General features: G+C 49.6%; 4 protein-coding genes across 22 annotated transcripts in view; 2 read left to right on the forward strand and 2 right to left on the reverse strand.

Moving 5' to 3' along the window:
- Positions 1–6238: 6238 nt before the first annotated feature.
- Positions 6239–35826, forward strand: DDB2 (damage specific DNA binding protein 2). The gene is given in 12 exon segments (XM_073658932.1): positions 6239–6323; positions 30567–30714; positions 31012–31112; positions 31190–31378; positions 31469–31614; positions 31938–32037; positions 32128–32305; positions 32392–32537; positions 32816–32980; positions 33129–33174; positions 33635–33735; positions 33738–35826. Coding segments are annotated over 11 exon segments (1548 nt in total). The 5' UTR covers positions 6239–6323; the 3' UTR covers positions 33966–35826.
- Positions 35827–36778: 952 nt separating this feature from the next.
- Positions 36779–136239, reverse strand: ACP2 (acid phosphatase 2, lysosomal). 2 transcript variants are annotated; one of them, XR_012252805.1, is made up of 12 exons: positions 136025–136239; positions 129540–129635; positions 45538–45624; positions 45307–45459; positions 41190–41288; positions 41027–41116; positions 40301–40433; positions 39881–39966; positions 39555–39661; positions 38649–38824; positions 37325–38359; positions 36779–37178 (listed from the first exon to the last, which is right to left on the reverse strand). XR_012252805.1 is itself a non-coding variant. In XM_073658933.1 (11 exons), exons 1-11 carry the CDS (start codon positions 136136–136138, stop codon positions 38223–38225), a joined length of 1278 nt encoding a protein of 425 aa, XP_073515034.1. In that variant the 5' UTR covers positions 136139–136239; the 3' UTR covers positions 36779–38222. The 2 variants fall into 2 exon arrangements, 1 of the variants encoding a protein (XP_073515034.1); XM_073658933.1 differs by having other exon boundaries at positions 36779–38359.
- A 5065-nt stretch (positions 136240–141304) lies between these two features.
- Positions 141305–217252, forward strand: MADD (MAP kinase activating death domain). Of its 18 annotated transcripts, none has more exons than XM_073658934.1 (36): positions 141305–141453; positions 148605–148742; positions 149901–150464; positions 162171–162474; positions 163910–164041; positions 164155–164268; positions 164352–164432; positions 170543–170715; positions 171747–171982; positions 172059–172215; positions 172688–172791; positions 172872–173065; positions 173455–173714; positions 173857–174005; positions 174995–175096; positions 176457–176516; positions 177975–178080; positions 178619–178805; positions 179609–179759; positions 179940–180164; positions 182610–182663; positions 189373–189473; positions 189858–189938; positions 190041–190199; positions 191086–191191; positions 191437–191499; positions 195516–195636; positions 195785–195890; positions 196193–196303; positions 197127–197234; positions 197633–197797; positions 197954–198026; positions 198410–198516; positions 201980–202049; positions 211407–211453; positions 216503–217252. In XM_073658934.1, exons 2-36 carry the CDS (start codon positions 148681–148683, stop codon positions 216608–216610), a joined length of 4941 nt encoding a protein of 1646 aa, XP_073515035.1. In that variant the 5' UTR covers positions 141305–141453; positions 148605–148680; the 3' UTR covers positions 216611–217252. The 18 variants fall into 18 exon arrangements, with proteins under 18 accessions (XP_073515035.1, XP_073515038.1, XP_073515046.1 ...); XM_073658937.1 differs by having other exon boundaries at positions 173458–173714; XM_073658936.1 differs by lacking the exon at positions 141305–141453 and adding an exon at positions 147514–147634.
- A 14786-nt stretch (positions 217253–232038) lies between these two features.
- Positions 232039–288358, reverse strand: part of MYBPC3 (myosin binding protein C3) — a 164693-nt gene continuing 108373 nt past the window's right edge. Inside the window, exons 22-32 of the mRNA XM_073658952.1 lie at positions 288277–288358; positions 241030–241164; positions 237891–238058; positions 237725–237813; positions 236559–236754; positions 236339–236478; positions 235657–235816; positions 234215–234351; positions 233092–233278; positions 232858–232891; positions 232039–232267 (exon numbers count right to left, since the gene is read on the reverse strand). The exon at positions 288277–288358 is cut by the window's right edge and continues 107 nt beyond it. Coding sequence (XP_073515053.1) covers positions 232881–232891; positions 233092–233278; positions 234215–234351; positions 235657–235816; positions 236339–236478; positions 236559–236754; positions 237725–237813; positions 237891–238058; positions 241030–241164; positions 288277–288358 — 1305 coding nt within the window. The 3' untranslated portion in view covers positions 232039–232267; positions 232858–232880. The remainder of the gene's footprint in view (positions 232268–232857; positions 232892–233091; positions 233279–234214; positions 234352–235656; positions 235817–236338; positions 236479–236558; positions 236755–237724; positions 237814–237890; positions 238059–241029; positions 241165–288276) is intronic.

Consider the following 288358-nt stretch of genomic DNA (forward strand, 5'->3'; position numbering starts at 1 on the left):
GGCTTGTACATGATGGGGCGTGTACATGATGGGGCCTGTACATAATGGGGCTTGTACATAATGGGGCGTGTACATAATGGGGCTTGTACATGATGGGGCGTGTACATGATGGGGCCTGTACATGATGGGGCCTGTACATAATGGGGCGTGTACATAATGGGGCCTGTACATAATGGGGCGTGTACATAATGGGGCGTGTACATAATGGGGCATGTACATAATGGGGCCTGTACATGATGGGGCCTGTACATAATAGGGCGTGTACATGATGGGGCGTGTACATAATGGGGCGTGTACATAATGGGGCGTGTACATAATGGGGCGTGTACATAATGGGGCCTGTACATAATGGGGCCTGTACATAATGGGGCGTGTACATAATGGGGCGCGTACATAATGGGGCGTGTACATAATGGGGCGTGTACATAATGGGGCGTGTACATAATGGGGCCTGTACATAATGGGGCGTGTACATAATGGGGCCTGTACATAATGGGGTGTGTACATAATGGGGCTTGTACATAATGGGGCCTGTACATGATGGGACTTGTACATAATGGGGCCTGTACATGATGGGGCTTGTACATGATGGGACTTGTACATAATGGGGCCTGTACATGATGGGACTTGTACATAATGGGACTTGTACATAATGGGGCTTGTACATAATGGGGCGTGTACATAATGGGGCGTGTACATAATGGGGCTTGTACATAATGGGGCGTGTACATAATGGGGCGTGTACATAATGGGGCTTGTACATAATGGGGCGTGTACATAATGGGGCGTGTACATAATGGGGCGTGTACATAATGGGGCCTGTACATGATGGGGCCTGTACATAATGGGGCGTGTACATAATGGGGCTTGTACATAATGGGGCGTGTACATAATGGGGCTTGTACATGATGGGGCGTGTACATGATGGGGCCTGTACATAATGGGGCTTGTACATAATGGGGCTTGTACATAATGGGGTGTGTACATAATGGGGCTTGTACATGATGGGGCGTGAACATAATGGGGCGTGTACATAATGAGGCTTGTACATAATGGGGCGTGTACATGATGGGGCCTGTACATGATGGGGCGTGTACATAATGGGGCCTGTACATAGTGGGGCGTGTACATAATGGGGCTTGTACATGATGGGGCGTGTACATGATGGGGCCTGTACATGATGGGGCCTGTACATAATGGGGCGTGTACATAATGGGGCTTGTACATAATGGGGCGTGTACATAATGGGGCGTGTACATAATGGGGCTTGTACATAATGGGGCGTGTACATAATGGGGCTTGTACATAATGGGGCGTGTACATAATGGGGCATGTACATAATGGGGCGTGTACATAATGGGGCTTGTATATAATGGGGCCTGTACATAATTTGGCTTGTACATAATGGGGCGTGTACATAATGGGGCTTGTACATAATGGGGCGTGTACATAATGGGGCGTGTACATAATGGGGCCTGTACATGATGGGGCCTTTACATAGTGGGGTGTGTACATAATGGGGCCTGTACATAGTGGGACTTGTACATAATGGGGCTTGTACATAATGGGGCGTGTACATGATGGGGCCTGTACATGATGGGGCCTGTACATAATGGGGCGTGTACATAATGGGGCTTGTACATAATGGGGCGTGTACATAATGGGGCGTGTACATTATTGGGCCTGTACATGATGGGGCGTGTACATAATGGGGCTTGTACATAATGGGGCGTGTACATAATGGGGCGTGTACATAATGGGGCGTGTACATAATGGGGCGTGTATATAATGGGGCGTGTACATAATGGGGCGTGTACATAATGGGGCATGTACATAATGGGGCTTGTATATAATGGGGCCTGTACATAATGGGGCTTGTACATAATGGGGCGTGTACATAATGGGGCTTGTACATAATGGGGCCTGTACATAATGGGGCTTGTACATAATGGGGCGTGTACATAATGGGGCGTGTACATAATGGGGCGTGTATATAATGGGGCGTGTACATAATGGGGCGTGTATATAATGGGGCGTGTACATAATGGGGCGTGTACATAATGGGGCGTGTACATAATGGGGCATGTACATAATGGGGCCTGTACATAATGGGGCTTGTACATAATGGGGCGTGTAAATAATGGGGCTTTTACATAATGGGGCGTGTATATAATGGGGCCTGTACATAATGGGGCTTGTACATAATGGGGCGTGTACATAATGGGGCTTGTACATAATGGGGCATGTATATAATGGGGCTTGTACATAATGGGGCGTGTACATAATGGGGCGTGTACATAATGGGGCATGTACATAATGGGGCATGTACATAATGGGGCTTGTATATAATGGGGCCTGTACATAATGGGGCTTGTACATAATGGGGCGTGTACATAATGGGGCTTGTACATAATGGGGCGTGTACATAATGGGGCGTGTACATAATGGGGCTTGTACATAATGGGGCGTGTACATAATGGGGCGTGTACATAATGGGGCGTGTACATGATGGGGCCTGTACATAATGGGGCGTGTACATAATGGGGCTTGTACATAATGGGGCGTGTACATAATGGGGCTTGTACATGATGGGGCGTGTACATGATGGGGCCTGTACATAATGGGGCTTGTACATAATGGGGCTTGTACATAATGGGGCGTGTACATAATGGGGCTTGTACATGATGGGGCGTGTACATGATGGGGCCTGTACATGATGGGGCCTGTACATAATGGGGCGTGTACATAATGGGGCTTGTACATGATGGGGCGTATACATAATGGGGCGTGTACATAATGAGGCCTGTACATAATGGGGCGTGTACATGATGGGGCCTGTACATGATGGGGCGTGTACATAATGGGGTCTGTACATAGTGGGGCGTGTACATAATGGGGCTTGTACATGATGGGGCGTGTACATGATGGGGCCTGTACATGATGGGGCCTGTACATGATGGGGCTTGTACATAATGGGGCGTGTACATAATGAGGCTTGTACATAATGGGGCGTGTACATAATGGGGCTTGTATATAATGGGGCCTGTACATAATGGGGCGTGTACATAATGGGGCATGTACATAATGGGGCGTGTACATAATGGGGCTTGTATATAATGGGGCCTGTACATAATGGGGCTTGTACATAATGGGGCGTGTACATAATGGGGCTTGTACATAATGGGGCGTGTACATAATGGGGCGTGTACATAATGGGGCCTGTACATGATGGGGCCTTTACATAGTGGGGTGTGTACATAATGGGGCCTGTACATAGTGGGACTTGTACATAATGGGGCTTGTACATAATGGGGCGTGTACATGATGGGGCCTGTACATGATGGGGCCTGTACATAATGGGGCGTGTACATAATGGGGCTTGTACATAATGGGGCGTGTACATAATGGGGCGTGTACATGATTGGGCCTGTACATGATGGGGCGTGTACATAATGGGGCTTGTACATAATGGGGCGTGTACATAATGGGGCGTGTACATAATGGGGCCTGTACATAATGGGGCTTGTACATAATGGGGCGTGTACATAATGGGGCGTGTACATAATGGGGCGTGTATATAATGGGGCGTGTACATAATGGGGCGTGTACATAATGGGGCATGTACATAATGGGGCCTGTACATAATGGGGCTTGTACATAATGGGGCTTGTGCATAATGGGGCGTGTACATAATGGGGCTTGTACATAATGGGGCGTGTACATAATGGGGCTTGTACATAATGGGTCATGTATATAATGGGGCGTGTACATAATGGGGCGTGTACATAATGGGGCATGTACATAATGGGGCTTGTATATAATGGGGCCTGTACATAATGGGGCTTGTACATAATGGGGCGTGTACATAATGGGGCTTGTACATAATGGGGCCTGTACATAATGGGGCGTGTACATAATGGGGCGTGTACATAATGGGGCGTGTATATAATGGGGCGTGTACATAATGGGGCGTGTACATAATGGGGCATGTACATAATGGGGCCTGTACATAATGGGGCTTGTACATAATGGGGCTTGTGCATAATGGGGCGTGTACATAATGGGGCTTGTACATAATGGGGCGTGTACATAATGGGGCTTGTACATAATGGGTCATGTATATAATGGGGCTTGTACATAATGGGGCGTGTACATAATGGGGCGTGTACATAATGGGGCATGTACATAATGGGGCATGTACATAATGGGGCTTGTATATAATGGGGCCTGTACATAATGGGGCTTGTACATAATGGGGCGTGTACATAATGGGGCTTGTACATAATGGGGCATGTACATAATGGGGCTTGTATATAATGGGGCCTGTACATAATGGGGCTTTTACATAATGTGGCGTGTATATAATGGGGCCTGTACATAATGGGGCTTGTACATAATGGGGCGTGTACATAATGGGGCTTGTACATAATGGGGCGTGTACATAATGGGGCTTGTACATAATGGGGCATGTATATAATGGGGCTTGTACATAATGGGGCGTGTACATAATGGGGCATGTACATAATGGGGCATGTACATAATGGGGCTTGTATATAATGGGGCCTGTACATAATGGGGCTTGTACATAATGGGGCGTGTACATAATGGGGCTTGTACATAATGGGGCATGTATATAATGGGGCTTGTACATAATGGGGCGTGTACATAATGGGGCGTGTACATAATGGGGCATATATATAATGGGACTTGTACATAATGGGGCATGTACATAATGGGGCGTGTACATAATGGGGCGTGTACATAATGGGGCTTGTACATAATGGGGCGTGTACATAATGGGGCTTGTACATAATGGGGCATGTACATAATGGGGCGTGTACATAATGGGGCGTGTACATAATGGGGCATATATATAATGGGACTTGTACATAATGGGGCATGTACATAATGGGGCGTGTACATAATGGGGCGTGTACATAATGGGGCTTGTACATAATGGGGCGTGTACATAATGGGGCGTGTACATAATGGGGCTTGTACATAATGGGGCATGTACATAATGGGGCGTGTACATAATGGGGCGTGTACATAATGGGGCTTGTACATAATGGGGCGTGTACACAATGGGGCGTGTACATAGTGGGGCGTGTACATAATGGGGCGTGTACATAATGGGGCATGTACATAATGGGACTTGTACATAATGGGGCATGTACATATTGGGGCATGTACATAATGGGGCGTGTACATAATGGGGCTTGTATATAATGGGGCTTGTACGTGATGGGGCTTGTACATAATGGGGCCTGTACATGATGGGACTTGTACATAATGGGGCCTGTACATGATGGGGCCTGTACATAGTGGGGCGTGTACATAATGGGGCTTGTACATAATGGGGCTTGTACGTGATGGGGCTTGTACATAATGGGGCCTGTACATAATGGGGCGTGTACATAATGGGGCGTGTACATAATGGGACCTGTACATAATGGGGCTTGTACATAATGGGGCTTGTACATAATGGGGCTTGTACATAATGGGGTGTGTACATAATGGGGCCTGTACATAATGGGGCGTGTACATAATGGGGCTTGTACATAATGGGGCTTGTATATAATGGGGCCTGTACATAATGGGGCGTGTACATAATGGGGCTTGTACATAATGGGGCTTGTACATGATGGGGCTTGTACATGATGGGGCGTGTACATGATGGGGCCTGTACATGATGGGGCCTGTACATAATGGGGCTTGTATATAATGGGGCTTGTACATGATGGGGCTTGTACATGATGGGGCTTGTACATGATGGGGCGTGTACATGATGGGGCCTGTACATAATGGGGCCTGTACATAATGGGGCCTGTACATAATGGGGCTTGTACATAATGGGGCGTGTACATAATGGGGCGTGTACATAATGGGGCTTGTACATAATTGGGCTTGTACAATGGGACTACTGCAACTCTCTTTTAATCGGTCTTCCTCTAAACAAACTTTCTCCTCTCCAATCCAACCTGATCCTGACAGCCAGGATTATATTTCTGTCCAGCCGCTTCACCGATGCCTCCACCCTGTACCAGTCCTTTCACTGGTTACCCATTCACCACAGAATACAATACACAGCTCCCCACAGTTCTGCACCACCCTACATCTCATCCTTCATTTCTGTCTATCACCCCTCTGTGCTGTTAGAATCTATGTTGTTTTACTATCGGCCATCTTGTTGTGGTTTGCGGGTTTCTAGTCTTTTCCTCTGGTGCTGGGTTTCTTGGTCACGTGATCTCTGCACTCTTTATTACCCAGCACCTGGCCCCCATTCCTTGCTGGACATCAGTGTTGTTTCGCTCGTTCTTTGGGTAAGTAGCGTGGTTTAGTTCTTCTTGCTTTTGACTATTGTTCTCCTGGGACTTCTTGTTCCACCAGTTTTGTTTCCTTTAATCTTCGTTTCTGCAACTAACTTTTCTGTTAGGAGGTCTCCTGCTTTTGCTCCCAGTCCTTAGATCTTTTAGCGACCCCTTTCACCGTCCTACAGGTCTTTGGTTGAGTTCAGTGCAGGAGTTTCGGTGGGGCTATTCATAAGGAATAGGGCACCCACCCCAGTGTAGGGTTAAGCGGAGTCTCGGTGCAGGGACAGCTTTTCTCTCCTATTCCTTAGTTCCAAGTTGCAGAACATAACATGTGCCCTCCGTTCTGCAACTGATCTAAGACTAACATCCCCCATAATCCGAACCTCACACCTCATGGGGTGTGTACATAATGGGGCACGGTGATTATTTCTTATCTTATACTAGGTATTTATATACACAGTGGACTAGTAACAGATGTATCTCCTCGCACTATGGGACACTATGTGGCTGTATTTGGACACTATGTGGGGACAGTTTGCCACTTTGTGGCATCCCTTTGACTCTATAGGGACAGAGCATGGCACTATGAGGGCACCCTCTGGCACTGCTTGGCACTATTTTATTTGGCTTATTCTGGGAACTCTTTTATACTTTATGGCCCCATGTGGGTTGTATTTGGACATCGCATGGCACTTCCTGGGCACCATTTGGCTCCCTCGCGCACTGGTTGGCACTTTGGGCATCATTACTGTCCCTCATTCCTCTCTCAGAAACTTTGAAGGTATGAGCTTAAAGGGGTTCTCTGGTGAAACAACCTACCAATAGATGATAACTCACTGATCAGGGGGTGTCTGACCGCTGGGACCCGCACTGATCGCTGCAGAATGGGGAATTACTATCCGCGTTACACTCATAAGTCCATTCACTCTCTATGAGGCTGGCAGAAAATGCTGAGCGCAGCACTCAGCCGCCCCATAGGGGATGAATAGGGCGGCGGTTGAGCATGCACATTAGTGCTCCATTCTAACGGGGTAAAGTTCCCCTTCCTGACGGTTGGCACAGGTCCCAGCGGTCGGATTCACACAATCACTCATCTTATGGATCAGTTATAACTTTTTTTCACCCGAGAAACCCTTTAAAGTAGGATAGATAAATGTGGATCGTTTGCTAACTTGCTAATATCTCATTAGTGGGACCCCCTCTGATCCCAAAAACAGGGATCTGCAGTGCGCTGTCTGAATGAAGTGACAGATGAGCCAGCGCAGGAGTTCAGACCCCCAGAAAGTTATCACCTATGTATAAACCCTATTACCAGGGGCGGACATATCATTGGTGCAACCTGTGCAGCCACACAGGGGTCCAAGAGATAAGGGGGTCCAACTTCCACCTCCAAAGCAGGTGGAATTGTGCACTGCAAAGGGCCTATATATTGTTCTTGCACAGAAGCCCTCTTATGTGTGTGTCCGCCAGTGCCTGTCACCCTACGTTTGCTGGAGAGGGTATACGTGCGCCCACCAGTAGCAGAAATATGGAGTGGCGGATGGATAATAGGTGGATTCATGGACCGGCCACGTCCGTGGATTGTGGAAGCGACTGCATCTGTACGCAGCTCCGATTGATGCGGACCAGTACACGGGATATGCAACATTTAACACTTTTGAAACTAGCACTGTCTGATAGCAAAACTGATGAGCCTGGTGCACAGGGTCGGTGCACTGATTGGGATTACATTCTTCTGACGCGGCCCCAGCTGTCAGATTTCTCTGTTCAGGCCTTTGCTGGATACTACAGACCCAGCCATTATATCCGACTGCAAAGCCAAACTTCAGCTCCGTCCTACTTTCCTCCACATTTCATAGCCCAGGGCCCCATAGGCATAGTGTACGTGTGTAAGGCAGACAAGTAGTAACATAAGAAGAGAGCGCACCCTGCAGGCAGCGATCAGGTAGTGCAGCAAAAAGACATCAATGATGTGGATCACCAGGGTTTATCACCATCTTATCCATCAGCACCGGCTCCAGGTCTATGAGGACCCTTACAGTCCCAGTGGGCCCCTCTTCGCTTCCAAGATTTATAATATTTTCTGTCTTGTATCAGGACTTGGTATTTTGCAGTACGAGCTGTAATTTTTATTACCGTTTTGGGGTCCTTACAACTTTCTGATCTCTTTTTGCTCTTTTGCTCTGAAAAAATGACCAAAAAACAGCGATTCAGCCATTCTGATTTTATCATTTTCAATTTTACGGTTACAGTATGGGATAAATATTCGGACATTTTATTAGTTTTGATGCAGCTAGACAAAATATGTTTATTTAATTTCAGGAAAATGGCAGTAATTTTAGGGGATATATATATGTATATATATATATATATTTACAGTACAGATTCATGCTCTCAGGTAGGCACTAGGCAGTGTTCACACAGACAATGTGGTTTGGTGCAAACGCGCAGTTTTATTGCTTTCATAAAACTCCATGGGATTGAAAACCAAAAACAGTCTCTTCCAGGCACAAAGGTATCACAGCCAATAACCAGTTCATTCAGCAGCACATTTGTCAGTGAGGCTCACCCGGACAGATTACACTCCTTTGTCCAGGAGCAACCTTCATACACAGAAGAGGCAGGACCCCACCAGTGTCGGTATCCCCTTCAGCCAGGGGTGTGCATAGAAATCATGGGTCCCATAGCAGAAGTTTTGCTCCCCATCCCCCCCAAAGAAAAAATAATTAATATTCGGTGGGGTCATAGAAGAGCAGATCTCACAACTTTCCAGCCTTTATAAAGTAATTTTCCTCTTACTGGAGCCCCTAGATTCCCCTTTCATTGCACTCATAAAGTATGATGCCAACAAAAGTGCCCCCCAAACACTGTAAGATACCCCACAGTGAATTCCTGCACAGTACCCTCTCATGCACAGTATGATGACCCTCCATATAGTATAATGCACCCCATGGTCCTCCATATAGTATAATGCACTCCCCATAGTCCTCCATATAGTATAATGGGCCCCACGTGGTCCTCCATGTAATATAATGCACCCCATAGTCCTCCATATAGTATAATGCAGCCTGTAACATACCTGGTGGCGGGCTTGCATGGTGCACCATCTCTCACTATGCAAGATCGCAAACTTGATCTTCAGTCCAGTCTGCTAGCCTGGCTTCTATTCATGCTGTCGGTTTGTCTCTGTTCTGACTGCTTAGGGCGGCGGCCCAGTTACTTCCTGTTTCTTGTAGCTGCTGTGGGCACACCCCTAATGCGTCCTCAGCCTATTGCTGTCTGTCACTGGATATTTAAACCAGCTCCACCTGGAAGCTGGTGCCTGAGCAACTCTATCATTCAGTGTGCTCCTTGACTCTGAATGTGTCAGGTCTTGTTCTGTTCTTGCCTGTCTGCCAATCTGGGGGCTGTATTCCCAGGCCTGTCTGAACTATCTCCTAGCCTACTGTCTGTCCGCCTTCCTGGATGCTGTATTTCCAGGCCAGTCTGAACACGCTCCTAGCCTGTTCGTCCCACCTTCTGGGGGCCGCATACCCAGACCCGCTCCTGTATCTCGCTGCAGTGTCAGTTCCTGTCTGAACACTCAGTTCCTGTCTGAACACTCTCCTAGTCTGTTACCTGTTTTTCTCTATGTCTGTACCTTCCCTTTTTCTGCAGAGTCTGAACCTGCTCCTAACTCCTACTCGTTGTCGCTGTACTTCCGTTTGTGAGTTTAGAGTCCACTCGCTACTTCATTGTAAGTATCTTGTGTGTATCTGGTTCTGCCTTTCCCTTCCAGTCTGTTCCGTGTGAACAGAGCCCTGTCCTGCCTGCTCTGCCTTGCTCACCGATCCGGCGGTTCCTGCCTGCTCTGTCTTGCTCACCGCTCCGGCGGTTCCTGCCTGCTCTGCCTTGCTCACCGCTCCGGTGGTTCCTGCCTGCTCTACCTTACTCACCGCTCCGGCGGTTCCTGCCTGCTCTGCCTTGCTCACTGCTCCGGCGGTTCCTGCCTGCTCTGCCTTGCTCACTGCTCCGGCGGTTCCTGCCTGCTCTGCCTTGCTCACCGCTCCGGCGGTTCCTGCCTGCTCTGCTTGTCTACCGCATCTGCGGTTCTGTTCCTGAATCCAAGTCTGTACTGGACCCTATCCAGGCTGTGCTCCAACCTGCTAGTACCTCCCCGTCTGCATGCCAGCCGTACTTGTCAGTACCCTCCTGTCTGCATACCAGCCGTGCCTGCCAGTATCCTCCTGTCTGCACTCCAGCCGTGCCTGCCAGTGCCCACCTGTCTGCATGCCAGCTGTGCCTGCCAATACCCACCTGTCTGTGTGCCAGCCTAACCTGCCTGTTCCTGTATTCCCCGGTGTGGGTCAACAGCCGTATCCGGGGTCTGGCCTGGAGTAGCACCTGGTCCCTCTGCTCGGTTACTCCCTGGTGCACGGCGTCGTTAGCCATCGTGCGACCTTGGTCGGATCGGGTAGATACTTAGTTACGCCCCTCCAGGCACTCTCCGGTTCATGGCACAGTGGAATCACTAAATCATGCACACGTCAGTCAGCCCGGGCGTGTGCACAACAGTTTGCTCAGGCCATGGTTCCCGTTGAGCCCCACAGCCCTTCGCTCTCAGAGACATTTTGAATCCGTGTCCAGCGAATACGTGCATTAAAAATAAAAATAAAAGAGATAAAAAAAAATTTCTCTAGCTATGGCCCAGGCGATTTATGCACCAGCCCAAATGGATCTATCAGCACTTGTTCCTGCGGATCCGCCACGGTACTATGGGGATCCTAAACAAAGCCGTGCATTTGTGGAGCAATGCATGCTGCATTTCAAGTTCTACCCTCTCTATTTTCCTACCGATTGGGCTAAAGTGGCATTTATGATATCCTACCTAGCGGGTGATGCCTTGAAATGGATCACCCCCCTATGGGAAGCATGGGATCCTATTGTCCTTGACCTGCAGGCCTTCCTGGTGGCCTTTCTAATGGTCTTCGATGACCTCAATCCTGAAGCCTGTAACGGGTCTGGGAGGCGGAACCTCTGAGCTACTATACAAGGGGGCGGTCCTTGTAAGGGAGCGGGTGGCGACCAGGCAGGCAGTCACAGCAGGTGACCGGGACAGTCTCTGGAAGAAGGGGCAGGAGGTCACGGCAAGTGACCAGGGCAGTCTCTGGATGAACGGGCAGATGGTCACGGCAAGTGACCGGGGCAGTCTCTGGATGAACGGGCAGATGGTCACGGCAAGTGACCGGGGCAGTCTCTGGATGAACGGGCAGATGGTCACGGCAAGTGACCGGGGCAGTCTCTGGATGAACGGGCAGATGGTCACGGCAAGTGACCGGGGCAGTCTCTGGGTAAAGGGTTGGTACGACCTGTGGCGGCTGATGGTAGACGTGAGCTCCCAGGTGAGCAGGCGAGAGTCTCTGGATATACGGGAGGTCACGGCGTGTGACGGCGGAGCCTCCAGGAAGACCAACAGACAGGCGGCAGATGAGCGCTCCCAGGTGAGCGGGCAGAAGTCTCTGGACAGGCGGGTGGTCACAGCACGTGACGGCAGAGCCTCCAGGTAGGCTAGCGGACAGGCAGCAGATGAGCGCTCCCATGTGAGCGGGCAGGAGTCACTGGACAGGCAGGTGGTCACAGCACGTGACGGCGGAGCCTCCAGGTAGGCTAGCAGGCAGGTAGCAGATGTGCGCTCCCAGGTGAGCGGGCAAGCTGGTCCATAGACAAACTGACAGGAGTTGGAAGGCAGACCGTCGGACCTCAGGCAAGCAGGCAGGTAGCTGATGTGCGCTCCCAGGTGAGCGGGCAAGCTGGTCCTTAGACAGACTGACAGGAGTTGTAAGGCAGACCGTCGGACCTCAGGCTAGCAGGCAGGTAGCAGAATATCAGGCAGGAATAAGACAGCGAGCTGGCAGGAATCTGGCAGGTATCTGGCAGGTAACTGGCAACGGGACCTGAGGGCTGAAGCAGAGTAGAGAACAGTGCAACAACATTGCTCGGGCACCTCCATTTTGGAGGAGGTGCCTTATATATGGTGAAGTCCTCCGGCCATCGGCCGGGGACTCCTTAGGACGGCGCGCGCGGCCCCTTTAAGAGGGAGGGAGAGCGCGCGCGCGCGCCCTAAGCACAGTGGCCGGGAAGGAGCGCGTGCTGCCAGCAGAGCGGGAGGAGGACGCCGGGCACGGAGCAGAGAGGTGAGGGGAACAGCGTCCCTGCCTAGCAGAGGGCAGGGACGCCGGCGCTACAAAGCCTCTGCTAAAGCTTCCCTTCCCAATATCCCGGAGCAGCCCCGATGGTTAATGTGTGTGGGTAACTCACCAGTTCTCCAGCCTGAAGAGACTGCTGCCCACCCAGAATCCACACAGGATGACTACGCTCCACAGAATAATTCTCTTCCCAACCTCAAGAGGCAGTCCAGACGTGCTAGGCGTAGAGGCAAGCCATCACGCCAGGTTCTGTCCTCCCAAAGACCTCCTGTTCCCCAGCCTGTAGAAGCAACTACCCGCATGGAATCCATGAAAGTTGACCATGTTCGGCAGGCAAAGCAGAGGCCGGAACTCAGTCACGAAATCGGATTGCAGTCCCGCTGCGGTTGTTTGGGACCCCCTGACGGTCTTTGTCCAGTGAAGGTTGGAGAATCCCAAGACATTAGGCTTGTAGGAGAGGCTGCCCTGGGCATTAGTGTTTCCTCTCCACAGATGACCATGACTGTCTCTGTGGCAAGTAAAAGCCTCGGATTAATCGGAAGTTTCGGGCTTAAAGCCTTGAAGAGTCAGTGTCTGATTCCCGTCCGAAAACTCCAGAAGCCGGTTTGGGCATTGTCAGCAGAAGGACGAGCCCTACTCAGAAACAGTCAAAATATGTCTGTACAAATTAAGCTCCAGATTGGAGCATTACACTTGAAGAAGCTTTCCTTTCAGGTGCTGACTGGTTTACCCACAAGTCGTCCAGAGCCGAGAGATCTAGTGCCCGCTCAGGTCTGGAGACCTTGCATGGTGTATCTTGGGGGACTGTTAAGATACAAGGGGTGTCGAGTCCCCATATCTTCAGGACAGTCAGCAATGTCTTCTTCTTCTTCACCAGATCTGCTAGTCGCTGTCTCGCTGTGCGCTGAAGTCTCCGAAGGAAGAGAAGCGGAGGCAATGTCCCCACACAGTCTCGACGATTGTACCAATGATCTGGCTTCAGGTACCGTCCCGCCTCACAGACATGTCATCTCTAAAACCAGTTTTAGGATGGTCCCAAAGCATGGACTCTCCATCTTTAATAAATCTGGCCTTACGTCCATCGAGGCGGTGGATATCCCCAAGTATCTGCACCCCTCCAACCAGGCGGAGGACCTCCAGTTGCCTCCTGAATCCTCCGGGGTGCTACCTGATAACAAATGGAGAGAGACTTTCTTACACCCTGTACTTGGTACTTCACCCACTTCATCCGATGCTGAGGATGGCTTGATGGGAGGAAGCATCCTAGCTACCAAGATAATGAGACCAGTTTCGTTTCCTCTAGTGGACAGAAGAGGTAATCCTCTTGAAGAGAAGGATTGACCTCCCAATTCTCTGTGGAACACTCTTGCAGGCTTGAAGAAGAGGGGGCGTAAGGGGGGGGGGTTTACTGTAACATACCTGGTGGCGGGCTTGCATGGTGCACCATCTCTCACTATGCAAGATCGCAAACTTGATCTTCAGTCCAGTCTGCTAGCCTGGCTTCTATTCATGCTGTCTGTTTGTCTCTGTTCTGACTGCTTAGGGCGGCGGCCCAGTTACTTCTTGTTTCTTGTAGCTGCTGTGGGCACACCACTAATGCGTCCTCAGCCTATTGCTGTCTGTCACTGGATATTTAAACCAGCTCCACCTGGAAGCTGGTGCCTGAGCAACTCTATCATTCAGTGTGCTCCTTGACTCTGAATGTGCCAGGTCCTGTTCTGTTCTTGCCTGTCTGCCAACCTGGGGGCTGTATTCCCAGACCTGTCTGAACTATCTCCTAGCCTGTTGTCTGTCCGCCTTCCTGGAGGCTGTATTTCCAGGCCAGTCTGAACACGCTCCTAGCCTGTTCGTCCCACCTTCTGGGGGCCGCATACCCAGACCCGCTCCTGTATCTCGCTGCAGTGTCAGTTCCTGTCTGAACATGCTCCTAGTCTGTTACCTGTTTTTCTCTATGTCCGTACCTTCCCTTTTTCTGCAGAGTCTGAACATGCACCTAACTCCTACAGTATCTTGTGTGTATCTGGTTCTGCCTTTCCCTTCCAGTCTGTCCCGTGTGAACAGAGCCCTGTCCTGCCTGCTCTGCCTTGCTCTCGGCTCCGGCGGTTCCTGCCTGCTCTGTCTTGCTCACCGCTCCGGCGGTTCCTGCCTGCTCTGCCTTGCTCACCGCTCCGGCGGTTCCTGCCTGCTTTTCCTTGCTCACCGCTCCGGCGGTTCCTGCCTGCTCTGCCTTGCTCACTGCTTCGGCGGTTCCTGCCTGCTCTGCCTTGCTCACCGCTCCGGCGGTTCCTGCCTGCTCTGCCTTGCTCACCGCTCCGGCGGTTCCTGCCTGCTTCGCCTTGCACACCGCTCCGGCGGTTTCTACCTGCTCCGCCTTGCCCACCGCTCCGGCGATTCCTCTCTGCTCTGCTTGTCTACCGCATCTGCGGTTCTGTTCCTGAATCCCAGTCTGTACTGGACCCTATCCAGCCTGTGCTCCAACCTGCTAGTACCTCCCCGTCTGCACGCCAGCCGTACTTGTCAGTACCCTCCTGTCTGCATACCATCCGTGCCTGCCAGTATCCTCCTGTCTGCACGCCAGCCGTACTTGTCAGTACCCTCCTGTCTGCATACCATCCGTGCCTGCCAGTATCCTCCTGTCTGCACTCCAGCCGTGCCTGCCAGGGCCCACCTGTCTGCATGCCAGCTGTGCCTGCCATTACCCACCTGTCTGTGTGCCAGCCTAACCTGCCTGTTCCTGTATTCCCCGGTGTAGGTCAACAGCCGTGTCCGGGGTCTGGCCTGGAGTAGCACCTGGTCCCTCTGCTCGGTTCCTCCCTGGTGCACAGCGTCGTTAGCCGTCGTGCGACCTTGGTCGGATCGGGTTGATACTTAGTTACGTCCCTCCAGGCACTCTCCGGTTCATGGCACAGTGGAATCACTAAATCACGCACATGCCAGTCAGCCCGGGCGTGTGCACAACACAGCCCATAATCCTCCATATAGTATAATGCACTTCCCATAGTCCTCAATATAGTATAATGCACCCCATGTTCCTCCATATAGTATAATGCACCCCATGGCCTCCATATAGTATAATGTACTCCCCATAGTCCTCCATATAGTATAATGGGCCCCACATAGTCCTCCATATAGTATAATCCACCCCATGGTCCTCCATATAATATAATGCACCACATGGTCATCTATATAGTATAATGCACCCCATGGTTCTCCATATAGTAAAATGCACCCCATGGTCCTCTATATAGTATAATGCACTCCCCGTAGTCCTCCATACAGTATAATGCATTCTCCATAGTCCTCCATATAGTATAATGCACCCCATAGTCCTCCATACAGTATAATGCACCACATGGTCCTCTATATAGTATAATGCACTCCCCATAGTCCTCCATATAGTATGATGCACCCCATAGTCCTCTATATAGTATAATGCACCCCATAGTCCTCTATATAGTATAATGCAGTCCCCATAGTCCTCCATATAGTATACTGCACAGCCCATAGTCCTCCATATAGTATAATGCACCCAATGGTCCTCCATATAGTATAATGCACTCCCCATAATCCTCCATATAGTATAATGGGCCCCACGTGGTCCTCCATATAATATAATGCACCCCATGGTCCTCCATATAGTATAATGCACTCCCCATAGTCCTCCATATAGTATAATGGGCCCCACGTGGTCCTCCATATAATATAATGCACCCCATAGTCCTCCATATAGTATAATGCAGTCCATAATCTTCCATATAGTATGATGCACTTCCCATAGTCCTCAATATAGTATAATGCACCCCATGGTCCTCCATATAGTATAATGCACCCCATGGCCTCCATATAGTATAATGTACTCCCCATAGTCCTCCATACAGTATAATAGGCCCCACGTAGTCCTCCATATAGTATAATGTACCCCATAGTCCTCCATATAGTATAATGCACTCCATGGTCCTCCATATAGTAAAATGCACCCCATGGTCCTCTATATAGTATAATGCACTCCCCATAGTCCTCCATACAGTATAATGCACTCTCCATAGTCCTCCATATAGTATAATGCACCCCATAGTCCTCCATATAGTATAATGCACCCCATGGTCCTCCATACAGTATAATGCATACCATGGTCCTCTATATAGTATAATGCACTCCCCATAGTCCTCCATATAGCATGATGCACCCCATTGTCCTCCATATAGTATAATGCACTCCCCATAGTCCTCCATATAGTATAATGCACTCCCCATAGTCCTCCATATAGTATACTGCTCAGCCCATAGTCCTCCATATAGTATAATGCACCCAATGGTCCTCCATATATTATAATGCACCCCATGGACCTCCATATAGTATAATGCACTCCCCATAGTCCTCCATATAGTATAATGGGCCCCACGTAGTCCTACATATAGTATAATGCACCCCATAGTCCTCCATATAGTATAATGCACCCCATAATACTCCATGTAGTATAATGCACCCAATGGTCCTCCATATAGTATAATGCACTCCCTATAGTCCTCCATATAGTATAATGGGCCCCACATAGTCCTCCATATAATATAATGCAATCCCCATAGTCCTTCATATAGTATAGTGCACCCCATGGTCCTCCATACAGTATTCTGGCCACCACAATGTTCTCACTAATTTTTAAAAAAAATACAATACTCAATACTGCTCCGATCTCTACAGTGAGCGTTCCGAAACGCCGCACATCTCAGCGCAGTGGGCGCCATGTGGTGACGTCATCTCGTCCGTAGCGCTGAAACATCAGATGCCAGGATGTCGATACAGTAGAATACAGATACAGTAGAATTTGCAATGTCAGGCGGCTCAAGGGCCCCTTAGCGGCCATGTGTCGTGCTGCCATTGGCGGTGCACCACTGCCTTCAGTCTAGCTCCAGCACCTTCCAGCACCAAACAGAAGTTATAAACCCCATGCACAGTTCACACCAAACAGAAGTTATAAACCCCATGCACAGTTCACACCAAACAGAAGTTATAAACCTCATGTGCAGTTCACACTGAACCGGTTGCAGCTTCCACATGTTTCTCTGCAGCTCCAACACACAAACTGCTCAGCTTTCTTAGCTGACCCATGCCGTCTCCATTCAGAGAGAGATACTGGGAGTCTGGCTTCTCTCTCTCCCAGCTACAGCTCACATGTTGGCTGGTCACTCACCAGCTTTAGCACACTCCCCTCTGCTCAACCTCCAGCATACTGAGAGCTCTCAGGTGAACACATACTTTGCTTTTTAGTCAAAGCTAGTCAGGTGCATTTAATCAAGACCTACAGTGCTAGGATTTAACCCTGTCCTACCTGGCTTTGCTACAATAGAAAATATTGAAATTATAACAAGAAGAAGGAAAAGTGTGGAATTCTGAAAATCACAGGATGGAGACATTGTAAGATATGCAGATATAAAATATCTGAATGTGGGTACATATTTTGTATTCTGTAAGAAAAGTTAGTGATAAGAGAAGACACAGTCCAGCTTCACGAGTAGATTCTTCTTTATTGAAATAAAATCCATACACAGGACATGGAAAGTCACGATGACAGGTGAATTTGCGTTAATACGATGCTCGCATCAAAGCGTTTCGGGTGTCGAGCGTTATACTAACACAAATTCACCTGTCATCGTGACTTTCCATGTCCTGTGTATGGATTTTATTTCAATAAAGAAGAGTCTACTCGTGAAGCTGGACTATTTCTTCTCATCGCTTATTTGGGCTGCTGCTGAGCCGATGTTTGAGCTCCGAGTGGATGGGGTTTATGTCAATGGTGAGCTGGAATCTTCTTTATTTAGATAAAAGTTAGGCCTTTGCTCAATTTCTAAAATGGCCTTAGAAGTAGTAATCAGGATCAATGTTTACGGTAGCACAAAACGTACAAAGGTTCCTGAGGCCACAACAAATGTCCCATTGTATTACAACCATTAGGGGGTGATGCCACCTGATGATAAATGGAAACAGCATAATCACAACCTCTGGATGTGTCCAGTCCGGAGTCTGAGCCCCACGCAGAAATCCCGGCACTTCCAGCCTCGGCTGCTGTCACTGAGGTTATTCTTCCACTGAATGTACAAATCATCAGGATCCGCTGCCGACAGCTCCTGTGTAATCACCGACCAATGACATCCCTGATGTGCTCGATGGAGACAAGTCTGGAGATGCTGCCGACAGATCCTGTGTAATCACCGACCAATGACGTCCCCGATGTGCTCAATGGAGACAAGTCCGGAGACGCTGCCAGCAGCTCCTATATAATCACCGACCAATGACGTCCCCGATGTGCTCCATGGAGACAAGTCTGGAGATGCTGCCGACAGCTCCTGTGTAATCACCGACCAATGACATCCCCGATGTGCTCCATGGAGACAAGTCTGGAGATGCTGCCGACAGCTCCTGTGTAATCACCGACCAATGACATCCCCGATGTGCTCCATGGAGACAAGTCTGGAGATGCTGCCGACAGCTCATGTGTGATCACCGACCAATGACGTCCCCGATGTGCCCAATGGAGACAAGTCTGGAGACGCTGCCGACAGCTCCTGTGTAATCACTGACTAATGACGTCCCTGATGTGCTCGATGGAGACATGACCGGAGACGCTGCCGGCAGCTCCTGTGTAATCACCGACCAATGACGTCCCTGATGTGCCCAATGGAGTCAAGTCTGGAGACGCTGCCGGCAGCTCCTGTGTAATCACCGACCAATGACACCCCAGGTGTGCCCAATGGAGACAAGTCCAGAGACGCTGCCGACAGCTCCTATGTAATCACTGACCAATGACGTCCCTGATGTGCCCAATGGAGAGAAGTCTGGAGACGCTGCCGACAGCTCCTGTGTAATCACTGACTAATGATGTCCCTGATGTGCCCAATGGAGACAAGTCTGGAGACGCTGCCGGCAGCTCCTGTGTAATCACCGACCAATGACATCCCTGATGTGCCCAATGGAGACAAGTCCAGAGACTCTGCCGGCAGCTCCTCTGTGATGACCGACCAATGATGTCCCCGATGTGCTCGATGGAGACAAGTCCGGAGACACTGCCGGCAGCTCCTATATAATCACCGACCAATGACGTCCCTGATGTGCTCGATGGAGACAAGTGTCACGCTGTCACTGTATACTGGAGGTAGGGGGCCTAGGCTGACCCTAAGCTGGGGCCCTGACTAATCCCTCAACCTGGAGGTACTGTTAAAGGTACAGAGGTCCAGGCCGCCAGCGTAACCCCTACCTCCTGAGGATCCCTGCACCTAAGTAATCTAGTCCTGAGAAGGACCCCGATCACAACAAAAGGGGACAAGTAATAATATGCCCACACACAGTACTTAGACGAACGAGACAGTACAAGGGAAAAACCAAAACCACCTTGCATACAAAAACTACACAACTACAAGAGAGGGAACACCAACGGGAAAGGAGATAAATGATAAAGCGAGGAAGGGAAAAAACACTCCAAATACACTTATCTCAGAAACTCCAAATACCACGATCCGCTCTGTTAGTCTGCATGAAATGCTTTCACCGACACTTCCCAAACAGACCAGCAGGCATTTGAAGGAGTCTCACTACAGCAGCATTGATTGCAGCTGGGCGAGGCTGGACCTCGTCTAGCACAGAGAGAGAGAGAATTAACTCCCTCACTGCCGAAAACACAAAGCACCAAAAAGTCAGCTGCGAGAAGTCAGGCTGTGTAATCGTGACGATCTTCGTGGCGACACACCCGTGACAGTACCCCCCCTTCTACGAGGGGCCTCCGGACCCTCAGGGCCAGGTTTATCCGGGTGAGTCGTGTGGAAGGCCTGAACTAATCGGTCTGCGTTAATATCCGACGCAGGAACCCACATCCTCTCCTCAGGACCATACCCTTTCCAATGAACCAGGTACTGAAGGGACCGGCGATTAAAGCGTGAATCGATGAGCCTCGATACCTGGAACTCCAAGTTACCATTGACCACCACTGGAGGGGGAGGTAAAGGTGACGGTACCACCGGCGCCACATACCTCTTAAGCAACGATCTGTGGAACACGTTGTGAATTTTAAACGTAGGGGGGAGGTCAAGACGGAATGCCACCGGATTAATAATAGAACTGATTCTGTACGGCCCGATGAACCTGGGACCCAGTTTCCAGGAGGGAACCTTAAGTTTAATATTCCTGGTAGACAACCATACCCGATCGTTCACACTTAGGTCCGGACCAGACACTCTCCTCCTATCAGCCATACGTTTGTATCGGTTCCCCATAGTATTCAGATTCTTCAGCACCCCTCTCCATACTGAAGCGAGTGATGAGGAAAATCGTTCCTCCTCAGGAACCCCCGAAGAGCCCCCCCTACTGAAAGTACAAAACTGGGGGTGAAAACCATATGCCCCAAAAAACGGGGACTTACCAGTGGACTCGCTCCGCCTATTATTAAGAGCAAACTCTGCCAGAGGTAAGAAAGAAGCCCAGTCCTCCTGGTTCTCTGACACAAAACACCGGAGATATGTCTCCAAGCTCTGGTTCATACGTTCCGTCTGACCATTGGTCTGAGGGTGAAAAGCCGATGAGAATGACAAATGCATCCCCCGCCGTGCACAAAACGCCTTCCAGAACTTGGACACAAACTGAGACCCCCGATCAGACACCACCTCGGAGGGTACCCCGTGAAGCCTCACAATCTCCCCAATGAACACCTGCGCAAGAGTTTTAGCATTAGGGAGAGCCGGAAGAGCGATAAAATGTGCCATCTTACTGAACCTGTCCACTACAACGAGTATGACCGTTTTACCCGAAGACGGAGGGAGGTCCGTAATAAAGTCCATAGACAGATGAGTCCAAGGACGCTCCGGGATCTTCAAAGGTAAGAGGGCCCCAGACGGACGGGTATGTGAGGTCTTAGAGCGCGCACAAACCCCACAGGACGCGACAAAAGTTACCACCTCCTTATGTAAGTTAGGCCACCAAAACCGACGCGAGAGGAGATCCACAGTTGCTTTACTCCCCGGGTGTCCTGCCAAAACTGAGTTATGGTGTGCCTCGATCACCTTTTGTCGCAACTGATCTGGAACAAACAGTCTCCCCGGAGGTCCAACAGGGGCGTCCCCCTGAGCCTCCAATACCTCCTCCTCCAGCTCAGAGCATACTGCCGAAACCACCACCCCCTCCTGAAGGATAGGAATCGGGTCGTCCGTATTCCCGGCCCCAGGGAAACTACGAGATAAGGCATCCGCCTTTACATTTTTTGACCCAGGACGATATGTAACGACAAAATTAAACCTGGTAAAAAACAATGACCACCTAGCTTGTCTGGGATTCAGACGTTTCGCGGACTCCAGATATAGCAGGTTCTTGTGATCGGTGATGACGGTGACCGGATGGACTGCCCCCTCCAAAAAATGGCGCCACTCCTCAAAAGCTAACTTAATGGCCAAGAGTTCCCTATTGCCGACATCGTAATTCCTCTCAGCGGACGACAATTTTTTAGAGAAAAAGGCGCACGGATGCCACTTACCAGGGGACGAACCCTGTGACAATACTGCTCCCACCCCTACCTCGGAAGCGTCTACCTCTACAATGAATGGCTGTGACGCATCAGGTTGAATGAGTATGGGTGCCGAGGCAAAACATTTTTTCAAGGAGGAGAATGCTTGACAAGCCTTGTCAGACCACCTAGAAAAATCCGTCCCCTTTTTAGTCATGTCTGTGAGAGGCTTAACCATGGACGAGAAATTACGAATGAACTTCCGGTAATAATTAGCAAACCCCAGGAAACGTTGTAGTGCCTTAAGATTCTCTGTCCGATCCCACTCAAGAACTGCCCGCACTTTCCCAGGGTCCATACGAAAACCGGACGCTGAAACCAGGAAGCCTAAAAACTGGAGTTCCTGTACGGCGAACACACACTTTTCCCATTTGGCATACAGTTTATTATCCCGCAAGATCTGTAACACCTGCCTAACGTGCTCCTGATGAGACACCAGATCCGGCGAGTAAATTAAGATATCATCCAGATATATGACAACAAACTGTCCCACCAGGCGGCGAAAAATGTCATTAACAAAGTGTTGGAACACCGCCGGGGCATTAGTCAGACCAAATGGCATGACAAGGTTCTCATAATGCCCCTCCGGAGTGTTAAACGCCGTCTTCCACTCATCCCCCTCCTTCATCCTAATCAGATTGTACGCCCCCCTGAGATCCAACTTAGAGAACCATTTGGCGCCCACGATCTGATTAAAGAGATCGGGAATAAGTGGGAGTGGATACGGATCTCGGACCGTAATCCGATTAAGTTCACGGAAATCCAGGCAAGGGCGTAGGCCTCCATCTTTCTTCTTAACAAAGAAGAACCCCGCAGCCACCGGTGAAGATGAAGGTCTAATATGCCCCTTAGCCAGACTTTCTGAAATATAATCCTTCATGGCCTGCCTCTCAGGACCAGAAAGGTTATACAACCTAGCTTTAGGTAACTTGGCCTCAGGGAGCAGTTTTACAGAACAGTCATACTCGCGATGAGGAGGTAGTTCCTGACACCCTTTCTCCGAGAATACATCCTCAAAGTCCGCCAGAAATGGAGGTAAGACCCAAGGAGTAACCGCACCGATGACCGTGTTCATGCAGTTTTTATTACAGAATTTACTCCATTGGCTTATCTCTCTGGTTTGCCAATTAATAACCGGGTTATGCTTAGTTAACCAAGGAAGGCCCAACACTATAGGAGTGGGAAGACCCTCCAACACGTAGCAAGACAACAGTTCTTTATGTATCGCCCCCACTTGAAGTTTTACGTCATGCACAGCTTGCAAAAAACTTCCCTGACCGAGAGGCCTGGCATCGATCGAGAATATGGGGATGGGTTTAGCCAACTCACTCAATCGCATACCTTGAACCCGGGCAAACCGAGCATCAACCAGATTAGCCCCGGCCCCACTATCCGGAAGAACAGATATCCTCTCAGTTCTCGTACCCACCACCACCTCCGCCGGTACGAGAAACTGAGACGAACCTAGGGACGAAATACCTACTCCCAGATTGCCGTCCACCACACAACCTGGGATCAACAGTTTTCCGACGACTCTTCACTCTGCAAGGGACGGGATGGACACCCCCCAATAAAATGTCCCTTTCTCCCGCAGAAGAAACACCTTCCTGTCTTATGGCGCACCACCGGTCCCCTCCCCCGAAATGATGTCCCTCCTAATTGCATAGGCTCCTCTGGACTGACCAGGGGAACCACCATATGAGGGGACCTTGTAGGAGGTGGAGTCATAACAGGGGGTAGAGTTATCCCGCACCTCTCCCGAAGCCGTCTGTCAACGCGAATAGCAAGGGCCATAGCGGCTTCCAGTGACGCGGGAGAGTCATACTGTGCCAACACATCCTGTAATTTGTCGGATAAACCTTGACAAAACTGGCTCCTAAGAGCCGGGTCATTCCACTGGGTGTCCGTGGCCCACCTACGGAACTCCGAACAGAATTCCTCCGCCGGACGATCTCCCTGCTGGATCCTACGTAACTTAGACTCAGCAAGGGAGATCCGATCTGGGTCATCATATACGAGTCCCAGAGCAGCGAAAAACCTATCCACTGACTGGAGAGCCGGGGAGCCCGGGGGAAGAGAGAACGCCCAAGATTGTGGGTCCCCTTGTAGGAGTGAGATGACAATTCCCACCCTTTGTTCTTCACTCCCCGATGACCGAGGCCGCAGCCGAAAGTACAACTTGCATGCCTCCCGGAAAACAAAAAACTTGTCCCGCCCCCCAGTGAACCTGTCAGGGAGAGCTACTTTAGGTTCTGGTCCGGCTTGCTCCTGAGGATGCAAAACCTTGGACCTAACGTCCGCCAGCTCCATGGACAAACTCTGCAACTGCCGAGCTAGACCGGCTACTGGATCCATGGTAGCTGGAGAAAAACTAAGTGGGTCGGTGAAAATGTCACGCTGTCACTGTATACTGGAGGTAGGGGGCCTAAGCTGACCCTAAGCTGGGGCCCTGACTAATCCCTCAACCTGGAGGTACTGTTAAAGGTACAGAGGTCCAGGCCGCCAGCGTAACCCCTACCTCCTGAGGATCCCTGCACCTAAGTAATCTAGTCCTGAGAAGGACCCCGATCACAACAAAAGGGGACAAGTAATAATATGCCCACACACAGTACTTAGACGAACGAGACAGTACAAGGGAAAAACCAAAACCACCTTGCATACAAAAACTACACAACTACAACAGAGGGAACACCAACGGGAAAGGAGATAAATGATAAAGCGAGGAAGGGAAAAAACACTCCAAATACACTTATCTCAGAAACTCCAAATACCACGATCCGCTCTGTTAGTCTGCATGAAATGCTTTCACCGACACTTCCCAAACAGACCAGCAGGCATTTGAAGGAGTCTCACTACAGCAGCATTGATTGCAGCTGGGCGAGGCTGGACCTCGTCTAGCACAGAGAGAGAGAGAATTAACTCCCTCACTGCCGAAAACACAAAGCACCAAAAAGTCAGCTGCGAGAAGTCAGGCTGTGTAATCGTGACGATCTTCGTGGCGACACACCCGTGACAACAAGTCCGGAGACGCTGCCGGCAGATCCTGTGTAATCATGGACCAATGACGTCCCCGATGTGCTCAATGGAGACAAGTCTGGAGACGCTGCCGACAGCTCCTGTGTAATCACTGACCAATGACGTCCCCGATGTGCTCGATGGAGACAAGTCTGGAGACACTGCCGACAGCTCCCGTCTAATCACCGACCAATGATGTCCCTGATGTGCTCGATGGAGACAAGTCTGGAGACGCTGCCGGCAGCTCCTGTGTAATCACCGACCAATGACGTCCCCGATGTGCTCGATGGAGACAAGTCCAGAGACGCTGCCGACACCTCCTGTGTAATCACTGACCAATGACGTCCCTGATGTACCCAATGGAGACAAGTCTGGAGATGCTGCCGACAGCTCCTGTGTAATCACTGACCAATGACGTCCCTGATGTGCCCAATGGAGAGAAGTCTGGAGACGCTGCCGACAGCTCCTGTGTAATCACTGACTAATGACGTCCCTGATGTGCCCAATGGAGACAAGTCTGGAGACGCTGCCGGCAGCTCCTGTGTAATCACCGACCAATGACAACCCCGATGTGCCCAATGGAGACAAGTCCAGAGACTCTGCCGGCAGCTCCTCTGTGATGACCGACCAATGACGTCCCCGATGTGCTCGATGGAGACTAGTCCGGAGACGCTGCCGACAGCTCCTGTGTAATCACTGACCAATGACGTCCCCGATGTGCTCGATGGAGACAAGTCCGGAGACGCTGCCGGCAGCTCCTATATAATCACCGACCAATGACGTCCCTGATGTGCTCGATGGAGACAAGTCCGGAGACGCTGCCGGCAGATCCTGTGTAATCACCGACCAATGACGTCCCCGATGTGTTCGATGGAGACAAGTCCAGAGACGCTGCCAGCAGATCCTGTGTGATCACTGACCAATGACCTCCCCGATGTGCTCGATGTAGACAAGTCCAGAGACGCTGCCGGCAGCTCCTGTGTGATCACCGACCAGTGACGTCCCCGATGTGCTCGATGGAGACAAGTCTGGAGATGCTGCCGACAGCTCCTGTGTAATCACCGACCAATGACATCCCCGATGTGCTCCATGGAGACAAGTCTGGAGATGCTGCCGGCAGCTCCTGTGTAATCACCGACCAATAACATCCCCGATGTGCTCCATGGAGACAAGTCTGGAGATGCTGCCGACAGCTCCTGTGTAATCACCGACCAATGACATCCCCGATGTGCTCCATGGAGACAAGTCTGGAGATGCTGCCGGCAGCTCCTGTGTAATCACCGACCAATAACATCCCCGATGTGCTCCATGGAGACAAGTCTGGAGATGCTGCCGACAGCTCCTGTGTGATCACCGACCAATGACGTCCCCGATGTGCCCAATGGAGACAAGTCTGGAGACTCTGCCGACAGCTCCTGTGTAATCACTGACTAATGACGTCCCTGATGTGCTCGATGGAGACATGACCGGAGACGCTGCCGGCAGCTCCTGTGTAATCACCGACCAATGACGTCCCTGATGTGCCCAATGGAGTCAAGTCTGGAGACGCTGCCGGCAGCTCCTGTGTAATCATCGACCAATGACACCCCAGGTGTGCCCAATGGAGACAAGTCCAGAGACGCTGCCGACAGCTCCTGTGTAATCACTGACTAATGATGTCCCTGATGTGCCCAATGGAGACAAGTCTGGAGACGCTGCCGGCAGCTCCTGTGTAATCACCGACCAATGACATCCCCGATGTGCCCAATGGAGACAAGTCCAGAGACTCTGCCGGCAGCTCCTCTGTGATGACCGACCAATGATGTCCCCGATGTGCTCGATGGAGACAAGTCCGGAGACGCTGCCGGCAGATCCTGTGTAATCACCGACCAATGACGTCCCCGATGTGCTCAATGGAGACAAGTCTGGAGACGCTGCCGACAGCTCCTGTGTAATCACTGACCAATGACGTCCCCGATGTGCTCGATGGAGACAAGTCTGGAGACACTGCCGACAGCTCCCGTCTAATCACCGACCAATGACGTCCCTGATGTGCTCGATGGAGACAAGTCTGGAGACGCTGCCGGCAGCTCCTGTGTAATCACCGACCAATGACGTCCCCGATGTGCTCGATGGAGACAAGTCCAGAGACGCTGCCGACACCTACTGTGTAATCACTGACCAATGACGTCCCTGATGTACCCAATGGAGACAAGTCTGGAGACGCTGCCGACAGCTCCTGTGTAATCACTGACTAATGACGTCCCTGATGTGCCCAATGGAGACAAGTCTGGAGACGCTGCCGGCAGCTCCTGTGTAATCACTGACCAATGACGTCCCTGATGTGCCCAATGGAGAGAAGTCTGGAGACGCTGCCGACAGCTCCTGTGTAATCACTGACTAATGACGTCCCTGATGTGCCCAATGGAGACAAGTCTGGAGACGCTGCCGGCAGCTCCTGTGTAATCACCGACCAATGACAACCCCGATGTGCCCAATGGAGACAAGTCCAGAGACTCTGCCGGCAGCTCCTCTGTGATGACCGACCAATGACGTCCCCGATGTGCTCGATGGAGACTAGTCCGGAGACGCTGCCGGCAGCTCCTATATAATCACCGACCAATGACGTCCCTGATGTGCTCGATGGAGACAAGTCCGGAGACGCTGCCGGCAGATCCTGTGTAATCACCGACCAATGACGTCCCCGATGTGTTTGATGGAGATAAGTCCAGAGACGCTGCCAGCAGATCCTGTGTGATCACTGACCAATGACCTCCCCGATGTGCTCGATGTAGACAAGTCCAGAGACGCTGCCGGCAGCTCCTGTGTGATCACCGACCAGTGACGTCCCCGATGTGCTCGATGGAGACTACCGACAGCTCCTGTGTAATCACTGACCAATGATGATGTCCCCGATGTGCTCGATGGAGACAAGTCCAGAGACGCTGCCGGCAGATCCTGTGTGATCACCGACCAGTGACGTCCCCGATGTGCTCGATGGAGACAAGTCCAGAGACACTGCCGGCAGATCCTGTGTGATCACCGACCAGTGACGTCCCCGATGTGCTCGATGGAGACAAGTCCAGAGACGCTGCCGGCAGATCCTGTGTGATCACCGACCAGTGACGTCCCCGATGTGCTCGATGGAGACAAGTCCGGAGACGCTGCCGGCAGATCCTGTGTGATCACCGACCAGTGACGTCCCCGATGTGCTCGATGGAGACAAGTCCGGAGACGCTGCCGGCAGATCCTGTGTGATCACCGACCAGTGACGTCCTCGATGTGCTCGATGGAGACAAGTCCGGAGACACTGCAGCTCCTGTGTAATCACCGACCAATGACCTCCCCTGCAATTCTGACAATTCTGCCATTGTTTTTTTGGGAATTGTTTTTATGGTGTACATTTTGTGGTGGAAATGACCTCAGAATATGATTCTGCTCCTCAGTGTGATTACGGCCAAACCAAACGTCCAATTTTTTTCTTACTTTAGTGATGAAATAAAAAAAAATCAGAAGTTTGAAAAATAAAAAACAGAAAGGAAAATGAATGGGTTAACGCCGATGTATGACTGCGCTTTCCTGTACAGACGTCCGCCATAGGCCGCGGTATTAACCATATCCTGTACGGGTCCTCATGTTACACGGACGGATGCTGGCGGCCATTGCCACGTGTGCACACCCTAAGCATCTATGCCTGACTGGGCACCATGTGCACAAAGCCCAGAAAAAGCGCCAAAAAATAGGGCAAATTCAACCATTACTATGGGACTTGTCTCCTTAAACATAACTTCACATGATAATTGCTTTTACTTTTTAAACTTTATAGGTAGAAAATGCCGTCCATGAACAAGGCAGCCATAGCTCGGCATCATCTTTATTCTAGAACACGATTGTACAATCAGATCGGCCGATGTGATTGCTGAGGCAGAGGACGTCGCCTCACCCTTTTTTTTTTTTTTTAAAGGGAGGGAGATCTGATAATAACTATGGAGTCGCCACCAGCCAATCAGAACGCGTCATGCAAATATTAGAGGGTGGAGCTGTGGATGGAGCTGTGCCTCCTGCTGCGCCTGCGCACTACTCACACGACATCTTGGTTCCCTAGCGGACGGACGTTACCGGGGCTAACAGGTAACGTGAGGAGGGACCGGGCGGACGTACGGGTCACGTAACCGGCACACGTCCTTCTCAGAACATGCCGGCTGCATAATAAGCACTGAGCCGACAGCAGGGGTTATATAACACTGAAATGTGCAAACCCCTTTAAGAATCACGTGGTGCAGCCAGCTATTATGTTATTATACTCCCCCCCCCCCCCCCCTATAGTGGAGGTGACCCCAGGAGTCAAAGGTCACTGTGAGCATTAACCCCTTCCATCATTTTTGCGTATGCTTTTCCCTTCCGCGGCCGTATCTTCCGTATTTTGCCGTCGCCGTTCGGCAGATTATTATTGTCTCCATGGCGTTTGCCGCGTCGTTCTCCACGGAGGCGCGATGACGGCGATACCAAGCTTTTACGTTTTATATATATATTTTTAGTTGTATTAAAAAAAAATTTGAAATTTGTAAAAATTAAAAAAAATTCTACGTTTTTGTAGTTTTTTTTTTATTTTTCCATTAATGGCGCTTTGTGTTTTGTGTTTTTTTTGCGGGGCGGGCTGAGGTTTTTATTGATCCCATTGTGGGGTACAACCAACATTTTGATCAGTTTTTGGGGTTTGATTAACTTTTTATTTTTAGAAAAATGACGGTCTCCCTTGGAATACAAAGATGGCGGCTGCAACGAGGGGCATCATGGGGGGGGGGGGGGGCAGGACTAGTTGGTGCTAGAACGATCACATGACTCCATCCACCTAAAGCCAACCTGGATCAGTCTGTATAAAACAGTCGGCACTTACCTGTCATGGAGGGGACTTTGCCCCGTGCTCTCGACGTCACGTGCAGGACGGGGTTAATAGCGCACATGGGGTCCGGATCGCGGCGTTGGGCGGCTTTACTAACGTTGCAGTGAGGGGTTACTTTTCGGTGCCTGGCGCGTTTTACTCCTGCATAAGAGGTGCAGTGGGAAAATGCAGCCATAGCGGGTGCAAGGCATCGTGGGACATGTAGTTCCCGGTCACTGCTGGAGAAAGAAATCATCCACAAAGTGGAACTATAAAAAGTATTGAATCGCCACCGTCTCCTGGGACGAAAAACAAATAATAATTATAATAATAATTTGTTTCTTTTTCTGCTACCAGAAAACCTCTTTTACGCATTTTTTTTTAATTGCTCCATTAAATTTAGCAGTAAAAAAAGAAAAAGTTTTGCAAATACTCTTGGCTCTACGTGACCCACTTCTTGTGTATGCAGCCCCTGTGCAGAGCTATGTGTAGTCTGATCTTTCAGCATCGTCACTCCTGTCCCTTCACCTCCATGGAAAGGGACAGGAAATACTGCTGCCGCCGCGCTCGCCCGTACTGGCGGTCCATTCTGGGGGCTGCAGGTGATTATCGGGGTTTTACGTGTGGTTTCTTTCTCCCCCTTCTAGATGCGTTCCAAACGGTCAGCTCAAGCAAAGACGACAGAAGAGCCACAGGCGAAAAAAAAACGAGAGCCCGATCCTGGGGCCGATAAAGGGCCCAAAAAATCCGGGAGAAAGAAAAATGTTCCACAAGATGCACCGGAGTGCAGCAAAGGTAATACTACGGAGAGGGGATTTGCTGGGACCCCCGCTATCCTCTCCAGCTCGGTCATCTGCTGCTTTCATTGTCTATGTGGCTATTTCCAGCAGTCCCATAGACAATGAATAGAGAGGAGGCCGCGCACACACGCTCCATTCAGGACAGGGCTGCAGGGCCCAGTGATCGTACCCCCCATTGAGCAGCAAGTTATCTCCTACATTATCGATAGGGATAATTAGATTTTTTAGGGAATAACCCCGTAACGCACCCCCCCCCCCAATTTGGCCTTTATATATTTTTCTTTTTTGTCAGAATTACAAAATAAGAAAAAATCCCGCAGAGCGGAGGAGCTGCAGACCAGCATTGTACATTACCTATACAGGAGCGCGCTGGGCGGGAACGTCAGAGCAAAGGTAAGAGTCCCCTGTGATGTGCACGCCGACCATCCATGTATGCGTTGCATCCGACCGGCATGTGTGTCCCTCCCCAGTACCTGCAGACCCCATTCCTGCAGTCCCTGGCCTCCTACATTGTCTATCGGACCGACAGCCCCTTCGATAGGAGAGTCACCACTCTAGAATGGCATCCGACTCAGCCCAACACAGTGGCCGTCGGGTCGAAGGGAGGAGACATTATTTTGTGGGACTATGAGGAGTTAAATAACACCATGATCCCCGGAGTAAGTATGGTGGGGCAGAGTGATGCTGTGCAGGTGCCATCTTTGCTTTTTTTTTCTATTTCTTTTCATTGCCTTTCTCCTGTCCTGCAGATTGGAGCCGGAGGCTGCATCACCGGAATGAAATTTGACCCTTTTAATCCGAATCAGCTTTATAAGTCGTCGGTCTCAGGCAGCACCGTCCTGCAGGACTTAACCGGGCGGATCGTGCAGACATTTACCAACACCGCAGACTGGGCGTAAGAGCGGATTTATTAATGGAGGCGTGCGGGGGGGGGGCCCCGTCGTGGTTGTGCATGTGCGCTGCTGTTTTACCTGGGGCTGCAGCGCACATGTACAACCCCCCATTCTCTGCACCAGGGACACAGACCCCTGTTTTAGCGATCGGTGGTGAGGGTCTCAACGTTCTGATCCCTAGCCGTTATTACTGTGGATTGCCCCTTGCTTTAGCGGAGCATATATGACAAGTCTGGTGTCTGCGATCCCACCCATTTATAGCAGCAGAGCTTTTTTAAAACTACAACTCCCATCATGCACAATCAGCTAATTTTTCTTTTTCTAGCATGTGGTACTGCAGCCTGGACGTGTCCGCCAGCCAGCGGTGCGTGGTCACTGGAGATAACGTGGGTAACGTGGTGCTGCTGGAGACCTGCGGAAAGGAGGTGAGCACAGAGTATATTCTGAGGGTCCCATACTGTACGTGGCTGTGAGGATTATGGGGTCCGCGATTGTTATTTTTTTTTTCCTTTAAGATCTTTAAGCAGAGGCTGCACAAGAAGAAGGTGACGCATGTGGAGTTTAACCCTCGATGTGAATGGCTTCTGGCCACCGCCTCCGTGGATCAAACTGTGAAGTTGTGGGACTTGAGGAACATCAAGGATAAGTCCAGCTGCCTGTACACGATGCCGCACGCCCGCGGCGTAAACTCTGGTAACGACGCAGCTCTCCATCTTTCTTTTCTCCGAGCTGCTTGTCGCGGACCCATCTCATTCTTTCTTGTATTTCCTGTGCCGCAGCGTACTTCAGCCCCTGGGACGGCGCCAAACTTCTCACCACCGACCAGCACAGCGAGATCCGCGTGTATTCTGCCTATGATTGGTCGCAGCCACAGCGCATTATCCCCCACCCGCACCGCCAGTTCCAGCACCTGACTGCCATAAAGGTCTGTTATGGCTTTCATGTCTCCGGCTGACCCCCCTACACTGCACAATAATGTAATTTTGAGCTTTTGGATTTCTTAGTTTAGAAGCCAAAAGTGGCCAAGTGACTTTTCTTGCTCGGAGTCCTGCTGCATAGACCTAGATGAAACTGCAGCCACCACGGGAGAGATCACGGGCGACTACTGCAAACTTTATTATGCACAAAACTTTTAGGCCGGACCCCAAACTTTGTACTCTGTGTACCTTTTGCTCTTTAATATATAATTCAATTCTTGTGCAGGCCGCCTGGCATCCCCGCTACGACCTAATAGTCGCTGGTCGATACCCGGACCCTCAATTTCCTGGATACACAGCAGATGAGCTGCGCACAGTAGATGTGTTTGATGGGCAGAGTGGCAACTTAGTGTGCCAGCTGTGCGACCCCTACGCATCCGGTATTATCTCGGTAGGTTACTGTAACCATCCATAGGGCTCGCGCTCCGTCCTGTTTTGGTTTTTATTGATCCCCTAGAGGAATTTTACTGGATAGATCTGAAAAGATGCAACATAATTCACTTTATTATTTACCCCCCTCCTTTTCTCTCTGTGTCTAGCTAAACAAGTTCAACCCTATGGGAGACCTTTTGGCTTCAGGAATGGGTAAGAGCCATCATCTGGATTTTTCATACATTTTTTTTTTTCTTCCTGATCCTATTGTAACGTAACCTCAGCGAGCTTTTAGGTTTAGATCACAAAAACCAAGAAACTACCAAGTGAAAAAAAAGATTGTTGTGCTGGGAATTGTGTGTGATCAATCTGCAATTTCTTTGTCGCGGTGACCCGGATGAAGTCCTCATATCTAAGACCTTATTTTACCCTTTAAATTGTGTCGAATATCGCTGCAGATATAGGGTTAATAGAGTTAGAAAGTTAGTGAAAGTGCGGCTACTGGGAGAAAATGAACTTAGTTCCTCCCGTGGCCGCTCCACACATCGTTGGCCGCGTGAGTTCGGCCTTAAGCTTCCTGACCGAACATTCATATTGGAACCGTCATTAATTCAGTGGATATCGTGCTCAGATCATGAAACAAGATTTTTTTTTTTTTTCCTATTCGTTTCAGGTTTTAACATTCTGATCTGGAGCCGAGAAATCCTCCTGATGATGAAGGAAGAGGAGATGGTAAAAGCCTTGAGAGAAAAAGGGATCCCAGTGGGGAAGGAAGTAAAAACCCGAAACGCGTCGTCCTAAAAAAAGACAAGACGTCGCAACGGATGAAAATCCTGGTGAAAGAAACCACTAGCCAACGAGGCAACGAAGGAAAAGTGAGAAGGTCCAGCCTTAACTGCTGCTGTAACCAAACTCCGCGCGTGCCTTATCACACTGGGTGTAACAGGCCGGGACGTTTGGTTACATCAGCTATCATTTCTCTTAACTTTTTGCAAAAGGCATGACGTTTCTATCGAACTTGCTGCCGCGTCTATGCGGGAATCTTCTGACTCCGACCTGGGATTTTTGGCATTGATGGGATTTCCTAGCAAAGGGTTAAGGCAAAGAACCCTGCGCAGCCGATGTGTTATACAGTGAGAAAGCCAGGATGGCATTGCCCGAGCCAGCAATGGGTGGCAGCTACCAGAAGTGAATAAATTATACAGGATTATATGCAGCGATTGGTAATGAAAATCCGTGTGGCAGCGAACGATTGGGCTCTGATGCGGGCTGCCGGGTACAGGCTGGTGACTCTATGCACAGTCATATATGGGGTCTGCCGCCCGCCCGCCCGCCATCCATCCCACACAAGAAATGCATAAATGGAACGTGGGTGGATGCAACAACGTTCCTGCAGAGCCTCCTCCGTTCCTGCAGAGCCTCCTCCGTTCCTGCAGAGCCTCCTCCGTTCCGGTTCAGACTGTTATGTCGATTAAAGCTTGGTGCACACAGAGTTTTTGAGGGGGTCAAAAATAGATATTTCCAGTTAAAAAAAAACTAATCTCCGAGGAGTTTTTATTTTCTTAAAGTTTTTTTTTTTTTCTTATTTTCATCCTTCTGATTGGACAGCGCCAAGTTTGAAGAGTTTTCCATCAAGAGATGCTTTATAACAACGACCTGCACTTTTCTCCCATCAGGTGTCTTTAAAAAACCTGAAGCTGGAAAGATTGAAGATTTGGCCATCAGTGATTTTACCATACAAATGAATCGGCGCAGTCTTTCGGGTGTTTATTTCAATAATTTTTTATTTTTGCAGGTATTTTCCAGAGCAAGCCAGGTAAAATAAAAAAAACTCCTCAAAAAGTCTGCGTGCACAAAGTCTAAAAATCCTTGTGACCGAAGGGGTAAAGACTGCACACGGATGTAACTCGCATGACATCCGTGTACAGTCTGCTGTTTTTTAGGTTTTTTTTGGGGGGGGTTTTATGGGACAGTTTGATCTGCAAATCATTGAAAAATAGGACATGATGGCAACTGGCGGTTTGCAAAAAAAAATAAACAGGCATTGGAAAAGGCTCAGAGACCATAATAAATGGACACGAGAATATCAGCCACATGAACGGGGCTTGTAATGACTGCATTTCACTGGCCCCAATTTCCAGGACAAATCCTGTCGCTCTCGACCCAAAGCATCGTCCTGGTCTGTGACCATGAGTTCAGGGGGAGACCTGCGGTTGGTCTGGAAATTGGTGTCCGTGCAAAAACTGTGGAGCCGGGTGCATTATCCATGTGCTCATCCAGTGACTTGTGTTTTTGTTTTTTTTATATAGACACAGATGGTCTGTGTGAACAAAGCCATGGCAGCAAACACTCATCTGTTCTGTTTTATGGTCCAGGCTAGTGCACGTACATGCTGGTACCTTTCATGGGCGAGCACACGTGCGCACATTGTTGGGGTCCCTGCGGGCAGCACTTTGCCTCGGCCTCATTACAGTGTCTGTATGTAAACATGTCTATAGGAAATCATATTTTTACATTTTTTCCTATAAGGAGGCGACGTGTTCTCTGTAGACACTCCGCGTTTCTGCTGATCTGTAGCCGAAATTGAGCATCGGATGTAAATATGGAGCCCAATGGCTTGGACGGAGACGTGACGCTGAGATCCGTAGTGTTGCAGCGCGGCATCAGTGACCTGCGACTCACTCGCCATAAACGTTAATGCAAGGGTTAAATGCCGCATTAAACGTGAAGTTGCACAATTGTTTTCTGGGGGGCCGCGCGGTGGTTAGGATATATACACGAGCAGTCACGGGGGCTTCCCAGCGTATTCTGTATATATTCTATGCTGTAAATATTGAGCTGAAATAAACGTGATTTTCTTTTTTAGCCGTTTGTATGGAATATTTTGTGTTTATATCCAGATTTTGCATTAGCGTGTAATGGCCTGAAATAACCCACAGGGGTCACTGATGACTAATTCCCATTTTAGGGTTTACATTGCAATCCATGTGTGAACAAGGAGCTAAAAAAAACTGCAGGAGTTGTTTGGAAGTGACGGGTCAAATTTGGTGTGTTGCAAAAATCTGTGTTCCCTTCTCATGTAGCAGCCGCCAGCGGTCAAACCCTGAGGTCGGGGGTTGACGCACAAGGGAAAGGAGACTGCAGCGACACAGGGAGCCCCCTTATATGCCGAAGATCCCGATCTCATCCTTTGGCCTCAGCCCCACTATCAGTATTCGGTCAGTGTTTTTTCTCAGGAGTGGGAGCCAAAACCAGGAGTGGGTGATAAATGCAGAATTGGTGACTTGTTTCTATTATACCTTTTCTCTGATTGTTCCTCACCTGGTTTTGGCTCCTGAGCAAAAATACTGACCGAATACTGACCAAATACTGATAGTGGGGCCAGGGCCTAAATGTCAATGACTGATTATCTGAGCGGCTAGGAATTCATTATTACATTTGCCCACTTTCCAAGTCATAGTGGGGGGTCTTACAATTCCTGCGGCGATGGATCCTGATTTCTGCCACAACAACTAATGACGACATCAGACCCTGGAGGAAAATATAAAGGAGAACTCTGCTGCGCCACACAGCCGGCTCCTCCACGTCCTGTATGCGAACACAGCGGGGGTCAGGCGTCTGCACGTCCTCCGTTCTGTTCATGTGATCGCTCATCGGGTCCCCAATGATCAGTGACGTATCGCTTACCTTATAGACAGGTGATCAGTTATGATTGTGTCCAAAAAATTTGTTTTTTTACACAAGTGACTCGGGAAAAAGCCAAACACTTCCCAATGCGAAACACGGACTATAATAAAATACTCAGTGTGGACATCTCTGCCCCAATCCTTCCAAATTTTATTCAGTAAAAAAAAAAATCTCACTTCCCTTATTAGACAGATAAAGAAACAAACAAAAACCAAAAAGTACAGTAAAATCATTGTGCAAAATAACCAGTCCAGCGGCGGCAAGAATCACATGTAGGGTCCCCAGTGCTGGCGCCACACACGGCGGCCCACCTGTGGGTTCTCCAGTACTAGCAGCGGCCCGCCTGTAGCGTCCCCAGTACTAGCGCCACACACGGCGGCCCACCTGTGGGTTCTCCAGTACTAGCAGCGGCCCGCCTGTAGCGTCCCCAGTACTAGCGCCACACACGGCGGCCCGCCTGTGGGCTCTCCAGTACTAGCAGCGGCCCGCCTGTAGCGTCCCCAGTACTAGCGCCACACACGGCGGCCCGCCTGTGGGTTCTCCAGTACTAGCAGCGGCCCGCCTGTAGCGTCCCCAGTACTAGCGCCACACACAGCGGCCCGCCTGTGGGTTCTCCAGTACTAGCAGCGGCCCGCCTGTAGCGTCCCCAGTACTAGTGCCACACACGGCGGCCCACCTGTGGGTTCTCCAGTACCAGCGCGGCCCGCCTGTAGCGTCCCCAGTACTAGCGCCACACATGACAGCGCACCGCCAGGAAGGAGGACGGTTTTGCTTAGCAGCAGATCCCTAAGGGTTAATAAGAACAAAAACAGTAGCGGCTGCTCAGACAGCGGTGATCGTACAAAAACAAATTAGTGCCGATATGTAAAAATGATGGCGGCCAAAACAAGAGGGCGCAGAGTTCATATTTCCTTTTAGGACGCGTAGAAAGTGTAAAAAATGCTACTGCTTTAAAAAACAGTGAAATAGCAAATCTATAAAAAATCTGTCCGACCCCATTCAGAACATTTAGTGTTTGATGAATGCGATGGGCGCAGAATTACTGCAAACAGGAAAAAAAGATGAGACACCAACACCTACAAGCACAAGAGTCGCAGGGTGCAAAAAACAAAGTTCTAACGCTTCCAGAAAGTACATGGGGGTGAATAGTCTGTGCTGCCCCCTACAGGTATGATGGGGAACACTACAGATATAGGGTGTGGACAGTAGTATGTGCCTATAAAACCCCCGATGATGACGGAGGATGTAGTGGACGGGCTGCATTGACGTGACTTTATCTTTTACCTTCTGTGGCCGGCGCAGAATAGAACGGGACCCCATAGATATATCTGAGACCCCTGAACCGCAGTCTGTGTATGGGAAGCCAGGAGACCGACGAGCAGATGGCTGAACGTTTGGCTGTCAACCAATCTGGTTCCCACTGGAGATCTAGTCTCCTCAGTCCAGGAGATCGCTTACATCGCTTTGTTCCCATTAAAATCCTTTTTTTCCTGGAGGTTTAAGAAATACCATTTTAAAAGAATAAAACTGTAAAAATTTGCTAAGAATTAAAAATAATCAAAAACGCAGTGAAATCAGCTCTGATCCTCCCCCAGACTGGAGACGTGCTGGTAACCGCTGGTCTGAGACTTCTGTCGGAAAAGCACTGTGAGCAGGAGGACGATGAGGAGGAAGAGGATGCAGCCGACGGCGACCAGACCCACGATGACTTCTGTGCAAGGAAAGCGAGAGAGAAGCGTCAGAAAACCGCCGGAGAGGAGGAGGACGGCAGCCGCCGGAGAGGAGGAGGACGGCCGCCGCAGCCGCCGGAGAGGAGGAGGACGGCTGCCGGAGAGGAGGAGGACGGCAGCCGCCGGAGAGGAGGAGGACAGCAGCCGCCGGAAAGGAGGAGGACGGCAGCCGCCGGAGAGGAGGAGGACGGCCGCCGCAGCCGCCGGAGAGGAGGAGGACGGCCTCCTCGCATGGGTCCAGGATTATTAGTGTCTGCGTCACCCCCTCACCTTTGTCGTTGTCTGGGCTGGAGAGCTGACACTCTTTCTCCCAGTCTTTAGCGATGACTCGATCCAATAAGCTCTGAAACTTTTCTAGGGGGCAGCTGTGCGTGCAGCCCGGTAATGTCACGGGGAAGGGCGGCTGCGTGCTGACGTTCCTGAAGTACATCTCCACCGTGAAGTTTCTGGTGGAAAACAATGAAAGAAATACGAACGATGGACGAGGAGAAGACGGCAGAGCTCTACATGTCCCGTCATAATCCTTAAAGGAGTTTTCCATAAAGAGAAAAGGTAAATGCTCTATAAATGTTTAAAGGTTCCCCGATCCTCAGCAGCCTCGTCTTCCTCCATCACTCAGTGTCTGCGGCGTTGCCGTAGGATGGAGACGGCTTATTTCGGTAACTCAGCCAGCCCCCTTCTCTGTTGTAGTTATTGACCTGAGTAGTTGGCCAGACCCCTTTACACACAGCACCAAATAACACCATTGTGTGCCATGTACGGGCTCACACCGGGCATGGCGTGGATCGATGTGCAGGGCCTGGTGCATCAGCCATGTCGGTAATCTGCGACGGCAGCCGCCTCCGACCTGACTGCATCCGTGCCTCTTATTCCGATTAGTTGTCCTGATGATGTCACAACAGATCGTCCAATCAAAAGAAGAACTGTGGAGGCCGCCAGGTCAGAGGGTATAGGTCTCTGAGGCTGACGGACCGTGTCCTGCAAATCAATCTGCGCCATATCTAATGGGAAGATATTAGTGTTACAATGTGGTGATCGTCTCCGCACCTTAAACAACGCAAATAACAACCGCGTCACTGGGAGCAAAAAAAAAAAACAACCGTAATCCTGTTCCCTATAGGGGAGGATAAAATATCTGCGACTGGTGATATCAGCGGATTACTGTGAACGTCCTACCCCGAAGACTCCTCGTGCAGCTCGAATATATGGCAGGACGCGTACGGGGCTTGTTTTCCATTGTAGACGTCCAGCGCCATTTGCAGGGCGCCCAGCGTGGTGTCGTGCTGGAGGAGACACGATAAGAAATCATTACTACGGGCTACAAGACGAGAGACCATGATATATCCGGAGGCCATCATCCCCCGAAATAAATGCCAAGGCTGAGGGTGGTGGTCCTCCTGTCTCATCTGCAATGAGAGGACAAATACGGGGAGGGGGGGGGGACACAAATATATGCAAACCAGAAATTCAGGTCACGCCATGTCCAGAAATCGGCCACTTACTGTCGAGTATGCGATCAGCTTCAGCCTCGTGGAGGCGCTCTGTGCGGCTGCTGTTAGGTTCTTCAGGATCTGATTCACCAATACACCTGCAAAAAGCAAAGGACGTCACCTATAGAAGTGCCCGACTGCCGGCGCCGTCATCGGGTCACTGGCGGAGGCGGCCGGGCAGCGGAGGCGGCTGGGCGGCAGAGGCGGCTGGGCGGCGGAGGCAGCCGGGCGGCGGAGGCGGCCGGGTGGCAGAGGCAGCTGAGCGGCGGAGGCAGCTGGGCGGCGGAGGCAGCCGGGCGGCGGAGGCAGCCGGGAGGCGGAGGCGGCCGGGAGGCGGCCGGGCGGCGGAGGCGGCCGGGCGGCGGAGGCGGCCGGGCGGCGGAGGCGGCTGGGCAGCGGAGGCGGCTGGGCAGCAGATCCCTCGGCTCTCACCTCCCTGCAGCCGCGCCTTCTGCTCCTGCTCGATGATCCCAAACAGGAACCGGAAGCCGAAATTCTTCAAGTCGCCCAGTCGCTCCAGGACGTCTTTGGTTGCCCAGGACGGGAGGCTCAGGTTGTGTCTCGACTAAGGCAAAAAAAAAAAAAAGGAATAAATTCATAATTCTGAATGAAAGATAGACATTTAAAGGGCCAGTGTTTTTTTTTTTTTTTTTTTAAACTTGCTTTTATTCTGGGGTCATTGGTTATATTGGGGGGGGGGGTTTGAGGATCCCAATGAATGAAAGCGGCAGAGAAACTACAACTCCCATCATGCCACAACACCATGTGGCTTCAATGCATCATTAAAATTGTAGTTTTGCGACACATGGAGAGTCCGAAGTGTGCGGATCACTGGGCTACAGGGTATTGCATCCGTCAGCCATTATGGCCCCTTCCATTGATGAAGGACCGATAACCCTGCCAGTGAACTGAAAGGCATCACAATAGCAGTTGAACAGATTTGCAGGGATCGATGGTTGTCAGAACCAGACCCACGAGTCCAGATGTCGCGGTGTCGGGAGCTGCACTCCGGCGAATGCTGATGATGATTAGTAGGGGTCCTGGGGGGGCTGCAGAGGCCTTACAATCGCACATTGATAATATTTCCTAAAATCCCCCCGATATTGGAAAGGTTTCGGCAGAAAGCAATGTCATGAAGAGACTCTAGAAATGACTGACCTCACAGAACAAGACGTCGGAGACGGTCCATACAGACTCTAGCGAGCAGTCCGATAGTCCGGTCTTATTGGCGACCATGTGCAGGAAATCCTGCAGAATAAAGAGGTGTGAGGATGAAGTGCGGGATGTGACGAGCAGGACACGCGGCCTCCGCCGGACTTACTATATTGTCTCTGGTTTTGTTCACATACTCGGGCGAGTGCCGCGTCTCTTCTTGCAGCTTCACATATTTCGGACAAGGTAGAATTGGAAACTTTAACAGCTGAAATCAAACAATATGGGGTCAACGCCAAAAACTACCACCAGTCTGAGCCCCCAACCCTTGCCGCCACGTGCTGCCCGTCTGTGGCACATTGGGGCGGGTGTATGAAGCTGCGTTATATGCGGCACCTGCCTCTGATCGCTGCTGCTGATCTTTGACAGCGGCAGTAAATGGCGCGGTTTGCTTAGTGCGACGCCACTGGGAATTTTTTCACATTTTGCAGTAGATTATAAAATACAGCGTCAATCCCAACTACAAATGTAGGGTTAAAAATACTGACACCTGGCAGGAAGGAATGTCTCCATCTCCATAAAGGCGTGAGGAGGCAGAGATCTGCTACTCAGGTGCCAGGAGAGGCACACACGCCCTGTGTACCCGAGCACCGCCCCTGTGTACCCGAGCACCGCCCCTGTGTACCCGAGCACCGCCAGTGTGTCCCCGAGCACCGCCAGTGTGTCCCCGAGCACCGCCCCTGTGTACCCGAGCACCGCCCCTGTGTACCCGAGCACAGCCAGTGTGTACCCGAGCACAGCCAGTGTGTACCCGAGCACCGCCCCTGTGTACCCGAGCACAGCCAGTGTGTACCCGAGCACAACCCCTGTGTACCCGAGCACAGCCAGTGTGTACCCGAGCACAACCCCTGTGTACCCGAGCACCGCCCCTGTGTACCCGAGCACAGCCAGTGTGTACCCGAGCACCGCCCCTGTGTACCCGAGCACCGCCCCTGTGTACCCGAGCACAGCCAGTGTGTACCCGAGCACCGCCCCTGTGTACCCGAGCACAGCCAGTGTGTACCCGAGCACAACCCCTGTGTACCCGAGCACTCCCAGTGTGTACCCGAGCACTCCCAGTGTGTACCCGAGCACCGCCAGTGTGTACCCGAGCACCGCCCCTGTGTACCCGAGCACCGCCCCTGTGTACCCGAGCACAGCCAGTGTGTACCCGAGCACCGCCCCTGTGTACCCGAGCACAGCCAGTGTGTACCCGAGCACCGCCCCTGTGTACCCGAGCACAGCCAGTGTGTACCCGAGCACCGCCAGTGTGTACCCGAGCACCGCCCGTGTACCCGAGCACCGCCAGTGTGTCCCCGAGCACCGCCCCTGTGTACCCGAGCACCGCCAGTGTGTACCCGAGCACCGCCAGTGTGTACCCGAGCACCGCCCCTGTGTACCCGAGCACAGCCAGTGTGTACCCGAGCACCGCCCGTGTGTACCCGAGCACCGCCAGTGTGTACCCGAGCACCGCCCCTGTGTACCCGAGCACCGCCAGTGTGTCCCCGAGCACCGCCAGTGTGTCCCCGAGCACCGCCCGTGTACCCGAGCACCGCCCCTGTGTACCCAAGCACCGCCCCTGTGTACCCAAGCACCGCCAGTGTGTACCCGAGCACCGCCCCTGTGTACCCGAGCACCGCCAGTGTGTACCCGAGCACCGCCAGTGTGTACCCGAGCACCGCCAGTGTGTCCCCGAGCACCGCCAGTGTGTCCCCGAGCACCGCCAGTGTGTCCCCGAGCACCGCCCGTGTGTCCCCGAGCACCGCCAGTGTGTACCCGAGCACCGCCCCTGTGTACCCGAGCACAGCCAGTGTGTACCCGAGCACCGCCCCTGTGTACCCGAGCACCGCCAGTGTGTTCCCGAGCACCGCCAGTGTGTCCCCGAGCACCGCCCCTGTGTACCAGAGCACCGCCAGTGTGTACCCGAGCACCGCCCCTGTGTACCCGAGCACCGCCCCTGTGTACCCAAGCACCGCCAGTGTGTACCCGAGCACCGCCCCTGTGTACCCGAGCACAGCCAGTGTGTACCCGAGCACCGCCCCTGTGTACCCGAGCACAGCCAGTGTGTACCCGAGCACCGCCCCTGTGTACCCGAGCAAAGCCAGTGTGTACGAGAGCACCGCCAGTGTGTACCCGAGCACCGCCCCTGTGTAACCGAGCACCGCCCCTGTGTACCCGAGCAAAGCCAGTGTGTACCCGAGCACTCCCAGTGTGTACCTGAGCACCGCCCCTGTGTACCCGAGCACCGCCCGTGTGTACCCGAGCACCGCCCGTGTGTCCCCGAGCACCGCCAGTGTGTCCCCGAGCACCGCCAGTGTGTCCCCGAGCACCGCCAGTGTGTACCCGAGCACCGCCAGTGTGTACCCGAGCACCGCCAGTGTGTACCCGAGCACCGCCCGTGTGTCCCCGAGCACCGCCAGTGTGTCCCCGAGCACCGCCAGTGTGTCCCCGAGCACCGCCAGTGTGTCCCCGAGCACCGCCCCTGTGTACCCGAGCACCGCCAGTGTGTACCCGAGCACCGCCAGTGTGTACCCGAGCACCGCCCCTGTGTACCCGAGCACCGCCAGTGTGTACCCGAGCACCGCCAGTGTGTACGAGAGCACAGCCAGTGTGTACCCGAGCACCGCCCCTGTGTACCCGAGCAAAGCCAGTGTATACCCGAGCACTCCCAGTGTGTACCCGAGCACCGCCCCTGTGTACCCGAGCAAAGCCAGTGTATACCCAAGCACTCCCAGTGTGTACCTGAGCACCGCCCCTGTGTACCCGAGCACCGCCCGTGTGTACCTGAGCACCGCCCCTGTGTACCCGAGCACCGCCAGTGTGTACCCGAGCACCGCCCCTATGTACCCGAGCACCGCCAGTGTGTACCCGAGCACCGCCCGTGTGTACCCGAGCACCGCCCGTGTGTACCCGAGCACCGCCAGTGTGTACCCGAGCACCGCCCCTGTGTAACCGAGCACCGCCAGTGTGTACTCGAGCACCGCCAGTGTGTACCCGAGCACCGACCCTGTGTAACCGAGCACCGCCAGTGTGTACACGAGCACCGCCCCTGTGTAACCGAGCACCGCCCCCTGTGTAACCGAGCACCGCCCCCTGTGTACCCGAGCACCGCCAGTGTGTACCCGAGCACCGCCCCTGTGTACCCGAGCACCGCCCGTGTGTCCCCGAGCACCGCCAGTGTGTCCCCGAGCACCGCCAGTGTGTCCCCGAGCACCGCCCCTGTGTACCCGAGCACCGCCAGTGTGTCCCCGAGCACCGCCAGTGTGTCCCTGAGCACCGCCCCTGTGTACCCGAGCACCGCCAGTGTGTACCCGAGCACCGCCCCTGTGTACCCGAGCACCGCCCCTGTGTACCCGAGCACCGCCCCTGTGTACCCGAGCACAGCCAGTGTGTACCCGAGCACCGCCCCTGTGTACCCGAGCAAAGCCAGTGTGTACCCGAGCACTCCCAGTGTGTACGAGAGCACCGCCAGTGTGTACCCGAGCACCGCCAGTGTGTACCCGAGCACCGCCCCTGTGTACCCGAGCACCGCCCCTGTGTACCTGAGCACCGCCCCTGTGTACCCGAGCACCGCCAGTGTGTACCCGAGCACCGCCCATGTGTACCCGAGCACCGCCCCTATGTACCCGAGCACCGCCAGTGTGTACCCGAGCACCGCCCGTGTGTACCCGAGCACCGCCAGTGTGTACCCGAGCACCGCCAGTGTGTACCCGAGCACTGCCCCTGTGTACCCGAGCACCGCCAGCGTGTACCCGAGCACCGCCAGCGTGTACCCGAGCACCGCCAGCGTGTACCCGAGCACCGCCAGCGTGTACCCGAGCACCGCCAGTGTGTACACGAGCACCGCCCCTGTGTAACCGAGCACCGCCCCCTGTGTAACCGAGCACCGCCCCCTGTGTAACCGAGCACCGCCAGTGTGTACCCGAGCACCGCCCCTGTGTACCCAAGCACCGCCCCTGTGTACCCAAGCACCGCCAGTGTGTACCCGAGCACCGCCCCTGTGTACCCGAGCACAGCCAGTGTGTACCCGAGCACCGCCCCTGTGTACCCGAGCACAGCCAGTGTGTACCCGAGCACCGCCCCTGTGTAACCGAGCACCGCCCCCTGTGTAACCGAGCACCGCCAGTGTGTACCCGAGCACCGCCCCTGTGTACCCGAGCACCGCCAGTGTGTACCCGAGCACCGCCCCTGTGTACCCGAGCACCGCCAGTGTGTACCCGAGCACCGCCAGTGTCGCCATCACTCACCCGCTCTTCAGTGTCCGGCACCGTGTGCACCGGGATCGGCTGCCAGCTGATATTTGGGTTGAAGACCTCTGCGCCCACAGGTGGGTACAGGCCGGCCAGGTTCGCCTCTGCACTCATCAGCGTGCGGTCCACATCTGTACTCCTCACATAGATCTGGGGAAGGGACAGGAAGCAAATATAAGAAGCGGTGACACCGCGCCAAACTTCCCCAGCCCTGAGACGTTCTCTTACCTCGTGCCGGTCGTACGACTCGTTCAGGAATCCTTTGTAACGCGCTCGTAGCGCCTGCCCCAAATCCCACTGCTGCCTCATCCCAATCTAAACAGAATAAAACAAAGTTTTACAATAAAAAGTGCAACTCAGAAAACTAGATGCTGAGTAAATAGATAAATAATGGATAGATACTGTAAGTAGATAGTTTTCTGCTAATTTGTATATAGTTATTTAGCATCTGAACACAAGGGGGAGCTCTCTACGTACTGAAAATACACTGACAGTAAAACCATCTCAACAGCAGGGGGAGCTCTCTACACACTGTACATACACTGACCGTAATATCATCTCACCAGCAGAGGGAGCTCACTACACACTGTACATACACTGACAGTAATATCATCTCACCAGCAGGGGGAGCTCACTGCACACGTACATACACTGACAGTAATACCATCTCACCAGCAGGGGGAGCTCACTACACACTGTACATACACTGACAGTAATATCTCACCAGCAGGGGGAGCTCACTACACACTGTACATACACTGACAGTAATATCATCTCACCAGCAGGGGAGCTCACTACATACTGTACATACACTGACAGTAATATCTCACCAGCAGAGGGAGCTCACTACACACTGTACATACACTGACAGTAATATCTCACCAGCAGGGGGAGCTCACTACACACTGTACATACACTGACAGTAATATCTCACCAGCAGGGGGAGCTCACTACACACTGTACATACACTGACAGTAATATCTCACCAGCAGGGGGAGCTCACTACACACTGTACATACACTGACAGTAATATAATCTCACCAGCAGGGGGAGCTCACTACACACTGTACATACACTGACAGTAATATCTCACCAGCAGAGGGAGCTCACTACACACTGTACATACACTGACAGTAATATCATCTCACCAGCAGGGGAGCTCACTACATACTGTACATACACTGACAGTAATATCTCACCAGCAGGGGGAGCTCACTATACACTGTACATACACTGACAGTAATATCATCTCACCAGCAGGGGGAGGTCACTACACACTGTACATACACTGACAGTAATATCATCTCACCAGCAGGGGGAGCTCTCTACATACTGAACATACACTGACAGTAATATCATCTCACCAGCAGGGGGCGCTCACTACACACTGTACATACACTGACAGTAATATCATCTCACCAGCAGGGGGAGCTCACTACAGACTGTACATACACTGACAGTAATATCATCTCACCAGCAGGGGGAGCTCACTATACAATGTACATATACTGACAGTAATATCATCTCACCAGCAGGGGGAGCTCACTACACACTGTACATACACTGACAGTAATATCATCTCACCAGCAGGGGGAGCTCACTACACACTGTACATACACTGACAGTAATATCATCTCACCAGCAGGGGGAGCTCACTATACACTGAACATATACTGACAGTAATATCATCTCACCAGCAGGGGGAGCTCACTATACACTGTACATACACTGACAGTAATATCATCTCACCAGCAGGGGGAGCTCACTATACACTGTACATACACTGACAGTAATATCTCACCAGCAGGGGGAGCTCTCTACACACTGTACATACACTGACAGTAATACCATCTCACCAGCAGGGGGAGCTCTCTACACACTGTACATACACTGACAGTAATACCATCTCACCAGCAGGGGGAGCTCACTACACACTGTACATACACTGACAGTAAAACCATCTCACCAGCAGGGGGAGCTCACTACACACTGTACATATACTGACAGTAATATCATCTCACCAGCAGGGGGAGCTCACTACACACTGTACATACACTGACAGTGATATCACCTCACCAGCAGGGGGAGCTCACTACACACTGTACATACACTGACAGTAATACCATCTCACCAGCAGAGGGAGCTCACTACACACTGTACATACACTGACAGTAATATCATCTCACCAGCAGAGGGAGCTCACTACACACTGTACATACACTGACAGTAATATCATCTTACCAGCAGGGGGAGCTCACTATACACTGTACATATACTGACAGTAATATCATCTCACCAGCAGGGGGAGCTCACTACACACTGTACATACACTGACCGTAATATCTCACCAGCAGGGGGAGCTCACTATACACTGTACATACACTGACAGTAATATCATCTCACCAGCAGGGGGAGCTCACTGCACACTGTACATACACTGACAGTAATATCATCTCACCAGCAGGGGGAGCTCACTACACACTGTACATACACTGACAGTAATACCATCTCATCAGCAGGGGGAGCTCACTACACACTGTACATATACTGACAGTAATACCATCTCACCAGCAGGGGGAGCTCACTACACACTGTACATATACTGACAGTAATATCATCTCACCAGCAGGGGGAGCTCACTACACACTGTACATACACTGACAGTAATATCATCTCACCAGCAGGGGGAGGTCACTACACACTGTACATACACTGACAGTAATATCATCTCACCAGCAGGGGGAGCTCACTACATACTGTACATACACTGACAGTAATATCATCTCACCAGCAGGGGGAGCTCACTATATACTGTACATATACTGACAGTAATATCATCTCACCAGCAGGGGGAGCTCTCTACATACTGAACATACACTGACAGTAATATCATCTCACCAGCAGGGGGAGCTCACTACACACTGTACATACACTGACAGTAATATCATCTCACCAGCAGGGGGAGCTCACTATACACTGAACATACACTGACAGTAATATCATCTCACCAGCAGGGGGAGGTCACTACACACTGTACATACACTGACAGTAATATCATCTCACCAGCAGGGGGAGCTCTCTACATACTGAACATACACTGACAGTAATATCATCTCACCAGGAGGGGGCGCTCACTACACACTGTACATACACTGACAGTAATATCATCTCACCAGCAGGGGGAGCTCACTACACACTGTACATACACTGACAGTAATATCATCTCACCAGCAGGGGGAGCTCACTATACAATGTACATATACTGACAGTAATATCATCTCACCAGCAGGGGGAGCTCACTACACACTGTACATACACTGACAGTAATATCATCTCACCAGCAGGGGGAGCTCACTACACACTGTACATACACTGACAGTAATATCATCTCACCAGCAGGGGGAGCTCACTATACACTGAACATATACTGACAGTAATATCATCTCACCAGCAGGGGGAGCTCACTATACACTGTACATACACTGACAGTAATATCATCTCACCAGCAGGGGGAGCTCACTATACACTGTACATACACTGACAGTAATATCTCACCAGCAGGGGGAGCTCTCTACACACTGTACATACACTGACAGTAATACCATCTCACCAGCAGGGGGAGCTCTCTACACACTGTACATACACTGACAGTAATACCATCTCACCAGCAGGGGGAGCTCACTACACACTGTACATACACTGACAGTAAAACCATCTCACCAGCAGGGGGAGCTCACTACACACTGTACATATACTGACAGTAATATCATCTCACCAGCAGGGGGAGCTCACTACACACTGTACATACACTGACAGTGATATCACCTCACCAGCAGGGGGAGCTCACTACACACTGTACATACACTGACAGTAATACCATCTCACCAGCAGAGGGAGCTCACTACACACTGTACATACACTGACAGTAATATCATCTCACCAGCAGAGGGAGCTCACTACACACTGTACATACACTGACAGTAATATCATCTTACCAGCAGGGGGAGCTCACTATACACTGTATATATACTGACAGTAATATCATCTCACCAGCAGGGGGAGCTCACTACACACTGTACATACACTGACAGTAATACCATCTCATCAGCAGGGGGAGCTCACTACACACTGTACATATACTGACAGTAATACCATCTCACCAGCAGGGGGAGCTCACTACACACTGTACATATACTGACAGTAATATCATCTCACCAGCAGGGGGAGCTCACTACACACTGTACATACACTGACAGTGATATCATCTCACCAGCAGGGGGAGCTCACTACACACTGTACATACACTGACAGTAATACCATCTCACCAGCAGGGGGAGCTCACTACATACTGTACATACACTGACAGTAATATCATCTCACCAGCAGGGGGAGCTCACTGCACACTGTACATACACTGACAGTAATATCTCACCAGCAGAGGGAGCTCACTACACACTGTACATACACTGACAGTAATATCATCTCACCAGCAGGGGGAGCTCACTACATACTGTACATATACTGACAGTAATACCATTTCACCAGCAGGGGGAGCTCACTATATACTGTACATATACTGACAGTAATATCATCTCACCAGCAGGGGGAGCTCACTGCACACTGTACATACACTGACAGTAATATCTCACCAGCAGGGGGAGCTCACTACACACTGTACATACACTGACAGTAATACCATCTCACCAGCAGGGGGAGCTCTATACACACTGTACATACACTGACAGTGATATCACCTCACCAGCAGGGGGAGCTCACTACACACTGTACATACACTGACAGTAATACCATCTCACCAGCAGAGGGAGCTCACTACACACTGTACATACACTGACAGTAATATCATCTCACCAGCAGAGGGAGCTCACTACACACTGTACATACACTGACAGTAATATCATCTTACCAGCAGGGGGAGATCACTATACACTGTACATATACTGACAGTAATATCATCTCACCAGCAGGGGGAGCTCACTACACACTGTACATACACTGACAGTAATATCATCTCACCAGCAGGGGGAGCTCACTACACACTGTACATATAATGACAGTAATATCATCTCACCAGCAGGGGGAGCTCTCTACACACTGTACATACACTGACAGTAAAACCATCTCACCAGCAGGGGGAGCTCACTATACACTGTACATACACTGAGAGTAATATCATCTCACCAGCAGGGGGAGCTCACTATACACTGCACATACACTGACCGTAATATCTCACCAGCAGGGGGAGCTCACTATACACTGTACATACACTGACAGTAATATCATCTCACCAGCAGGGGGAGCTCACTACACACTGTACATACACTGACAGTAATATCATCTCACCAGCAGGGGGAGCTCACTACACACTGTACATACACTGACAGTAATATCATCTCACCAGCAGGGGGAGCTCACTACACACTGTACATACACTGACAGTAATATATCACCAGCAGAGGGAGCTCACTACACACTGTACATACACTGACAGTAATATCATCTCACCAGCAGGGGAGCTCACTACATACTGTACATACACTGACAGTAATATCTCACCAGCAGGGGGAGCTCACTATACACTGTACATACACTGACAGTAATATCATCTCACCAGCAGGGGGAGGTCACTACACACTGTACATACACTGACAGTAATATCATCTCACCAGCAGGGGGAGCTCTCTACATACTGAACATACACTGACAGTAATATCATCTCACCAGCAGGGGGCGCTCACTACACACTGTACATACACTGACAGTAATATCATCTCACCAGCAGGGGGAGCTCACTACACACTGTACATACACTGACAGTAATATCATCTCACCAGCAGGGGGAGCTCACTATACAATGTACATATACTGACAGTAATATCATCTCACCAGCAGGGGGAGCTCACTACACACTGTACATACACTGACAGTAATATCATCTCACCAGCAGGGGGAGCTCACTACACACTGTACATACACTGACAGTAATATCATCTCACCAGCAGGGGGAGCTCACTATACACTGAACATATACTGACAGTAATATCATCTCACCAGCAGGGGGAGCTCACTATACACTGTACATACACTGACAGTAATATCATCTCACCAGCAGGGGGAGCTCACTATACACTGTACATACACTGACAGTAATATCTCACCAGCAGGGGGAGCTCTCTACACACTGTACATACACTGACAGTAAAACCATCTCACCAGCAGGGGGAGCTCACTACACACTGTACATATACTGACAGTAATATCATCTCACCAGCAGGGGGAGCTCACTACACACTGTACATACACTGACAGTGATATCACCTCACCAGCAGGGGGAGCTCACTACACACTGTACATACACTGACAGTAATACCATCTCACCAGCAGAGGGAGCTCACTACACACTGTACATACACTGACAGTAATATCATCTCACCAGCAGAGGGAGCTCACTACACACTGAACATACACTGACAGTAATATCATCTTACCAGCAGGGGGAGCTCACTATACACTGTACATATACTGACAGTAATATCATCTCACCAGCAGGGGGAGCTCACTACACACTGTACATAGACTGACAGTAATACCATCTCACCAGCAGGGGGAGCTCACTACACACTGTACATATACTGACAGTAATACCATCTCACCAGCAGGGGGAGCTCACTACACACTGTACATATACTGACAGTAATATCATCTCACCAGCAGGGGGAGCTCACTACACACTGTACATACACTGACAGTGATATCATCTCACCAGCAGGGGGAGCTCACTACACACTGTACATACACTGACAGTAATACCATCTCACCAGCAGAGGGAGCTCACTACACACTGTACATACACTGACAGTAATATCATCTCACCAGCAGGGGGAGCTCACTACATACTGTACATACACTGACAGTAATATCATCTCACCAGCAGGGGGAGCTCACTGCACACTGTACATACACTGACAGTAATATCTCACCAGCAGAGGGAGCTCACTACACACTGTACATACACTGACAGTAATATCATCTCACCAGCAGGGGGAGCTCACTACATACTGTACATACACTGACAGTAATACCATTTCACCAGCAGGGGGAGCTCACTATATACTGTACATATACTGACAGTAATATCATCTCACCAGCAGGGGGAGCTCACTGCACACTGTACATACAATGACAGTAATATCATCTCACCAGCAGGGGGAGCTCACTATACACTGTACATACACTGACAGAAATATCATCTCACCAGCAGGGGGAGCTCACTACATACTGTACATACACTGACAGTAATACCATTTCACCAGCAGGGGGAGCTCACTATATACTGTACATATACTGACAGTAATATCATCTCACCAGCAGGGGGAGCTCACTGCACACTGTACATACACTGACAGTAATATCTCACCAGCAGGGGGAGCTCACTACACACTGTACATACACTGACAGTAATACCATCTCACCAGCAGGGGGAGCTCTATACACACTGTACATACACTGACAGTGATATCACCTCACCAGCAGGGGGAGCTCACTACACACTGTACATACACTGACAGTAATACCATCTCACCAGCAGAGGGAGCTCACTACACACTGTACATACACTGACAGTAATATCATCTCACCAGCAGAGGGAGCTCACTACACACTGTACATACACTGACAGTAATATCATCTTACCAGCAGGGGGAGATCACTATACACTGTACATATACTGACAGTAATATCATCTCACCAGCAGGGAGAGCTCACTACACACTGTATATACACTGACAGTAATATCATCTCACCAGCAGGGGGAGCTCACTACACACTGTACATATACTGACAGTAATATCATCTCACCAGCAGGGGGAGCTCACTATACACTGAACATATACTGACAGTAATATCATCTCACCAGCAGGGGGAGCTCACTATACACTGTACATACACTGACAGTAATATCTCACCAGCAGGGGGAGCTCTCTACACACTGTACATACACTGACAGTAAAACCATCTCAGCAGCAGGGGGAGCTCACTACACACTGTACATATACTGACAGTAATATCATCTCACCAGCAGGGGGAGCTCACTACACACTGTACATACACTGACAGTGATATCACCTCACCAGCAGGGGGAGCTCACTACACACTGTACATACACTGACAGTAATACCATCTCACCAGCAGAGGGAGCTCACTATACACTGTACATACACTGACAGTAATATCATCTCACCAGCAGAGGGAGCTCACTACACACTGTACATACACTGACAGTAATATCATCTTACCAGCAGGGGGAGCTCACTATACACTGTACATATACTGACAGTAATATCATCTCACCAGCAGGGGGAGCTCACTACACACTGTACATACACTGACAGTAATACCATCTCACCAGCAGGGGGAGCTCACTACACACTGTACATATACTGACAGTAATACCACCTCACCAGCAGGGGGAGCTCACTACACACTGTACATATACTGACAGTAATATCATCTCACCAGCAGGGGGAGCTCACTACACACTGTACATACACTGACAGTGATATCATCTCACCAGCAGGGGGAGCTCACTACACACTGTACATACACTGACAATAATACCATCTCACCAGCAGAGGGAGCTCACTACACACTGTACATACACTGACAGTAATATCTCACCAGCAGGGGGAGCTCACTACATACTGTACATACACTGACAGTAATATCATCTCACCAGCAGGGGGAGCTCACTGCACACTGTACATACACTGACAGTAATATCTCACCAGCAGAGGGAGCTCACTACACACTGTACATACACTGACAGTAATATCATCTCACCAGCAGGGGGAGCTCACTACATACTGTACATACACTGACAGTAATACCATTTCACCAGCAGGGGGAGCTCACTATATACTGTACATATACTGACAGTAATATCATCTCAATAGCAGGGGGAGCTCACTGCACACTGTACATACACTGACAGTAATATCATCTCACCAGCAGGGGGAGCTCACTATACACTGTACATACACTGACAGTAATATCATCTCACCAGCAGGGGGAGCTCACTACATACTGTACATACACTGACAGTAATACCATTTCACCAGCAGGGGGAGCTCACTATATACTGTACATATACTGACAGTAATATCATCTCACCAGCAGGGGGAGCTCACTGCACACTGTACATACACTGACAGTAATATATCACCAGCAGGGGGAGCTCACTACACACTATACATACACTGAGAGTAATACCATCTCACCAGCAGGGGGAGCTCTATACACACTGTACATACACTGACAGTGATATCACCTCACCAGCAGGGGGAGCTCACTACACACTGTACATACACTGACAGTAATACCATCTCACCAGCAGAGGGAGCTCACTACACACTGTACATACACTGACAGTAATATCATCTCACCAGCAGACGGAGCTCACTACACACTGTACATACACTGACAGTAATATCATCTTACCAGCAGGGGGAGATCACTATACACTGTACATATACTGACAGTAATATCATCTCACCAGCAGGGGGAGCTCACTACACACTGTATACATACACTGACAGTAATACCATCTCACCAGCAGGGGGAGCTCACTACACACTGTACATATACTGACAGTAATACCATCTCACCAGCAGGGGGAGCTCACTACACACTGTACATATACTGACAGTAATATCATCTCACCAGCAGGGGGAGCTCACTACACACTGTACATACACTGACAGTAATACCATCTCACCAGCAGAGGGAGCTCACTACACACTGTACAAACACTGACAGTAATATCATCTCACCAGCAGGGGGAGCTCACTACACACTGTATACATACACTGACAGTAATACCATCTCACCAGCAGGGGGAGCTCACTACACACTGTACATACACTGACAGTAATACCATCTCACCAGCAGGGGGAGCTCACTACACACTGTACATACACTGACAGTAATACCATCTCACCAGCAGGGGGAGCTCACTACATACTGTACATACACTGACAGTAATACCATTTCACAAGCAGGGGGAGCTCACTACACACTGAACATACACTGACCGTAATATCTCACCAGCAGGGGGAGCTCACTACACACTGTACATACACTGACAGTAATATCATCTCACCAGCAGGGGGAGCTGACTGCACACTGTACATACACTGACAGTAATACCATTTCACCAGCAGGGGGAGCTCACTATATACTGTACATATACTGACAGTAATATCATCTCACCAGCAGGGGGAGCTCACTGCACACTGTACATACACTGACAGTAATATCTCACCAGCAGGGGGAGCTCACTATACACTGTACATACACTGACAGTAATATCATCTCACCAGCAGGGGGAGCTCACTACACACTGTACATACACTGACAGTAATACCATCTCACCAGCAGGGGGAGCTCACTACACACTGTACATACACTGACAGTAATATCATCTCACCAGCAGGGGGAGCTCACTATACACTGTACATACACTGACAGTAATATCATCTCACCAGCAGGGGGAGCTCACTACATACAGTACATACACTGACCGTATTATCATCTCACCAGCAGGGGGAGCTCACTACACACTGTACATACACTGACAGTAATACCATCTCACCAGCAGGGGGAGCTCACTACACACTGTACATACACTGACAGTAATATCATCTCACCAGCAGGGGGAGCTCACTACATACTGTACATACACTGACAGTAATACCATTTCACCAGCAGGGGGAGCTCACTATATACTGTACATATACTGACAGTAATATCATCTCACCAGCAGGGGGAGCTCACTGCACACTGTACATACACTGACAGTAATATCTCACCAGCAGGAGGAGCTCACTACACACTGTACATACACTGACAGTAATACCATCTCACCAGCAGGGGGAGCTCTATACACACTGTACATACACTGACAGTGATATCACCTCACCAGCAGGCGGAGCTCACTACACACTGTACATACACTGACAGTAATACCATCTCACCAGCAGAGGGAGCTCACTACACACTGTACATACACTGACAGTAATATCATCTCACCAGCAGAGGGAGCTCACTACACACTGTACATACACTGACAGTAATATCATCTTACCAGCAGGGGGAGCTCACTATACACTGTACATATACTGACAGTAATATCATCTCACCAGCAGGGGGAGCTCACTACACACTGTATACATACACTGACAGTAATACCATCTCACCAGCAGGGGGAGCTCACTACACACTGTACATATACTGACAGTAATACCATCTCACCAGCAGGGGGAGCTCACTACACACTGTACATATACTGACAGTAATATCATCTCACCAGCAGGGGGAGCTCACTACACACTGTACATACACTGACAGTGATATCATCTCACCAGCAGGGGGAGCTCACTACACACTCTACATACACTGACAGTAATAACATCTCACCAGCAGAGGGAGCTCACTACACACTGTACAAACACTGACAGTAATATCATCTCACCAGCAGGGGGAGCTCACTACACACTGTATACATACACTGACAGTAATACCATCTCACCAGCAGGGGGAGCTCACTACACACTGTACATACACTGACAGTAATACCATCTCACCAGCAGGGGGAGCTCACTACACACTGTACATACACTGACAGTAATACCATTTCACAAGCAGGGGGAGCTCACTACACACTGAACATACACTGACCGTAATATCTCACCAGCAGGGGGAGCTCACTACACACTGTACATACACTGACAGTAATATCATCTCACCAGCAGGGGGAGCTCACTACACACTCTACATACACTGACAGTAATAACATCTCACCAGCAGAGGGAGCTCACTACACACTGTACAAACACTGACAGTAATATCATCTCACCAGCAGGGGGAGCTCACTACACACTGTATACATACACTGACAGTAATACAATCTCACCAGCAGGGGGAGCTCACTACACACTGTACATACACTGACAGTAATACCATCTCACCAGCAGGGGGAGCTCACTACACACTGTACATACACTGACAGTAATACCATTTCACAAGCAGGGGGAGCTCACTACACACTGAACATACACTGACCGTAATATCTCACCAGCAGGGGGAGCTCACTACACACTGTACATACACTGACAGTAATATCATCTCACCAGCAGGGGGAGCTCACTGCACACTGTACATACACTGACAGTAATACCATTTCACCAGCAGGGGGAGCTCACTATATACTGTACATATACTGACAGTAATATCATCTCACCAGCAGGGGGAGCTCACTGCACACTGTACATACACTTACAGTAATATCTCACCAGCAGGGGGAGCTCACTATACACTGTACATACACTGACAGTAATATCATCTCACCAGCAGGGGGAGCTCACTACACACTGTACATACACTGACAGTAATACCATCTCACCAGCAGGGGGAGCTCACTACACACTGTACATACACTGACAGTAATATCATCTCACCAGCAGGGGGAGCTCACTATACACTGTACATACACTGACAGTAATATCATCTCACCAGCAGGGGGAGCTCACTACATACAGTAAGTACACTGACCGTATTATCATCTCACCAGCAGGGGGAGCTCACTACACACTGTACATACACTGACAGTAATATCATCTCACCAGCAGGGGGAGCTCACTATACACTGTACATACACTGACAGTGATATCATCTCACCAGCAGGGGGAGCTCACTACACACTCTACATACACTGACAGTAATAACATCTCACCAGCAGAGGGAGCTCACTACACACTGTACAAACACTGACAGTAATATCATCTCACCAGCAGGGGGAGCTCACTACACACTGTATACATACACTGACAGTAATACCATCTCACCAGCAGGGGGAGCTCACTACACACTGTACATACACTGACAGTAATACCATCTCACCAGCAGGGGGAGCTCACTACACACTGTACATACACTGACAGTAATACCATTTCACAAGCAGGGGGAGCTCACTACACACTGAACATACACTGACCGTAATATCTCACCAGCAGGGGGAGCTCACTACACACTGTACATACACTGACAGTAATATCATCTCACCAGCAGGGGGAGCTCACTACACACTCTACATACACTGACAGTAATAACATCTCACCAGCAGAGGGAGCTCACTACACACTGTACAAACACTGACAGTAATATCATCTCACCAGCAGGGGGAGCTCACTACACACTGTATACATACACTGACAGTAATACCATCTCACCAGCAGGGGGAGCTCACTACACACTGTACATACACTGACAGTAATACCATCTCACCAGCAGGGGGAGCTCACTACACACTGTACATACACTGACAGTAATACCATTTCACAAGCAGGGGGAGCTCACTACACACTGAACATACACTGACCGTAATATCTCACCAGCAGGAGGAGCTCACTACACACTGTACATACACTGACAGTAATATCATCTCACCAGCAGGGGGAGCCCACTGCACACTGTACATACACTGACAGTAATACCATTTCACCAGCAGGGGGAGCTCACTATATACTGTACATATACTGACAGTAATATCATCTCACCAGCAGGGGGAGCTCACTGCACACTGTACATACACTTACAGTAATATCTCACCAGCAGGGGGAGCTCACTATACACTGTACATACACTGACAGTAATATCATCTCACCAGCAGGGGGAGCTCACTACACACTGTACATACACTGACAGTAATACCATCTCACCAGCAGGGGGAGCTCACTACACACTGTACATACACTGACAGTAATATCATCTCACCAGCAGGGGGAGCTCACTATACACTGTACATACACTGACAGTAATATCATCTCACCAGCAGGGGGAGCTCACTACATACAGTAAGTACACTGACCGTATTATCATCTCACCAGCAGGGGGAGCTCACTACACACTGTACATACACTGACAGTAATATCATCTCACCAGCAGGGGGAGCTCACTATACACTGTACATACACTGACAGTAATATCATCTCACCAGCAGGGGGAGCTCACTACATACAGTACATACACTGACCGTAATATCATCTCACCAGCAGGGGGAGCTCACTACACACTGTACATACACTGACAGTAATATCATCTCACCAGCAGGGGGAGCTCACTACACACTGTACATACATTGACAGTAATACCATCTCACCAGCAGGGGGAGCTCACTACACACTGTACATATACTGACAGTAATACCATCTCACCAGCAGGGAGAGCTCACTACACACTGTACATATACTGACAGTCATACCATCTCACCAGCAGGGGGAGCATCACTACACACTGTACATACACTGACAGTAATACCATCTCACCAGCAGGGGGAGCTCACTATACACTGTACATATACTGACAGTAATATCATCTCACCAGCAGGGGGAGCTCACTACACACTGTACATACACTGACAGTAATACCATCTCACCAGCAGGGGGAGCTCACTGCACACTGTACATACACTGACAGTAATATCTCACCAGCAGGGGAGCTCACTACACACTGTACATATACTGACAGTAATATCATCTCACCAGCAGGGGGAGCTCACTACACATTGTACATACACTGACAGTAATATCTCACCAGCAGGGGGAGCTCACTACACACTGTACATACACTGACAGTAATACCATCTCACCAGCAGGGGGAGCTCACTACACACTGTACATACACTGACAGTAATATCATCTCACCAGCAGGGGGAGCTCACTACATACTGTACATACACTGACAGTAATACCATTTCACCAGCAGGGGGAGCTCACTATATACAGTACATATACTGACAGTAATATCATCTCACCAGCAGGGGAAGCTCACTGCACACTGTACATACACTGACAGTAATATCATCTCACCAGCAGGGGGAGCTCACTATACACTGTACATACACTGACAGTAAAATAATCTCACCAGCAGGGGGAGCTCACTACATACTGTACATACACTGACAGTAATACCATTTCACCAGCAGGGGGAGCTCACTATATACTGTACATATACTGACAGTAATATCATCTCACCAGCAGGGGGAGCTCACTGCACACTGTACATACACTGACAGTAATATCTCACCAGCAGGGGGAGCTCACTACACACTGTACATACACTGACAGTAATACCATCTCACCAGCAGGGGGAGCTCTATACACACTGTACATACACTGACAGTGATATCACCTCACCAGCAGGGGGAGCTCACTACACACTGTACATACACTGACAGTAATACCATCTCACCAGCAGAGGGAGCTCACTACACACTGTACATACACTGACAGTAATATCATCTCACCAGCAGAGGGAGCTCACTACACACTGTACATACACTGACAGTAATATCATCTTACCAGCAGGGGGAGCTCACTATACACTGTACATATACTGACAGTAATATCATCTCACCAGCAGGGGGAGCTCACTACACACTGTATACATACACTGACAGTAATACCATCTCACCAGCAGGGGGAGCTCACTACACACTCTACATACACTGACAGTAATACCATCTCACCAGCAGAGGGAGCTCACTACACACTGTACAAACACTGACAGTAATATCATCTCACCAGCAGGGGGAGCTCACTACACACTGTATACATACACTGACAGAAATACCATCTCACCAGCAGGGGGAGCTCACTACACACTGTACATACACTGACAGTAATACCATCTCACCAGCAGGGGGAGCTCACTACACACTGTACATACACTGACAGTAATACCATTTCACAAGCAGGGGGAGCTCACTACACACTGAACATACACTGACCGTAATATCTCACCAGCAGGGGGAGCTCACTACACACTGTACATACACTGACAGTAATATCATCTCACCAGCAGGGGGAGCTCACTGCACACTGTACATACACTGACAGTAATACCATTTCACCAGCAGGGGGAGCTCACTATATACTGTACATATACTGACAGTAATATCATCTCACCAGCAGGGGGAGCTCACTGCACACTGTACATACACTGACAGTAATATCTCACCAGCAGGGGGAGCTCACTATACACTGTACATACACTGACAGTAATATCATCTCACCAGCAGGGGGAGCTCACTACACACTGTACATACACTGACAGTAATACCATCTCACCAGCAGGGGGAGCTCACTACACACTGTACATACACTGACAGTAATATCATCTCACCAGCAGGGGGAGCTCACTATACACTGTACATACACTGACAGTAATATCATCTCACCAGCAGGGGGAGCTCACTACATACAGTACATACACTGACCGTAATATCATCTCACCAGCAGGGGGAGCTCACTACACACTGTACATACACTAACAGTGATATCATCTCACCAGCAGGGGGAGCTCACTGCATACTGTACATACACTGACAGTAATATCATCTCACCAGCAGGGGGAGCTCACTACACACTGTACATACACTGACAGTAATACCATCTCACCAGCAGGGGGAGCTCACTACACACTGTACATATACTGACAGTAATACCATCTCACCAGCAGGGAGAGCTCACTACACACTGTACATATACTGACAGTCATACCATCTCACCAGCAGGGGGAGCATCACTACACACTGTACATACACTGACAGTAATACCATCTCACCAGCAGGGGGAGCTCACTATACACTGTACATATACTGACAGTAATATCATCTCACCAGCAGGGGGAGCTCACTACACACTGTACATACACTGACAGTAATACCATCTCACCAGCAGGGGGAGCTCACTGCACACTGTACATACACTGACAGTAATATCTCACCAGCAGGGGAGCTCTCTACACACTGTACATACACTGACAGTAATATCTCACTAGCAGGGGGAGCTCACTACACACTGTACATACACTGACAGTAATACCATCTCACCAGCAGGGGGAGCTCACTACACATTGTACATACACTGACAGTAATATCTCACCAGCAGGGGGAGCTCACTACACACTGTACATACACTGACAGTAATACCATCTCACCAGCAGGGGGAGCTCTCTACACACTGTACATACACTGACAGTAATATCATCTCACCAGCAGGGGGAGCTCACTATACACTGTACATACACTGACAGTAATATCATCTCACCAGCAGGGGGAGCTCACTACACACTGTACATACACTGACAGTAATACCATCTCACCAGCAGGGGGAGCTCACTACACACTGTACATACACTGACAGTAATATCATCTCACCAGCAGGGGGAGCTCACTATACACTGTACATACACTGACAGTAATATCATCTCACCAGCAGGGGGAGCTCACTACATACAGTAAGTACACTGACCGTATTATCATCTCACCAGCAGGGGGAGCTCACTACACACTGTACATACACTGACAGTAATATCATCTCACCAGCAGGGGGAGCTCACTATACACTGTACATACACTGACAGTAATATCATCTCACCAGCAGGGGGAGCTCACTACATACAGTACATACACTGACCGTAATATCATCTCACCAGCAGGCGGAGCTCACTACACACTGTACATACACTGACAGTAATATCATCTCACCAGCAGGGGGAGCTCACTACACACTGTACATACACTGACAGTAATACCATCTCACCAGCAGGGGGAGCTCACTACACACTGTACATATACTGACAGTAATACCATCTCACCAGCAGGGAGAGCTCACTACACACTGTACATATACTGACAGTCATACCATCTCACCAGCAGGGGGAGCATCACTACACACTGTACATACACTGACAGTAATACCATCTCACCAGCAGGGGGAGCTCACTATACACTGTACATATACTGACAGTAATATCATCTCACCAGCAGGGGGAGCTCACTACACACTGTACATACACTGACAGTAATACCATCTCACCAGCAGGGGGAGCTCACTGCACACTGTACATACACTGACAGTAATATCTCACCAGCAGGGGAGCTCTCTACACACTGTACATACACTGACAGTAATATCTCACTAGCAGGGGGAGCTCACTACACACTGTACATACACTGACAGTAATACCATCTCACCAGCAGGGGGAGCTCACTACACATTGTACATACACTGACAGTAATATCTCACCAGCAGGGGGAGCTCACTACACACTGTACATACACTGACAGTAATACCATCTCACCAGCAGGGGGAGCTCACTACACACTGTACATACACTGACAGTAATATCATCTCACCAGCAGGGGGAGCTCACTACATACTGTACATACACTGACAGTAATACCATTTCACCAGCAGGGGGAGCTCACTATATACTGTACATATACTGACAGTAATATCATCTCACCAGCAGGGGGAGCTCACTGCACACTGTACATACACTGACAGTAATATCATCTCACCAGCAGGGGGAGCTCACTATACACTGTACATACACTGACAGTAATATAATCTCACCAGCAGGGGGAGCTCACTACATACTGTACATACACTGACAGTAATACCATTTCACCAGCAGGGGGAGCTCACTATATACTGTACATATACTGACAGTAATATCATCTCACCAGCAGGGGGAGCTCACTGCACACTGTACATACACTGACAGTAATATCTCACCAGCAGGGGGAGCTCACTACACACTGTACATACACTGACAGTGATATCACCTCACCAGCAGGGGGAGCTCACTACACACTGTACATATACTGACAGTAATATCATCTCACCAGCAGGGGGAGCTCACTACACACTGTATACATACACTGACAGTAATACCATCTCACCAGCAGGGGGCGCTCACTACACACTCTACATACACTGACAGTAATACCATCTCACCAGCAGAGGGAGCTCACTACACACTGTACAAACACTGACAGTAATATCATCTCACCAGCAGGGGGAGCTCACTACACACTGTATACATACACTGACAGTAATACCATCTCACCAGCAGGGGGAGCTCACTACACACTGTACATACACTGACAGTAATAACATCTCACCAGCAGGGGGAGCTCACTACACACTGTACATACACTGACAGTAATACCATTTCACAAGCAGGGGGAGCTCACTACACACTGAACATACACTGACCGTAATATCTCACCAGCAGGGGGAGCTCACTACACACTGTACATACACTGACAGTAATATCATCTCACCAGCAGGGGGAGCTCACTACACACTGTACATACACTGACAGTAATACCATTTCACCAGCAGGGGGAGCTCACTATATACTGTACATATACTGACAGTAATATCATCTCACCAGCAGGGGGAGCTCACTGCACACTGTACATACACTGACAGTAATATCTCACCAGCAGGGGGAGCTCACTATACACTGTACATACACTGACAGTAATATCATCTCACCAGCAGGGGGAGCTCACTACACACTGTACATACACTGACAGTAATACCATCTCACCAGCAGGGGGAGCTCACTACACACTGTACATACACTGATAGTAATATCATCTCACCAGCAGGGGGAGCTCACTATACACTGTACATACACTGACAGTAATATCTCACCAGCAGGGGGAGCTCACTACATACAGTACATACACTGACCGTAATATCATCTCACCAGCAGGGGGAGCTCACTACACACTGTACATACACTGACAGTGATATCATCTCACCAGCAGGGGGAGCTCACTGCATACTGTACATACACTGACAGTAATATCATCTCACCAGCAGGGGGAGCTCACTACACACTGTACATACACTGACAGTAATACCATCTCACCAGCAGGGGGAGCTCACTATACACTGTACATATACTGACAGTAATATCATCTCACCAGCAGGGGGAGCTCACTACACACTGTACATACACTGACAGTAATACCATCTCACCAGCAGGGGGAGCTCACTACACACTGTACATATACTGACAGTCATACCATCTCACCAGCAGGGGGAGCATCACTACACACTGTACATACACTGACAGTAATACCATCTCACCAGCAGGGGGAGCTCACTATACACTGTACATATACTGACAGTAATATCATCTCACCAGCAGGGGGAGCTCACTACACACTGTACATACACTGACAGTAATACCATCTCACCAGCAGGGGGAGCTCACTGCACACTGTACATACACTGACAGTAATATCTCACCAGCAGGGGAGCTCTCTACACACTGTACATACACTGACAGTAATATCTCACTAGCAGGGGGAGCTCACTACACACTGTACATACACTGACAGTAATACCATCTCACCAGCAGGGGGAGCTCACTACACATTGTACATACACTGACAGTAATATCTCACCAGCAGGGGGAGCTCACTACACACTGTACATACACTGACAGTAATACCATCTCACCAGCAGGGGGAGCTCTCTACACACTGTACATACACTGACAGTAATATCATCTCACTAGCAGGGGGAGCTCACTATACACTGTACATACACTGACAGTAATATCATCTCACCAGCAGGGGGAGCTCACTACACACTGTACATACACTGACAGTAATACCATCTCACCAGCAGGGAGAGCTCACTACACACTGTACATACACTGACAGTAACATCATCTCACCAGCAGGGGGAGCTCACTACACACTGTACATACACTGACAGTAATATCATCTCACCAGCAGAGGGAGCTCACTACACACTGTACATACACTGACAGTAATATCTCACCAGCAGAGGGAGCTCACTACACACTGTACATACACTGACAGTAATATCTCACCAGCAGGGGGAGCTCTCTACACACTGTACATACACTGATAGTAATATCATCTCACCAGCAGGGGGAGCTCACTACACACTGTACATACACTGACAGTAAAATCTCACCAGCAGGGGGAGCTCTCTACACACTGTACATACACTGACAGTAATATCATCTCACCAGCAGGGGGAGCTCACTATACACTGTACATACACTGACAGTAATATCATCTCACCAGCAGGGGGAGCTCACTACACACTGTACATACACTGACAGTAATATCATCTCACAAGCAGGGGGAGCTCACTACACACTGCACATACACTGACAGTAATTTCTCACCAGCAGGGGGAGCTCACTACACACTGTACATATACTGACAGTAATATCATCTCACCAGCAGGGGGAGCTCACTACACACTGTACATACACTGAAAGTAATACCATCTCACCAGCAGGGAGAGCTCACTACACACTGTACATACACTGACAGTAATATCATCTCACCAGCAGGGGGAGCTCACTACACACTGTACATACACTGACAGTAATATCATCTCACCAGCAGGGGGAGCTCACTACATACAGTACATACACTGACCGTAATATCATCTCACCAGCAGGGGGAGCTCACTACACACTGTACATACACTGACAGTAATACCATCTCACCAGCAGGGGGAGCTCACTACACACTGTACATACACTGACCGTAATATCATCTCACCAGCAGGGGGAGCTCACTATACACTGTACATACACTGACAGTAATATCATCTCACCAGCAGGGGGAGCTCACTACATACAGTACATACACTGACAGTAGTACCATCTCACCAGCAGGGGGAGCTCACTACATACAGTACATACACTGACCGTAATATCATCTCACCAGCAGGGGGAGCTCACTACACACTGTACATACACTGACAGTAATATCATCTCACCAGCAGGGGGAGCTCACTATACACTGTACACACACTTACAGTAATATCATCTCACCAGCAGGGGGAGCTCACTACACACTGTACATACACTGACAGTAATATCTCACAAGCAGGGGGAGCTCACTACACACTGTACATACACTGACAGTAAGATCATCTCACCAGCAGGGGGAGCTCACTACACACTGTACATACACTGACAGTAATACCATCTCACCAGCAGGGGGATCTCACTACACACTGTACATACACTGACAGTAATATCATCTCACCAGCAGGGGGAGCTCACTATACACTGTACATACACTGACAGTAATATCATCTCACCAGCAGGGGGAGCTCACTACACACTGTACATACACTGACAGTAATATCTCACCAGCAGGGAGAGCTCACTACACACTGTACATACACTGACAGTAATACCATCTCACCAGCAGGGGGAGCACTACACACTGTACATACACTGACAGTAGTAATATCTCAACAGCAGGGGGAGCTCACTACACACTGTACATACACTGACAGTAATACCATCTCACCAGCAGGGGGAGCTCACTACACACTGTACATACACTGACAGTAATATCTCACCAGCAGGGGGAGCTCACTACACACTGTACATACACTGACAGTAATATCATCTCACCAGCAGGGGGAGCTCAGTACACACTGTACATACACTGACAGTAATATCTCACCAGCAGGGGGAGCTCAATACACACTGTACATACACTGACAGTAATATCATCTCACCTGCAGGGGGAGCTCACTATACACTGTACATACACTGACAGTAATATCTCACCAGCAGGGGGAGCTCACTACACACTGTACATACACTGACAGTAATACCATCTCACCAGCAGGGGGAGCTCACTATACACTGTACATACACTGACAGTAATATCTCACCAGCAGGGGGGGCTCACTACACACTGTACATACACTGACAGTAATATCATCTCACCAGCAGGGGGAGCTCACTACATACAGTACATACACTGACCGTAATATCATCTCACCAGCAGGGGGAGCTCACTACATACTGTACATACACTGACAGTAATATCATCTCACCAGCAGGGGGAGCTCACTGGTCACTGTACATACACTGACAGTAATATCTCACCAGCAGGGGGAGCTCACTACACACTGTACATATACTGACAGTAATACCATCTCACCAGCAGGGGGAGTTCACTACACACTGTACATACACTTACAGTAATACCATCTCACCAGCAGGGGGAGCTCACTACACACTGTACATACACTGACAGTAATACCATCTCACCAGCAGGGGGAGCTCACTACACACTGTACATACACTGACAGTGATATCATCTCACCAGCAGGGGGATCTCACTACACACTGTACATACACTGACAGTAATATCATCTCACCAGCAGGGGGAGCTCACTATACACTGTACATACACTGACAGTAATATCTCACCAGCAGGGGGAGCTCTCTACACACTGTACATACACTGACAGTAATACCATCTCACCAGCAGGGGGAGCTCACTACACACTGTACATACACTGACAGTAATATCTCACCAGCAGGGGGAGCTCTCTACACACTGTACATACACTGACAGTAATACCATCTCACCAGCAGGGGGAGCTCACTACACACTGTACATACACTGACAGTAATATCATCTCACCAGCAGGGGGAGCTCACTACACACTGTACATATACTGACAGTAATATCTCACCAGCAGGGGGAGCTCACTACACACTGTACATACACTGACAGTAATACCATCTCACCAGAAGGGGGAGCTCACTACACACTGTACATACACTGACAGTAATACCATCTCACCAGCAGGGGGAGCTCACTACACACTGTACATACACTGACAGTAATATCATCTCACCAGCAGGGGGAGCTCACTATACACTGTACATACACTGACAGTAATATCATCTCACCAGCAGGGGGAGCTCACTGCACACTGTACATACACTGACAGTAATACCATTTCACCAGCAGGGGGAGCTCACTATATACTGTACATATACTGACAGTAATATCATCTCACCAGCAGGGGGAGCTCACTGCACACTGTACATACACTGACAGTAATATCTCACCAGCAGGGGGAGCTCACTATACACTGTACATACACTGACAGTAATATCATCTCACCAGCAGGGGGAGCTCACTACACACTGTACATGATATTACTCATCTCACCAGCAGCAGGAGCTCACTACACACTGTACATACACTGACAGTAATATCATCTCACCAGCAGGGGGAGCTCACTATACACTGTACATACACTGACAGTAATATCTCACCAGCAGGGGGAGCTCACTACATACAGTACATACACTGACAGTATTATCATCTCACCAGCAGGGGGAGCTCACTACACACTGTACATACACTGACAGTAATACCATCTCACCAGCAGGGGGAGCTCACTACACACTGTACATACACTGACAGTAATATCATCTCACCAGCAGGGGGAGCTCACTATACACTGTACATACACTAACAGTAATATCATCTCACCAGCAGGGGGAGCTGACTACATACAGTACATACACTGATCGTAATATCATCTCACCAGCAGGGGGAGCTCACTACACACTGTACATACACTGACAGTAATACCATCTCACCAGCAGGGGGAGCTCACTACACAATGTACATATACTGACAGTAATACCATCTCACCAGCAGGGAGAGCTCACTACACACTGTACATATACTGACAGTCATACCATCTCACCAGCAGGGGGAGCATCACTACACACTGTACATACACTGACAGTAATACCATCTCACCAGCAGGGGGAGCTCCCTATACACTGTACATATACTGACAGTAATATCATCTCACCAGCAGGGGGAGCTCACTACACACTGTACATACACTGACAGTAATACCATCTCACCAGCAGGGGGAGCTCACTGAACACTGTACATACACTGACAGTAATATCTCACTAGCAGAGGGAGCTCACTACACATTGTACATACACTGACAGTAATATCTCACCAGCAGGGGGAGCTCACTACACACTGTACATACACTCACAGTAATACCATCTCACCAGCAGGGGGAGCTCTCTACACACTGTACATACACTGACAGTAATATCATCTCACCAGCAGGGGGAGCTCACTATACACTGTACATACACTGACAGTAATATCATCTCACCAGCAGGGGGAGCTCACTACACACTGTACATACACTGACAGTAATACCATCTCACCAGCAGGGAGAGCTCACTATACACTGTACATACACTGACAGTAATATCATCTCACCAGCAGGGGGAGCTCTCTACACACTGTACATACACTGACAGTAATATCATCTCACCAGCAGGGGGAGCTCACTATACACTGTAATATACTGACAGTAATATCATCTCACCAGCAGGGGGAGCTCACTACACACTGTACATACACTGACAGTAATATCATCTCACCAGCAGGGGGAGCTCACTATACACTGTACATACACTGACAGTAATATCATCTCACCAGCAGGGGGAGCTCTCTACACACTGTACATACACTGACAGTAATATCATCTCACCAGCAGGGGGAGCTCACTATACACTGTACATACACTGACAGTAATACCATCTCACCAGCAGGGGGAGCTCACTATACACTGTACATATACTGACAGTAATATCATCTCACCAGCAGGGGGAGCTCACAACACACTGTACATACACTGACAGTAATATCATCTCACAAGCAGGGGGAGCTCACTACACACTGTACATACACTGACAGTAATATCTCACCAGCAGGGGGAGCTCACTACACACTGTACATATACTGACAGTAATATCATCTCACCAGCAGGGGGAGCTCACTACACACTGTACATACACTGACAGTAATGCCATCTCACCAGCAGGGAGAGCTCACTACACACTGTACATACACTGACAGTAATATCATCTCACCAGCAGGGGGAGCTCACTACACACTGTACATACACTGACAGTAATATTATCTCACCAGCAGGGGGAGCTCACTACATACAGTACATACACTGACCGTAATATCATCTCACCAGCAGGGGGAGCTCACTACACACTGTACATACACTGACAGTAATACCATCTCACCAGCAGGGGGAGCTCACTAAACACTGTACATACACTGACCGTAATATCATCTCACCAGCAGGTGGAGCTCACTATACACTGTACATACACTGACAGTAATATCATCTCACCAGCAGGGGGAGCTCACTACATACAGTACATACACTGACAGTAGTACCATCTCACCAGCAGGGGGAGCTCACTACATACAGTACATACACTGACCGTAATATCATCTCACCAGCAGGGGGAGCTCACTACACACTGTACATACACTGACAGTAATACCATCTCACCAGCAGGGGGAGCTCACTACACACTGTACATACACTGACCGTAATATCATCTCACCAGCAGGGGGAGCTCACTACATACAGTACATACACTGACCGTAATATCATCTCACCAGCAGGGGGAGCTCACTACATACTGTACATACACTGACAGTAATATCATCTCACCAGCAGGGGGAGCTCACTGCTCACTGTACATACACTGACAGTAATATCTCACCAGCAGGGGGAGCTCACTACACACTGTACATATACTGACAGTAATACCATCTCACCAGCAGGGGGAGTTCACTACACACTGTACATACACTTACAGTAATACCATCTCACCAGCAGGGGGAGCTCACTACACACTGTACATACACTGACAGTAATACCATCTCACCAGCAGGGGGAGCTCACTACACACTGTACATACACTGACAGTGATATCATCTCACCAGCAGGGGGATCTCACTACACACTGTACATACACTGACAGTAATATCATCTCACCAGCAGGGGGAGCTCACTATACACTGTACATACACTGACAGTAATATCTCACCAGCAGGGGGAGCTCTCTACACACTGTACATACACTGACAGTAATACCATCTCACCAGCAGGGGGAGCTCACTACACACTGTACATACACTGACAGTAATATCTCACCAGCAGGGGGAGCTCTCTACACACTGTACATACACTGACAGTAATACCATCTCACCAGCAGGGGGAGCTCACTACACACTGTACATACACTGACAGTAATATCATCTCACCAGCAGGGGGAGCTCACTACACACTGTACATATACTGACAGTAATATCTCACCAGCAGGGGGAGCTCACTACACACTGTACATACACTGACAGTAATACCATCTCACCAGAAGGGGGAGCTCACTACACACTGTACATACACTGACAGTAATACCATCTCACCAGCAGGGGGAGCTCACTACACACTGTACATACATTGACAGTAATATCATCTCACCAGCAGGGGGAGCTCACTATACACTGTACATACACTGACAGTAATATCATCTCACCAGCAGGGGGAGCTCACTGCACACTGTACATACACTGACAGTAATACCATTTCACCAGCAGGGGGAGCTCACTATATACTGTACATATACTGACAGTAATATCATCTCACCAGCAGGGGGAGCTCACTGCACACTGTACATACACTGACAGTAATATCTCACCAGCAGGGGGAGCTCACTATACACTGTACATACACTGACAGTAATATCATCTCACCAGCAGGGGGAGCTCACTACACACTGTACATACACTGACAGTAATATCATCTCACCAGCAGGGGGAGCTCACTATACACTGTACATACACTGACAGTAATATCTCACCAGCAGGGGGAGCTCACTACATACAGTACATACACTGACAGTATTATCATCTCACCAGCAGGGGGAGCTCACTACACACTGTACATACACTGACAGTAATACCATCTCACCAGCAGGGGGAGCTCACTACACACTGTACATACACTGACAGTAATATCATCTCACCAGCAGGGGGAGCTCACTATACACTGTACATACACTAACAGTAATATCATCTCACCAGCAGGGGGAGCTGACTACATACAGTACATACACTGATCGTAATATCATCTCACCAGCAGGGGGAGCTCACTACACACTGTACATACACTGACAGTAATACCATCTCACCAGCAGGGGGAGCTCACTACACAATGTACATATACTGACAGTAATACCATCTCACCAGCAGGGAGAGCTCACTACACACTGTACATATACTGACAGTCATACCATCTCACCAGCAGGGGGAGCATCACTACACACTGTACATACACTGACAGTAATACCATCTCACCAGAAGGGGGAGCTCCCTATACACTGTACATATACTGACAGTAATATCATCTCACCAGCAGGGGGAGCTCACTACACACTGTACATACACTGACAGTAATACCATCTCACCAGCAGGGGGAGCTCACTGAACACTGTACATACACTGACAGTAATATCTCACTAGCAGAGGGAGCTCACTACACATTGTACATACACTGACAGTAATATCTCACCAGCAGGGGGAGCTCACTACACACTGTACATACACTCACAGTAATACCATCTCACCAGCAGGGGGAGCTCTCTACACACTGTACATACACTGACAGTAATATCATCTCACCAGCAGGGGGAGCTCACTATACACTGTACATACACTGACAGTAATATCATCTCACCAGCAGGGGGAGCTCACTACACACTGTACATACACTGACAGTAATACCATCTCACCAGCAGGGAGAGCTCACTATACACTGTACATACACTGACAGTAATATCATCTCACCAGCAGGGGGAGCTCTCTACACACTGTACATACACTGACAGTAATATCATCTCACCAGCAGGGGGAGCTCACTATACACTGTAATATACTGACAGTAATATCATCTCACCAGCAGGGGGAGCTCACTACACACTGTACATACACTGACAGTAATATCATCTCACCAGCAGGGGGAGCTCACTATACACTGTACATACACTGACAGTAATATCATCTCACCAGCAGGGGGAGCTCTCTACACACTGTACATACACTGACAGTAATATCATCTCACCAGCAGGGGGAGCTCACTATACACTGTACATACACTGACAGTAATACCATCTCACCAGCAGGGGGAGCTCACTATACACTGTACATATACTGACAGTAATATCATCTCACCAGCAGGGGGAGCTCACAACACACTGTACATACACTGACAGTAATATCATCTCACAAGCAGGGGGAGCTCACTACACACTGTACATACACTGACAGTAATATCTCACCAGCAGGGGGAGCTCACTACACACTGTACATATACTGACAGTAATATCATCTCACCAGCAGGGGGAGCTCACTACACACTGTACATACACTGACAGTAATGCCATCTCACCAGCAGGGAGAGCTCACTACACACTGTACATACACTGACAGTAATATCATCTCACCAGCAGGGGGAGCTCACTACGCACTGTACATACACTGACAGTAATATTATCTCACCAGCAGGGGGAGCTCACTACATACAGTACATACACTGACCGTAATATCATCTCACCAGCAGGGGGAGCTCACTACACACTGTACATACACTGACAGTAATACCATCTCACCAGCAGGGGGAGCTCACTAAACACTGTACATACACTGACCGTAATATCATCTCACCAGCAGGTGGAGCTCACTATACACTGTACATACACTGACAGTAATATCATCTCACCAGCAGGGGGAGCTCACTACATACAGTACATACACTGACAGTAGTACCATCTCACCAGCAGGGGGAGCTCACTACATACAGTACATACACTGACCGTAATATCATCTCACCAGCAGGGGGAGCTCACTACACACTGTACATACACTGACAGTAATATCATCTCACCAGCAGGGGGAGCTCACTACACACTGTACATACACTGACAGTAATATCTCACCAGCAGGGGGAGCTCACTATACACTGTACACACACTTACAGTAATATCATCTCACCAGCAGGGGGAGCTCACTACACACTGTACATACACTGACAGTAATATCTCACAAGCAGGGGGAGCTCACTACACACTGTACATACACTGACAGTAAGATCATCTCACCAGCAGGGGGAGCTCACTACACACTGTACATACACTGACAGTAATACCATCTCACCAGCAGGGGGAGCTCACTACACACTGTACATACACTGACAGTAATATCATCTCACCAGCAGGGGGAGCTCACTATACACTGTACATACACTGACAGTAATATCATCTCACCAGCAGGGGGAGCTCACTACACACTGTACATACACTGACAGTAATATCTCACCAGCAGGGAGAGCTCACTACACACTGTACATACACTGACAGTAATATCTCACCAGCAGGGGGAGCTCACTACACACTGTACATACACTGACAGTAATATCTCAACAGCAGGGGGAGCTCACTACATACTGTACATACACTGACAGTAATATCTCACAAGCAGGGGGAGCTCACTACACACTGTACATACACTGACAGTAATACCATCTCACCAGCAGGGGGAGCTCACTACACACTGTACATACACTGACAGTAATATCTCACCAGCAGGGGGAGCTCACTACACACTGTACATACACTGACAGTAATATCATCTCACCAGCAGAGGGAGCTCACTATACACTGTACATACACTGACAGTAATATCTCACCAGCAGGGGGGGCTCACTACACACTGTACATACACTGACCGTAATATCATCTCACCAGCAGGGGGAGCTCACTATACACTGTACATACACTGACAGTAATATCATCTCACCAGCAGGGGGAGCTCACTACATACAGTACATACACTGACCGTAATATCATCTTACCAGCAGGGGGAGCTCACTACATACTGTACATACACTGACAGTAATATCATCTCACCAGCAGGGGGAGCTCACTATACACTGTACATACACTGACAGTAATATCTCACCAGCAGGGGGAGCTCACTACATACAGTACATACACTGACCGTATTATCATCTCACCAGCAGGGGGAGCTCACTACACACTGTACATACACTGACAGTAATACCATCTCACCAGCAGGGGGAGCTCACTACACACTGTACATACACTGACAGTAATATCATCTCACCAGCAGGGGGAGCTCACTATACACTGTACATACACTAACAGTAATATCATCTCACCAGCAGGGGGAGCTGACTACATACAGTACATACACTGATCGTAATATCATCTCACCAGCAGGGGGAGCTCACTACACACTGTAATATCATCTCACCAGCAGCAGGAGCTCACTACACACTGTACATACACTGACAGTAATATCATCTCACCAGCAGGGGGAGCTCACTATACACTGTACATACACTGACAGTAATATCATCTCACCAGCAGGGGGAGCTCACTAAACACTGTACATACACTGACAGTAATATCATCTCACCAGCAGGGAGAGCTCACTACACACTGTACATATACTGACAGTAATATCTCACCAGCAGGTGGAGCTCACTACACACTGTACATACACTGACAGTAATACCATCTCACCAGCAGGGGGAGCTCACTACACACTGTACATACACTGACAGTAATACCATCTCACCAGCAGGGGGAGCTCACTACACACTGTACATACACTGACAGTAATATCATCTCACCAGCAGGGGGAGCTCACTATACACTGTACATACACTGACAGTAATATCATCTCACCAGCAGGGGGAGCTCACTACATACAGTACATACACTGACCGTATTATCATCTCACCAGCAGGGGGAGCTCACTACACACTGTAAATACACTGACAGTAATACCATCTCACCAGCAGGGGGAGCTCACTACACACTGTACATACACTGACAGTAATATCATCTCACCAGCAGGGGGAGCTCACTATACACTGTACATACACTGACAGTAATATCATCTCACCAGCAGGGGGAGCTGACTACATACAGTACATACACTGACCGTAATATCATCTCACCAGCAGGGGGAGCTCACTACACACTGTACATACACTGACAGTAATACCATCTCACCAGCAGGGGGAGCTCACTACACACTGTACATACACTGACAGTAATACCATCTCACCAGCAGGGGGAGCTCACTAAACACTGTACATACACTGACAGTAATATCATCTCACCAGCAGGGGGAGCTCACTACACACTGTACATATACTGACAGTAATATCTCACCAGCAGGGGGAGCTCACTACACACTGTACATACACTGACAGTAATACCATCTCACCAGCAGGGGGAGCTCACTACACACTGTACATACACTGACAGTAATACCATCTCACCAGCAGGGGGAGCTCACTACACACTGTACATACACTGACAGTAATATCATTTCACCAGCAGGGGGAGCTCACTATACACTGTACATACACTGACAGTAATACCATCTCACCAGCAGGGGGAGCTCACTACACACTGTACATACACTGACAGTAATAACATCTCACCAGCAGGGGGAGCTCACTAAACACTGTACATACACTGACAGTAATATCATCTCACCAGCAGGGAGAGCTCACTACACACTGTACATATACTGACAGTAATATCTCACCAGCAGGGGGAGCTCACTACACACTGTACATACACTGACAGTAATACCATCTCACCAGCAGGGGGAGCTCACTACACACTGTACATACACTGACAGTAATACCATCTCACCAGCAGGGGGAGCTCACTACACACTGTACATACACTGACAGTAATATCATCTCACCAGCAGGGGGAGCTCACTATACACTGTACATACACTGACAGTAATATCATCTCACCAGCAGGGGGAGCTGACTACATACAGTACATACACTGACCGTAATATCATCTCACCAGCAGGGGGAGCTCACTACACACTGTACATACACTGACAGTAATATCATCTCACCAGCAGGGGGAGCTCACTACACACTGTACATACACTGACAGTAATACCATCTCACCAGCAGGGGGAGCTCACTACACACTGTACATATACTGACAGTAATACCATCTCACCAGCAGGGAGAGCTCACTACACACTGTACATATACTGACAGTCATACCATCTCACCAGCAGGGGGAGCTCACTATACACTGTACATTACTGACAGTAATATCATCTCACCAGCAGGGGGAGCTCACTACACACTGTACATACACTGACAGTAATACCATCTCACCAGCAGGGGGAGCTCACTGCACACTGTACATACACTGACAGTAATATCTCACCAGCAGGGGGAGCTCACTACACACTGTACATACACTGACAGTAATATCTCACTAGCAGAGGGAGCTCACTACACATTGTACATACATTGACAGTAATATCTCACCAGCAGGGGGAGCTCACTACACACTGTACATACACTGACAGTAATACCATCTCACCAGCAGGGGGAGCTCTCTACACACTGTACATACACTGACAGTAATATCATCTCACCAGCAGGGGGAGCTCACTATACACTGTACATACACTGACAGTAATATCATCTCACCAGCAGGGGGAGCTCACTAAACACTGTAAATACACTGACAGTAATATCTCACCAGCAGGGGGAGCTCACTACACACTGTACATACACTGACAGTAATATCATCTCACCAGCAGAGGGAGCTCACTATACACTGTACATACACTGACAGTAATATCTCACCAGCAGGGGGGGCTCACTACACACTGTACATACACTGACCGTAATATCATCTCACCAGCAGGGGGAGCTCACTATACACTGTACATACACTGACAGTAATATCATCTCACCAGCAGGGGGAGCTCACTACATACAGTACATACACTGACCGTAATATCATCTTACCAGCAGGGGGAGCTCACTACATACTGTACATACACTGACAGTAATATCATCTCACCAGCAGGGGGAGCTCACTGCTCACTGTACATACACTGACAGTAATATCTCACCAGCAGGGGGGGCTCACTACACACTGTACATACACTGACCGTAATATCATCTCACCAGCAGGGGGAGCTCACTATACACTGTACATACACTGACAGTAATATCATCTCACCAGCAGGGGGAGCTCACTACATACAGTACATACACTGACCGTAATATCATCTCACCAGCAGGGGGAGGTCACTACACACTGTACATACACTGACAGTAATATCATCTCACCAGCAGGGGGAGCTCACTGCTCACTGTACATACACTGACAGTATTATCTCACCAGCAGGGGGAGCTCACTACACACTGTACATACACTGACAGTAAGATCATCTCACCAGCAGGGGGAGCTCACTACACACTGTACATACACTGACAGTAATACCATCTCACCAGCAGGGGGAGCTCACTAAACACTGTACATACACTGACAGTAATATCTCACCAGCAGGGGGAGCTCACTACACACTGTACATACACTGACAGTAATACCATCTCACCAGCAGGGGGAGCTCACTACACACTGTACATACACTGACAGTAATACCATCTCACCAGCAGGGGGAGCTCACTACACACTGTACATACACTGACAGTAATACCATCTCACCAGCAGGGGGAGCTCACTAAACACTGTACATACACTGACAGTAATATCATCTCACCAGCAGGGGGAGCTCACTACACACTGTACATATACTGACAGTAATATCTCACCAGCAGGGGGAGCTCACTACACACTGTACATACACTGACAGTAATACCATCTCACCAGCAGGGGGAGCTCACTACACACTGTACATACACTGACAGTAATACCATCTCACCAGCAGGGGGAGCTCACTACACACTGTACATACACTGACAGTAATATCATCTCACCAGCAGGGGGAGCTCACTATACACTGTACATACACTGACAGTAATATCATCTCACCAGCAGGGGGAGCTCACTACATACAGTACATACACTGACCGTATTATCATCTCACCAGCAGGGGGAGCTCACTACACACTGTACATACACTGACAGTAATACCATCTCACCAGCAGGGGGAGCTCACTACACACTGTACATACACTGACAGTAATATCATCTCACCAGCAGGGGGAGCTCACTATACACTGTACATACACTGACAGTAATATCATCTCACCAGCAGGGGGAGCTGACTACATACAGTACATACACTGACCGTAATATCATCTCACCAGCAGGGGGAGTTCACTACACACTGTACATACACTGACAGTAATATCATCTCACCAGCAGGGGGAGCTCACTACACACTGTACATACACTGACAGTAATACCATCTCACCAGCAGGGGGAGCTCACTACACACTGTACATATACTGACAGTAATACCATCTCACCAGCAGGGAGAGCTCACTACACACTGTACATATACTGACAGTCATACCATCTCACCAGCAGGGGGAGCTCACTATACACTGTACATATACTGACAGTAATATCATCTCACCAGCAGGGGGAGCTCACTACACACTGTACATACACTGACAGTAATACCATCTCACCAGCAGGGGGAGCTCACTGCACACTGTACATACACTGACAGTAATATCTCACCAGCAGAGGGAGCTCACTGCACACTGTACATACACTGACAGTAATATTATCTCACCAGCAGGGGGAGCTCACTACACACTGTACATACACTGACAGTAATATCTCACCAGCAGGGGGAGCTCTCTACACACTGTACATACACTGACAGTAATATCATCTCACCAGCAGGGGGAGCTCACTATACACTGTACATACACTGACAGTAATATCATCTCACCAGCAGGGGGAGCTCACTAAACACTGTACATACACTGACAGTAATACCATCTCACCAGCAGGGAGAGCTCACTACACACTGTACATACACTGACAGTAACATCATCTCACCAGCAGGGGGAGCTCACTACACACTGTACATACACTGACAGTAATATCATCTCACCAGCAGGGGGAGCTCACTACACACTGTACATACACTGACAGTAATATCATCTCACCAGCAGAGGGAGCTCACTACACACTGTACATACACTGACAGTAATATCTCACCAGCAGAGGGAGCTAACTACACACTGTACATACACTGACAGTAATATCTCACCAGCAGGGGGAGCTCTCTACACACTGTACATACACTGACAGTAATATCATCTCACCAGCAGGGGGAGCTCACTATACACTGTACATACACTGACAGTAATATCATCTCACCAGCAGGGGGAGCTCACTACACACTGTACATACACTGACAGTAATATCATCTCACAAGCAGGGGGAGATCACTACACACTGTACATACACTGACAGTAATATCTCACCAGCAGGGGGAGCTCACTACACACTGTACATATACTGACAGTAATATTATCTCACCAGCAGGGGGAGCTCACTACACACTGTACATACACTGACAGTAATACCATCTCACCAGCAGGGAGAGCTCACTACACACTGTACATACACTGACAGTAATATCATCTCACCAGCAGGGGGAGCTCACTACACACTGCACATACACTGACAATAATATCATCTCACCAGCATGGGGAGCTCACTACATACAGTACATACACGGACCGTAATATCATCTCACCAGCAGGGGGAGCTCACAACACACTGTACATACACTGACAGTAATACCATCTCACCAGCAGGGGGAGCTCACTACACACTGTACATACACTGACAGTAATATCATCTCACCAGCAGGGGGAGCTCACTACACACTGTACATACACTGACAGTAATATCTCACCAGCAGGGGGAGCTCACTACACACTGTACATACACTGACAGTAATACCATCTCACCAGCAGGGGGAGCTCACTAGACACTGTACATACACTGACAGTAATATCATCTCACCAGCAGGGGGAGCTCACTACACACTGTACATACACTGACCGTAATATCATCTCACCAGCAGGGGGAGCTCACTATACACTGTACATACACTGACAGTAATATCATCTCACCAGCAGGGGGAGCTCACTACATACAGTACATACACTGACAGTAGTACCATCTCACCAGCAGGGGGAGCTCACTACATACAGTACATACACTGACAGTAATATCATCTCACCAGCAGGGGGAGCTCACTACACGCTGTACATACACTTACAGTAATATCATCTCACCAGCAGGGGGAGCTCACTACACACTGTACATACACTGACAGTAATATCTCACAAGCAGGGGGAGCTCACTACACACTGTACATACACTGACAGTAAGATCATCTCACCAGCAGGGGGAGCTCACTACACACTGTACATACACTGACAGTAATACCATCTCACCAGCAGGGGGAGCTCACTACACACTGTACATACACTGACAGTAATATCATCTCACCAGCAGGGGGAGCTCACTATACACTGTACATACACTGACAGTAATATCATCTCACCAGCAGGGGGAGCTCACTACACACTGTACATACACTGACAGTAATATCTCACAAGCAGGGGGAGCTCACTACACACTGTACATACACTGACAGTAAGATCATCTCACCAGCAGGGGGAGCTCACTACACACTGTACATACACTGACAGTAATACCATCTCACCAGCAGGGGGAGCTCACTACACACTGTACATACACTGACAGTAATATCATCTCACCAGCAGGGGGAGCCACTATACACTGTACATACACTGACAGTAATATCATCTCACCAGCAGGGGGAGCTCACTACACACTGTAAATACACTGACAGTAATATCTCACCAGCAGGGAGAGCTCACTACACACTGTACATACACTGACAGTAATACCATCTCACCAGCAGGGGGAGCTCACTACACACTGTACATACACTGACAGTAATATCTCAACAGCAGGGGGAGCTTACTACACACTGTACATACACTGACAGTAATACCATCTCACCAGCAGGGGGAGCTCACTACACACTGTACATACACTGACAGTAATATCTCACCAGCAGAGGGAGCTCACTACACACTGTACATACACTGACAGTAATATCTCACCAGCAGGGGGGAGCTCTCTACACACTGTACATATACTGATAGTAATATCATCTCACCAGCAGGGAGAGCTCTCTACACACTGTACATACACTGATAGTAATATCATCTCACCAGCAGGGGGAGCTCTCTACACACTGTACATACACTGATAGTAATATCATCTCACCAGCAGGGAGAGCTCACTACACACTGTACAAACACTGACAGTAATATCTCACCAGCAGGGGGAGCTCTCTACACACTGTACATACACTGACAGTAATATCATCTCACCAGCAGGGGGAGCTCACTATACACTGTACATACACTGACAGTAATATCATCTCACCAGCAGGGGGAGCTCACTACACACTGTACATACACTGACAGTAATATCATCTCACAAGCAGGGGGAGCTCACTACACACTGTACATACACTGACAGTAATATCTCACCAGCAGGGGGAGCTCACTACACACTGTACATATACTGACAGTAATATTATCTCACCAGCAGGGGGAGCTCACTACACACTGTACATACACTGACAGTAATACCATATCACCAGCAGGGAGAGCTCACTACACACTGTACATACACTGACAGTAATATCAACTCACCAGCAGGGGGAGCTCACTATACACTGTACATACACTGACAGTAATATCATCTCACCAGCAGGGGGAGCTCACTACACACTGTAAATACACTGACAGTAATATCTCACCAGCAGGGAGAGCTCACTACACACTGTACATACACTGACAGTAATACCATCTCACCAGCAGGGGGAGCTCACTACACACTGTACATACACTGACAGTAATATCTCAACAGCAGGGGGAGCTTACTACACACTGTACATACACTGACAGTAATACCATCTCACCAGCAGGGGGAGCTCACTACACACTGTACATACACTGACAGTAATATCTCACCAGCAGAGGGAGCTCACTACACACTGTACATACACTGACAGTAATATCTCACCAGCAGGGGGGAGCTCTCTACACACTGTACATATACTGATAGTAATATCATCTCACCAGCAGGGAGAGCTCTCTACACACTGTACATACACTGATAGTAATATCATCTCACCAGCAGGGGGAGCTCTCTACACACTGTACATACACTGATAGTAATATCATCTCACCAGCAGGGAGAGCTCACTACACACTGTACAAACACTGACAGTAATATCTCACCAGCAGGGGGAGCTCTCTACACACTGTACATACACTGACAGTAATATCATCTCACCAGCAGGGGGAGCTCACTATACACTGTACATACACTGACAGTAATATCATCTCACCAGCAGGGGGAGCTCACTACACACTGTACATACACTGACAGTAATATCATCTCACAAGCAGGGGGAGCTCACTACACACTGTACATACACTGACAGTAATATCTCACCAGCAGGGGGAGCTCACTACACACTGTACATATACTGACAGTAATATTATCTCACCAGCAGGGGGAGCTCACTACACACTGTACATACACTGACAGTAATACCATATCACCAGCAGGGAGAGCTCACTACACACTGTACATACACTGACAGTAATATCAACTCACCAGCAGGGGGAGCTCACTACACACTGTACATACACTGACAGTAATATCATCTCACCAGCAGGGGGAGCTCACTACATACAGTACATACACGGACCGTAATATCATCTCACCAGCAGGGGGAGCTCACTACACACTGTACATACACTGACCGTAATATCATCTCACCAGCAGGGGGAGCTCACTATACACTGTACATACACTGACAGTAATATCATCTCACCAGCAGGGGGAGCTCACTACATACAGTACATACACTGACAGTAGTACCATCTCACCAGCAGGGGGAGCTCACTACATACAGTACATACACTGACCGTAATATCATCTCACCAGCAGGGGGAGCTCACTACACACTGTACATACACTTACAGTAATATCATCTCACCAGCAGGGGGAGCTCACTACACACTGTACATACACTGACAGTAATATCTCACAAGCAGGGGGAGCTCACTACACACTGTACATACACTGACAGTAATATCATCTCACCAGCAGGGGGAGCTCACTATACACTGTACATACACTGACAGTAATATCATCTCACCAGCAGGGGGAGCTCACTACACACTGTAAATACACTGACAGTAATATCTCACCAGCAGGGAGAGCTCACTACACGCTGTACATACACTGACAGTAATACCATCTCACCAGCAGGGGGAGCTCACTACACACTGTACATACACTGACCGTAATATCATCTCACCAGCAGGGGGAGCTCACTATACACTGTACATACACTGACAGTAATATCATCTCACCAGCAGGGGGAGCTCACTACATACAGTACATACACTGACAGTAGTACCATCTCACCAGCAGGGGGAGCTCACTACATACAGTACATACACTGACTGTAATATCATCTCACCAGCAGGGGGAGCTCACTACACACTGTACATACACTTACAGTAATATCATCTCACCAGCAGGGGGAGCTCACTACACACTGTACATACACTGACAGTAATATCTCACAAGCAGGGGGAGCTCACTACACACTGTACATACACTGACAGTAAGATCATCTCACCAGCAGGGGGAGCTCACTACACACTGTACATACACTGACAGTAATACCATCTCACCAGCAGGGGGAGCTCACTACACACTGTACATACACTGACAGTAAAATCATCTCACCAGCAGGGGGAGCTCACTATACACTGTACATACACTGACAGTAATATCATCTCACCAGCAGGGGGAGCTCACTACACACTGTAAATACACTGACAGTAATATCTCACCAGCAGGGAGAGCTCACTACACACTGTACATACACTGACAGTAATACCATCTCACCAGCAGGGGGAGCTCACTACACACTGTACATACACTGACAGTAATATCTCAACAGCAGGGGGAGCTCACTACACACTGTACATACACTGACAGTAATACCATCTCACCAGCAGGGGGAGCTCACTACACACTGTACATACACTGACAGTAATATCTCACCAGCAGAGGGAGCTCACTACACACTGTACATACACTGACAGTAATATCTCACCAGCAGGGGGGAGTTCTCTACACACTGTACATACACTGATAGTAATATCATCTCACCAGCAGGGAGAGCTCACTACACACTGTACAAACACTGACAGTAATATCTCACCAGCAGGGGGAGCTGTCTACACACTGTACATACACTGACAGTAATATCATCTCACCAGCAGGGGGAGCTCACTATACACTGTACATACACTGACAGTAATATCATCTCACCAGCAGGGGGAGCTCACTACACACTGTACATACACTGACAGTAATATCATCTCACAAGCAGGGGGAGCTCACTACACACTGTACATACACTGACAGTAATATCTCACCAGCAGGGGGAGCTCACTACACACTGTACATATACTGACAGTAATATTATCTCACCAGCAGGGGGAGCTCACTACACACTGTACATACACTGACAGTAATATCATCTCACCAGCAGGGGGAGCTCACTACATACTGTACATACACTGACAGTAATATCATCTCACCAGCAGGGGGAGCTCACTACATACAGTACATACACGGACCGTAATATCATCTCACCAGCAGGGGGAGCTCACTACACACTGTACATACACTGACCGTAATATCATCTCACCAGCAGGGGGAGCTCACTACATACAGTACATACACTGACAGTAGTACCATCTCACCAGCAGGGGGAGCTCACTACATACAGTACATACACTGACCGTAATATCATCTCACCAGCAGGGGGAGCTCACTACACACTGTACATACACTTACAGTAATATCATCTCACCAGCAGGGGGAGCTCACTACACACTGTACATACACTGACAGTAATATCTCACAAGCAGGGGGAGCTCACTACACACTGTACATACACTGACAGTAAGATCATCTCACCAGCAGGGGGAGCTCACTACACACTGTACATACACTGACAGTAACACCATCTCACCAGCAGGGGGAGCTCACTACACACTGTACATACACTGACAGTAATATCATCTCACCAGCAGGGGGAACTCACTATACACTGTACATACACTGACAGTAATATCATCTCACCAGCAGGGGGAGCTCACTACACACTGTAAATACACTGACAGTAATATCTCACCAGCAGGGAGAGCTCACTACACACTGTACATACACTGACAGTAATACCATCTCACGAGCAGGGGGAGCTCACTACACACTGTACATACACTGACAGTAATATCTCAACAGCAGGGGGAGCTCACTACACACTGTACATACACTGACAGTAATATCATCTCACCAGCAGGGGGAGCTCACTACACACTGTACATATACTGACAGTAATACCATCTCACCAGCAGGGGGAGCTCACTACACACTGTACATACACTGACAGTAATATCTCACCAGCAGGGGGAGCTCACTACACACTGTACATACACTGACAGTAATATCATCTCACCAGCAGGGGGAGCTCACTACACACTGTACATACACTGACAGTAATATCATCTCACCAGCAGGGGGAGCTCACTACACACTGTACATACACTGACAGTAATATCATCTCACCAGCAGAGGGAGCTCACTACACACTGTACATGCACTGACAGTAATATCTCACCAGCAGAGGGAGCTCACTACACACTGTACATACACTGACAGTAATATCTCACCAGCAGGGGGAGCTCTCTACACACTGTACATACACTGATAGTAATATCATCTCACCAGCAGGGGGAGCTCACTACACACTGTACATACACTGACAGTAATATCTCACCAGCAGGGGGAGCTCTCTACACACTGTACATACACTGACAGTAATATCATCTCACCAGCAGGGGGAGCTCACTATACACTGTACATACACTGACAGTAATATCATCTCACCAGCAGGGGGAGCTCACTACACACTGTACATACACTGACAGTAATATCATCTCACAAGCAGGGGGAGCTCACTACACACTGTACATACACTGACAGTAATATCTCACCAGCAGGGGGAGCTCACTACACACTGTACATATACTGACAGTAATATTATCTCACCAGCAGGGGGAGCTCACTACACACTGTACATACACTGACAGTAATATCATCTCACCAGCAGGGAGAGCTCACTACACACTGTACATACACTGACAGTAATATTATCTCACCAGCAGGGAGAGCTCACTACACACTGTACATACACTGACAGTAATATCATCTCACCAGCAGGGGGAGCTCACTACACACTGTACATACACTGACAGTAATATCATCTCACCAGCAGGGGGAGCTCACTACATATAGTAGATACACGGACCGTAATATCATCTCACCAGCAGGGGGAGCTCACTACACACTGTACATACACTGACAGTAATACCATCTCAACAGCAGGGGGAGCTCACTACACACTGTACATACACTGACCGTAATATCATCTCACCAGCAGGGGGAGCTCACTATACACTGTACATACACTGACAGTAATATCATCTCACCAGCAGGGGGAGCTCACTACATACAGTACATACACTGACAGTAATATCTCACCAGCAGGGAGAGCTCACTACACACTGTACATACACTGACAGTAATATCTCACCAGCAGGGGGAGCTCACTACACACTGTACATACACTGACAGTAATACCATCTCACCAGCAGGGGGAGCTCACTACACACTGTACATACACTGACAGTAATATCTCAACAGCAGGGGGAGCTCACTACACACTGTACATACACTGACAGTAATACCATCTCACCAGCAGGGGGAGCTCACTACACACTGTACATACACTGACAGTAATATCTCACCAGCAGGGGGAGCTCACTACACACTGTACATACACTGACAGTAATATCATCTCACCTGCAGAGGGAGCTCACTATACACTGTACATACACTGACAGTAATATCTCACCAGCAGGGGGGGCTCACTACACACTGTACATACACTGACCATAATATCATCTCACCAGCAGGGGGAGCTCACTACATACAGTACATACACTGACCGTAATATCATCTCACCAGCAGGGGGAGCTCACTACATACTGTACATACACTGACAGTAATATCATCTCACCAGCAGGGGTAGCTCACTGCTCACTGTACATACACTGACAGTAATATCTCACCAGCAGGGGGAGCTCACTACACACTGTACATACACTGACAGTAATACCATCTCACCAGCAGGGGGAGCTCACTACACACTGTACATACACTGACAGTAATACCATCTCACCAGCAGGGGGAGCTCACTACACACTGTACATAAACTGACAGTGATATCATCTCACCAGCAGGGGGAGCTCACTACACACTGTACATACACTGACAGTAATATCTCACCAGCAGGGGGAGCTCTCTACACACTGTACATACACTGACAGCAATACCATCTCACCAGCAGGGGGAGCTCACTACACACTGTACATACACTGACAGTAATATCATCTCACCAGCAGGGAGAGCTCACTACACACTGTACATATACTGACAGTAATATCTCACCAGCAGGGGGAGCTCACTACACACTGTACATACACTGACAGTAATACCATCTCACCAGCAGGGGGAGCTCACTACACACTGTACATACACTGACAGTAATACCATCTCACCAGCAGGGGGAGCTCACTACACACTGTACATACACTGACAGTAATATCATCTCACCAGCAGGGGGAGCTCACTATACACTGTACATACACTGACAGTAATATCTCACCAGCAGGGGGAGCTCACTATACACTGTACATACACTGACAGTAATATCATCTCACCAGCAGGGGGAGCTCACTGCACACTGTACATACACTGACAGTAATACCATTTCACCAGCAGGGGGAGCTCACTATATACTGTACATATACTGACAGTAATATCATCTCACCAGCAGGGGGAGCTCACTGCACACTGTACATACACTGACAGTAATATCTCACCAGAAGGGGGAGCTCACTATACACTGTACATACACTGACAGTAATATCATCTCACCAGCAGGGGGAGCTCACTACACACTGTAAATACACTGACAGTAATATCTCACCAGCAGGGAGAGCTCACTACACACTGTACATACACTGACAGTAATACCATCTCACCAGCAGGGGGAGCTCACTACACACTGTACATACACTGACCGTAATATCATCTCACCAGCAGGGGGAGCTCACTATACACTGTACATACACTGACAGTAATATCATCTCACCAGCAGGGGGAGCTCACTACATACAGTACATACACTGACAGTAGTACCATCTCACCAGCAGGGGGAGCTCACTACATACAGTACATACACTGACTGTAATATCATCTCACCAGCAGGGGGAGCTCACTACACACTGTACATACACTGACAGTAATACCATCTCACCAGCAGGGGGAGCTCACTACACACTGTACATACACTGTCAGTAATATCATCTCACCAGCAGGGGGAGCTCACTATACACTGTACATACACTGACAGTAATATCATCTCACCAGCAGGGGGAGCTCACTACACACTGTAAATACACTGACAGTAATATCTCACCAGCAGGGAGAGCTCACTACACACTGTACATACACTGACAGTAATACCATCTCACCAGCAGGGGGAGCTCACTACACACTGTACATACACTGACAGTAATACCATCTCACCAGCAGGGGGAGCTCACTACACACTGTACATACACTGACAGTAATATCATCTCACCAGCAGGGGGAGCTCACTATACACTGTACATACACTGACAGTAATATCATCTCACCAGCAGGGGGAGCTCACTACACACTGTAAATACACTGACAGTAATATCTCACCAGCAGGGAGAGCTCACTACACACTGTACATACACTGACAGTAATACCATCTCACCAGCAGGGGGAGCTCACTACACACTGTACATACACTGACAGTAATATCTCAACAGCAGGGGGAGCTCACTACACACTGTACATACACTGACAGTAATACCATCTCACCAGCAGGGGGAGCTCACTACACACTGTACATACACTGACAGTAATATCTCACCAGCAGAGGGAGCTCACTACACACTGTACATACACTGACAGTAATATCTCACCAGCAGGGGGGAGCTCACTACACACTGTACATACACTGACAGTAATACCATCTCACCAGCAGGGGGAGCTCACTATACACTGTACATACACTGATAGTAATATCATCTCACCAGAAGGGGGAGCTCACTATACACTGTACATACACTGACAGTAATATCATCTCACCAGCAGGGGGAGCTCACTACACACTGTAAATACACTGACAGTAATATCTCACCAGCAGGGAGAGCTCACTACACACTGTACATACACTGACAGTAATACCATCTCACCAGCAGGGGGGAGCTCTCTACACACTGTACATACACTGATAGTAATATCATCTCACCAGCAGGGGGAGCTCACTACACACTGTACAAACACTGACAGTAATATCTCACCAGCAGGGGGAGCTCTCTACACACTGTACATACACTGACAGTAATATCATCTCACCAGCAGGGGGAGCTCACTATACACTGTACATACACTGACAGTAATATCATCTCACCAGCAGGGGGAGCTCACTACACACTGTACATACACTGACAGTAATATCATCTCACAAGCAGGAGGAGCTCACTACACACTGTACATACACTGACAGTAATATCTCACCAGCAGGGGGAGCTCACTACACACTGTACATATACTGACAGTAATATTATCTCACCAGCAGGGGGAGCTCACTACACACTGTACATACACTGATAGTAATACCATCTCACCAGCAGGGAAAGCTCACTACACACTGTACATACACTGACAGTAATATCATCTCACCAGCTGGGGGAGCTCACTACACACTGTACATACACTGACAGTAATATCATCTCACCAGCAGGGGGAGCTCACTACATACAGTACATACACGGACCGTAATATCATCTCACCAGCAGGGGGAGCTCACTACACACTGTACATACACTGACCGTAATATCATCTCACCAGCAGGGGGAGCTCACTATACACTGTACATACACTGACAGTAATATCATCTCACCAGCAGGGGGAGCTCACTACACACTGTAAATACACTGACAGTAATATCTCACCAGCAGGGAGAGATCACTACACACTGTACATATACTGACAGTAATACCATCTCACCAGCAGGGGGAGCTCACTACACACTGTACATACACTGACAGTAATATCTCACCAGCAGGGGGAGCTCACTACACACTGTACATACACTGACAGTAATATCATCTCACCAGCAGGGGGAGCTCACTACACACTGTACATACACTGACAGTAATATCATCTCACCAGCAGGGGGAGCTCACTACACACTGTACATACACTGACAGTAATATCATCTCACCAGCAGAGGGAGCTCACTACACACTGTACATACACTGACAGTAATATCTCACCAGCAGAGGGAGCTCACTACACACTGTACATACACTGACAGTAATATCTCACCAGCAGGGGGAGCTCTCTACACACTGTACATACACTGATAGTAATATCATCTCACCAGCAGGGGGAGCTCACTACACACTGTACATACACTGACAGTAATATCTCACCAGCAGGGGGAGCTCTCTACACACTGTACATACACTGACAGTAATATCATCTCACCAGCAGGGGGAGCTCACTATACACTGTACATACACTGACAGTAATATCATCTCACCAGCAGGGGGAGCTCACTACACACTGTACATACACTGACAGTAATACCATCTCACCAGCAGGGGGAGCTCACTACACACTGTACATACACTGACAGTAATATCTCAACAGCAGGGGGAGCTCACTACACACTGTACATACACTGACAGTAATACCATCTCACCAGCAGGGGGAGCTCACTACACACTGTACATACACTGACAGTAATATCTCACCAGCAGGGGGAGCTCACTACACACTGTACATACACTGACAGTAATATCATCTCACCTGCAGAGGGAGCTCACTATACACTGTACATACACTGACAGTAATATCTCACCAGCAGGGGGGGCTCACTACACACTGTACATACACTGACCATAATACCATCTCACCAGCAGGGGGAGCTCACTACATACAGTACATACACTGACCGTAATATCATCTCACCAGCAGGGGGAGCTCACTACATACTGTACATACACTGACAGTAATATCATCTCACCAGCAGGGGGAGCTCACTGCTCACTGTACATACACTGACAGTAATATCTCACCAGCAGGGGGAGCTAACTACACACTGTACATACACTGACAGTAATACCATCTCACCAGCAGGGGGAGCTCACTACACACTGTACATACACTGACAGTAATACCATCTCACCAGCAGGGGGAGCTCACTACACACTGTACATACACTGACAGTGATATCATCTCACCAGCAGGGGGAGCTCACTACACACTGTACATACACTGACAGTAATATCTCACCAGCAGGGGGAGCTCTCTACACACTGTACATACACTGACAGTAATACCATCTCACCAGCAGGGGGAGCTCACTACACACTGTACATACACTGACAGTAATATCATCTCACCAGCAGGGGGAGCTCACTACACACTGTACATATACTGACAGTAATATCTCACCAGCAGGGGGAGCTCACTACACACTGTACATACACTGACAGTAATATCATCTCACCAGCAGGGGGAGCTCACTACACACTGTACATACACTGACAGTAATACCATCTCACCAGCAGGGGGAGCTCACTACACACTGTACATACACTGACAGTAATACCATCTCACCAGCAGGGGGAGCTCACTACACACTGTACATACACTGACAGTAATATCATCTCACCAGCAGGGGGAGCTCACTATACACTGTACATACACTGACAGTAATATCTCACCAGCAGGGGGAGCTCACTATACACTGTACATACACTGACAGTAATATCATCTCACCAGCAGGGGGAGCTCACTGCACACTGTACATACACTGACAGTAATACCATTTCACCAGCAGGGGGAGCTCACTATATACTGTACATATACTGACAGTAATATCATCTCACCAGCAGGGGGAGCTCACTGCACACTGTACATACACTGACAGTTATATCTCACCAGAAGGGGGAGCTCACTATACACTGTACATACACTGACAGTAATATCATCTCACCAGCAGGGGGAGCTCACTACACACTGTACATACACTGACAGTAATACCATCTCACCAGCAGGGGGAGCTCACTACACACTGTACATACACTGACAGTAATATCATCTCACCAGCAGGGGGAGCTCACTATACACTGTACATACACTGACAGTAATATCATCTCACCAGCAGGGGGAGCTCACTACATACAGTACATACACTGACCGTATTATCATCTCACCAGCAGGGGGAGCTCACTACACACTGTACATACACTGACAGTAATACCATCTCACCAGCAGGGGGAGCTCACTACACACTGTACATACACTGACAGTAATATCATCTCACCAGCAGGGGGAGCTCACTATACACTGTACATACACTGACAGTAATATCATCTCACCAGCAGGGGGAGCTGACTACATACAGTACATACACTGATCGTAATATCATCTCACCAGCAGGGGGAGCTCACTACACACTGTTCATACACTGACAGTAATATCATCTCACCAGCAGGGGGCGCTCACTACACACTGTACATACACTGACAGAAATACCATCTCACCAGCAGGGGGAGCTCACTACACAATGTACATATACTGACAGTAATACCATCTCACCAGCAGGGAGAGCTCACTACACACTGTACATATACTGACAGTCATACCATCTCACCAGCAGGGGGAGCTCACTACACACTGTACATACACTGACAGTAGTATCATCTCACCAGCAGGGGGAGCTCACTATACACTGTACATATACTGACAGTAGTATCATCTCACCAGCAGGGGGAGCTCACTACACACTGTACATACACTGACAGTAATACCATCTCACCAGCAGGGGGAGCTCACTATACACTGTACATATACTGACAGTAGTATCATCTCACCAGCAGGGGGAGCTCACTACACACTGTACATACACTGACAGTAATACCATCTCACCAGCAGGGGGAGCTCACTGCACACTGTACATACACTGACAGTAATATCTCACCAGCAGAGGGAGCTCACTGCACACTGTACATACACTGACAGTAATATCTCACTAGCAGAGGGAGCTCACTACACATTGTACATACACTGACAGTAATATCTCACCAGCAGGGGGAGCTCACTACACACTGTACATACACTGACAGTAATACCATCTCACCAGCAGGGGGAGCTCTCTAAACACTGTACATACACTGACAGTAATATCATCTCACCAGCAGGGGGAGCTCACTATACACTGTACATACACTGACAGTAATATCATCTCACCAGCAGGGGGAGCTCACTACACACTGTACATACACTGACAGTAATATCATCTCACAAGCAGGGGGAGCTCACTACACACTGTACATACACTGACAGTAATATCTCACCAGCAGGGGGAGCTCACTACACACTGTACATATACTGACAGTAATATCATCTCACCAGCAGGGGGAGCTCACTACACACTGTACATACACTGACAGTAATGCCATCTCACCAGCAGGGAGAGCTCACTACACACTGTACATACACTGACAGTAATATCATCTCACCAGCAGGGGGAGCTCACTACACACTGTACATACACTGACAGTAATATTATCTCACCAGCAGGGGGAGCTCACTACATACAGTACCATACACTGACCGTAATATCATCTCACCAGCAGGGGGAGCTCACTACACACTGTACATACACTGACAGTAATACCATCTCGCCAGCAGGGGGAGCTCACTACACACTGTACATACACTGACCGTAATATCATCTCACCAGCAGGGGGAGCTCACTACACACTGTACATACACTGACAGTAATATCATCTCACCAGCAGGGGGAGCTCACTACATACAGTACATACACTGACAGTAGTACCATCTCACCAGCAGGGGGAGCTCACTACATACAGTACATACACTGACCGTAATATCATCTCACCAGCAGGGGGAGCTCACTACACACTGTACATACACTGACAGTAATATCATCTCACCAGCAGGGGGAGCTCACTACACACTGTACATACACTGACAGTAATACCATCTCACCAGCAGGGGGAGCTCACTACACACTGTACATACACTGACAGTAAGATCATCTCACCAGCAGGGGGAGCTCACTATACACTGTACATACACAGAGTAATATCATCTCACCAGCAGGGGGAGCTCACTACACACTGTACATACACTGACAGTAATATCTCACCAGCAGGGAGAGCTCACTACACACTGTACATACACTGACAGTAATACCATCTCACCAGCAGGGGGAGCTCACTACACACTGTACATACACTGACAGTACTATCTCACCAGCAGGGGGAGCTCACTACACACTGTACATACACTGACAGTAATATCATCTCACCAGCAGGGGGAGCTCACTACACACTGTACATACACTGACCGTAATATCTCACCAGCAGGGGGAGCTCACTACACACTGTACATACACTGACAGTAATACCATCTCACCAGCAGGGGGAGCTCACTACACACTGTACATACACTGACCGTAATATCATCTCACCAGCAGAGGGAGCTCAGTATACACTGTACATACACTGACAGTAATATCTCACCAGCAGGGGGGGCTCACTACACACTGTACATACACTGACCGTAATATCATCTCACCAGCAGGGGGAGCTCACTACATACAGTACATACACTGACCGTAATATCATCTTACCAGCAGGGGGAGCTCACTACATACTGTACATACACTGACAGTAATATCATCTCACCAGCAGGGGGAGCTCACTGCTCACTGTACATACACTGACAGTAATATCTCACCAGCAGGGGGAGCTCACTACACACTGTACATACACTGACAGTAATACCATCTCACCAGCAGGGGGAGCTCAGTACACACTGTACATACACTGACAGTAATACCATCTCACCAGCAGGGGGAGCTCACTACACACTGTACATACACTGACAGTAATACCATCTCACCAGCAGGGGGAGCTAACTACACACTGTACATACACTGACAGTAATATCATCTCACCAGCAGGGGGAGCTCACTACACACTGTACATATACTGACAGTAATATCTCACCAGCAGGGGGAGCTCACTACACACTGTACATACACTGACAGTAATACCATCTCACCAGCAGGGGGAGCTCACTACACACTGTACATACACTGACAGTAATACCATCTCACCAGCAGGGGGAGCTCACTACACACTGTACATACACTGACAGTAATATCATCTCACCAGCAGGGGAAGCTCACTATACACTGTACATACACTGACAGTAATATCATCTCACCAGCAGGGGGAGCTCACTACATACAGTACATACACTGACCGTATTATCATCTCACCAGCAGGGGGAGCTCACTACACACTGTACATACACTGACCGTAATATCATCTCACCAGCAGGGGGAGCTCACTACACACTGTACATACACTGACAGTAATATCATCTCACCAGCAGGGGGAGCTCACTACACACTGTACATACACTGACAGTAATACCATCTCACCAGCAGGGGGAGCTCACTACACACTGTACATATACTGACAGTAATACCATCTCACCAGCAGGGAGAGCTCACTACACACTGTACATATACTGACAGTCATACCATCTCACCAGCAGGGGGAGCATCACTACACACTGTACATACACTGACAGTAATACCATCTCACCAGCAGGGGGAGCTCACTATACACTGTACATATACTGACAGCAGTATCATCTCACCAGCAGGGGGAGCTCACTACACACTGTACATACACTGACAGTAATACCGTCTCACCAGCAGGGGGAGCTCACTGCACACTGTACATACACTGACAGTAATATCTCACCAGCAGAGGGAGCTCACTGCACACTGTACATACACTGACGGTAATATCTCACTAGCAGAGGGAGCTCACTACACATTGTACATACACTGACAGTAATATCTCACCAGCAGGGGGAGCTCACTACACACTGTACATACACTGACAGTAATACCATCTCACCAGCAGGGGGAGCTCTCTACACACTGTACATACACTGACAGTAATATCATCTCACCAGCAGGGGGAGCTCACTATACACTGTACATACACTGACAGTAATATCATCTCACCAGCAGGGGGAGCTCACTACACACTGTACATACACTGACAGTAATATCATCTCACAAGCAGGGGGAGCTCACTAAACACTGTACATACACTGACAGTAATATCTCACCAGCAGGGGGAGCTCACTACACACTGTACATATACTGACAGTAATATCATCTCACCAGCAGGGGGAGCTCACTACACACTGTACATACACTGACAGTAATGCCATCTCACCAGCAGGGGGAGCTCACTACACACTGTACATACACTGACAGTAATATCATCTCACCAGCAGGGGGAGCTCACTACACACTGTACATACACTGACAGTAATATTATCTCACCAGCAGGGGGAGCTCACTACATACAGTACCATACACTGACCCTAATATCATCTCACCAGCAGGGGGAGCTCACTACACACTGTACATACACTGACAGTAATACCATCTCGCCAGCAGGGGGAGCTCACTACACACTGTACATACACTGACCGTAATATCATCTCACCAGCAGGGGGAGCTCACTACACACTGTACATACACTGACAGTAATATCATCTCACCAGCAGGGGGAGCTCACTACATACAGTACATACACTGACAGTAGTACCATCTCACCAGCAGGGGGAGCTCACTACATACAGTACATACACTGACCGTAATATCATCTCACCAGCAGGGGGAGCTCACTACACACTGTACGTACACTGACAGTAATATCATCTCACCAGCAGGGGGAGCTCACTACACACTGTACATACACTGACAGTAATATCTCACAAGCAGGGGGAGCTCACTACACACTGTACATACACTGACAGTAAGATCATCTCACCAGCAGGGGGAGCTCACTACACACTGTACATACACTGACAGTAATACCATCTCACCAGCAGGGGGAGGTCACTACACACTGTACATACACTGACAGTAATATCATCTCACCAGCAGGGGGAGCTCACTACACACTGTACATACACTGACAGTAATATCTCACCAGCAGGGAGAGCTCACTACACACTGTACATACACTGACAGTAATACCATCTCACCAGCAGGGGGAGCTCACTACACACTGTACATACACTGACAGTAATATCTCACCAGCAGGGGGAGCTCACTACACACTGTACATACACTGACAGTAATACCATCTCACCAGCAGAGGGAGCTCACTACACACTGTACATACACTGACAGTAATATCTCACCAGCAGGGGGAGCTCACTACACACTGTACATACACTGACAGTAATACCATCTCACCAGCAGGGGGAGCTCACTACACACTGTACATACACTGACAGTAATATCATCTCACCAGCAGAGGGAGCTCACTACACACTGTACATACACTGACAGTAATATCATCTCACCAGCAGGGGGAGCTCACTACACACTGTACATACACTGACAGTAATATCTCACCAGCAGGGGGAGCTCACTACATACCGTACATACACTGACCGTAATATCATCTCACCAGCAGGGGGAGCTCACTACATACTGTACATACACTGACAGTAATATCATCTCACCAGCAGGGGGAGCTCACTGCTCACTGTACATACACTGACAGTAATATCTCACCAGCAGGGGGAGCTCACTACACACTGTACATACACTGACAGTAATACCATCTCACCAGCAGGGGGAGCTCACTACACACTGTACATACACTGACAGTAATACCATCTCACCAGCAGGGGGAGCTCACTACACACTGTACATACACTGACAGTAATACCATCTCACCAGCAGGGGGAGCTCACTACACACTGTACATACACTGACAGTGATGTCATCTCACCAGCAGAGGGAGCTCTCTACAAACTGTACATACACTGACAGTAATATCTCACCAGCAGGGGGAGCTCACTACACACTGTACATACACTGACAGTAATACCATCTCACCAGCAGGGGGAGCTCACTACACACTGTACATACACTGACAGTAATACCATCTCACCAGCAGGGGGAGCTCACTACACACTGTACATACACTGACAGTAATACCATCTCACCAGCAGGGGGAGCTCACTACACACTGTACATACACTGACAGTAATATCATCTCACCAGCAGGGGGAGCTCACTACACACTGTACATATACTGACAGTAATATCTCACCAGCAGGGGGAGCTCACTACACACTGTACATACACTGACAGTAATACCATCTCACCAGCAGGGGGAGCTTACTACACACTGTACATACACTGACAGTAATACCATCTCACCAGCAGGGGGAGCTCACTACACACTGTACATACACTGACAGTAATACCATCTCACCAGCAGGGAGAGCTCACTACACACTGTACATACACTGACAGTAATATCATCTCACCAGCAGGGGAGCTCACTATACACTGTACATACACTGACAGTAATATCATCTCACCAGCAGGGGGAGCTCACTACACACTGTACATACACTGACAGTAATACCATCTCACCAGCAGGGGGAGCTCACTACACACTGTACATATACTGACAGTAATACCATCTCACCAGCAGGGAGAGCTCACTACACACTGTACATATACTGACAGTCATACCATCTCACCAGCAGGGGGAGCTCACTACACACTGTACATACACCGACAGTAATACCATCTCACCAGCAGGGGGAGCTCACTATATACTGTACATATACTGACAGTAATATCATCTCACCAGCAGGGGGAGCGCACTACACACTGTACATACACTGACAGTAATACCATCTCACCAGCAGGGGGAGCTCACTGCACACTGTACATACACTGACAGTAATATCTCACCAGCAGAGGGAGCTCACTACACATTGTACATACACTGACAGTAATATCATCTCACCAGCAGGGGGAGCTCACTACACACTGTACATATACTGACAGTAATATCTCACCAGCAGGGGGAGCTCACTACATACAGTACATACACTGACAGTAATACCATCTCACCAGCAGGGGGAGCTCACTACACACTGTACATACACTGACAGTAATATCATCTCACCAGCAGGGGGAGCTCACTACACACTGTACATATACTGACAGTAATATCATCTCACCAGCAGGGGGAGCTCACTACACACTGTACATACACTGACAGTAATACCATCTCACCAGCAGGGGGAGCTCACTACACACTGTACATACACTGACAGTAATATCATCTCACCAGCAGGGGGAGCTCACTACACACTGTACATACACTGACAGTAATATCATCTCACCAGCAGGGGGAGCTCACTACACACTGTACATATACTGACAGTAATATCATCTCACCAGCAGGGGGAGCTCACTACACACTGTACATACACTGACAGTAATACCATCTCACCAGCAGGGGGAGCTCACTATACACTGTACATACACTGACAGTAATATCATCTCACCAGCAGGGGGAGCTCACTACACACTGTACATATACTGACAGTAATATCATCTCACCAGCAGGGGGAGCTCACTACACACTGTACATATACTGACAGTAATATCATCTCACCAGCAGGGGGAGCTCACTACACACTGTACATACACTGACAGTAATATCATCTCACCAGCAGGGGGAGCTCACTACACACTGTACATATACTGACAGTAATATCATCTCACCAGCAGGGGGAGCTCACTACACACTGTACATACACTGACAGTAATACCATCTCACCAGCAGGGGGAGCTCACTATACACTGTACATACACTGACAGTAATATCATCTCACCAGCAGGGGGAGCTCACTACACACTGTACATACACTGACAGTAATATCATCTCACCAGCAGGGGGAGCTCACTATACACTGTACATACACTGACAGTAACATCTCACCAGCAGGGGGAGCTCACTACACACTGTACATATACTGACAGTAATATCTCACCAGCAGGAGGAGCTCACTATACACTGTACATACACTGACAGTAATATCATCTCACCAGCAGGGGGAGCTCACTACACACTGTACATATACTGACAGTAATACCATCTCACCAGCAGGGGGAGCTCACTACACACTGTACATATATTGACAGTAATATCATCTCACCAGCAGGGGGAGCTCACTATACACTGTACATACAATGACAATAATATCATCTCACCAGCAGGGGGAGCTCATTACACACTGTACATATACTGACAGTAATACCATCTCACCAGCAGGGGGAGCTCACTACACACTGTACATATATTGACAGTAATATCATCTCACCAGCAGGGGGAGCTCACTATACACTGTACATACACTGACAGTAATATCATCTCACCAGCAGGGGGAGCTCACTATACACTGTACATACAATGACAATAATATCATCTCACCAGCAGGGGGAGCTCACTACACACTGTACATACACTGACAGTAATACCATCTCACCAGCAGGGGGAGCTCACTACACACTGTACATACACTGACAGTAATACCATCTCACCAGCAGGGGGAGCTCACTATACACTGTACATACACTGACAGTAATATCATCTCACCAGCAGGGGGAGCTCACTACACACTGTACATACACTGAAGGTAATATCTCACCAGCAGGGGGAGCTCACTACATACTGTACATATACTTACAGTAATATCATCTCACCAGCAGGGGGAGCTCACTACACACTGTATACATACGCTGACAGTAATACCATCTCACCAGCAGGGGGAGCTCACTACACACTGTACATACACTGACAGTAATATCATCTCACCAGCAGGGGGAGCTCACTACACACTGTACATACACTGACAGTAATATCTCACCAGCAGGGGGAGCTCACTACACACTGTACATACACTGACAGTAATATCATCTCACCAGCAGGGGGAGCTCTCTACACACTGTACATACACTGACAGTAATATCATCTCACCAGCAGGGGGAGCTCACTACATACTGTACATACACTGACAGTAATATCTCGCCAGCAGGGGGAGCTCACTATACACTGTACATACACTGACAGTAATATCATCTCACCAGCAGGGGGAGCTCACTACACACTGTACATACACTGACAGTAATATCATCTCACCAGCAGGGGGAGCTCACTATACACTGCACATACACTAACAGTAATACCAACTCACCAGCAGGGGGAGCTCACTACACACTGTACATACACTGACAGTAATACCATCTCACCAGCAGGGGGAGCTCACTACATACTGTACATACACTGACAGTAATATCTCGCCAGCAGGGGGAGCTCACTATACACTGTACATACACTGACAGTAAAATCATCTCACCAGCAGGGGGAGCTCACTACACACTGTACATACACTGACAGTAATATCATCTCACCAGCAGGGGGAGCTCACTACACATTGTACATAAACTGACAGTAATACCATCTCACCAGCAGAGGGAGCTCACTATACACTGTACATACACTGACAGTAGTATCATCTCACCAGCAGGGGGAGCTCACTACACACTGTACATATACTGACAGTAATATCATCTCACCAGCAGGGGGAGCTCACTACACACTGTACATATACTGACAGTAATATCTCACCAGCAGGGGGAGCTCACTATACACTGCACATACACTGACAGTAATACCATCTCACCAGCAGGGGGAGCTCACTACACACTGTACATACACTGACAGTAATATCATCTCACCAGCAGAGGGAGCTCACTATACACTGTACATACACTGACAGTAACATCTCACCAGCAGGGGGAGCTCACTATACACTGTACATACACTGACAGTAACATCTCACCAGCAGGGGGAGCTCACTACACACTGTACATACACTGACAGTAATATCTCACCAGCAGGTGGAGCTCACTATACACTGTACATATACTGACAGTAATATCTCACCAGCAGGAGGAGCTCACTATACACTGTACATACACTGACAGTAATATCATCTCACCAGCAGGGGGAGCTCACTATACACTGTACATACAATGACAATAATATCATCTCACCAGCAGGGGGAGCTGACTACACACTGTACATATACTGACAGTAATACCATCTCACCAGCAGGGGGAGCTCACTAAACACTGTACATATATTGACAGTAATATCATCTCACCAGCAGGGGGAGCTCACTATACACTGTACATAAACTGACAGTAATATCATCTCACCAGCAGGGGGAGCTCACTATACACTGTACATACAATGACAATAATATCATCTCACCAGCAGGGGGAGCTCACTACACACTGTACATACACTGACAGTAATACCATCTCACCAGCAGGGGGAGCTCACTACACACTGTACATACACGGACAGTAATACCATCTCACCAGCAGGGGGAGCTCACTATACACTGTACATACACTGACAGTAATATCATCTCACCAGCAGGGGGAGCTCACTGCACACTGTACATACACTGACAGTAATATCTCACCAGCAGGGGGAGCTCTCTACACACTGTACATACACTGACAGTAATACCATCTCACCAGCAGGGGGAGCTCACTACACACTGTATATACACTGACAGTAATATCTCACCAGCAGGGGGAGCTCACTACATACTGTACATATACTTACAGTAATATCATCTCACCAGCAGGGGGAGCTCACTACACACTGTATACATACGCTGACAGTAATACCATCTCACCAGCAGGGGGAGCTCACTACACACTGTACATACACTGACAGTAATATCATCTCACCAGCAGGGGGAGCTCACTACACACTGTACATACACTGACAATAATATCTCACCAGCAGGGGGAGCTCACTACACACTGTACATACACTGACAGTAATATCATCTCACTAGCAGGGGGAGCTCTCTACACATTGTACATACACTGACAGTAATATCATCTCACCAGCCGGGGGAGCTCACTACATACTGTACATACACTGATAGTAATATCTCGCCAGCAGGGAGAGCTCACTATACACTGTACATACACTGACAGTAATATCATCTCACCAGCAGGGGGAGCGCACTACACACTGTACATACACTGGCAGTAATACCATCTCACCAGCAGGGGGAGCTCACTACACACTGTACATACACTGACAGTAATATCATCTCACCAGCAGGGGGAGCTCACTATACACTGCACATACACTAACAGTAATACCAACTCACCAGCAGGGGGAGCTCACTACACACTGTACATACACTGACAGTAATATCATCTCACCAGCAGGGGGAGCTCACTACACACTGTACATACACTGACAGTAATATCATCTCACCAGCAGGGGGAGCTCACTACACACTGTACATACACTGACAGTAATATCATCTCACCAGCAGAGGGAGCTCACTATACACTGTACATACACTGACAGTAATATCATCTCACCAGCAGGGGGAGCTCACTACACACTGTACATACACTGACAGTAATACCATCTCACCAGCAGGGGGAGCTCACTACACACTGTACATACACTGACAGTAATAACATCTCACCAGCAGGGGGAGCTCACTACACACTGTACATACACTGACAGTAATATCTCACCAGCTGGGGGAGCTCACTATACACTGTACATACACTGACAGTAATATCTCACCAGCAGGGGGAGCTCACTACACACTGTACATACACTGACAGTAATATCTCACCAGCAGGGGGAGCTCACTACACACTGTACATACACTGACAGTAATATCATCTCACCAGCAGGGGGCACTCACTGCTCATATACTGACAGTAATATCATCTCACCAGCAGGGGGAGCTCACTGCATACTGTACATACACTGACAGTAATACCATCTCACCAGCAGGGGGAGCTCACTACACACTGTACATACACTGACAGTAATACCATCTCACCAGCAGGGGGAGCTCACTACACACTGTACATACACTGACAGTAATATCATCTCACCAGCAGGGGGAGCTCACTGCACACTGTACATACACTGACAGTAATATCTCACCAGCAGGGGGAGCTCACTACATACTGTACATACACTGACAGTAATATCATCTCACCAGCAGGGGGAGCTCTCTACACACTGTACATACACTGACAGTAATACCATCTCACCAGCAGGGGGAGCTCACTACACACTGTACATATACTGACCGTAATATCATCTCACCAGCAGGGGGAGCTCACTGCACACTGTACATACACTGACAGTAAAATCTCACCAGCAGGGGGAGCTCACTACACACTGTACATATACTGACCGTAATATCATCTCACCAGCAGGGGGAGCTCACTGCACACTGTATATACACTGACAGTAATATCTCACCAGCAGGGAGAGCTCACTACATACTGTACATATACTTACAGTAATATCATCTCACCAGCAGGGGGAGCTCACTACACACTGTATACATACGCTGACAGTAATACCATCTCACCAGCAGGGGGAGCTCACTACACACTGTACATACACTGACAGTAATATCATCTCACCAGCAGGGGGAGCTCACTACACACTGTACATACACTGACAGTAATATCTCACCAGCAGGGGGAGCTCACTACACACTGTACATACACTGACAGTAATATCATCTCACCAGCAGGGGGAGCTCTCTACACACTGTACATACACTGACAGTAATATCTCGCCAGCAGGGGGAGCTCACTATACACTGCACATACACTAACAGTAATACCAACTCACCAGCAGGGGGAGCTCACTACACACTGTACATACACTGACAGTAATATCATCTCACCAGCAGGGGGAGCTCACTACACACTGTACATACACTGACAGTAATATCATCTCACCAGCAGGGGGAGCTCACTACACACTGTACATACACTGACAGTAATAACATCTCACCAGCAGGGGGAGCTCACTACACAGTGTACATACACTGACAGTAATATCTCACCAGCTGGGGGAGCTCACTATACACTGTACATACACTGACAGTAATATCTCACCAGCAGGGGGAGCTCACTACACACTGTACATACACTGACAGTAATATCTCACCAGCAGGGGGAGCTCACTACACACTGTACATACACTGACAGTAATATCATCTCACCAGCAGGGGGCACTCACTGCTCATATACTGACAGTAATATCATCTCACCAGCAGGGGGAGCTCACTGCATACTGTACATACACTGACAGTAATACCATCTCACCAGCAGGGGGAGCTCACTACACACTGTACATAGACTGACAGTAATACCATCTCACCAGCAGGGGGAGCTCACTACACACTGTACATACACTGACAGTAATATCATCTCACCAGCAGGGGGAGCTCACTACACACTGTACATACACTGACAGTAATATCATCTCACCAGCAGGGGGAGCTCACTGCACATGTACATACACTGACAGTAATATCATCTCACCAGCAGGGGGAGCTCTCTACACACTGTACATACACTGACAGTAATACCATCTCACCAGCAGGGGGAGCTCACTATACACTGTACATACACTGACAGTAATACCATCTCACCAGCAGGGGGAGCTCACTGCACACTGTACATACACTGACAGTAATATCATCTCACCAGCAGGGGGAGCTCACTGCATACTGTACATACACTGACAGTAATACCATCTCACCAGCAGGGGGAGCTCACTACACACTGTACATACACTGACAGTAATATCATCTCACCAGCAGGGGGAGCTCACTACACACTGTACATACACTGACAGTAATATCTCACCAGCAGGGGGAGCTCACTACACACTGTACATACACTGACAGTAATATCTCACCAGCAGGGGGAGCTCACTACACACTGTACATACACTGACAGTAATATCTTCTCACCAGCAGGGGGCACTCACTGCTCATATACTGACAGTAATATCATCTCACCAGCAGGGGGAGCTCACTGCATACTGTACATACACTGACAGTAATACCATCTCACCAGCAGGGGGAGCTCACTGCACACTGTACATACACTGACAGTAATATCATCTCACCAGCAGGGGGAGCTCACTATACACTGTACATACACTGACAGTAATATCATCTCACCAGCAGGGGGAGCTCACTACACACTGTACATACACTGACAGTAATATCATCTCACCAGCAGGGGGCACTCACTGCTCATATACTGACAGTAATATCATCTCACCAGCAGGGGGAGCTCACTACACACTGTACATACACTGACCGTAATATCATCTCACCAGCAGGGGGAGGTCACTACACACTGTACATACACTGACAGTAATATCATCTCACCAGCAGGGGGCACTCACTGCTCATATACTGACAGTAATATCATCTCACCAGCAGGGGGAGCTCTCTACATACTCTGACAGTAATATAATCTCACCAGCAGGAGGAGCTCACTACACACGGTACATATACTGACAGTAATATCATCTCACCAGCAGGGGGAGCTCACTACACACTGTACATACAATGACAGTAATATCATCTCACCAGCAGGGGGAGCTTACTATACACTGTACATACACTGACAGTAATACCATCTCACCAGCAGGGGGAGCTCACTACACACTGTACATACACTGACAGTAATATCATCTCACCAGCAGGGGGAGCTCACTACACACTGTACATACACTGACAGTAATATCATCTCACCAGCAGGGGGAGCTCACTACACACTGTACTAACACTGACAGTAATATCATCTCACCAGCAGGGGGAGCTCACTGCACACTGTACATACACTGACAGTAATATCATCTCACCAGCAGGGGGAGCTCACTGCACACTGTACATACATTGATAGTAATATCTCACCAGCAGGGGGAGCTCACTGCACACTGTACATACACTGACAGTAATATCATCTCACCAGCAGAGGGAGCTCACTACACACTGTACATACACTGACAGTAATATCATCTCACCAGCAGGGGGAGCTCACTGCACACTGTACATACACTGACAGTAATATCATCTCACCAGCAGGGGGAGCTCACTACACACTGTACATACACTGACAGTAATACCATCTCATCAGCAGGGGGAGCTCACTACACACTGTACATACACTGACAGTAATATCACCTCACCAGCAGGGGGAGCTCACTGCACACGTACATACACTGACAGTAATATCATCTCACCAGCAGGGGGAGCTCTCTACACACTGTACATACACTGACAGTAATATCATCTCACCAGCAGGGGAGCTCACTGCTTACTGTACATACACTGACAGTAATACCATCTCACCAGCAGGGGGAGCTCACTATACACTGTACATACACTGACAGTAATATCATCTCACCAGCAGGGGAAGCTCACTACACACTGTACATACACTGACAGTAATACCATCTCATCAGAAGGGGGAGCTCACTACATACTGTACATACACTGACAGTAATATCATCTCACCAGCAGGGGGAGCTCACTACACACTGTACATACACTGACAGTAATATCATCTCACCAGCAGGGGGAGCTCACTGCACACGTACATACACTGACAGTAATATCATCTCACCAGCAGGGGGAGCTCTCTACACACTGTACATACACTGACAGTAATATCATCTCACCAGCAGGGGGAGCTCACTGCACACTGTACATACACTGACAGTAATATCATCTCACCAGCAGGGGGAGCTCACTGCACACTGTACATACACTGACAGTAATATCATCTCACCAGCAGGGGGAGCTCTCTACACACTGTACATACACTGACAGTAATATCATCTCACCAGCAGGGGGAGCTCACTATACACTGTACATACACTGACAGTAATATCATTTCACCAGCAGGGGGAGCTCTCTACACACTGTACATATACTGACAGTAATATCACCTCACCAGCAGGGGGAGCTCACTACACACTGTACATACACTGACAGTAATATCTCACCAGCAGGGGGAGCTCTCTACTCACTGTACATACACTGACAGTAATATCATCTCACCAGCAGGGGGAGCTCACTGCACACTGTACATACACTGACAGTAATATCATCTCACCAGCAGGGGGAGCTCACTGCACACGTACATACACTGACAGTAATATTATCTCACCAGCAGGGGAGCTCACTACATACTGTACATACACTGACAGTAATATCTCACCAGCAGGGGGAGCTCACTGCACACTGTACATACACTGACAGTAATATCATCTCACCAGCAGGGGGAGCTCACTACACACTGTACATACACTGACAGTAATACCATCTCACCAGCAGGGGGAGCTCACTACACACTGTACATACACTGACAGTAATACCATCTCACCAGCAGGGGGAGCTCACTACACACTGTACATACACTGACAGTAATATCATCTCACCAGCAGGGGGAGCTCACTACACACTGTACATACACTGACAGTAATACCATCTCACCAGCAGGGGGAGTTCACTACACACTGTACATACACTGACAGTAATATCATCTCACCAGCAGGGGGAGCTCACTGCACACGTACATACACTGACAGTAATATCATCTCACCAGCAGGGGGAGCTCTCTACACACTGTACATACACTGACAGTAATATCTCACCAGCAGGGGGAGCTCACTATACACTGTACATACACTGACAGTAATACCATCTCACCAGCAGGGGGAGCTCACTGCACACTGTACATACACTGACAGTAATATCATCTCACCAGCAGGGGGAGCTCACTGCATACTGTACATACACTGACAGTAATACCATCTCACCAGCAGGGGGAGCTCATTACACACTGTACATACACTGACAGTAATATCATCTCACCAGCAGGGGGAGCTCACTACACACTGTACATACACTGACAGTAATATCATCTCACCAGCAGGGGGCACTCACTGCTCATATACTGACAGTAATATCATCTCACCAGCAGGGGGAGCTCACTGCATACTGTACATACACTGACAGTAATACCATCTCACCAGCAGGGGGAGCTCACTGCACACTGTACATACACTGACAGTAATATCTCACCAGCAGGGGGAGCTCACTATACACTGTACATACACTGACAGTAATATCATCTCACCAGCAGGGGGCACTCACTGCTCATATACTGACAGTAATAGCATCTCACCAGCAGGGGGAGCTCACTACACACTGTACATACACTGACCGTAATATCATCTCACCAGCAGGGGGAGCTCACTACACACTGTACATACACTGACAGTAATATCATCTCACCAGCAGGGGGCACTCACTGCTCATATACTGACAGTAATATCATCTCACCAGCAGGGGGAGCTCTCTACATACTCTGACAGTAATATAATCTCACCAGAAGGGGGAGCTCACTACACACGGTACATATACTGACAGTAATATCATCTCACCAGCAGGGGGAGCTCACTACACACTGTACATACAATGACAGTAATATCATCTCACCAGCAGGGGGAGCTTACTATACACTGTACATACACTGACAGTAATACCATCTCACTAGCAGGGGGAGCTCACTACACACTGTACATACACTGACAGTAATATCATCTCACCAGCAGGGGGAGCTCACTACACACTGTACATACACTGACAGTAATATCATCTCACCAGCAGGGGGAGCTCACTACACACTGTACAAACACTGACAGTAATATCATCTCACCAGCAGGGGGAGCTCACTGCACACTATACATACACTGACAGTAATATCATCTCACCAGCAGGGGGAGCTCACTGCACACTGTACATACATTGACAGTAATATCTCACCAGCAGGGGGAGCTCACTGCACACTGTACATACACTGACAGTAATATCATCTCACCAGCAGGGGGAGCTCACTACACACTGTACATACACTGACAGTAATATCATCTCACCAGCAGGGGGAGCTCACTGCACACTGTACATACACTGACAGTAATATCATCTCACCAGCAGGGGGAGCTCACTGCACACGTACATACACTGACAGTAATATCTCACCAGCAGGGGGAGCTCACTACACACTGTACATACACTGACAGTAATATCATCTCACCAGCAGGGGGAGCTCACTACACACTGTACATACACTGACAGTAATACCATCTCATCAGCAGGGGGAGCTCACTACACACTGTACATACACTGACAGTAATATCATCTCACCAGCAGGGGGAGCTCACTGCACACGTACATACACTGAGAGTAATATCATCTCACCAGCAGGGGGAGCTCTCTACACACTGTACATACACTGACAGTAATATCTCACCAGCAGGGGGAGCTCACTATACACTGTACATACACTGACAGTAATACCATCTCACCAGCAGGGGGAGCTCACTGCACACTGTACATACACTGACAGTAATATCATCTCACCAGCAGGGGGAGCTCACTGCATACTGTACATACACTGACAGTAATACCATCTCACCAGCAGGGGGAGCTCATTACACACTGTACATACACTGACAGTAATATCATCTCACCAGCAGGGGGAGCTCACTACACACTGTACATACACTGACAGTAATATCATCTCACCAGCAGGGGGCACTCACTGCTCATATACTGACAGTAATATCATCTCACCAGCAGGGGGAGCTCACTGCATACTGTACATACACTGACAGTAATACCATCTCACCAGCAGGGGGAGCTCACTGCACACTGTACATACACTGACAGTAATATCTCACCAGCAGGGGGAGCTCACTATACACTGTACATACACTGACAGTAATATCATCTCACCAGCAGGGGGAGCTCTCTACATACTCTGACAGTAATATAATCTCACCAGAAGGGGGAGCTCACTACAGACGGTACATATACTGACAGTAATATCATCTCACCAGCAGGGGGAGCTCACTACACACTGTACATACAATGACAGTAATATCATCTCACCAGCAGGGGGAGCTTACTATACACTGTACATACACTGACAGTAATACCATCTCACCAGCAGGGGGAGCTCACTACACACTGTACATACACTGACAGTAATATCATCTCACCAGCAGGGGGAGCTCACTACACACTGTACATACACTGACAGTAATATCATCTCACCAGCAGGGGGAGCTCACTACACACTGTACAAACACTGACAGTAATATCATCTCACCAGCAGGGGGAGCTCACTGCACACTATACATACACTGACAGTAATATCATCTCACCAGCAGGGGGAGCTCACTGCACACTGTACATACATTGACAGTAATATCTCACCAGCAGGGGGAGCTCACTGCACACTGTACATACACTGACAGTAATATCATCTCACCAGCAGGGGGAGCTCACTACACACTGTACATACACTGACAGTAATATCATCTCACCAGCAGGGGGAGCTCACTGCACACTGTACATACACTGACAGTAATATCATCTCACCAGCAGGGGGAGCTCACTGCACACGTACATACACTGACAGTAATATCTCACCAGCAGGGGGAGCTCACTACACACTGTACATACACTGGCAGTAATATCATCTCACCAGCAGGGGAAGCTCACTACACACTGTACATACACTGACAGTAATATCATCTCATCAGCAGGGGGAGCTCACTACACACTGTACATACACTGACAGTAATATCATCTCACCAGCAGGGGGAGCTCACTGCACACGTACATACACTGACAGTAATATCATCTCATCAGCAGGGGGAGCTCTCTACACACTGTACATACACTGACAGTAATATCATCTCACCAGCAGGGGGAGCTCACTATACACTGTACATACACTGACAGTAATATCATCTCACCAGCAGGGGGAGCTCACTGCACATTGTACATACACTGACAGTAATACCATCTCACCAGCAGGGGGAGCTCACTGTACATACACTGACCGTAATATCTCACCAGCAGGGGGGGCTCACTATACACTGTACATACACTGACAGTAATATCATCTCACCAGCAGGGGGCACTCACTGCTCATATACTGACAGTAATATCATCTCACCAGCAGGGGGAGCTCACTGCACACTGTACATACACTGACAGTAATATCATCTCACCAGCAGGGGGAGCTCACTGCACACTGTACATACACTGACAGTAATATCAACTCACCAGCAGGGGGAGCTCACTGCACACTGTATATACACTGACAGTAATATCATCTCACCAGCAGGGGGAGCTCACTATACACTGTACATACACTGACAGTAATACCATCTCACCAGCAGGGGGAGTTCACTACACACTGTACATACACTGACAGTAATATCATCTCACCAGCAGGGGGAGCTCACTACACACTGTACATACACTGACAGTAATATCATCTCACCAGCAGGGGGCACTCACTGCTCATATACTGACAGTAATATCATCTCACCAGCAGGGGGAGCTCTCTACATACTCTGACAGTAATATCATCTCACCAGCAGGGGGAGCTCACTACACACTGTACATACAATGACAGTAATATCATCTCACCAGCAGGGGGAGCTTACTATACACTGTACACACACTGACAGTAATACCATCTCACCAGCAGGGGGAGCTCACTACACACTGTACATACACTGACAGTAATATCATCTCACCAGCAGGGGGAGCTCACTACACACTGTACATACACTGACAGTAATATCATCTCACCAGCAGGGGGAGCTCACTACACACTGTACAAACACTGACAGTAATATCATCTCACCAGCAGGGGGAGCTCACTGCACACTGTACATACACTGACAGTAATATCATCTCACCAGCAGGGGGAGCTCACTGCACACTGTACATACACTGACAGTAATATCATCTCACCAGCAGGGGGAGCTCACTGCACACTGTACATACATTGACAGTAATATCTCACCAGCAGGGGGAGCTCACTGCACACTGTACATACACTGACAGTAATATCATCTCACCAGCAGGGGGAGCTCACTACACACTGTACATACACTGACAGTAATATCATCTCACCAGCAGGGGGAGCTCACTGCACACTGTACATACACTGACAGTAATATCATCTCACCAGCAGGGGGAGCTCACTGCACACGTACATACACTGACAGTAATACCATCTCACCAGCAGGGGGAGCTCACTACACACTGTACATACACTGACAGTAATACCATCTCATCAGCAGGGGGAGCTCACTACACACTGTACATACACTGACAGTAATATCATCTCACCAGCAGGGGGAGCTCACTACACACTGTACATACACTGACAGTAATATCATCTCACCAGCAGGGGGAGCTCACTGCACACGTACATACACTGACAGTAATATCATCTCACCAGCAGGGGGAGCTCTCTACACACTGTACATACACTGACAGTAATATCATCTCACCAGCAGGGGGAGCTCACTATACACTGTACATACACTGACAGTAATATCATCTCACCAGCAGGGGGAGCTCACTACACACTGTACATACACTGACAGTAATATCATCTCACAAGCAGGGGGAGCTCACTACACACTGTACATACACTGACAGTAATACCATCTCACCAGCAGGGGGAGCTCACTGCACACTGTACATACACTGACAGTAATATCTCACCAGCAGGGGGGGCTCACTATACACTACATACACTGACAGTAATATCATCTCACCAGCAGGGGGCACTCACTGCTCATATACTGACAGTAATATCATCTCACCAGCAGGGGGAGCTCACTGCACACTGTACATACACTGACAGTAATATCATCTCACCAGCAGGGGGAGCTCACTGCACACTGTACATACACTGACAGTAATATCATCTCACCAGCAGGGGGAGCTCACTATACACTGTACATATACTGACAGTAATATCATCTCACCAGCAGGGGGAGCTCACTACACACTGTACATACACTGACAGTAATATCATCTCACCAGCAGGGGGAGCTCACTACACACTGTACATACACTGACAGTAATATCATCTCACCAGCAGGGGGAGCTCACTACACACTGTACATACACTGACAGTAATATCATCTCACCAGCAGGGGGCACTCACTGCTCATATACTGACAGTAATATCATCTCACCAGCAGGGGGAGCTCACTGCACACTGTACATACACTGACAGTAATATCATCTCACCAGCAGGGGGAGCTCACTACACACTGTACATACACTGACCGTAATATCATCTCACCAGCAGGGGGAGCTCACTACACACTGTACATACACTGACAGTAATATCATCTCACCAGCAGGGGGCACTCACTGCTCATATACTGACAGTAATATCATCTCACCAGCAGGGGGAGCTCTCTACATACTCTGACAGTAATATAATCTCACCAACAGGGGGAGCTCACTACACACGGTACATATACTGACAGTAATATCATCTCACCAGCAGGGGGAGCTCACTACACACTGTACATACACTGACAGTAATATCATCTCACCAGCAGGGGGAGCTTACTGCACACTGTACATACACTGACAGTAATATCTCACCAGCAGGGGGAGCTCACTGCACACGTACATACACTGACAGTAATACCATCTCACCAGCAGGGGGAGCTCACTACACACTGTACATACACTGACAGTAATATCATCTCACCAGCAGGGGGAGCTCACTACACACTGTACATACACTGACAGTAATACCATCTCATCAGCAGGGGGAGCTCACTACACACTGTACATACACTGACAGTAATATCATCTCACCAGCAGGGGGAGCTCACTGCACACGTACATACACTGACAGTAATATCATCTCACCAGCAGGGGGAGCTCTCTACACACTGTACATACACTGACAGTAATATCATCTCACCAGCAGGGGGAGCTCACTACACACTGTACATACACTGACAGTAATATCATCTCACCAGCAGGGGGAGCTCACTGCACATTGTACATACACTGACAGTAATATCTCACCAGCAGGGGGAGCTCACTATACACTGTACATACACTGACAGTAATATCATCTCACCAGCAGGGGGAGCTCACTGCACATTGTACATACACTGACAGTAATACCATCTCACCAGCAGGGGGAGCTCACTGCACACTGTACATACACTGACAGTAATATCAACTCACCAGCAGGGGGAGCTCACTACACACTGTACATACACTGACAGTAATATCATCTCACCAGCAGGGGGCACTCACTGCTCATATACTGACAGTAATATCATCTCACCAGCAGGGGGAGCTCACTGCACACTGTACATACACTGACAGTAATACCATCTCACCAGCAGGGGGCACTCACTGCTCATATACTGACAGTAATATCATCTCACCAGCAGGGGGAGCTCACTGCACACTGTACATACACTGACAGTAATATCAACTCACCAGCAGGGGGAGCTCACTACACACTGTACATACACTGACAGTAATATCATCTCACCAGCAGGGGGCACTCACTGCTCATATACTGACAGTAATATCATCTCACCAGCAGGGGGAGCTCACTGCACACTGTACATACACTGACAGTAATATCATCTCACCAGCAGGGGGAGCTCACTATACACTGTACATACACTGACAGTAATATCATCTCACCAGCAGGGGGAGCTCACTATACACTGTACATACACTGACAGTAATACCATCTCACCAGCAGGGGGAGCTCACTACACACTGTACATACACTGACAGTAATATCATCTCACCAGCAGGGGGAGCTCACTACACACTGTACATACACTGACAGTAATATCATCTCACCAGCAGGGGGCACTCACTGCTCATATACTGACAGTAATATCATCTCACCAGCAGGGGGAGCTCACTGCACACTGTACATACACTGACAGTAATATCATCTCACCAGCAGGGGGAGCTCACTACACACTGTACATACACTGACCGTAATATCATCTCACCAGCAGGGGGAGCTCACTACACACTGTACATACACTGACAGTAATATCATCTCACCAGCAGGGGGAGCTCTCTACATACTCTGACAGTAATATAATCTCACCAGCAGGGGGAGCTCACTACACACGGTACATATACTGACAGTAATATCATCTCACCAGCAGGGGGAGCTCACTACACACTGTACATACACTGACAGTAATATCATCTCACCAGCAGGGGGAGCTTACTGCACACTGTACATACACTGACAGTAATATCATCTCACCAGCAGGGGGAGCTCACTGCACACGTACATACACTGACAGTAATACCATCTCACCAGCAGGGGGAGCTCACTACACACTGTACATACACTGACAGTAATATCATCTCACCAGCAGGGGGAGCTCACTACACACTGTACATACACTGACAGTAATACCATCTCATCAGCAGGGGGAGCTCACTACACACTGTACATACACTGACAGTAATATCATCTCACCAGCAGGGGGAGCTAACTACACACTGTACATACACTGACAGTAATACCATCTCATCAGCAGGGGGAGCTCACTACACACTGTACATACACTGACAGTAATATCATCTCACCAGCAGGGGGAGCTCACTGCACACGTACATACACTGACAGTAATATCATCTCACCAGCAGGGGGAGCTCTCTACACACTGTACATACACTGACAGTAATATCATCTCACCAGCAGGGGGAGCTCACTACACACTGTACATACACTGACAGTAATATCATCTCACCAGCAGGGGGAGCTCACTGCACATTGTACATACACTGACAGTAATACCATCTCACCAGCAGGGGGAGCTCACTGCACACTGTACATACACTGACAGTAATATCAACTCACCAGCAGAGGGAGCTCACTACACACTGTACATACACTGACAGTAATACCATCTCACCAGCAGGGGGCACTCACTGCTCATATACTGACAGTAATATCATCTCACCAGCAGGGGGAGCTCACTGCACACTGTACATACACTGACAGTAATATCAACTCACCAGCAGGGGGAGCTCACTACACACTGTACATACACTGACAGTAATATCATCTCACCAGCAGGGGGCACTCACTGCTCATATACTGACAGTAATATCATCTCACCAGCAGGGGGAGCTCACTGCACACTGTACATACACTGACAGTAATATCATCTCACCAGCAGGGGGAGCTCACTATACACTGTACATACACTGACAGTAATATCATCTCACCAGCAGGGGGAGCTCACTATACACTGTACATACACTGACAGTAATATCATCTCACCAGCAGGGGGAGCTCACTATACACTGTACATACACTGACAGTAATACCATCTCACCAGTAGGGGGAGCTCACTACACACTGTACATACACTGACAGTAATATCATCTCACCAGCAGGGGGAGCTCACTACACACTGTACATACACTGACAGTAATATCATCTCACCAGCAGGGGGCACTCACTGCTCATATACTGATAGTAATATAATCTCACCAGCAGGGGGAGCTCACTGCACACTGTACATATACTGACAGTAATATCATCTCACCAGCAGGGGGAGCTCACTACACACTGTACATACACTGACAGTAATATCATCTCACCAGCAGGGGGAGCTCACTACACACTGTACAAACACTGACAGTAATATCATCTCACCAGCAGGGGGAGCTCACTGCACACTGTACATACACTGACAGTAATATCATCTCACCAGCAGGGGGAGCTCACTGCACACTGTACATACATTGACAGTAATATCTCACCAGCAGGGGGAGCTCACTGCACACTGTACATACACTGACAGTAATATCATCTCACCAGCAGGGGGAGCTCACTACACACTGTACATACACTGACAGTAATATCATCTCACCAGCAGGGGGAGCTAACTACACACTGTACATACACTGACAGTAATATCATCTCACCAGCAGGGGGAGCTCACTGCACACTGTACATACATTGACAGTAATATCTCACCAGCAGGGGGAGCTCACTGCACACTGTACATACACTGACAGTAATATCATCTCACCAGCAGGGGGAGCTCACTACACACTGTACATACACTGACAGGAATATCATCTCACCAGCAGGGGGAGCTCACTGCACACTGTACATACACTGACAGTAATATCATCTCACCAGCAGGGGGAGCTCACTGCACACGTACATACACTGACAGTAATACCATCTCACCAGCAGGGGGAGCTCACTACACACTGTACATACACTGACAGTAATATCATCTCACCAGCAGGGGGCACTCACTGCTCATATACTGACAGTAATATCATCTCACCAGCAGGGGGAGCTCACTGCACACTGTACATACACTGACAGTAATATCATCTCACCAGCAGGGGGAGCTCACTGCACACTGTACATACACTGACAGTAATATCAACTCACCAGCAGGGGGAGCTCACTGCACACTGTATATACACTGACAGTAATATCATCTCACCAGCAGGGGGAGCTCACTATACACTGTACATACACTGACAGTAATACCATCTCACCAGCAGGGGGAGTTCACTACACACTGTACATACACTGACAGTAATATCATCTCACCAGCAGGGGGAGCTCACTACACACTGTACATACACTGACAGTAATATCATCTCACCAGCAGGGGGCACTCACTGCTCATATACTGACAGTAATATCATCTCACCAGCAGGGGGAGCTCTCTACATACTCTGACAGTAATATAATCTCACCAGCAGGGGGAGCTCACTACAAACGGTACATATACTGACAGTAATATCATCTCACCAGCAGGGGGAGCTCACTACACACTGTACATACAATGACAGTAATATCATCTCACCAGCAGGGGGAGCTTACTATACACTGTACACACACTGACAGTAATACCATCTCACCAGCAGGGGGAGCTCACTACACACTGTACATACACTGACAGTAATATCATCTCACCAGCAGGGGGAGCTCACTACACACTGTACATACACTGACAGTAATATCATCTCACCAGCAGGGGGAGCTCACTACACACTGTACAAACACTGACAGTAATATCATCTCACCAGCAGGGGGAGCTCACTGCACACTGTACATACACTGACAGTAATATCATCTCACCAGCAGGGGGAGCTCACTGCACACTGTACATACATTGACAGTAATATCTCACCAGCAGGGGGAGCTCACTGCACACTGTACATACACTGACAGTAATATCATCTCACCAGCAGGGGGAGCTCACTACACACTGTACATACACTGACAGTAATATCATCTCACCAGCAGGGGGAGCTCACTGCACACTGTACATACACTGACAGTAATATCATCTCACCAGCAGGGGGAGCTCACTGCACACGTACATACACTGACAGTAATACCATCTCACCAGCAGGGGGAGCTCACTACACACTGTACATACACTGACAGTAATACCATCTCATCAGCAGGGGGAGCTCACTACACACTGTACATACACTGACAGTAATATCATCTCACCAGCAGGGGGAGCTCACTGCACATTGTACATACACTGACAGTAATATCTCACCAGCAGGGGGAGCTCACTATACACTGTACATACACTGACAGTAATATCATCTCACCAGCAGGGGGAGCTCACTGCACATTGTACATACACTGACAGTAATACCATCTCACCAGCAGGGGGAGCTCACTGCACACTGTACATACACTGACAGTAATATCATCTCACCAGCAGGGGGAGCTCACTACACACTGTACATACACTGACAGTAATATCATCTCACAAGCAGGGGGAGCTCACTACACACTGTACATACACTGACAGTAATACCATCTCACCAGCAGGGGGAGCTCACTGCACACTGTACATACACTGACAGTAATATCTCACCAGCAGGGGGGGCTCACTATACACTACATACACTGACAGTAATATCATCTCACCAGCAGGGGGCACTCACTGCTCATATACTGACAGTAATATCATCTCACCAGCAGGGGGAGCTCACTGCACACTGTACATACACTGACAGTAATATCATCTCACCAGCAGGGGGAGCTCACTGCACACTGTACATACACTGACAGTAATATCATCTCACCAGCAGGGGGAGCTCACTATACACTGTACATATACTGACAGTAATATCATCTCACCAGCAGGGGGAGCTCACTACACACTGTACATACACTGACAGTAATATCATCTCACCAGCAGGGGGAGCTCACTACACACTGTACATACACTGACAGTAATATCATCTCACCAGCAGGGGGAGCTCACTACACACTGTACATACACTGACAGTAATATCATCTCACCAGCAGGGGGCACTCACTGCTCATATACTGACAGTAATATCATCTCACCAGCAGGGGGAGCTCACTGCACACTGTACATACACTGACAGTAATATCATCTCACCATCAGGGGGAGCTCACTACACACTGTACATACACTGACCGTAATATCATCTCACCAGCAGGGGGAGCTCACTACACACTGTACATACACTGACAGTAATATCATCTCACCAGCAGGGGGCACTCACTGCTCATATACTGACAGTAATATCATCTCACCAGCAGGGGGAGCTCTCTACATACTCTGACAGTAATATAATCTCACCAACAGGGGGAGCTCACTACACACGGTACATATACTGACAGTAATATCATCTCACCAGCAGGGGGAGCTCACTACATACTGTACATACACTGACAGTAATATCATCTCACCAGCAGGGGGAGCTTACTGCACACTGTACATACACTGACAGTAATATCTCAACAGCAGGGGGAGCTCACTGCACACGTACATACACTGACAGTAATACCATCTCACCAGCAGGGGGAGCTCACTACACACTGTACATACACTGACAGTAATATCATCTCACCAGCAGGGGGAGCTCACTACACACTGTACATACACTGACAGTAATACCATCTCATCAGCAGGGGGAGCTCACTACACACTGTACATACACTGACAGTAATATCATCTCACCAGCAGGGGGAGCTCACTGCACACGTACATACACTGACAGTAATATCATCTCACCAGCAGGGGGAGCTCTCTACACACTGTACATACACTGACAGTAATATCATCTCACCAGCAGGGGGAGCTCACTACACACTGTACATACACTGACAGTAATATCATCTCACCAGCAGGGGGAGCTCACTGCACATTGTACATACACTGACAGTAATATCTCACCAGCAGGGGGAGCTCACTATACACTGTACATACACTGACAGTAATATCATCTCACCAGCAGGGGGAGCTCACTGCACATTGTACATACACTGACAGTAATACCATCTCACCAGCAGGGGGAGCTCACTGCACACTGTACATACACTGACAGTAATATCAACTCACCAGCAGGGGGAGCTCACTACACACTGTACATACACTGACAGTAATATCATCTCACCAGCAGGGGGCACTCACTGCTCATATACTGACAGTAATATCATCTCACCAGCAGGGGGAGCTCACTGCACACTGTACATACACTGACAGTAATACCATCTCACCAGCAGGGGGCACTCACTGCTCATATACTGACAGTAATATCATCTCACCAGCAGGGGGAGCTCACTGCACACTGTACATACACTGACAGTAATATCAAATCACCAGCAGGGGGAGCTCACTACACACTGTACATACACTGACAGTAATATCATCTCACCAGCAGGGGGCACTCACTGCTCATATACTGACAGTAATATCATCTCACCAGCAGGGGGAGCTCACTGCACACTGTACATACACTGACAGTAATATCATCTCACCAGCAGGGGGAGCTCACTATACACTGTACATACACTGACAGTAATATCATCTCACCAGCAGGGGGAGCTCACTATACACTGTACATACACTGACAGTAATACCATCTCACCAGCAGGGGGAGCTCACTACACACTGTACATACACTGACAGTAATATCATCTCACCAGCAGGGGGAGCTCACTACACACTGTACATACACTGACAGTAATATCATCTCACCAGCAGGGGGCACTCACTGCTCATATACTGACAGTAATATCATCTCACCAGCAGGGGGAGCTCACTGCACACTGTACATACACTGACAGTAATATCATCTCACCAGCAGGGGGAGCTCACTACACACTGTACATACACTGACCGTAATATCATCTCACCAGCAGGGGGAGCTCACTACACACTGTACATACACTGACAGTAATATCATCTCACCAGCAGGGGGAGCTCTCTACATACTCTGACAGTAATATAATCTCACCAGCAGGGGGAGCTCACTACACACGGTACATATACTGACAGTAATATCATCTCACCAGCAGGGGGAGCTCACTACACACTGTACATACACTGACAGTAATATCATCTCACCAGCAGGGGGAGCTTACTGCACACTGTACATACACTGACAGTAATATCATCTCACCAGCAGGGGGAGCTCACTGCACACGTACATACACTGACAGTAATACCATCTCATCAGCAGGGGGAGCTCACTACACACTGTACATACACTGACAGTAATATCATCTCACCAGCAGGGGGAGCTAACTACACACTGTACATACACTGACAGTAATATCATCTCACCAGCAGGGGGAGCTCACTACACACTGTACATACACTGACAGTAATATCATCTCACCAGCAGGGGGAGCTCACTGCACACTGTACATACACTGACAGTAATATCATCTCACCAGCAGGGGGAGCTCACTGCACACGTACATACACTGACAGTAATACCATCTCACCAGCAGGGGGAGCTCACTACACACTGTACATACACTGACAGTAATACCATCTCATCAGCAGGGGGAGCTCACTACACACTGTACATACACTGACAGTAATACCATCTCACCAGCAGGGGGAGCTCACTACACACTGTACATACACTGACAGTAATATCATCTCACCAGCAGGGGGAGCTCACTGCACACGTACATACACTGACAGTAATATCATCTCACCAGCAGGGGGAGCTCTCTACACACTGTACATACACTGACAGTAATATCATCTCACCAGCAGGGGGAGCTCACTATACACTGTACATACACTGACAGTAATATCATCTCACCAGCAGGGGGAGCTCACTACACACTGTACATACACTGACAGTAATATCATCTCACCAGCAGGGGGAGCTCACTGCACACGTACATACACTGACAGTAATATCATCTCACCAGCAGGGGGAGCTCTCTACACACTGTACATACACTGACAGTAATATCATCTCACAAGCAGGGGGAGCTCACTACACACTGTACATACACTGACAGTAATACCATCTCACCAGCAGGGGGAGCTCACTGCACACTGTACATACACTGACAGTAATATCTCACCAGCAGGGGGGGCTCACTATACACTACATACACTGACAGTAATATCATCTCACCAGCAGGGGGCACTCACTGCTCATATACTGACAGTAATATCATCTCACCAGCAGGGGGAGCTCACTGCACACTGTACATACACTGACAGTAATATCATCTCACCAGCAGGGGGAGCTCACTGCACACTGTACATACACTGACAGTAATATCATCTCACCAGCAGGGGGAGCTCACTATACACTGTACATATACTGACAGTAATATCATCTCACCAGCAGGGGGAGCTCACTACACACTGTACATACACTGACAGTAATATCATCTCACCAGCAGGGGGAGCTCACTACACACTGTACATACACTGACAGTAATATCATCTCACCAGCAGGGGGAGCTCACTACACACTGTACATACACTGACAGTAATATCATCTCACCAGCAGGGGGCACTCACTGCTCATATACTGACAGTAATATCATCTCACCAGCAGGGGGAGCTCACTGCACACTGTACATACACTGACAGTAATATCATCTCACCAGCAGGGGGAGCTCACTACACACTGTACATACACTGACCGTAATATCATCTCACCAGCAGGGGGAGCTCACTACACACTGTACATACACTGACAGTAATATCATCTCACCAGCAGGGGGCACTCACTGCTCATATACTGACAGTAATATCATCTCACCAGCAGGGGGAGCTCTCTACATACTCTGACAGTAATATAATCTCACCAACAGGGGGAGCTCACTACACACGGTACATATACTGACAGTAATATCATCTCACCAGCAGGGGGAGCTCACTACACACTGTACATACACTGACAGTAATATCATCTCACCAGCAGGGGGAGCTTACTGCACACTGTACATACACTGACAGTAATATCTCACCAGCAGGGGGAGCTCACTGCACACGTACATACACTGACAGTAATACCATCTCACCAGCAGGGGGAGCTCACTACACACTGTACATACACTGACAGTAATATCATCTCACCAGCAGGGGGAGCTCACTACACACTGTACATACACTGACAGTAATACCATCTCATCAGCAGGGGGAGCTCACTACACACTGTACATACACTGACAGTAATATCATCTCACCAGCAGGGGGAGCTCACTGCACACGTACATACACTGACAGTAATATCATCTCACCAGCAGGGGGAGCTCACTGCACATTGTACATACACTGACAGTAATATCTCACCAGCAGGGGGAGCTCACTATACACTGTACATACACTGACAGTAATATCATCTCACCAGCAGGGGGAGCTCACTGCACACGTACATACACTGACAGTAATATCATCTCACCAGCAGGGGGAGCTCACTGCACATTGTACATACACTGACAGTAATATCTCACCAGCAGGGGGAGCTCACTATACACTGTACATACACTGACAGTAATATCATCTCACCAGCAGGGGGAGCTCACTGCACATTGTACATACACTGACAGTAATACCATCTCACCAGCAGGGGGAGCTCACTGCACACTGTACATACACTGACAGTAATATCAACTCACCAGCAGGGGGAGCTCACTACACACTGTACATACACTGACAGTAATACCATCTCACCAGCAGGGGGCACTCACTGCTCATATACTGACAGTAATATCATCTCACCAGCAGGGGGAGCTCACTGCACACTGTACATACACTGACAGTAATATCAACTCACCAGCAGGGGGAGCTCACTACACACTGTACATACACTGACAGTAATATCATCTCACCAGCAGGGGGCACTCACTGCTCATATACTGACAGTAATATCATCTCACCAGCAGGGGGAGCTCACTGCACACTGTACATACACTGACAGTAATATCATCTCACCAGCAGGGGGAGCTCACTATACACTGTACATACACTGACAGTAATATCATCTCACCAGCAGGGGGAGCTCACTATACACTGTACATACACTGACAGTAATACCATCTCACCAGCAGGGGGAGCTCACTACACACTGTACATACACTGACAGTAATATCATCTCACCAGCAGGGGGAGCTCACTACACACTGTACATACACTGACAGTAATATCATCTCACCAGCAGGGGGCACTCACTGCTCATATACTGACAGTAATATCATCTCACCAGCAGGGGGAGCTCACTGCACACTGTACATACACTGACAGTAATATCATCTCACCAGCAGGGGGAGCTCACTACACACTGTACATACACTGACAGTAATATCATCTCACCAGCAGGGGGAGCTCTCTACATACTCTGACAGTAATATAATCTCACCAGCAGGGGGAGCTCACTACACACGGTACATATACTGACAGTAATATCATCTCACCAGCAGGGGGAGCTCACTACACACTGTACATACACTGACAGTAATATCATCTCACCAGCAGGGGGAGCTTACTGCACACTGTACATACACTGACAGTAATATCATCTCACCAGCAGGGGGAGCTCACTGCACACGTACATACACTGACAGTAATACCATCTCACCAGCAGGGGGAGCTCACTACACACTGTACATACACTGACAGTAATATCATCTCACCAGCAGGGGGAGCTCACTACACACTGTACATACACTGACAGTAATACCATCTCATCAGCAGGGGGAGCTCACTACACACTGTACATACACTGACAGTAATATCATCTCACCAGCAGGGGGAGCTAACTACACACTGTACATACACTGACAGTAATACCATCTCATCAGCAGGGGGAGCTCACTACACACTGTACATACACTGACAGTAATATCATCTCACCAGCAGGGGGAGCTCACTGCACACGTACATACACTGACAGTAATATCATCTCACCAGCAGGGGGAGCTCTCTACACACTGTACATACACTGACAGTAATATCATCTCACCAGCAGGGGGAGCTCACTACACACTGTACATACACTGACAGTAATATCATCTCACCAGCAGGGGGAGCTCACTGCACATTGTACATACACTGACAGTAATACCATCTCACCAGCAGGGGGAGCTCACTGCACACTGTACATACACTGACAGTAATATCAACTCACCAGCAGAGGGAGCTCACTACACACTGTACATACACTGACAGTAATACCATCTCACCAGCAGGGGGAGCTCACTGCTCATATACTGACAGTAATATCATCTCACCAGCAGGGGGAGCTCACTGCACACTGTACATACACTGACAGTAATATCAACTCACCAGCAGGGGGAGCTCACTACACACTGTACATACACTGACAGTAATATCATCTCACCAGCAGGGGGCACTCACTGCTCATATACTGACAGTAATATCATCTCACCAGCAGGGGGAGCTCACTGCACACTGTACATACACTGACAGTAATATCATCTCACCAGCAGGGGGAGCTCACTATACACTGTACATACACTGACAGTAATATCATCTCACCAGCAGGGGGAGCTCACTATACACTGTACATACACTGACAGTAATATCATCTCACCAGCAGGGGGAGCTCACTATACACTGTACATACACTGACAGTAATACCATCTCACCAGTAGGGGGAGCTCACTACACACTGTACATACACTGACAGTAATATCATCTCACCAGCAGGGGGAGCTCACTACACACTGTACATACACTGACAGTAATATCATCTCACCAGCAGGGGGCACTCACTGCTCATATACTGATAGTAATATAATCTCACCAGCAGGGGGAGCTCACTGCACACTGTACATATACTGACAGTAATATCATCTCACCAGCAGGGGGAGCTCACTACACACTGTACATACACTGACAGTAATATCATCTCACCAGCAGGGGGAGCTCACTGCACACTGTACATATACTGACAGTAATATCATCTCACCAGTAGGGGGAGCTCACTGCACACTGTACATACACTGACAGTAATATCATCTCACCAGCAGGGGGAGCTCACTACACACTGTACATACACTGACAGTAATATCATCTCACCAGCAGGGGGAGCTCGCTGCTCACTGAGCTCAATAATAGCAGTGCATGGAGCTCCCTCTGGTGGTGGCTGGAGGCATTCACAATGATTTGGTGGTGACGGCAAAGCAGAGGATTTGGAGCTCTGTATCGGAAAAGCGCCGAGCTCCGACCGCTAGAAAGATATGTTATAATATTACTCTGGGTGCAATTTAGCATTAATATTCGGGACAATGTTATGAGGTAAAGATTCATCAGGAAAGTGTCTTAAATGGAGAAATAAATAACAGGAGGAGCGGCTCCTACCTGCGTCAGCTGCCCGAACCCCTGGGGCCAGGCGCTCTCCTGATGCACATCGGTGGGATAGGCCCTCACAGGGGAGCGGTCTCCGTGCCGATACACCTGGAAGACAAAACACGGCGAGAGCCGCCATCAGCAGCGCCGCGCAGCACAGGGGTCCCGTCAGGCGTCGTCCACACCGGCAGATATGTCTGTGGATCTGCAGACTCTCCGAGGGAAATCAACGGTGAAAATCCAACAGAAATGGCAGCAAATCGGGGGTCGCTGAGCGACGGCCGAAACTGTGAATCTACATACGACTCAGAAACCGGAACAACGTGAACCAACACCTGGCTGAAGAGTCCGAGACACCGGGGGGCACAATATCCACTGCAGAAAGCTGAGCAGTCATCACTGTACAGCCACCGCCCGAGTATCACATACCCCCGCCCGCTGTATCCACGTATCCGGTCCCTCAGCTCAAACCCCTGCGTCCCCGACCTCACCGTGTCCGGCCCCTCCTCCCCGCCATCTCTGGTTCCCCCACCCCCGCTGTGTCCGGTCCCTCTGACCCCACCCCCAACGTCTCTGGTCCCTCCACCCAGTCATGTCCAGTCCCTCCGCCCCTGGTCCCTTCCCCCGCTGTGTCCACTCTCTCTGTCCCTGGTCCCTTCCCCCGCTGTGTCCGCTCTCTCTGTCCCTGGTCCCTTCCCCCGCTGTGTCTGCTCTCTCTGTCCCTGGTCCCTTCCCCCGCTGTGTCTGCTCTCTCTGTCCCTGGTCCCTTCCCCTGCTGTGTCCGCTCTCTCTGTCCCTGGTCCCATCCCCTGCTGTGTCCGCTCTCTCTGTCCCTGGTCCCATCCCCTGCTGTGTCCGCTCTATCTGTCCCTGGTCCCTTCCCCTGCTGTGTCGGCTCCCTCCGTCCCTGGTCCCTTCCCCCGCTGTGTCCGCCCCCACCGTCCCTGGTCCCTTCCCCCACTGTGTCCACTCTCTCCGTCCCTGGTCCCTTCCCCCACTCTGTCCGCTCTCTCCGCCGTCCCTGGTCCCTTCCCCCCGCTGTGTCCACTCTCTCTGTCCCTGGTCCCTTCCCCCGCTGCGTCCACTCTCTCTGTCCCTGGTCCCATCCCCTGCTGTGTCCGCTCTATCTGTCCCTGGTCCCTTCCCCTGCTGTGTCGGCTCCCTCCGTCCCTGGTCCCTTCCCCCGCTGTGTCCGCCCCCACCGTCCCTGGTCCCTTCCCCCACTGTGTCCACTCTCTCCGTCCCTGGTCCCTTCCCCCACTCTGTCCGCTCTCTCCGCCGTCCCTGGTCCCTTCCCCCCGCTGTGTCCGCTCTCTCTGTCCCTGGTCCCTTTCCCCGCTGTGTCCACTCTCTCTGTCCCTGGTCCCTTCCCTCGCTGTGTCCGCTCTCTCTGTCCCTGGTCCCATCCCCTGCTGTGTCGGCTCCCTCCGTCCCTGGTCCCTTCCCCCGCTGTGTCCGCCCCCACTGTCCCTGGTCCCTTCCCCCGCTGTGTCCGCCCCCACCGTCCCTGGTCCCTTCCCCCGCTGTGTCCGCCCCCACCGTCCCTGGTCCCTTCCCCCGCTGTGTCCGCCCCCACCGTCCCTGGTCCCTTCCCCCGCTGTGTCCGCCCCCACCGTCCCTGGTCCCTTCCCCCACTGTGTCCGCCCCCACCGTCCCTGGTCCCTTCCCCCACTCTGTCCGCTCTCTCCGCCGTCCCTGGTCCCTTCCCCCCGCTGTGTCCGCTCTCTCTGTCCCTGGTCCCTTCCCCCGCTGTGTCCACTCTCTCTGTCCCTGGTCCCTTCCCTCGCTGTGTCCGCTCTCTCTGTCCCTGGTCCCTTCCCTCGCTGTGTCCGCTCTCTCTGTCCCTGGTCCCTTCCCTCGCTGTGTCCGTTCTCTCCGTCCCTGGTCCCTTCCCCCGCCGTGTCCGCTCCCTCTGTTCTTGGTCCTTTTCCCCGCTGTGTCGGCTCCCTCCGTCCCTTCCCCAGCTGTGTCCACTCCCTCCATCTCTGGTGCCTTCCCCCGCCGTGTTCACTGTAACATCCCTGGTGGCGTGCTGGCATGGCTTACCACCTCCCACCATACAAGACCGCCATCTTACCCATCAGTCCAGGCTGCACACTTTGCTCCAGTACCTGCTGTGTGCATGTCTCTTGTCTGATTGCTAGGGCGGCGGCGTGGTTACTGCCTGTTTCTTACAGTTACTGTGTGGGCACTCCTAATGCGTCCCCAGCCTATTGTTGTGAGTCACTGGATACTTAAACCCCCTCCACCCAGTAGGAGGTGCCTGAGCAACACTTTCTTTCAGTGTGTTCTGTGCAACTTAGTTGCCAGGTCCTGTCCTGTATCTTGTCTGTTTCCTCCACCCTGGGGGCTGTATACCCAGGCCCGTTACCTGTATCTGTGACTTCTAGTCTGTTTCCGCCACCCTGGGGGCTGAGTTCCCAGGCTCGCTTCTGTATCTTGTTCCTGGTTCAGTTCCAGTCTGAACAGTGTCCTAGCCCGTTACTTGTTTGTCTCTATGTCCGTATCTTCCCTTTTCCTGCAGTGTCTGAACCTGCACCTAACTCCAACTCGTTGTCTCTGTACTTCTGTTTGTGAGTTTAGTGTCCACTCGCTACTTCATTGTAAGTACCTTGTGTGTATTTGCTCTGCTCTGCTTGTCTACCGCACCTGCGGGTTTTGCTCTGCTCTGCTTGTCTACCGCACCTGCGGGTTTTGCTCTGCTTGTCTACCGCACCTGCGAGTTTTGCTCTGCTTGTCTATCGCACCTGCGGGTTTTGCTCTGCTCGACTTGTCTACCGCACCTGCGGGTTTTGCTCTGCTCAGCTTGTCTACCGCACCTGCGGGTTTTGCTCTGCTCAGCTTGTCTACCGCACCTGCGGGTTTTGCTCTGCTCGGCTTGTCTACCACACCTGCGGGTTTTGCTCTACTCTGCTTGTCTACCGCACCTGCGGGTTTTGCTTTGCTCTGCTTGTCTAACGCCCCTGCGGGTTTTGCTCTGCTTGCTTACCACACCTGCGGGTTTTGCTCTGCTCTGCTTGTCAACCGCACCTGCAGGTTTTGCTCTGCTCTGCTTGTCTAATGTCACCTGCGGGTTTCGCTCTGCTCTGCTTGTCTACTGCACCTGCTGCTCTGTTTCTGTATCCCAGTCTGTACTGGTCCCTATCCTGCCTGCGTTCCTACCTGCCAGTACCCACCTGTCTGCATACCAGCCGTGCCTGCCAGTACCCACCTGTCTGCATACCAGCCGTGCCTGCCAGTACCCACCTGTCTGTATGCCAACCTAACCTGCCTGTTCCTGCATTCCCCGGGGTGGGTGAACAGCTGTGACTGGAGTCTGACCTGGAGTAGCACCTGGTTCACGGAGTCGACTGAGCCGCCGTGCGACCTTGGTCGGACCAAGTTGATACTTAGTCACGCCCCTCCAGGCACTCCTCAGTTCATGGTACAGTGGGATCACTAAACACGCTCACGCCAGTCAGTTCGGGCGTGTGCGTAACAGTTTGCTCAGGCCATGGTCCCCGTTGAGCCCCACGCTTTTGGAGACATTTGAATCCTTGTCTGGCAAATACTTGCACCAAGAATTTTTTTTTTTTTCTCAAGGTGAGGTCCAGGCGATTTACGCACCAGCCCAAATGGAGCTATCAGCACTCGTTCCTGCGGATCCACCACGGTACTATGGGGATCCAAAACAAAGCGTGCGTTTGTGGAGCAATGCATGCTGCATTTCAAATTCTATGCTCACTATTTTCCTACTGATCGGGTTAAAGTAGCATTTATGATGTCCAACTTAGCGGGTGATGCCTTGACTTGGATCACCCCCCTATGGGAAGCATGGGATCCTATCGTCTTTGACCTGCAGGCCTTCCTGGTGGCCTTTCTAATGGTCTTCGATGACCCTAACCCTGAAGCTTCTGCTAAAGCTTCCCTTCCCAATATCCTGGAGCAATCCGGATGGGTGATGCGTGTAGGTAGCCTACCAGCTCTCTAGCCTGATGAGACTGCTGCCCACCCAGAATCCACACAGGATGACAATGCTCCACAGAATACTTCCCTTCCCAACCTCAAGAGGCAGTCCAGACGTGCAAGGCGTAGAGGTAAACCGTCACGCCAGGTTCTGTCCTCCCAAAAACCTCCTGTTCCCCAGCCTGTAGAGGCAGCTATCCGCACAGAATCCATGAAGGTTGACCATGTTCGTCAGGCAAAGCAGAGGCTGGAACTCAGTCACAAAATCGGACTGCGGTCCCACTGCGGTTGTTTGGGACACCTTGACTGTCTTTGTCCAGCAAAGGTTGGAGAATCCCAAGACATTAGGCCTGCAGGAGAGGCTGCCCTTGGCGTTAGTGTTTCCTCTCCACAGATGACCATGACTGTCTCCGAGGCAAGTGAAGGCCTCAGATTGACCTGAAGTTTCGGGCTTAAAGCCTAGAAGAGCCGGTGTCTGATTCCCATAAGACAACTCCAGAATCCGGTTGGGGCATTGTCAGCGGAAGGACGAGCCCTACTCCGAAACAGTCAAAATATGTCTGTACAAATTAAGCTCCAGATTGGAGCATTACACATGAAGAAGTTCACATTCCAGGTGCTGTCTGGTTTACCCACAACTTGTCCAGAGCCGAGAGATCTAGTGCCCGCTCAGGTCTGGAGATCCTGTATGGTGTTTCCTCGAGGAATGCTGAGGTACAAGGGGTGTCCAGTCCCCATATCTTCAGGACAGTCAGCAGTGTCTTCTTCCTCTTCACCAGATCTGCTAGTCGCTGACTCGCTGTGTGCTGAAGTCTCCGAAGGAAGAGAAGCGGAGGCAATGTCCCCACACAGTCTCGACCATTGTACCAATGATCTGGCTTCAGGTACCGTCCCGCCTCACAGACATGTCATCTCTGAAACCAGACTGAAGTTGGTCCCTAAGCAAGGATCTGATTGAGCCGCCGTGCGACCTTGGTCAGACCGAGTTGATACTTAGTCACGCCCCTCCAGGCACTCCTCGGTTCATGGTCCAGTGGGATCACTAAACACGCTCACGCCAGTCAGTTCGGGCGTGTGCGTAACATCCGCTCTCTCCATCCCAGGTCCCTTCCTCCGCTGTGTCGGCTCCCTCCGCTGTCCCTGGTCCCTTCCCCTGCTGTGTCCGCTACCGCCGCTGTCCCTGGTCCCTTCCCCCGCTGTGTCCGCTCTCTCCACTGTCCCTGGTCCCTTCCCCCGCTGTGTCCGCTCTCTCCACTGTCCCTGGTCCCTTCCCCCGCTGCGTCTGCTCTCTCTACCGTCCCTGGTCCCTTTCCCCGCTCTCTCTGCTCCCCCCGCCATCCCTGGTCCCTTCCCCCTTCGTGTCAGCTTCCGCCGTCCCTTGTCCCTTCCCCCTTCGTGTCCGCTTCCACCGTCCCTGGTCCCTTCCCCCTTCGTGTCTACTTCCGCCGTCCCTGGTCCCTTCCCCCTTCGTGTCCGCTTCCGCCGTCCCTGGTCCCTTCCCCCTTGATGTCCGCTTCCGCCGTGCCTGGTCCCTTCCCCCGCTGTGTCGGCTTCCTCCGTCCCTGGTCCCTTCCCCCGCTGTGTCGGCTCCCTCCGTCCCTGGTCCCTTCCCCCGCTGTGTCGGCTCCCTCCGTCCTGGTCCCTTCCCCCGCTGTGTCGGCTCCCTCCGTCCCAGGTCCCTTCCCCCGCTGTGTCGGCTCCCTCCGTCCCTGGTCCCTTCCCCCGCTGTGTCGGCTCCCTCCGTCCCTGGTCCCTTCCCCCGCTGTGTCGGCTCCCTCCGTCCCTGGTCCCTTCCCCCGCTGTGTCGGCTCCCTCCGTCCCTGGTCCCTTCCCCCGCTGTGTCGGCTCCCTCCGTCCCTGGTCCCTTCCCCCGCTGTGTCGGCTCCCTCCGTCCTGGTCCCTTCCCCCGCTGTGTCGGCTCCCTCCGTCCCTGGTCCCTTCCCCCGCTGTGTCGGCTCCCTCCGTCCCTGGTCCCTTCCCCCGCTGTGTCGGCTCCCTCCGTCCCTGGTCCCTTCCCCCGCTGTGTCGGCTCCCTCCGTCCCTGGTCCCTTCCCCCGCTGTGTCGGCTCCCTCCGTCCTGGTCCCTTCCCCCGCTGTGTCGGCTCCCTCGGTCCCTGGTCCCTTCCCCCGCTGTGTCGGCTCCCTCCGTCCCTGGTCCCTTCCCCTGCTGTGTCGGCTCCCTCCGTCCCTGGTCCCTTCCCCTGCTGTGTCGGCTCCCTCCGTCCCTGGTCCCTTCCCCCGCTGTGTCCGTTCCCTCCGCCGTGTTCCTCGCTATTGTCTGGTGTCTCCACCACTCTACGGTTATTTGCGTTTTTTTCTGTCCTCATTAGGTGTGAACAGTGCCAAACACACAGGTGCAGCCCGGACACAATCTCCATAGACTTCTATGAGCAGCGGCGGCGCTTTGTGTGGGGTCAGCGCTCGGTCACTTTCTAGAAATTGTTTATAATTAATGATAATTAATGGCAATAATCAGCTGAGTCCTCCCTCCCCGGACTGAGCCACTTCCGGGGTCTGTATAATGGCCGCCGCCGCCGTCCTCTGCTACTCACCACAGTGACGAAACGCAGCTGCCGGGCCTGTGCGGTGTGTACAGCGGCCAGAATCTGCCCCGATAACAGCACAAACGTCCCCAGGAGGGATCCCGACCCGCAGCCGGCAGCCATAGCCTCTCAAAATGTCCGAGTCGGAACCCCCTGTGCAGAGCCGCACTTCCTGTGGGGAATGGTATCTCGACAACACTAGAGTAGAAGCATGGCCGCCGTCTCAGTCATGGAGTACAAAGATGGCTGCCTGGTGATTACGTTAGGTCATGTGACGTCACGAGGCAAAGCGCCCGGCCCAACACTCCTAATGCCCCTAGTGGCCGAGCGTGGAACAGCATTAAGAAAGATACTGTACTGGGTGTTGTGAGGCTTCCTCTAGTGGCGAGATGTGAGATGTCGCCATTGAATCAAGGACAGAAATAGTGATGGGAGTTTTCTGCAGGACAGGAGGGGTTTTACTTTTACCAGGACAAAATTTATGGCTCAAACCACAGGAAATGCAGGATTCTTTGTAGGATGAGTTGTAGTTGTCATTTTGTGGTCCATCAAACTTATTAAGTGATTTATAACTTTTTATGGGAAGAAATAGAAAAAAAAAACATCAAATCTGCAGTTATCTTTTATATTGTAGATTGATATCTTCTCTTTATTCTGTGGGTCAATACGAAGACAACAATGTTAAATTTATAGTGTTTAGTTTTTACTTTTTTTGCACTAAAATATAATCACTTTTCGGATTTTTTTTATTCCTATTCTGAATCTTGTAATTGTTTTTTTTTATTATTATTTTTTCTTACATTCATCGTGGAGTATAATTCACAGCACATAACTATATTTTGCTGGATACAGAGATACCAAACCAATAGCAACTATTTTTTTTAATGTTTTATTACTTTTGCACAAGAAGATCATTTGAGAAAAAAAAAAAAAGAATAAATCGTTTTTCGGTCGCCATATTCCATATAGCTAAATAGATTCACAGAACCCTGGTCCAGTCGCCCCCTTTTCTCGCCCGGGATCAGCCCTGACTTTGCTGGGATTGTTTCTGAATATTTGTGCCGGCGGGCGGACATGATGTGAGGTCACCGGAAACTTTGGACAAGTTCAGAACTGCCGGCAATCAGCTTTACTGTCCTCATACACCGCACAGGCGAGCACTACCTCTGCTGTCTGACCACGAGTCACACAGCGTCACCGTCAGGGGGTCGGACGTCCTCTCTGCAGATGCCCCTTGCTGAATACACACCGAGCGCTACGTGTGACCCCCGGCCTCTGAATCTATATACTGAGCCTATCTGAGCTTAAAAGGGGATGTCCCATTTTAAAAATTATCCAAAATCCCATAAACCGAGCTCTTATTCACCCTCCCGGGGTGTGGCACTGCCTCTCACCGCTGTGCTGCTGATTGTGTACAAGCCGCAATGGTGACGTGACATCAAACACTCTGTAGCCAATCGCTGAGCTCAAAAGCTCATGCCATCTACAGCTGATCCTAGTGATTGGCTGCAGCGCTGTCGATGACCGGAGCGGTAGCATTGGGCCCCCGGAGGGTGAGTTAGAGCTCGTTTAGGTTTTTGCGTCCCCCTAGCCTTTGGGGCAATAAGACAGAGGGCGAGACCCCACTATAGCCTCCATATGTCCTAATAGTGGTTAACCCTTTAGCTACAACCTTACTTTTCTCCGTGGCGGCCGTGATGTGGCTCTGATCCGACAGACAATCTTGTTATTCCAGAATTCTCCATCCTGATGACCCGGCATGTCCGATATGTGGCTGCGGTCAGAGATAATGCGGTCAGAGAGAACGGTGAGGAAATGTCCGCGGGGGGCATCCTGCCGTCAGAACGCAATGAAAAAGATTCTGTATGGGGAGAATGTAAATGGTGATATCCAGCACTGCTATGACCTTACTGTATATAGGGGTCTGCGCCGGTCCCTATGGCGGTGCCCGGGGGGCCTACAGCCTGTGCAAGTCTCCAGGCCATAACTACAGCACACGGCTAAGGAGGCCCCATCACGGTTATCAGTATCAGATCAGTGGGGGTCCAACCCCCGGCATCTCCACAGATCAGCACCAGCGGTGGTAGGATCATACAGTGCACAGAGCTGGAGCAGCGCAGCTCCATACACCATGTAGTGGCTGTTCTCGGTACTGCAGCTCAGATCCCATTGACTTTGATGAGCTGAGCTGCAGTACTGAGAACGGCGACTGCACGGTATACGGAGCTGCGCTATTCTGCTTCAATATACTGTGTATACATGGCCGCTGCGGAGCTGATAACAGCTGATCGTTGGAGGTGCCGGGTGTCAGTCTGGAGTCTGTCTGGTGCAAAATGTCGCTTTAATGGCAGCCATTCACATAACAGCTCAAGTCGGCCAGAACCAGAGCCGCTCACACAGAGGGGTACAGGCTCACTGAGGGGTCACAAGCTGCGGACCCCCATCTATGGTGGCAAATAGCCAGTAGGTGCAGATGGACATATATATACTAGGGACTTGCAGTCTATGACTGGATCACTCTTTGGATTTCGGCTTTAACCCCGTGCAGACTGTGAGCTCAGGAATGTAGGAGGACATTTCACCAGGGAGCTGTAATTGCCGACTATATAAAGATGTCAGCCGAGCTTGTAAAATACAGCAAAACGTGTCCGGCCTGTAACGAGCAATAAACTGGGAAAATAACCTGACACTGAGGACATTCTTGGTTTCACCTTCAGTGAACTAATCAGAAAGTACATATCTAAAAAAAGCTTAAATAGTAATTCCCCAATACACAAGGAAAACCAACGAGCGGATCTCAAATTATAGCTGCTCTTTCAGTGTACATATCATCCTCACATTGAACATATGGGATTAATTATAGCCGAGGAAGAGAGAAACTAATTATAACTGGGGAAGTGAGAAAGAGCTGACACGTCAACCTCCATTGAAGTAGGGGCCTCCTGCTGTGATCAGGTAATTGCTACCAGCTATACAGCAAAGCTGGGATTCGTGTATTCAGAGGCGGAGAAGTACAGGGGCTTCCTCTGTTCGAAGGATTTTTCTGAGACTGAGTCAGTGATGAATATTGGAGTTTGCATTGATCTGATATTTATGGGAGATATATTTTGGGCGTCATAGCAAAGGGACAAACATAACGCATTTATTCACATCACCAAAAGGTCAGCAGAATCCCTCCAACTTAATATTGGTCCGATGGATGATGCTATACATGTCGTAATTCATCTCTATAGAAAGGTAAAATCAAGAAAAGGAGCATGACGACAATATCTACCGCCTGGAACATCCAGGGGTGAAGATATCCTGTAAATTGGGTATCTCATAAAAATCTATCAGGCCTAGCAATTCCCACAACCAGCCCCAATATGAGCTCACAAAGGGGAGGTACGAGGGAGAAACCCTGATCTAATAAAAATGAGCGTTTGGGGTTCTGTCTTCGTTCATTCTGGAAGACATAGTTCGTTGTGAGAGTATCCATTTTCCTTATCGGAGCACTTCGCTCCATAAAGATAAGATCCATTCCTGCAACATCAGGGTTTGTAATTTTCTTTTATTATCCCTTTTATGATATGTAATTGTATATACTGTATTGTTTTGTTCCCATTTTGTGTCATCTTTGTATATTTTTATAAATACAACCTACTTCTCTGAATTAATCCCTTCACGACATTGGGATTTTCCGTTTTTGCTCCCCTTCTTTATAACTTTTTTATTTTTCCGTCACAGTTGTCGTGTGCCAGAAAAGATGCGGGCTCAGCGCTGGAGCCCGCATCAAAGGTAGAGACACGACCTATGACGTATCTATATGTCATAGGTCGTGAAAGGGTTAAATATATAAATTTTAATAGCTCTGTTCCTCTTGCTCTGTAAATCACACCCCTGAAGATACCATATGATACCTGGAATGGGTGTCCAATCGGCCTATAAACGATTGGTGGTGCAGCTAGTAGTGGTTCCCTTTTGTTATTGTGGAGTATGCAATGACCATACTGTGGTATACATATATGTTTCATGCTTTGGAATCGCCAGTGTATATACCATACACTCACGGTGAGTTCCCCAATAATCGGCCTAGTAGTAGACTCGTCAGTCAATTGTGTAATTGTCCTGACGATTGGAGGCAGCGGAGTTGCATTCCCTGACAGACTGGTGGCAGCGGTGGGATCTGCGCGACCCCCTCGGCTGTTATCCTTGACGGTCCCATGGAGAATAAATGGAGCGGAGGTGGGCATGCTCAACCCTTGCTCAATTCAGATAGGCCCCGGTGGTGGTCCCAGTGACTGGATAGGACAGGGGACATCTTCCACACTTGGCGTTCACACAGCGTCCTCATCTTGTCTTCCCATATAGCAGTTAGCGAGTGGCACCGCAGAAATCCCTCATAAATACACATATAACTACACGTAGCGCCTTGTTCCGGTAATGTCGCCGCCATATCTGTTTTAGTAAACACCCAGTGAAGTAACGATTCTGGGGCGTCTTTTCCGGGCATTCTGTGGTGTGCCTTTTCCTCAGTTACTCCTCCTGTAAATGTCTTAATGTCACAATGGTGCTTCTGTGTATGGAGAAGTGACTCCTGTCATAGGAACACGCTGGAGGCCGAGTTATTATCCGTGAATTACGTCATATATTCTGGATGCAGCTTTCTCTGCACACGGGGAAGAATTCCAATAAAACCCCAGCAATGTGGGAGCGCACAGGCCGCGCGCCCCGTCTAGGCCGCCAGTCCGGTTCTTCCAGTAAACACGAGGCCATAAAATCCAGCAATCGTAGAAGGTGACGATCCTCCAGATCCAGGGCACGAGGCGGCTACCCGTCATGAGGCGGCGGTGCAGGACGCTGACATCTGGACACGAGTCCTCACAGTGGGGTCCACGGTGCACTGACACCAGCTCAGACCGCCGTCATGGCGCCTCACGGACCCCCGATCTGCACACGTGACATTTATGTGTCAGAATTGCAGATTTTTGGTCACTTTGACGCCTAAAAAGTGGAATTAAAAGAACAGAAAGTCGAACAGACCCCAAAGTGGCGACGACATAAACTACAACTCCTACTGCCTGAAAATCCCCCAAAATAATAAGGTATAGAGCAGAGGGGTCCCTGGGAGTGTGAGGGCCCGGACGTAGCCCCCCGAGCAGTTATCAGCCGCCCCCTGCAGGTGGGCTCCGCACAGGAGCTGCAGTTCCACAGACGCTTTTATTTTCATACATTTCGGTGTATTACTCTACTGAGGCTTTGGTGCTGTTCCTAGGCCTCACATCGTCGCCATAGAAACCAGGCAGAGGACGTCATGACGCCGGGATTGGACGTGCGTCACGTCGTGGGCAGCAGGCGGGAGGGGGCGTGGCTCGGCCCTGCTGGTGATGCGCGGGCGGGGAGCAGCCGGTGCGCGCTCCTGTACGGTGTCTGCTCCGGAGAGGCTGTGGCGGTGACAGGTCAGTGGTCTGCCGGTGTGTCCGGCCGTGTGCGCCCCTGTGCTGCTCCTCCCCGCTGTCACTGCTCCCGGGCAGCTGCTGTGGTGTCTCTGCTCCTCCATCATTCATCCTGCATCTCCCTGACGTCCTCCTGCTCCAGTGCTGCCAGTCACTGCCCATGGGAGGAGCAGGACCCTGACAGGCGGCGGCCCCGGTGCCACTGGTCATTGGGTGCAGGGTGGTGTGGAGTGTCAGATGCCCCCCGGGACCCCCCGTACACCGCCGTGCGCGTGCGCCCCGGGACCCCCCGTACACCGCCGTGCGCGTGCGCCCCGGGACCCCCCGTACACCGCCGTGCGCGTGCGCCCCGGGACCCCCGTACACCGCCGTGCGCGTGCGCCCCGGGACCCCCCGTACACCGCCGTGCGCGTGCGCCCCGGGACCCCCCGTACACCGCCGTGCGCCCCGGGACCCCCCGTACACCGCCGTGCGCGTGCGCCCCGGGACCCCCCGTACACCGCCGTGCGCGTGCGCCCCGGGACCCCCCGTACACCGCCGTGCGCCCCGGGACCCCCCGTACACCGCCGTGCGCCCCGGGACCCCCCGTACACCGCCGTGCGCCCCGGGACCCCCCGTACACCGCCGTGCGCCCCGGGACCCCCCGTACACCGCCGTGCGCCCCGGGACCCCCCGTACACCGCCGTGCGCCCCGGGACCCCCCGTACACCGCCGTGCGCCCCGGGACCCCCCGTACACCGCCGTGCGCGTGCGCCCCGGGACCCCCCGTACACCGCCGTGCGCGTGCGCCCCGGGACCCCCCGTACACCGCCGTGCGCCCCGGGACCCCCGTACACCGCCGTGCGCGTGCGCCCCGGGACCCCCCGTACACCGCCGTCCGTGTCAGATGCCAGGACCCCCCCCTCCCGTACACCACCGTCCATGTTGTGTCTGCCCTGGGACCCTCTGTACCACCAATATGCGTGTGCGCCCCGGGACCCCCCGTACACCGCCGTGCGCCCCGGGACCCCCCGTACACCGCCGTCCGTGTCAGATGCCAGGACCCCCCCCTCCCGTACACCACCGTCCATGTTGTGTCTGCCCTGGGACCCTCTGTACCACCAATATGCGTGTCTGCCCCGGGACCCCACATATCACCGCGATTCGCTCTTCCCTGATCTGTGTGTGGTCTGTGCAGACGGCGGTGACATTGTGCCCTGCGGCTGCCCTCAGTGGTGCGCACCGTCCATTGACCGGATGGGGGTAGTCATCATCCACTGTACTGCAGAAGAAGGGGGTAGTGGCCGCCCCTTACTCATTGTGGGGCTTCTACAGGCTCAGCATAGAGGGGCCGCCGTACGTTCTGCAAAGTATCCGAAGTGCAAATCCGAGGAGGGGTAAAGTCAGATGATTACATGCCGTGCCACCGGTGCTGAGTCCGCACAACGCCATGTGCATCGCAGAATAACATCTCAGGGCTTGGGGTGTCATGGCTGCTGGCAGCTGGAGCTTCGCAGGACCCTGGTTTGGTGGCCACAAGCTGTGGACAGGGCTGCTGGACCAAGGGCCTAAGGGAGCCCTCCGCCATCCTGCTCTCTGGCCCCCTGCACAGTTCACATGTGTGCGGCCTGGTGGGTCTGTTCTTGTGACCCCCGATCATGCTCTCTGACCCGTCGCTGCCCTGCGGTCCCGGCCTCCAGCGACTATTTTCTGTTCGTTCCCTTCTTGCTCGCCTCTGCGTCTGTTCTGTATAATGGGGGTCACATGGCTGATGTCCAGATCTGTTACTGATCATTCTCCTTATAGAAGCTTAAAATGTTGGTTAGAAGAGATGGTACCTAAAGGCCCAAACCTCAGTCTCTGTATAGAGGGTGTGTGGTTGTCCCTGTGCTCCGCCTCTTACACCCCTGTTATTTGTGCCCCTCTTAGTGTGTAATACGGGGGTCCCCTGATTCCCCAGTTTGATCCGCGCCTGTTACTTGTCTGAATGGCCGCCATGTACTCCTACGTTTCCTGCAGCTCCCTTCCCCCATGGCTAAATCAGTTATTTGCCAAAAGGGTGGACCTGCATTTGTGACCTCCCCTTTAACTGGCTTTTTTTCTGGTGTACTGGGAGATCCCATGGAGCGGTGAGCGAGGTGCTGAAATTATTGCAGTGATCAGTATGGGGCACGTAGAATTTTGGAATTTTTTTGCTCTTTTTGATAAGTTTCACATTGTCCATCATCGCTTATCATGCACAGTCTCATCTCTTGGAGCCATTGTATCGGGCAGACGTTCCCCTCTGATCCTTGTATTTGCAGTGGGATATAAGGCGCCAGCGCTGTGCGGCAGCTGCTTATCTCCGTGTGATCTGCTGTCACTCTTGACATCCTAATCTGCAGATCTCCAGTTGCTGTCGCTTCCTCTTCCTTTCCCCCCTCGCTTCTCACCATTCCTGTCTCGGTCACCCTTCTTCCCCCTCCTGCCCGTCATGGCCCCGCTGCCTCTTCATCTCACACTCCCATTCACTCCTAATGAAGTCATTGTCGGCGGCCTCTCCAGTTTGGATGAAGGTCATTATCCCCCCCGCTGCTCCAGCGCCGGTTCCTGCCATCACCCCATTATCTCCAGAGATTCTTTATATCCCTGATTACGACTTTTTGTTGCAAAACGCGACCTGATTCGCACATTGTCCGTGCGCAGATGGTTGCGTCGTCCCACAGGAGGCCGAGAATAAACTGCAGCCTTTCCATCACCTCGCTGACATCTCCATTACGTTTACTGTGCCCCCAAGTATTCAGCGATCCATACATCACTGCCAAAGGCATAGTGGATCTGCTAGATCCCAACAGGACAAACGCCATGGATCTAGCGCATGTTTCTATGGCGTGAATGTACAGCAGATAATTCCCTGTACATTACAGCGCCAGGAGATTTCAGGAAATCTTATTCATGGAAAATCCAGCTCTGTGGATGTCACCGGAGTCCTCCCTAAGCAATGCAAAGGGTTACAGGTGCAGAAAATGTGCACTTTTTTCAGCAAGGAAATCCATAGCTGTATGTAGAAAATCCTCATCAGATAACGGAACGTGAGAACGAACCTGAAGGTTGTGATTTCTGCTGCTGGATCCGCAGGCCCTGGCTCCATTACTGCAGCTGTGTAGTTGTAGGCGAAGGTCTCACTTGTACTACGTCAGGAACCCGAAAAACTGTGTAAGCCTTGAGGTACTTTCACACCTGGTTGTTGGTCCTGTCGGGCTTCTGTCCAAACCTCCCGCAAAGAGAGATTTGGGTGTACGCACCGACGAGGCCATAAACTATAATGGTGCCGACAGAGTGAACGTGTGACGGACACCCAGATGTGGCCTACTCTGTCTGCGTGTCCGCCTCCAGTAGGCCCGAAAATGATGCACGAGGCGGAGAACGTTCACTGTCAGCACCATTATAGTCTATGGCCCCGTCTGCGCTGGCCGTTGGTTAACTGTTTGTGCTGCTTTTTGTGTTAGCGGATTCTGCATCAGATTCGTCCAAATAGCGATGTGCAACGTGTTTAGCGCAAATGTGCCAGTTGTAATTTATTTTTTGCTTTGTGTTTTTTTTTTTGTTTGTTTTTTTATTCTATGCTATTTCATTAGGCTGAAAAATTTCCCAGTTATCCTTTTCTGGGAAAGCCGGATAACCGGCGCGGCTCCTGTGCTGCGCGGCTCCTCTCTTCCCTGTATAAATGGGTAGGTTTTTTCATTGAGGACTCTCAGAATGTTTGGTGACGACCCCTGTGGGGGGCAGTAATGTCGGCCATATTAGATGTAACCCACCTTTTCAGAAGTGGTAATACCAGGGCGACGCCACGGTAATCGTAGCGCAGTCGTGACTGCAGATGGATTTGTGGGTGTGGCCTATGTTGAAAATGGGTGTGGCTAATGGAAGTGGGCGCAGTCAACAAATTCTAGGTAGGTTGGAAAACTGCAAACTTTGGCGCACATGTACATTTCACTTTACCATACAATGTCCTGAAAAACAAGGAAAAAAAATCAAAGTGAAATGAAATAATTAATAAAAAAAACAAAAAATCCCCAAAACCTGTCAGTGACAGCAGAATGTAAATGGTTAACAGCGGCGACAGAGCCTGTGAATAGGAGGAGGATTGCGTGGTGGTTGTAGATGGAGGCGGGTGTGCGGCTCAGAGGAGGCAGATGGCTCGCTGCTTGTAAGATTCACAGCCACCGTTAGCCAGCAAGGCCGCTCTAGGAATGTGTGCACGGGCGTGACGGCGATACGTCTGTGTACAGATGGCGGCACGGCTCTTCAGGCTTCTAGTTTTGTGTTGATATTGTCAGTTCTGGTCCGGCAGGAGGCGTCGTACAGCAGATGCCGGAAACTTGCAGGGAGATATTGCGCAGATCGGCGACTGTCAGCTGAAAAAGTGCGTAATACCGCAATCATACGTGGATATTGTGAGCAGATCCGAGCACTTGGGTGCGCAGCCATGTCCTCTGTGGGGGGTGGGGGGGATCAATGCTTCTCCGTACTCAGTGCTGCATCAAGTGAGGTTCGCAGCCATGGATCGGCTTCAGCAGTAATGATCGGCTGCAGCTCTCACGTGACGTCCCCATCAGATGTTGATAACCAGGGGATCAGTGGGGGACGCAGTGTTGAGTACAGGGGAGCAGCGCCGGCTTTGGAGTTGTTTTTGATCCTTTTTTCTTTTTTCTTGTTGGGCCCATTAGTAAGGAGATCAGTAATGGACAATCTCTTTAAGGTAAACCTGCTGCCTTATCTGTTATCCTAACAGGCATGTGTACAAGAAACGGCTCCTCTCCTGTCTTTGGGTTTTGTCTGGTATTACAGATCGGCTGAGGAGCAGCCTGCAATACCGCACATGGCCAGTGGACAGATGTGGCGCTGTTATACTTTAGACTCAGTCTCTGCATTGGGGATGTGATATGTATCGCTAGGATTTTCCACCACTTGGCGGTTGTCCAGGACTTCTGTTTTGATGGCCCTCCCTTAGGATAAGACATCAATATCGGACCAGTGGGGTTGCGATACCCGGCCCCCCAATGATCATCAGTTTATAGGGCTGGTGGCCGCATGTCACAATGTACCGCACTGCTCCACATGCCCTGTAGTGGCCATTCTTGGAACTGCCGCTTAGATCACATTCACTTTATTAGGAGCTGAGCTGCAGTACTGAGAACAGCCACTACACAGTGTGCGGAGCCACCACCGGCACTGATCAGTGAGGCTATCAGACCCCATTGATCTGACATTGATCACCTGTCCTGAGGATTGGCTATCCGTATATATGCTCTGGAAAACCCTCTGAATGATGGTTAGGGGTCCGACCTCTTGGACCCCTACTGATCCTGAGATGTGCTTTTTCAGCACTGTTTCCCTTTACTGCTTTTCCCGGCAGAGCAGCGCTCCCAGGGAAAAAGAAGTGGACTGCATTCACTTGCATGGAGTTGCAGTGCAGTAGATGACCGAGAGTGACTCTGGGGAAAACAGTGAGGGGGGCGCATCGCTGATGCAGAGGTCGGACCCCCACCCATCATATCTAAGCAATACACTGTTACTATCTGACATACAGGCGTATCACACAGCAGAACGCTCTGCCCCTAATCACAACCTCCTGACTGCTGGGACCCCAGTGATCCTGAGAATGGGGGCTCCGCACAGCCCCCGGAGGAGCACATTCTCCGCTCTGTCTCTGGGACTGGCGGACATAGCGGTGCACAGTGCTCTGTTCTCCCCGGCAGTCCCATAGACAATGTGGAGCATGTGCACCTCCGCTCCATTAGAGGGGGCTCTACAGTGCCATAGTCTCTGTACATTCGGGGCCCCACCGGTTGGACCCCAGTGACCAGGAGAAGAACCCTTTAAGTGCTGTGCCTTTTTGGTGTTGAAAGCATTTCGGATATTAATTGTAGGGGTAACTATCATCTCCTGACACCTTAATGTGCAGCCCCAGCTGAGCTGTGCGTGCCACGGAGCCGCACTGTCGGCCACGCTACTCTTGGTGATGTCGGCTTATGGCCATTTGTCCTTCACTAGTAAAGATGCCGATCTGTCTCGTGCATGTGTTGCAACCTGAAATTGCAAATTCAGCTCTGCTACATCTTCACAAACTGGCGTGCGGAGTGCGAAATGTGCGGAGTGATGATTAGAGAGGACATGACTCCTGCCAGGCAGAGGATGGCTGCTGCGAGGGAAGGGAAGAAGGGTGAGATATTCCAGAAGAGCAGCAGAGACGGATGATTAATAGGGAGAGATTGATCGCACGTACGAGGATGGCTGCGCTGGAGCTGAGGCGCGGGGACGGGTGTGCACGGTGGGGGGGACGGGTGTGCACGGTGGAAGGGGGGGGGGGCGGGTGTGCACGTTGGGGGGGGGGGGGTGCACGGTGGGGGGGGGGTTTGTGCACGGTGGGGACAATCCAGCAAGGAGAGAGATGACTGTGCTGGTGCAGATGGGCATTGATTGCCAGGGCAGGGACGTGGGCTCCTAATATACGGGCTGGTAAGTGAATATAATTGGCAGGTGCATGGAGCCGGGGGCAGGGAGACGAGAGGCAGCTGTGCTGGGAGGTATGGATGTGGAAGGAGGGCTGCTCTTGTAATCGGGCTGTTTGTGCTGGGGCAGCAATCCTGGTGAGGAATTGCTTTTGCACAGTACGTCGGCATGGTGGGCTCTCAAGGGTTTGTGATTTGGGCATCATTGTAAATCCAATAATGGTAGTTGGGCTACAGGTGGTGGGGTCTGCACAGGGTCGGTGCTGCCGAGACCGCCTAGCTGTAGGACGGAGACCCTTCATATAGCATCTGTAAGGCCGCTCAGGGACGTGCGCCAGCGCTGCATATTGGAAGGCTGTGATAGACATCTGAGGGGCTGAATGCCAGACCGCCGTGCTGCAAGGCAGAGATGACTGAGGAGTGATGAGAGCAGGGATGTGTGGGGGAGGTAGGTGCGATGATGGGCGTTCGGCAGTGGTGGGATCTCCGGGACATGGGGGAACAGGTCTGCTATTTGTCTTAGGGTGGTCTTTGGCAGCAGATCAGGTGGATATGAGTCTGCGGATGACTACATGTACTGGATGATGTGTGGAGGTTGTGCAGAACGGCACCGTATACCCCTCCAGTACAATGCCTATATATAACCATGCCATGTGCTAATATCAGCTTTCATCTCTCCAGGTCCTGCGGATGTTCCCACCTGATCAGCGATGGTCCGGCGAGCGTCTGTAAAATGATATAGTGCAGCGGTGGCACCATGGGGCAGAAGAAGAAGCAGTGTCCCAGGTTGCTGGACTACCTGGTAATCATAGGCGCAAGGTGAGTCCTCGGCGTCAGGAAGGATAGTTGTGGCCTATTGAGGGTCCCCGTGTCTGTGGTGCTGGTGATGCCAATAAGCCCCCCACAGTGTACGAAGAGAGCGATAGTGGGTGGGGGGCGGTGCAGCTCAATACTGAGGTATTGCAGTGTATTGTGGCAGCGAGCAAACTAACTATTTGTAAGATGGAGATTTAAAAAAAATACTACAGCAGGAAGGGGTTAAAAATAAAAGCAGGCAGTAAATAAAAGCCGAAAGTGGAAAAACCGCCGTCATTCGCTCTTACCGTCATCCGACGATCGTTAATGTCATAATGGGGAGAAATTAGAGATTATGCAGCGTAATTAGGTTTCCATTCAGAGAGGATCAGTCGTCCTGAATTAATATTTCATTCGTTCACCGGGGACATCAGATTACCTTTATGTCATGTTGGTAGTAGGCGTCATTAACTATTTCCTACCTATGTGACCGGGAGAGAAAAGCAAAAAAACAAGTGTTTTCCTTTTTTTGGGGGGTAGTGGGGGGGATTCTTAGAAAGGATCATGAGGCTGAAAACGTCCTAAAGCCAAGTGTTCACATATGTGGTCAGGATCGTCACAGCCGCCCCCCCCCCTTCTTCCCGGCAGGGCCGTATGATTTAAAAGATGAGACCCCCATTCACTCGTCCGACCATTGGTCACTGCTTGCAGACGTGATACAGGGTGCGGACCACCCACCTGCCGGCATCCTTGGCGCCTCTTCTGACTATTAGTTCCAGCGTGATGCCATCATTGCATGGCGCACGCATAACTTCCTGCCGGGCTGACCAATCATAAGAGGCGCCGGGGGCTCTGGCAGGTAGGAGCAGATTCGCAGGGCTCTGGTCCAGCGGCTACAAATGGACGACGTGACCAAGGTCCTGCGAACGTTTTTGCTGAATGCTAATTCCTGTGCCTCCCGGTTGTCCCCGCTGGTCTCTGTACTTTCTGCCCGAGTTGCACAGACGTGATGGTCACCGCTGTGACTAGTGATTAGCTGCACTGGTCACATGCGCATCTGAGAAGAGCAGGAAGTACAGAGACTGCAGCACACTGAGCGCTGCTCTGAAGCTCCTGATGTCTGATAATGAAGACTTGTGTTTTGTCCGCCATCTATACTCACTGCTTTCCTCTCCTCTCCAGGCAGCCGAGCAGCGATAGCGTTGCCCAGACGCCTGAGCTTCTTCGACGGTACCCCCTCGAGGACTACCCAGAATTCCCCCTTCCCCCCGACGTGGTGTTCTTCTGCCAGCCAGAGGGATGTCTCAGCGTGCGGCAGAAACGGATGAGCCTGCGGGACGACACCTCGTTTGTGTTCACGCTCACCGATAAGGACAGCGGCATCATACGCTACGGGATCTGCGTGAATTTCTACCGCTCCTTTCAAAAACGCATCCCGAGAGACAAAACCCGCAAACAGCCCAAGCCGGCCCCCGAGAACGGGTCCGAGGGGACAGATGGAGGGCCGACCTTACAGGCCCCGAGCGCAGAGTCCACTCCGGATATCAATCACTCGCCTCGAGGGAAGCGTCTGTCTAAAGGAGTGCAGAGATCTCGTAACAGCACTCTGACCTCGCTGTGCATCATCAGCCACTATCCCTTCTTCTCCACCTTCCGGGAATGTCTCTATACTCTCAAGAGGCTGGTGGACTGCTGCAGCGACCGGCTGGTCAGCAAGAAGGCCGGGCTATCCAAGGGCGTCCAAAGGTAAGACATGGCACGTCACCCACCTACTAAGGCTGAGTCCTTGGGCATCAGGGCCGCCGTCATGACCCTGGTGGAAGGGAGGTGTGCTGATGGTCAGATTAGTTTTTATTCAGCTTTTGTTGTGTGCTCTTCCCTTTAAATGTTAACACTGGTACGGTGCCTTAAAGACCTATTTCTCTCTAATAAAGTGACGGTATATCGCTATATATCCCGGGACCCCCACCCGTCCTAAGAATGATGGACTGCAGCGCTGACTCACGTGAATGAGGTTGTACTACAGTTGCAATGTGTATGAAATCATTGGCTGAATTTGCCGCTGTCAGGGAGTTTCTTAGATTCTGGAAAGTCACTGATTGGATAATGCTGCTCTACAGGGCACTACAAGTGCCAGAACGGCCTGCACCCATTATGTTGCTTATTGCTCAGTGTCAGCGGAGACGTCCGTGTGGCTGTGAGCTGCCGGCAGGGACCTTATCCCATCACACAGGAACAGATGGTGGATCCATGCTCGGCCTCTGCATGTATTTAGGATTAGCGGTGATCCCAACAGGAGGCGAGACCTCAGGTGTCCTCTGTCACATACGAGAGCGCTCCGACTGATTGTCCAGTACAGGGAAGTCATGACAGCTTGGATCTTACGCTATATACAGTAGATAACACAGGATCCACCATTCACAATGGGGGATGTCACAGCTCACCTCCTCCTCCTGTACAATGACTGATAATTCCTCTATATACAGCGGATAATGCAGGATCCCACCATTCACAATAGGTGATGTTAAGCTCACCACCTCCTCCTTTACAATGACTGATAACACCCCTATGTACAGTAGATAACACAGGATCCACCATTCACAATACGTGATGTCACCGCTCACCTCCTCCTCCTCCTGTACAGTGACTGATCACACCTCTATATACAGTAGATGACACAGGATCCACCATTCACAATAGGGGATGTCACAGCTCACCTCCTCCTCCTGTACAGTGACTGATAATTTCTCTATATACAGCGGATAACGCAGGATCCACCATTCACAATAGGTGATGTCACAGCTCACCTCCTCCTGTACAATGACTGATAATTTCTCTATATACAGCGGATAACGCAGGATCCACCATTCACAATAGGTGATGTCACAGCTCACCTCCTCCTCCTCTACAATGACTGATAATTCCTCTATATACAGTGGATAACGCAGGATCCACCATTCACAATAGGTGATGTCACAGCTCCCCTCCTCCTCCTGTACAATGACTGATAACACCTCTATATACAGTAGATGACACAGGATCCATCATTCACCATACATGATGTCACAGCTCACCTTCTCCCTACACAGGGAGTGGTGAACAGCAGGATTTCTAATCTTTATTTTAATAAGTTTGATCTTGGAAAAAAAAATCAAAAACAAATTTTGCCAGAAATATAAAAAATACATTTCTCACAAGATCCTGATTACACACTGGGCCTCGTCCCCTGTAACTCGGCTGCTCAGTGAAGCAAAATTAATTTACAACCATTTAGCCAAGACTTTCCGAGTAGATGGAGTTGTGCGATGGTGAGCGCAGCGGAGCGTTGCTAGCTGCAGGCCACTCATTCAGCGAGCGCTGGCTTACACTGTGTGGGGGGATGTGACTCCCCTCCGCTATATGACACTGTGCGGGGGGGGGGGTGTGACTCCTCTCCCCTACTCTGTATGACACTGTGCGGGGGGATGTGACTCCTCTCCCCTACTCTGTATGACACTGTGCGGGGGGATGTGACTCCTCTCCCCTACTCTGTATGACACTGTGCTGGGGGGATGCGACGCCTCTCCCCTACTCTGTATGACACTGTGTGGGGGGTATGTGACTCCTCTCCCCTACTCTGTATGACACTGTGCGGGGGGGGGGGGGGGGATGTGACTCCTCTCCCCTACTCTGTATGACACTGTGCGGGGGGGGGGTGTGACTCCTCTCCCCTACTCTGTATGACACTGTGCGGGGGGGGGGGGGATGTGACTCCTCTCCCCTACTCTGTATGACACTGTGCGGGGGGGGGGGGGGATGTGACTCCTCTCCCCTACTCTGTATGACACTGTGCGGGGGGGGGGGGGTATGTGACTCCTCTCCCCTACTCTGTATGACACTGTGCGGGGGGGGTGTGACTCCTCTCCCCTACTCTGTATGACACTATGCGGGGGGGGGGGATGTGACTCCTCTCCCCTACTCTGTATGACACTGTGCGGGGGGGGGGATGTGACTCCTCTCCCCTACTCTGTATGACACTGTGCGGGGGGGGGGGTATGTGACTCCTTACCCCTACTCTGTATGACACTGTGCGGGGGGGGTGTGACTCCTCTCCCCTACTCTGTATGACACTATGCGGGGGGGGGGATGTGACTCCTCTCCCCTACTCTGTATGACACTGTGCGGGGGGATGTGACTCTTTTCCCCTACTCTGTATGACACTATGCGGGGGGGGGGGGGGTGTGACTCCTCTCCCCTACTCTGTATGACACTGTGCGGAGGGGATGCGACTCCTCTCCCCTACTCTGTATGACACTGTGCGGAGGGGATGCGACTCCTCTCCCCTACTCTGTATGACACTGTGCGGAGGGGATGCGACTCCTCTCCCCTACTCTGTATGACACTGTGCTGGGGGGATGCGACTCCTCTCCCCTACTCTGTATGACACTGTGCTGGGGGGATGCGACTCCTCTCCCCTACTCTGTATGACACTGTGCGGAGGGGATGCGACTCCTCTCCCCTACTCTGTATGACACTGTGCTGGGGGGATGCGACTCCTCTCCCCTACTCTGTATGACACTGTGTGGGGGGTATGTGATTTCTCTCCCCTACTCTGTATGACACTGTGTGGGGGGTATGTGATTCCTCTCCCCTACTCTGTATGACACTGTGTGGGGGGTATGTGATTCCTCTCCCCTACTCTGTATGACACTGTGCGGGGGGGGGGGTGTGACTCCTCTCCCCTACTCTGTATGACACTGTGCGGGGGGGGGGGGGGGGGGGATTTGACTCCTCTCCCTTACTCTGTATGACACTGTGCGGGGGGGATGTGACTCCTCTCCCCTACTCTGTATGACACTGTGCGGGGGGGATGTGACTCCTCTCCCCTACTCTGTATGACACTGTGCGGGGGGGATGTGACTCCTCTCCCCTACTCTGTATGACACTGTGCGGGGGGGATGTGACTCCTTTCCCCTACTCTGTATGACACTGTGCGGGGGGGATGTGACTCCTCTCCCCTACTCTGTATGACACTGTGCGGGGGGGATGTGACTCCTCTCCCCTACTCTGTATGACACTGTGCCGGGGAATGTGACTCCTCTCCCTTACTCTGTATGACACTGTGCGGGGGGGGGTGTGACTCCTCTCCCCTACTCTGTATGACACTGTGCGGGGGGGATGTGACTCCTCTCCCCTACTCTGTATGACACTGTGCGGGGGGGATGTGACTCCTCTCCCCTACTCTGTATGACACTGTGCGGGGGGGATGTGACTCCTTTCCCCTACTCTGTATGACACTGTGCGGGGGGGATGTGACTCCTCTCCCCTACTCTGTATGACACTGTGCCGGGGAATGTGACTCCTCTCCCTTACTCTGTATGACACTGTGCGGGGGGGATGTGACTCCTCTCCCCTACTCTGTATGACACTGTGCGGGGGGGATGTGACTCCTTTCCCCTACTCTGTATGACACTGTGCGGGGGGGATGTGACTCCTCTCCCCTACTCTGTATGACACTGTGCCGGGGAATGTGACTCCTCTCCCTTACTCTGTATGACACTGTGTGGGGGGGATGTGACTCCTCTCCCCTACTCTGTATGACACTGTGCGGGGGAATGTGACTCCTCTCCCCTACTCTGTATGACACTGTGCGGGGGGTATGTGACTCCTCTCCCCTACTCTGTATGACACTGTGCGGGGGGTATGTGACTCCTCTCCCCTACTCTGTATGACACTGTGCGGGGGGTATGTGACTCCTCTCCCCTACTCCGTATGACACTGTGCGGGGGGTATGTGACTCCTCTCCCCTACTCCGTATGACACTGTACGGGGGGGGATGTGACTCCTCTTCCCTACTCTGTATGACACTGTGCGGGGGGATGTGACTCCTCTCCCCTACTCCGTATGACACTGTACGGGGGGGATGTGACTCCTCTCCCCTACTCTGTATGACACTGTGCGGGGGGGATGTGACTCCTCTCCCCTACTCTGTATGACACTGTGCGGGGGGGATGTGACTCCTCTCCTCTGTATGACACTGTGCGGGGGGGATGTGACTCCTTACCCCTACTCTGTATGACACTGTGCGGGGGGGATGTGACTCCTCTCCTCTATATGACACTGTGCGGGGGGATGTGACTCCTCTCCCCTACTCTGTATGACACTGTGCGGGGGGGATGTGACTCCTCTCCCCTACTCTGTATGACACTGTGCGGGGGGGATGTGACTCCTCTCCCCTACTCTGTATGACACTGTGCGGGGGGGATGTGACTCCTCTCCCCTACTCTGTATGACACTCTGCGGGGGGGATGTGACTCCTCTCCCCTACTCTGTATGACACTGTGCGGGGGGTATGTGATTCCTCTCCCCTACTCTGTATGACACTGTGCGGGGGGGATGTGACTCCTCTCCCCTACTCTGTATGACACTGTGCGGGGGGGATGTGACTCCTCTCCCCTACTCTGTATGACACTGTGCGGGGGGGATGCGACTCCTCTCCCCTACTCTGTATGACACTGTGCGGGGGGATGTGACCCCTCTCCTCTATATGACACTGTGCGGGGGGGATGTGACTCCTTTCCCCTACTCTGTATGACACTGTGCGGGGGGGATGTGACTCCTCTCCCCTACTCTGTATGACACTGTGCGGGGGGGATGTGACTCCTCTCCCCTACTCTGTATGACACTGTGCGGGGGGGATGTGACTCCTCTCCCCTACTCTGTATGACACTGTGCGGGGGGGATGTGACTCCTCTCCCCTACTCTGTATGACACTGTGCGGGGGGGATGTGACTCCTCTCCCCTACTCTGTATGACACTGTGTGGGGGGATGCGACTCCTCTCCCCTACTCTGTATGACACTGTGTGGGGGGATGCGACTCCTCTCCCCTACTCTGTATGACACTGTGCGGGGGGGATGTGACTCCTCTCCCCTACTCTGTATGACACTGTGCGGGGGGGATGTGACTCCTCTCCCCTACTCTGTATGACACTGTGCGGGGGGGATGTGACTCCTCTCCCCTACTCTGTATGACACTGTGCGGGGGTAATGTGACTCCTCTCCCCTACTCTGTATGACACTGTGCGGGGGGGATGTGACTCCTCTCCCCTACTCTGTATGACACTGTGCGGGGGGGATGTGACTCCTCTCCCCTACTCTGTATGACACTGTGCGGGGGGGATGTGACTCCTCTCCCCGGCTCTGTATGACACTGTGCGGGGGGGATGTGACTCCTCTCCCCTACTCTGTATGACACTGTGCGGGGGGATGCGACTCCTCTACCCTACTCTGTATGACACTGTGTGGTGGGGGATGCGACTCCTCTCCCCTACTCTGTATGACACTGTGCGGGGGGATGTGACCCCTCTCCTCTATATGACACTGTGCGGGGGGGATGTGACTCCTTTCCCCTACTCTGTATGACACTGTGCGGGGGGGATGTGACTCCTCTCCCCTACTCTGTATGACACTGTGCGGGGGGGATGTGACTCCTCTCCCCTACTCTGTATGACACTGTGCGGGGGGGATGTGACTCCTCTCCCCTACTCTGTATGACACTGTGCGGGGGGATGTGACTCCTCTCCCCTACTCTGTATGACACTGTGCGGGGGGGATGTGACTCCTTTCCCCTACTCTGTATGACACTCTGCGGGGGGTATGTGACTCCTCTCCCCTACTCTGTATGACACTCTGCGGGGGGTATGTGACTCCTCTCCCCTACTCTGTATGACTGTGTGGGGGGATGCGACTCCTCTCCCCTACTCTGTATGACACTGTGCGGGGGGTATGTGACTCCTCTCCCCTACTCTGTATGACACTGTGCGGGGGGGATGTGACCCCTCTCCTCTATATGACACTGTGCGGGGGGGATGTGACTCCTCTCCCCTACTCTGTATGACACTGTGCGGGGGGATGTGACTCCTCTCCCCTACTCTGTATGACACTGCGCAGGGGGGGGATGTGACTCCTCTCCCCTACTCTGTATGACACTGTGCGGGGGGATGTGACTCCTCTCCCCTACTCTGTATGACACTGCGCAGGGGGGGGATGTGACTCCTCTCCCCTACTCTGTATGACACTGCGCAGGGGGGGGATGTGACTCCTCTCCCCTACTTTGTATGACACTGTGCGGGGGGATGTGACTCCTCTCCCCTACTTTGTATGACACTGTGCTGGGGGGATGCGACTCCTCTCCCCTGCTCTGTATGACACTGTGGTTTTTAACCCCTCCATGATTGAGCCGCCGGCTGCACGGATATCATCAGATAATGTCTTATCTGCGCCGCAGGAGACGAGTAGCCGCTACCTGGATATCGTAGCATAATGAAGTACACTCGTCCTCCGATCCCACGCCAACCTCCATACTTCCTGTCCTTTACGCACGGGGCCGTCAATGCTGCAGTCAATCATTGGCCTCAGCGGTAACCATCACCTTAGATGGACAGGTCCTTACATGGCACATACGAAGCTCTTACTGAATCCTGTGTAACCCCTTTGCTCTGCAGCGCTCCGCACCTCTGTACACCGTCCCTGTGACAACACCACCATTGTGCTCCTGTAACTTGCTGCCGGAGCGGCTCGTGTTTGCCTTTCCATGACACTTGTATGACCGGTCTTTGTGTGCACATGTAAACACGGGAGGACAGAGCCTGTTCTCAAACAGCTGCTGAACAGAGACCCCGGATGAAGTGCGGGGACTGGGAAGCTTTCTCTCCAGAGCAGCGCTCCTGGCCTTGCAGAGAACTGCAGCCCATTCACATGAATCCCTGCCACCTTGTGTGCAGAGAAATGCCAGCGGACGGACCGCAGGCTAGTCCACGTGTGATAATGGGCAGCAGGTACGGGGCTGGCCCTTCCTGGCAGGTACTGCTGGCTCTCACCAGCGCTCCTGGACCCGCGTGTCCATTAATGAGATTTATTCCGTCTGTGACCGTCTTTCAACCGTAAAATTGTCTTCCATGTGATCCTCGGGGCGGGCGGGTGCGTGACTTTCCCTTTTTCCACATCAGTTCTGGAGCTCGATAATAAGAGATGACCCCGCCCGCTTGGAAACGCGACGTTTCGAGCCGTTCATCTGCTGCTTCACGGCCGAATGACAACGTAAAATGGGGATTAGTTCTGGCCACTTCTGCAAAAAACAGCATACGACATGCCGAATGTGACACTACAACTCCCAGCAGGCTGTGACGGCAGGCTGTCCAGCACCATGCTATGCTTCTCTTCCCCCATGGTGGCGCTGCAGAGAAATCAAACACTACCTGGTGGTGGCGGCCGTCTGACGAGGCATACTGGGAGATCAACTTGCTCCAAAAAGTAAAAATGGGCCGGTGACCGTCCAAACCCAAGAACTGAGCGCCGAAAGCTGGAGGAATGGCAGCGCTTAGCATTTTATTTACTCAGGCACGGTGACTCATCTCTCCAGGCAGCAGCGGGGGGCGCACAGTTTGGGGCAACAGCCCCCCGCAAGTCCGTGGTGCACTACTCCAATGCGGAAGATACCACCTTTTTGAAATGCATTCTCCTGGGAAAATATGGGGGCATTGTATCCCCCTATTTATGCCGGATCATTCATCCTCTGTGGAGCTGCTGGAAAAAAAAACGAGTGCAGCGCTCCGCAGTCCCCTAGATCGAGTGCACTGCTGCCACCATCCTAACAGGAATAAGGGTCCCAATCTGCAGATTGTTGCTGGTCCCAGTGTCCGGACCCCACTAAATTTAGAAGCTATCTAAACCCTCCAAAGCCGGCTATACTACTCCAGTGCGGTGCTAGTCCTGTATACAGCTCCCGTATCCATGCTCATCTCAGCCAAGCGTGCATGTGTGTACAATGAGGGGTAGGGACTAAGCCGGTGTCGGCCTATATTCTGTAGGTGGAAAAGGATTCGGCATGTTACAACCCAAGCGAAATATGCCTGCTCCTTCTATAATCCAGACACTGCCGTCAGGAGAGCAGCCCTGTTTCGGGGCATTTGCTCCTCATCAGCACAGATGCTACTTGTTGGCCAATGGAGATGGCGCAGATGCAGGAGGCACCGACTCTCGCTACAGACACAACTGGTTATGGAGACTTCTTTTCAAGGCAAAGCTTCATGAGAAAAAACATGGACGATGCTCCTACCAGACAAACCAGAGCCCCGTATGTAGGCGGCTGATTTGGGGTCTGGCCGGATGAGCTACTTAGCATATATTTTTCCCATGATGCATTGCCTTGAAGATGAGTCTCCGTACTGATGGTCTCTCCTGTAAGCTGGTGCTTCGCTCTGCTGAGGATTTTTTTCTTTGTTCCTTCTTTATCCTGCGATAAGTATTTGCCCCCGGACTTGTCATTGTGCTGCAGGTGACACATTGTCACGACGTACGAGAGGAGCAGTAATCTGTAATCGCTCATCATCTCCTCCCTCCCCTGGGGTCACAGACTGATGTGAATGCTGAGCGGCTGCACCCGGCGACAAAGTGCAGCCGCAGGGCGAAAAACGGGAGCAAATGTGTATACAGCTGTGCACCCCGGGCTCCGGAGGTGGAGCGTATAGAGACCTCTGCATGGTATATAGGGTGTGAAGTCTCACCATGGGTGTATATAGTGCTGTATACAGCTGTGCGCCCTGGATATAAGGCTCCCCGGGCTCCGGAGGTGGAGCGTATAGAGACCTCTGCATGGTATATAGTGTGTGACCTCTCACCATGGGGGTATATAGTGCTGTATACAGCTGTGCGCCCTGGATATAAGGCTCCCCGGGCTCCGGAGGTGGAGCGTATAGAGACCTCTGCATGGTATATAGTGTGTGACCTCTCACCATGGGGGTATATAGTTCTGTATACAGCTGTGCACCCCGGATATAGGGCTCCCCGGGCACTGGAGATGGAGCGTATAGGGACCTCTGTATGGTATATAGTGTGTGACCTCTCACCATGGGGGTATATAGTGCTGTATACAGTTGTGCACCTCGGATATGGGGCTCCCTGGGCACCGGAGGTGGAGCGTATAGACTTCTACATGGTATATAGTGTGTGACCTCTCGCCATGGGAGTATATAGTGCTGTATACAGCTGTGCACCCCGGATATAGGGCTCCCCGAGCACTGGAGGTGGAGCGTATAGACTTCTGCATGGTATATAGTGTGTGACCTCTCACCATGGGGGTATATAGTGCTGTATACAGGACACGTATAGTGACCTCCCGCATCCCCCGTGGCCGTTCCTTCTCTCCTGTGACTTCTGATATTGGGGGCACTAGTTTGCCGCTTCCTTGTTGCTCTCATTCAGTTTTTGGGCTTGTCTGCCTTTTTTCCATTGTTCATTTCCAGCTCTGGAATCTCCATTTTCTCCAGGGTCACATAATTGATCTTCCTGGACTAATTCCCAACACACAGGTCCGGTCATGGCCTTTAATTATGATGATCAATATGGGAAGTTTCCTGTTGGTCGCTCCCGTAGGTATAACCTATAGGTACTTCCGTGACCGGTGACTTATTACCCCACCAATGTTGCCATTCTATACGTACCATCACTTGCCCGGACCGCAGTCCGTGTGGAGGCCGTGTGCTCCCGCTGGAGGGGTCCTCCACAGTCCATGTCACATGCAGCCGTGTGCTCCCGCTGGAGGGGTCCTCCACAGTCCATGTCACATGCAGCCGTGTGCTCCCGCTGGAGGGGTCCTCCACAGTCCATGTCACATGCAGCCGTGTGCTCCCGCTGGAGGGGTCCTCCACAGTCCATGTCAGATGCAGCCATGTGCTCCCGCTGGAGGGGTCCTCCACAGTCCATGTCAGATGCAGCCGTGTGCTCCCGCTGGAGGGGTCCTCCACAGTCCATGTCAGATGCAGCCGTGTGCTCCCGCTGGAGGGGTCCTCCACAGTCCATGTCAGATGCAGCCGTGTGCTCCCGCTGGAGGGGTCCTCCACAGTCCATGTCAGATGCAGCCGTGTGCTCCCGCTGGAGGGGTCCTCCACAGTCCATGTCAGATGCAGCCGTGTGCTCCCGCTGGAGGGGTCCTCCACAGTCCATGTCACATGCAGCCGTGTGCTCCCGCTGGAGGGGTCCTCCACAGTCCATGTCACATGCAGCCGTGTGCTCCCGCTGGAGGGGTCCTCCACAGTCCATGTCACATGCAGCCGTGTGCTCCCGCTGGAGGGGTCCTCCACAGTCCATGTCAGATGCAGCTGTGTGCTCCCCGCTGGAGGGGTCCTCCACAGTCCATGTCACATGCAGCCGTGTGCTCCCGCTGGAGGGGTCCTCCACAGTCCATGTCACATGCAGCCGTGTGCTCCCGCTGGAGGGGTCCTCCACAGTCCATGTCACATGCAGCCGTGTGCTCCCGCTGGAGGGGTCCTCCACAGTCCATGTCACATGCAGCCGTGTGCTCCCGCTGGAGGGGTCCTCCACAGTCCATGTCAGATGCAGCCGTGTGCTCCCGCTGGAGGGGTCCTCCACAGTCCATGTCAGATGCAGCCGTGTGCTCCCGCTGGAGGGGTCCTCCACAGTCCATGTCAGATGCAGCCGTGTGCTCCCGCTGGAGGGGTCCTCCACAGTCCTCCTCTGATTCAGAAATGACTCTGATTAAATGGAGGACGCTGCTGATTTTGAGGCTTTTCTGCATTTTCTGGAGGCTGTGAGAAGCAATCCTTCTCTCGGATCACCTCTGATATTATGGTGGTGTAATAGGTCACCATTTTCTGCAGCAGGTGGTGCAGTGCGGAAATTTCTATACGTGGTGGAATTAGTAGTAGAGCGAGAACACGGATTTTAGTTTGTGGCTTAAACTGTGGTCAGGTTTAGATTTTGCAGATTATTTTTAGGCCAGGATGCAGTCAGTCCTACATGTCAGGACCCGGACGGACCAGTCCAGGAACCTCCATTGAAGAATCCAAAGAAAACAACCCCAAAAAAAGTGGGGCGCCAGAACCAAACTGTTGTCCTCGGACTCCAGGCATTTTTTTTTAAGGCATGTATTTGAGACTAAAAAATGTTGTAGCTGGGTTCCATTAGAAATGTTGCCCCATTTTCCTACTCCAACCGCCGTGCCGTTCGGTATCGCTGGCTGCAGAGTACATTACATGTCAGTCAGTGAGCTCAGTGATTGACAGGAGAGCTCGTAACTCTTATCTGCATTTTCTGAGCTCCTGTCGGCTGATTTACGACAACAGACCAAATCAAAGTTGAATGTGCAACGAAACAGAAGAGCCTATAAAAGCCAAAAGGGGAAACCTTTTTGATGAAACACAATTGCAAAAAATAATTTTTACCCCCCCAAGTACAGGCATTTAAGAAAAAAACAAAGACCCCCCAAAGGTGGGCAGCCCATTTAAATGTAGCCATTCAGCCTTGGTTATTTAAGTTTCTTGGAAGCAGATCATGAGTCCTTGGAGTCCAGCGCCTGTTACACGATTTAGCTTTTTAGAAATTGTTGATAAATTATAAAGGTTGTGTATTTTTTTTGGCCGGACACTGATGCTCGGATCTCTCCGCCGTTTTAGGGACACCATGTGGAGGATCTTCACCGGCGCTCTGCAGCTAGAAGAGAAGTCCAACGTCCTCCTGCACGACCTGCGGGAGATCGAAGCCTGGATTTATCGCTTGCTGCGCTCGCCCACCCCCGTACCCGGCCTGAAGAGGGTGGATGTGGAAGTCTTGCCCTTAGAGCTGCAGCCGTCCTTGACCTTCGCCCTTCCGGACCCATCCCGCTTCTCTCTGGTGGACTTCCCCCTACATTTGCCCCTAGAGCTCCTTGGCGTGGAGGCCTGTCTGCAAGTCTTATCCTGTATTCTGCTGGAACATAAGGTAACGCCTGCTTGTGGAGCCGTCGGTCACGTCCATGATCTGTGCTTGGTCTTGCACTTCATTCCCAGACACCACATTGCGTCTGAGTTGCAGTACCGAGCACGAACCATGGAGAAGACTGGCGCTCTTCCTGGGAAGAGACCATTTTTACTTCCATATTTCACACGGCCTCAATAACCCCTGGGCATCATGTGCTGTAAATGTACATTTATACTTCATATATTTCTAGCACAGTGATCACAAGGGCGCTGAGGTTGTGCGTGCAATGATTTTTCCCTGTGATTGAAATACTCCAGCCGGATTCGGGGAAAACTGATCAGACACTTAATGATGAGACAGTTGCGCCCAGTAAAGATGTGGATTTGGAAATGGTCATATAGCAATTCACATATTACATTACCCACCTGTGAGGTCTGTGTGCCCCTCCCAGTAATATAGGCTGGATGTGAGGTCTGTGTGTCTCTCCCAGTAATATAGGCTGGATGTGAGGTCTGTGTGTCTCTCCCAGTAATATAGGCTGGATGTGAGGTCTGTGTGTTCCTCCCAGTAATATAGGCTGGATGTGAGGTCTGTGTGTCCCTCCCAGTAATACAGGCTGGATGTGAGGTCTGTGTGTTATCCCAGTAATACAGGCTGGATGTGAGGTCTGTGTGTCCCTCCCAGTAATATAGGCTGGATGTGAGGTTTGTGTGTCCCTCCCAGTAATATAGGCTGGATGTGAGGTCTGTGTGTCCCTCCCAGTAATATAGGCTGGATGTGAGGTCTGTGTGTCGCTCCCGGTAATACATGCTGGATGTGAGGTCTGTGTGTCCCTCCCGGTAATACAGGCTGGATGTGAGGTCTGTGTGTCCCTCCCGGTAATACAGGCTGGATGTGAGGTCTGTGTGTCCCTCCCAGTAATATTGGCTGGATGTGAGCTCTGTGTGTCTCTCCCAGTAATATAGGCTGGATGTGAGGTCTGTGTGTCTCTCCCAGTAATATAGGCTGGATGTGAGGTCTGTGTGTCCCTCCCAGTAATATTGGCTGGATGTGAGCTCTGTGTGTCTCTCCCAGTAATATAGGCTGGATGTGAGGTCTGTGTGTTCCTCCCAGTAATATAGGCTGGATGTGAGGTCTGTGTGTCTCTCCCAGTAATATAGGCTGGATGTGAGGTCTGTGTGTTCCTCCCAGTAATATAGGCTGGATGTGAGGTCTGTGTGTCTCCCCCAGTAATATTGGCTGGATGTTAGGTCTGTGTGTCCCTCCCAGTAATCTAGTCTGAAGTTGACGTCTGTGTGTCCTCCCGGTAATACAGGCTGGATGTGAGGTCTGTGTGTCCCTCTAAGCACTGCTAGATGGGGTTGCCCGACCACTTAGCGTGCATATGATTGGCCACTGATCGGGGCATTGGGTGGATCCGTGGCCTCCAGTTCTGACATTATATGCCTCTTTTCAGGTGGTGCTGCAGTCCCGGGACTACAATGCGTTGTCAATGTCGGTGATGGCGTTCGTGTCGATGATTTACCCTCTTGAGTATATGTTTCCTGTGATCCCTCTCCTGCCCACGTGCATGGCCTCTGCAGAGCAGGTAAGAGGGGCGATCCCTTTATCTTGGCCTCGGGCAGCAGATCCTAATCTCGGGGCTCCTGTTCCTTTTCCCCATTAGCTGCTTCTTTATGTGACAATGTGCTTCTTGTTCAGCTGCTCCTGGCACCGACCCCGTACATCATCGGCGTTCCTGCCAGCTTCTTCCTCTACAAGTCTGACTTCAGGATGCCGGACGACGTGTGGCTGGTTGACCTGGACACCAACAAGGTAAGCCTGGCTCCTGGGCGCTCTCTTCTGACGTGCCGGTGCGGTAATTTCCAGCATCATTCAGCATTTATGTTTCTGAACAGGTTGTGGCCCCCAGCAATGCCGAGCTGCTGCCGGTCCTCCCGGAGCCAGAAGCTTCAGAGCTCAAGAAGCACCTGAAACAGGTGACGGGGCATAACCTGGCGGTGACATGGGGGTGGGGAAGGATAGATCTGAATTATTTTCTATGGTTCCTATGCATTTGCCTGTTTATATGGTTTTACGTCACTTCTGGATTTAGTCTTTTCTGCTGCTTTTTTCTGTAGTTTTTACCTGCTTTCTAGTTGTACACTAAGTGCACATTCATTCACTATGTTCATGTACACAGGTGAGAAGCATTTTAGTGTGACCTTTGGCCTCTACCTGACGAAGGTCAATAGGATGTCCCTAGATCAGCTGTATAAGAGCGCTGCTGCTTTCCTTTAGAGGCCCGCACTAAAAATACATACTGTAGGTTTTTACAATAGGGCCCTATGCTGGATGAAGGCCACAGCAAGGACAGTCCACTCACTTGCTGAGTGCACTTGCTGTCTTCCGAGTCTCTCTCAATTTCCCATATTTTCCTTTCTTGTAGTTACATGCTCCACCAGTGACATCTGACATAGATAAACAGTACATTGCTCCTGCCAGTGTCAGCTCTCCTTCTCTTTTTATTCAGTGTTAGAGACAGCAGCAGGAAGGGGGGGGGGGGGTAGGCTGTATACAGCAGATCAGGGGGTGAAGAAGAGGAAAGCATCAAAGTTATCAGGGAGGGCAGAGCACACACGATGTAAATGGGAAGGCAAGCACACAGAAGACTGTTTGCAGGGATAGGAGAAATTTCTCTATTCCTATTGTATAGGAATAGAGAAAAAGATCATCTACTCTGCAAGATTGTGGTTCACATACTCTTCAGCATTAGAAGATGAGATTCCTGTATAAAAAGAGGAAAACACTAGCTCTCATGTTTTAGGACATATTCATTCCAGGGTTGTTGGCAGCAGCATCCTAAATATACAGACGTAACATCTAGCCTATATTACAGGGGAGGACACACAGATCTCACATCCAGCCTATATTACAGGGAGGATATACAGACCTCACATCCAGCCTGTATTACAGGGAGGATATACAGAACTCACATCCAGCCTGTATTACAGGGAGGATATACAGACCTCACATCCAGCCTGTATTACAGGGAGGATATACAGACCTCACATCCAGCCTGTATTACAGAGAGGATATTCAGACCTCACATCCAGCCTATATTACAGGGAGGATATACAGACCTCACATCCAGCCTGTATTACAGGGAGGACACACAAACCTCACATCCAGCCTGTATTACTGGGAGGGACACACAGATATCATATCCCTATATTGCTTTCCTAATAGAGCAGCTGTTATCTCAGTGATGGTATTATATGTGTGTATATTACCTTCCAGATTATTTTTCTATTTTTTATGTATTTTTCGCTGTATTTCATTTGCACTTTTTCCTTGTATCTGCATTCTTTCTTTGTCTTCTTTCTCTGATTTTTGTGTTGACCTTTTTTCTCTATTTTCTCTTTGGGGTCTTTTTGCATTGTTCGATCATCTACTATGACTAGCTTGGAGGATCTGCTTCCTGCACATTCAGCTTGTCTGATTATTTCCCTATCATCTTACCTTGTATCTCAGATATTGTGCTTCTATCTTTTGTTTCCTTTGGTCTCTTTAGGTCCAAAATGAATAATTTCATATTATGAGGGCCGGAGCTCCAAACTCGTTACTGTACGGACTTACAATTAAAGGGATATTCCATCTTATTTTGTCATGGCATATTCTGAGGACTGGGCATCTTTCTGTTGGAGATCTGCCCTCCGAAACCCCTATCATTCTAGACAAAGAGGCCGCAGTGACATACATGTTCAACTTTTTCTTGCAGAACTGCACAAAAATTGTTAAATTGATTCACACATAAGATGCTGTGGCGTAAGGAAATGCTGGAGAGGCGGCGCCGTGCTGACATGAAAAATGGGGGAGGCTTCGCTGCTAGAGGGAAATGCTGGAGAGGCGGCGCCGTGCTGACATGAAAAATGGGGGAGGCTTCGCTGCTAGAGGGAAATGCTGGAGAGGCGGCGCCGTGCTAGAGGGAAATAATGCTGGAGAGGCAGCGCCGTGCTAGAGGGAAATGCTGGAGAGGCGGCGCCGTGCTGACATGAAAAATGGGGGAGGCTTCGCTGCTAGAAGGAAATGCTGGAGAGGCGGCGCCGTGCTGACATGAAAAATGGGGGAGGCTTCGCTGCTAGAGGGAAATAATGCTGGAGAGGCAGCGCCGTGCTAGAGGGAAATGCTGGAGAGGCGGCGCCGTGCTGACATGAAAAATGGGGGAGGCTTCGCTGCTAGAAGGAAATGCTGGAGAGGCGGCGCCGTGCTGACATGAAAAATGGGGGAGGCTTCGCTGCTAGAGGGAAATGCTGGAGAGGCGGCGCCGTGCCAGAGGGAAATAATGCTGGAGAGGCAGCGCCGTGCTAGAGGGAAATGCTGGAGAGGCGGCGCTGTGCTGACATGAAAAATGGGGGAGGTTGCGCTGCTAGAGGGAAATGCTGGAGAGGCGGCGCCGTGCTAGAGGGAAATGATGCTGGAGAGGCGGCGCCGTGCTAGAGGGAAATGATGCTGGAGAGGCGGCGCCGTGCTAGAGGGAAATGCTGGAGAGGCGGCGCCGTGCTAGAGGGAAATAATGCTGGAGAGGCGGCGCCGTGCTAGAGGGAAATAATGCTGGAGAGGCAGCGCCGTGCTAGAGGGAAATGCTGGAGAGGCGGCGCTGTGCTGACATGAAAAATGGGGGAGGTTGCGCTGCTAGAGGGAAATGATGCTGGAGAGGCAGCGCCGTGCTAGAGGGAAATGATGCTGGAGAGGCGGCGCCGTGCTAGAGGGAAATGATGCTGGAGAGGCGGCGCCGTGCTAGAGGGAAATGATGCTGGAGAGGCGGCGCCCTGCTTGAGGGAAATGATGCTGGAGAGGCGGCGCCGTGCTAGAGGGAAATGCTGGAGAGGCGGCGCTGTGCTGACATGAAAAATGGGGGAGGTTGCGCTGCTAGAGGGAAATGCTGCTGGAGAGGCGGCGCCGTGCTAGAGGGAAATGCTGCTGGAGAGGCGGCGCCGTGCTAGAGGGAAATGCTGCTGGAGAGGCGGCGCCGTGCTAGAGGGAAATGCTGCTGGAGAGGCGGCGCCGTGCTAGAGGGAAATGATGCTGGAGAGGCGGCGCCGTGCTAGAGGGAAATGATGCTGGAGAGGCGGCGCCGTGCTAGAGGGAAATGATGCTGGAGAGGCGGCGCCGTGCTAGAGGGAAATGATGCTGGAGAGGCGGCGCCGTGCTAGAGGGAAATAATGCTGGAGAGGCGGCGCCGTGCTAGAGGGAAATGATGCTGGAGAGGCGGCGCCGTGCTAGAGGGAAATGATGCTGGAGAGGCGGCGCCGTGCTAGAGGGAAATGATGCTGGAGAGGCGGCGCCGTGCTAGAGGGAAATGATGCTGGAGAGGCGGCGCCGTGCTAGAGGGAAATGATGCTGGAGAGGCGGCGCCGTGCTAGAGGGAAATGATGCTGGAGAGGCGGCGCCGTGCTAGAGGGAAATGATGCTGGAGAGGCGGCGCCGTGCTAGAGGGAAATGATGCTGGAGAGGCGGCGCCGTGCTAGAGGGAAATGATGCTGGAGAGGCGGCGCCGTGCTAGAGGGAAATGATGCTGGAGAGGCGGCGCCGTGCTAGAGGGAAATGATGCTGGAGAGGCGGCGCCGTGCTAGAGGGAAATGATGCTGGAGAGGCGGCGCCGTGCTAGAGGGAAATGATGCTGGAGAGGCGGCGCCGTGCTAGAGGGAAATGATGCTGGAGAGGCGGCGCCGTGCTAGAGGGAAATGATGCTGGAGAGGCGGCACAACGCTAGAGGGAAAAATGGGAGAGCAAGGGTGGGAGAGGCGGCGCGGGCGCTAGAGGTCAAGGGCGGGAGAGGCGGCGCCGTACTAGCGAAGAAGACATCTTCATTCTTCGGATCTGAAGGGTTTGAGGTTTGATCACCACTGATCAGTGGTAGCGTTTCCCAGTGATGTGCAGTCACTCTATCAGACGGGAATACCCTTCATACCGCCTGGCGCTGCCCCGGGGGTGACCATACTGAAGGCTGAATGATGCAGCTTCCATTATACTCCATTGAGGCTGGAAACGCAGCGGAGCCACATTCAGTCATATGTGAACACGCAGCCTAAAGTGCTCCCCCTGGTGGTGGAGTTAGGACTTCGGCATGTTCTCATCTAACTCTTAGGCTGTATGTCGGGAAGCTGAGACTTGGAGCTCTGACCTATAAGAAGAGATTTTATTCATTTTGGATCTTTTTAGGGATAAAAAAAATGAAAGCCTAATGGCTTTATGCCCTTTCTAACCAGCGATCGTCTCTTCACATTTTACTGTTGCTGAGGTTTATTTTTTCTTCACTTTGGAAAAATAACAGTGAAATCTTCTTCTGTTCTGTGTTTTGCCGTCATCGTCTCATCTGTGATCCGTGAATCTTAATTTTCTTCCTCCATCTGTCTCTTTGTGCTCATGTGTTCGTCTTGTCTCTGATTGGCCGCTGATGTTGTCATGTGACGTCCTCAGTGTCTGCACAGCATGTCCGTGATCACGCAGCAGCGCCTTCTCGCCTCCGATAACAAGGTTCTTGCCGTTCTTTCTATTTTCACACTTTTTTTTTCCTTTTATGGTTTCATATAGAAACAAATGTATGATGATGTCTGTCGCTTCTTGTCCTCATGGTGCGGAAAGTCGTGCAGATGGGTTTGGTCATAAAGGAAATGATAGATAAATATATATTTTTTTTATGTAATTTTATTTTATTACAAAATTATGGTGGTAGGTGTGGGGGCCATTTTTCATGAGCTATAGTTAAAAGTATTCAGAGATGCACTTTTCAGCAGCCACATGGCCCATATCAACTTGTAGTATAGAGATTACTCCTCTGACTTCTATGGGAGAGTTTAGTGGGCGTGCTCTGTGGGGGGGGTGTGGGCGTGCTCTGTGGGGGGGGTGTGGGCGTGCTCTGTGGGGGGTGTGTGGGCGTGCTCTGTGGGGGGGGTGTGGGCGTGCTCTGTGGGGGGGGTGTGGGCGTGCTCTGTGGGGGGGTGTGGGCGTGCTCTGTGGGGGGTGTGTGGGCGTGCTCTGTGGGGGGTGTGTGGGCGTGCTCTGTGGGGGGGGTGTGGGCGTGCTCTGTGGGGGGGGTGTGGGCGTGCTCTGTGGGGGGTGTGTGGGCGTGCTCTGTGGGGGGTGTGTGGGTGTGCTCTGTGGGGGGGGTGTGGGCGTGCTCTGTGGGGGGGGTGTGGGCGTGCTCTGTGGGGGGGGTGTGGGCGTGCTCTGTGGGGGGTGTGTGGGCGTGCTCTGTGGGGGGGTGTGGGCGTGCTCTGTGGGGGGGTGTGGGTGTGCTCTGTGGGGGGTGTGTGGGCGTGCTCTGTGGGGGGGGTGTGGGCGTGCTCTGTGGGGGGTGTGTGGGTGTGCTCTGTGGGGGGTGTGTGGGTGTGCTCTGTGGGGGGTGTGTGGGTGTGCTCTGTGGGGGGTGTGTGGGCGTGCTCTGTGGGGGGTGTGTGGGTGTGCTCTGTGGGGGGTGTGTGGGTGTGCTCTGTGGGAGGTGTGTGGGTGTGCTCTGTGGGGGGTGTGTGGGTGTGCTCTGTGGGGTGTGGGCATCTCCTGAAAATTCTGCATTATCTATAAGAATGAGATGCTTGTGGAGAAGTGATCTCTGCAGATCAGGTGGTGTCAGCTTTAGTGACCAGTGAAAACTGCAAGATTTCAAGATTTCTTGTAATCCACAACTCAATGTTTTTTCTCCTAATACGCAGAGGGGATAATATTGGGGACCCTTCCCCCTGTGACCTCCATTTGCCCTTAGGGTTCTTAAAAGCAGATATACCAAGTGCCAGGACTTCACTGCTGCCGGGCAGCTTGTACCCAGCCCGCTGCCCGTCCAGCTTTGAACTGAACCATCTGGTTGCTGGAGAATCCCTCCATATAACCAGTGTCTTCCTTTCGGTGTCAGGCTGTCTGTCCCCGGCAATCAGTGCCAGGTTGGTTCGATCTCGGTGCTCAATGAACTGTGGGCATATAAGAGGGCATGGGGGCTCGGTTGGGCTGGCGCCGGCCTCTATATCTGCACGTCTCTCTTCTTGCTGATCTGTATGTCATGTATGAAGCATGGTGAGGAGGCAGAATGGCTGACTGTGCTTCCCTGCTGTAGGCCCTGGCCAGTATGAGCCTCAACACGCAGCCCATCCTGAACCTGGACCGATTCCACGAGAGCTCGGAGGCCGCCATGCTGCGACCCCACAGCGACGCGCAGGGTACGCCCTCCACCGAGTTCAACCCTCTTATTTATGGGAACGACGTGGATTCTGTGGACGTGGCAACACGGTAAGATACGGGTTCCGTCCCTTATTTCATCTTATCAAGGTATAGGGCTTATTGGCTTTGCCACATCTGGGGGTTTGGGGCTTATATCGTTGGCCGTCATTCACACAGCTCCGCTCCCTGCTGCCGATGCCTCTATGAAATGAAAGCTGCAGGTAGTGGCATCGGCTTCACAAGACGTCGCCCGATGGAGAAGCAATAACTTGCTGCACACCACACCGGGCTTGTTCCAAGGATTGCACGGTTATCGCCATATATTTACATACAGAGATAACCGTGAGCGAGAGCACAGCCACAGCCAGAGCCTGAGAACTGCACGGACGCCGTGTGTAGATCGGCTCCGGGGTAGTGCACATAATAAGAGCCGTCCTGTACAGCTCCCTGCATGATGGCCGGGCCTGAAGAGCGAGCGGACACTCGGCAGACAGTGCACAAGTGCGACCAGCGCTGCCCGAACTCACAGTATGCCGACAGGAACGCAGATGAGGAACCAGAGTGAATGTAAAGGCGCCCGGTGCATCTCCATACAGCAAGAGCTGTGGAGAATAAAGCGAATAGATGAAAAACTTACATTTACTTTTCCTAATACATGAGCTGAGATGGGAATATCCCTTTAAATCAGGAGGGGAGGCAGCCGGCAAACACGACAAATGTGCATTGTGGGGGGCCGCAAAGCTTATCCCCCAATGAATTTCAGTCCCATACATAGAGGCGGGGATTCTCAAAGCGTATTCACATGTAATGGAGACGTAATGCAGCAGATTTTCTGAGGCTTCCACCGTTTCAGTATAATTTGCCATCATTCTGCAGCACAATATGGACATAATTGTGCAGATTTAGCTGTGGATTGTGCGGTGGCACCAATGGAGGAGAGATAAACTGCACATATGGGTCTCGCCTTATACGCCTTACTGCAACACACTAAATTTAGAGCCTTTTATTTCTAGGAAAAGTTTTTAGAGCAAATAATCCTTTTTCCAGCATTGTGGCCCCTCTGACATTCGCCCTCGTTCTCCTCCACCTTCTGGTTACAGGGTCGCCATGGTCCGCTTCTTTAACTCTCCCAACATGCTGCATGGTTTCCAGTTTCATACCCGGACTCTGCGTCTCTTCCCTCGCCCCGTGGTGGCTTTCCAGGCTTCTTCCTTCCTGGCCTCACGCCCCAAGGCGTCCCTCTTCTCCGAGAAGCTTTCCAGAACACAAGCAGTGGAGTACTTTGGAGAATGGTCTCTGAACCCGACTAATTTTGCCTTTCAGAGGATCCATAACAGTAAGTCCCCATCTCTTCCCTACGTCTCGCTCTCTGCTGCTCTTTTATGACGCTTGTTTTCTTGTTCGCTATTCAGACATGTTTGACCCGGCGTCTATTGGGGATAAGCCTAAGTGGTATGCCCACCAGCTGCAGCCCATCCATTATCGGGTCTACGATGCAAATTCCCAACTCGCTGAAGCCCTCAGTGTCCCCATGGAGCGGGATAGTGATTCGGATCCTACTGATGACAGGTGCGTCACTTTTCACTAACGCTCAAGTACTGCAAGCCCCGATGGTTGTGCTTCGGCTTTCCCCATTAAATTAAAGAGGTTGACCTCCGGGATGGATGGTAGGATGCTTACTACAGGGGGTCCAACCATGGGGTCACCACTGTCCTTTTGACTGCGGGGAAAGTCATGCAAGCAGTCACTCTATTCATTGCCTATGTGACTGGTGGAGATGGCCAGACGCGGTGTTATTTCCATCAGTCCCATAGACAATGAATGAAAAAGTTGACCATCGCGCCATGAAAATGGAGGTCTCCAGGCCTCATTAGTCAGGATCGATGGTGACCCTTGCTGTCGGGTCTTCAGCAACATGAAACCTGCCCTGTGGATTGGTAAAATACTGAGGCTCCCATAGACCCCTTAACAGCAGCGTTTCCCTATGTAGTAACTATGCAGCTTCCCATCAATGTTCCCTGATGACTTGTCGTGTTTTCAGCGGCAGCGACAGCGTGGAATACGACGACTCCAGCTCTTCGTACTCCTCCCTTGGCGACTTTGTCAGCGAAATGATAAAATGCGACATCAACGGGGACACGCCGAGTGAGTACATGTCAGACACGTGATCCGACGGATGACTCTTCTGTGGGTTCAGTTCACATTACTGCGTTTTCTCCCTGCAGATGTCGATCCGCTAACGCATGCAGCTCTGGGAGACGCCAGCGAAGTGGAGTTTGATGATTTCCATGAATACGCAGGAGAGGTGGAAGAAACGGCACCAGATAGTGAGAACTCTCCCGATAACAACCAGCCGCGCTCGGGATCCAGCACCACGGCCAGCAGCAGCCCCAGCACGGTCATCCATGGAGCCAACACGGTAAGCCGGGCCTTATGGCTCACAGGGTAAAATGCCTGCAAAAAAAAAAAAAAAAGCTTTGCACTTAATTTGGTGTTTATGGCGGAGACGTCTAGAATAATCTCTCTAGTTATATGTTTAATATCCGGGTGTCTTATAAAGCCCTTCCTTGTCTCCGTAATCAGTTCAGGACCTGGCTTTTTTTCCCCCGTGCGGTTTGAGGGACTGATTCGGGTCTGGTAAGACTCATGATCGCTGGGATAGGAAGAGGAGTAGCTGTTACTGCTTCCAGTACTGTGTGCAGTGTTCTAAACAGTCCTACACGGACCACCCTGATGAAAGTAGTTAAAAAAAAAACAAAACAATAAAATAAGTTTTTAGTTAAAGTCGTCTTTTCGCCAATTTTTCAGCAGGAATCTGCAGACTCTACTGAGCCCGATGAGAAGGTTTTGGGGGTCCTGCAGAATCACTTGCCTACATTGGCGCCCACGTTCAACCGGCTGGTGATGGAACGACGTGAGAGCGAGACGTCTGTCGGCGGGGAGGCGCGGAGACGCGAGTACGACAATCCCTATTTTGAACCACAGTACGGATTTCCACCAGAGGAGGAGAATGAGGAGCTGGAAGAAAGTTACACCCCGATGTTTAACCAAACGGTCAATGGCACCCGGTAAGATCCCTCCCATCCTCCGGACATGTGGATTCTGGCGCAGACGCACAGTTATCTCCATGTGAGGACAATCTTTTACCATCGGTAGACTAATAACGTCTTCAAGATAGTCTTCTATGATTTTCTCTCTATTTCTTGCTAGTTCCCAGAAGCCTCTGCTACGACCAAACAGCCTGAAACTAGCAAGCGATTCGGACGCAGAGACGGATTCTCGAGGAAGCTCGCCCACCTCCACAGTGTCAAACAACAGTAGCAATAACGAAGGCTTTGGAGGGATCATGTCCTTTGCAAGTAAGTGCGGCAGTGGGAATGTTAGTGAAGTGCGTCAGATCGGGTGTCGGAGCGCGCGTTGCGGGGTTAGAGCCTTGTCTTTTAAGAGATTTACACATCAGCACCCGGGGAATGCGGCGGTACCTCTCTGCCGATTCTGTATCATGGTCTACGACTATCTCTCCTGGTAAAGGTTGGAATTTAGCAGGACCCTCAATTAGGTCAAAAGTGCCAGTTTTTGCATTAAATGAAAAGGAATAATCAGGGGAGCAGGGGGAAGAAAAGAGCAAATTGTTCTGCAGGGGCATGGCTCACAAAGCAATTGGGTAGAGCATTCTTAAGACATGCCCCCTTGGTAAAGATCCTAAAAAGCACTGATAAAAAGGCCCGTATATCTGGAACTGCCTGTTAGATTTAAAAAAAAAAAAAAAGTGTAACCAAGTGATAAAAATTCCCACTTTTGACCATATCACTGGTCAGGTTTTTGTGGAGGAGGCGGCGCCGCTCTGATTCGTGGTGGTGGAGGAGGCGGCGCCGCTCTGATTCGTGGTGGTGGAGGAGGCGGCGCTGCTCTGATTCGTGGTGGTGGAGGAGGCGGCGCCGCTCTGATTCGTGGTGGTGGAGGAGGCGGCGCCGCTCTGATTCGTGGTGGTGGAGGAGGCGGCGCCGCTCTGATTCGTGGTGGTGGAGGAGGCGGCGCCGCTCTGATTCGTGGTGGTGGTGGTGGAGGAGGCGGCGCCGCTCTGATTCGTGGTGGTGGTGGTGGAGGAGGCGGCGCCGCTCTGATTCGTGGTGGTGGTGGTGGTGGAGGAGGCGGCGCCGCTCTGATTCGTGGTGGTGGTGGTGGTGGAGGAGGCGGCGCCGCTCTGATTCGTGGTGGTGGTGGTGGTGGAGGAGGCGGCGGCGGCGCTCTGATTCGTGGTGGTGGTGGTGGAGAAGGCAGCGGCGCTCTGATTCGTGGTGGTGGTGGAGGAGGCGGCGGCGCTCATCCTCTTCCTCTCTCCTTACAGGTAATCTATACAAGAGTCACAGCAGCAGCTTCAGCTTGTCCAGTTTAACCCTTCCAACCAAGAGCAGCCGGGATAAGGCCACTCCATTTCCCAGCTTGAAAGGTAAGTGCTCCTCAGTTGTGGTATGACATAGGGACGTATTCCATAGGCGCAGAAGGTAAGGGCTGTACCAGTACAGATGCAGAGCACACCTGGACAACGACTCCCATCATGCAGGTGAGTTGTGCAGTTGTGAGTTGGTGTCCGGGGAGGTCATCCTCCATGAGCCATTCCATCGTATCCATCTCTCCTCCGCGGCTTTGCAAAGTGACGTGTGATCGCTGACATTTGTGTTTTTTCGTTCCCTTATTGTTTTATTTCAATTTCTGCATGCTTCTCCCACTCGGGGGTCAAAGGTCAGCAAGAAGTGGCAGGGGAATTGGGAAAAGGTTAGTATGGACTCCAGGCGATCTTTGTATAGCAAGCAAGCAAAGATCGTCTTCAGTGAGTGGCATTTGGAAGAGCACGGCTGGGTGTTTACGGCTGTGTGCGCTGGTGTAGACGGCTGTCGCTCGGGCATGAGAGGGCACGTAGGATCTGACCTGCAGGATAGCACTGAGCGCCTCTTTTTTTTTTTTTTCCTTTAATTTTAAGCTCCATCGGCCTCTGATAATTATATGTGACTATGGAGAATATGCCCGGGATTTGCATAACTTGCAATTTTTTAATATAACCTACTTATTGGAATTGCACCTCTTGCAACCAGATTGGGGCCGTGCGGGTGTGGCTCCCTGTGCCGTGGGGGTGCGGCGCCCCCAGAAGCTCTGATGCTGCACCTAAGCAAATGATGCATCTTGTTATAGGATCAGAAAAGACAATCTTATCTTCTTGTTAGTTTGGAGCCATGTTCACACATTGCAGATCCAGGAGCACCGTGCATATTATAGCTCGGCTAGTTCATCAGTTTTATATATTTTTTGCACTGTGTGAATACAGAGCGGCTGGTCGTACGGCACCGGGGACGCTGTGCATGGGTTTGCGGTCAGGTTAGGTGACTCCGTGCTTCTTCCACTTCTGCTCCTTGTAGGTAGCGGGGACACTTTTTAGTTTGCAGATTCTTCTCTGCTTTTTGTTCATTGTTCCCCAGAAACATGCAGAAGCAGTGATCTTCTCTGGGGTGTCGGGATCCCTCATCTCATTAACCATTTCATAACTTGGGTGCGGATTTGGCCTTGTGGGATCAGGTTTAATATGGTAAAGCTAAGTGCATGCGTCCTCAGCCAAAGTGATGATGAGGAGGAGTCCGGGGCAATACATGGCTGCAGCAGCGGGGTTGTACTGACATATACCTGTGGTTTATGATGTGGAGTATCGGCCTTCAGGACTATCGGGGGTCTCCGTGCGGCGGGAATATTCCAGTGTAGGCCGCCAGCTGTGTTTTCTGATTGATCGGCTGCCACTAACTTTGCATTTTTTGTCCCAGTATTTGGGCTTAATACTATAATGGAGATAATTGCAGACTCCGGGCCCGCGCCTGCAGAAGGTGGGTGCCTGTAGAATAAGCTCTGCATGTTACCCCACTCCCAGCATCCTCTCTGCCACCCGCCATATTGTGCTTCTCATTGGGCGCCATCTGTCATACCGTTCCTTGTGCTTTCCTGTGTGGTGGTTCTTGTATAGTTATAGTATATTTTATCCTTCCGGTCATGACGCCATTCTCCGGTCTCCATGTTTTCCACAGGTTGTACCCACGCTCTTTTTTTCAGTGTTTCCTCCCTGCGCTCACTGAGTGGTGGATTTGCTCCTGTCCTCGGTGACTCTTCTCCTATCCACAGCTCAGTCGGCCTCTGTCCATTCTCTCTTTACAGCACGCATCATTATTTAACACCATCTTCCCCTAATATGGGAAAATAAAAGTTTTAATAGTTCTGTTTTGCTTTTTGCTTTGTTCTGGTTATTTTAGAATAACTGGTTGAGACATGAGGACGTTTTACAGCTTTTACAGGGATTTAATGGGTTTCCATGATAATCAAAAAGATTCCTCAGGACCCTGGTGCAGCGACCACGTGAGTAGTCCATGGCCGCCGGACCAGACCTCTGCGAGCCTCCTCCTAGCGGCCAGAATCGCAGCACTTCACCGGCCCGGTGTGACATCACGCCTGCGCCGTGCCGCCACAGAGACATCGCACCGGACCTACTAATCAGAGGAGTCACCGGCAGGTAGGAGGAGGTTCACACGGCACTGGGTCTGGTGGCCACGGACTACTGAAGTGACCGATGAACCAGAGTCCTGGAAATCTTTTTGATCATATCTATTGGACATGGGATCACGGATTCCGATGACTGGAGCCCTCTTCTGATCCTCTTATAGTCTCCATTTATTCTTCGATCACACGTATATTTTTTTTCTCTTTTGGCTAATTCCAGAAGCTGATTCAGCAGGAAGGAGAAGTATAAATGCTTCCATTATATCTCAAGTTCCTTCTTCATCCACTCCTGGCTTTGACTCAAAAGATCAGTTTCAAAAACTGCATAAAAAAAAAAAAAAAAAAAAAAAGTTTGCAAGCCTCAGAGCTGCGCTCCCGTCCACCTGCATTGCAGCTGCAAACACTTGAAAGCAGCCGTGATGGAGATCGACGGAGAGCTCGTTCAAGGACCTGCGAATAATACAGAGGAAATCAGAGAAATCTCCAGCCCCTACTATCGTAATGTGGCAGATCCTTTTAATAGTCCATGAATTATAGAAAGGCGGCCCTTTAAATAAATGTCTGACTGGCAAACTCTCCTATCACTACATCAAGTGACTGTTTGCCATTCAGGCTTCTCGGAAAGCTGCAAAATACCCCCCGTGGCGATACCGAATATTAACATTATCCAGAACAACACGTGTGATTCTATGGAAGAAAATGTCTCTGGTTTATATTTACTTTTCGTTTTGTGTTTGCGCCTCCGTAAACTGGAATTTCCAAAAGTTTTTTTTTTTTATTTTTTTATTTTGCAGCCAGCAACAGGCGAGCGCTCGTAGATCACAAGTCTTCAGTGATAAAACACAGCCCAACAGTAAAAAGGGAATCTCCTTCCCCTCAGGGCAGAGCAAACAATTCCAGGTAAGTGCAGGCATTTTATCCTCTGCATGATGAGGCCGTTGTATTTACCACTGTGACCTGTTATTGGACGCAGAGGCCTGTTCACATAAAGGACAGTGCGCGCTGGTCGTTTTCAGCCTGCTACAGAGAAAACACTTAGGAAAATGTTAAAAATCTTTCAGCACATCGTCCCTTAAAGGGAATGTCAGTAGGATTCACCCTCCTGAGCCGTCTATATGGGCATGTAGATCACAGAAAGCTGAATAAGGTCACACCTTGATATCTGCGATCCGATGTCTTATTCCAGGGAAATCCGTTTTTCTTAATATGTAAATGAACTGTTACGATCTATGGGTGGGACATAGATCTCCCCGAGACTCCGCCTCCAGAAATTTTTGTAAATAATGGGGCGTTACCAGTTTGAGACATGTAGTGACTGACAGTCCACTCACTCTTTTTTTTTTTTTTGTAATTCATGATGTCCGTCCTTAATCTTCATTTTCGGTGATTAGTAGCAGTTTGTGTCCTAGTGATGGCGGTCATTTCTCCCTTGCTGTAGTGAGAACCAGCAGTTTCTGAAGGAGGTGGCACTAAGTGTCCTCGAAGGACAAGGCGTCGGGTGGCTGAACATGAAGAAAGTCCGCCGGTTGCTGGAAAGCGAGCAGCTCCGTGTCTTTGTCCTGAGCAAACTGAACAGGTCCATCCAGACCGAGGAGGACGCGAGGAACGAAGTCATCCAGGAAGTGGTGAGAGCGGCCACGTCTGATCTGTGCTGGTGGTCATCATGGAATATCGTTAGCTTATAGGGATGAGCGAATCGGTTCACAGGACCCTGGTCCAATGACCACCAGATGGGCAGCCCCCGTAGGCCGTCAGACTTGGAGCCCCGCGACCTCCAGCTGTTACCAGACACTGCGCCATCCTCATCTCCTGTGTCTGTGCTTGCTTTCCTTAGAAGCCACTGATTGACATTGTGCTGATATTTGGTCTGTGATATAAAAGTACACCCAGTGACCAGTCTAGTTCTTCTCCCCTTAGAACATATGGTGCCCACAGATTGCTACGCCCAGATCCTTCTCTGCAAGTGACTCTCTTAGTTTTTCTCACTCTAGCACATACGGTGCTTACAGATTACTACACACAGATCCTTTGCTACAAGTGACTCTTCTAGTTTTTCTCCCCCTAGGACATATCGTGCCCACAGATTTCTATACCCAGATCCTTCTCTACAAGTGACTCTCCTAGTTTTTCTCCCCCCTAGGACATATGGCCACAGATTTCTACACCTAGATCCTTTACTACATGTGACTCTCCTAGTTTTCCCGCAATAGCACATATGGTGACCGCAGGTTATTAGCCCGCAGAGACATACCTTTATTTTTGTCCGCATTGACCCTCATCTGCCATATGGATGCTCAGACGCTCAGTTTGTCCATTTCCTCCTGTAACTTGTTAGTATGCGGTCACTGGCCCCTCTTACCGCTGTATCGGCAGAATTACCCCGCTGAGTCGGACACGGACGTCCTTACATTTCCCTGTTTTGCTTCAGGAGGTCAGCAAGAAAGTCTACAAGGGCATGCTGGACATGCTGAAGTGCACGGTGTCCAGTTTGGAGCAGTCGTACGCCAACGCTGGCCTGGGCGGCATGGCGAGCATCTTCAGCCTCCTGGAAGTCGCTCACACGCACTACTACAACAAAGGTAAAGGCCGGCGGGTGATCGGCGGTGGCGGAGGACGTGTGCGCGGGGCCGCTCTTGTACAGAACGTCATCTCTCTGACTCTGATCCGCTACTAACGTCCATGTTTTCTTCTCTCCTCAATCTTTATCTTTCTTCTCGTCCCGCCTTCTTTGTTTTTTTTTTCTCTTTTACGCCTCTAAGAATCCGAGAAAAGGAAGCACAGTCCTACTGCCGATGGCATGCTGACCCCCGTATCTAGGGATTCAGTGGCCGTCCCGCGAGGAGAGTCTCGGCCTGCCCCACAACTGCCCGTCCCCAAGCTGCCAGCCCCGCAGCTGCTTCCCCGCCCGTCAGGCCCCGCTAGTCGGGCGGCGCGACAATTTGACACTCGGAGTCTCAAGGAAGAGAATTTTGTGGCCTCCATTGGTGTGTATAGAGCAGAGGAAAGAGAACATGGGTCAATGCTGTCCGATATCCACCGCATCACCCACCGCTGGCATCGCTGCTGTCCCTTCCCCGCCACCAAACCACCATTATCCGCTCCCAGATTCAGTCCTCAGTAACGTGAATCGTCTGCGGTTGTGTCTGCTCCATCTATAATGTGTGTTTGCTTCACGTGTGGGAAGGACGGGGCAATGTCCGCCACCAGGAAAGCGCTCATTGTTGGCCATGACGGCCACGGGAACATGCTGCTATGTGGTGTCCCTCTAAATGAATGGCTTTTGCCAGACTTGGGGCCTCATGTCATACGCAGCTCTTTTCTTGCCAGTACCGGGGGCTTCCCTTTCCAGTGTCCAGGCCTTACTCTTGCGATCACTTTTGGGAGTAAGAATTCATTTTTTCCAGTGCGTTTTAATCGCTTAGTTTCCATTTATGTTAATTGTAGTGTAGTAGTAGTGGACATCAACATTTTTATCCCTTTTCTCCATCCTCTATGCATCACTGTACATAGCAGACTGCAGAATGAGTTACCAGTGATCAGTCAGTGAGCTCATTCACTGATCTGTAACCCTTACCTCTCTTCTCCATCCCCGGTACATATCAAGCTGCAGAATGTTACCAGCGGTTCCTCGGTGAATGTGTTCTCAGGACAGTTACTCTTATCTCCTGATTCATCTTCTTTATGACCATTAAGCTGAATATAAATTTAGATAAGTGAGATAAAAGTTGGAGACTAGAGAACGAGCTCACTGATAGATCACCGGAAACTCATCCTGCAGTCTATGTACAGTGATATATAGAGGATGGTTCCGCGGGTTTGTTTGTTTTTTTGCTGCACATTTCACCCTTTCTATTGCGTAAGATGAAATCCACACTGGTAACACACAAAGACTTGGCAAAATCTGCAGCAAAACTCCGCATGTCGTTAAGACTAAGATCAAGTTCTTCCACTTCAGTTTCTGCAAAATTCTGTGGATTTTCAGTGTGAAAACTCAGCACATATAAAATCCGCACCAAATCCACTGTTTGTGAATCTGGAGCGGACTTTGTGCCGAGGGGCAGATTTGCACTGAATCCTCGTCATGGGCAGGTGCCCTAAAACTAATCTACACAGAAAATCCTCATCAAATCTGCCCCACGTGCATTTACCCCAAGGTGGTGTCCACACGGGTCACCGTGAGCAAAGTCACATTTAATTTCTGAAAGCTGCAGATTTGCCTCTGCCTGTGCATCACAAAGGGTGAAATCTACCGGGAAAATCCACATCATAAATTCAATCAGATTTTTCCCGCAGAATGTGGATGAGATTTCATAAACTATTCTGCTGCCGTAATATCCTGCGGATTCCGGACTGATTATCCACATATGGGCCCCATAACGCCCATTCATCTCCATGATGAGTAGTGATTTATTGTGGTCCCTTTCCTGTTCTCTGGGACGATGGGGACCCCCCGGCTGCTGACTTGTATCCTTGTACTGGACCAGAGTCTGTCTTCATGTCACTTTTTGACTCATATTTTGGGTATCTGTCTGGTTGCTTGGCGGCTTGTATATGGATGTAATTTAGAAATGAGCTGATCGATTCACAGGACCCTGGTCCAGCGGCGGCCGCGTCGGACGGGACCCTGGTCCAGCGGCGGCCACCTGCTGGTATTCTTGGCAGGCCTTTTGGTTAGTAGGTCTGTTGTGGCATGACGCACGTGATGCCGGGCCTGCTAATCAGGATCACCTCTCCTGTCGGGTGGCCGTGGACTACTGATGTTGGAGGGTTTCGTCTTGTCTTTCACTCCATGTGTCCAGCCATATAAACGACCCTCAGTATTAGGAGACCTGTCGTGTTTATATGAAGTTTCTGTGGTTAGAAAATGGCGCCACTCCAGGCGGCTTCTGGTATTGCAGCTTTCATGTGAGCCAGAATACCAGACACAGCCTTGTGGATACGCGTGGTGCCGCCTTTCCTAACCCCTGACCGCCCCTTTAATGCCGCGGCTTCTGCAGAGACTGGGAGTTTCTGGGATCAGTAGTTCATTGTCTGCATCACGTGTGGAAGTCATAGATGTGTCTCTGGGACTTGTAGTGCTGCAGCTGCTGTAGCCCCCGGTGTCTGTCCTGGGGTTTCCATGTTCTAGGTAGTGCTAGATGCTGGGCTTCATCTGGGTGGTCTGGGCCTATGTGTATACAGCGCTCAGAGGAGTATATACATAGGGGATGGATATTTATGTATACCGCGTGCTCATACATAAATACTACCGCTACTTCCTGTGCCCGCTCTCTCTACACTCTCTCGCCATCACACCTGTGCTCACTTGTCTGTGCCCCTCGGGGCTGTGTGGGGGAGGGGGCCGGGGGTCTGTGTCCATTTTCAGGCCTGTCTGATCCGCATCTGACTCTTTCTGTCTTTCTCTCCTGCTTGCAATGCATCTTGGGTAGAATTGTGGAACAAGCACCAAGAAGTGAGAAAGCAAAAAGCTATGGAGCAACAGAGTAAGAAACCGGAGAAACCCCCCCAAACCTCCCCGATCTGTCAGCAGGGCGGCCGCACGTGGTGGGGGCATGTCCAGCACTTTGCAGGGGGTCTCTGCCAACCTCCTGTAAGGAGTCTAATCTTGGCATCACGGGGTTAAAACAGGTGGGATCGATGCAGAGGGGCTTCCATAGAAAACCACCCAAACTGTACATGTCTAGGTCCGCAGGGGGCCGGGCACAGGGTCAGCGAGCCACAGGGTCGGGGGATGCACACCAGCCATCATTAGATGAAGATCCTCAGCCTCCTCGCCTGCTTGTTGATGGGTTCCAGGTAGCTTTTCTCAACAAGTGACTTTACACAGGGTGGGCCGTGAAATGCAGACCCCTTCTTCTTGCAGAGTAAACGTCCCGCTGGTGATTTGTCTGTACTGCGTCCGTGTCCCAGCTGTGACCGTGGTGTCGTCGCTCACGATCTCTGCTCCCGTAGCTGCTGATTCTTGGCTCATGTTGTGGCTCGTTTATCTGCTGTAACATCCAGAGCAGCGCTCCATGGATCTAATGTAATGAGTCATATCCAACCATAATCCACCGCGCTTTTGTTGCCCTCCTTTTAACCCTTGCACTCGGTGTTTTACGCGGTGATTTCCGTACACGGTCATGTTCTTCTGGGAACATTTTTTCTCTGATGTCCTGGGGCTTCTCACAATCCTCTCCTGGACGTCTGCAGTGGTGGCCCCCGGGTGTCTGGTCTGCCGTGGTGGCCCCCGGGTGTCTGGTCTGCCGTGGTGGCCCCCGGGTGTCTGGTCTGCCGTGGTGGCCCCCGGGTGTCTGGTCTGCCGTGGTGGCCCCCGGGCGTCTGGTCTGCCGTGGTGGCCCCCGGGCGTCTGGTCTGCCGTGGTGGCCCCCGGGCGTCTGGTCTGCCGTGGTGGCCCCCGGGCGTCTGGTCTGCCGTGGTGGCCCCCGGGCGGCTGGTCTGCCGTGGTGGCCCCCGGGCGGCTGGTCTGCCGTGGTGGCCCCCGGGCGGCTGGTCTGCCGTGGTGGCCCCCGGGCGGCTGGTCTGCCGTGGTGGCCCCCGGGCGGCTGGTCTGCCGTGGTGGCCGTGTATCTGATGTGTTCTATGTACTTTTTTTGCACTTTGGATCCCACTTCTTACTGTAGCGACAAAGGGCAGACATTGCTCAAAATGACCCTGTGTGTACGTCGCTGCCACTATCACAATCCGCCATGTTGTACTCGCACACGACACCGTAGCCCTCCGCAGAGAAACACCGACCGCAGCTAGGAGGCGACTGCCAGATTTATAACTAGCGCTGCTGAGACCCGATGAGCCTCACCATCCTGTGCGGGGGGCAGGAGGTCGGTATTCGGGACCCACCCTGTAATAGAGATGCCAGATTCTGTCCGCAGATTGTGTATACCCAGCGCAGAGTTTTCTTACCTATAATCTATCACTACGTTGTAATGGGAGATCTTTTTATTTGTTGTACCGTAATCAGTTTCGCTCATTTCCTTTTAAATTTCCCATATTGCATAGTAACAATCCCAGTACTATCATGGGGGCACACTCAGTTTCAGGCAGGCAGATTACCAGGAGGGCACACTCTGGGCCTTGCTGGCAGATTATCAAGCGGGCACACTCTGGGCCCTTCTGGCAGATTATCAAGCAGCCACGCTCAGGGACATGTAGGCAGATTTAGAGGAGCATACTTGCTGACAGATTACCAGGTGGGCGCACTCTGGGCCTTGCTTGCAGATTACCAGGTGGGCGCACTCTGGGCCTTGCTTGCAGATTACCAGGTGGGCGCACTCTGGGCCTTGCTTGCAGATTACCAGGTGGGCGCACTCTGGGCCTTGCTTGCAGATTACCAGGTGGGCGCACTCTGGGCCTTGCTTGCAGATTACCAGGTGGGCGCACTCTGGGCCTTGCTTGCAGATTACCAGGTGGGCGCACTCTGGGCCTTGCTTGCAGATTACCAGGTGGGCGCACTCTGGGCCTTGCTTGCAGATTACCAGGTGGGCGCACTCTGGGGCCTTGCTTGCAGATTACCAGGTGGGCGCACTCTGGGGCCTTGCTTGCAGATTACCAGGTGGGCGCACTCTGGGGCCTTGCTTGCAGATTACCAGGTGGGCGCACTCTGGGGCCTTGCTTGCAGATTACCAGGTGGGCGCACTCTGGGGCCTTGCTTGCAGATTACCAGGTGGGCGCACTCTGGGGCCTTGCTTGCAGATTACCAGGTGGGCGCACTCTGGGCCTTGCTTGCAGATTACCAGGTGGGCGCACTCTGGGGCCTTGCTTGCAGATTACCAGGTGGGCGCACTCTGGGGCCTTGCTTGCAGATTACCAGGTGGGCGCACTCTGGGGCCTTGCTTGCAGATTACCAGGTGGGCGCACTCTGGGGCCTTGCTTGCAGATTACCAGGTGGGCGCACTCTGGGGCCTTGCTTGCAGATTACCAGGTGGGCGCACTCTGGGGCCTTGCTTGCAGATTACCAGGTGGGCGCACTCTGGGGCCTTGCTTGCAGATTACCAGGTGGGCGCACTCTGGGGCCTTGCTTGCAGATTACCAGGTGGGCGCACTCTGGGGCCTTGCTTGCAGATTACCAGGTGGGCGCACTCTGGGGCCTTGCTTGCAGATTACCAGGTGGGCGCACTCTGGGGCCTTGCTTGCAGATTACCAGGTGGGCGCACTCTGGGGCCTTGCTTGCAGATTACCAGGTGGGCGCACTCTGGGGCCTTGCTTGCAGATTACCAGGTGGGCGCACTCTGGGGCCTTGCTTGCAGATTACCAGGTGGGCGCACTCTGGGGCCTTGCTTGCAGATTACCAGGTGGGCGCACTCTGGGGCCTTGCTTGCAGATTACCAGGTGGGCGCACTCTGGGGCCTTGCTTGCAGATTACCAGGTGGGCGCACTCTGGGGCCTTGCTTGCAGATTACCAGGTGGGCGCACTCTGGGGCCTTGCTTGCAGATTACCAGGTGGGCGCACTCTGGGGCCTTGCTTGCAGATTACCAGGTGGGCGCACTCTGGGGCCTTGCTTGCAGATTACCAGGTGGGCGCACTCTGGGGCCTTGCTTGCAGATTACCAGGTGGGCGCACTCTGGGGCCTTGCTTGCAGATTACCAGGTGGGCGCACTCTGGGGCCTTGCTTGCAGATTACCAGGTGGGCGCACTCTGGGGCCTTGCTTGCAGATTACCAGGTGGGCGCACTCTGGGGCCTTGCTTGCAGATTACCAGGTGGGCGCACTCTGGGGCCTTGCTTGCAGATTACCAGGTGGGCGCACTCTGGGGCCTTGCTTGCAGATTACCAGGTGGGCGCACTCTGGGGCCTTGCTTGCAGATTACCAGGTGGGCGCACTCTGGGGCCTTGCTTGCAGATTACCAGGTGGGCGCACTCTGGGGCCTTGCTTGCAGATTACCAGGTGGGCGCACTCTGGGGCCTTGCTTGCAGATTACCAGGTGGGCGCACTCTGGGGCCTTGCTTGCAGATTACCAGGTGGGCGCACTCTGGGGCCTTGCTTGCAGATTACCAGGTGGGCGCACTCTGGGGCCTTGCTTGCAGATTACCAGGTGGGCGCACTCTGGGGCCTTGCTTGCAGATTACCAGGTGGGCGCACTCTGGGGCCTTGCTTGCAGATTACCAGGTGGGCGCACTCTGGGGCCTTGCTTGCAGATTACCAGGTGGGCGCACTCTGGGGCCTTGCTTGCAGATTACCAGGTGGGCGCACTCTGGGGCCTTGCTTGCAGATTACCAGGTGGGCGCACTCTGGGGCCTTGCTTGCAGATTACCAGGTGGGCGCACTCTGGGGCCTTGCTTGCAGATTACCAGGTGGGCGCACTCTGGGGCCTTGCTTGCAGATTACCAGGTGGGCGCACTCTGGGGCCTTGCTTGCAGATTACCAGGTGGGCGCACTCTGGGGCCTTGCTTGCAGATTACCAGGTGGGCGCACTCTGGGGCCTTGCTTGCAGATTACCAGGTGGGCGCACTCTGGGGCCTTGCTTGCAGATTACCAGGTGGGCGCACTCTGGGGCCTTGCTTGCAGATTACCAGGTGGGCGCACTCTGGGGCCTTGCTTGCAGATTACCAGGTGGGCGCACTCTGGGGCCTTGCTTGCAGATTACCAGGTGGGCGCACTCTGGGGCCTTGCTTGCAGATTACCAGGTGGGCGCACTCTGGGACCTTGCTTGCAGATTACCAGGTGGGCGCACTCTGGGGCCTTGCTTGCAGATTACCAGGTGGGCGCACTCTGGGGCCTTGCTTGCAGATTACCAGGTGGGCGCACTCTGGGGCCTTGCTTGCAGATTACCAGGTGGGCGCACTCTGGGGCCTTGCTTGCAGATTACCAGGTGGGCGCACTCTGGGGCCTTGCTTGCAGATTACCAGGTGGGCGCACTCTGGGGCCTTGCTTGCAGATTACCAGGTGGGCGCACTCTGGGGCCTTGCTTGCAGATTACCAGGTGGGCGCACTCTGGGGCCTTGCTTGCAGATTACCAGGTGGGCGCACTCTGGGGCCTTGCTTGCAGATTACCAGGTGGGCGCACTCTGGGGCCTTGCTTGCAGATTACCAGGTGGGCGCACTCTGGGGCCTTGCTTGCAGATTACCAGGTGGGCGCACTCTGGGGCCTTGCTTGCAGATTACCAGGTGGGCGCACTCTGGGGCCTTGCTTGCAGATTACCAGGTGGGCGCACTCTGGGGCCTTGCTTGCAGATTACCAGGTGGGCGCACTCTGGGGCCTTGCTTGCAGATTACCAGGTGGGCGCACTCTGGGGCCTTGCTTGCAGATTACCAGGTGGGCGCACTCTGGGGCCTTGCTTGCAGATTACCAGGTGGGCGCACTCTGGGGCCTTGCTTGCAGATTACCAGGTGGGCGCACTCTGGGGCCTTGCTTGCAGATTACCAGGTGGGCGCACTCTGGGGCCTTGCTTGCAGATTACCAGGTGGGCGCACTCTGGGGCCTTGCTTGCAGATTACCAGGTGGGCGCACTCTGGGGCCTTGCTTGCAGATTACCAGGTGGGCGCACTCTGGGGCCTTGCTTGCAGATTACCAGGTGGGCGCACTCTGGGGCCTTGCTTGCAGATTACCAGGTGGGCGCACTCTGGGGCCTTGCTTGCAGATTACCAGGTGGGCGCACTCTGGGGCCTTGCTTGCAGATTACCAGGTGGGCGCACTCTGGGGCCTTGCTTGCAGATTACCAGGTGGGCGCACTCTGGGGCCTTGCTTGCAGATTACCAGGTGGGCGCACTCTGGGGCCTTGCTTGCAGATTACCAGGTGGGCGCACTCTGGGGCCTTGCTTGCAGATTACCAGGTGGGCGCACTCTGGGGCCTTGCTTGCAGATTACCAGGTGGGCGCACTCTGGGGCCTTGCTTGCAGATTACCAGGTGGGCGCACTCTGGGGCCTTGCTTGCAGATTACCAGGTGGGCGCACTCTGGGGCCTTGCTTGCAGATTACCAGGTGGGCGCACTCTGGGGCCTTGCTTGCAGATTACCAGGTGGGCGCACTCTGGGGCCTTGCTTGCAGATTACCAGGTGGGCGCACTCTGGGGCCTTGCTTGCAGATTACCAGGTGGGCGCACTCTGGGGCCTTGCTTGCAGATTACCAGGTGGGCGCACTCTGGGGCCTTGCTTGCAGATTACCAGGTGGGCGCACTCTGGGGCCTTGCTTGCAGATTACCAGGTGGGCGCACTCTGGGGCCTTGCTTGCAGATTTAGGCAGGCATACTCTGGACCTTACTGGCAGATTTAAGCGGGCACACTCCTGGTCTTGCTGGAAGATTACCAGGTGTGCACACTCTGGGCCTTGCTGGCAGATTCTCCATTGGTGACTGGTTTGTCGGGGGTTTCTCGTCCTGAGATAGTATCTGTAGTGGTGAATACACTGCTTTCCTTCCCTCGCTCCGCCTTCTTTCCTGATCTAGCGCTTTTTATTCATGCTCTCACTCCTCTCTCATATCACTCGGCACCATTTGAGCCTTTTACTCGCAATGTCGCTGCTTCCTTCTCTGCGGTGGTGACCTCTTCTCTGACCGCACGGAGATGACAGATATATGTGAACGGAAGCAGCATCGCTCCACGTGTCCATACAGAGAGTGGACCCGATCCTTTCACTATGACATTGGCGCAATCACAATTTGGTGGCCCACGTGGCCGGAGCCGTTACCGACCATGGACAATTGTGTCCTAAGATTTGCACATTGAGGAGGAGTGATGCACACGGCCATAGTATTAGTGGATTTACGTTCCTTTATATGTGGATGACATTATTAATGATTTTGTGTTTTCATTGTCTTTTATTCTTTTATTTGTCCTAGACCGGTCGAGGCCAAAAAACAAAAAAATATCTCAAATCACACGCAAATACAAGTCTCATCCGAAACAAATCGCCCGATTTAGTGGCCCCTCCTGCTTGTACAATTTGGCCAAGTTGCTCAATACTGGAACTGACCACTAATCCGACCTTCCAGGAGTCTGGCAGCCATATTGGTTGTCACTTAGGAGCTCATATAAGAATATGAACTGGCGCACGGGGACTTGATTTACTGGTGATGTGTCTGGGACTATATATTAATATTTTGGACCTCCCCGACCGGGCCTAGAACCATCCTTACCTGGTCAGGATGAGTAATGACCTTCTGTGCTGCCGTTTGGGTCAAGAATATTCTTTTACCCCTCGTCGTCCTTATTTTCCATCACTGTCTCTTTAGTCAGATGCCCCTTTACGTTTTGCAGGTACAGAGCAAGCTAAGCCGCCACCAGACAGCGCCGACACCGACGAGAAGCGCTCTCAGATAAGTGCGGACAGCGGCCTGAGCGTCACGTCCGGCTCCCAGGTAAAAAGTGAAATCTGCACTGCAATGGCTGTAATGTAATAGATGGCGGGGGGTGAAGAGTGTCGTCTCCTCGCGCAAAAGTAGATGCGGTCTTGTTAGTAATGTGTTGTGTGTAGGACTCTAGTTTGGGGGTAGATGTGGTCTCGTTGGGCTCCCCCGCCGCCCTGGCCGTTGGGCTCCCCCGCCGCCCTGGCCGTTGGGCGCCGTTGGGCGCCCTTGCCGTTGGGCTCCCCCGCCGCCCTGGCCGTTGGGCTCCCCCGCCGCCCTGGCCGTGGGGCGCCCTCGCCGTTGGGCTTCGCCTCGCCAGGGCTGTGCCATCCCCATGTCTCATTAGATGGGTTGTTTGTTTCTTTTGTGTCCCCCTCTTTTTGCTGGCGGGAGCAGAGGAGTGATTTGGATGCTGTCAGCTCAGGACCCGCTATTCTCATCCGAAGCAGCAGTCAGGACTCTGAAATCAGCACAGTGGTAGGATCTGCGCTCCTCCAGACAGTGGGGACGGCATGAGCGGGTGGTCGAAGGCCAGACCCAAATACTTCATATTACAGCCCCATTAACCCTTTCTTGCAGGTCAGTAACAGTTCGGGGGAAACTCTGGGAGCAGATAGTGATCTGAGCAGCAATGCGGGGGACACCCTGGGAGGACCCGGCGGAGGGCGGCTTTCAGGGTCCAGGGGTGCCATATCTGACAGTGAAATTCAGATGAGCTCCCTCACTGGGGCCATATTTGTAAGTACTGATTGATTAATTTGTTTTTTCTGTCCCTTTCATTTCTCAGCAAATGTTATTGCCTTCTGTAGAGATTTGCAATAGAAAATCAGGTCTCCCTCTGGAGAACGAGTCGCTGTCGGGTGTTGCATGGTTGTCTATTAATCCAGTGCCGTGTGATAGTTTTAGGCAAAGCGGATGCGACTTCATGAAAAGTCATGTTTGCCGTGCATCTAAAGATGCTGGAAAACTTTGTGTGTTTTGGTGCATTTTTTTCCCTTATAGACTTCTATGTTGAGGCGGGAAAAAAATGCATGTGAAAGCGCAGTTGTGTTTTTAGGTGCAGAATTCCCATTTTTCTGTACTTAAAGAAAAAAAAAAGCATTAGGAAAAAAGCCCTTGCTTTAAATCTGCACCCAAAAGCCCATATCCCCCTGGAACAGATGACTTTTGCATATGTTGGTGTGGACCCCCCCCAGAAAAAAAAGCAGTGTTTTTGCACGTGGAAACCCAGCCGCCAGCAATGATGAGGCCGGAGTAGAGCTACTACCTGTGCATTAGGGCTGAGAGGCACAGTTCTGATTCTTGGGGGGCGACGTACGAATAGCCCTTTAATTGGGCAACACTAGTGATCTAGCTCCAAGGCTACGGTGTGTGCCAGGTGGACAGCAAGGTCCAGCATGCACAATCCTGAGATCCCGGCCATCCTCGCTGCAAAATTGTGCAAGTGCGGCCACTGCTGCCCGTATAAATAGGCAAAATCCTAGAAACCATAAATGTGATCTGACATTATTGTGAAGGTGGAAATGCCCCTGTAAGAAGCGGGCAGCAGTCACTTGGCTCCCGATACTTTGGGCACGCAGGTTTCTAAATATCGTCTTTCCTGATTTTGATATTTGCTCCACAGGGAAAGCAGCAGATTGTGCGTCCTGGGGAAAGGGATGGCAGCGTCAGCCCGGGACGTCCCCTGCAAGACCTCAGCCAGCGCATTTACCTGTATGAAGGACTGTTGGGTAAGAATTAAAGTTGAATAAATGCTTTTCATTAAATCTCCCTTTATAATGGTGTCGGCGGTCCCTGCCGTCACGGGGCAGGTCGGCGGTCCGTGCTGTCCGTGTATGAGCCCCCTTGTTTCTTACTGATCATTGATTCATCCCATATATATATAACATGGTATGACCGTGCTCTTTAACCCTTCCTTGCTCTTTTCTTCCTCTTCTCACGCTGCATTATGCTGTGCACCGGCTTCTTTGTACAGGAAGAGACAAAGGCTCAGTCTGGGACCAGCTGGAGGAGGCAGCGATGGAGACCTTCTCTCTGAGTAATACATCCGGCCAGTCCTGCCCGATACCCCAGCATGCCCGTGTGCTTGTGCATTTGTTTCGGACCTACCCCTCCCGTTCTTAGTTTTTGCATTTAATACTGTAGTATATCTATAGATATAGGAGCTGTAGATTTATATATTTTACCACTTTTTTGTATTTATCTGGTGCATTTAGGCCGGTGACCTGCCTGCAGGGGGTGACCAAGATTATTGGCTGTGATTGCAGACTGGGAACTAAAATATGGCTGCAATAATTGTGTGGTTGATTTCACAGTACGGTCATATACTTGGAGGACACAGGAGCCATGAACTCTGTCCCTCAATGAGCTAAATCAGAAAGAAATTTTAGTGAAAAAAGAAAAAAAAAAATCCTCTTCACCTGTAACCGAGAGGATGGAGCGAAATGTGCCAAATATCTGTCTGGAAATCATAGGCTGCGGCAGGGAGCAGAAAGTGAATGTGGACGCATTGCGACCCCCAAATCTGCTGGGCATAAAGATCTAGTCCGGGGATTCCTTCATCATTCAGGGTCTCCGTCACTTCTATATTGAGGGTTGGTGGCGCCATCGTACGGCGGGGATAGGACATGAGGATATACATGATGGATCCCCCGATACCAGTGGAAACCTCTGTCTCCAGCATCCAGTAAAGGGGATGTCATATGTAAAGGATATCAGTTTGTCTCGGGACAGTGATCGCTGGAAACTCGTCATGAGATTCATTATTCAGTAGGAGAACGTAGGTATCCGGCTTTATTAGTAGAAAACTGATCTCCTGGACGGGGAGAGAGAAGTACGGTGACCTGCTAATAGGGAGGTAAAAAATATCATTCAGTATCCAAAAAATGCCACCATATAGTGCACCTGTTACACTGGCAATAAGATATTGTCATTCAGTGTCCCACCCTACAGAACCTGAATAATGCTCCCATATAACGCCAAAATAATACCACCGTACTAAGCCTGAATAATGCTCCCATATAACACCACAATAATACCACCGTACTAAGCCTGAATAATGCTCCCATATAACGCCTGAATAATGCTTCCATATAACGCCAAAATAATACCACCGTACGAAGCCTGAATAATGCTTCCATATAACACCAAAATAATACCACCTTACTAAGCCTGAATAATGCTTCCATATAACGCCACAATAATACCACCGTACTAAGCCTGAATAGTGCTCCCATATAACACCACAATAATACCACCGTACTAAGCCTGAATAATGCTCCCATATAACACCACAATAATACCTCCGTACTAAGCCTGAATAATGCTCCCATATAACACCACAATAATACCACCGTACTAAGCCTGAATAATGCTCACATATAACACTGCAATAATACCACCGTACTAAGCCTGAATTATGCTCACATATAGCGCCAAAATACCACCGTACTAAGCCTGAATAATGCTCACATATAGCGCCAAAATAATACCACCGTACTAAGCCCGAATAGTGCTCCCATATAACACCACAATAATACCACCGTACTAAGCCTGAATAATTCTCCCATATAACGCCACAATACCACCGTGCTAAGCCTGAATAATGCTCCCATATAACGCCACAATAATACCACCGTACTAAGCCTGAATAATGCTCCCATATAACGCCACAATACCACCGTACTAAGCCTGAATAATGCTCCCATATAACGCCACAATACCACCGTACTGAGCCTGAATAATGCTCCCATATAATGCCACAATAATACCACCGTACTAAGCCTGAATAGTGCTCCCATATAACGCCACAATAATACCACCGTACTAAGCCTGAATAATGCTCCCATATAACGCCACAATAATACCACTGTACTAAGCCTGAATTATGCTCCCATATAATGCCACAATAATACCACCGTACTAAGCCTGAATAATGCTTCCATATAACGCCACAATAATACCACCGTACTAAGCCTGAATAGTGCTCCCATATAACGCCACAATAATACCACCGTACTAAGCCTGAATAATGCTTCCATATAGCGCCACAATAATACCACCGTACTAAGCCTGAATAATGCTCCCATATAACGCCACAATAATACCACTGTACTAAGCCTGAATTATGCTCCCATATAATGCCACAATAATACCACCGTACTAAGCCTGAATAATGCTCCCATATAACGCCACAATAATACCACCGTACTAAGCCTGAATAATGCTCCCATATAACGCCACAATAATACCACCGTACTAAGCCTGAATAATGCTCCCATATAACGCCACAATAATACCACCGTACTAAGCCTGAATAATGCTCCCATATAACGCCACAATAATACCACCATACTAAGCCTGAATAGTGCTCCCATATAACACCACAATAATACCACCGTACTAAGCCTGAATAATGCTCCCATAGAATGCCAAAATAATACCACCGTACTAAGCCTGAATAATGCTCCCATATAGCGCCAAAATAATACCACCGTACTAAGCCCGAATAGTGCTCCCATATAACACCACAATAATACCACCGTACTAAGCCTGAATAATTCTCCCATATAACGCCACAATACCACCGTACTAAGCCTGAATAATGCTCCCATATAACGCCACAATAATACCACCGTACTAAGCCTGAATAATGCTCCCATATAACGCCACAATACCACCGTACTAAGCCTGAATAATGCTCCCATAGAACGCCAAAATAATACCACCGTACTAAGCCTGAATAATGCTCCCATATAATGCCACAATAATACCACTGTACTAAGCCTGAATAGTGCTCCCATATAACACCACAATAATACCACCGTACTAAGCCTGAATAATGCTCCCATATAACGCCACAATAATACCACTGTACTAAGCCTGAATTATGCTCCCATATAATGCCACAATAATACCACCGTACTAAGCCTGAATAATGCTTCCATATAACGCCACAATAATACCACTGTACTAAGCCTGAATAGTGCTCCCATATAACGCCACAATAATACCACCGTACTAAGCCTGAATAATGCTTCCATATAACGCCACAATAATACCACCGTACTAAGCCTGAATAATGCTCCCATATAACGCCACAATAATACCACTGTACTAAGCCTGAATTATGCTCCCATATAATGCCACAATAATACCACCGTACTAAGCCTGAATAATGCTCCCATATAACGCCACAATAATACCACCGTACTAAGCCTGAATAATGCTCCCATATAACGCCACAATAATACCACCGTACTAAGCCTGAATAATGCTCCCATATAACGCCACAATAATACCACCGTACTAAGCCTGAATAATGCTCCCATATAACGCCACAATAATACCACCGTACTAAGCCTGAATAATGCTCCCATATAACGCCACAATAATACCACCGTACTAAGCCTGAATAATGCTCCCATATAGTATCCAAATAATACTATCCAAACGTGTCCACCTAATATCAGTAGACAGTGGGACACTAATATCCAGAACCCTGTAATATGGTGTATGGTATTGCTTTGAACACTGGACGGGTCGGCCCCCCGATGGCTCCGGTTAGTTCCCCAGTTTGCTGTCATCTGTGCACGGACCGTCGCTGCGATGCGGCTCGGGGGAGTAGAGCTCCAGATCTCCGTCCTCCTCCCTCCCCACCACATCCGCCGTAGTTATGGAGAGGCGAGAGGCCGCGTGTCGGAAGCTTTACAACGACATTATCATGGAGTCGCTCCATATTGGCCTCCAGGAACATTGGTGATATCGGAGCGAGGAGACGACTATGGAGTGTGAGGACAGGGGAGAAGCCGTGTGTAGTGACAGACGTTAAAGGGTTACCCTATATTTACAACCTGTCCTCAGGGATCGGACCCCCTATCACTGTCGAGGGGCCGCCCAGCGCTTCCTCCATCCAGAGACCTATTTTGCTGGGTTACAGCCCTCACCAGCAGAAATCTGACTTCAGCTCTGGGTCACCGGGATGGGCACACTATATATCCCGGGCAGCCCCTCTTAGGTAAGGAGGTGTTCTCATGGATTGTGCCTGTATTTTAGGTAAGGAACGCTCCACTCTCTGGGACCAAATGCAGTTTTGGGAAGATGCTTTCCTGGATGCTGTGATGCTGGAGAGAGAGGGGATGGGGATGGACCAAGGACCTCAGGAGATGATAGACAGGTGAGACCACCTAGATGAGGCACCGAGTGAGGACCCTGTGTGCGGCCTTGAAGGTGTTGGTGATTTCGCTGTTGTAAGCAGGAATATGGCTGCATTATATGGTCGCAGCGCTGCCACTGTTCACTGGGGGGCTCCTATCTTTCTTTAGGTATTTCTCTTTGGGGGACCACGACCGGAAGCGCTTGGAGGACGATGAGGACCGTCTCCTGGCGACTCTTCTGCACAATATGGTGGCTTACATGGTGATGATGAAGGTAACGGTTCCCTGCCTGTTGGGCGGTCTCTGTGGTACTACAAGTCCTCACCTGCCAGACCCCACAGCGGGGTCACAGCAGGCAGGGAGAACGTCCGTGCAGATATTTTAGCTTTTTACCTAGGTGGCTGCTTATTCCATGGCCCCTGTAATAGTGCGGCCCCCACTAGTGATGGATATTACACTGGCTGTGCAGGTGACGGGGTTTGAGCTGTAGACACCGCTGTGGTCAAGAAGACGATTGTTTCTGGGGGATATTTTATTTATTTTGATTTTCTTATCTTGGACAATTGTTCTTCTCAGGTAAATAAGACCGATCTGCGGAGGAAGGTTCGACGGCTCCTGGGAAAGTGTCACATTGGCTTATCTCACAGCCAACTGATCAACGAGCTGCTGGACAAAGTGACCGACCTGGTGAGGATCGAAGCGGGATGGGTCAGTGATGGCATAAAGGGTCAGGAGTGAAGATGAGCAAAGGCTCACAGCACCCTGGTCCAGTTGTCAAGGCCAGGGCGTGGGGGTGGGTCCCAGCGGTCAGGGCGTGGGGGTGGGTCCCAGCGGTCAGGGCGTGGGGGTGGGTCCCAGCGGTCAGGGCGTGGGGGTGGGTCCCCCAGCGGTCAGGCCGGACCAAAGCCTCTCCTTCAGCACACCTCCTCCTCCTGTCTCCTTTGCGCCTCTTCTGATTATTAGTCCCTACAATGTGATTATGTTACAGCCTGACAGACGCACAGGGTTGTAGGGTCCTACTAATCAGAAAAGGCTCTGAGGACGTCATAGGTAGGGGACGGTTTGCAGTGCTCTGGTCCGGGGTCCACGGACTGATGTCTTGGACTACTTGCACATTGCACAGTTGCTTCCAGGGCTGTGGAGTCGGTAAGCCGAACCTCCGACTCCTCAATTTCTATGACTCCGACTCCCTCATACACGGCTCATGTTTAAGTGATAAATTTACTGCAGCACAGATTCATCTCAGATAAAAGTCTAGACCCTTAGATCAGGAATAGGACCGACATTTATAGGACATTTCAGAACTTTCCCAAATTCTTATGAAAAAATATTCCCCACAAACTCGCTGGGATTTGGCTGCAGATCCGGATGATGCAGTTTCTGGATTTGCCATTGATGCGCGGGTGTCCGGTCACTGATCCGCGCGGTCGTCTGTCTTCCTTTTGATATCGATGTGCCTCTTTGCATTTCTGTTTTATTCAAATCTGACGTGATTTATCCCGAAATCTAGAACGGCCGAGATCTCAGCGTTCGGCCCAGCGGAAGCCGTCATATCAAGAAGCAGACGTTCGTGGTGCACGCTGGCACTGACACCAGTGGAGACCTGTTCTTCATGGAGGTAGGTGTCACACGTGCTCATATACATGGCTGCTTTTCCAGAAATAGTGCCACACATGACCATAGGTTGTTTGTGGTACTGCAACTCATTCACTTTATTAGAATGGAGTTGCGATACCAAGCTACCTTTTTTTACAGTCAGTTATATTTTTCTAAATTAATACCACCTTTGTTAGGGGCTGTACCCCTTAAACAGAGATTGTCTGAGTACTTCCGACGGCCTTTAAGCAATGAGTGCATCGTCAATGGGTCACAGGGGTCACGGGGGACGGTGGTGGCCCCCAAGCGATCAGCAGGTGGTCACTTATCCTGTGTCCTAGGTGCCCACTTTTAATATGTGTGACCCAATGACATGAGCGGTGCGGCCGATCCTTATCTCGCCCCTTCTGTTCCCTCCAGGTCTGTGATGACTGCATCGTTCTGCGCAGTAACATCGGGGCGGTGTATGAGCGCTGGTGGTACGAGAAGCTCATTAATATGACCTATTGTCCCAAGACCAAAGTCCTTTGTCTGTGGAGAAGGAACGGACAAGAGACGCAACTTAACAAGTTTTTCACTAAGAAGGTTTGTACAGGCTCGGAGCAATGGCTGCTGCTGTTCTTTTAGCCCCGGACGCCTGTAAATGGATGGGGCGCAACACGAGAGGCAGTGAAGAATAAACTTTGGACATTTTGTGTTTCCTAAATTAAACTTAAGTTTATTCCTTTAATATATCTCTAGTGTCGGGAGCTCTACTACTGTGTAAAGGAAAGTATGGAGCGAGCTGCGGCCCGGCAGCAGAGCATTAAACCAGGTAATGAGTACAAAGCCATACGTGTGACCCGTGCGGGTTAGGAAGCCTCTCTGGCTGACTTACGAGGGCGTATTCATGTCACAGCCGGAGGGGTTTGTAGCCGCCATGTAATACTAAGTGTTCACACGGGATCGTAATGATCACGGTCATCGGCCAACAATTGGGAGACTCATCCTTTTCTTGTCTCATACAAATGTGTACATTCCTATTTATCAATTTTTTTGGAGAAACTTAAAGGGGTTGTCCAGGACTTTAATATTGATGCACTCTCAAGACTTCGTTCACACCCTGTCCTTGCACAGAAACAATCGCCGCGTTACAGAAGTGCAAGAATAAATCCACATTTCGCCCCCCGCTCACCTTTCTCATCTCTTGTCTCGCAGGCCCAGAGCTTGGTGGCGAGTTCCCAGTTCAAGACATGAAAACTGGGGAAGGGGGTCTTCTCCAAGTGACCCTGGAAGGCATTAACCTGAAATTCATGCACAGTCAGGTATGAGGGGAGTGTGAATGCGGGCGTCATAGTGTGACTGCGTAGGGTACGGTGTATGTAAGTAGGGGTGGTGGCCCCGTCCATACGTGCACACGTGTACTTGTGTCTTCCATCCGTTGTGTTGTGTCCTCACCAGACCGTGCACCATTGTAGTGTGTGGGATGCAGTGTGCCGGGTCCCCCCATATCTTCAGCCCCTCTTCTGCCCCTCAGTCTGTGTCTCCTCCGCTTGCTCTAGCTGTGTGACACTTGTGCCGTCTCTCGCTGTCTTTGCTCCATGCTGCCCTTTGCCTGCTAGGATGGAGGGTGTCTGATGCTGTCGTTTTGTAGCCCCCTCTCCCTGGCTCGGGCTGACCTCTCCCAGCGCTGAACCTCCATCCACAGCTCATCCTCAGGTCACCCAGGTGGGGGGGGAAAAATGAGCAAAATATAAATTCAGGTCTGCATTCATCACAAGGTCACCCAGGGCTCAGCAGGTCATTCAGGGTCATTGGATTTTATTTTCCCATCTCCTGTCCCGGATTTCCAGACAAGAATGAGAGGACGACATGCAGAATCCACTGATTGCTCTACTGTTTTTCCAACGCTGTCCACTCATAAGTGAGCTGATTTTACACTTGGGGGTCCGGGGTCACAGCAGGGTCCGGTGTGATCTCCCCTCCATATAAGATTGAGCAGGGCCTGCGCTCCGTGCTGGGTGAGGAGCAGGGACGGATTTGATGACGGGGCTACGTTTTTGTTTTTTTCCTGGCCTCCCCGTCTTGATGTTCTGGTCTGGGCTGTGTGTTGCTGGGGGTTATACGAAGTGAGGGGCGGTGTGGTCTCGCTATGTCACTAACAGTCTCATTTCTCTCCCACGCTCACTCCTCCTGCAAGGAGCGGAAGGTACTCACTCTGTCGCGCCATCTTTGCTTCTCGCTGCTCTCCCTTCCCCCCTCCCGTTAGTTTTGAGCTGTCTGTGCTACCTCCTCCCGTCTTACCTCCTACACTTTTCTTCCCCCCCGGCTTTAGTTTTGGTTAACCTCCTGATTATTTGCTGTGTTTTAGGGTTTGTCTCCCCATTATTCCAAAGCTGTTTTCTCCCCTTGACTCATTAATTCTGTTACAGAAATGTTGTGACCTCCAAAAAGATCCTGGATATCAAAAATTAACCAGTGCCTTCTGTCTCTCTCCCTTTCCCTCACAATCTCTTCTCATCTGCTCCATCCTTTCCTGTGCTTTAACCCCTTCTCTTTATCCTTTCCCCTCTTTAATTTCCTCTTGCGTTCTCTTCCTCTCTTCCTCTCTTCCACCCCCTTCTCCTTATCCTTTCCCCTCTTTCACTTCTTATGTTCTTTTCCTCCCTTCAACCCCCTTCTCCTTCTCCTTTCCCCTTTCATTTTCTCGTGTTCTCTTCCTTCCACCCCCTTCTCTTTATCCTTTCCACCCCCTTCTCTTTATCCTTTCCACCCCCTTCTCTTTATCCTTTCCACCCCCTTCTCTTTATCCTTTCCACCCCCTTCTCCTTATCCTTTCCCCGCTTTCATTTCCTCTTACGTTCTCTTCCTCCCTCTTCTCTTTTTATCCTTTCCCCTCTTTCCTTTCCTCTTGCATGCTCTTCCTTCCACCCCCTTCTCTTTCTCATTTCCACCCCTTCTCTTTATCCTTTCCCCTCTTTCATTTCCTCTTGCGTTCTCTTCCTCCCTTCCACCGCCTTCTCTTTATCCTTTTCCCTCTTTCATTTCCTCTTGCGTGCTCTTCCTCCCCTTCTCTTTATCCTTTCCCCTCTTTCATTTCCTCTTGCATTCTCTTCCTCCCTTCCACCCCCTTCTCTTTATCCTTTCCCCTCTTTCATTTCCTCTTGCGTTCTCTTCCTCCCTTCCACCCCTTCTCTTTATCCTTTCCCCTCTTTCATTTCCTCTTACGTTCTCTTCCTCATTTCCACCTCCTTCTCTTTATCCTTTCCCCTCTTTCATTTCTTCTTACGTTCTCTTCCTCATTTCCTCCCCCTTCTCTTTATCCTTTCCCCTCTTTCATATCCTCTTACGTTCTCTTCCTCATTTCCATCTCCTTCTCTTTATCCTTTCCCCTCTTTCGTTTCATCTTACGTTCTCTTCCTCCCTCCCCCACTTCTCTTTATCCTTTCCCCTCTTTCATTTCCTCTTGCGTTCTCTTCCTCCCTTCCACCCCTTCTCTTTATCCTTTCCCCTCTTTCATTTCCTCTTGCGTGCTCTTCCTCCCTTCCACCCCTTCTCTTTATCCTTTTCCCTCTTTCATTTCCTCTTACGTTCTCTTCCTCCCTTCCACCGCCTTCTCTTTATCCTTTCCCCTCTTTCATTTCCTCTTACTTTCTCTTCCTCCCCCTTCTCTTTATCCTTTCCCCTCTTTCATTTCCTCTTACGTTCTCTTCCTCCCTTCCTCCCCTTCTCTTTATCCTTTCCCCTCTTTCATTTCCTCTTACGTTCTCTTCCTCCCTTCCACCCCTTCTCTTTATCCTTTCCCCTCTTTCATTTCCTCTTGCGTTCTCTTCCTCCCTTCCACCCCCTTCTTTTTATCCTTTTCCCTCTTTCATTTCCTCTTACGTTCTCTTCCTCATTTCCACCCCCTTCTTTTTATCCTTTTCCCTCTTTCATTTCCTCTTACGTTCTCTTCCTCATTTCCACCCCCTTCTTTTTATCCTTTTCCCTCTTTCATTTCCTCTTGCGTTCTCTTCCTCCCTTCCACCCCTTCTCTTTATCCTTTTCCCTCTTTCATTTCCTCTTACGTTCTCTTCCTCCCTTCCACCCCTTCTCTTTATCCTTTCCCCTCTTTCATTTCCTCTTACGTTCTCTTCCTCATTTCCACCCCCTTCTCTTTATCCTTTCCCCTCTTTCATTTCCTCTTACGTTCTCTTCCTCCCTTCCTCCCCTTCTCTTTATCCTTTCCCCTCTTTCATTTCCTCTTACGTTCTCTTCCTCCCTTCCACCCCTTCTCTTTATCCTTTCCCCTCTTTCATTTCCTCTTGCGTTCTCTTCCTCCCTTCCACCCCCTTCTTTTTATCCTTTTCCCTCTTTCATTTCCTCTTACGTTCTCTTCCTCATTTCCACCCCCTTCTTTTTATCCTTTTCCCTCTTTCATTTCCTCTTACGTTCTCTTCCTCATTTCCACCCCCTTCTTTTTATCCTTTTCCCTCTTTCATTTCCTCTTGCGTTCTCTTCCTCCCTTCCACCCCTTCTCTTTATCCTTTTCCCTCTTTCATTTCCTCTTACGTTCTCTTCCTCCCTTCCACCCCTTCTCTTTATCCTTTCCCCTCTTTCATTTCCTCTTACGTTCTCTTCCTCATTTCCACCCCCTTCTCTTTATCCTTTCCCCTCTTTCATTTCCTCTTACGTTCTCTTCCTCATTTCCACCCCCTTCTCTTTATCCTTTCCCCTCTTTCATTTCCTCTTGCGTTCTCTTCCTCCCTTCCACCCCGTCTTTTTTTCCCTGTCCCTTCTCTCCTCCAGGTTTTTATACAGCTGAATCACATAAAAAAGTGTAACACTGTACGGGGCGTCTTTGTCTTGGAGGAATTTGGTAATTACCGTCCTTGTGCCGCTGGGTCTGTATTGCTATGGCTGTAACTCAGAGCGTAGGACGCCCCATATTTAATGCCCGTCTCTGGAAGGGGAGCTTTTTGAGGTGTTTCCAGGAATATCATAAAGATATGTCTTGGGGGGGGGGGTCCTCTGAGTTACTGCCGTATATTCTGTGCTTCGCCTGCCTGTGGCAGCTATGAAAACCTTCCTCCTCCAATCAGGTAATGTTCTACCCCATTGCCCCATCCTGGACGTTACTTCTGCCACTTTGTGGGAACCCCCTCATAGCAGAGACGTTTCTTGAGTCCGCCCGCAGGTATTTATTCTGTAGACGTTTTAAGAACTTCTTGAAACTTTTCAGATGAGTCTTTAGATCATGTGACGCCATCACTTAAAGGGGTGTTCCCATCTGGGACACTTATGGCATATTAATAGGATATGCCATAAATGTCCCAAAGCCTGGACCTGCATCTAAAGAATGTTGTGCGCTGTTGGGAACGGAGATGTGGTTGCACATGTGCTGCTTTTTTCACTTCTATAGGAACTCTGAAAATTGCTGCGCACATTTGCTCTCGGGTCTGAACAGAATAAGCTGCGCATGTGCCGCCACTTCTCCGTTCCTGACGGCACGGAGCAGCGCCCGGTCCTCGAGATAATGTGGATCAAGCATCTATCGGACATTTATCTGCTGCAAGGATCCTCCTTTCTGGAGAACGTTGCGCTGTCAGGAACTGGGAGCTGACTGCGCATGCACCGCCTTCTCCATTATTTTCTACTGGATCTCCAAAAATTGCCGGCTCCGCCATGTTCAGAGGTCCCAGAGAAATGAGCGCTGAGAACCGCGCAGGTGCAGCCTCCTCCCCGCAGCCGTCGGACATTTATTTTCTGTCGATATTCCGGTTGTGTCCCAGATGAGAATCCTCCTTCAGGTGGAGACTTTAGAGATGAGATTTCTCTCTTGATAACTTTCCTCACATCAGAAACAAAATATTTTTCCAGACGTAGAGAAAAAAAATTCCTATTAGGCCATTAAGTCAAATCATAATTATCTTCACACTGATGGACGCCTTAAAGGGGTTGTCAGGTTTAGAAATCCCATTATTAAGGCCTGTTAGATAATTTACCCCATTCATGACCTCCATAGGGCGCCTCTCGCTCTGCAGGACCCATCCCCGTCATGCATTGCCCAGAGCGCCCATTGTTTTGTATTGAGAGTTGTGTAATTCCTCATTCTTCCTGTGGTGGCACTGCAGAGTATTGAACACTTTTTTATAGGATTACTCTTCAGATTAAAGCTGATCACTACAAGTCCCAGCAGCGGGAAACTCTTAGATCAACCTATTTTTTGCAAGACTCTTCTGTGTATAAACCCTTTAATTAATAGTATTAGGCCCCCTGATTTTCAGAGCAAGAATGAGGCTCATATACAAGGACCCTGCTCTCCTTTCATGTTTCCGAGCATCATAAAATGTCCATAATTGTGATTTTTGTCTGTGCCTGCAGTCCCTGATTCCTCGTCTATCTAGTTTTTTTTATGTTATCACTGTTTGGTGCTGGGGATGTTAAAGCGGCAAACAAACTACTCTGAAGCCTCACGTTACTAGCACAGCCCTAATGGGCATCATCGCGGTGCTTGTGTGCATGTGAGACCCCCCTGACAGCACAGACCCCAACACTTACTGGACCTCAAGACTCTCCATATTGAAGCTCATGTAGTTGGCTTTAAACATTGTAAAGTATCCTATTAATTTTTTTTTTGCCCCCATAACAACACTTCCTACCATGTGTTCTGGAAGCTTAATATGAGGCTTGTCCTATCAACACACAAGCCTAAATGATAAATGTGTGATTGCTGCTTTTGATCTGAGAACAAGGGCCCAGTGTCCTTTGTGAATGGAGCGGTAGTGAGCGTGTGCGACCACCTACTATAGACAGTGAATGGAGCGGTAGTGAGCGTGTGCGACCACCTCCTATAGACAGTGAATGGAGCGGTAGTGAGCGTGTGCGACCACCTCCTATAGACAGTGAATGGAGCGGTAGTGAGCGTGTGCGACCACCTACTATAGACAGTGAATGGAGCGGTAGTGAGCGTGTGCGACCACCTCCTATAGACAGTGAATGGAGCGGTACTCAGCGTGTGCGACCACCTCCTATAGACAGTGACTGGAGCGGTAGTGAGTGTGTGCGACCACCTCCTATAGACGGTGAATGGAGCGGTAGTGAGCGTGTGCGACCACCTCCTATAGACAGTGACTGGAGCGGTAGTGAGCGTGTGTGACCACCTCCTATAGACAGTGAATGGAGCGGTAGTGAGCGTATGCGACCACCTCCTATAGACAGTGACTGGAGCGGTAGTGAGCGTGTGTGACCACCTACTATAGACAGTGACTGGAGCGGTAGTGAGCGTGTGACCACCTACTATAGACAGTGACTGGAGCGGTAGTGAGCGTGTGCGACCACCTCCTATAGACAGTGACTGGAGCGGTAGAGAGCGTGTGCGACCACCTCCTATAGACAGTGACTGGAGCGGTAGAGAGCGTGTGCGACCACCTACTATAGACAGTGAATGGAGCGGTAGTGAGCGTGTGCGACCACCTCCTATAGACAGTGAATGGAGCGGTAGTGAGCGTGTGTGACCACCTACTATAGACAGTGAATGGAGCGGTAGTGAGCGTGTGTGACCACCTACTATAGACAGTGAATGGAGCGGTAGAGAGCGTGTGTGACCACCTCCTATAGACAGTGAATGGAGCGGTAGTGAGCGTGTGCGACCACCTACTATAGACAGTGAATGGAGCGGTAGTGAGCGTGTGTGACCACCTACTATAGACAGTGAATGGAGCGGTAGTGAGTGTGTGCGACCACCTCCTATAGACGGTGAATGGAGCGGTAGTGAGCGTGTGCGACCACCTCCTATAGACAGTGACTGGAGCGGTAGTGAGCGTGTGTGACCACCTCCTATAGACAGTGACTGGAGCGGTAGTGAGCGTGTGTGACCACCTCCTATAGACAGTGACTGGAGCGGTAGTGAGCGTGTGTGACCACCTACTATAGACAGTGAATGGAGCGGTAGTGAGCGTGTGTGACCACCTCCTATAGACAGTGACTGGAGCGGTAGTGAGCGTGTGTGACCACCTCCTATAGACAGTGACTGGAGCGGTAGTGAGCGTGTGCGACCACCTACTATAGACAGTGAATGGAGCGGTAGTGAGCGTGTGTGACCACCTACTATAGACAGTGAATGGAGCCGTAGTGAGCGTGTGTGACCACCTACTATAGACAGTGAATGGAGTGGTAGTGAGCGTGTGTGACCACCTACTATAGACAGTGAATGGAGCGGTAGTGAGCGTGTGTGACCACCTACTATAGACAGTGAATGGAGCGGTAGTGAGCGTGTGTGACCACCTCCTATAGACAGTGACTGGAGCGGTAGTGAGCGTGTGTGACCACCTACTATAGACAGTGAATGGAGCGGTAGTGAGCGTGTGTGACCACCTCCTATAGACAGTGACTGGAGCGGTAGTGAGCGTGTGTGACCACCTCCTATAGACAGTGACTGGAGCGGTAGTGAGCGTGTGCGACCACCTACTATAGACAGTGAATGGAGCGGTAGTGAGCGTGTGTGACCACCTACTATAGACAGTGAATGGAGCGGTAGTGAGCGTGTGTGACCACCTACTATAGACAGTGAATGGAGCGGTAGTGAGCGTGTGTGACCACCTACTATAGACAGTGAATGGAGCGGTAGTGAGCGTGTGTGACCACCTCCTATAGACAGTGACTGGAGCGGTAGTGAGCGTGTGTGACCACCTCCTATAGACAGTGACTGGAGCGGTAGAGAGCGTGTGCGACCACCTACTATAGACAGTGACTGGAGCGGTAGTGAGCGTGTGTGACCACCTACTATAGACAGTGAATGGAGCGGTAGTGAGCGTGTGTGACCACCTACTATAGACAGTGAATGGAGCGGTAGTGAGCGTGTGTGACCACCTCCTATAGACAGTGACTGGAGCGGTAGTGAGTGTGTGCGACCACCTCCTATAGACGGTGAATGGAGCGGTAGTGAGCGTGTGCGACCACCTCCTATAGACGGTGACTGGAGCGGTAGTGAGCGTGTGTGACCACCTCCTATAGACAGTGACTGGAGCGGTAGTGAGCGTGTGTGACCACCTCCTATAGACAGTGACTGGAGCGGTAGTGAGCGTGTGTGACCACCTCCTATAGACAGTGAATGGAGCGGTAGTGAGCGTGTGTGACCACCTCCTATAGACAGTGAACGGAGAGGTAGTGAGCGTGTGCGACCACCTCCTATAGACAGTGAACGGAGAGGTAGTGAGCGTGTGCGACCACCTCCTATAGACAGTGACTGGAGCGGTAGTGAGCGTGTGTGACCACCTCCTATAGACAGTGACTGGAGCGGTAGTGAGCGTGTGTGACCACCTCCTATAGACAGTGACTGGAGCGGTAGTGAGCGTGTGCGACCACCTCCTATAGACAGTGAATGGAGCGGTAGTGAGCGTGTGTGACCACCTCCTATAGACAGTGAACGGAGAGGTAGTGAGCGTGTGCGACCACCTCCTATAGACAGTGACTGGAGCGGTAGTGAGCGTTTTAGACCACTTCCTATAGACAGTGACTGGAGCGGTAGTGAGCGTGTGCGACCACCTCCTATAGACAGTGACTGGAGCGGTAGTGAGCGTGTGCGACCACCTCCTATAGACAGTGACTGGAGAGGTAGTGAGCATGTGTGACCACCTCCTATAGACAGTGAATGGAGCGGTACTGACCGTGTGTGACCACCTCCTATAGACAGTGAATGGAGCGGTACTGACCGTGTGCGACCTCCTCCTATAGACTGTGAATGGAGCGGTAGTGAGCGTGTGTGACCACCTCCTATAGACAGTGAATGGAGCGGTACTGACCGTGTGTGACCACCTCCTATAGACGGTGAATGGAGCGGTACTCAGCGTGTGCGACCACCTCCTATAGACGGTGAATGGGGCGGTAGTGAGCGTGTGTGACCACCTACTATAGACAGTGAATGGAGCGGTAGTGAGCGTGTGTGACCACCTACTATAGACAGTGAATGGAGCGGTAGTGAGCGTGTGTGACCACCTACTATAGACAGTGAATGGAGCGGTAGTGAGCGTGTGTGACCACCTCCTATAGACAGTGACTGGAGCGGTAGTGAGCGTGTGTGACCACCTCCTATAGACGGTGAATGGAGCGGTAGTGAGCGTGTGCGACCACCTCCTATAGACAGTGACTGGAGCGGTAGTGAGCGTGTGCGACCACCTCCTATAGACAGTGAATGGAGCGGTAGTGAGCGTGTGCGACCTCCTCCTATAGACTGTGAATGGAGCGGTAGTGAGCGTGTGTGACCACCTCCTATAGACAGTGAATGGAGCGGTACTGACCGTGTGTGACCACCTCCTATAGACAGTGAATGGAGCGGTACTCAGCGTGTGCGACCACCTCCTATAGACGGTGAATGGAGCGGTAGTGAGCGTGTGTGACCACCTACTATAGACAGTGACTGGAGCGGTAGTGAGCGTGTGTGACCACCTACTATAGACAGTGAATGGAGCGGTAGTGAGCGTGTGTGACCACCTACTATAGACAGTGAATGGAGCGGTAGTGAGCGTGTGTGACCACCTCCTATAGACAGTGAATGGAGCGGTAGTGAGCGTGTGCGACCACCTCCTATAGACAGTGACTGGAGCGGTAGTGAGCGTGTGCGACCACCTCCTATAGACAGTGAATGGAGCGGTAGTGAGCGTGTGCGACCACCTCCTATAGACAGTGACTGGAGCGGTAGTGAGCGTGTGTGACCACCTCCTATAGACAGTGACTGGAGCGGTAGTGAGCGTGTGTGACCACCTCCTATAGACGGTGAATGGAGCGGTAGTGAGCGTGTGCGACCACCTCCTATAGACAGTGACTGGAGCGGTAGTGAGCGTGTGTGACCACCTTCTATAGACAGTGACTGGAGCGGTAGTGAGCGTTTGAGACCACCTCCTATAGACAGTGACTGGAGCGGTAGTGAGCATGTGTGACCACCTCCTATAGACAGTGAATGGAGCGGTACTGACCGTGTGTGACCACCTCCTATAGACAGTGAATGGAGCGGTACTGACCGTGTGCGACCTCCTCCTATAGACTGTGAATGGAGCGGTAGTGAGCGTGTGTGACCACCTCCTATAGACAGTGAATGGAGCGGTACTGACCGTGTGTGACCACCTCCTATAGACGGTGAATGGAGCGGTACTCAGCGTGTGCGACCACCTCCTATAGACGGTGAATGGAGCGGTAGTGAGCGTGTGTGACCACCTACTATAGACAGTGAATGGAGCGGTAGTGAGCGTGTGTGACCACCTACTATAGACAGTGAATGGAGCGGTAGTGAGCGTGTGTGACCACCTACTATAGACAGTGAATGGAGCGGTAGTGAGCGTGTGCGACCCCCTCCTATAGACAGTGACTGGAGCGGTAGTGAGCGTGTGCGACCACCTCCTATAGACAGTGAATGGAGCGGTAGTGAGCGTGTGCGACCTCCTCCTATAGACTGTGAATGGAGCGGTAGTGAGCGTGTGTGACCACCTCCTATAGACAGTGAATGGAGCGGTACTGACCGTGTGTGACCACCTCCTATAGACAGTGAATGGAGCGGTACTCAGCGTGTGCGACCACCTCCTATAGACGGTGAATGGAGCGGTAGTGAGCGTGTGTGACCACCTACTATAGACAGTGACTGGAGCGGTAGTGAGCGTGTGTGACCACCTACTATAGACAGTGAATGGAGCGGTAGTGAGCGTGTGTGACCACCTACTATAGACAGTGAATGGAGCGGTAGTGAGCGTGTGTGACCACCTCCTATAGACGGTGAATGGAGCGGTAGTGAGCGTGTGCGACCACCTCCTATAGACAGTGACTGGAGCGGTAGTGAGCGTGTGCGACCACCTCCTATAGACAGTGACTGGAGCGGTAGTGAGCGTGTGCGACCACCTCCTATAGACGGTGAATGGAGCGGTAGTGAGCGTGTGTGACCACCTCCTATAGACAGTGACTGGAGCGGTAGTGAGCGTGTGTGACCACCTACTATAGACAGTGAATGGAGCGGTAGTGAGCGTGTGCGACCACCTCCTATAGACAGTGACTGGAGCGGTAGTGAGCGTGTGCGACCACCTCCTATAGACGGTGAATGGAGCGGTAGTGAGCGTGTGTGACCACCTCCTATAGACAGTGACTGGAGCGGTAGTGAGCGTGTGCGACCACCTACTATAGACAGTGAATGGAGCGGTAGTGAGCGTGTGCGACCACCTCCTATAGACAGTGACTGGAGCGGTAGTGAGCGTGTGCGACCACCTCCTATAGACGGTGAATGGAGCGGTAGTGAGCGTGTGTGACCACCTCCTATAGACAGTGACTGGAGCGGTAGTGAGCGTGTGCGACCACCTCCTATAGACGGTGAATGGAGCGGTAGTGAGCGTGTGCGACCACCTCCTATAGACAGTGACTGGAGCGGTAGTGAGCGTGTGCGACCACCTCCTATACACAGTGAATGGAGCGGTAGTGAGCGTGTGTGACCTCCTCCTATAGACGGTGAATGGAGCGATGGTTGCACATGCTCACTACTACGCCAATAACTTGTGATATTGGGACCCTGTTCCTGTTAGTATGCGGACCCCCAGTGATCATACATTTACCACCTACATCATACGTGACAACCCTATTGATTATCGGGTGTGTTCTGTTACCAGGAGAGTGTTTTGCTGCAGATGTCGGAGCTGTACTCTCATTGCCTGAAGACTCTGCTTCCCTATGATAAGGCTCTGTGCCCATGATGCTTTTTTTGGTGTGGATTTGCAGCACCTTATCCCATGACTTCCTATGACATTCTGCAAGTTTTGTGCACATGGTCAGGTTTTTTTACTCACAGAAAAAATCCTGACCTGACCAATTCTTGTGCGTTTCTGCATGCAGATTTGCCTATACAATGCATTGGAAAAACGCATAAAAAATGCGTCAAAAACGCATGGAAAAACTGCATGCGTTTTTCTGCCAAGGAGATGCAGAAATGCTCAGGTAAAATCCGGAGCATTTCTGCATCGTGGGCACATAGCCTTGCACTGAGATGAGAGGACACAAGGCAGGAAGTGTTGTCATAGGTACTCAGTCAGATCTTAGTAAAGTCAAAATTCATGGCCTTTAATAGGTCTGTGTCTTCGCTGTGATGTTTTTGGGATTTGCTTGCTATTTTTGTAATGATCCCACAATCATAGGTCCTCTTTTGTTACTTACCCAGTAATTCACAGAAATCCTCACATACTGCCCCCTGGCCGCGGAGCTGGGTACTGACACTTGATTCTTCTGACCTCGCTTCCCTGGGTGTCATTGTGCCATTTAATCCTCTGTTGTCATTGTGCCCCTCCCCTCTCCGTTTTCAAATGTCCCCATGTTGTGGTGTCTGACCATTTTCCATTTCCCGCTGGGTGTCCTCCGTAGCCCCCCCTCCCCCGGCTGGGTGTCCTCCGTAGGCCCCCCCCCCTTCCCCGGCTGGGTGTGTCCCCCGTAGCCCCCCCGGCTGGGTGTCCTCCGTGGCCCCCTCCCCCGGCTGGGTGTGTCCCCCGTAGCCCCCCCCCCCTTCCCCGGCTGGGTGTGTCCCCCATAGCCCCCCCCGGCTGGGTGTGTCCCCCATAGCCCCCCCCCGACTGGGTGTGTCCTCTGTAGCCCCCCCCCGACTAGGTGTGTCCTCTGTAGCCCCCCCCGACTGGGTGTGTCCCCCGTAGCCCACTGACCCTTCGTCTGGGTGTGTCCCCCGTAGCCCACTGACCCTTCGTCTGGGTGTGTCCCCCGTAGCCCACTGACCCTTCGTCTGGGTGTGTCCCCCGTAGCCCACTGACCCTTCGTCTGGGTGTGTCCCCCGTAGCCCACTGACCCTTCGTCTGGGTGTGTCCCCCGTAGCCCACTGACCCTTCGTCTGGGTGTGTCCCCCGTAGCCCACTGACCCTTCGTCTGGGTGTGTCCCCCGTAGCCCACTGACCCTTCGTCTGGGTGTGTCCCCCGTAGCCCACTGACCCTTCGTCTGGGTGTGTCCCCCGTAGCCCACTGACCCTTCGTCTGGGTGTGTCCCCCGTAGCCCACTACCTCTTCGTCTGGGTGTGTCCCCCGTAGCCCCCCCTCCCCCGGCTGGGTGCCCTCCGTAGCCATAAACCCCCCGGCTGGGTGTATCCTCCGTAGCCCCCTTCCCCTCGCTGGGTGTGTCCTCTGTAGACCCCCGGCTGGCTGTCCGATCTCCCTCTGGTTTCTTTGTGTTTTTGAACTTTCTGTTTTGTCTCTTGGATCCGATTTTTAGTTCCTGAAACTAAAGAAGTGGTGAGCCACCGATACAAGACCCCCATGGTAAGTGCCTGCCGGACCCCCAAGACTCCTATGAAATATGAAATGATGACTTTGTGATTCTACATTAAAGGGGCGGCTTACGTGGCTGATCGCTAGGGGTCCAACCACCAATTATGCCATACCGTTGTATTCGGCAGTCCTGTAGACCAGGGTTCCCCAACTCCAGTCCTCAAGGCCCACCAACAGGTCATGTTTTCAGGATTTCCTTAGTATTACACAGGTGATAATTCCATCACCTGCACAGGCAATAATTCCATCACCTGTGCAATACTAAGGAAATCCTGAAAACATGACCTGTTGGTGGGCCTTGAGGACTGGAGTTGGGGAACCCTGCTGTAGACCATGGAGGTGCGATGGACACCTCCACCCCAAGCTAATGGGACATTTCAGAATTGATCTGGTCAGATCCATAGCGATCAGCAAGCTCGGCCCAGTTGGCTATTACTCTTTCAAAGGGTTCTCCATAATTAGATCTAAGGTTGTGGGTTGTAATAATCACCTAGGCGGGTTAATGATGCAACTATTTTTTATTCCTTACATCCATGGTTTTACACCACTCTTGGTAGATGGCCAAAATGCATTGCCCCGTCCACAAGATCCCCTCCCCGTGGCCGGTAATCCCACTGCCCCCGTACAAGGCGATACTCACGGTCTCCCAACTTTTGGTTGGCCCACAGATTTAGTATCTGCAGCCAGTATAGTCTGTAGCCACAGTCCACGCTCCTCCATACAACATATAAATCAATAGAAGCACAAGTATCCAGCAGCAACAGTCCTTAAGAAAGTTCATTACATCCAGACAACAGATCCCTCAACCAGCCCAGCCGGCAACCAAACTCCATAGGCCATCCATCCATGGCTCAAGGACCTCAGCCTTGATCCTCACTCCTCAACGTCACTGCACCAACTCCCTCACTAAACATGTGGCTTATTTTCTTCCCTCCTGGGATCAGCCCCCTGAACGGGCAGAAGTGTTCACACCCTCTCCCATAAACCCTCTCCCATTTTAGCTCAAAGAGTGAAGAATATTCGAGAAGCCCATCACCTGGGACTGCATGTGAGACTCCATTTGGTGATTGCTCCGCTGCGTCTACTATCCCCATCCACACAATGGGACCAGTGCCTGGGAGAACAATGGAATGACTGCGTTCCTTGATTACTAATCTTGGATCTGGCCTTCTATATGCATAAGATCCAGCCTGCACGTCTTCCTCTGCTTATTGTCACTGAATGAAAACATTGATTCCTGAGGCTGAACACTTTCCAGGAGAGATTTGTACATTTTAAACTTAGGAGTAAGCAAATCTCTAATAAACACAACAATAAGATCGAAGTACCGGTGCTCCGTGCTGGAAAAAGTCGGTGGCCAGCTCCTCACGGTGGACTTGATTGCATAAGAACCCCACATAAAATAAGCCAAAAAAAGCACTGTGCTCCCCAAAAACCATGGATGCTTTTTTAAAACTGCCACCCGTGTCTGCAGGTTATGTCTGGTACTGCAATTTCAGCTCCATTGAAGTGAATGGCACTGTGATGCAGCAAACACAACCTGAAAGACGGCGGCTGTGTTATGCCAGCCTTATATCCGATCTCTTTGGCCCCCCCGTACTTGGTAGGGGCGACGTTGTCCCTGGTTGTTTTCGTCTGGTCGCTGCAGTCAGTAATCCATGTAGCCCCGGGGTCTGGTCGTGGTCAGTAACTCGTGTGGCCCCGGGGTCTGGTCGTGGTCAGTAACTCGTGTGGCCCCGGGGTCTGGTCGTGGTCAGTAACTCGTGTGGCCCCGGGGTCTGGTCGTGGTCAGTAACTCGTGTGGCCCCGGGGTCTGGTCGTGGCCAGTAACTCGTGTGGCCCCGGGGTCTGGTCGTGGCCAGTAACTCGTGTGGCCCCGGGGTCTGGTCGTGGCCAGTAACTCGTGTGGCCCCGGGGTCTGGTCGTGGCCAGTAACTCGTGTGGCCCCGGGGTCTGGTCGTGGCCAGTAACTCGTGTGGCCCCGGGGTCTGGTCGTGGCCAGTAACTCGTGTGGCCCCGGGGTCTGGTCGTGGCCAGTAACTCGTGTGGCCCCGGGGTCTGGTCGTGGCCAGTAACTCGTGTGGCCCCGGGGTCTGGTCGTGGCCAGTAACTCGTGTGGCCCCGGGGTCTGGTCGTGGCCAGTAACTCGTGTGGCCCCGGGGTCTGGTCGTGGCCAGTAACTCGTGTGGCCCCGGGGTCTGGTCGTGGCCAGTAACTCGTGTGGCCCCGGGGTCTGGTCGTGGCCAGTAACTCGTGTGGCCCCGGGGTCTGGTCGTGGCCAGTAACTCGTGTGGCCCCGGGGTCTGGTCGTGGCCAGTAACTCGTGTGGCCCCGGGGTCTGGTCGTGGCCAGTAACTCGTGTGGCCCCGGGGTCTGGTCGTGGCCAGTAACTCGTGTGGCCCCGGGGTCTGGTCGTGGCCAGTAACTCGTGTGGCCCCGGGGTCTGGTCGTGGCCAGTAACTCGTGTGGCCCCGGGGTCTGGTCGTGGCCAGTAACTCGTGTGGCCCCGGGGTCTGGTCGTGGCCAGTAACTCGTGTGGCCCCGGGGTCTGGTCGTGGCCAGTAACTCGTGTGGCCCCGGGGTCTGGCCGTGGCCAGTAACTCGTGTGGCCCCGGGGTCTGGCCGTGGCCAGTAACTCGTGTGGCCCCGGGGTCTGGCCGTGGCCAGTAACTCGTGTGGCCCCGGGGTCTGGCCGTGGCCAGTAACTCGTGTGGCCCCGGGGTCTGGCCGTGGCCAGTAACTCGTGTGGCCCCGGGGTCTGGCCGTGGCCAGTAACTCGTGTGGCCCCGGGGTCTGGCCGTGGCCAGTAACTCGTGTGGCCCCGGGGTCTGGCCGTGGCCAGTAACTCGTCTGGCCCCGGGGTCTGGCCGTGGCCAGTAACTCGTCTGGCCCCGGGGTCTGGCCGTGGCCAGTAACTCGTCTGGCCCCGGGGTCTGGCCGTGGCCAGTAACTCGTCTGGCCCCGGGGTCTGGCCGTGGCCAGTAACTCGTCTGGCCCCGGGGTCTGGCCGTGGCCAGTAACTCGTCTGGCCCCGGGGTCTGGCCGTGGCCAGTAACTCGTCTGGCCCCGGGGTCTGGCCGTGGCCAGTAACTCGTCTGGCCCCGGGGTCTGGCCGTGGCCAGTAACTCGTCTGGCCCCGGGGTCTGGCCGTGGCCAGTAACTCGTCTGGCCCCGGGGTCTGGCCGTGGCCAGTAACTCGTCTGGCCCCGGGGTCTGGCCGTGGCCAGTAACTCGTCTGGCCCCGGGGTCTGGCCGTGGCCAGTAACTCGTCTGGCCCCGGGGTCTGGCCAGTAACTCGTCTGGCCCCGGGGTCTGGTCGCTGCGGCGGCCTGATATTTCCTGCAGCTCATCAGCTGTTCACACCCGGCCGCCTCCTGCCGGAGTTGCGTGATGTTTATGGCTGCGTCCTGCGCTGACAGCTCCGGGTTTGGGTTGCACTCGTCCTCCGTGAACCTCTCCCCCGCTGTGGCCTCGGGTTGGCCATATGGCGACATCGTTAACTCTTGTCTGGCACTTTGGTGATGTCACCATCCGCCCGCAGTTATAGCAGGATTTATAGATGTGTCCAGGGAAAGTGGCGGCTCAGCTTCGAAGGAAGGAAAACGAAACCCAACGAACATCTTATTTTTTACACTAATTTTTTTTTTTTTTGCTACTTTTCTCATTATCCAGAGCGTTTCAGTGCAGGATTCTTTGCAGGGGGGAGGCTCCTGCTGCAAGAGGAGGGGGGCGGAGGCTCCTGCTGCAAGAGGAGGGGGGCGGAGGCTCCTGCTGCAAGAGGAGGGGGGCGGAGGCTCCTGCTGCAAGAGGAGGGGGGCGAGGCTCCTGCTGCAAGAGGAGGGGGGCGGAGGCTCCTGCTGCAAGAGGAGGGGGGCGGAGGCTCCTGCTGCAAGAGGAGGGGGGCGAGGCTCCTGCTGCAAGAGGAGGGGGGCGGAGGCTCCTGCTGCAAGAGGAGGGGGGCGGAGGCTCCTGCTGCAAGAGGAGGGGGGCGAGGCTCCTGCTGCAAGAGGATGGGGGGAGGCTCCTGCTGCAAGAGGAGGGGGGCGGAGGCTCCTGCTGCAAGAGGATGGGGGGAGGCTCCTGCTGCAAGAGGGGGGCGGAGGCTCCTGCTGCAAGAGGAGGGGGGCGGAGGCTCCTGCTGCAAGAGGAGGGGGGAGGCTCCTGCTGCAAGAGGAGGGGGGCGGAGGCTCCTGCTGCAAGAGGAGGGGGGCGAGGCTCCTGCTGCAAGAGGAGGGGGGCGGAGGCTCCTGCTGCAAGAGGAGGGGGGCGGAGGCTCCTGCTGCAAGAGGAGGGGGGCGGAGGCTCCTGCTGCAAGAGGAGGGGGGCGGAGGCTCCTGCTGCAAGAGGAGGGGGGCGGAGGCTCCTGCTGCAAGAGGAGGGGGGCGGAGGCTCCTGCTGCAAGAGGAGGGGGGCGGAGGCTCCTGCTGCAAGAGGAGGGGGGCGGAGGCTCCTGCTGCGAGAGGAGGGGGGCGGAGGCTCCTGCTGCGAGAGGAGGGGGGCGGAGGCTCCTGCTGCGAGAGGAGGGGGGGCGGAGGCTCCTGCTGCGAGAGGAGGGGGGGCGGAGACTCCTGCTGCGAGAGGAGGGGGGGCGGAGACTCCTGCTGCGAGAGGAGGGGGGGCGGAGACTCCTGCTGCGAGAGGAGGGGGGGCGGAGACTCCTGCGGCGAGAGGAGGGGGGCGGAGGCTCCTGCTGCGGCCGGAGGAGGGGGGCGGAGGCTCCTGCTGCGGCCGGAGGAGGGGGGCGGAGGCTCCTGCTGCGGCCGGAGGAGGGGGGCGGAGGCTCCTGCTGCGGCCGGAGGAGGGGGGCGGAGGCTCCTGCTGCGGCCGGAGGAGGGGGGCGGAGGCTCCTGCTGCGGCCGGAGGAGGGGGGCGGAGGCTCCTGCTGCGGCCGGAGGAGGGGGGCGGAGGCTCTTGCTGAAGGGCGGGGGGATCTGATTGTGGGGTGACATGTTTAGGCGCCTTTATGTAGTTTCAGGTTCCTTTCAGGTCCGTTCTAGAGTGTCCTTCCTGACCACTGTCTTGTTTTCTTCATTTTTCCAGGCCCACGAGATCTGCTATTCCGTGCTGTGTCTCTTCTCCTACGTGGCCGCCATCAGAGGGAAGGAAGCGGAGATGAAGAGCAGACCCCCTCGGCCCGTGTCCAGTTGACCTCTCCTGAGCGCACACTCCCCCCGCGTCCCCTGTGCCCCTGAGTCCTCTATGCCCCTGTCACTGGCATCGCTGGCAGCTGTCCCGTGGGCGTTCGTTCCGCTGTATCTTTTCCGTCTCCCGTATCTGGAGCCTGCACATATTCCCCTGTAGTGAGCGCTACGTGTTGTGACCCCACATTGCCGCCCGCTTTCGTGCCGTGTGCTTTGTGTGTTACTGCCGATCCGTGCGACGACTATGGCACAACTCTTCCAGGACGATGCAAACGTTGTGTCCGTCTCCGCTGGCGTTGTTTCTTGTCGCTGACCAGTTAGTGTAGCATCGGCTCCAGGCTGCTTCAATTTGGGGGCCACAGGGAAACATGCCGGCGTTTTCCGTAGTTAACCCCTTGCGTCTGAGCTTGGAACAGAACAAGTGTTGGATATAAGAACAGAACTGCCCCCGCGCTCGCTCTGCTCGCTTCTATGGTCGAGCGATTTGTGGCGTCCGACGGTACAGAGTGTAAATATCCCTAATGTGACCGCAGCGCTCTCCCCCCGGCACTGCACCTCTGCATGGAGCGCACCATGTAAATATCCAGCTCTTTCTTATTTATAGAAATCTGTACAGATCCTGAATGTGCAATAAACTATCATTCATGTACTTTGGGCCGCGATGTCTGATTATCTCATGGTTAGGTTTTTTTTTTCTTGTTTGTTGCCTCTAGGGGGCAGCACAGAATAATTTTTAAGGCAGGTTTGGAAAGATCACATGATCTCGTGGTGCCGTCGTTTGCTGCCGCTAGTGCTGGGTTATGTGTTGCAAGGTCCTGTAAGAAATGGTTCAGGGGTCCAGATGTGACATATGACAGAGCCGGACTCTTGCCATCCCCCCCCTACATTCTCTCCTGGGGCCGGACTCTTTTTGTGACCCACCCGGAGCCGCAGCCTTTTTTGTGACCCACCCGGAGCCGCAGCCTTTTTTGTGACCCACCCGGAGCCGCAGCCTTTTTTGTGACCCACCCGGAGCCGCAGCCTTTTTTGTGACCCACCCGGAGCCGCAGCCCTGCATCTTTGCAGTGAATAGAGCCTGGCTTACATGTCGGACTTCTCCTGTGGACTGTCTTTCTCATTCTGGACTTTCCCTTAAACGTGTGAACAGCTCCGACCACCACATTCCCTTTGTGTACTGTGTGCAGTTGACCTTCATTACTTGGGTGTCAGTGAGGGTCCCATCAGACCCCCACCTGAATCACACATTGATGTGATTCCCCCTTTACTGTGTGTCTGGCGTTACCATCCTCCATAACTTGCCGGTGCTGCCCTCTGCCCGGTGCTGCCCTCTGCCCGGTCCGATATCCCGCAGGTTATAGCTGCTGCTGGCGCTCCTGCAGCCGCCTCTCCCCCCACAGCTGGCAGTTTTACCTCTGCTTTCTCTCTGGCTGTCAGCGGCAGCCGGTGCAGAGACATCAGACTTCCATGCGAGTCATGGAGGGCTGAATCTTCACTCCTAAACCTGTCAGCGAGTCTGACTGCTGCAGGAGCACATTCTGGACGGACCTGACCTCCCCTAAAATAGTGTCCTCTGCGCACTCGTGTCTCTGGTGACTGCCGGGCAAAGGACGAGATGTGCGGGAAAGGAGCATCCTGCAATGTCTGCGGAGGGGAGACTGCCCAGTAAATACGACTGTCGCCCGGGGTCCGGCCGTGGCCTTTGTATGCTGTAAGACGCAGGGTGTGAGGACGGCAGAGTCCGCTGCGGATTCCACCTCCTTTCAGTGGATTTACCAAAATCTGCAGCGTAATAAGACGGAGTTCCTCATCTCGTCCATTTACGCTGGGGATTCTTCTCCGCACTGCAGGAGGCGACTTACAGAAAACCTGCGTCAGAAACAAACGCGCGTCCTGTGGCCTAGTGTGCACGTGTCCTGCGGGTTCACCAAGGGTTTCACGTCCAGGTTGCAGCACTTTTTCGTCATCTGTATCACACCGTATCTTACACCAGAGATGATCATACGGATGGGAAAATACCGAGCAAATGGTCGTGTGACCCCACCGGAACCCGAGCGCGACTATGAAGCTGCGCGGCAACCAGTATGACTGATACGGCGGCTACTGGGCACCTGGGCTGTCACTCAGCGTTAGTAGAGCCCTTACATGCCTGGCTGCCATATTTTACAGAAGGCGGTCATGTTATGACCAGGGCCATAGTGTCAGGAGCCTGTCCCAGCGTACGCCGTGTACTAGTCTGCTGTGTAGGGCACGTTATAGGGCCCCTTATACTAGTCTATGGAGGGCACGTTATAGGGCCCCTTATTACCAGTCTATGGATGGCACGTTATAGGGCCCCTTATACCAGTCTGTGGAGGGCATGTTATAGGGCCCCTTATACTAGTCTATGGAGGGCACGTTATAGGGCCCCTTATACCAGTCTATGGATGGCACGTTATAGGGCCCCTTATACCAGTCTGTGGAGGGCATGTTATAGGGCCCCTTATACTAGTCTATGGAGGGCATGTTGTAGGGCCCCTTATACTAGTTTATGGAGGGCACTTTATAGGGCCCCTTATACTAGTTTATGGAGGGCACTTTATAGGGCCCCTTATACTAGTCTATGGAAGGTATGTTATAGGGCCCCTTATACCAGTCTATGGATGGCATGTTACAGGGCCCCTTATACTAGTCTATGGAGGGCACGTTATAGGGCCCCTTATACCAGTCTATGAAGGGCACGTTATAGGGCCCCTTATACTAGTCTGCTGTGTAGGGCACGTTATAGGGCCCCTTATACTAGTCTATGGAGGGCATGTTGTAGGGCCCCTTATACTAGTCTATGGAGGGCACGTTATAGGGCCCCTTATACCAGTCTATGGATGGCACGTTATAGGGCCCCTTATACCAGTCTGTGGAGGGCATGTTATAGGGCCCCTTATACTAGTCTATGGAGGGCACGTTATAGGGCCCCTTATACCAGTCTATGGATGGCACGTTATAGGGCCCCTTATACCAGTCTGTGGAGGGCATGTTATAGGGCCCCTTATACTAGTCTATGGAGGGCATGTTGTAGGGCCCCTTATACTAGTTTATGGAGGGCACTTTATAGGGCCCCTTATACTAGTTTATGGAGGGCACTTTATAGGGCCCCTTATACTAGTCTATGGAAGGTATGTTATAGGGCCCCTTATACCAGTCTATGGATGGCACGTTACAGGGCCCCTTATACTAGTCTATGGAGGGCACGTTATAGGGCCCCTTATACCAGTCTATGAAGGGCACGTTATAGGGCCCCTTATACTAGTCTGCTGTGTAGGGCACGTTATAGGGCCCCTTATACTAGTCTATGGAGGGCATGTTGTAGGGCCCCTTATACTAGTCTATGGAGGGCACGTTATAGGGCCCCTTATACCAGTCTATGAAGGGCAAGTTATAGGGCCCCTTATACCAGTCTATGAAGGGCAAGTTATAGGGCCCCTTAAACTAGTCTATGGAGGGCACGTTATAGAGCCCCCTTATACCAGTCTGTGGAGGGCACGTTATAGGGCCCCTTATACCAGTCTGTGGAGGGCTCGTTATAGGGCCCCTTATACCAGTCTGTGGAGGGCACGTTATAGGGCCCCTTATACCAGTCTGTGGAGGGCACGTTACAGGGCCCCTTATACCAGTCTGTGGAGGGCACGTTATAGGGCCCCTTATACCAGTCTGTGGAGGGCACGTTATAGGGCCCCTTATACCAGCCTGTGGAGGGCACGTTATAGGGCCCCTTATACCAGTCTGTGGAGGGCAAGTTACAGGGCCCCTTATACCAGTCTATGGAGGGCACGTTATAGAGCCCCTTATACCAGTCTGTGGAGGGCACGTTATAGGGCCCCTTATACCAGTCTGTGGAGGGCACGTTATAGGGCCCTTTATACCAGTCTGTGGAGGGCAAGTTATAGGGCCCCTTATACCAGTCTATGGAGGGCACGTTATAGAGCCCCTTATACCAGTCTATGGAGGGCACGTTATAGAGCCCCTTATACCAGTCTATGGAGGGCATGTTATAGGGCCCCTTATACCAGTCTGTGGAGGGCACGTTATAGAGCCCCTTATACCAGTCTGTGGAGGGCAAGTTACAGGGCCCCTTATACCAGTCTATGGAGGGCACGTTATAGAGCCCCTTATACCAGTCTATGGAGGGCATGTTATAGGGCCCCTTATACCAGTCTGTGGAGGGCACGTTATAGGGCCCCTTATACCAGTCTGTGGAGGGCAAGTTACAGGGCCCCTTATACCAGTCTATGGAGGGCACGTTATAGGGCCCCTTATACCAGTCTATGGATGGCACGTTATAGAGCCCCTTATACCAGTCTATGGAGGGCACGTTATAGAGCCCCTTATACCAGTCTATGGAGGGCATGTTATAGGGCCCCTTATACCAGTCTGTGGAGGGCACGTTATAGGGCCCCTTATACCAGTCTGTGGAGGGCAAGTTACAGGGCCCCTTATACCAGTCTATGGAGGGCACGTTATAGAGCCCCTTATACCAGTCTATGGAGGGCACGTTATAGAGCCCCTTATACCAGTCTATGGAGGGCATGTTATAGGGCCCCTTATACCAGTCTGTGGAGGGCACGTTACAGGGCCCCTTATACCATTCTGTTTGGGGCACGTTATAGGACACCTTGCCGATCTGTGTACTGTTTGACCTGCTTTTTGCGGAGGCCATGTGCGGAGCGCTCCGCAGGTTTCTGGAGTCGGCTCTGTGCCAGGTGTGATACGATTAATTAATCTGATCTGACACTGATGCCGGATTTCCCTCTGTGCGGAGTCGCTGAGATCCCGGCGGTGGTGGAGCGATCGGCTGTGGGGTCGTACACAGTAATGGAGCGTTGTTGTGTTTGTGCTCTAGTCAGAATTTTACATTAAGGCCCACGGCTCCACTATCAGTATTTGGTCAGTATTCGGTCAGTATTTTTTCTCAGGAGTGGGAGCCAAAACCAGGTGAGAAACAGAGAAAAGGTAGAATAGAAACAAGTCACCAATTCTGCATTTATCACCCACTCCTGGTTTTGTCTCCCACTCCTGAGAAAAAATACTGACCGAATACTGACCGAATACTGATAATGGGGCCGTGGCCTTATATGGAAAGTTTCCGTCCTCGCGGCTCCAGCCGCCGACAACAATGAGAAATGTGACATTTACTGAATAAAATCTAAAGGGAAAGAAAACCCAAGATTCCGAGTCGCAGGAGAGTGCGGGAACCCCGAGGACGACCCCATGGAAGACCCCATGTCATGGCAGCCGGTGCACCAGCTGATGCTGAAGCCTCTTTCCACACGGAGATGCAAACTGTTCCATGCCTGTGCGGTTGGCATGTTGTCGGCAGCACGTCCTCTGATTACCCGGGCAATGTGCTGCCGACTGCTCGCTCCTCAGCTGATGAGATTCATGGAGTCTCTACACAGGGCAGTGATGAGAACGAGGGTCTTTACTGGTGCTTGTCAGGCTGACCCAGTCTTGCATATTGACGAGGTTGGTGGAGGTCATTGGCTGTCAGACCTCCAATCAGCTGTTTGCAGCTCCCCCTTGAGGCCACATGTAAACACTACAGAGCTGGATCAGCTCCGTACACCGCGTAGTGGCCATTTTTGGTACTGCAGCACTGTTTCTCTAGTGAATGTGATTAGAGCTGCAGTACCGAGACCGACCACTCCTCAGTGTACGGCGCTGTGCCATTCCACTCTGTACACTAATAGCGGATTGTGGGGGCATCTAGTCCCAACCAAGCTAATATCAATGACCTGTCCTAAACCCTGGACTACCCCTTTAAGTATTATGATATTAGACAGCAGATGGGTACCTGTTGGGTTGTCTTTGTTGTGCTTCTCCAACTACGTGATTGTGGCACTCCATGGTGGATTCAGGCCACTGGGCAAACCTTCAAGGGCCCAGATCCCGTCACTAGTGATGCCGCTGCCATACTGGATTAGGAAAACATCACCGCTTTCTTCCAGAAACGGAGCCGCTCTGCGCGGTGGAAGTGTCTGGGATTTCTGCCAGGTCTCCTTTATGGCCAGTGAGCTGCAATACAGGACATATTCCCTGGTCAGGGGTGGCGCTGTTTCTGGAAGAAATCAGCCATCTTTCTGCTCCTGTACAGTCCCTTTAAATGAGCCGTTCAGTATTCCGGGTCCGGAGCTGTGGGGCGGCGGTTGTGGGGCCGGTGCGGAGCTCACCTGCTGAGAGCCAGAAGCTTAGTAGATATATACGAGAATGGGTTGCACCAAAAAACCTAATGGGTAATAATGGGTGCAGTATCCTGAAGTAAATCACCTATGTACTAATGCCGGAAAAGCAAAAGGAGATGGACCCCAGTGTGGGAGGAGGAGGGTCCGCTGTGTATGAGGTCCACGTATCGGCTTCGTCAGGGTCGGTCCTCAGTAATTGATTTACTGATTAATTTGACTAAGGGTCTGTGCCCACGATGCGTTTTTCAAGCGTTTATGCTGTGGAATTTTTGCAGCGTAAACTCTTGGTAATCCGTGCCCCATGGTCCCCAATGAAATTCCGCACTTTCAATGCCCGTGATGCAGATTTTTCCGCAGCGTTTTTGATGCGCTGAATAATCCGCAGCACGTCCATTATTTGTGCGTTTACGCCTGCGGAATTGCCATCTACGATGCATTAGTAAACGCATGGCAATTCCGCATGTGCAAAACGCGCGAAAAACGCTTGTCAAATTCCGCACACGTTTTTCCGGGCAGGAAGATGCCGAAATTTTCTGCTTCATTTCTGCATCGTGGGCACATAGCCTAAGGGGCAGATCTAATCATTTTCTCCTAGGCATATGGTGATCTCTCATCATACAGTTACTGTGGATCGATCTTCATCCGTGCTGTAATCACCATTATTTCTATTATATACCGTTGGATCTGGTGATTCTTTGGTTCTGGTCTATATCATGGTCTCTTGTTTCTGGCTTATATACAGTACAGACCAAAAGTTTGGACACACCTTCTCATTTAAAGATTTTTCTGTATTTTCATGACTATGAAAATTGTACATTCACACTGAAGGCATCAAAACTATGAATTACCACATGTGGAATTATATACTTAACAAAAAAGTGTGAAACAACTGAAAATATGTCTTATATTCTAGGGTCTTCACAGTAGCCACCTTTTGCTTTGATGACTGCTTTGCACACTCTTGGCATTCTCTTGATGAGCTTCAAGAGGTAGTCACCGGAAATGGTTTTCACTTCACAGGTGTGCCCTGTCAGGTTTAATAAGTGGGATTTCTTGCCTTATAAATGGGGTTGGGACCATCAGTTGTGTTGTGCAGAAGTCTGGTGGATACACAGCTGATAGTCCTACTGAATAGACTGTTAGCTGCTTTTTTCTTGCCATAATACAAATTCTAAGTAAAGAAAAATGAGTGGCCATCATTACTTTAAGAAATGAAGGTCAGTCAGTCCGAAAAATTGGGAAAACTTTGAAAGTGCCCCCAAGTGCAGTTGCAAAAACCATCAAGCGCTTCTAAGAAACTGGCTCACATGAGGACCGCCCCAGGAAAGGAAGACCAAGAGTCACCTCTGCTTCTGAGGATAAGTTTATCTGAGTCACCAGCCTCAGAAATCGCAGGTTAACAGCAGCTCAGATTAGAGACCAGGTCAATGCCACACAGAGTTCTAGCAGCAGACACATCTCTACAACAACTGTTAAGAGGAGACTTTGTGCAGCAGGCCTTCATGGTAAAATAGCTGCTAGGAAACCACTGCTAAGGACAGGCAACAAGCAGAAGAGACTTGTTTGGGCTAAAGAACACAAGGAATGGACATTAGACCAGTGGAAATCTGAGCTTTGGTCTGATGAGTCCAAATTTGAGATCTTTGGTTCCAACCACCGTGTCTTTGTGCGACGCAGAAAAGGTGAACGGATGGACTCTACATGCCTGGTTCCCACCGTGAAGCATGGAGGAGGAGGTGTGATGGTGTGGGGGGGCTTTGCTGGTGACACTGTTGGGGATTTATTCAAAATTGAAGGCATACTGAACCAGCATGGCTACCACAGCATCTTGCAGCGGCATGCTATTCCACCCGGTTTGCATTTAGTTGGACCATCATTTATTTTTCAACAGGACAATGACCCCAAACACCTCCAGGCTGTGTAAGGGCTATTTGACCAAGAAGGAGACTGATGGGGGGCTACGCCAGATGACTTGGCCTCCACAGTCACCAGACCTGAACCCAATCGAGATGGTTTGGGGTGAGCTGGACCGCAGAGTGAAGGCAAAAGGGCCAACAAGTGCTAAGCATCTCTGGGAACTCCTTCAAGATTGTTGGAAGACCATTTCCGGTGACGACCTCTTGAAGCTCATCAAGAGAATGCCAAGAATGTGCAAAGCAGTCATCAAAGCAAAAGGTGGCTACTGTGAAGAACCTAGAATATAAGACATATTTTCTGTTGTTTCACACTTTTTTGTTAAGTATATAATTCCACATGTGGTAATTCATAGTTTTGATGCCTTCAGTGTGAATGTACAATTTTCATAGTCATAAAAGTACAGAAAAATCTTTAAATGAGAAGATGTGTCCAAACTTTTGGTCTGTACTGTATATCTCTATATTGTGCATATCCCGTCCTTGCATTGTTCCCTGGCCTGGTTTCTGGTGGTCTCCTGGGCTGGGACATCGCGGGCGCACAGGTACTTTACTGATTCTCTTCTGTACCTCGTGCAGCTCGGTCTTGTCTGACACTTATTTAGGATTGCAGAGAAGTATTTCTCCATCTCCAGACCCATCTGTCCATCATGTTTGCAGCAGCCGGGGTAGACAGACCCTTGGGGCAGTAGCCGAGTGCCCAGTGGGGCCCACAGCAGCTATGGTGTAGTATTGCAACAATAGACGTGTCTGGCGGCCAAGGTCTGATATAACCCATCTGCAGATGGAGATGATGGCAGAACAGCACCGGTGCGATCCAGGACCCATTACAGTGCAGAATGGAGTGTGGCCCTCAGTGCCCCAGGGGCCAGAGTCTGATTATCTACTGTGGAAGGACATAAAAAGGGGGGGGTTATCGGCCCCTGCTGCAGAGGGGAGAGGGGGCTCCTGCTGCAGGAGGAGGGGGGGAGGCTCCTGCTGCGGGGGGGGGGGGCTCCTGCTGCAGAGGGGGGGGGGCTCCTGCTGTGGGGGGGAGGTTCCTGATGTGGGGGGGGGGGGAGGCTCCTGCTGCAGGAGGGGGGGAGGCTCCTGCTGCAGGAGGAGGGGGGGAGGCTCCTGCTGCAGGAGGAGGGGGGGGAGGCTCCTGCTGCAGGAAGAGGGGGGGAGGCTCCTGCTGCGGGGGGGGAGGTTCCTGATGTGGAGGGGGGGTGGCTCCTGCTGCAGGAGGAGGGGGGGAGGCTCCTGCTGTGGGGGGGAGGTTCCTGCTGTGGGGGGGAGGTTCCTGCTGTGGGGGGGGGGGCTCCTGCTGCAGAGGGGGGGGGGGCTCCTGCTGCGGGGGTGGTGGCTCCTGCTGCAGGAGGAGGGGGGGAGGCTCCTGCTGTGGGGGGGAGGTTCCTGATGTGGGGGGGGGGGAGGCTCCTGCTGCAGGAGGAGGGGGGGAGGCTCCTGCTGCAGGAGGAGGGGGGGAGGCTCCTGCTGCAGGAGGAGGGGGGGGGCTCCTGCTGCAGAGGGGGGGGGGCTCCTGCTGCAGAGGGGGGGGGCTCCTGCTGCGGGGGGGAGGTTCCTGCTGCGGGGGGGAGGTTCCTGCTGCGGGGGGGGCTCCTGCTGCAGGAGGAGGTGGTGAGGTTCTTGCTGCGGGGGGGGGGAGGTTCCTGATGTGGTGGGGGGGGAGGCTCCTGCTGCAGGAAGAGGGGGGGAGGCTCCTGCTGCGGGGGGGGAGGTTCCTGCTGCGGGGGGGGGCTCCTGCTGCGGGGGGGGGGTTCCTGATGTGGGGGGGGAGGCTCCTGCTGCGGGGGGGGGGGCTCCTGCTGCGGGGGGGGGGTTCCTGATGTGGGGGGGGAGGCTCCTGCTGCGGGGGGGGGGGGGGGCTCCTGCTGCGGGGGGGGGGCTCCTGCTGCAGGAGGAGGGGGTGAGGTTCCTGCTGCGGGGGGGGAGGCTCCTGCTGCGGGGGGGGGGTTCCTGATGTGGGGGGGGAGGCTCCTGCTGCGGGGGGGAGGCTCCTGCTGCGGGGGGGGGGGGCTCCTGCTGCGGGGGGGGGGGCTCCTGCTGCGGGGGGGGGGAGGCTCCTGCTGCGGGGGGGGGGGAGGCTCCTGCTGCGGGAGGAGGGGGGGAGGCTCCTGCTGCAGGAGGAGGGGGGGGCTCCTGCTGCAGAGGGGGGGGGCTCCTGCTGCGGGGGGAGGTTCCTGCTGCGGGGGTGAGGTTCCTGCTGCGGGGGGGGCTCCTGCTGCGGGGGGGGGGGGATGTAGAATGTATTACATGAAAAGCCGGCAATTCATCAGCGGCATTCACCGGTACCCGACAATTTACAACAGAAAGAATAGAGCTTCACACATAGATTAGATAGATAGAAACATGTCAGTCACATATATATGAAGTACAGTGATAGTGTTGATTACTGTACTTGTCATTTAGTGTTAAAATAAAGGATTTATTTAAAAAAAAATTGGCGTGGGGTTCCCCGTAATTTTAGTCTCTAGCGGAGGTTAAGCAGACAGCTGGGGCAGATGTTTGAAGCCTGGGAAGGGGGTAATACCCACGGAGCTTCCCAGGCTACTAATATCAGCCCCCAGCTGAATACCTAGCCTTTACTAGCTATTAAAATGGGGCACCCCCCAAAAAATGACGTGGGGTCCCCCCTAATTTAATAGCTAGCAAAGGCTAGGCAGACAGCTGGGGGCTGATATTAATAGCCCAGGAAGGGAGCCATGAATATTGGCCCCCTCCCAGGCTAGAAACACCAGCCGTCAGCCGCCCCAGAAATGGCGCATCCATAGGATGCGCCAACTCTGGCACTTAGCCTCACTCTTCCACGCTGCCCTGGTGCGGTGGCAGTGGGGTAATAGGGCTGGGGTTCATGTCAGCTTATAATGCCAGCTGACATCAAGCCCAGGTTAGTAATGGAGAGGCGTCTATAAGACACCCCCATTACTAACCCCATAGTCAAAGTTAAAAAAAACACAAACACCCAGAATAAAGTCCTTTAATTGAAATAAACACACAATTTTTTAATGTTCTAAATTAAACCATACTTACCATCACGCCCATTCCAGCTGAAGCCAACGATCTCCTGCAATAAAAGTAAAATAATAAAGCAACCTCATCCTTACCTTTCCATGGTTCCCACGACGGCTCCAGCTCTGCTACATTCACATGACAGGCTGGATCGCTGCAGAACGCTGCCATCCAGCCTGTCATCCCGCAGACACTGAGAAGCGCAGGCATGCTTGTGCTCCTCAGCGTCTGGCTGTGACGGCATAAAGATGAGCCGAGTTCATGTCCAATGAACTCAGCTCACCTCATGCACGTCACTGACAGTGTGGAAGAATTCTCCTGCACTCAGCGCTTGAGCAGGAGAATTCTCCCACGCTGGGATGGCATTGAGATGACAGGCTGGATCACAGCTGAGCGCTGCCATCCAGCTTGTCATCCTTCAGAGACACTGCAGAGTGCAAGCATGCCTGCGCTTCTCAGTGTCTGCGGGATGACAGGCTGGATGGCAGCGTTCTGCTGCGGTCCAGCCTGTCATCTCGATGTAGCAGAGCTGAAGCTGTCGTGGGAACCATGGAAAGGTAAGGATGAGGTTGCTTTATTATTTTTCTTTTATTGCAGGAGATCGTTGGCTTCAGCTGGAATGGGCGTGATGGTAAGTATGGTTTAATTTAGAACAATAAAGAATTGTGTGTTTATTTCAATTAAAGGACTTTTTTCTGGGTGTTGTGTCTTTTAAAATACTTTACTAGAAATTCATGGCGGTCATGTCTAATATTGGCGTGACTCCATGAATTTCGGGCTTAGGGCCAGCTGATAATACCAAGCTGGCCCTAACCCCTTTATTACCCAGTGAGCCACCGCACCAGGGCCCTGGATGAGTTGGGTACAGCGCCAGAAGATGGCGCTTCTATGAACGCGCCATTTTCCGGGGTGGCTGCGGACTGCAATTTGCAGCGGGGGGGGGGGGGGCAGAAAGCTTGGGCCTCCCTGCGCTGCGGATTCCAGCCTCCAGCTGTCTAGTTGCACCTGGCTGGACACAAAAACAGGGCGAAGCCCCACGGCAATTTTTTTTAAATAATTTCATGAAATTCATGAAATAATTTAAAAAAAAAAAGGGCTTTCCTGTATTGTTGTGTCCGGCCAGGTACAAATAGGTATCTGGGGGTTGGGGGCAGCCCATTCCTGCCTGCTGTACCTGGCTGGACACAAAAATATGGCGAAGGCCACGTCAAATTTTTGGTGAAAAATTCAATAATTTTTTTTTAAAAAAACACATTTAGGGACTGCATCTTTATTAACCCCTCCACGTGAGGGGTTAATAAAGATGCAGTCCCTAAATTATTATTTTTTTTATTATTTTTTAATTAATTTTGACGTGGCCTATATTTTTGTATGCCAGCCAGGTACAGCAGGCAGGAACGGGCTGCCCCCAACCACCAGATGCCTATTTGTACCTGGCCGGACACAACAATATAGGTAACCCTTTTTTTTTTTTTTTTTTTTTATTATTTCATGAATTTCATGAAATATTTAAAAAAAAAAAATTGCCGTGGGGCTTCGCCCTATTTTTGTGTCCAGCCAGGTACAACTAGGCAGCTGGGGGCTGGAATCTGCAGCGCAGGGAGGCCCAAGCTTTCTGGGCCCCCCCGCTGCAAATTGCAGTCCGCAGCCACCCCGGAAAATGGCGCGTTCATAGAAGCGCCATCTTCTGGCGCTGTACCCAACTCATCCAGGGCCCTGGTGCGGTGGCTCACTGGGTAATAAAGGGGTTAGGGCCAGCTTGGCATTATCAGCTGGCCCTAAGCCCGAAATTCATGGGGTCACGCCAATATTAGACATGACCACCATGAATTTCTAGTAAAGTATTTTAAAAAACACAACACCCAGAATAAACACACAATTCTTTATTGTTCTAAATTAAACCATACTTACCATCACGCCCATTCCAGCTGAAGCCAACGATCTCCTGCAATAAAAGTAAAATAATAAACCAACCTCATCCTTACCTTTCCATGGTTCCCAGGACAGCTTCAGCACTGCTACATTGACATAACAGGCTGGATAGTAGCAGAACGCTGCCATCCAGCCTGTCATCCCGCAGACACTGAGAAGCGCAGGCATGCTTGCGCTTCTCAGTGTCTGGCTGTGACGGCATAAAGATGAGCCGAGGTCATGTCCAATGAACTCGGCTCACCTCATGCACGTCACTGACAGCGTGGGAGAAATCTGCGCTCAGCGCTTGAGCAGGAGAATTCTCCCACGCTGGGATGGCATTGAGATGACAGGCTGGATCGCAGCTGAGCGCTGCCATCCAGCATGCCATCCTTCATAGACACTGCAGAGCGCAGACATGCTTGCTCTCTGCAGTGTCTCTGAAGGATGAAAAGCTGGATGGCAACGCTCAGCTGCGATCCAGCCTGTCATCTCAATGCCATCCCAGCGTGGGAGAATTCTCCTGCGCTCACCGCATGCGCAGGAGAATTCTTCCACGCTGTCAGTGACGTGCATGAGGTGAGTCGAGTTCATTGGACATGACCTCGGCTCATCTTTATGCCGTCACAGCCAGACACTGAGGAGCGCAAGCATGGCTGCGCTTCTCAGTGTCTGCGGCATGGCAAGCTGGATGGCAGCTTTCGGCTGCGATCCAGCCTGTCATGTGAATGTAGCAGACCTGGGAACCATGGAAAGGTAAGGATGAGGTTGGTTTATTATTTTTCTTTTATTGCAGGAGATCGTTGGCTTCAGCTGGAATGGGTGTGATGGTAAGTATGGTTTAATTTAGAACAATAAAGAATTGTGTGTTTATTTCAATTAAAGGACTTTATTCTGGGTGTTTGTGTTTTTTTTAACTTTGACTATGGGGTTAGTAATGGGGGTGTCTTATAGACGCCTCTCCATTACTAACCTGGGCTTGATGTCAGCTGGCATTATAAGCTGACATCAACCCCAACCCTATTACCCCACTGCCACCGCTACAGGGCAGTGGGAAGAGCGAGGCTAAGTACCAGAATTGGCGCATCCTATGGATGCACCATTTCTGGGGCGGCTGACGGCTGGTGTTTCTAGTCTGGGAGGGGGCCATTATTCATGGCACCCTTCCTGGGCTATTAATACCAGCCCCCAGCTGTCTGCCTAGCCTTTGCTAGCTATTAAAATAGGGGGGACCCCACGTCATTTTTTTTTTTTGGGGGGGGGGGGTCCCCATTTTAATAGCTAGTAAAGGCTAGGCATTCAGCTGGGGGCTGATATTAGTAGCCTGGGGAGCTCCGTGGGTTTTACCCCCTTCCCAGGCTTCAAACATCTGCCCCAGCCGTCTGCTTAACCTCCGCTAGAGACTAAAATTACGGGGAACCCCACGCCAATTTTTTTTTTTAATAAATCCTTTATTTTAACACTAAATGACAAGTACAGTAATCAACACTGTCACTGTACTTATTATATATGTGACTGACATGTTTCTATCTATCTAATCTATGTGTGATGCTCTATTCTTTCTGTTATAAATTGTCGGGTACCGCTGATGAATTGCCGGCCGGCTTTTTTTTAAAGAGATGGTGCATGAAAACACTATTATTTTTTTAAATAAATCCTTTAACACTAAATGACAAGTACAGTAAGCCGAGCGCTGCCATCCAGCTTGTCATCCTTCAGAGACGCTGCAGAGCGCAGGCATTATGGGAACTTCCGATTCCAGTATTCGATATTCTAAAAGTATCGGAACTCCGTATCGGAATGCTCAACACTACTCGTCACCGGTATTTCTTATGGGATGATGCACAGGCCGGGACGTTATATCGGATATGTGCAGGTTCTGTGTGGACGGACGGCGGCCGGCGTCATCTCCGCTGGTATCAGACGCCTTCATATGATCGTGATCGATGTCCTTTCTGCCTTATGATCCTTCCCTGTGATTACACTTTTCTCCTTTGGCAGCTGAACGTTGTTGTTTTACCATTGTCTGAATATTGAACGGCCGATGCAAGTTCACCATAACGTCCCTGGTGGGCCAGAGAAGCTGATAACCGCAGCCCCGGTGGTCTCGGACTGTTGATTGTTAACTATTTAACAATCAACAGGGGGGGGGGGGGGCCCTAACGCTGCAGATTTTGTAGCAATAATTTTCTGCAGCTGAACTGTGGAGCGGAGTGGGGGGCAGGATACTCGGTAGAAGCCTTTTTGGACATAGCCGGCCCCTCTGGGGCCACATCCAGCTGCTCGGGGGCGCCACGTTGACCCCTGTCGGAGCCCCAGTCGGATAAAACATGAAAAAAAACTCCTAGAAATATTCAGCATTTTTTTACATTTCTTTATTTCACTTTCTGAATCCCTGTAAAGGTCATCCGAATTATACATCGTCATCTCGCCGGTACTACTGTAGACGGGACTATCACATCCTTCATAACATTTAGAAAAAAAAAATATTGAAGCCGACGTCTCCTTGGTGGAACATGAAATGAACGCCGAGACGGCGCCACCGTACACGTGTAAATACTATAAACTACTGCAGCCTGTAGATGGCGCTCCTCCTGCTCCGCCGCCCTCCTTCACCTGTGGGCAGAAAGGACAATGAGTTGCTCTATGGTCACATGACAAGAAGTATAGGAGGCTGGTCATGTTACCATGGCAACCCCAGAGCAAGCACAACGCTGATATTACCGCAGCAGGAAAGGAAAGAACACAGAATTATTGATGATTCTGAACCTATTTAGTTACATTCTCAACAATTAATCTGTGGCTCTCTGGCTTTTGCAAAACTACAACCTGGCATGCTGAGAGTTGTAGTTGCTGGAACAGGTTAATGTTAGAATTGTGTCCTGCTTTACAACTTCTCCAGCGGTGGGAGCCTCCTTACACCACAGAGATAGACCGGGGGCCGAGCATGTGCAGCTCTGTCCATTCACTACCATGTCACCACTAGAGGGCACTCACTGTATACAATGAGCTCCCCCTGGTGGTGGTTGCAGGCAGAGAGAATCATGTTATAACTAGGACCATGTAGGGATTTGGAGCTCCGTCCGCTATAAAAATACATCAAGTAATTGATTATTGAGCGTGACACAACATGGTGTAAGGTGGAAATCACAGCCCGTCTCCCACCGTACATGCAGTCAGTTTCTGGTCCCTTCTCCCGCTCTTACCTGCCGTCACCCATCGCTGCCATTTACTGGGGCACTGAAAACAAGGAAAAATAGAGATTCAGAAACCATCCGCCGTTATACGTTACTGCGTCTCCCCGCACCGGTAACATGATGTATAACCGCGCAGAGGCGAGACCCTAATACGGGCTCTGGTAGACGGACGAGTGTAGGACGCGGTGCCCACCCTAATGTGTGATCAGAGCCCAGTCTGACATGCCCGGTACACGGCCTCACCTCGGACCTCCAGCCGGCACTCGGTCTCTGCCTCTCCGTGCTCATTCACTGCTTTACATGTGTAGACGCCGCCATCAAAGGGACTGGGCTTCCGGACCTCCAGGGTGAGCACACCCTGCTTACTGAAGGAGCGGTAACGGGCCTCCCCCGACAGATCCATCTTGTTCTTGTACCAAGTGATTCTTGGCTGCAGGTGGTGAAGACAAGTTATCACAGGACAGGTGAAAGGAGGAGGAGGGTCCCAGAAGAAGACCCTCCGGGCACCGTGCAACCTGACTATGCCCACCCCACCCCCCCGGCTCGGTCTCGCAGTCCTCAGCCCTAGGGCTTGTTCACACACAGTATTTCTGATGCGCTTTTTTTTTCAGTCTTTTTTTTTTTTTTCTTCGTACAGAAAATACAAACGCATTGTCTTACAGTAGCAGCATCACCATCTCCTCCAAACTCACACTAAGTCTCTCTGCTGCGGTTTTTTGTTTTTTGCTTTAATCGCTGATTATCAAACTCTCGCAGCTTTTTTTTTACTGCAGTTTTTCCCTATTCACTTCAATGAGAAATAGATGCAGCCTTTCCCTTCCAAAAAAAGAGTTTACAAAATAAAGCAGCAAGTAATAATGTATGAAAAACAAGAGGATTATTTTTTTTCTCTTTATCAGTTCGGGTCTGCATTAATTTCAAAGGGGTTCGGGTTCTGGTGGAAGTTCGGGTACTGCTGTGGTACCAGAACCAAACTGGCTCAAAAGTTCGGGTCAGGTACCGCAACCCAAACTTCCACCGATCCACCTGTCAGTGAGATTCCTGATGTTTGTGTGTATGAGTCCAGTGGGCGGTCCTACTAGTGATTGACAGCTACCTCTGCATGCAGTCATACAGGTAGGACTGTCAGCCCCTGGGTAGCCCCGCCCACTGGACTCATACATATAAACACCAGGGATTTCACTGAATTAATTGAACATTTTACTGAAACTTTCCCCACAATAATATCTCTCACCCTGCTCGGCTCCTCCTGCCCTATAACATCCCGCCCGCAGATCAGACGGCATTTTCCCTTTAAGTTGTGATATTCCAGTGTCGCCGTCCCCTCATTACACAATCCTATAGTAACCATTACTGGGGGCCGCACCTTGGGGGATCCCCGGAGGGCACAGCTGAGGGTTGCATTGTATCCTGCAACAACGGAGCGGTTGGCAAGGGGATGTGTGAATTTAGGAGCTTCTTCAAACTCGTGTTCCTTGTAGTTGGGGGGTTTGTAGGAAATTCCTAAAAAAAAAAAAAAAAAGAAAAAATTGAGAAAAGACAAATTTTAAAAAAAATAAAACACTTTTCTGGCATTAAAATAAATGCAGAAAAACTTTGTAAAAAGTAGAGAATCTCTTAAAATCACTGTAAAGACCAGATGCTCTCAGGGACCCCATTTGATCAGATCTAATCTGTCAGCAGATGTTCAATCCTCTACAGCGCCCCCCACAGGGGAAATGATGAATATCTGAAATGGGTTTTCTGAACCAAAATACCCCTTTAAGTATAAGCACAACCTCTTTTAAGAGGCATCCGCATTATATACTGAAGACAGAAGACCCACCGGCCAATTCACTGCACTTCCCATAGACTTCAATGGCCGGACGCCGCACTCATTGCTAAATCAGAGCAGCAAATGGGGGTAACGGGACCTCCAAATCCCTGGTGGGAGAGTGAGAGTCACAGGGGTGGGGCCTGCACCTGTGCCATGGAGGTGGGGCTTGCACCTATGTCACGGGGGTCGGGCCTGCACTTGTCATGGAGGCGGGGCTTGCATCTATGTCAGGGGGTGGGGCTTGCACCTGTGTCATGGAGGCGGGGCTTGCACCTGTGTCATGGAGGCGGGGCTTGCACCTATGTCACGGGGGTGGGGCCTGCACTTGTGTCATGGAGGCGAAGTTTGCACCTATGTCAGGGGGTAGGGCCTGCACTTGTCATGGAGGCGGGGCTTGCACCTATGTCAGCGGGTGGGGCTTGCACCTGTGTCATGGAGGCGGGGCTTGCACCTGTGTCATGGAGGCAGGGCTTGCACCTATGTCACGGGGGTGGGGCCTGCACTTGTGTCATGGAGGCGAAGTCTGCACCTATGTCAGGGGGTAGGGCCTGCACCTATGTCATTGAGGCGGGGCTTGTGCCTGTGTCACGGAGGTGGGGCCTTGTCATGGAGGCGGGGCTTGCACCTGTGTCACGGGGGTTGGACCTGCACCTATCAGGCATATACTGTGGACAGACCTTACATGTTTATAATGGTAATACCACAAGCATACGCTCCCACTCAAGGTAACATAGGGCATGGAGGGACCCCAGCGTACGGCTCCTGTACCAAGTAACTAAGTAATGGTACCATGCAGGAGACCTCCTGGGCAGTGGACGGATCACACCTGTCCCACCCAGTGCCCAATGTGAGATTGCCTAGGAGGAGATGCAGGATAACCCCTGTCCCCTGTATATTGGGGGTTATGGTAGTTCTTCCCAGAGTCATTATTACAAACATGACACGGCGGTGAGGAATCGTCTGTCGGTGTTCAGACCTTGCTGCGTATTTACCCGTTTTCAGGATTTTGGCGCTGTCCTTGGAGTTGACGGGTTTCTCGCTCAGGCCGCACATGTTCTCACTGAACACTCGGAAATAATACTCGTTCCCCATGATCAGGTCGGAGACCACGCAGTGAAGACGTCTGTAGTGTTCGTAGACTGTGAACCATTCCTGGGAAAGAACAAGAGACGGCGATCACAGACGCGGATCTCATGGCGCCCGGGACCTCGGATATTGGGACTAGTCCTTATACGGGGGAGTCTGATCTGTCACATAATGTTGGATGGGTCCCAGCGGGTGGGCTGCATCCATCTGGAGAGCGGGGGTCCCCATCGCAGCCCTCTCCATAGCTGTGATTGCCTGCACTGCAGTTTTCAGAGCTCTGCGCACGTGCGCAACCACATAACTATTCCTGACTGCATGGCCAAGCTCTTGAGATAGATGCAGCTATCAGTCATTTATGGCATATCCTGTTAATAAGCCATAAATGTCCCCTTTAAATCCGGCCAAGCACTTTGCTGTAGGCTGACCCATAAAGATGGCTGCGGGGAGGAGAAGAAGCCACGACCGGACCAGTGTCAGACTATGGGGCGCTCCGGCCAGGACTTCAGAGAGCTGCCCATAAACCATAGTCTGGGGTTCGGCCGTCCTTCACCCAACGTGTCCTCCAGACCACCCATTCTTTCCTCTCACCATGGTCTTCTTGTCGGCTTTTTGGACGGTGTAGCCGGAGATCTCGGTGTTTCCATCATCTTGAGGTGGAGACCATTCCAGGGCCACATTAAATCCCCAGATTTCCACAATCTTCAGCTTTTGGGGAGCGCTGGGCTTGTCTGCAGCAGAACATTTGGGTTATAGTCATATACCGGCGTCTGGGGGTCTCCGCGGCTTCTCTTCTGTCGCCGTGACTTACCTACGATCTGGATGTGGATGGTGGCGGTGTCCTCGCAGTTCTCGATCTGGATTTTGACCTGGTATTCTCCGGAGTGGCGCCTCTCAGCAGATCTGATGAACAGGATGGTGTCGGACTCACTGTTTCTGATGCCGACCTGTTTTGGATCGATGGGTTGTCCGTCTTTCAGCCAGGTGACCACGGGGCGAGGCTTTCCCTGTAACCCAAAAGAGTCATGAGAATGACGGAATTATGGTGGAAAGAGGCGAAGGCGGGAGGGAGTCTCTACATCTCCTTTGGGAAATGATGCTTGGGGTGGGCCACCTGCATGGACCCCCGATAACCCGGGACTGATGGATGTATGGCTGCGGTGGTCGTCAAGAGCAGCTCTCGGCTAAACAAGCTCCATGTATATATGTATACGATGCAGTATTCATGAGCTAACAGCCTCCTCCGGTCCATGGTTGTATCATCCAGAATCTCACGTTTCACACAGCATCCTAAATTTACCAGCGCTCTGCCCCCGGCCGCCACGTGCCGCCGCGCTGTTATGGAGCTCAATCATCATCCCCGCGACCTCGCCCCTCATTGTACATTCCCGTCTCTCATAGTGTGAAGCACGAGGCGAACTGATCCCGGTCGCTGAAGTGTGACCACTACGCACATGTCCTCGCTTTACAGCAGCTGCTTGGCTCTGATAACAGCCATTATGTATTGTCGCTGTCTGTAAACCACTCACGAGGCACCAAGTGTATGATTTACTGCTAAATCTAAAGGCCCTCGTAGGATAAGTGCAGTATGGCGGCTTTTTAGCTCAACTGCATTGTCTGATGTAGTCTTAGAAGGTTGAACTCTCTCCCCCATACTTTACACAGTAGCTTTGCTTGCTTAGATATTGGGAAAAACCAATATAAACTCATGATTACGTCACCATCTGAAGGAGCGACTTGGATACCCCGATCCCTCGCTGTGATCACTAATGAGTCCGAGGGTTGTATGGCTATTGGAAGCGTTTTCTCCAACAATCCCTTTTGGTTAGACGCGTTAATTACAGGTCGTCTCATCGCTGCGATCAGCAGTGATCGCCTGTAATCAGCAGAGGTACCCGGCAGCAAGTGTTGATTTCTTCTACAGCGCCCCCGCAGGGGGTATTAAGCATTACATGTGGCCTGCTACACCAGGAATACCTGGAAGGGTATGACGATGTTCACGGTCTCTCCGACTCTCTTCACAAGTTTCTGTCTCAGGAAACGTGGGAGCCAGATCTTTGGTCGTTCTGGAGGAAGATGAAGGTTGTGATAAATGAATAGATACGAGATAGAAAAATCCAGGGACAGACGCACGGACACTTACGCATGATCTCCCGGATGGTCACCGGCTCTTTCATGGTGCACGGCTCGCTGGCACCTGCCAGGTTAATTGCTTTCACCCGGAATGAAAGTCTCTCACCGGTGGGGAGGTCTCGGATCAGACATGATGTCCTCTCGGTCAGGCCTTGCAGTGCGGGGACCCAGTCAGAAGCTGCAGATGGAAAACAATAGTGCGGTATTATGTAAGAAGATACTGCGGAGCGGAGGCTACACGGCTGCGGAGCGGAGGCAACACGGCTGGGGAGCGGAGGCTACACGGCTGCGGAGCGGAGGCTACACGGCCGTGGAGCGGAGGCTACACGGCTGGGGAGCGGAGGATGCAGTGTACAAGCTTCTATCAGAATCGGTATACCTTCCAGGAATGAACCAGGAGTCTCAGGATGAACAGTCCTCAGTCGCGTCCAGGTCAGGCGTTGTACAGAGAGGACAGGGACCAATAGCAGAGATTAAAAAACAGTCCCCGTTCAGGAGTATCTGGGACATGGCATGTTCCAGTGAGGTGCCATAGTAGTGTATGACGGGACCACCCCTTTAATTACGGTTTATAAATAAAGCCGACATTACGGCTGTCACCGGCCTCTCCCTGCGTCTGGCCGATCCGCACAGTCCTGATATTGGATACCCGGATCCGGGTGTCATTATGGAAATAGTGGAGGCCGCATTGCCCTGTGAGATCTATTCGCAGCAGCTGTGAATCCTCGGCCGGCCTCTCTGCTGTCGGACACTTTGCAGAGGCCACTTTGGCGGGACGATGGTCATAATCCTCCAAATCACATTAAATCATTATGAGCAGCGTGGAAATCCAGAAGTAAATGGATCTGGTGTGACGGGGCGGCTCTGGTGACACCTGATTAGAGATAACGGGCGTAACCCGGCCGGGAGGGCAATTAATATGGGCATTCCTGTGCCCACTACCGAGCTCGGCAGCCTCTAAGTGCGGAGCGGAGTGTTTATCATGGCAGAGGACCAGTTCTTGAGACGAAATGGGAAACACAAGAAGATAAGCCTGTAAGCCGCGCTCCTCCAGCGTCAGGGATTCTGTGAGGGGTCAGTGCCGACATTAGGACAGCAGCGTGCACCATAAATGTGCCTGGACCCTCGCACTGTGTCCTGTCCTCCCATCATGGGCTCAGCTGTTCTTCTGACTACCAACGTCAGCCATGTTTGCTGTCACAGGGCGCCAGGAGAGGGGGCATATCACTGTGATGGCACCTAACCACCACTGGGACCGGCACTGATCCCGAGGGGGGCATTTCACTGTGATGGCACCTGTCAACCACTGGGACCGGCACTGATCCCGAGGGGGGCATTTCACTGTGATGGCACCTAACCACCACTGGGACCGGCACTGATCCCGAGGGGGGCATTTCACTGTGATGGCACCTAACCACCACTGGGACCGGCACTGATCCCGAGGGGGGCATTTCACTGTGATGGCACCTAACCACCACTGGAACCGGCACTGATCCCGAGGGGGGCATTTCACTGTGATGGCACCTAACCACCACTGGGATCGGCACTGATCCCGAGGGGAGTATTTCACTGTGATGGCACCTGTCAACCACTGGGACCGGCACTGATCCCGAGGGGGGCATTTCACTGTGATGGCACCTAACCACCACTGGGACTGGCACTGATCCCGAGGGGAGCATTTCACTGTGATGGCACCTATCACTAATGCCGAGAGCAGGACTCTGCAGAACCCTCCCTGAATGTAGCAGAGCTGCACATGTGGAGGCTGAGCATGCGCATATCTGCTCCAGTCTCCCATAGACAATGAATGGAGCGGAGGCTGAGCATGAGCATATCTGCTCCAGTCTCCCATAGACAATGAATGGAGCGGAGGCCGAGCATGAGCATATCTGCTCCAGTCTCCCATAGACAATGAATGGAGTAGAGGCCGAGCATGCGCATATCTGCTCCAGTGTCCCATAGACAATGAATGGAGCGGAGGCTGAGCATGCGCATATCTGCTCCAGTCTCCCATAGACAATGAATGGAGCGGAGGCCGAGCATGCGCATATCTGCTCCAGTCTCCCATAGACAATGAATGGAGCGGAGGCCGAGCATGCGCATATCTGGTCCAGTCTCCCATAGACAATGAATGGAGCGGAGGCCGAGCATGCACATATCTGCTCCAGTCTCCCATAGACAATGAATGGAGCGGAGGCCGAGCATGCACATATCTGCTCCAGTCTCCCATAGACAATGAATGGAGCGGAGGCCGAGCATGCGCATATCTGCTCCAGTCTCCCATAGACAATGAATGGAGCGGAGGCCGAGCATGCGCATATCTGCTCCAGTCTCCCATAGACAATGAATGGAGCGGAGGACGAGCATGCGCATATCTGCTCCAGTCTCCCATAGACAATGAATGGAGCGGAGGACGAGCATGCGCATAGCTGGTCCAGTCTCCCATAGACAATGAATGGAGCGGAGGACGAGCATGCACATATCTGCTCCATTCAAGATGTCCCAGAGCCCCATTTTCGGGATCAGACCAGCAGCAGTCACTAAGTTATTCCTTATCCTATCAATACAGGATAACGCTCAATCCAAGGTATAACCCTTTAAATTTGCACAAATTGCACTCGAAAGTGGGGTCCTGATGTAACCAGGGGATGAAAAGTCAAATGCGGCCATGTGATTAGTCTGAATTTCTGTTCCTACTCTTGGAAGGTTCTGGTTCTTCTTATGGAAATCAAGTGTAGGAAGATTTACAGGCAAAGCATTCTGGGAATAAAGATGCAAATTAGCTCTTCTCCTGTAAGTACGGTCAGTCTGGTTCCACCTGGACATGGTGACTGCTTATAGGTGACACTGGAGAAAACCTCTTGTGGAGCAGAGCTAATGTGCATGCAATGGTCACAAGCTCTACCGGGATTCCTATGTGACCCGCAGGCCACGTTAATCCGCCATTTACACCAAAAGCTGAAGGGAAACTGCAATATTTTATTTTGCAATTTGTATGACTTTGATGGCTGATTCTGTGGCGATGGACTGGAAGGTGTGAATTAAGTCTTAAGAAATGAGATGTTGGAATTTGCATGTTCCCCCCGTGTCATACAGACCCGGTATATGAGATCAGACCGTGATTGGGGACAGGGACCGGCTGCACTTACATCCCTCCTTGCAGTACTCCACGATGTATCCGTCCAGTCCTCCGGCACCGATCCTCTCGGGAGGCCTCCATTTCAGGGTGATGCTGGTGTCGCTCACGTCCTCCACCGTCAGCGCGGTGGGCTCACTTGTTGGAGCTGAAAGACACAAGGGGAAGTATTAGGATGTTATACGGTGGCGTAGATCAATCGGTGGACATGACCCAGTGCAGACGGTTCACGTGGTCCCTGGCACGTCGGTGGGTCGTCATCCTCAGCACAGTATTATTCCTCTCCTTCCTGACACTTCCACTTCCACGCTATAAAAGGATGGTCTCGTATTTTGGGTTAGGTTTAGGTTAAGGCTAGGCTAAGTCAAGGCTAGGCTAGGGCTAACCCTAACCCCGGCTATATGGAAGGCAGAAAATCCATATATCATGTCCTTGCAATGAAACAGTGATCTGATGTCTTGTTCTCATTCACATGAGCGCAGCTTAACAAAGTGCGGACCCCCTAATAGCTCCGAGCCGTGACCAGATCTTTATCCCGTGAGCAGCGACGTCCAGACTCAGACTGCTTTTAGATTGTACCACGTTGGTAATAAAATCACAATAATCATCTTTCTACTGATCCTAATGAAGGTTTTATTTTTTATTTTTAAGATTGGTAACAATATAAAGCAGGTGGAGAATGGGGGGATGTTTTTTGGCATTTTTCTCCCAAAAGTCTCCGTGGAGGAAATGTGTTATTTTTTAGTGCCATTTTTTTGCATTACAAATCATGTGGTTCTAAAAGAGATGTAGAAATCCCGATGTGTAATGTCGAAAAATCAACCCCCCCAAAAAAATGCATGTAAAAAAACCCACAAAAACAAGTGCAAAAATGCTGCCAAAAAAGTGCATGCAAAGGAAGTACTGGATATTTTTGCTGTAGCTATTTTCCTGCAAGTTTTTTGTACAAAAAATATATATATTTTTCCTGTCACTTGTGAATACAGGAATACATTGCACACAGACTATTAGGATACCACGATTGTCCTCATCCTTCACACTCTTCGACGTAACTTATAAGTACAATACGACTCCTTAAAAACCAATCAAGGTGCATCTACCGATCCAACGCGTACAACAAATAAGCCAAGCACACAACCCAACAACCAAGTGTCCACCACAAAAGCAAAAAAGGACCTTAACCCCCATATAAAAGCTCCACAACAGTCACCAAATCTGCAAAAAAAATTCTCCAGCTGCGTCCTGAACGATAAAAAGGACACGAGGGAACGATAAAAAGGACACGAGGGAACGATAAAAAGGACACGAGGGAAAGTTCCACCGGTCGGCATCACCCAACCTTCCTGCAAGCCTACGATGGTTGAGTCCTCGGAACAGACGGGCATTGATTATTCCAATGATCGGGGGCTATAAAGGAGGATCAGACCTAGAATTTCTTTTTGTTTTCTTCGGACGGGTCTTGAAATTTCCACTTGGGAACTTTTATCTAAACGTGACAATCGAGTCATGGTGGAACTTCGGGAGGCTCCAGGAAACCAAACTTCCCACTCGTTGCTCCAATGTGAGGATGAAAGGAGTAAGACGAGGGATGTAAGAACGTAGGGACTGTATGAGAATAGGAGGGGGCTGGAGGATGAGCTCAGAGACCCCCCCGCTCCCGACCCCCTCCTTATACCCAAGAGGAACATTTCTTTCCCGCATTCTGAGCCTTGATCCTCGACAACGTTAATGCTCTCACCTCTAAATATAGCAGCCGCTTCCCCATCAGCACATTTACGTAACTAAAGCCAGATAGGGAATGATAAATTCATAGAAACGATTTGGAGAAGAGGACAAAGTGTAAAAAAGAAAAAGTTGCGATCTCCACCCTCCGTACAACAAAGTCTTATACATAGACCCCCACGTCCGGGGGACGGCACCGGGTGCACCCACCATCTCCGCTTCTGAGTCTCCCCTCGAAGAGAAGACTTTAGGTGACATCACATTTCATGAAAATAGAAGAAGACAAGGAATTATCTAATCGGCACAAAGACGTTCTCAGCTGTCGGCGAGAATCTCTTAAATGTCAAGAGTGATCTGACTCATTTGTAATATAAAAGTTTTATTACGCTCCACCACTTGGTCTCGTATAAAGGGTTCAGGTCGCGGTCCTGTCTCAAGTCACGAAAAGATCTCGTAACCCTCCTGCTGCTACGGATATAACGGGGACACGGGGAAATACGGATTTCTAATGGGTTACAACGGCCTTTCAGAGATGATCCGGCAAGAAAAACAATTGCAATTAAATTATGAATTTCATTTTGAAATTTATTAAAAAGCAACAAATTTTAGCTACGAGGGGCCTAAGTGACCCAAATCCTCCGATTTCAGCAGCAGGAAACGGGGGTGGGTCTTTGTTCCACTTGAATGCGGCTTGACAGACAGGAGAAATGGGGTAGAGAGACAACGAGGAGGTTTTTCAGTTCAGGGCTGAAATGCAATTTCACATTAACAAGCTGAATGTACATTGAAAAGTGAGGAAACAGAAGTTCCAGAACCTATAGTGCTGGCAGAATGCTGATGAAGAGGAACCACCCAATCAATATGAAACATTAAAGAGCATGAGAATCAGGAAGTAAATGAGTCAGCGCAGCCCAGGACATGAATGGATCCATGGACGGCACCACATAACGGTATACGGCCGATGCATCACCGGCGGTTATCATGCCGTCACCGATAACGCTATCCGGGTTAGGGCAGGGGACGCACCGCTCGGTCTTTCCTGCCTCGCTGGATATAGTGATGTAATGTTAGTTAGGACTTACTTACAGAATGAAGCTTCCTGAGAGTGATCAGGAAAGGGTTAAGAGACATTCGTTTGCGCTGATTGAGCGTCTTGTCGGTCCCATTTTCGGCTTTGGTTACAAGACCTGAAGCTGTAATGCTGTTGATGGGGGGGGTGCGGAGACCCCGCAGGTACGCTGCGCTCAGGGCAGCTGTGTGTAATAGTGGACGGCTGCGGTGGCGTTTCCATTGGTGGAGTCTGGCTGAGGATTTGGACATTTTTAGGCATTTCACATGCGCCTGTGATTTTCCACTAAGATTCTTGGTTCAAAAAAATCCCTAAAATCCTAAAAAACCCATCAGTGGAAATGGCCGATATTCAATGGAGTTGAAACCGGGGCCGACCTTATATTGGCGGTGCCCTGTGTGGAGCCATATGGTGCAGAAAAAGTACAAAGCATGAACATCCCCTAATAATATAATGTACAGTGCCTAAATCATATACTGCGCCGCCATAGAGTGCACCAATAACACCGACATACAATCTACCAGTAATCTAATAACAATCTCCATCGGGCGCATGGAGAGCGGTAGGATGGGTGCGCGGTACCTGCAGATCCCTGGCAGGTCATCCTGGGCGCGGTGGCGCGGGGTGATTGTGCTGTCAATCAGACCCTGCTGCCAAGATGGCTCTTCCACATGGCGCTGATTGTCTCGCATTGTCTCGGTGTGGGGGCAGCACAGTCATGGGTGGTCCGCGCTGCTCAGTGACTGATCAGATATATATTTGTATTATATCACTTCTATATATATTGGTTCCTGTAAGTTCATAGAGGTTGGGATGACTTTTTAACACACATGAAGTGACCGCTCTGACTTTAGTGACTGCAGCGCTCAGTCAGGCTGCTGACAGTTGTGACAAGGTTTAGTCGCTCTCCTTGACAAATGGCGACGTCCTATTCCTGTACACTACTGATCGTGCAGACGGCGCAGCATGGAGCCCGACTGATACACAGTCTATAGTTACTGCACCTAAAGGTGCCATAAATATAGAACAAACCTTTTCTGGATATGTCCACAACATCTCACCTACACAATGCTTACTGATCCTGAGTTACATCCTGTATTATACTCCAGAGCTGCACTCACTATTCTGCTGGTGCAGTCACTGTGTACATACATTACATTACTGATCCTGAGTTACATCCTGTATTATACCCCTGAGCTGCACTCACTATTCTGCTGGTGGAGTCACTGTGTACATACATTACATTACTGATCCTGAGTTACATCCTGTATTATACTCCAGAGCTGCACTCACTATTCTGCTGGTGCAGTCACTGTACACATACATTACATTACTGATCCTGAGTTACATCCTGTATTATACTCCAGAGCTGCACTCACTATTCTGCTGGTGCAGTCACTGTGTACATACATTACATTACTGCTCCTGAGTTACATCCTGTATTATACTTCAGAGCTGCACTCACTATTCTGCTGGTGCAGTCACTGTGTACATACATTACTGATCCTGAGTTACATCCTGTATTATACTCCAGAGCTGCACTCACTATTCTGCTGGTGCAGTCACTGTGTACATACATTACTGATCCTGAGTTACCTCCTGTATTATACTCCAGAGCTGCACTCACTATTCTGCTGGTGCAGTCACTGAACACATACATTACATTACTGAACCTGAGTTACATCCTGTATTATACTCCAGAGCTGCACTCACTATTCTGCTGGTGCAGTCACTGTGTACATACATTACATTACTGATCCTGAGTAAACTCCTGTATTATACTTCAGAGCTGCACTCACCAGACTGCTGGTGCAGTCACTGTGTATATACATTATATTACTGATCCTGAGTTACATCCTGTATTATACTCCAGAGCTGCACTCACTATTCTGCTGGTGCAGTCACTGTGTACACACATTACATTATTGATCCTGAGTAAACTCCTGTATTATACTTCAGAACTGCACTCACTATTCTGCTGGTGCAGTCACTGTGTACATACATTACATTACTGATCCTGAGTTACATCCTGTATTATACTCCAGAGCTGCACTCACTATTCTGCTGGTGCAGTCACTGTGTACATACATTACATTATTGATCCTGAGTTATATCCCGTATTATACTCCAGAGCTGCACTCACTATTCTGCTGGAGCAGTCACTGTATACATACATTACATTACTGATCCTGAGTTATATCCTGTATTATACCCCAGAACTGCACTCACTATTCTGCTGGAGCAGTCACTGTGTACATACATTACATTACTGATCCTGAGTTACATCCTGTATTATACTCCAGAGCTGCACTCACTATTCTGCTGGTGCAGTCACTGTGTACATACATTACATTATTGATCCTGAGTTATATCCCGTATTATACTCCAGAGCTGCACTCACTATTCTGCTGGTGCAGTCACTGCGTACATACATTACATTACTGATCCTGAGTTACATCCTGTATTATACTCCAGAGCTGCACTCACTATTCTGCTGGTGCAGTCACTGTGTACATACATTACATTACTGATCCTGAGTTACATCCTGTATTATACTCCAGAGCTGCACTCACTATTCTGCTGGTGCAGTCACTGTGTACATACATTACATTACTGATCCGGAGTTACATCCTGTATTATACTCCAGAGCTGCAATCACTATTCTGCTGGTGCAGTCACTGTGTACATACATTACATTACTGATCCTGAGTTACCTCCTGTATTATACTCCAGAGCTGCACTCACTATTCTGCTGGTGCAGTCACTGTATACATACATTACATTACTGATCCTGAGTTACATCCTGTATTATACTCCAGAGCTGCACTCACTATTCTGCTAGTGCAGTCACTGTGTACATACATTACATTACTGATCCTGAGTTACATCCTTTATTATACTCCAGAGCTGCACTCACTATTCTGCTGGTGCACTCACTGTGTACATACATTACATTACTGATCCTGAGTTACATCCTGTATTATACTCCAGAGCTGCACTCACTATTCTGCTGGTGCAGTCACTGTGTACATACATTACATTAGTGATCCTGAGTTACATCCTGTATTATACTCCAGAGCTGCACTCACTATTCTGCTGGTGCAGTCACTGTGTACATACATTACATTACTGATCCTGCGTTCCATCCTGTATTATGCTCCAGAGCTGCACTCACTATTCTGCTGGTGCAGTCACTGTGTACATACACTACATTACTGATCCTGAGTTACATCCTGTATTATACTCCAGAGCTGCACTCACTATTCTGCTGGTGCAGTCACTGTGTACATACATTACTGATCCTGAGTTACCTCCTGTATTATACTCCAGAGCTGTACTCACTATTCTGCTGGTGCAGTCACTGTGCACATACATTACATTACTGATCCTGAGTTACATCCTGTATTATACTCCAGAGCTGCACTCACTATTCTGCTGGTGCAGTCACTGTATACATGCATTACATTACTGATCCTGAGTTACCTCCTGTATTATACTCCAGAGCTGCACTCACTATTCTGCTGGTGCAGTCACTGTGTACATACATTACATTACTGATCCTGCGTTTCATCCTGTATTATGCTCCAGAGCTGCACTCACTATTCTGCTGGTGCAGTCACTGTGTACATACACTACATTACTGATCCTGAGTTACATCCTGTATTATACTCCAGAGCTGCACTCACTATTCTGCTGGTGCAGTCACTGTGTACATACATTACTGATCCTGAGTTACCTCCTGTATTATACTCCAGAGCTGTACTCACTATTCTGCTGGTGCAGTCACTGTGTACATACATTACATTACTGATCCTGCGTTCCATCCTGTATTATGCTCCAGAGCTGCACTCACTATTCTGCTGGTGCAGTCACTGTGTACATACATTACATTACTGATCCTGAGTTACATCCTGTATTATACTCCAGAGCTGCACTCACTATTCTGCTGGTGCAGTCACTGTGTACATACATTACTGATCCGGAGTTACATCCTGTATTATACTCCAGAGCTGCACTCACTATTCTGCTGGTGCAGTCACTGTGTACATACATTACATGACTGATCCTGAGTTACCTCCTGTATTATCCTCCAGCGCTGCACTCACTATTCTGCTGGTGCAGTCACTGTGTACATACATTACATTACTGATCCTGAGTTACATCCTGTATTATACTCCAGAGCTGCACTCACTATTCTGCTGGTGCAGTCACTGTGTACATACATTACATTACTGATCCTGCGTTCCATCCTGTATTATGCTCCAGAGCTGCACTCACTATTCTGCTGGTGCAGTCACTGTGTACATACATTACATTACTGATCCTGAGTTACCTCCTGTATTATACTCCAGAGCTGCACTCACTATTCTGCTGGTGCAGTCACTGTATACATACATTACATTACTGATCCTGAGTTACATCCTGTATTATACTCCAGAGCTGCACTCACTTTTCTGCTGGTGCAGTCACTGTGTACATACATTACATTACTGATCCTGAGTTACATCCTGTATTATACTCCAGATCTGCACTCACTATTCTGCTGGTGCAGTCACTGTGTACATACATTACATTACTGATCCTGCGTTCCATCCTATATTATGCTCCAGAGCTGAACTCACTATTCTGCTGGTGCAGTCACTGTGTACATACACTACATTACTGATCCTGAGTTACATCCTGTATTATACTCCAGAGCTGCACTCACTATTCTGCTGGTGCAGTCACTGTGTACATACACTACATAACTGATCCTGAGTTACATCCTGAATTATACTCGAGAGCTGCACTCACTATTCTGCTGGTGCAGTCACTGAGTACATACATTACTGATCCTGAGTTACCTCCTGTATTATACTCCAGAGCTGCACTCACTATTCTGCTGGTGCAGTCACTGTGTACATACAATACTGATCCGGAGTTACATCCTGTATTATACTCCAGAGCTGCACTCACTATTCTGCTGGTGCAGCCACTGTGTACATACATTATATTACTGATCCTGAGTTACATCCTGTATTATACTCCAGAGCTGCACTCACTATTCTGCTGGTACAGTCACTGTGTACATACATTACATTACTGATCCTGAGTTACATCCTGTATTATACTCCAGAGCTGCACTCACTATTCTGCTGGTGCAGTCACTGTGTACATACATTACATTACTGATCCTGAGTTACCTCCTGTATTATACTCCAGAGCTGCACTCACTATTCTGCTGGTGCAGTCACTGTATACATACATTACATTACTGATCCTGAGTTACATCCTGTATTATACTCCAGAGCTGCACTCACTATTCTGCTGGTACAGTCACTGTGTACATACATTACATTACTGATCCTGAGTTACATCCTGTATTATACTCCAGAGCTGCACTCACTATTCTGCTGGTGCAGTCACTGTGTACATACATTACATTATTGATCCTGAGTTACATCCTGTATTATACTTCAGAGCTGCACTCACTATTCTGCTGGTGCAGTCACTGTGTACATACATTACTGATCCTGAGTTACATCCTGTATTATACTCCAGAGCTGCACTCACTATTCTGCTGGTGCAGTCACTGTGTACACACATTACATTACTGATCCTGAGTAAACTCCTGTATTATACTTCAGAGCTGCACTCACCAGTCTGCTGGTGCAGTCACTGTGTATATACATTATATTACTGATCCTGAGTTACATCCTGTATTATACTCCAGAGCTGCACTCACTATTCTGCTGGTGCAGTCACTGTGTACATACATTACATTACTGATCCTGAGTTATATCCCGTATTATACTCCAGAGCTGCACTCACTATTCTGCTGGTGCAGTCACTGCGTACATACATTACATTACTGATCCTGAGTTACATCCTGTATTATACTCCAGAGCTGCACTCACTATTCTGCTGGTGCAGTCACTGTGTACATACATTACATTACTGATCCTGAGTTATATCCCGTATTATACTCCAGAGCTGCACTCACTATTCTGCTGGTGCAGTCACTGCGTACATACATTACATTACTGATCCTGAGTTACATCCTGTATTATACTCCAGAGCTGCACTCACTATTCTGCTGGTGCAGTCACTGTGTACATACATTACATTACTGATCCTGAGTTACATCCTGTATTATACTCCAGAGCTGCACTCACTATTCTGCTGGTGCAGTCACTGTGTACATACATTACATTACTGATCCGGAGTTACATCCTGTATTATACTCCAGAGCTGCACTCACTATTCTGCTGGTGCAGTCACTGTGTACATACATTACATTACTGATCCTGAGTTACATCCTGTATTATACTCCAGAGCTGCAATCACTATTCTGCTGGTGCAGTCACTGTGTACATACATTACATTACGGATCCTGAGTTACCTCCTGTATTATACTCCAGAGCTGCACTCACTATTCTGCTGGTGCAGTCACTGTATACATACATTACATTACTGATCCTGAGTTACATCCTGTATTATACTCCAGAGCTGCACTCACTATTTTGCTAGTGCAGTCACTGTGTACATACATTACATTACTGATCCTGAGTTACATCCTTTATTATACTCCAGAGCTGCACTCACTATTCTGCTGGTTAAGTCACTGTGTACATACATTACATTACTGATCCTGAGTTACATCCTGTATTATACTCCAGAGCTGCACTCACTATTCTGCTGGTGCAGTCACTGTGTACATACATTACATTACTGATCCTGAGTTACATCCTGTATTATACTCCAGAGCTGCACTCACTATTCTGCTGGTGCAGTCACTGTGTACATACATTACATTACTGATCCTGCGTTCCATCCTGTATTATGCTCCAGAGCTGCACTCACTATTCTGCTGGTGCAGTCACTGTGTACATACACTACATTACTGATCCTGAGTTACATCCTGTATTATACTCCAGAGCTGCACTCACTATTCTGCTGGTGCAGTCACTGTGTACATACATTACTGATCCTGAGTTACCTCCTGTATTATACTCCAGAGCTGTAGTCACTATTCTGCTGGTGCAGTCACTGTGCACATACATTACATTACTGATCCTGAGTTACATCCTGTATTATACTCCAGAGCTGCACTCACTATTCTGCTGGTGCAGTCACTGTATACATACATTACATTACTGATCCTGAGTTACCTCCTGTATTATACTCCAGAGCTGCACTCACTATTCTGCTGGTGCAGTCACTGTGTACATACATTACATTACTGTTCCTGCGTTCCATCCTGTATTATGCTCCAGAGCTGCACTCACTATTCTGCTGGTGCAGTCACTGTGTACATACATTACATTACTGATCCTGAGTTACATCCTGTATTATACTCCAGAGCTGCACTCACTATTCTGCTGGTGCAGTCACTGTGTACATACATTACATTACTGATCCTGCTTTCCATCCTGCATTATGCTCCAGAGCTGCACTCACTATTCTGCAGGTGCAGTCACTGTGTACATACATTACATTACTGATCCTGAGTTACATCCTGTATTATACTCCAGAGCTGCACTCACTATTCTGCTGGTGCAGTCACTGTGTACATACATTACTGATCCGGAGTTACATCCTGTATTATACTCCAGAGCTGTACTCACTATTCTGCTGGTGCAGTCACTGTGTACATACATTACATTACTGATCCTGCTTTCCATCCTGCATTATGCTCCAGAGCTGCACTCACTATTCTGCAGGTGCAGTCACTGTGTACATACATTACATTACTGATCCTGAGTTACATCCTGTATTATACTCCAGAGCTGCACTCACTATTCTGCTGGTGCAGTCACTGTGTACATACATTACTGATCCGGAGTTACATCCTGTATTATACTCCAGAGCTGCACTCACTATTCTGCTGGTGCAGTCACTGTGTACATACATTACATTACTGATCCTGAGTTACATCCTGTATTATACTCCAGAGCTGCACTCACTATTCTGCTGGTGCAGTCACTGTGTACATACATTACATTACTGATCCTGAGTTACATCCTGTATTATACTCCAGAGCTGCACTCACTATTCTGCTGGTGCAGTCACTGTGTACATACATTACATTACAGATCCTGCGTTCCATCCTGTATTATGCTCCAGAGCTGCACTCACTATTCTGCTGGTGCAGTCACTGTGTACATACATTACATTACTGATCCTGAGTTACCTCCTGTATTATACTCCAGAGCTGCACTCACTATTCTGCTGGTGCAGTCACTGTATACATACATTACATTACTGATCCTGAGTTACATCCTGTATTATACTCCAGAGCTGCACTCACTATTCTGCTGGTGCAGTCACTGTGTACATACATTACATTACTGATCCTGAGTTACATCCTGTATTATACTCCAGATCTGCACTCACTATTCTGCTGGTGCAGTCACTGTGTACATACATTACATTACTGATCCTGCGTTCCATCCTGTATTATGCTCCAGAGCTGAACTCACTATTCTGCTGGTGCAGTCACTGTGTACATACACTACATTACTGATCCTGAGTTACATCCTGTATTATACTCCAGAGCTGCACTCACTATTCTGCTGGTGCAGTCACTGTGTACATACACTACATTACTGATCCTGAGTTACCTCCTGTATTATACTCCAGAGCTGCACTCACTATTCTGCTGGTGCAGTCACTGTGTACATACATTACATTACTGATCCTGCGCTCCATCCTGTATTATGCTCCAGAGCTGCATTCACTATTCTGCTGGTGCAGTCACTGTGTACATACACTACATTACTGATCCTGAGTTACATCCTGTATTATACTCCAGAGCTGCACTCACTATTCTGCTGGTGCAGTCACTGTGTACATACATTACTGATCCGGAGTTACATCCTGTATTATAGTCCAGAGCTTCACTCACTATTCTGCTGGTGTAGTCGCTGTGTACATACATTACATTACTGATCCTGAGTTGCATCCTGTCTTATACTCCAGAGCTGCACTCACTATTCTGCTGGTGCAGTCACTGTGTACATACATTACATTACTGATCCTGAGTTACATCCTGTATTATACTCCAGAGCTGCACTCACTATTCTGCTGGTGCAGTCACTGTGTACATACATTACATTACTGATCCTGAGTTACATCCTGTATTATACTCCAGAGCTGCGCTCACTATTCTGCTGGTGCAGTCACTGTGTACATACATTACATTACTGATCCTGAGTTACATCCTGTATTATACTCCAGAGCTGCACTCACTATTCTGCTGGTGCAGTCACTGTGTACATACATTACATTACTGATCCTGAGTTACATCCTGTATTATACTCCAGAGCTGCACTCACTATTCTGCTGGTGCAGTCACTGTGTACATACATTAAATTACTGATCCTGAGTTACCTCCTGTATTATGCTCCAGAGCTGCACTCACTATTCTGCTGGTGCAGTCACTGTGTACATACATTACATTACTGATCCTGAGTAACATCCTGTATTATACTCCAGAGCTGCACTCACTGTTCTGCTGGTGCAGTCACTGTGTACATATATTACATTACTGACCCTGAGTTACCTCCTGTATTATACTCCAGAGCTGCACTCACTATTCTGCTGGTGCAGTCACTGTGTACATACATTACATTACTGATCCTGAGTAACATCCTGTATTATACTCCAGAGCTGCACTCACTGTTCTGCTGGTGCAGTCACTGTGTACATACATTACATTACTGATCCTGAGTTACATCCTGTATTATACTCCAGAGCTGCACTCACTATTCTGCTGGTGCAGTCACTGTGTACATACATTACATTAGTGATCCTGAGTTACCTCCTGTATTATGCTCCAGAGCTGCACTCACTATTCTGCTGGTGGAGTCACTGTGTACATACATTACATTACTAATCCTGAGTTACATCCTGTATTATACCCCAGAGCTGCCCTCACTATTCTGCTGGTGCAGTCACTGTGCACATACATTACATTACTGATCCTGAGTTACATCCTGTATTATACTCCAGAGCTGCACTCACTATTCTGCTGGTGCAGTCACTGTGTACATACATTACATACTGATCCTGAGATACATCCTGTATTATACTCCAGAGCTGCACTCACTATTCTGCTGGTGCTGTCACTGTGTACATACATTACATTACTGATCCTGAGTTACATCCTGTATTATACTCCAGAGATGCACTCACTATTCTGCTGGTGCAGTCACTGTGTACATACATTACATTTCTGATCCTGAGTTACATCCTGTATTATACTCCAGAGCTGCACTCACTATTCTGCTAGTGCAGTCACTGTGTACATACATTACATTACTGATCCGGAGTTACCTCCTGTATTATACTCCAGAGCTGCACTCACTATTCTGCTGGTGCAGTCACTGTGTACATACATTACATTACAGATCCTGAGTTACCTCCTGTATTATACTCCAGAGCTGCACTCACTATTCTGCTGGTGCAGTCACTGTGTACATACATTACATTACTGATCCTGAGTTACATCCTGTATTATACTCCAGAGCTGCACTCACTATTCTGCTGGTGCAGTCACTGTGTACATACATTACATTACAGATCCTGAGTTACCTCCTGTATTATACACCAGAGCTGCACTCACTATTCTGCTGGTGCAGTCACTGTGTACATACATTACATTACTGATCCTGAGTTACCTCCTGTATTATACTCCAGAGCTGCACTCACTATTCTGCTGGTGCAGTCACTGTGTACATACATTACATTACTGATCCTGAGTTACATCCTGTATTATACTCCAGAGCTGCACTCACTATTCTGCTGGTGCAGTCACTGTGTACATACATTACATTACTGATCCTGAGTTACATCCTGTATTATACTCCAGAGCTGCACTCACTATTCTGCTGGTGCAGTCACTGTGTACATACATTACATTACTGATCCTGAGTTACCTACTGTATTATACTCCAGAGCTGCACTCACTATTCTGCTGGTGCAGTCACTGTGTACATACATTACATTACTGATCCTGAGTTACATCCTGTATTATACTCCAGAGCTGCACTCACTATTCTGCTAGTGCAGTCACTGTGTACATACATTACATTACTGATCCTGAGTTACCTCCTGTATTATACTCCAGAGCTGCACTCACTATTCTGCTGGTGCAGTCACTGTGTACATACATTACTGATCCTGAGTTACATCCTGTATTATACTCCAGAGCTGCACTCACTATTCTGCTGGTGCAGTCACTGTGTACATACATTACATTAGTGATCCTGCGTTCCATCCTGTATTATACTCCAGAGCTGCACTCACTATTCTGCTGGTGCAGTCACTGTGTACATACATTACATTACTCATCCTGAGTTACCTCCTGTATTATACTCCAGAGCTGCACTCACTATTCTGCTGGTGCAGTCACTGTGTACATACACTACATTACTGATCCTGAGTTACATCCTGTATTATACTCCAGAGCTGCACTCACTATTCTGCTGGTGCAGTCACTGTGTACATACATTATATTACTGATCCTGAGTTACCTCCTGTATTATACTCCAGAGCTGCACTCACTATTCTGCTGGTGCAGTCACTGTGTACATACATTACATTACTGATCCTGAGTTACCTCCTATATTATACTCCAGAGCTGCACTCACTATTCTGCTGGTGCAGTCACTGTGTACATACATTACATTACTGATCCTGAGTTACATCCTGTATTATACTCCAGAGCTGCGCTCACTATTCTGCTGGTGCAGTCACTGTGTACATACATTACATTACTGATCCTGAGTTACATCCTGTATTATACTCCAGAGCTGCACTCACTATTCTGCTGGTGCAGTCACTGTGTACATACATTACACTACTGATCCTGAGTTACATCCTGTATTATAATCCAGAGCTGCACTCACTATTCTGCTGGTGCAGTCACTGTGTACATACATTACATTACTGATCCTGAGTTACATCCTGTATTATACTCCAGAGCTGTACTCACTATTCTGCTGGTGCAGTCACTGTGTACATACATTACATTACTGATCCTGCGTTCCATCCTGTATTATGCTCCAGAGCTGCACTCACTATTCTGCTGGTGCAGTCACTGTGTACATACATTACATTACTGATCCTGAGTTACATCCTGTATTATACTCCAGAGCTGCACTCACTATTCTGCTGGTGCAGTCACTGTGTACATACATTACTGATCCGGAGTTACATCCTGTATTATACTCCAGAGCTGCACTCACTTTTCTGCTGGTGCAGTCACTGTGTACATACATTACATTACTGATCCTGAGTTACATCCTGTATTATACTCCAGATCTGCACTCACTATTCTGCTGGTGCAGTCACTGTGTACATACATTACATTACTGATCCTGCGTTCCATCCTATATTATGCTCCAGAGCTGAACTCACTATTCTGCTGGTGCAGTCACTGTGTACATACACTACATTACTGATCCTGAGTTACATCCTGTATTATACTCCAGAGCTGCACTCACTATTCTGCTGGTGCAGTCACTGTGTACATACACTACATAACTGATCCTGAGTTACATCCTGAATTATACTCGAGAGCTGCACTCACTATTCTGCTGGTGCAGTCACTGAGTACATACATTACTGATCCTGAGTTACCTCCTGTATTATACTCCAGAGCTGCACTCACTATTCTGCTGGTGCAGTCACTGTGTACATACATTACTGATCCGGAGTTACATCCTGTATTATCCTCCAGCGCTGCACTCACTATTCTGCTGGTGCAGTCACTGTGTACATACATTACATTACTGATCCTGAGTTACATCCTGTATTATACTCCAGAGCTGCACTCACTATTCTGCTGGTGCAGTCACTGTGTACATACATTACATTACTGATCCTGCGTTCCATCCTGTATTATGCTCCAGAGCTGCACTCACTATTCTGCTGGTGCAGTCACTGTGAACATACATTACATTACTGATCCTGAGTTACCTCCTGTATTATACTCCAGAGCTGCACTCACTATTCTGCTGGTGCAGTCACTGTATACATACATTACATTACTGATCCTGAGTTACATCCTGTATTATACTCCAGAGCTGCACTCACTATTCTGCTGGTACAGTCACTGTGTACATACATTACATTACTGATCCTGAGTTACATCCTGTATTATACTCCAGAGCTGCACTCACTATTCTGCTGGTGCAGTCACTGTGTACATACATTACATTATTGATCCTGAGTTACATCCTGTATTATACTTCAGAGCTGCACTCACTATTCTGCTGGTGCAGTCACTGTGTACATACATTACTGATCCTGAGTTACATCCTGTATTATACTCCAGAGCTGCACTCACTATTCTGCTGGTGCAGTCACTGTGTACACACATTACATTACTGATCCTGAGTAAACTCCTGTATTATACTTCAGAGCTGCACTCACCAGTCTGCTGGTGCAGTCACTGTGTATATACATTATATTACTGATCCTGAGTTACATCCTGTATTATACTCCAGAGCTGCACTCACTATTCTGCTGGTGCAGTCACTGTGTACATACATTACATTACTGATCCTGAGTTATATCCCGTATTATACTCCAGAGCTGCACTCACTATTCTGCTGGTGCAGTCACTGCGTACATACATTACATTACTGATCCTGAGTTACATCCTGTATTATACTCCAGAGCTGCACTCACTATTCTGCTGGTGCAGTCACTGTGTACATACATTGCATTACTGATCCTGAGTTATATCCCGTATTATACTCCAGAGCTGCACTCACTATTCTGCTGGTGCAGTCACTGTGTACATACATTACTGATCCTGAGTTACATCCTGTATTATACTCCAGAGCTGCACTCACTATTCTGCTGGTGCAGTCACTGTGTACATACATTACATTACTGATCCTGAGTTACATCCTGTATTATACTCCAGAGCTGCACTCACTATTCTGCTGGTGCAGTCACTGTGTACATACATTACATTACTGATCCGGAGTTACATCCTGTATTATACTCCAGAGCTGCACTCACTATTCTGCTGGTGCAGTCACTGTGTACATACATTACATTACTGATCCTGAGTTACATCCTGTATTATACTCCAGAGCTGCAATCACTATTCTGCTGGTGCAGTCACTGTGTACATACATTACATTACGGATCCTGAGTTACTTCCTGTATTATACTCCAGAGCTGCACTCACTATTCTGCTGGTGCAGTCACTGTATACATACATTACATTACTGATCCTGAGTTACATCCTGTATTATACTCCAGAGCTGCACTCACTATTTTGCTAGTGCAGTCACTGTGTACATACATTACATTACTGATCCTGAGTTACATCCTTTATTATACTCCAGAGCTGCACTCACTATTCTGCTGGTTAAGTCACTGTGTACATACATTACATTACTGATCCTGAGTTACATCCTGTATTATACTCCAGAGCTGCACTCACTATTCTGCTGGTGCAGTCACTGTGTACATACATTACATTACTGATCCTGAGTTACATCCTGTATTATACTCCAGAGCTGCACTCACTATTCTGCTGGTGCAGTCACTGTGTACATACATTACATTACTGATCCTGCGTTCCATCCTGTATTATGCTCCAGAGCTGCACTCACTATTCTGCTGGTGCAGTCACTGTGTACATACACTACATTACTGATCCTGAGTTACATCCTGTATTATACTCCAGAGCTGCACTCACTATTCTGCTGGTGCAGTCACTGTGTACATACATTACTGATCCTGAGTTACCTCCTGTATTATACTCCAGAGCTGTACTCACTATTCTGCTGGTGCAGTCACTGTGCACATACATTACATTACTGATCCTGAGTTACATCCTGTATTATACTCCAGAGCTGCACTCACTATTCTGCTGGTGCAGTCACTGTATACATACATTACATTACTGATCCTGAGTTACCTCCTGTATTATACTCCAGAGCTGCACTAACTATTCTGCTGGTGCAGTCACTGTGTACATACATTACATTACTGATCCTGCGTTCCATCCTGTATTATGCTCCAGAGCTGCACTCACTATTCTGCTGGTGCAGTCACTGTGTACATACATTACATTACTGATCCTGAGTTACATCCTGTATTATACTCCAGAGCTGCACTCACTATTCTGCTGGTGCAGTCACTGTGTACATACATTACTGATCCTGAGTTACCTCCTGTATTATACTCCAGAGCTGTACTCACTATTCTGCTGGTGCAGTCACTGTGTATATACATTACATTACTGATCCTGCTTTCCATCCTGTATTATGCTCCAGAGCTGCACTCACTATTCTGCAGGTGCAGTCACTGTGTACATACATTACATTACTGATCCTGAGTTACATCCTGTATTATACTCCAGAGCTGCACTCACTATTCTGCTGGTGCAGTCACTGTGTACATACATTACTGATCCGGAGTTACATCCTGTATTATACTCCAGAGCTGCACTCACTATTCTGCTGGTGCAGTCACTGTGTACATACATTACATTACTGATCCTGAGTTACATCCTGTATTATACTCCAGAGCTGCACTCACTATTCTGCTGGTGCAGTCACTGTGTACATACATTACATTACTGATCCTGAGTTACATCCTGTATTATACTCCAGAGCTGCACTCACTATTCTGCTGGTGCAGTCACTGTGTACATACATTACATTACTGATCCTGCGTTCCATCCTGTATTATGCTCCAGAGCTGCACTCACTATTCTGCTGGTGCAGTCACTGTGTACATACATTACATTACTGATCCTGAGTTACCTCCTGTATTATACTCCAGAGCTGCACTCACTATTCTGCTGGTGCAGTCACTGTATACATACATTACATTACTGATCCTGAGTTACATCCTGTATTATACTCCAGAGCTGCACTCACTATTCTGCTGGTGCAGTCACTGTGTACATACATTACATTACTGATCCTGAGTTACATCCTGTATTATACTCCAGATCTGCACTCACTATTCTGCTGGTGCAGTCACTGTGTACATACATTACATTACTGATCCTGCGTTCCATCCTGTATTATGCTCCAGAGCTGAACTCACTATTCTGCTGGTGCAGTCACTGTGTACATACACTACATTACTGATCCTTAGTTACATCCTGTATTATACTCCAGAGCTGCACTCACTATTCTGCTGGTGCAGTCACTGTGTACATACACTACATTACTGATCCTGAGTTACCTCCTGTATTATACTCCAGAGCTGCACTCACTATTCTGCTGGTGCAGTCACTGTGTACATACATTACATTACTGATCCTGCGCTCCATCCTGTATTATGCTCCAGAGCTGCATTCACTATTCTGCTGGTGCAGTCACTGTGTACATACACTACATTACTGATCCTGAGTTACATCCTGTATTATACTCCAGAGCTGCACTCACTATTCTGCTGGTGCAGTCACTGTGTACATACATTACTGATCCGGAGTTACATCCTGTATTATAGTCCAGAGCTTCACTCACTATTCTGCTGGTGCAGTCACTGTGTACATACATTACATTACTGATCCTGCGCTCCATCCTGTATTATGCTCCAGAGCTGCACTCACTATTCTGCAGGTGCAGTCACTGTGTACATACATTACATTACTGATCCTGAGTTGCATCCTGTCTTATACTCCAGAGCTGCACTCACTATTCTGCTGGTGCAGTCACTGTGTACATACATTACATTACTGATCCTGAGTTACATCCTGTATTATACTCCAGAGCTGCACTCACTATTCTGCTGGTGCAGTCACTGTGTACATACATTACATTACTGATCCTGAGTTACATCCTGTATTATACTCCAGAGCTGCGCTCACTATTCTGCTGGTGCAGTCACTGTGTACATACATTACATTACTGATCCTGAGTTACATCCTGTATTATACTCCAGAGCTGCACTCACTATTCTGCTGGTGCAGTCACTGTGTACATACATTACATTACTGATCCTGAGTTACATCCTGTATTATACTCCAGAGCTGCACTCACTATTCTGCTGGTGCAGTCACTGTGTACATACATTAAATTACTGATCCTGAGTTACCTCCTGTATTATGCTCCAGAGCTGCACTCACTATTCTGCTGGTGCAGTCACTGTGTACATACATTACATTACTGATCCTGAGTAACATCCTGTATTATACTCCAGAGCTGCACTCACTGTTCTGCTGGTGCAGTCACTGTGTACATACATTACATTACTGATCCTGAGTTACCTCCTGTATTATACTCCAGAGCTGCACTCACTATTCTGCTGGTGCAGTCACTGTGTACATACATTACATTACTGATCCTGAGTAACATCCTGTATTATACTCCAGAGCTGCACTCACTGTTCTGCTGGTGCAGTCACTGTGTACATACATTACATTACTGATCCTGAGTTACCTCCTGTATTATACTCCAGAGCTGCACTCACTATTCTGCTGGTGCAGTCACTGTGTACATACATTACATTAGTGATCCTGAGTTACCTCCTGTATTATGCTCCAGAGCTGCACTCACTATTCTGCTGGTGGAGTCACTGTGTACATACATTACATTACTAATCCTGAGTTACATCCTGTATTATACCCTAGAGCTGCCCTCACTATTCTGCTGGTGCAGTCACTGTGCACATACATTACATTACTGATCCTGAGTTACATCCTGTATTATACTCCAGAGCTGCACTCACTATTCTGCTGGTGCAGTCACTGTGTACATACATTACATACTGATCCTGAGATACATCCTGTATTATACTCCAGAGCTGCACTCACTATTCTGCTGGTGCAGTCACTGTGTACATACACTACATTACTGATCCTGAGTTACAGCCTGTATTATACTCCAGAGCTGCACTCACTATTCTGCTGGTGCAGTCACTGTGTACATACATTACATTACTGATCCTGAGTTACATCCTGTATTATACTCCAGAGCTGCACTCACTATTCTGCTAGTGCAGTCACTGTGTACATACATTACATTACTGATCCTGAGTTACATCCTGTATTATACTCCAGAGCTGCACTCACTATTCTGCTAGTGCAGTCACTGTGTACATACATTACATTACTGATCCTGAGTTACCTCCTGTATTATACTCCAGAGCTGCACTCACTATTCTGCTGGTGCAGTCACTGTGTACATACATTACATTACTGATCCTGAGTTACATCCTGTATTATACTCCAGAGCTGTGCTCACTATTCTGCTGGTGCAGTCACTGTGTACTTACATTACATTACTGATCCTGAGTTACCTCCTGTATTATACTCCAGAGCTGCACTCACTATTCTGCTGGTGCAGTCACTGTGTACATACATTACATTACAGATCCTGAGTTACCTACTGTATTATACTCCAGAGCTGCACTCACTATTCTGCTGGTGCAGTCACTGTGTATATACATTACATTACTGATCCGGAGTTACATCCTGTATTATACTCCAGAGCTGCATTCACTATTCTGCTGGTGCAGTCACTGTGTACATACATTACATTACTGATCCTGAGTTACCTCCTGTATTATACTCCAGAGCTGCACTCACTATTCTGCTGGTGCAGTCACTGTGTACATACATTACATTTCTGATCCTGAGTTACATCCTGTATTATACTCCAGAGCTGCACTCACTATTCTGCTAGTGCAGTCACTGTGTACATACATTACATTACTGATCCGGAGTTACCTCCTGTATTATACTCCAGAGCTGCACTCACTATTCTGCTGGTGCAGTCACTGTGTACATACATTACATTACAGATCCTGAGTTACCTCCTGTATTATACTCCAGAGCTGCACTCAATATTCTGCTGGTGCAGTCACTGTGTACATACATTACATTACTGATCCTGAGTTACATCCTGTATTATACTCCAGAGCTGCACTCACTATTCTGCTGGTGCAGTCACTGTGTACATACATTACATTACAGATCCTGAGTTACCTCCTGTATTATACACCAGAGCTGCACTCACTATTCTGCTGGTGCAGTCACTGTGTACATACATTACATTACTGATCCTGAGTTACCTCCTGTATTATACTCCAGAGCTGCACTCACTATTCTGCTGGTGCAGTCACTGTGTACATACATTACATTACTGATCCTGAGTTACATCCTGTATTATACTCCAGAGCTGCACTCACTATTCTGCTGGTGCAATCACTGTGTACATACATTACATTACTGATCCTGAGTTACCTCCTGTATTATACTCCAGAGCTGCACTCACTATTCTGCTGGTGCAGTCACTGTGTACATACATTACATTACTGATCCTGAGTTACCTCCTGTATTATACTCCAGAGCTGCACTCACTATTCTGCTGGTGCAGTCACTGTGTACATACATTACTGATCCTGAGTTACATCCTGTATTATACTCCAGAGCTGCACTCACTATTCTGCTGGTGCAGTCACTGTGTACATACATTACATTACTGATCCTGAGTTACATCCTGTATTATACTCCAGAGCTGCACTCACTATTCTGCTGGTGCAGTCACTGTGTACATACATTACATTAGTGATCCTGCGTTCCATCCTGTATTATACTCCAGAGCTGCACTCACTATTCTGCTGGTGCAGTCACTGTGTACATACATTACATTACTGATCCTGAGTTACATCCTGTATTATACTCCAGAGCTGCACTCACTATTCTGCTGGTGCAGTCACTGTGTACATACATTACATTACTGATCCTGAGTTACATCCTGTATTATACTCCAGAGCTGCGCTCACTATTCTGCTGGTGCAGTCACTGTGTACATACATTACATTACTGATCCTGAGTTACATCCTGTATTATACTCCAGAGCTGCACTCACTATTCTGCTGGTGCAGTCACTGTGTACATACATTACATTACTGATCCTGAGTTACATCCTGTATTATACTCCAGAGCTGCACTCACTATTCTGCTGGTGCAGTCACTGTGTACATACATTAAATTACTGATCCTGAGTTACCTCCTGTATTATGCTCCAGAGCTGCACTCACTATTCTGCTGGTGCAGTCACTGTGTACATACATTACATTACTGATCCTGAGTAACATCCTGTATTATACTCCAGAGCTGCACTCACTGTTCTGCTGGTGCAGTCACTGTGTACATACATTACATTACTGATCCTGAGTTACCTCCTGTATTATACTCCAGAGCTGCACTCACTATTCTGCTGGTGCAGTCACTGTGTACATACATTACATTACTGATCCTGAGTAACATCCTGTATTATACTCCAGAGCTGCACTCACTGTTCTGCTGGTGCAGTCACTGTGTACATACATTACATTACTGATCCTGAGTTACATCCTGTATTATACTCCAGAGCTGCACTCACTATTCTGCTGGTGCAGTCACTGTGTACATACATTACATTAGTGATCCTGAGTTACCTCCTGTATTATGCTCCAGAGCTGCACTCACTATTCTGCTGGTGGAGTCACTGTGTACATACATTACATTACTAATCCTGAGTTACATCCTGTATTATACCCCAGAGCTGCCCTCACTATTCTGCTGGTGCAGTCACTGTGCACATACATTACATTACTGATCCTGAGTTACATCCTGTATTATACTCCAGAGCTGCACTCACTATTCTGCTGGTGCAGTCACTGTGTACATACATTACATACTGATCCTGAGATACATCCTGTATTATACTCCAGAGCTGCACTCACTATTCTGCTGGTGCAGTCACTGTGTACATACACTACATTACTGATCCTGAGTTACAGCCTGTATTATACTCCAGAGCTGCACTCACTATTCTGATGGTGCAGTCACTGTGTACATACATTACATTACTGATCCTGAGTTACATCCTGTATTATACTCCAGAGATGCACTCACTATTCTGCTGGTGCAGTCACTGTGTACATACATTACATTACTGATCCTGAGTTACATCCTGTATTATACTCCAGAGCTGCACTCACTATTCTGCTAGTGCAGTCACTGTGTACATACATTACATTACTGATCCTGAGTTACATCCTGTATTATACTCCAGAGCTGCACTCACTATTCTGCTAGTGCAGTCACTGTGTACATACATTACATTACTGATCCTGAGTTACCTCCTGTATTATACTCCAGAGCTGCACTCACTATTCTGCTGGTGCAGTCACTGTGTACATACATTACATTACTGATCCTGAGTTACATCCTGTATTATACTCCAGAGCTGTGCTCACTATTCTGCTGGTGCAGTCACTGTGTACTTACATTACATTACTGATCCTGAGTTACCTCCTGTATTATACTCCAGAGCTGCACTCACTATTCTGCTGGTGCAGTCACTGTGTACATACATTACATTACAGATCCTGAGTTACCTACTGTATTATACTCCAGAGCTGCACTCACTATTCTGCTGGTGCAGTCACTGTGTATATACATTACATTACTGATCCGGAGTTACATCCTGTATTATACTCCAGAGCTGCATTCACTATTCTGCTGGTGCAGTCACTGTGTACATACATTACATTACTGATCCTGAGTTACCTCCTGTATTATACTCCAGAGCTGCACTCACTATTCTGCTGGTGCAGTCACTGTGTACATACATTACATTTCTGATCCTGAGTTACATCCTGTATTATACTCCAGAGCTGCACTCACTATTCTGCTAGTGCAGTCACTGTGTACATACATTACATTACTGATCCGGAGTTACCTCCTGTATTATACTCCAGAGCTGCACTCACTATTCTGCTGGTGCAGTCACTGTGTACATACATTACATTACAGATCCTGAGTTACCTCCTGTATTATACTCCAGAGCTGCACTCACTATTCTGCTGGTGCAGTCACTGTGTACATACATTACATTACTGATCCTGAGTTACATCCTGTATTATACTCCAGAGCTGCACTCACTATTCTGCTGGTGCAGTCACTGTGTACATACATTACATTACAGATCCTGAGTTACCTCCTGTATTATACACCAGAGCTGCACTCACTATTCTGCTGGTGCAGTCACTGTGTACATACATTACATTACTGATCCTGAGTTACCTCCTGTATTATACTCCAGAGCTGCACTCACTATTCTGCTGGTGCAGTCACTGTGTACATACATTACATTACTGATCCTGAGTTACATCCTGTATTATACTCCAGAGCTGCACTCACTATTCTGCTGGTGCAATCACTGTGTACATACATTACATTACTGATCCTGAGTTACATCCTGTATTATACTCCAGAGCTGCACTCACTATTCTGCTGGTGCAGTCACTGTGTACATACATTACATTACTGATCCTGAGTTACCTCCTGTATTATACTCCAGAGCTGCACTCACTATTCTGCTGGTGCAGTCACTGTGTACATACATTACATTACTGATCCTGAGTTACATCCTGTATTATACTCCAGAGCTGCACTCACTATTCTGCTGGTGCAGTCACTGTGTACATACATTACATTACTGATCCTGAGTTACCTCCTGTATTATACTCCAGAGCTGCACTCACTATTCTGCTGGTGCAGTCACTGTGTACATACATTACTGATCCTGAGTTACCTCCTGTATTATACTCCAGAGCTGCACTCACTATTCTGCTGGTGCAGTCACTGTGTACATACACTACATTACTGATCCTGAGTTACATCCTGTATTATACTCCAGAGCTGCACTCACTATTCTGCTGGTGCAGTCACTGTGTACATACATTATATTACTGATCCTGAGTTACCTCCTGTATTATACTCCAGAGCTGCACTCACTATTCTGCTGGTGCAGTCACTGTGTACATACATTACATTACTGATCCTGAGTTACCTCCTATATTATACTCCAGAGCTGCACTCACTATTCTGCTGGTGCAGTCACTGTGTACATACATTACATTACTGATCCTGAGTTACATCCTGTATTATACTCCAGAGCTGCACTCACTATTCTGCTGGTGCAGTCACTGTGTACATACATTACTGATCCTGAGTTACCTCCTGTATTATACTCCAGAGCTGCACTCACTATTCTGCTGGTGCAGTCACTGTGTACATACATTACACTACTGATCCTGAGTTACATCCTGTATTATACTCCAGAGCTGCGCTCACTATTCTGCTGGTGCAGTCACTGTGTACATACATTACATTACTGATCCTGAGTTACATCCTGTATTATACTCCAGAGCTGAACTCACTATTCTGCTGGTGCAGTCACTGTGTACATACATTACACTACTGATCCTGAGTTACATCCTGTATTATAATCCAGAGCTGCACTCACTATTCTGCTGGTGCAGTCACTGTGTACATACATTACATTACTGATCCTGAGTTACATCCTGTATTATGCTCCAGAGCTGCGCTCACTATTCTGCTGGTGCAGTCACTGTGTACATACATTACACTACTGATCCTGAGTTACATCCTGTATTATCCTCCAGAGCTGCACTCACTATTCTGGTGGTGCTATCACTGTGTACATACATTACCTTACTGATCCTGTGTTACCTCCTGTATTATACTCCAGAGCTGCACTCACTATTCTGCGGGTGCAGTCACTGTGTACATACATTACATTACTGATCCTGAGTTACATCCTGCATTATACTCCAGAGCTGCACTCACTATTCTGCTGGTGCAGTCCCTGTGTACATACATTACATTACTGATCCTGAGTTACATCCTGCATTATACTCCAGAGCTGCACTCACTATTCTGCTGGTGCAGTCACTGTGTACATACATTACATTACTGATCCTGAGTTACATCCTGTATTATACTCCAGAGCTGCACCCACTATTCTGCTGGTGCAGTCACTGTGTACATACATTACATTACTGATCCTGAGTTACATCCTGCATTATACTCCAGAGCTGCACTCACTATTCTGCTGGTGCAGTCACTGTGTACATACATTACATTACTGATCCTGAGTTACATCCTGCATTATACTCCAGAGCTGCACTCACTATTCTGCTGGTGCAGTCCCTGTGTACATACATTACATTACTGATCCTGAGTTACATCCTGCATTATACTCCAGAGCTGCACTCACTATTCTGCTGGTGCAGTCACTGTGTACATACATTACATTACTGATCCTGAGTTACATCCTGTATTATACCCCAGAGCTGCACTCACTATTCTGCTGGTGCAGTCCCTGTGTACATACATTACTGATCCTGAGTTACATCCTGTATTATACTCCAGAGCTGCACTCACTATTCTGGTGGTGCAGTCACTGTGTACATACATTACATACATTACATTACTGATCCTGAGTTACAACCTGTATTATACTCCAGAGCTGCACTCACTATTCTGCTGGTGCAGTCACTGTGTACATACATTACATTAGTGATCCTGCGTTCCATCCTGTATTATACTCCAGAGCTGCACTCACTATTCTGCTGGTACAGTCACTGTGTACATACATTACATTACTGATCCTGAGTTACATCCTGTATTATACTCCAGAGCTGCACTCACTATTCTGCTGGTGGAGTCACTGTGTACATACATTACATTACTGATCCTGAGTTACATCCTGTATTATACTCCAGAGCTGCACTCACTATTCTGGTGGTGCAGTCACTGTGTACATACATTACATTACTGATCCTGAGTTACCTCCTGCATTATACTCCAGAGCTGCACTCACTATTCTGCTGGTGCAGTCACTGTGTACATACATTACATTACTGATCCTGAGTTACATCCTGTATTATACTCCAGAGCTGCACTCACTATTCTGCTGGTGCAGTCACTGTGTACATACATTACATTACTGATCCTGAGTTACATCCTGTATTATACCCCAGAGCTGCACTCACTATTCTGCTGGTGCAGTCCCTGTGTACATACATTACTGATCCTGAGTTACATCCTGTATTATACTCCAGAGCTGCACTCACTATTCTGGTGGTGCAGTCACTGTGTACATACATTACATTACTGATCCTGAGTTACATCCTGCATTATACTCCAGAGCTGCACTCACTATTCTGCTGGTGCAGTCACTGTGTACATACATTACATTACTGATCCTGAGTTACATCCTGCATTATACTCCAGAGCTGCACTCACTATTCTGCTGGTGCAGTCCCTGTGTACATACATTACATTACTGATCCTGAGTTACATCCTGCATTATACTCCAGAGCTGCACTCACTATTCTGCTGGTGCAGTCACTGTGTACATACATTACATTACTGATCCTGAGTTACAACCTGTATTATACTCCAGAGCTGCACTCACTATTCTGCTGGTGCAGTCACTGTGTACATACATTACATTACTGATCCTGAGTTACATCCTGTATTATACCCCAGAGCTGCACTCACTATTCTGCTGGTGCAGTCACTGTGTACATACATTACATTACTGATCCTGCGTTCCATCCTGTATTATGCTCCAGAGCTGCACTCACTATTCTGCTGGTGCAGTCATTGTGTACATACACTACAATACTGATCCTGAGTTACATCCTGTATTATACTCCAGAGCTGCACTCACTATTCTGCTGGTGTAGTCACTGTGTACATACATTACATTACTGATCCTGCGTTCCATCCTGTATTATGCTCCAGAGCTGCACTCACTATTCTGCTGGTGCAGTCATTGTGTACATACACTACAATACTGATCCTGAGTTACATCCTGTATTATACTCCAGAGCTGCACTCACTATTCTGCTGGTGCAGTCACTGTGTACATACACTACATTACTGATCCTGAGTTACCTCCTGTATTATACTCCAGAGCTGCACTCACTATTCTGCTGGTGCAGTCACTGTGTACATACATTACATTACTGATCCTGAGTTACATCCTGTATTATACTCCAGAGCTGCACCCACTATTCTGCTGGTGCAGTCACTGTGTACATACATTACATTACTGATCCTGAGTTACATCCTGCATTATACTCCAGAGCTGCACTCACTATTCTGCTGGTGCAGTCACTGTGTACATACATTACATTACTGATCCTGAGTTACATCCTGCATTATACTCCAGAGCTGCACTCACTATTCTGCTGGTGCAGTCCCTGTGTACATACATTACATTACTGATCCTGAGTTACATCCTGCATTATACTCCAGAGCTGCACTCACTATTCTGCTGGTGCAGTCACTGTGTACATACATTACATTACTGATCCTGAGTTACATCCTGTATTATACCCCAGAGCTGCACTCACTATTCTGCTGGTGCAGTCCCTGTGTACATACATTACTGATCCTGAGTTACATCCTGTATTATACTCCAGAGCTGCACTCACTATTCTGGTGGTGCAGTCACTGTGTACATACATTACATACATTACATTACTGATCCTGAGTTACAACCTGTATTATACTCCAGAGCTGCACTCACTATTCTGCTGGTGCAGTCACTGTGTACATACATTACATTAGTGATCCTGCGTTCCATCCTGTATTATACTCCAGAGCTGCACTCACTATTCTGCTGGTACAGTCACTGTGTACATACATTACATTACTGATCCTGAGTTACATCCTGTATTATACTCCAGAGCTGCACTCACTATTCTGCTGGTGGAGTCACTGTGTACATACATTACATTACTGATCCTGAGTTACATCCTGTATTATACTCCAGAGCTGCACTCACTATTCTGGTGGTGCAGTCACTGTGTACATACATTACATTACTGATCCTGAGTTACCTCCTGCATTATACTCCAGAGCTGCACTCACTATTCTGCTGGTGCAGTCACTGTGTACATACATTACATTACTGATCCTGAGTTACATCCTGTATTATACTCCAGAGCTGCACTCACTATTCTGCTGGTGCAGTCACTGTGTACATACATTACATTACTGATCCTGAGTTACATCCTGTATTATACCCCAGAGCTGCACTCACTATTCTGCTGGTGCAGTCCCTGTGTACATACATTACTGATCCTGAGTTACATCCTGTATTATACTCCAGAGCTGCACTCACTATTCTGGTGGTGCAGTCACTGTGTACATACATTACATTACTGATCCTGAGTTACATCCTGCATTATACTCCAGAGCTGCACTCACTATTCTGCTGGTGCAGTCACTGTGTACATACATTACATTACTGATCCTGAGTTACATCCTGCATTATACTCCAGAGCTGCACTCACTATTCTGCTGGTGCAGTCCCTGTGTACATACATTACATTACTGATCCTGAGTTACATCCTGCATTATACTCCAGAGCTGCACTCACTATTCTGCTGGTGCAGTCACTGTGTACATACATTACATTACTGATCCTGAGTTACAACCTGTATTATACTCCAGAGCTGCACTCACTATTCTGCTGGTGCAGTCACTGTGTACATACATTACATTACTGATCCTGAGTTACATCCTGTATTATACCCCAGAGCTGCACTCACTATTCTGCTGGTGCAGTCACTGTGTACATACATTACATTACTGATCCTGCGTTCCATCCTGTATTATGCTCCAGAGCTGCACTCACTATTCTGCTGGTGCAGTCATTGTGTACATACACTACAATACTGATCCTGAGTTACATCCTGTATTATACTCCAGAGCTGCACTCACTATTCTGCTGGTGTAGTCACTGTGTACATACATTACATTACTGATCCTGCGTTCCATCCTGTATTATGCTCCAGAGCTGCACTCACTATTCTGCTGGTGCAGTCATTGTGTACATACACTACAATACTGATCCTGAGTTACATCCTGTATTATACTCCAGAGCTGCACTCACTATTCTGCTGGTGCAGTCACTGTGTACATACACTACATTACTGATCCTGAGTTACCTCCTGTATTATACTCCAGAGCTGCACTCACTATTCTGCTGGTGCAGTCACTGTGTACATACATTACATTACTGATCCTGAGTTACATCCTGTATTATACTCCAGAGCTGCACTCACTATTATGCTGGTGCAGTCACTGTGTACATACATTACATTACCGATCCTGAGTTACATCCTGTATTATACTCCAGAGCTGCACTCACTATTCTGCTGGTGCAGTCACTGTGTACATACATTACATTACTGATCCTGCGTTCCATCCTGTATTATGCTCCAGAGCTGCACTCACTATTCTGCTGGTGCAGTCACTGTGTACATACACTACATTACTGATCCTGAGTTACATCCTGAATTATACTCCAGAGCTGCACTCACTATTCTGCTGGTGCAGTCACTGAGTACATACATTACTGATCCTGAGTTACCTCCTGTATTATACTCCAGAGCTGCACTCACTATTCTGCTGGTGCAGTCACTGTGTACATACATTACATTACTGATCCTGCGTTCCATCCTGTATTATGCTCCAGAGCTGCACTCACTATTCTGCTGGTGCAGTCACTGTGTACATACATTACACTACTGATCCTGAGTTACATCCTGTATTATAATCCAGAGCTGCACTCACTATTCTGCTGGTGCAGTCACTGTGTACATACATTACATTACTGATCCTGAGTTACATCCTGTATTATGCTCCAGAGCTGCGCTCACTATTCTGCTGGTGCAGTCACTGTGTACATACATTACACTACTGATCCTGAGTTACATCCTGTATTATCCTCCAGAGCTGCACTCACTATTCTGGTGGTGCTATCACTGTGTACATACATTACCTTACTGATCCTGTGTTACCTCCTGTATTATACTCCAGAGCTGCACTCACTATTCTGCGGGTGCAGTCACTGTGTACATACATTACATTACTGATCCTGAGTTACATCCTGCATTATACTCCAGAGCTGCACTCACTATTCTGCTGGTGCAGTCCCTGTGTACATACATTACATTACTGATCCTGAGTTACATCCTGCATTATACTCCAGAGCTGCACTCACTATTCTGCTGGTGCAGTCACTGTGTACATACATTACATTACTGATCCTGAGTTACATCCTGTATTATACTCCAGAGCTGCACCCACTATTCTGCTGGTGCAGTCACTGTGTACATACATTACATTACTGATCCTGAGTTACATCCTGCATTATACTCCAGAGCTGCACTCACTATTCTGCTGGTGCAGTCACTGTGTACATACATTACATTACTGATCCTGAGTTACATCCTGCATTATACTCCAGAGCTGCACTCACTATTCTGCTGGTGCAGTCCCTGCGTACATACATTACATTACTGATCCTGAGTTACATCCTGCATTATACTCCAGAGCTGCACTCACTATTCTGCTGGTGCAGTCACTGTGTACATACATTACATTACTGATCCTGAGTTACATCCTGTATTATACCCCAGAGCTGCACTCACTATTCTGCTGGTGCAGTCCCTGTGTACATACATTACTGATCCTGAGTTACATCCTGTATTATACTCCAGAGCTGCACTCACTATTCTGGTGGTGCAGTCACTGTGTACATACATTACATTACTGATCCTGAGTTACAACCTGTATTATACTCCAGAGCTGCACTCACTATTCTGCTGGTGCAGTCACTGTGTACATACATTACATTAGTGATCCTGCGTTCCATCCTGTATTATACTCCAGAGCTGCACTCACTATTCTGCTGGTACAGTCACTGTGTACATACATTACATTACTGATCCTGAGTTACATCCTGTATTATACTCCAGAGCTGCACTCACTATTCTGCTGGTGGAGTCACTGTGTACATACATTACATTACTGATCCTGAGTTACATCCTGTATTATACTCCAGAGCTGCACTCACTATTCTGGTGGTGCAATCACTGTGTACATACATTACATTACTGATCCTGAGTTACCTCCTGCATTATACTCCAGAGCTGCACTCACTATTCTGCTGGTGCAGTCACTGTGTACATACATTACATTACTGATCCTGAGTTACATCCTGTATTATACTCCAGAGCTGCACTCACTATTCTGCTGGTGCAGTCACTGTGTACATACATTACATTACTGATACTGAGTTACCTCCTGTATTATACTGCAGAGCTGCACTCACTATCCTGCTGGTGCAGTCACTGTGTACATACATTACATTACTGATCCTGAGTTACATCCTGTATTATACTCCAGAGCTGCACTCACTATTCTGCTGGTGCAGTCCCTGTGTACATACGTTACATTACTGATCCTGAGTTACATCCTGCATTATACTCCAGAGCTGCACTCACTATTCTGCTGGTGCAGTCACTGTGTACATACATTACATTACTGATCCTGAGTTACATCCTGTATTATACTCCAGAGCTGCACCCACTATTCTGCTGGTGCAGTCACTGTGTACATACATTACATTACTGATCCTGAGTTACATCCTGTATTATACCCCAGAGCTGCACTCACTATTCTGCTGGTGCAGTCACTGTGTACATACATTACATTACTGATCCTGAGTTACAACCTGTATTATACTCCAGAGCTGCACTCACTATTCTGCTGGTGCAGTTCCTGTGTACATACATTACATTACTGATCCTGAGTTACATCCTGTATTATACCCCAGAGCTGCACTCACAATTCTGCTGGTGCAGTCACTGTGTACATACATTACATTACTGATCCTGAGTTACAACCTGTATTATACTCCAGAGCTGCACTCACTATTCTGCTGGTGCAGTCACTGTGTACATACATTACATTACTGATCCTGAGTTACATCCTGTATTATACCCCAGAGCTGCACTCACTATTCTGCTGGTGCAGTCACTGTGTACATACATTACATTACTGATCCTGCGTTCCATCCTGTATTATGCTCCAGAGCTGCACTCACTATTCTGCTGGTGCAGTCATTGTGTACATACACTACAATACTGATCCTGAGTTACATCCTGTATTATACTCCAGAGCTGCACTCACTATTCTGCTGGTGTAGTCACTGTGTACATACATTACATTACTGATCCTGCGTTCCATCCTGTATTATGCTCCAGAGCTGCACTCACTATTCTGCTGGTGCAGTCATTGTGTACATACACTACAATACTGATCCTGAGTTACATCCTGTATTATACTCCAGAGCTGCACTCACTATTCTGCTGGTGCAGTCACTGTGTACATACACTACATTACTGATCCTGAGTTACCTCCTGTATTATACTCCAGAGCTGCACTCACTATTCTGCTGGTGCAGTCACTGTGTACATACATTACATTACTGATCCTGAGTTACATCCTGTATTATACTCCAGAGCTGCACTCACTATTATGCTGGTGCAGTCACTGTGTACATACATTACATTACCGATCCTGAGTTACATCCTGTATTATACTCCAGAGCTGCACTCACTATTCTGCTGGTGCAGTCACTGTGTACATACATTACATTACTGATCCTGCGTTCCATCCTGTATTATGCTCCAGAGCTGCACTCACTATTCTGCTGGTGCAGTCACTGTGTACATACACTACATTACTGATCCTGAGTTACATCCTGAATTATACTCCAGAGCTGCACTCACTATTCTGCTGGTGCAGTCACTGAGTACATACATTACTGATCCTGAGTTACCTCCTGTATTATACTCCAGAGCTGCACTCACTATTCTGCTGGTGCAGTCACTGTATACATACATTACATTACTGATCCTGAGTTACCTCCTGTATTATACTCCAGAGCTGCACTCACTATTCTGCTGGTGCAGTCACTGTGTACATACATTACATTACTGATCCTGAGTTACCTCCTGTATTATACTCCAGAGCTGCACTCACTATTCTGCTGGTGCAGTCACTGTTTACATACATTACATTACTGATCCTGAGTTACATCCTGTATTATACTCCAGAGCTGCACTCACTATTCTGCTGGTGCAGTCACTGTATACATACATTACATTACTGATCCTGAGTTACATCCTGTATTATACTCCAGAGCTGCACTCACTATTCTGCTGGTGCAGTCACTGTATACATACACTACATTACTGATCCTGAGTTACATCCTGAATTATACTCCAGAGCTGCACTCACTATTCTGCTGGTGCAGTCACTGTTTACATACATTACATTACTGATCCTGAGTTACATCCTGTATTATACTCCAGAGCTGCACTCACTATTCTGCTGGTGCAGTCACTGTATACATACATTACATTACTGATCCTGAGTTACATCCTGTATTATACTCCAGAGCTGCACTCACTATTCTGCTGGTGCAGTCACTGTGTACATACATTACATTACTGATCCTGAGTTACATCCTGTATTATACTCCAGAGCTGCACTCACTATTCTGCTGGTGCAGTCACTGTATACATACATTACATTACTGATCCTGAGTTACATCCTGTATTATACTCCAGAGCTGCACTCACTATTCTGCTGGTGCAGTCACTGTGTACATACATTACATTACTGATCCTGAGTTACCTCCTGTATTATACTCCAGAGCTGCACTCACTATTCTGCTGGTGCAGTCACTGTGTACATACATTACATTACTGATCCTGAGTTACATCCTGTATTATACTCCAGAGCTGCACTCACTATTCTGCTGGTGCAGTCACTGTGTACATACATTACATTACTGATCCTGAGTTACCTCCTGTATTATACTCCAGAGCTGCACTCACTATTCTGCTGGTGCAGTCACTGTGTACATACATTACATTACTGATCCTGAGTTACATCCTGTATTATACTCCAGAGCTGCACTCACTATTCTGCTGGTGCAGTCACTGTGTACATACATTACATTACTGATCCTGAGTTACCTCCTGTATTATACTCTAGAGCTGCACTCACTATTCTGCTGGTGCAGTCACTGTGTACATACACTACATTACTGATCCTGAGTTACATCCTGAATTATACTCCAGAGCTGCACTCACTATTCTGCTGGTGCAGTCACTGTTTACATACATTACATTACTGATCCTGAGTTACATCCTGTATTATACTCCAGAGCTGCACTCACTATTCTGCTGGTGCAGTCACTGTATACATACATTACATTACTGATCCTGAGTTACATCCTGTATTATACTCCAGAGCTGCACTCACTATTCTGCTGGTGCAGTCACTGTGTACATACATTACATTACTGATCCTGAGTTACCTCCTGTATTATACTCCAGAGCTGCACTCACTATTCTGCTGGTGCAGTCACTGTGTACATACATTACATTACTGATCCTGAGTTACATCCTGTATTATACTCCAGAGCTGCACTCACTATTCTGCTGGTGCAGTCACTGTGTACATATATTACATTACTGATCCTGAGTTACCTCCTGTATTATACTCCAGAGCTGCACTCACTATTCTGCTGGTGCAGTCACTGTGTACATACATTACATTACTGATCCTGAGTTACATCCTGAATTATACTCCAGAGCTGCACTCACTATTCTGCTGGTGCAGTCACTGTGTACATACATTACATTACGGATCCTGAGTTACCTCCTGTATTATACTCCAGAGCTGCACTCACTATTCTGCTGGTGCAGTCACTGTGTACATACATTACATTACTGATCCTGTGTTACATCCTGTATTATACTCCAGAGCTGCGCTCACTATTCTGCTGGTGCACTCACTGTGTACATACATTACATTACTGATCCTGAGATACATCCTGTATTATACCCCAGAGCTGCACTCACTATTCTGCTGGTGCAGTCACTGTGTACATACATTACATTACTGATCCTGAGATACATCCTGTATTATACTCCAGAGCTGCGCTCACTATTCTGCTGGTGCAGTCAATGTGTACATACATTACATTACTGATCCTGAGATACATCCTGTATTATACTCCAGAGCTGCGCTCACTATTCTGCTGGTGCACTCACTGTGTACATACATTACATTACTGATCCTGAGATACATCCTGTATTATACCCCAGAGCTGCACTCACTATTCTGCTGGTGCAGTCACTGTGTACATACATTACATTACTGATCCTGAGATACATCCTGTATTATACTCCAGAGCTGCGCTCACTATTCTGCTGGTGCAGTCAATGTGTACATACATTACATTACTGATCCTGAGATACATCCTGTATTATACTCCAGAGCTGCGCTCACTATTCTGCTGGTGCACTCACTGTGTACATACATTACATTACTGATCCTGAGATACATCCTGTATTATACTCCAGAGCTGCACTCACTTTTCTGCTGGTGCAGTCACTGTGTACATACATTACATTACTGATCCTGAGTTACCTCCTGTATTATACTCCAGAGCTGCACTCACTATTCTGCTGGTGCAGTCACTGTATACATACATTACATTACTGATCCTGAGTTACCTCCTGTATTATACTCTAGAGCTGCACTCACTATTCTGCTGGTGCAGTCACTGTGTACATACATTACATTACTGATCCTGAGTTACATCCTGTATTATACTCCAGAGCTGCACTCACTATTCTGCTGGTGCAGTCACTGTGTACATACATTACATTACTGATCCTGAGTTACCTCCTGTATTATACTCCAGAGCTGCACTCACTATTCTGCTGGTGCAGTCACTGTGTACATACATTACATTACTGATCCTGAGTTACATCCTGTATTATACTCCAGAGCTGCACTCACTATTCTGCTGGTGTAGTCACTGTGTACATACATTACATTACTGATCCTGTGTTCCATCCTGTATTATGCTCCAGAGCGGCACTCACTATTCTGCTGGTGCAGTCACTGTGTACATACATTACATTACTGATCCTGAGTTACATCCTGTATTATACTCCAGAGCTGCACTCACTATTCTGCTGGTGCAGTCACTGTGTACATACATTACATTACTAATCCTGAGTTACATCCTGTATTATACTCCAGAGCAGCACTCACTATTCTGCTGGTGTAGTCACTGTGTACATACATTACATTACTGATCCTGAGTTACATCCTGTATTATACTCCAGAGCTGCACTCACTATTCTGCTGGTGTAGTCGCTGTGTACATAAATTACATTACTGATCCTGAGTTACATCCTGTATTATACTCCAGAGCTGCACTCACTATTCTGCTGGTGCAGTCACTGTGTACATACATTACATTACTGATCCTGAGTTACATCCTGTATTATACTCCAGAGCTGCACTCACTATTCTGCTGGTGCAGTCACTGTGTACATACATTACATTACTGATCCTGAGTTACATCCTTTATTATACTCCAGAGCTGCACTCACTATTCTGCTGGTGCAGTCACTGTGTACATACATTACATTACTGATCCTGAGTTACATCCTGTATTATACTCCAGAGCTGCACTCACTATTCTGCTGGTGCAGTCACTGTGTACATACATTACATTACTGATCCTGAGTTACATCCTGTATTATACTCCAGAGCTGCACTCACTATTCTGCTGGTGCAGTCCCTGTGTACATACATTACATTACTGATCCTGAGTTACATCCTGTATTATACCCCAGAGCTGCACTCACTATTCTGCTGGTGCAGTCACTGTGTACATTACATTACTGATCCTGAGTTACCTCCTGTATTATACTCCAGAGCTGCACTCACTATTATGCTGGTGCAGTCACTGTGTACATACATTACATTACCGATCCTGAGTTACATCCTGTATTATACTCCAGAGCTGCACTCACTATTCTGCTGGTGCAGTCACTGTGTACATACATTACATTACTGATCCTGCGTTCCATCCTGTATTATGCTCCAGAGCTGCACTCACTATTCTGCTGGTGCAGTCACTGTGTACATACACTACATTACTGATCCTGAGTTACATCCTGAATTATACTCCAGAGCTGCACTCACTATTCTGCTGGTGCAGTCACTGAGTACATACATTACTGATCCTGAGTTACCTCCTGTATTATACTCCAGAGCTGCACTCACTATTCTGCTGGTGCAGTCACTGTATACATACATTACATTACTGATCCTGAGTTACCTCCTGTATTATACTCCAGAGCTGCACTCACTATTCTGCTGGTGCAGTCACTGTGTACATTACATTACTGATCCTGAGTTACCTCCTGTATTATACTCCAGAGCTGCACTCACTATTATGCTGGTGCAGTCACTGTGTACATACATTACATTACCGATCCTGAGTTACATCCTGTATTATACTCCAGAGCTGCACTCACTATTCTGCTGGTGCAGTCACTGTGTACATACATTACATTACTGATCCTGCGTTCCATCCTGTATTATGCTCCAGAGCTGCACTCACTATTCTGCTGGTGCAGTCACTGTGTACATACACTACATTACTGATCCTGAGTTACATCCTGAATTATACTCCAGAGCTGCACTCACTATTCTGCTGGTGCAGTCACTGAGTACATACATTACTGATCCTGAGTTACCTCCTGTATTATACTCCAGAGCTGCACTCACTATTCTGCTGGTGCAGTCACTGTATACATACATTACATTACTGATCCTGAGTTACCTCCTGTATTATACTCCAGAGCTGCACTCACTATTCTGCTGGTGCAGTCACTGTGTACATACATTACATTACTGATCCTGAGTTACCTCCTGTATTATACTCCAGAGCTGCACTCACTATTCTGCTGGTGCAGTCACTGTGTACATACATTACATTACTGATCCTGCGTTCCATCCTGTATTATGCTCCAGAGCGGCACTCACTATTCTGCTGGTGCAGTCACTGTGTACATACATTACATTACTGATCCTGAGTTACATCCTGTATTATACTCCAGAGCTGCACTCACTATTCTGCTGGTGCAGTCACTGTGTACATACATTACATTACTAATCCTGAGTTACATCCTGTATTATACTCCAGAGCAGCACTCACTATTCTGCTGGTGTAGTCACTGTGTACATACATTACATTACTGATCCTGAGTTACATCCTGTATTATACTCCAGAGCTGCACTCACTATTCTGCTGGTGTAGTCGCTGTGTACATAAATTACATTACTGATCCTGAGTTACATCCTGTATTATACTCCAGAGCTGCACTCACTATTCTGCTGGTGCAGTCACTGTGTACATACATTACATTACTGATCCTGAGTTACATCCTGTATTATACTCCAGAGCTGCACTCACTATTCTGCTGGTGCAGTCACTGTGTACATACATTACATTACTGATCCTGAGTTACATCCTTTATTATACTCCAGAGCTGCACTCACTATTCTGCTGGTGCAGTCACTGTGTACATACATTACATTACTGATCCTGAGTTACATCCTGTATTATACTCCAGAGCTGCACTCACTATTCTGCTGGTGCAGTCACTGTGTACATACATTACATTACTGATCCTGAGTTACATCCTGTATTATACTCCAGAGCTGCACTCACTATTCTGCTGGTGCAGTCCCTGTGTACATACATTACATTACTGATCCTGAGTTACATCCTGTATTATACCCCAGAGCTGCACTCACTATTCTGCTGGTGCAGTCACTGTGTACATTACATTACTGATCCTGAGTTACCTCCTGTATTATACTCCAGAGCTGCACTCACTATTATGCTGGTGCAGTCACTGTGTACATACATTACATTACCGATCCTGAGTTACATCCTGTATTATGCTCCAGAGCTGCACTCACTATTCTGCTGGTGCAGTCACTGTATACATACATTACATTACTGATCCTGCGTTCCATCCTGTATTATGCTCCAGAGCTGCACTCACTATTCTGCTGGTGCAGTCACTGTGTACATACACTACATTACTGATCCTGAGTTACATCCTGAATTATACTCCAGAGCTGCACTCACTATTCTGCTGGTGCAGTCACTGAGTATATACATTACATTACTGATCCTGAGTTACCTCCTGTATTATACTCCAGAGCTGCACTCACTATTCTGCTGGTGCAGTCACTGTATACATACATTACATTACTGATCCTGAGTTACCTCCTGTATTATACTCCAGAGCTGCACTCACTATTCTGCTGGTGCAGTCACTGTGTACATTACATTACTGATCCTGAGTTACCTCCTGTATTATACTCCAGAGCTGCACTCACTATTATGCTGGTGCAGTCACTGTGTACATACATTACATTACCGATCCTGAGTTACATCCTGTATTATACTCCAGAGCTGCACTCACTATTCTGCTGGTGCAGTCACTGTGTACATACATTACATTACTGATCCTGCGTTCCATCCTGTATTATGCTCCAGAGCTGCACTCACTATTCTGCTGGTGCAGTCACTGTGTACATACACTACATTACTGATCCTGAGTTACATCCTGAATTATACTCCAGAGCTGCACTCACTATTCTGCTGGTGCAGTCACTGAGTACATACATTACTGATCCTGAGTTACCTCCTGTATTATACTCCAGAGCTGCACTCACTATTCTGCTGGTGCAGTCACTGTATACATACATTACATTACTGATCCTGAGTTACCTCCTGTATTATACTCCAGAGCTGCACTCACTATTCTGCTGGTGCAGTCACTGTGTACATACATTACATTACTGATCCTGAGTTACCTCCTGTATTATACTCCAGAGCTGCACTCACTATTCTGCTGGTGCAGTCACTGTGTACATACATTACATTACTGATCCTGAGTTACATCCTTTATTATCCTCCAGAGCTGCACTCACTATTCTGACACTTTGTCTCATCTGCCTGCCATATATTGGTGGTGTCTCCTACCAGCGTCAGTCTAGGCCTCTTCTCTCCATGAGCCGCAGCTGCTACAGACCATAAATGTGACCTCAAATATCTTCTACGACCACAAATACCAAACAACAGAACACAACCAGACGCCATTAATAGATTTACTTGAACTTTGAGTTTCTACATTTTCCACATTTCCAGGACGTTCTGAAGAGCAGAACATAATGCAATAAAACAAAACCTAGTCCTCGCCCCCCGGCCACAAGGAAGCACGGCGGCCCCGACTCATCATAGTCTCTGCACCTTTTTCTGGAGTATAAATGGTTCCAGGGGTGACTGTTGTGTTTGCTTTGCGTTTGTTATTTTTTTTCGATGACTTTCTTTGGTTTCGTCTGTATTTTTGTGTTCGCGGTTACGCCCGTGGATTGCCCGTTATCCCCATGTTTTAGCCTCATTCTTCTTTTTTTTTTTTTGCTCTAAAAAAGTTCAAAAAGGGCAAAAGCCAAAATAAAAAAAATAGGGCATGTTTAATTTCGCATAAGTTTCATCAACGTCTTTTTGTTACTTTAGCGCAAAAAAACAGCAACAATTAACAAGAGGCAGAAAAAGAAAAGTCGCTTAAAAACATCTTCAGGCGATTTTCCACGGTTACATGCGGCTTCGCTACTGTAAAGGATTGTGGTGTAAAATAATAAGAATTCACATTTTTATATGGATTTACCAAGATGACATTAATTTTATCAGCTTTTCATCCCTAAAAAAAAAAAACAAGAAAAACTTCCTCACTCCAACAAGAGTCAGTTTAGGAAATCCATAGCAGATGTGTTATTTTCACCATTGACGGCGCCCCCTTCTGGGCTATTACAGAGGCCGATCTGCAGGGGCTGAGTGCGGCGTGTGCCATGGGTGCTGGATGCCGGGGATAGTGCCTACAAGCCGTTTCGCCTTGGTCAGAGTATTTAGATCCAGGGCTTAGGCCTAACTATGGCTCTGGGTATTAGGGAGCATGGACCTCCCTCTACAGCACATGTCAAACTTTGGCCCCCCCCCCGAGGGCCTATATGTGGCCCACGATGCTAGCACTGCCCCCACCCCCGGCATTGCATCTACAACCGTATCGGTATCCTGGATGTTGTAGTGGTAGATGTATTTTAATTGTTTTTAATGTATGGCCCATTATTCTGTATGGAGGACTATGTGGGGCCCATTATACTGTATGGAGGACTATGTGGGGCCATTATACTGTATGGAGGGCTATGTGGAGCCCATTATACTGTATGGAGGACTATGTGGGGCCCATTATTCTGTATGGAGGACTATGTGGGGCCATTATACTGTATGGAGGGCTATGTGGGGCCCATTATTCTGTATGGAGGACTATGTGGGCCCATTATACTGTATGGAGGACTATGTGGGCCCATTATACTGTATGGAGGACTATGTGGAGCCCATTATACTGTATGGAGGACTATGTGGGGCCATTATACTGTATGGAGGACTATGTGGGGCCATTATACTGCATGGAGGGCTATGTGGGGCCATTATACTGTATGGAGGACTATGTGGGGCCATTATACTGTATGGAGGACTATGTGGGGCCCATTATACTGTATGGAGGACTATGTGGGGCCATTATACTGTATGGAGGGCTATGTGGAGCCCATTATACTGTATGGAGGACTATGTGGAGCCCATTATACTGTATGGAGGACTATGTGGAGCCCATTATACTGTATGGAGAACTATGTGGAGCCCATTATACTGTATGGAGGACTATGTGGGGCCATTATACTGTATGGAGGACTATGTGGGGCCATTATACTGTATGGAGGACTATGTGGAGCCCATTATACTGTATGGAGGACTATGTGGAGCCCATTATACTGTATGGAGGACTATGTGGGGCCATTATACTGTATGGAGGACTATGTGGGGCCATTATACTGCATGGAGGGCTATGTGGGGCCATTATACTGTATGGAGGACTATGTGGGGCCATTATACTGTATGGAGGACTATGTGGGGCCCATTATACTGTATGGAGGACTATGTGGGGCCATTATACTGTATGGAGGACTATGTGGGGCCATTATACTGTATGGAGGACTATGTGGGGCCCATTATACTGTATGGAGGACTATGTGGGGCCATTATACTGTATGGAGGACTATGTGGAGCCCATTATACTGTATGGAGGACTATGTGGGGCCATTATACTGTATGGAGAACTATGTGGGGCCCATTATACTGTATGGAGGGTTATGTGGGGCCATTATACTGTATGGAGGACTATGTGGGGCCCATTATACTGTATGGAGGACTATGTGGGCCCATTATACTGTATGGAGGACTATGTGGGGCCATTATTCTGTATGGAGGACTATGTGGGGCCCATTATACTGTATGGAGGACTATGTGGAGCCCATTATACTGTATGGAGGACTATGTGGAGCCCATTATACTGTATGGAGGACTATGTGGAGCCCATTATACTGTATGGAGGACTATGTGGGGTCATTATACTGTATGGAGGACTATGTGGGGTCCATTATTCTGTATGGAGGACTATGTGGAGCCCATTATACTGTATGGAGGACTATGTGGGGTCATTATTCTGTATGGAGGACTATGTGGAGCCATTATTCTGTATGGAGGACTATGTGGGGCCATTATACTGTATGGAGGACTATGTGGGGCCCATTATTCTGTATGGAGGACTATGTGGGGCCATTATACTGTATGGAGGACTATGTGGGGCCCATTATTCTGTATGGAGGACTATGTGGGGTCCATTATACTGTATTGAGGACTATGTGGGGTCCATTATACTGTATTGAGGACTATGTGGGGCCATTATTCTGTATGGAGGGCTATGTGGGGCCATTATACTGTATGGAGGACTATGTGGGGCCATTATACTGTATTGAGGACTATGCGGGGCCATTATTCTGTATGGAGGGCTATGTGGGGCCATTATACTGTATGGAGGGCTATGTGGGGCCATTATACTGTATGGAGGACTATGTGGGGCCATTATACTGTATGGAGGACTATGTGGGGCCCATTATACTGTATGGAGGACTATGTGGGGCCATTATACTGTATGGAGGACTATGTGGGGCCATTATTCTGTATGGAGGACTATGTGGGGCCATTATACTGTATGGAGAACTATGTGGGGCCATTATACTGTATTGAGGACTATGCGGGGCCATTATTCTGTATGGAGGGCTATGTGGGGCCATTATACTGTATGGAGGACTATGTGGGGCCATTATACTGTATGGAGGACTATGTGGGGCCCATTATACTGTATGGAGGGCTATGTGGGGTCCATTATACTGTATGGAGGGCTATGTGGGGTCCATTATACTGTATGGAGGGCTATGTGGGGCCATTATACTGTATGGAGGACTATGTGGGGCCATTATACTGTATGGAGGACTATGTGGGGCCCATTAATCTGTATGGAGGACTATGTGGGGCCCATTGAACTGTATGGAGGACTATGTGGGGCCATTATACTGTATGGAGGACTATGTGGGGCCCATTATACTGTATGGAGGACTATGTGGGGCCCATTATACTGTATGGAGGGCTATGTGGGGCCATTATACTGTATGGAGGGCTATGTGGGGTCCATTATACTGTATGGAGGACTATGTGGGGCCATTATACTGTATGGAGGGCTATGTGGGGCCATTATACTGTATGGAGGGCTATGTGGGGCCATTATACTGTATGGAGGACTATGTGGGACCCATTATACTGTATGGAGGACTATGTGGGGCCATTATACTGTATGGAGGACTATGTGGGGCCATTATACTGTATGGAGGACTATGTGGGGCCATTATACTGTATGGAGGACTATGTGGGGCCCATTATACTGTATGGAGGACTATGTGGGGCCATTATACTGTATTGAGGACTATGCGGGGCCATTATTCTGTATGGAGGGCTATGTGGGGCCATTATACTGTATGGAGGACTATGTGGGGCCATTATACTGTATGGAGGACTATGTGGGGCCATTATACTGTATGGAGGACTATGTGGGGCCCATTATACTGTATGGAGGACTATGTGGGGCCATTATACTGTATGGAGGACTATGTGGGGCCATTATTCTGTATGGAGGACTATGTGGGGCCATTATACTGTATGGAGGACTATGTGGGGCCCATTAATCTGTATGGAGGACTATGTGGGGCCCATTGTACTGTATGGAGGACTATGTGGGGCCCATTGTACTGTATGGAGGACTATGTGGGGCCCATTATACTGTATGGAGGACTATGTGAGGCCCATTAATCTGTATGGAGGACTATGTGGGGCCCATTATACTGTATGGAGGACTATGTGGGGCCATTATACTGTATGGAGGACTATGTGGGGCCCATTATACTGTATGGAGGGCTATGTGGGGCCATTATACTGTATGGAGGGCTATGTGGGGTCCATTATACTGTATGGAGGACTATGTGGGGCCATTATACTGTATGGAGGACTATGTGGGGCCATTATACTGTATGGAGGGCTATGTGGGGCCATTATACTGTATGGAGGACTATGTGGGGCCATTATACTGTATGGAGGGCTATGTGGGGTCCATTATACTGTATGGAGGGCTATGTGGGGCCATTATACTGTATGGAGGACTATGTGGGGCCATTATACTGTATGGAGGACTATGTGGGGTCCATTATACTGTATGGAGGGCTATGTGGGGCCAGTATACTGTATGGAGGACTATGTGGGGCCATTATACTGTGTGGAGGACTATGTGGGGCCCATTATACTGTATGGAGGACTATGTGGGGCCATTATACTGTATGGAGGACTATGTGGGGCCATTATTCTGTATGGAGGACTATGTGGGGCCATTATACTGTATGGAGGACTATGTGGGGCCATTATACTGTATGGAGGACTATGTGGGGCCATTATACTGCATGGAGGACTATGTGGGGCCATTATACTGTATGGAGGACTATGTGGGGCCATTATACTGTATGGAGGACTATGTGGGGCCCATTATACTGTATGGAGGACTATGTGGGGCCATTATACTGTATGGAGGACTATGTGGGGCCCATTATACTGTCTGGAGGACTATGTGGGGCCATTATACTGTATGGAGGACTATGTGGGGCCCATTATACTGTATGGAGGACTATGTGGGGCCATTATACTGTATTGAGGACTATGCGGGGCCATTATTCTGTATGGAGGGCTATGTGGGGCCATTATACTGTATGGAGGACTATGTGGGGCCATTATACTGTATGGAGGACTATGTGGGGCCCATTATACTGTATGGAGGACTATGTGGGGCCATTATACTGTATGAAGGACTATTTGGGGCCCATTATACTGTAAGGAATGATAAGGAAAATCTTCCTCAATTGTAGACATGTTTTTAATAAATATCAAGGTTGGCCCATAACTTTTTCCCAAGTTTTTAATTTAGTTCCTCTGTGTATTTGAGTTTGACATCCCTGCTCTACAGTCACGATTGAGGCTCCTGACATCCATACATAACACATGGATCTAAGCGCTGCCATGTTGTGCCCCAATACCAAGCAGCGCAGTGGGCAATGGCAACTTGACGCATTTTGGAGGCTGTCCATAATTAGCTTCTCATAAAAGACGGGTATGAGAGAGGCCCATCAGAGTAGATGATGATCGTCTGCTGGACTCAGCCTCTGGCACAAAAGTTGCAAAAAGTCACCTCCAATTTGGGTTGTCTTCTGCTCAATCACTTGCCCTTGTGGGTTGATCACAAATAATCTCTTAGATCTAATTGATGATCTGTCCTGTGTGCGCAATAACCACCATGGAGGGTGAATGTCAGAAGTGTGGACCCGAGGACCCCCAAACTCCTGTACACAAGTGTAAGTATAATATACCAAGCACAACGTACCAATGGGCATGAAGGGCTGAGACGGCTGGCTGGGGCGAGACATGCCAATGACGTTGACAGCGTAGATCCTTATCTCGTAGAT

Source organism: Phyllobates terribilis, unplaced genomic scaffold, assembly GCF_046119375.1.
Source record: "Phyllobates terribilis strain yellow unplaced genomic scaffold, ASM4611937v1 Scaffold_13__5_contigs__length_258822181, whole genome shotgun sequence".
Lineage (NCBI taxonomy): Eukaryota > Metazoa > Chordata > Amphibia > Anura > Dendrobatidae > Phyllobates > Phyllobates terribilis.

Coding starts and splice junctions, on each gene's coding strand:
- ACP2 (XM_073658933.1), bottom strand. CDS start 136,138: ATGGCTGCCGGCTGCGGGTCGGGATCCCTCCTGGGGACGTTTGTGCTG. Junction 38,825..39,554: donor CTGCACGAGGAGTCTTCGGG/GTAGGACGTTCA, acceptor GTTTTCCACCAG/AAACTTCACGGTGGAGATGT. Junction 38,360..38,648: donor CAGCCCAGACAACGACAAAG/GTGAGGGGGTGA, acceptor TTCCTTGCACAG/AAGTCATCGTGGGTCTGGTC.
- MADD (XM_073658934.1), top strand. CDS start 148,681: ATGGGGCAGAAGAAGAAGCAGTGTCCCAGGTTGCTGGACTACCTGGTA. Junction 178,081..178,618: donor GGCAGAGCAAACAATTCCAG/GTAAGTGCAGGC, acceptor CCCTTGCTGTAG/TGAGAACCAGCAGTTTCTGA. Junction 198,517..201,979: donor TGAAATTCATGCACAGTCAG/GTATGAGGGGAG, acceptor TCTCTCCTCCAG/GTTTTTATACAGCTGAATCA.